Raw genomic sequence first — 288,358 nt, forward strand, 5'->3', positions numbered from 1 at the left:
AAACACAGAGATAGCAGCAGGACAAGTGGAAGGATATTTGGGGGGTGGGGGTGGAAGAGGATCTGACCTGTCCTCTTTACTAGCTGTATTGTCTCCTCTGGTGTGCTTGGTACAAAGAGATGTTCCATAGTCCTTCACTACCAATGTGCAGAGTAGGAATGTAAATCTGGTATTGTGACCTAGTTCTACAATTGCATTTTTGTAACTTCAATCCAAGTTGCATACTGAACTGCAGCTATGAGGATCTCATATAGATGGGGGTGATGTGGAGATACTGGGTGGGCTTAGAGACAAGGTAGATTTTACCCAAACATAGTCGTGTCGTTGTCTTTAGTAACCGTTGTAATGGTTTGACTCAGTAGCTTCATGTACTTTAGTGTTGGAAGTGGAGTTTCTTATGCTAAATAATTGCAGCATGATTATTAGGGATGTAAACAAGTTAGTAAAATATCAGGACACAAATAACAGAATCAAAGGGCGAAAACGCATGGTTGCTTTATCCTCCTTTAATCCCTGTTTTAGCCAGGATCGAACGCACATTAGGCGAAATGCATGCGTTCGATCCTGGCTGAATCCTGGCTGAAACAGGGATTAAAGGAGGATAAAGCGACCATGCGTTTTCGCCCTAAGAGTTGGAATGGGCCTTATAGGTGACAATAGGTCAGCTCCTCAAACAACACCCCAAAGGAGGCTAAGTGCCATTTAAAACATCCAACAGAAAGAATCCAATGAAGGAGATTCTTAGGGCTGCCGATTTTAAGTGAACGCTAGAGTGCTGTGCCACTGCAGTGACATCACTTCTGGTTTTGTGCTGGCGGTGACATCACGGGTTGGTGGGATGCAGGAGGGCCCTCCCCATTTCTCCCAGCTGACTTATTTTTCTTCAGGTTCAGTGTACCCAGCCACTTTAGCATTTCCTCATAAGGGCTGTAATTTTATTTTCACTCTAGTCCTCATAGCTGGTCTGAATCCATTTTCCAAATATCCCATTCCAAGTCTTCTGATGGAGGACTTGCCAAATCAGGCTGATGCAACAAAAAACTCACAAATCCTTATGGCACTTTAGAGAGCAATCCTAAGCCGGTCTACTCTGAAGTAACCCCACTATTATTCAGTGGCGCTTACTCCCAGGAAAGTGTTTTAGGATTGCCGCCTTAAAGACTGGCAAAGACATTGCGGCTAAAGTTTCATGGGGCAAAACCTTCAGTAGTCTGATGACCTCTGATTTGGGGTTTTTTTTTCTCCTGCACCCCTGGCCACAGGTATGGCTGGGATTGCTCTGCTTCCGAGCTCTGAAATTAAAAGAACTCCTTCATCAACTGACCCTTTCTGAGGAAATCCTTCTGTAGCAGAAACATTGCGCTGAGAGAAAATGAAACTCCTTCACACACGTAATTTAATAAACAGGGTGGGACTAAAGTTCTTCTTTTAGTAATTTTGATCAAAAATTAATTGTATTTATTCACAGATTTCTAATACACTACAGTGCCCTAGGCGCAGAGATGTACACACAAAACAAACAATTTGCAATGTAAATAAACAGTTTCTTCCCAATATTATCAGACCCATGGTAGATTATAATATGAACAGCTATCTTATTGCAGCTGCTTACTAAAGGATTCTTGGAACCCAGAGACAAGAAGTACCTTGAAGGATGCTCCTCTAACTTCCTTCAAACAGTAGTTCAGCTCTGCAAGTAGCACACTGATCCTCTCCAATTTTAGTTGTCAAAGAACAGCAATATAAAAGTTATGTCAATATGTTAGACACCTAGGTAGATCCCTCTGTATCCATAGGGTGTAATCCAGCGATATTCTCTGGGTGGCTCAGGAGCTGCACATGGCTCTTTGACATGCCACCTGTGACTCTTCTGAGTAACGTCTCCCAATATGGCCCCCATCCCATGTTCCAGGAAAGTGGCAAAGGCCATTGCCCAATAGGGCTTGCGGTTGACAGGTGGCTCCCACTTTGAAACAGCTGCCACTGGATGGACTGGAGAAAGGGTAAGCTGTGAGCCTCCTTGAGCTGCTGGAATGGAAGTCAATGGATGACCCTCTTCAACATCACCCCTTCTGTGAAGCCTCTGTGCTTTCATCATTCCAGAACCCAAGCGATTGCCAGTAGGATGGTAAGCTGGCTGCAGAGAAGAGAGGGTAATTATCACCACTAGGGGTGTGCTTCTGGTTGAGATCTTTCCACTGAGAAAAAAAACTGGTTATACTTTTGTATCTGGGGTTTAAGGGGGGGGGGTTGTAATTGCTTATCTTCATGTAGGACATTGCAATCTTGGGACTCAAATCTGCATGGTTTTTCAGGCTATGGTGCCTCAGGACCATTAATTTCAATGGGAAATCTATTGGAGGATCTGGGACAGCTGTTTATAAGGATAATGGTACCAAATTTGCACACAATGCAATCCTCCCTCTAATCTAAAGAGCCCCCAAGTTTCATGTGAATTGGACTAAGGTGTTTGATTTTACAGTAGCCGCCTCAGTGCAGGTACAGTTCTCTCAACTGATTCCTATCTGGGGGAAATGGTGCCAACCACTAGCATTTTTAAAAAAATCCTATCTTCATTCATTTCATTTTCCTACTCTTACAGTGACTGACAATTAAAAAATTACCTTTCCACTGAAAATTCTGCATTTTTCATCCTTCCTTATTGTGGCTTGTTCTTTGTGACCTTTTACAAAGTGAGGAATGAGGGAGTTTTTTGGGGGGGAGCTGGAGTGGCAGTTTTTCAACCAAATGGTACTAAAATGGCAAAAGAGTTAGTGCTGCCTGTCCACAAACGCCAAAGTTTCAAGCAAATTGGACCACTGAGACCAATTCTGTGGGCCCCTGGACAAGGAGGCCCCAGCAATTGTACTTGCAAAGGAAAAAAAAAGGAGGGGGGTCCACCCACACAAAGGAGGGAGAGGAGCTCTCTGCAACTTGTTCCCAACAGCAGCTGGAAGAACTCTGTGCTCCTCCCTGGCAAGGACCTCACTGAAAAAGAGAAATACTTTTGGCTGGGAAAGCAATAGATTTCTTTTAAGCACAAGCGTGCGATGCATTGCTGGTAAGCACCCCAACGGAAAAAAAAAACACTCACAGAAAATTCAGGGGAGGGGGGTTGAAACTTCCAGATATCCTGGACTTGTACTGCCATTCTGGGAAACCACTGCAATACCCCAGACCAGCTATTTCTGTGTATATCTTTGGCTCAGGAATTTTGTTGCACAAACCCCTAAACACCACCACCATAGCAGCCACCCAGGAAAAGAGCAAGCTGCCCACAGTCGGGAGGGAGGTGGTTTTACTCCATAGGTTGGAGACACCCTTCAGAATGTCATGGCCTGACCCACGCAGATTCCTGCAGTGGGAAGCCTGAACACTCTTTACTTCCATCTCTGCCTTCCTCCTCTCTCGCCAGCATGAGGCAGAATAGGCTCCTGCAGCTGCTGGCAATATCCAAGTGAGCAGGCACTGCAGAAAAAAAGACAGGTGCTTTGCCTGTTCTTCCCCTGGACAGCCCGTATTCTGTAGTCATGATGCTCTTTTGGTTGATGGTAAATTGTGAATGTGGCTCTCTGCGAGCCACAGAGTGAGTACTACTGGTGCAACCCAGAGAAGGTACACGTAAGTCCCTTTTAAAGTCAGTGCTTCTTTTGGATGGCTTTTGTGTGTCCTTGAAGGACAGCTATGGTGCCAGTGTGCAGAAATGTGCCCGATATATTGAAAAAGAAGTAGAGTGGATCTGGCAGCAAAGGGGAGGAAAGAGGCACAAGAATAGCTAATACATAGAAATATCAGTGTATACATTGTGATTCCACAAGAGCACAGAAAGCCACAGGATGGCATTGTCTGTAGAATTCAGCTTCCTACGGATATATAATGCTATATAGTTTCTAACTCTTATGATTGCAAAGATATGGTTAAAGTGGACTGATCTGATTGATTGGTTGGAAACATGTGGGCAATACCTAGAAGCCACAGGAGTTGCCAAGATTGCCAGTGTTTGGAGGTTCCAGTGAGTTCCTTGTCCCTCCACATGACAGGCAGGAGCAGAATTATGTAAAACAAGTGGCATGGTGCACATTTGCATAATTCAATTGCTTACAGTTGTCCAATGTATAATATATTTATAAAACATTGTATACAATTGCATATTGTTTATTCAGAAAAGATATCTAATTCTCAACATGGCCTAATTGATGGATACTTAAATCCAGAGATTAGAGCCATGAATAGACGAGACAGTTCTTTCTGAAAATCTGAATAGCACCCCATGTATGCAGAAAAATCTGAAATCTTTAGCTTTAAATGAATGCCTTCAGTTGCTAGGCAACCACAACCATATTGCTAGCCTTCAAACCTTGGTTTCTCTCAGCAAAAGGCTGGGGGAGGGGGCTGGGCTCTTTCCAGGGCTGCTTTGGCCTTTGAGAGAGGATTCATTGAGGTCAAGCTTGGTAGCAACAACTGCATGACTGGCTACCACCCAACTTGCATTACTCATCCAGGATTGGCTGCTTGCTACTGTTCAACAGCGGCCACCCCACAAAAGTTGGTGTGATGTAGGGGTTAGAGTTTCAGATGAGGATCTGGGAGATCCAGCTTTGTATAACCACTGTATAGTGGAAGCTCACTGGGTGACCTTGGGCCAGTTACACATTCTCAGCCTAACTTAACTTACAGGGTTGTTGTGGGGATACAATGGTGGAGAGAAGAATAATGCAAACTGCTTTGGATCACCATTGTGTAACTGAAGTAAATAAACATACAAAAAGATGAGGGACAGGTAAGTTGGATGGTGGGTGGGAAGGAGAGAAGGAAGCTAGGAAAGGTGAGAATATGGGGGTTGTCAGGATGAGGGAAAGAGGAAATAGTGTGGGGTAGGAGATACAGGGGGGAAATGAGGTGGCCCATCTGCAAATCCTTGCGGGTTTCCTGCTGCACAACTGCGCTTGGCCTGTTCATCATCATTTTCCTGGGTAGAGACTGCCCAGGAGAAGCTGATGATAAGGGGCAGATAAAGGGAGGCTAGCTGGTGAGTCAGAAGGAGAGAAGGGAAAGGGGAGAGGCTATAGGGGCTTTCAGAGAAGGGAAATAGTGGGGCAGGGGGAAATGAGATACCCCCTGCAAGTCCTTGCAGATCCCCCATTTGTATAACTCTAATCAGTTCTTTTAGGTCATTGCCATATCTCAGAAATGGGCTATGGATCCCATAGGGAGGTTTATGCTGTACCCGTTTTTTCTTGTTCCTGACTTTCAGTTATCACAACACAGAAGCTTTTTCCATGAAGAGCACACCCTGCCCTGAGTACAATAATCAAATATTGTAGGAAATGGGAAGCTCTGCGTAAGGAGGGTGAGGTGTGGAAAACTCAGGCGTTGTATCCACAGGTACTTAGGGTGGGATTAGAAGTTATGAGAAACAGGGACCTGTCACTACTCTGTGTTCCTAATGTGTACTTTAACACAGCGTGTAACCTGATACCATTACTTTGTACATTGCCCAGCCTCGGCTGCAGACAGCCAATCATGTGGGGCAGAGTCAGGCCAGAGCACTTTGATAATGGCCTATGCCATGTGTAGTGTTTTGTTAAACAAGTTGTAATTTATCAGGGACACGGAGCTGCAACAGCCCTATGCCCCTTGCAACAGCTAGCTCTAACTGTGCACTCTAATAACTGCTAGAGAAGCAACTCTCTGCATTTCTACATCAGATTTCAGTAAATGTTACTCCTGCTGCTCCTTCCCCTTTCATGTGGGACATACTTTATTGAAAGCCGGAAAAGTTTGTGCCAGTCTGGGTCAGGAACAGATGTTTAAATGCCCCAGCTGCACACTGATCATCAATATCAGGGGAGGAAAATGAAAGCTCTCTGTGACAAGAAGTGCCCGTTGCAATTTTGCTCGACTCTTTTCAGCCTTTTACAGAAAGACAGAAGGGGAAGATGAAACGGGGAGAGGGAAAATCTCTAGCCAAACACATTCTGACCTCATGAGGGGCAAGCTGTTTGAGAGGAAGAACATATTGTTGATCAAAGGAAATGTGTTCCCTCTGCACATGACTCTATGATTTTTGTTACCAGCTACAGATTCCATCACTTGCTGCAGTTTAAAAACAACAAAGACCCTTGTTCCTTTGGTTATGAAGCAAGCACACTGAATAAGATCCCATTCTAGTTGTCTAGACTAGAATGCCTGATCATTAGATATGCTGCTGCAAACCCAAAGCAGGATGCCTTCTAGTTTAAGAAAGGTTAAACACACACCGGGACTACTAAATACAATACACATATTGTATACGCCAACTCTCCTTGGTACCAGAAGAAGCAGGCCCTTTGATTGAGAGGCATATTACTTCTCAGCCAGCACAAAATTCTAGGGAGTTTATGTTGGCCTTTGTGATTCCTGTGGGTCATCACCATCCAAAGGATGCCACGAGACCATGTTGAAGCCCTCCCTACCATCCTGCCCCTCCCCATTGGTACAAAGCCCTTGTGTGGAACAGCTGTGCTGGCCAGGGGCTGGAGGGAGCACCAGTGCAGACGTGCTGAAGATGGCTGTTTTACAATGTCTGAAAAGAGACAGGTCTGGTTTTCAGTGGTTTACGTAACTGCTGGTAGAATGACTTGTAAACTTAAGCCTATGCTGTCCACAGGAGACTTCAGACACTTTAGGATTGGATTCCATCAAACAGATCCATGAGTCCAAGGGAGGGGCAATTTTTGTTGATTCCTCCCTCCTCCATGAGCTGTTTGGGGTGGGGTGCCCTGTCCCTCAGAAACAGTATTTCAGGGGACATTTGGGGCTGCAAAGAAAAGGGGCAAGAAAGTTGCGCTACATGAGTAGAAAATCCTACCATTTGTACTGAATTTCAATTTGATCCAAGACTTAGAGTCATCATCTTGTCTAATTATCACATTTTTAAAGGGTTGGCTCAAATTTAACTAGTTGGCGTATTTTTTTTTTTTGGTAGTTCATTATAGTTTATTTGTTAGTGCCAATAATGAAAGATAACCGTGATCATTGTCCCAGGTCAAATACTTGAGTGGAATTAGATGCTTTGTTAGAAAAAGGCACAATTCACTGAAAGACTTATTCATAAATCCAGTCATGAGCACAAGATTTGAAGCTCACAAGTTCTTCAGGCTTGAACCAAAGGTTAATCTCTTTCTGAGCACTCCCCACAGAGTCACTGCCATGAATGATATTCCTGCCCACTTGAATGCAGAAGTCACCATGGATAGTGCCAGGCTTCGAATCTGCAGGGTTAGTTCCCCCCAACATTACTCTGCCAGTCTTCACAACACTGAGGCCTTCCCAAACCATGGCTGGCTACTACAGGTCCAGAATTCATATATTTAACCAAACTTGGGTAGAATGGCCTATCTTTCAGGTCAATGTAATGTTGTTTGAGAAGGTCTTCAGAAGCATGCATAAATTTCATAGCCACCAATCGGAAGCCCTTCTGTTCAAAGCGCTTGGTGATTTCTCCTACTAATCCCCGCTGGACTCTATCAGGCTTGATGGCAATGAAGGTGCGTTCAGTGTTGGAAGCCATTATTAATACTCAGGTGTAGCGGATGTTGTCCGGCCTGGACAGCGTGGCTGTGGCTGCAGTCTCCCTGAAATCGTCTGGGGGAAGAGCAACTTGTTACCGTATTTGCATGTTTTTCTCTTCCTCTTTCAAAACATCTTAGGATGGCATATGCAGGGTTCTAGCCTTTTATCCCAACTCTATGAAGTGGGTTAAACTTGAAAGATTATGAACATATGAAGTTGCCATACTGAAGCATGAGACTATAACATAAGACCATAACATCTGCTGTACTGGATCAGATTAGTGGTCCATCTAGTTCAGCCTCTTGTTTCACACAGTGGCCAACCAGTTGCCCTTGGGGCCAACAAACAGGGCATAGAGTCCAAGGCCTTCCAGAGTCAGCGTGGTGCAATGGTTAAGAGTGGCAGACTCAAATCTGTTTGATCCCCCACTCCTCCACATGAAGCCTGCTGGGTGACCTTGACCCAGTCGCAGTTCTCTCAGAACTCTCTCAGCCCCACCTACCTCACAAGGTGCCTGTTGTGGGGAGAGAAAGGGATTGTGATTGTAAGCCACTTTGAGACTCCTTGAGGTAGAGAAAAGTGGAGTATGAAAGCTAACTTTTCTTCTTCTTCCCCTGATGTTGCTTTCTAGCACTGGTATGCAACTGAACATAGAGGTTCCCTTTAGTCACCATGGTTGGTAGGCATTGACAGCCATGAAGCTAATGCCCCCTTTATTCTTTACTCTTGAGTAGACCACAATTTTACATGTAATTAATTCATTACATTACACTCCTTTGCATGAAATGATATACAATTGATGACTATGTACAAACAAGATTCAATACACACGTATAGTCAAATCTCTCCAACACAATATGAAATAACTGCAAAACTTAATGCAGGAAAAATTCCCATATGGCTTAATTAAGGAGCACGGAGCCCCATCCCCCCACCAAGATGGTATGTTGAAAAGAGAAGACTTGGATAGAATCGGAGGAGTCCAACATCCAGACACCACCTCTAGATTAGTGTGCATTTCGCCAAAGAGACTGCTTTATCAGTAAGCTGGTCTCTGTATAATTTCCTGCAATGCAGTTTTCACGGCAAATTGCCAGTATTCAACCACTTCAAAGGGTGGAAAGCACCTCATAAGATTCAGACCACCAAAACCTCAATGGGTTCCCTTTCTTTGTCCTAAGGTTCCCTTTATGGCTATCAATCCTTGTAATCACCATGTCCACTAGCAGTGATTGAAGATGTACTTCCTCTTGTCCATCCAGAGCCAGATTGGTTCATCTAGCTCAGTACTGTCTACTCTTACACACAACGGCCCTCAAAATTTCAAGCAGAGAAGGGCCGTTTCCAGCATTTGCTACCTGAAATTCTTCGAACTGGAAATGCTAGGAACTGAACCTGAGATCTTTTGTATACAGTGCATGTACTCCGAGCCACGGCTTGGCCAAGGATACCTGCTGAACTTCATGGTTGAGGTCTCCCTGGTGCAAGTCTCAAACTTTATCTACATTTGCTCCTTTCAAAGCAATACCTTCAAAATGATTTCAATACTTGTTGTTTGAGTTTGGCATTTGCCAACTTAATGATAATCATTAAGTAAATTACTCACAGGCTCCCACCATGTGACACATTTCCAGTGTGGCTTTCAGAATATGCCTCCAATCAGGCACTAACTCCAATACTGCCCCATGTGATAGTGTTTCTTGCCTTGGCTGCTGGCTCTATGCCAACAAGGTGACACAATTTTCTTCCGATCAGGTCATAGCTTTTAGTTTAAAAGGGGATTGCTGTTGGCATAATGAGGGGTACACGCATATACTGACAGGCTTTCCAGTCAAGCAAGGGTTAAAAGAAAATCTGCATGCAGGATTAGCCACCAAATACTGTAGTGCCTGCTGACAGATGCCCTGTAAATCTGAAAACATGTTGATTTATCTTAAAATAGTTTTTACTCCCTACTTGATTTGGTGGTGCAGAGACAGAACTCCCCTGGCATCAGCTGCCACAGGGGAGTAATTTTATGTCTGCTACAAATTAGCTTTCTGACCCGTCAGGGCACTTTAGGCATAAATAACTCAGCCACCCCAACTAATTATAAAGGCCCACTTTTCAGCTATCACAGTGATGGTTCTACTGCAGAGATGTAGTCAATTGCTGTGTTCCTTGGTGCAATCTTAAGACGCTCTTCATTTCTAAGAACCTGAAGACTAGCTAATAAAAAAAGAATCATTCTATGATATCAAGTAAAAAAGTTAGCCAGTGATGGCCTGGAATTTGGTTTGTTTATGGATATTCAATAAAATCACTATAATGTATTCAGTTTTTAGTGGCAGAAAATACAGTGACTCGTGACATCAATTTCTTGTTGAGAGGTGGACTAGAGTCCACCTAGACATATACACATACACACACTCCTCCCCCCTGAGTATTGGGTATGCATTATGGGTACAAAATAGTGTAAGGTTGGCATCTGCAAGCTAGCAGTCTGAATACAGTAATTACTGGATTTACTGGAAGAGGGGGGCAGGTTCTTTGTGGGAAAAAAAGGTTCTTTGTGCAAAAAAAAAGTCTTCATGTAAATAACAGTAAACGTTCTTGAGGGTTTATGCAGGTAAAAGAGGGTCATTGCTACCTACTTTGCACAAGCACCAGTCGCCTTGTCTCACATAATCCTCTTTCACAAAGTCTGGAGAGGCATCTGAAGCAGAAACGTGTTTAATTTCATAGGTATTTGATCATTTCATAAGGAAGCCTGCATGCAGTGGCCTTGTAGGAAAAGCGACGAACTCCTGAATTAAAGCCCCACACCAACATAGCCATTATCGTGAAGTCATATCACTGCTGGTCTTCCTGCAATTAATGGCATGTCTGTCCACACTTTGGCCCTATAGCAATTACATGTGTTTTGTACTCTTGCTTTACTCCAGTTTTGGTTTTTACACAATGTAATTATTCTTGATAGGATTATTCGTTGGAATTGGTTTCTCTTTTTTCCAAACATCGTGCCAGTAAAGGTTGCCTCATAATTCCTTGCAGCAAATGCAAAAGGAGGTTGCTTCTGATAAAAGATATCCCAGCCTGTCTTTCACTGCAAGTTAATCTGCTCTGAATCATCCAGCCATCTGCAGCATCATTCCAGCCATCTGCACAGATTCTTCTGGGAAGTTCTGCATCAAGGGTTGGATCTTCCAGTGATAAATACCAAGACTGCTACTCGGCAAATGCAAAGCCTACAGGGTGAGGGACAGCAAGATCCAACAGATTTTTTTAAAAAACCAACGTTCTTCTGATCACTGGTTTGCACTTACATGCTACAAGTGGAAACCCACAGGACTTGCAGGAGGCATCTCATTTTCCCCTCCCCCACAATTTCCTCTTTCCGTTTCCTGAAAGCCCCCATAGCCTCTCACCTTTTCTTGCTTCCTTTTCTCCTTCTAGGGTTGCCAACCTCTAGGTGGGCCCTGGAGAGCTACTGGAATCACAACAGATCTCCCAGCTACAGAGATCCGTTCTCCCATAGGGTTGCCGGATCAAAGCTGAGAAATTCCTGGAGATTTGGGGGTGGTGCCTTGGGAAGGTAAAGTTTGGGGAGGGAAGTGACCTGAGCACGGTATAATAGAGTCCACCATCTAAAGCAGCCACGGTTTATGGTTTACATGTCCATACACACAGTCATGTTTAGTAGGGTTTGACTGACAATATAGTTGGTGAAAGAGCTGATCTTCTTCAAATTCCCTACAAGGTCATATCATTTAAAACTCTGAACTAGAAAGTGCACAGGCTTGTTGCAATAGATTCAGGATCACAGCCATGTTGTGGTGTATTGCAAATGTGATGGATAAGACATAGGATAATAAATGTTTTCTGAGACAGAGAAAGAGGCAAAGCAGACTACCAAGCAAGAAATGGGAATTCCTCAATTATACAACAGTTCCATCCTGGAATAACTTTGTGAAAATCAGTTTACCCATAACTCAATTACTCTGTCAGGGCAATGGGGATAAATATAAGTTTGCCACAAAAAATTCTTTTGAAGATTAATAAATGCTTCAAGAGAGGTGAAGGTAAAAGGAAGAATAATGACAGCTATTTTTATGTGATTACTGAGGTCAGAGAAGAGAGCAGACACAGAGATTAAGGGGATCCAGTTCACACAGGTGCCCATTAAGTCTTTGGCACACTGTGCTTATTATAATAATCTAATTTAACTGAAATGGGATTAATATTATAATACTATAAAGTCATTTCCATGGTCTCTTTATGCATACTATTGTTACCATGCATTAATGCAATATGCTGAAAGAAGACAAGAGGAGAAAGCGAAAGCTGTGAGCTCTCTACAGCGTTAAGCTATGCTTACTAATGTTCTGCTCCTTCTAAATATCCTGCAATATATAATTTCTATGGTTACTCTCTGCTAAAAATATCAAGTGCTCTTTTCTTTAAAAGTAAGGAGGCACTGTCAATAAGGTATATACAATAGGAATCTGCTCAGAATTTGTACTCAGGTCACTGGAGGTTCATTTGGTTCTTTAATATTTTGTGTTCATTATTATAGCTAAAACACTTGTTTGGAATCTTGGTGATCTCCCATCCAAATACTGACCAGAGCTGACCCTGCCTAGCTTCTGAGATCTGACGATGCTGGGCTAGCCTGGGCTATCCAGGTTAGGGCACAGTGTATTAGAGTGGTCTATAATGTCAACATTACTGGGGAATGGATCTAGGTGGCCTGATTGGCCAAGTCAAGGTAGGAGGCCATTTTCTGGGCTAAACCAGGGCCATTAACGCATGGCCGTTTTGTCCGGCAAATCTCCCAGCCATGTAGCGAATTTCAAAAGTCGACACACATGGCCGTCTCTGGCTTGTGTGATTGACTTGGCCACTTCCGGGACTTCCCTGTGCCTTTTGATTTCTGTTTTGTTGTGGTTTTAATGTAAGTTGAGCAACAACCGCGAGAGCTTCCTGGAGCGTTTAGGCATCCGGGTTGACTTCCTGTGGGAAGAAGCCACTGGCTGGCCCGACGGTGACAGCAGCAGCTCCTTTCCCCTCCCTGACCACGTGCCCCTCTCCCTCTCCCCCTGCTCCCGCGCCTCCTCCCAGCACCAGCTGGGGGTTTCAGCCGACCTTACAGGAGCCTGCTGCCCAAAGCCCTACCGTAAGAGGCGGAGGTGTGGCTCTGGGCAGCAGGCTCCTGTAAGGTGGGCTGAAACCCCCAGCTGGTGCTGGGAGAAGGCACGGGAGCAGGTTAGAGGGAGAGAGGGGCTCATGGTCGGGGAGGGGAAAGGAGCTGCTGCCACCGCGGCCAGGCAGTGGCTTCTCCCGGCGGGAAGGCACCCCTTCTTCAGGTTTTGTTTGTCCCTGTTCCCATGCGTTCAGTTTTATGAATGCAGGATGACAAAAGGTGAGATGGAACAGGGACAAACAAATGGGAACCTGGCCATGTGTTAATGGCCTAAGTTGCTAAGATCACTAAGCATTTTTGCAGTTGCATTAACTTGTATCTCCACCAGTCATACTGAATCCAGGATGATCCCTAAGCTCTTGTCAGCGAGGGTCTGCTCAACGCCATTGAAGGTGGGAAACCCAATGTGCTTCAAGATCTGCCTTCCCAACCAGCACTACCTCTGTCCTGTTAGGATTTAGTGTCAATCTGTCCATTCTTAGCTATTTAACTGCAGAAGACAGATGGTGATTCAGGATCTCTACTGCACCACCAGATTTGGATAAGGACATATAGAGCTGTGTGTCATCAACATATTGATGACAGCCCATCTCCAACTATGAGTAATTTGGAACAGAAAAATGATGGGTGGGGAAACACTCACCTTCTCTGATCCCAAACTTTCCCTACCAAAGTGGCTTTCCAATCAAAATGAGGTGTTGAACAGCCATTTCATGTATTTGAAGTCTGGCTCTAGATCTTATATAGGCATTTACACAGAAACACACACACAGTAAGGGCAAATGGGAACCGAGTCACAAAACAGCAGATGGATAAAGAAGGATGAAAGTCCTTTAAAGGTGAGAGAGAACTGGTAAAGATGAGGATGGCAGGGAAACTTCTGCAGTTCTTCCCTTCTGCTTCTTGGAATGCCAACTATTTCCACCCTTGAGCTCAGACTAGGTTTTTCTCAAAGGCTTCTTATCTCAAGGGCTTCTTATCATCTTCCCACTTCTGGCTAGAGCCAACAGTAATCCTTCCAACAACCTTCCCAAGTTACCATTGCACCTTTTCCTTATCTTATTACTTTCTGGTTTAATTCAGACTAAGGTAGGGAAAAAATGAAAAAAATGACCACCTAATGGAACCTGTGGGGCCCATATAGTTTCCTATACATCGTCTGTTTAACCTCCATATTGTGGTATACCAAACTGCACAAATACACATTTATGCATATGTTCAGAGTAAGCATGTTAAGACTTTAAAGCATGTTAAATACTTTAACTCAAAGTCTCTGGGGTCTTCCACATGTGTTATCTGCCCCAAATTCAATGCTTTCGGGAAGTGGGTTATTTTGTGCGTCCCCATTGTGGTGCATTTGTGTCCCTCCAGGGGTTTCCCTAGCTTTTCTCTGATCTTTTTCAAGTCCACTTTGGGAAAGACTGCATTAAAGCCTGGATGGCTGATGTGTTGATGGGAAAAATTGGATTTTCCGGCACACTTGACAGCCATTTTCCTTGACCCTGTCCCTGTGTCAGTCATCTCTCCCTGCTATGTGGGGCTTTTATTTTTTAAATTGGTACTAGAATATCACTATATTGATATACCATTGTAACAGCAGGTATAGCAGGTTCTCTGAATGATCAGCTTTCATTTAAAAAAAAAATTCTAGCCCCTTCCCTTGTGGCAATAAAAGGAAAAAGGCGTATCTTTACAACGCTAGGTGCTTATTTTTTTTAATAAAAGTTGGGAATTCAGAGAACCTTCTAAACCTATTGTTACAATGGTATATCGATATAATGATATCCTTGTGCCAATTTTTTAAAATTGCAAAGGCCCATGGTGGCCCAGGTAAGGGAGGTAGCCACTTCCAGGGGAGGAGGAGGAGAGTTGGTTTTTATACCCTGCTTTCCCCCTACTTTAAAGAGTCTCAAAGCGGCTTACAATTGCCTTCCCTTCCTCTCCCCACGACAGACACCCTGTGAGGTAAGGTGGGGCTGAGAGAGTTTGGAGAGAACTGTGACTGGCCGAAGGTCCCCCAGCAGGCTTCTTGTGGAGGAATGGGGAAACAAACCCGGTTCTCCAGATAAGAATCCACCACTCATGTGGAAGAGTGGGGAATCAAACCCGGTTCGCCAGATTAGAGTCTGCCGCACTTAACCACTACACCATGTTGGCAGGGAAACCTGTCATGTGAACAACCCCATTGCGGTTGTGCTTTATCTGCAGTAGCACCAGCAACAGGGAAACCGCAAAATCCCACCCCCTCGTGTGGAAGACACCACATTGGCATACCCTGTTCTTCCTGCACCAGATCGATGTTGCACCACTGCATCCCTCACTTATCCAGTTCACAGGACCTATCAATCTGCACAGATCAAAGAAAAATTCCCATCATGTGCATCATCCAACAGTCATTTTTGGTATACTTCTGACCAATCTAGCTTCCCTTCTATGAACTCAGTACTATATCATCGTGATTCAATAGATCTTTGGTTTCAGAACTGCTAGGAAACCACATGGAATTACAACAGCCATTCATTCATGCTAAGGAAGCACCAATTTGCCCTTCTAGCAGTTAGGCTCACAGGTAGAAACAGGTTAGTAGGTTTGCATTATGCCATTCTGAGGGCTAGATCCTGCTGCAGCTTGTTTTCATATTCACAATCATCTTTGCTTTTGCAGCATTCAGGATGTGCTGCTGTTAAAACAATGATCAAGTAGAGAAACGTGTCCTACTGCAACCCATAGCTTTCCTTTGACCCCCCCCCACACACTTCATGCTTTTTACTTACATTACATGCTTTTTACTTTTGACTTCCAAGTTTCAAATTGTATGTAGTCTTTGGTTTTTTGATGTTATTGAGTGGGCGGAGGTTCTGGCACTTCTGTGGCCACAACCTTCAACCATTTAGCCTGGAGAAATTCCCACTGGGACTCCTCCAAAATAAAGCAGATTAAGTAACTGCAGATATTACATTTTACATTTGTTGCCAGACCTGCAGACGTATCTAGACCTGTGCAAATGCAACCAGGACAGGAACGGGGCCCGATCGCTTCCCTGATTATGTGGCCCGCGTCTAGCATGGCAGCAGCTCCATGTGAATTTTCAGCGCCACACTTTGAAGCGCGTCAAAAGTCACAAGGCTCTAACCCAAGAGCACATTTCAGTGTTGTTGCTTTTTTTTTTAAGCCCCCGTGTTTGAATTCTCAGTTTTTTTCTGTCGACTAAGAAATCAACCAAAAGGGAGACTGCAGCCAAGAAATCAGAAGGAGATTGAGACTGGGAAGGGCAGCAATGAAGGTGCTAGAAAAGATTCTGAAGTGTCAGGATGTGTCACTGGCCACCAAGATTAGGTTAATTCATGCCATCGTATTCCCTATTACTATGTATGGGTGTGAGAGCTGGACAGTGAAGAAAGCTGATAGGAAGAAAATAGATTCCTTTGAAATGTGGTGTTGGAGGAGAGTGTTACTGTGGACTGCCAAAAAAAACAAATCAGTGGGTTATAGATCAAATCAAGCCTGAGCTGACCCTAGAAGCTAAAATGGCTAAACTGAGGCTATCGTATTTTGATCATGCCATGAGACGACAAGAGTCACTGGAAAAGACAATCATAATAGGAAAGGGCAAGAGTCCAGTAGCACCTTAAAGACTAACAAAAATATTTTCTGGTAGGGTATGAGCTTTTGTGAGCCCTGGACATCACAGACTCTTCTGCATACCACACCTAATCCCATCACGCCTGCTATTCACATGTACATACTGTTAACATTTATATACTAATGCTTGTCTGAATTCACTCTCCTCTACTTAAAGACAGATGGATTCACATTCTAGCTGTATCTGAAGAAGTGAGCTATGGCTCACGAAAGCTCCTACCCTGCCAGAAAATATTTTTGTTAGTCTTTAAGGTGCTACTGGACTCTTGCCCTTTTCTACTACTGCAGACAGACTCACACGGCTACCCACTGTGAATCATAATAGGACAAGTGGAGGGCAGCAGGAAAAGAGGAAGACCCAACAAAAGATGGATGGACTCAATGAAGCCCTCAATATGCAAGATCTGAGCGAGGCTGCCAGAGATAGGACATTTTGGAGGACTTTGATTGATGAGTCGGAAGTGACTTTACGGCCCTTAACACACACACACAGGAAATCAATGGCCAAAGCAGCCGGGAGGCAGTGAGGCAGACCTTGCACCGGTCCAGCCTGCTACGGCGATTGCAACATTCTGTTGCAGATTTAAGAGTCGCAGTTCTCTTACAAAGGAATTCCAAAGGGAGATTGGAAAGAGAAGCTGCTGCATTACAGTTGATATTCAAACGAAAGTCAATGCATTGACCTGGGCTCATAATAGGACAAGTGGAGGGCAGCAGGAAAAGAGGAAGACCCAACAAGAGATGGATGGACTCAATGAAACCCTCAACATGCAAGATCTGAGCGAGGCTGCCAGAGATAGGACATTTTGGAGGACTTTGATTCGTGAGTCGGAAGCGACTTGACGGCCCTTAACACACACACACACAGGAAATCAACGGCCAAAGCAGCCGGGAGGCAGCGAGCCAGACCTTGCACCGGTCTTTATTTAGAGTATATTTATTTACAGTATATTTAGCGAATGCCAATGCCTTCTTTAAGCAGAGCTATACCATTCTAAGTCCATGGGCTCGTGTGTGTGTGTGTGTGTGTGTGTGTGTGTGTAAAGTGCCGTCAAGTCGCAGCCGACTTATGACGACCCCTTTTAGGGGCTGGCTTACAAGGGTGTAACTCTGCTAACGGCTGATGTCCCCAGCAGCGAGCGAGGTTCAATCGCCTGCTACGGCGCTTGCTTTGGACGAGACAGCGCTGGGGAACGACCGGGAGACCACGCAGGACCCCCGCCGCCCGGCCTGAAATAGGCTCCGGCCCCGGGTTCAAAAGCAGGGCGCGCCTCGCCTCCCTCCCTCCCCCCGCCGGGAGAAGCCCCCTCTCCTCCTCCAGGGGGCGCCTCCTCCTCCCTCCCGCCGGCCGGCCGGCCAGCCAGCCAGCCAGCCGGCGCCTGCCCGCTCGCTCGCTCGCTACAGAGGCGAAGGTAAGGAGACGGGGAGGGGACGAGGCGGGCGAGAAAGGCGGGGGCTGGCGGGGCGGGGCTCTGCGAGGGAGGGAGGGAGGGAGCGAGGGGGAGGAGCCTCCCGGGCGGGAGGGAGGGGAGCGCGCGCTGCACCCTCCGCGGCGGCGCCTTTCCGGACGGAGCGCGAAGCCCGAGCGGAGGCAGGCAGGCGGGCGGGCAGGCGAGGGGCGGCCCAGGTGGGTCGGGGGGGGGAGGGAGGGAGCGGAGGCCGCCCGCAGCCGGGGCACGTGGAGCGGGGTGGACCTCGCCCTGCCGAGGGGCGGGGGAGCGTGGAGGGAGGCCGGCCGGCCGGACTTCTGGGGACTTTTGCATTTTGCATTTTGCACCTGGGGTGGTGGGAGAGGGGGCATTTATGCACCGGGGTGGGTGGGGGGGGGGTTGGCCTCGGCTTGGCCGCTCTCTAGATGCACATTTCCTCCCCCCCATCCGAATTCTCAAAACTCTGCCGGGGGGGGGTTATTGTTGAGTTTGGGGCATTTATGGGCATGCCCTGGGCATTTATGCACCTGGGGGTTGGTTGGTTGGCCTCGGCTTGGCCGCTCTCCAGATGCACATTTTCTCCCCCCCCCATCCGAATTCTCAAAATTGTGCCGGGGGGGGGGTATTGTTGAGTTTTGAGAATTTAAATGGGGTGTGTGTGCATCTAGAGAGCCGAGGCCAACCAACCCCCCCCATCTCTAGATGCACATTTCCTCCCCCCCGTCCAAATTCTCAAAACTCTGCCTGGAGGGGTTATTGTTGAGTTTTGAGAATTTAGATGGGGGGGGGGGATGTGCATCTAGAGAGCGGCCAAGCCGAGGCCAACCAACCCCCCCATCTCTAGATGCACATTTCCTCCCCCCCCCAAACCGAATTCTCAAAACTCTGCCTGGGGGGGTTATTGTTGAGTTTTGGGCATTTATGGGCATACCCTGGGCATTTATGCACCCGGGGGGGTTGGTTGGTTGGCCTCGGCTTGGCCGCTCTCTAGATGCACATTTCCTCCCCCCCCCCAATCCGAATTCTCAAAACTCTGCCTGGGGGGTGGGTGGGTTATTGTTGAGTTTTGAGAATTTAAATGGGGGGGGGGGAAATGTGCATCTAGAGAGCGGCCAAGCCGAGGCCAACCAACCAACCCCCCCGGGTGCATAAATGCCCAGGGTCTGCTCGCGACCTGCCCCGCGGAGGGTCGAGGCCCCGGGGGAAGGGGGAAGCGTCGCCCGCCCCACACTCCCCGCCTTGGGGATCTGGGCGGCTGCGAAGTTCGCGGTCTTGCAGAGAAGCCCCTGCCCTCCCATTGGAAACACGTTGGAGGGGCGGCGGGCTGCCTGCCTGCCTGGCTGGTTGAAACAATAGCGGGCTGGTCTCTCTTTCTCTGCCTCCCCCTTCCGCAGATGGGGTCTTTTGCAGGGAAGGGGGGGGGGGAGGCCGGCCGGGGCTCGGTCGCCTGAGATGCATTGCTTCAGCCCGCTCCTCTAGACCAAACCTTCTTAAACCTGTGGGTCGCGTCCCCATATGGGGTCGCGTAACTGAACGTGGGGGGGGGTGTCACGAAAAATTTGGCGACAGCACGCAGATGGGTGTGCAGATTTGCTTTCGTCTTCCATAAAGGGCAGCGTTCGATGTATACTGAGGAATTGTTTTGCAATAAATCTCTTTACAATTTATTATCGATCAGTGTTTGATTTGGACGCCTGTTTTATATACCCGGGGTTGCGTCAAGAATTTCTCGAGCGAAAAGGGGTCGCGAGTGGAAAAAGTTTCAGAAGCCTTGCTCTAGAACCCCTTGCATTTTGTGCTTGGTGTCTCCAGGTCAGTTAACACAATACCGTGCAGCGATGCTGTTCTCTGGCTGCGCTTCCTAAGTTTCTATCTCTCTTTTTTTTTTTTTGCCAGGGAGAAGCAGGCGTGAGCTGTAGGCGCCTGAGCGAGGCGCCCAGGCTGCACAGAAGGAGCTGCAGAAGGGGCATCCCAGCCCTGGTGGCTTAAAAAACCTGCCCTTAAGAGTGAAGCAAGCGGTGGGAGACGGATCCCCTCTTTAGCTCTGGACCTAGGCGCCGCAAGGCAGGAAAGAGCTGAGTCCTGCCTTGCCTTTCATCCGAGAAAGCCAACCAGCGAAGACTCCTACAGAGCTGATTTGTATGCACGGGGCTTTGATCCTTTTTGGGCACCCGTGACAGTTTTCAAGGGGAGAGTTGCGCTTGTTGCCCCAAGTTGTTAAGCTCTCGACAAGACTCCGCTTCAAGTTGCGGGGGGGGGGGGGGGATTCTGTCTCATGAAACAAAGTCTCGATGAAAGGATTTCCCTGCGCTTTCCCCCTTCGAGGAAGGGCTAATCAAGAAGGGAACGGTACGCCTCTGTTGCTCGGTGGAAGCTGGAGTGGGAGAAATCCAAGTCGGTGCTGCAAAATGCCATGTGTTGGGCTTCGGAGAAGCAGCAGAGTCTGTTTGGAATCTTCCTCTAGCATCTGAGGACACTTTCACGCCTCCCACTAAACCTTCTTTCACTTCTTTTTAAATGCTCTGTTCCCAACTCCCTCTCTGCTTGGGTTTCTAACTCCCACCGAAATATTCTTTTCTGGAAATATAAAGCCACGGGTGTTTGACAGCAGAAGATAAAAGAATAAGTAAGAGAGAAAGTGGGAAAGAGCGTGATGTCTTTTTATCTTCTCCCTTTCACAAAGATGAGGTGCCTTCTGCTGGAGCTGACGTCTCTTCTGCTACTGGGTAAGAGGCCACCTATCTCTGTCAGCAAGCACTGGGAAGTTTAACTCCCCCATTAGCTTTTCTCTTTCCAGCACTGCTTTCTTTTAGCAAGACTTGCTTTTATCGTGTTGCATTTGCTTTTTTCTGAATGCTTTCAAGTGGTAGATGAAATTGTGTGTTCCTCCTCCAAAAACAGATGCCACAGCTTCTAAAGGCAAAGGTCCCCTGTGCAAGCACCGGGTCATTCCTGATCCATGGGGTGACGTCACATCCTGACGTTTCCTAGGTAGACTTTGTTTGTGGGGTGGTTTGCCAGTGCCTTCCCCAGTCATCTTCGCTTTACCCCCAGCAAGCTGGGTACTCATTTTACCGACCTCGGAAGGGTGAGAAGGCTGAGTCAACCTTGAGCCGGCTACCTGAAACCAACAGCTTCTACCAGTGATGAAACTGGAGAAAACAAGAAGTGGAAACAGTTACCTTCCCATCATTAACTAGCTTAATTATGTTACAGCTGATGCCTTGTGTACCAGCAGGTTATGATCCATTTGGCATGATCCTTGGTTCCTTTTCTGTTGTGTCTTGGTAAAATTCCAACTTGGGGAACTAGACACTAACTCTCTAGATATTATATTCTTCACTGCCATCCAGCGATTTGTAGTGCTGCTTGTATATATTTTAGCTTCTGTTCATAACTCAGAAGTGACTTTTGGTGGACAAAATTAATGTGCGTGTGTGTAGTTCTGTGAAGTACATTGATAGCATCTGTACATCGATAGCATTTTGTGAAGTACATTGATAGCATCTGGATAGAAGATGCTGCAGCAATAATATTAGGTCCTTCTTAAATATGTACTAGACAATGCAAAAATCCCATGTGTCTCAGTTAAGATTTGTGGGACTAGCCTGGCTTATTGAATAAAACAGGAGCATGGGGAGGGGGAAAACTACCTTAAAGTAACCAAAAGGGTTGTACTATGATGAAGAAGAAAAGTTGGATTTTATATGCCGCCTTAAGAATCAAACCAGTTTACAATCACCTTCCCTTCCCCTCCCCACAACAAACACCATGTGAGGTAGGTGGGGCTGAGAGAGCTCTAAGAGCTGTGACTAGCCCAAGGTCACCCAGCTGGCTTTGTGTGTAAAAAAGGTAAAGGTCCCCTGTGCAAGCACTGGGTCATTCCTGACCCATGGGGTGACGTCACATCCCAACGTTTACAAGGCAGACTTTGCGGGGTGGTTTGCCAGTGCCTTCCCCAGTCATCTTCGCTTTACCCCCAGCAAGCTGGGTACTCATTTCGTGTGTAGGAGTGGGGAAACCAACCCGGTTCACCAGATTAGCCTCCACTGCTCATCTAGGGGAGTGGGGAATCAAACCCGGTTCTCCAGATTAGAGCCCACTGCTCTTAACCACCACACCACGCTGGTTCTCTATGCTGGCAATCTAGTTCTTCTGCTCCAATGGAAATCAGTCATTTTAAACCAGACAAAAACGCCAGGCATCTAAATGTGTGGAGAACAATACGCAAAGCGGCAAATGTGTCTTGTCATCTTTAGTTTAAGGTACCCTTGCAGCTGGTCACTTGCCTGCTAACTCAGTACTTGACTGTTGAATAGCTTCCTCGGCCATCACTCAAGATACTCTCTGACACATGGGATGTATACTGGTGGCAGCCCGGTTAGCTGTTTTGTGAGGAGGTACAGCCCATATTTATGTGCAAGACTGCTTTGAAAACTAGTGGTATTCTTGCAAGCCATCTCTGAAAACAGGCTTTCTTTATCAACAACTGCTCTGATATGTATATATATATATATTTAACTAAAGTGGATTTCAGAGGGCGTAAAACTTTGGTGCTGTTCATGTTTACTTGGAAGCCGATTTTTTTGTAAAGTAAAATAAATGCTTGTGTGTGGCTCTTCAGAGACTAAGAAACAAGGGTAAAAGTAAGCAGTATGAGCCAGTACAGAGTACCTGTAAGCAATTGGCTGAAGTGGTTGGTCTCATCTTCAGATTCTAGCCAAGAGCGACAACTTGTAAGAAACCTTAGTAGGGCTGAACATAGTTTACAAGGTTTTATTCCAGCAGATGTTGTCCACAAAAGAAGACTCATAGAGTTGGAAGGGACCACCAGGGTCATCTAGTCCAACCCCCTGCATAATGCAGGAATTTCACAAGTACCTCCCTCACACACCCCCAGTGACCCCTACTCAATGCTCAGAAGATGGCCAAGATGCCCTCCCTCCCATGAACTGCCTAAGGTCATAGAATCAGCATTGCTGACTTGGGTGGGTTGTTTTTTTTGTCTGTCTACCCCTCTGCAAGCACTCCCAAGTTAATGTGTGTAGGGTTGCAGCTTGAGGAGTAACCTACCAACCGGCTATTGTATTCTGCTAGTTGACATGGATGAATGAGAAATGCTGACTGAGTAAACGTTACATGCTAGAGAACTAAACCATCTCGGCTTAGAGACAACTTTATTGCAAACGGTGTATTCCTAATATGGTGTGAATACTTTCCCTGTTCTCCTTTTAAAGTCAATGTGGCAGCAAGACAGCAGAGGGCCCTCTGTTGCCAGAGGTTCTGTCTTTCATGGGGAAATACAGCTGGGGACCTGACAACGGTTTTTCAAAACACTTCAACATGGGCCCCAATGTCCTGGCTAGATGCCAACCTTGTCAGTGCGTTGCTGTAATTGCTTCAATAAAAGCACTTATTTTTGAATTTTGTATCAAAGCTGTTGTGTAAACTGTTCCCGCCCTTCTGCACAAATGTCAGCTTACCCCCATCCCCAAAATTAATGCTGCTGGTGATCTGTGTGATGTAGAATGAGGATATACCTTCTCCCCCTCTTTCCTCAGACATTTTTCCTCAGTGTGCTAAGCTGATGATTTAAATTATAAGCAGGTCTGGCAATGCCTTGAAGGTCTTGTCGTGCTTGAAAGCTCTGAGCGACTCAGAAATTGTTCAGGGTAATGTATCTGTGGACTGAACTAGATTTGAATGGCTAAAAGTGAGTAATGTGGGGTCAAAAGTTTTATCTTTTTCTATAAGCTGTGAATGATCACAACTGTGAATTAGATGAGATCTGAGAAGTCTTCAGTTCAGATATTGTCTCTGCCACTAGACAGACTCTTTCTCAGCCCCTGATCAACAGTATGGAAGGGATGATACTGAGGATAAAAATGGCCTATGTTACAGGGCTCTTGTAAGACTTATCAGAAGTGAATAAGCCTTGTGGCGCAGAGTGGTAAGCTGTAGTACTGCAGTCCAAGCTCTGCTCATGACCTGAGTTCGATCCCAACAGAAGTTGGTTTCAGGTAGCCTGCTCGAGGTTGACTCAGCCTTCCAAGGTCAGTAAAATGAGGACCCAGCTTGCGGGGGGCAAAGGGAAGATGACTGGGAAAGGCACTGGCAAACCACCCCGTAAACAAAGTCTGCCTAGTAAACGTCGGGATGTGACATCACCCCATGGGTCAGGAATGACCCGGTGCTTGCACAGGGGGCCTTTCCCTTGCCCTTTTTTAATATGTGTGAAGTACTTTGAACACTGAATATGCTACATACATGCCAAGTATTATCAAGGCTACCAGAATGCCCATCTCCTCCCAAACTATCCAGCTTGCCTGTGAAGATCTGCCCCTCAAGCCCTGCTCTCTGTGCCCCTGCTTTTGGAGGTGAGGCAGCTGGCAACTAGAGACGGCGTTTTCTGTGGTGGCACCCTGCCATTAGAATGCCCTCTCCCTTGAGGCTCGCCTGGTACCTACTTTACTTTTGTTTAGGCACCAGGCTAAAACCTTTTTATCACCTTTTTAATGTTCTGCTTGAGTTTTAAGAATAGTTTTTGTGCTGCTTGTGTTTTAATATTGTTGTTTTTAATTGTAAGTCAACTTGAGCAGGAGTCTGAAGAGGCAGCATAGAAATATTCTGAATAAATGACTAAGCGCATTCCTGAGAGGAATGCTTGCGCCGGGTTTAGGAGGCAACGCAGCGGCCTTGCCTCCTAAGGAGGTTTCGGCACCGCCGAAACTTCCGCCTGGCGCCAAAAATCCATGCGACCCTCATAGGGTTGCACGGGAGATATGCCACCTAAAAGGTGGCATATTTCAGCCGAAAAAAGTGGGCGTTCCTGAGCCGAAACAGCTCAGGAGGCCACCCACTGGCCGGTGCCGTAACACCCCGGGACGCCTCCTGGGACGCTGTAACGCCCCGGGGACGCCTCCCGGGACGCCGTTATGCCCTGGGAATGCTTCCTGGGTTGCCACCGTGGCTGGAGACCGGTGTCCAGCCCTGCACGCTGGTGCTGGGGCCACAAACTCCGGCTTGTACCTCCCGGACGCCGGCGCTGTTGGCACTTGCGCTGGCTTGGGCCATAGCTGGCCTCCAAAGGCCTTTGGGCGCGGCCGCCGCCGGAACTCAGGAATGGGCTTTAAATATTGTAATACGTTTGAATTGCTGAAATAAAGTTGACAATTATAGAGTGAGAGGATCAAACAGAACTTGTTGTGTAATCATGGGGGGAAATCATGGGGGGGGGGGAACTCTGCAGCATAAAGATTGAAAAGTCACATCTGGTATGTGGGTGTCATTCAAAAGGTATCACTGGGTTTCTTTTCCTCATGTGGCAGTGCTTTGGTTTCAGTGTTTTAAGCAAGTGATGAGTATATAATGGGGAGAAATAGTGTAAAGTATTGTAAATAACCCTCATGCTGTAATGAGACTGCTAATACTCTTACAGGTGCTAGTAAGTTCGTGTTTCTAAGATTTACTTGCTTCCCCCAAAGGTGCAATGCCTGATACGAATATCAGTTGCATAATATATAGGAAACAGAATATAATAGGCTTGTAGAAAGTTATAGAGCTCTTTTCCTCGACTGTTTTATGAACAGGTTTTCCTGTTTCTTTTAAAATAGTAGACTCCCACCAGTGACTGAATACCAAAGGACTGTAAATTGTATTGTGAACATATGCACAAAAGATATTGTGTGAATTTCTGTGTAAGCCTTTCCTCTTCTTCCTGTTCTCTTACTATGGAATGGTTGTAGAAAAGAGCAAGAGTCCAGTAGCACCTTAAAGACTTTACAAAATTTCTGGCAGGGCATGAGATTTTTTTGTGAGTCATTGGTTTGCTGTTGTAACTTTTAGATGGATATAATATGTATGTATGGGGAGGATGTTTGTAGAAGCTGCTGCATTACCCATTAACAGCGGGTGCTGTCCAATTGATACTACTGAATTTGAAGGTTTGTAGGCTTGAATTCAAATGCCAGTCCAGCCATAGGGCCATAGACCTGTGGATGATGATCCTGAGTGTGGTTGTGCATTTTCTAAAGGAGATAAGATGCTACCTTATACTTAATCAGACCAATGGCCTAGTCTGATTGGTAGCAGCTGCTCTCCAGAGTCTAAGACAGCTGAATATTTACTGGGTATGCTATTATTTAAGATATTTACCTGCTTCTCTCCCAAAACAAAATGATGCTACATGAAAAATTTTAAGAAGAGAGATAATTGGTTGAGCCTAGGAACTTCTGCTTGCAAAATGTGTGCTCTGCCACTGCTCTTTGGTTTTCCCCAAAAGGAACACCAACATTTTACCCCTTATGAGGTTGAATGAGGTTTTTGCTATATTATTGTCTTACAAGTGTTCTAGAGATGGTTGATTATAATGGTTCTGCAACTTGAGAAGTTGTTCTATGTGGAAATATGAGCATCTGCTGTTGCTCCTTCCCCTCAAACTATGAATTTCTGGGAGAGCTTCTGATCTAATGCAGCCATATATTTCAGGTGTTTTGTTCCACCATTTGGTTTCACCTGTGGATGATCCTGAGTGTGGTTGTGTTACTTGCTGCGTGCTTCAGAATGTATTCTATCAGGATGCAAGCTAGCGGGAAATGGTTCTGCCTTCTAGTGAAAGCATGTAGTTGGTTGTCTCACCTTTGTATAAAAAGATGCAGTTTAGAAATAGGGACACCTTTATGCTTCTGAGCAGTACACTGTTGTTCATGGGTGGTGGTTGGTTTTTGTCTGAGTTTAATTTATATAAATGCTGTAGGTGCTACATCTAGGGGAGGGGCTGTGGCTCAGTGGTAGAGCATCTGCTTGGCATGCAGAAGGTCTTAGGTTCAATCCCCGGCATCTCTAGTTAAAGGGACTAGGCTAGGCAGGTAGGTGATGTGAAAGACCCCTGCCTGAGACCATGGAGAGCCACTGCCGGTCAGAGTAGACAGTACTGACTTTGATGGGCCAAGGGTCTGATTCAGTACAAGGCAGCTTCATAAGTTCATATAGCTCAAGCCTAATTAGAAGCCATACCCTTTGCTTTGGAGCTTGTAGCACTGGTTCTGTCAACACACAGTGCTTTGAGGCTGGGAAGCTGCTCTTTTCTTTATATTTTCCAGGACAGGGATGGAACATTGTAACCAGCCTCTGGAGTTAAGCCCCAGTGAATTCATTCTTGCCATTCTTCCGGACATTGTTGAGCTACTTCTTGACAATTATAGTTGGAAAAGTTTGTTCTTGTAACTGGGCAGTGAAATAGGAAATGGGATACTACAGGTTGAGTATCCCTTATCTGGACACCCGATGTCTGGACTGATCTGAAAACTGGACCTTTTGAGCCAGCATAAAGGCATTACAGGCCCTCAGCAGTGCCATTGATGGTTCAGTGTACACAAAATTATTTAAATGTTGTTTAAAATTATATTCAGGCTATGTGTATAAAGTATATATAAAACATAAATGAATTTCATGTTTAGACTTAGGTCCCACCCCCCACATTATGTATATGCAAAAATTCCAAAATACGGAAAGATCTGAAATATGGACCACTTCTGGTCTCAAGTAGTCCGGATGAGGGATACTCAACCTGTAATAGGGAATGTTACTGCCTAGTCCTAGTGATATATTTATTGAAGTCCATGAGACTGGATCGGTAGGAAGTATTCTGCTGATAACCTTCTCGCTCCAACTTAATTTGTTTCCCCATTCATATTACTCCTGGAGACTTCTGCCCTTGTGTTGTAGTAACTGTTGTTCTCCGTATTGTGTTATGACAGATGTGTCCGTTTCCCCCCCCCCCCTCGCAGTCTTTTCTTTTATATAACAGTATTTTGGACCAACAGCAAGAGAAGTAGTTGTTGGAAAGGAATTGGGTGGGGATCAGAAATTCTGCTTTCTGTCAGAAAAGCTGTTGAACTATTAGAGCTAGGAAACTTCCAAAGCAGACATTTTAAGGAGAGGTTTTCTTTTGACTGTCATCGCCTGCTTCTGCGAACTGTACCGTACTATCTATACAAACAGTTGCCTAGGAAGAGTAAAATAGAAGGCTACTCAGCCTAACAATAAGCCAATGAAGCATAACTCACTCTGACAAGCCTTCTGTGGTGCAAAGCAAATTCTGATGTTACCCAGTTTCTAGGCTGCCTCCCTCTTCCACTACTTCTTGTGCCAGACAAGTATGCGTTGTGTAGGAGGAGGGAACCTTCCCAGACAGCGCTGCTTTGTCATGATTGACCTGTCAGTTTGCATCAAGGTCATACAGGATCTTGAGACAATGTCTCTCATGAATTGCAGTACTATGCGTGCTTTTGCTTTTTTAAATTGCCAAGTACGCTGTAGTTAACATGACCTGTTGTGTGTATTTTGACTCTGTGTTTGTACTGGCATTTATCCCCTTTGTGTCTCTAATACAGTGCTCTTGAGTACTTGTTGGCAAAGTGTTTTTGGAGAGGCTTTATCAGCTGCTGGGTATCAAATGTAGGGAAGCCCAATTGGATGTTTCTCCAGGCAAACCTGAGATTAAAATTATGCTGAAGGGCGTGGATTTCACTGCTGGTTTCTCATCTTTCTGGCACAACTGAATGGATCTGGCTTAGCTTTGGCAAGTGCTCCCTTTTCCAAAATGCAAGGATAAATGTATTTCAGATAAATGCATTGGGAAGCTTGTCATGATTCCATGAAAGAGATCATTATCCATCTAATAAACATTCAAGGTTACACCTTCCATAATTCAAGAATTTAAAATTAGCGCAATAGGTGTTTTAAAGGAGAAAGGTTCTTTTTCTTGCCCTCTAATATGTATATAGGGACACACTGTGCAAATAATGAGCTGGAATAAGGTCATCTCCTAGGACTTTTCTTGGATCTTGTTTTTCAGTTCATTGTACACCTGCAATCTCAGATGGCCATCTAGCCTCTTCTTAAAATCTCCAGGGAAGGAGAGTTTACCACCTCCTGAGAAAGCCTGTTTTACTGAGGAACCGCTCTAGCTGTTAGAAAATTGTTCATGCCCAATATTTTGCTCGTCTCCCTCCCCTTCCCCTCCTTCCCCCCATTTCCCTCCCTAAGTTGTAAATTTTTTGAAGAAGGGTTAGCATTCCATGTGTATTAATGCCCACATTCTGCATTCAATCCAGGGGGATTCACAAGGGAGGGATACTCGCGTTTGTAGCTTCCTCATCTCATTTCAATTTAAGAAAGCATAGTCTTCCCTCTTGCCATTCTTGCCACGTGTGTTAATGCCCAGACCTCCCTTTTTTGTTTCAAAACTTGATTTCTTTGAGCAGCTAAGTTTTGAAGCTACAGGAAAAATGGCAGAGTGATTGAAACACGGCGCTAAGAAGGGCAGGGTCCGATCCCCCTCACATCCCCCCACGTTTTTTTATTTTTGAACGCTCAGATTAGCAATTTAACTCTGGATTGATTATTGCCCATTCAATCCAGTGTTAAATTGCGAATCTAAAGTGGGCTAGATTCAAGTCCAGTAGCAGCTTAGAGACCAACAAGAGGCATCTGGTTGGCCACTGTGTCAACAGACTTCTGGACTTGATGGGCCTTGGTCTGATCCAGCAGGGCCTTTCTTATGTTCTTAAGATTTTCGAGGTACAAGCTTTCGAGAGTCAGAGTTCCCTTCATCACATAGGAGTCATCACATATTGCAGTCCGAAGGTGGGAGGGATGCTGCAGAGAAAGAACCCAGGATGCAGAGGTACAATGCACATTGTAATCAGCTTGGTTAGGGCATTGGGGGCTTTGACCAAGCTGATTACAATGTGCATTGTACCTCTGCATCCTGAGTTTCTACTTTACAACACCCCTGCCACCTTCGGACTGCAATATAAGGACTCAGAGATAGAGATGCAACATTTCCTGAAAATTTGAAGCCACAAAAACACCCCATGGTGGTTCCCCCCCCCCCCCGTAGAAAACCTTCCGGAAATTTTGGCGAAAATTGAAATATATGCAGTACATAGTGTTGTATCAAACCTAAACTAACTTTACTGCTTTAACAACATAAAATGCATAATTGGAACTTACTTAGCATATAACGTAATATTTCACATGTTTATGGAATTTAAAAGTTATAAATGCCTTAGTTTTTCTACAATTAAAATTGCAATTATACTCAATACTTGAGAGATAACTGCAAACTATGGTGTCTTAGCACATGTACCTTTTCTTTATCTGGTTAGACAGAGCTCATTTCTCAATGAAATTTTCAGTTTTCCTCTGAGACTTTGGTGCAGTTTCTGCTCCACCTCCCTCTGATTTTTTTCTCTCCCTCCTGCAAGGTAGGCCAATAAGCTTTTTGTCCAGTCCGTGGGTATTTGTGTCACAGTAGTTTGAGGGAGAGATGAAAAGGTCAATCACTAGTCATGTCAGAAGGACAACAGGAGGTATGCAACAGCTGAAAAGCAATGAGAGCCTGCATGCTCCCCTTATGAAGATCAGGTATCCTTCTAGGTGCAGAAATGCATCTTGGATTTAAGAACTGTGTATGTCTACAGCATGCCCACCTTATCTTTAAAAGCATTTCACTCATTCTAAAATAGTGGGAAAATGGAGAAAAGACTTTTGAAAAAACCCAGAAAAAGCCGGGGTGGGTGGGTTCTGACATTTTCTCCGCTCCTTTGCATCTCTACTCAGAGATCTCCATTCCAACTCATATCTGAAGAAGGGAGAAGAAAGCACCCGACATTCCATAAAACTATAAAACTGAGAGTGATTCTGTTGGCAATCTAATCCAGATGCTTTGCCCTAAGGCAGGTTACTCTAGATGTAATGCATCTCCAACAGATGTTGCCCAATCTCATGTTGAAAATCTCTAAGGAGAGAGAATCTTTAAATATTTCCAGGCAGACCTGGCGACTCAAAGTCTGCACTCCACACTGCAAGGTGTTCAGTCTCCAGATCAGGCTATGGCATGAAAAAAAATCCATCCCAGAAATTAGTACTGATTTGTTGCAAAGGATGTGGGGTTGATGCTTGGCCCTTGGGCTAGGTGAGGTAGGAAGTGATACTTATGAGGGAATGTTAAACTAGCTTGAAGGTATAATAGCTCCTTCTGAAATTCTATAGAGAGATGTTGCTGAAAGCATATAAATGATATTATTGTAATGGACTTGAGCCCTGGAAAACTACTGAGAAGGATCGGTAAACCAAAATGTTGCTTTTGGCTTGTAAAGGGTTGCTTTTGATATTCGTTTGTGTGTGTGCATGTCTGGGCAGATGTAACATGACCATTGCATGTGTACATATATCCCACTCTAAACAACTCCTTTATACCAGAACTAGTTCCAGAAGAACACCTTCCTCTATTATGTTCCACTAGTAAAAGAATGGCAGGTTGATTGACTTGTGTGTGGATCAATTCTGTCTCCACAGCCAAAATTCTCATGGCTAAAATTCTCTTCAGGAGAGCTACCTGTGAATGGGTACGAGGTAGCTATTCATTATTTATTGGGGAATATTCACTATTGAAAAGTACAAACAAGTAAGCAAACCTAAGGCTTTCTTTATGGCGAGGTAATGTAGTTTGTGAACAGCACCAGTTCGATCTAGTTTGTGTGTAAAGTTAATATGGTTCCAGTAAATCTTGTTTTAGTGCTTCTGAATGATGAAATACAGGTTGATGGATGGCCCAGGCTGGCCTGATCTCGTCAGATCTCAGAAGCTAAGCAGGGTCGGCCCTGGTTAGTATTTGGACCACCAAGAAATACCAGGGTTGCTGTGCAGAGGAAGGCACTGGCAAACCACCTCTGTTGATCTCTTGCCATGAAAACCCCAAAAGGGGTCACCATAAGTAGGCTGCGACTTGACGGCACTTCACACACACACAGTGGTAGTCTCCCTCTCCCAGGAAGTTAAGATGGCTTCCCTTTTTTAATCTCCCCTGGCTCCCTCCCGACCTTATAGCCAAGCCCTTTCCCTTCCTCCTTCCTGTCTCCTCTTTTACCAGAGCACCGTGGCAGGAGGGTGTGTGTGTGACACTTGATCCCTCCGGCTGGCCGTCTCTCTTTGCGACTCCAGCAGGTAGATAAGTTCCAGTGGTCAAAGTCCAGAGAGGGTGGGCAGCGCAGATCTGCCTACATGTCGGCACGAAACATCCGGGTTTGGGGTCAATCCGGTTTTTGCCTGTCTGGTTAAGGGATGCTCAACCTGTAGTAGTGTTGCGGGAAAGTGAGCCACTATATTGTCATCAGGGTTCTTTGTTGTATTTGAACAAAACCTTTTCTTGTCCAAAAGGTTGCTGGGGCCAGGTGGGCCTGTCGCCCGGCAGGCCATTCTGATTTGCTAGGCAGATATTTTGTAAAAGTTGCTTTGGCAGCAGCTGCCACCGCTACACTGTATGTTCACTTTAAAAGACATCCTGAATAGAGCTTCTGTCTGAAATGTGGAAGAGTTACTATTAGAGGTTATGCATAACTTGTGTCAAAATTCCCAAGGTTGCCCGCAAGGTCAAAATGGTTTGGGACCCCTGATCTCTTATTAATTTTAGTGTATTCTCTCTTATGTTTATATTCAAAGAATACTGGTACTTAAGTATGTAAGATATTTATTTCTTCAGAGTTCTGTTGGCTGGGGTGATTTAATTTTGCTTTTTTGCATATAGAGACTGACTCTATGATAACACTCTGTTCAAGCATCTCTTTAGTTGCAACTCTTTTAGTTAGTCTTTGTGTTGATCTTTGGTAACATTTGATTTTTGGCCAAAAATACTGTTCTGGGGGATTACAAGCAATCCTCCCTCTCCATACCTGGCTGGTTTATTTTTTATTGAGTTTAACATGCACCTTCCTTCTTGCTGCAGAGAGGAAGCTAGGAGTGAATGGGTTTTACTGCATTTGTTTGAACACAGGGATGAATAAGAGCCTGAGACTTGCATTTGCGTTGAGAATATTCTCCAGTAAATAATGAATGATATCTGTGAAGCTGTACCAATGCTGAGCAGATGCCAACTGAAGTATCAATAATACATCTTCCAGGCCTGTGCAAAAGAATATGTGATGCAGTGAACGAACAGTTGATTTACAGTTCTTGGTTATGGCCATAAAACTCAAGAGATGTTTAAGGAAGAGAACAGCATGCTGCATCCATTAGAGGATGATTTGGGAAGGGACCATTGCTCAGCGCTAGATCATCTCCTCTGCATGCAGAAGGTCCCAGGTTCAGCCTCTCGATCTTCAGTTGAAAAGATCTGAGAGTAGGTGATAGACCTCACCTAAGATCCTGGAAAGCCATTACCAGTCAGAGTAGACACTACTGACCTTGATAGACCAGTGGCCTGACTCAGTATAAGGCAGCATGTGTGTTCATCTTTAGATTTTAACTAGCCTCATCTCACTCCCTATCCACCAAAAACAGACTTTAAATGTGAGGTTGGCTCTTTGTTCCTTTCTACAAAAGTCTCCAATGTCTACCTTTTTAATTTCTCTAATTGGGTGTTGGGGGGGGGGGGGCAGGAGGGACTGAAAGTGACTGTGTACGTTTTTAAAATTACCTTTAATGAGAGAGAAACTATTTCTTAACCTTTGCGTTTTGCAACTCATAACAATAAATCTGGTGGGAGCAACATTGTTTGGCCTTTTGGTTTATACTGTAGTTCTAGAGACCTGGTGAAGCCCGTAGACTTGGTTTGCCGTGGGTTGCTTAATGTTCCTTTATTAGCCCTTTATTCTCTCCATTGTGATGTATTTATGTGCCCTTTTAAAAGAAGGCTCACAAACACTGCTTTTATATCTCTCACTGACAAGCCTGGCCTTGTTGCCTTATTTTATTCTCATGATTCAACTTGTGATTGTACTCTAGTGGGTAATTTCCTGTGCAATGTAGTTGCTGATCTGTACACCACAAGGCTATAGAGCAGACAGATTCTTCTTAATGCTGTCTCTTAATCAGCGTTGTGTGAATTTTCTCATTTTAAGTTGTAGGAGTAGGGCTTGAGAAACAGTTTTTAATCTGTGCCTGAAATACGGTATGCTGGGAGTGTAAACGAGTTAAGCATATGAAATAATTTTTAAAGTCCTGGCTTATAGTCTTGTCTTTGTTTAATGGTTACATGATCCCTTGACCCCCTTTATTTGCGGGACCGCCTCTCTCCCTCTGCTCCACCACGACAACTTCGCTCAAGTCAGCAGGGGCTTCTGCAGGTACCAAACTGCAAATGGGCAAAATCAACAACTTCGCGGACACGTGCTTTCTCCACTGTGGCTCCTGCCTTGTGAAATGGCCTGCCCGAGGAGGTCAGAAAAGCTTCCTCTCTCCTGGATTTCCACAAACTATGCAAAACTGAACTATTCCAGAGGGCTTTTCTGTGCAGGTAGTAGGGTTGCTCTACACAAAATGGTTTTACAAATTTGCTTGGATAAATGATTAGGGCCTGTGGTCTATACTGCCGTGTATAGCTTACTGTAAACAGGATCCTATTTATGTAATTTCTGTACCACTTAATGTGTCACGTGAACTTATGCTAAGCTTCAGTTCTTTCTGATGACTCCAGATTTCTAAAATCCTAATGCACTGGTTATTGAATGTCCCATTTTGTGATTGTACTGGCTCACTATGTGTAATCTGCCCAGAGTCCTGGTGAGAAAGGTGGCCTATAAATAATGTAAACAAATAAATAAATGTTTCCTAAGATGTAAATGTTTTGAGAGGGGATTGCTAGAAAAGGAAGTTTAAAACTCTTCACATCTTGGAGATTTGAGCACTTTCTGACCAATTTGGAGCAGTTCAAAGGAATAGTTGGTTCTTGTATCTCCCAGCAGCTTAGCATTACTTAATTGAGTGTGAGCAAAAACTTGCTAACATCTGATACATCAGGCATATGGGACACCTTTCAAAGAAGCAAGACTTTGGAATGATTTATAATTTAGTATTCTACTGCTCAAATCCAATCTCTTGTTACATGTGCGAACTTATTGATTGGCCATAGATTCTTGTCTCTGGTTTTACATTCCATTAAATATCGCAGATTTCCTTTCAACTAAATCAATGAATGTTTTGTCAACTGCAAAATGCAATTGCTATTACTTTGAAAAACAGTAACTGGCTTTCAAAAATTTTAAATCTGGAGAGTCGAGACTTTGATTTTTGGATTTATTACTTGAACCATATTTCTTACTGAAGAATGTATGTTTGTTGGCTTGTTTCTGTTGTAGGTAGAGAAACACCACAGGTATAGCACTGCAGTATCATTTTCATGCTAGAAGTGATGGCAGAGAGAGAGGTTGCAGTCTTCCATATCACCGTTGTGGTATAATGGTTAGAATGTCGGACCTGGGAGACACAGGTTCTAATTCCCACTCTGCCATGGAAGCTTTCTGGGCCAGTCCCATTCTCTTAGCCTAACCTTCCTTATAGGGTTGTTGGAAGTCACTTTGGGTCCACATTGGGGAGAGAGGTAGGGTGTAAGTGAAGTAAATAAAACATATTTGCCACAAACATATTTGCATTCAGTCAGAAATTATCGTGTGTGGTAAAATTGTTCTTTGACAGGACATTAGATGGCCCGTTTACGAAGTAGTTATTTGCTGGGTATTGTGAGTAGATTACCACTTCTTAAATGATCATCTGTAACAGCACGGTATGAGATAGTTCTTCTGGGAAAGAGTATAGTTATGCCAGCAGATTAATTCCCACTCTTTTTGGCTGCAAACGTTGCTTGTCATGCTTTCATATTGCATTGTTGGTTGGGCTAGCTGCCCAGAAGGTAGGAATGTGTGTGTGTGTGCAGACACACACATGCTACTCCTACTAGTTTTGCCTGCATAATAGGCAATTGCAGCTTTTGGTTGGGGTTGCACATTGACTGGGCATCTATGCATAGACAACTGGGATTGTAGAAATGCTATGAGAACTGGCCTCATACATTTGATGCAACCTTCCTCCAAAGCATCTAAATATCTTGCCACCTACCTGGTGGGATTTCCCCCCTTATATTGTATGTATTTACCTCTGTATATTTAAAAGCTGAGCTACTCATACAAATTAATACTTCTGGTCCAGCATCCATAGCAGTTTTGTATGGAAGTGACTAATTTACTATCTTAATTTCCTTTTATGTAAAATGGAAATTATGTCAAAGATACAAGGGAAAAGTTGTTTTTCCAAACATAGTTCAAATGCAGCCACACAATAGTACAGATTGTAGTAGCCTAATTTGGATGTTACCAAAGTATGGTAACTTTTGTAAGATTAGATCTTCTCAGGAAAGGGTGCTACTGGCTCGCCAATAGAAATTTGTAAGAGGCATTTGGACATCCATCTGCAAAGTTGTACCAAATGGCGTCTGCTGAAGCGATGAGCCCAATATCCAAAACCAGCTAAATATCAACTTCCTTATCTATACCACCTACAAGTAAAACCTATGTCTTGTCTGGAATGTATATCAGTGTCTGAAGGGATTGTGACACTTCCCTCGCTGAAGCACTGGGGGGGGGGCATCCCTTTCTTGCTTACAGACAGCCGGCTAACCTAAAACAACTTCTCACCCATGATGATAAACTACTTAACAGGAACATGGACTCTGGCACCAAGGCCTGCCACAAACCAAGGTGCCAACTTTGCCCTCATATAGATTCTAGGAACATCATCTCTGGACCCACCAATGTCAGCCATACTACCTCAGATTCATACTCCTGCTCATCTTCTAATATGATTTATGCCATCACATGCCAGCAATGCCCTTCCACAATCTACATTGGACAAACAGTTCAGTCTCTTAGACAAAGATTAAATGGACATAAGTCTGACATCAGAAACCACAATATTCAAAAACCAGTGGGAGAACATTTCAACCTTCCAGGACATTCTGTTGCAGATTTAAGAGTAGCAGTTCTCTTACAAAGGAATTTCAAAGGGAGATTGGAAAGAGAAACTGCTGCATTACAGTTGATATTCAAACTAAAGTCAATGCATTTACCTGGGCTGAATAAAGACCTTGCATTCATGGCCCATTACCAATGCTGATTTCTCCACACCCATCTCTCCCCTGGACATCACAGACTCTTCTGCATACCACACCTAATCCCATCACGCCTGCTATTCACATGTACATACTGTTAACATTTACATACTAATGCTTGTCTGAATTCACTCTCCTCTACTTAAAGACAGATGGATTCACATTCTAGCTGTATCTGAAGAAGTGAGCTGTGGCTCACGAAAGCTCCTACCCTGCCAGAAAATATTTTTGTTAGTCTTTAAGGTGCTACTGGACTCTTGCCCTTTTCTACTACTGAAGGGAGTAAAGCGCTGATGCATGGTGTAATGGTTAAAGTGATTAAATAGGATCTAGGAGACCCAGGTTTGAATCCCCTCTCTACTGTGAAAGCTAGCTGGGTGACCTTGACACAGTCATATTCTCTCACCCTAACACATTAAACAGGGTTGTTGGGAAGATAAAATGAAGGAGGGGAGAATGATGATGAAAGCTACTTTGGTTCCCCTCAAAGCGGGACATAAATGAATATATTATCAGTTCTTATCCAGCCCATTACTGAAACTAGGCACCTTTACAGAACATCCACTGTCTCACCTGGGCTAGATAAAAAGGAGAAATATTATCATCTGCATAGAAGAAGAAGAGTTGGTTTTTATATGTCGACTTTCTCTACCACTTAAGGAAGAATCAAACCGGCTTACAATCACCTTCCCTTCCCATCTCCACAACAGATGCCCTGTGAGGTAGGTGGGGCTGAGAGAGCTCTAAGACAGCTGTGACTAGCCCAAGGTCACCCAGCTGGCTTCATGTGTAGGAGTGGGGAAACCAGCCTGTTTCACCAGATTAGTGTCTGCCGCTCATGTGGAGAAGTGGGGAATCAAACCCAGTTCTCCAGATTAGAGTCCACCGCTCCAAACCACCACTATTAACCATTACACCATGCTGGCATACTGGTTGTATCTCATTCAGAATTCCTGGATGACATTTTGCAGTGGTTATGTGTAGTTAGTATGGGGTGTGTGAGTTGGATCCATGTTGCACCTTGCTGAATGAATGTTGCAAGGTAGAAGTGCTTTAGCATTGCGTTTTGGAACTGACTTACTAGATACAACAGCAACCAGTGGACCATGGCTTTCCAGTTTCAAGCTCAGAAAGGTGATCCAGAAGAACATGGTGATTGGTAGTATTGAAAAATATTGAGAAAACCTAGAAGAATCAATATGGTTGAGCTTCCCCGTCTCTCTTCCAATGATGGTTGTCCATCAGCGTGATCAATGCAATTTCAGTCGCAAAACAAAGCTGGACGTTAAATTGAAATGGGGATAACTCCAGCTCAAAGAATTCCTGAATGAAAAGAATTGTCTAGAAGCTGTGTTAGTTCAACTTACATGAGTACGCTAGAATTAAGGGATGTAATCAGTGTAAAGTCTGTGGGGTATAGATGTTTACAAGGAAGAGCCTTCCTGTCTGGAATGAAGCAAGCATTTTATTCATTAATGAATCTCTCTTGAGTCTGATATCTGGAATGTATGGAAATCAGATAAATAAAAAGCCTCTTTCCTTTATTAGCTATGTAAGCCATGCCTCCAGTTTCAAATCAGAAGGGACTAGCTATGCTAAAGAAACCGATGAAGATCAAAACTTCTGTGTTCTTGATTTGACTAGGGGATTTAGACTGGAACTGTCATCTTGTTATTCTGGGTGGTTTTATCTTTGCGTGTGTTTTTCTTTCCTAATCAATTAAAAGCAAATAACCTTGCTGTCAAGTGTATACTCAATCAGTATTAAAAATAAAAGAACTGCAGCAAACCTAGCCTTGAGGGGTACATCTGAAGTATTTCCAGGAATCAGATCCAGCCCCTAATGAAGTTAGGATAAAATTTGCTTTATTCCACCGGTGGCAGTTCTAAAGTTTTATAAGCTGAACTCTAATGAATTAAGACTGAGACCATATTGGGGGTTTTGCCTTGTTTTGGCAGATTAATATTAATATACTCTAATAAACAATAATCTGTTTTTGCATATTATGTTACATTATATATTAATATATAATATTAATATTAAACTGGTGGCACTGTCCACCAGTACCAATACTGTAGTTGTGGCTAGCTTGTGCCATTCATAAAAGCAGCAAAATCAGGCCACTAAGATGAGATAGGATTTATGTGTACTCGGGGAAGTGCTCTCTATGCAGGAGAATATGATTTAGATGCAGAGGGATATGATTTAGTAGACATTACAGAAACTTGGTGGGACAGTTCCCATGACTGGAATGTAGTAGTGGATGGATATGAGTTGTTCCAGAAGAACCAAAGAGGTAGAGGAGCAAGTAATGTGAACCAATGCCATTGCAATAAGGGGAAAAAACACAACATTTGTATCACTTGGACCTGTTTTTTTTTTAATTTGTTTAGTTGGTTTGCATTTCATCCTCCCATCTTCAAAATGTCCACATTGAAAAGACTCTAAATACAGAAGAAGGAATGATGATTGCTGAAATAATGGAAGACACAAGAGTCAGAAGAAAGTAGTTTCCTTTGAAATGTGGTGTTGGAGGAGAGTGTTACGGATACCGTGGACTGCCAAAAAAACAATTCAGTGGGTTATAGATCAATCAAGCCTGAACTGACCCTAGAAGCTAAAACGACTAAACTGAAGCTATCGTATTTTGGTCACATTATGAGAAGGCAAGAGTCACTAGAAAAGACAGTCATGCTAGGAAAAGTTGAGGGCAGCAGGAAAAGCGGAAGACCCAACAAGAGATGGATTGACTCAATAAAGGAAGCCACAGCCCTCAATTTGCAAGACCTGATCAAGGCTGTCAAAGACAGGACATTTTGGAGGACACTGATTCATAGGGTCGCCATGAGTCGGAAGGTGCTTGAAGGCACTTAACACACACACAAGAGTCAATGTAGAACACCAAGTGATGGCTGTTAGTTCAGCTGTTACAGCAGTGGGGGGAAAGGACAAACTGAAGCCGTAATAAGAGTGCAGCTGGTACTTTGTATGGTGCATGAATTATCTGAGCAGGAGGATTTGTAGTGAAAAGGTCACTCTGGCCTATCAGTGTGGAAGATAAAGAGTGGGCTGTAGCAGCTACCTTGCCTATGCAAAATCTTGTTCGTATTGACCTTACCATAGAGCATTTCTACGAGTGATTCACCCAAAGCCACTGCTGGGATTATATCAGCCCTCACAGATTATAGCAGCATATCTTCTTTCCTTGTTTTCTAACCTGCAAACAAATCCTGGCTGTTGTTTGCTCTGTTTTGGCATAATAACTTGATAAGAGGGGCTGCTGGGCTGGTACAGAGATATGGTATGTCACATTCTATAAGTAGCTATGCCAACAAAGGGAGTTTATGCAAATGATTTCAGTGGTGGAGGCTTGGCCATTCATTGGGAAATGAGTTCATTGTAAAACTCCTGGAACTGTCTCTATACCTCTAGCTTTAGTGTCAGACTTTAAGCTGCTTGTACAATGGTCAGCTCAGGCAAACTTGCAATTGTGCTTGAAAATTTAAAAGCTGTGTTACTCTGAGTTTCTGGGGAAGGGTTTTATTCACAGACCTACTGTCAAGGATATATTCTTAGGCCCACTTTTCACAGAAGATTTTGATGCTCTCTTGCCATGGAGCAAAAAAAAAAACACGATTTAAATTTATTTTTCATGGGCGCTATTTAAATTCATGTTTTTATATCCCCGTCAATCCAGAAGTAGTTTTGGTTTTTCATGGGAGGCAAGCAAGCAGTATTCTACAACGGTTTGGTCCCCTTCTGAAAAGCTCATGGTTTATGCCCGTCCCCAACTCCGCCCAGCGGATTACCCAGTGCAGTTCACCTCTGTGGACACAGCCCCAGCCAAAAAAAGCACCAGTCCCTCCGGTTTCCTTATATAACTTTTCTATTTACCATGCTCCCCGTCCCCCCCCGTACTTGGCCACCAGCCCCCTTTCCCAGACTTTGACAGACGGTCCTCATTGTGCCCCCCCCACCCCGTAGAGCTCGGGCCATCCATTGCCAGGAACTTCCATCCAGCTAGAGAAGGGAGACCCAGAACAGACAGGCTTCCCCTCTTCAGAAGGGTGACGGGAGTTTTGGCTTGGATTTGCAGATCTGTCCTGCCTTGGATGGAGGCTGTCCCCCGGGCTTGAAACTCTCCCAGCCAATCGCCGTTCAAAGGGGAGGAGAAATTAGCCGACATGGGCAGGGACAATTGGTCCGAACCCAGGAACGTTTTTCATGGAGTGCAAAAAATGCGTAGCAACCACAAAGAACGGACCAACACAGGTTTGAGAAGACGCTGAGTTGACGCGGTTTTTCTTATAAAGCTCGAAGCGTTCATGAAAAATCAAAAATTTGAAGCGGGCCAAAACAAAGGCAAAACCGTGCCAAACCTCCATGAAAAAATGACCTTAGTTTAACACGCAAGAGCAAACGTGGAACAATCTGTAATGGTAGAAGTATATTTCGGGAAGCAATACCCAAATCTAACATACAGAATGGCATATTGCCAGTTCTTTCTGAAACAGCCTACTGCTGATAGGTGTCCTTGTGTGCTTGAGTGGATGTTGCCTGAGGTACGAAGCAGGTATTTAAGGTGGCACGGTTCCAGTTTTCCTTTTCCCTAGCTCTGTGTGCCAGAATTTGGCACTGTCATTTTACGACCCAAAGGACAGCTTCCTGCCTTCCCTGTTAATGGCAGTGTCTGATTGGTCCAAATTGTTCATTACAAGTATTTACTTCTGACTTCAGGCGATGCCTGTGGTTTTATATGCTACTTGAGCAGAGTTCCACCCCTCTCCTGTGTTGAGTGAGGCATGCCTCTCCTTTAGGACCTGTGCCATTTTCTCTCTCTCTCCAGAGCCTACAGATGCTTCAGGTTCCAGAGAAAATCATCTGCTCCAGGCTAGTTTTTGAGCTAATTCTATGCCTTTTACAAGTTTCTGGAAACACTGTAGCTCCAGATCAATGGTACTCAATGGCTTACAGAGAGCCACATGCACCATTACCATCAACCAAAAGAGCCACGTGACACACACATAAAATAATATAACTATTAAATACTATTAAATGTAACCTTTCAATTTTCATTTTCATTTATTAATAGGTGTGTTTATACAGCTCATAGGCTTAGACAATATAAAGTTATATAAAATGCAACGTTCAATAAAATACGAAATGAAACCCCTATGCTAAATATCCCTACAGTCTCCAAATTTTACATTTAGCAAATTTACACAAAGCTAAACTTATAATGAATGATCCTTCTTGAGTCTCAGTAAGAAAGCCAGACTATAAATGATGTAAGTAAAGAAAGAAATAATTACTGGGAACACTGAAGAGGGAGTAAGCAAAGATGCTCTGAGCTCCACATGTAGCCTACAAGAGAGGGAAAAAAGTTGGCTGGTTTCCAGAGTCAGAGTCACAAGGACAAAACCTTTGTTCATCCGGGGGTGTTGGAGAATCTCCCAAATAGTTCAGCAACTGGCAAAGCATTGAATTTAGCCAAAGTGAAGTAACGGTGATACGTTGGATCAGTTAAAATAAATTAAAAATGGAGGTGTCCGCTGCAAGCAAATGGAACTGAGGGTAAAAAACCTAAAGCAAGAGGGGTGAATAAATACACTTAGTATCAGATGTGAGAGAGAACCGATCTTGCATCTCAAGGCCATTTATTAGAGCAAAAGTTTATTAAATCCCAGAGCAAGTAGCTGAGGAGCTTTTAAATGACCAAAGCATCTCTGAGCATGGAGGGTTGCCTCTCCCCACCACTGTTAAACCTTGTCCAGCTCTTGTGTCTCAGGAGTGAGGAGAAGGGTTTGCGAGTCACATTTATGACCCAAAACATTGTCAAGCTTTTGAGTTCTCCAGACCTCTTTATTAAAAAAAAAAAAAAAAAAAGTAAAGGTCTCCTGTGCAAGCACTGGGTCATTCCTGACCCATGGGGTGACGTCACATCCCGACGTTTACTAAGCAGACTTTGTTTACGGGATGGTTTGCCAGTGCCTTCTCCAGTCATCTTCCCTTTACCCCCAGCAAGCTGGGTACTCATACATACATTTATTGTTACAGCCATTGGCCAGCACAACTGGGTACTCATTTTACTGACCTTGGAAGGATGGAAGGCTGAGTCAACCTTGAGCCGGCTACCCAAAACCAACTTCCGTTGGGATAGAACTCAGGTCGTGAGCAGAGCTTGGATTGCAGTTCTGCAGCTTACCACAATGCACAGCCTAGGGGTTAAAAATGTTTTAAAATTCTCTTCAAGCTGAACTCTAGTGTTGCAGGAGTCAGGGTGGTAGCTAAGTTTGCTACTTGCTGGGAGTTTTATTTTATGTGTTAGAATTCAACTGTGATATACCCCATTTCACCACTTCATTCAGCTGCATATGTTGACCCGGCCTCATACACAGAACCTCTGCTGCTCTGTAACCTTAATACAATCATCTTGGGCAAGTTGTGTTGTGTTTTAAAAATAAAACTGTTGTGTGTTTTTTTGTCTTGACCCATATTAATGGTGAAAATCATCTCAATTTCTAGAGAGCTCCTCCTACCTTTCCCTTCACTCTTCACCATCCAAGGTAAGGCCAGGTGGCTTGAGAAGACACCAAGTATAAAGTCCCCCACCCAGCAGCAGTGAAGACGCTAACAGTATTATCCTATGCATGTTGGTTCAGAAGCAGGTCCCACACTGTACAATTGTACCTGCAGTTGGATAAGTTTGCACAGGGCTGAAGGCTAAGCAACACACCTTGCAAATGTGTGTGGTTTGTCTGACACTCACAGCACTACTGGTCAGCTAAGTGCTCAGCAGGCTATGTGAGGGAAAGCCTGACTCTGCTATGCAGAGCTTGCTGTCTTGGATCTGGCCAGCACTGCAGGATCCTGCTCTGCCTTATGCTGGAAAGAGAGCAGGAAGGCAAAGATGCAAGTAAAGGGTGCTCAGGCTTCCCAGTTCAGGAGCCGTGAGTCTTTTGAAGGGAGTCTCAGTTGGATGACTGAGAGGAAGCTCCCACAGTAGGAAATACTCCACATGTGTTACTTTTCTCACTGTCTTGTTCTCTCTGTGGTGTGAGGGCTCCATATCAGGTGAGAGCAAGTTGGCCTAACCTACTCTACCTCGTGCCAGGGAGACAGCAAGAAGGTAGCAGGGGAAGTAATGGGTGTTCAGGCTTCCCACTGCAGAAGGCTGCTCGAAGCCACTGTGAAAACTCTCTTTATAAGAGGAGAAGGTTCCCACATTGGGGAGCCTGTTGGGTTTCCGCTGCCTTCTTGTTCTCACCTCTGCATGAGGCCCAGCAGTTCGAGTCCAAGCTGGACGTGACAAAAGGAATGGTGGTAAAACCACCACCTCCCCACTGCAGGCAGCTTGTTTTCTTTTTGGCAGCTGCCCAGGTGATGGCATAAGAGTGCAGAGGTTGCAGAAAGGTGAGGGGGGATTGGAGAGGACAGACCTTTTACTTCCTGTCCTGTCACAAGACCTGCAGCTCAGGAAAGCAGCTTCCTGTCCTACAGTCCCTCCAGTAGCACTTGTTTCAAGGTTGGAGCCACTGCCAGCCATAAGCCCCACCCAGGCAATGGCCTTGTCTACTTTCTTAGAACATGGGGGCAGGAGCCACATGGGAAATGGTGCTCAGAAGAGCCACAGGTGGATGTCAGAGAGGCCCATGTGGCTCTCTAGCCACTGAATATTGCTCCTCTAGATTCTCATATGTGTATTTCAAGTCTTGTCTGACTGGGCTCCTACCAAGGGGTGGGTGCAGGGACTTGGTCTAGGGAAGAAAACAAGCAAGTTTTTGACAGGGAACAACAACTGTCAAATTTTTATTTGTCAGCCCCAAGAACCCGAGCCGGAAACTGTTATAGAGATCAGGCCCTGTTGTGTGGCCTACTCTTAAAACCCACCTGGTCATGCTTCAACTCATTCTTCTGGTCAGAGCTTACTGATATTGCTCATACCCCTATCTCAGGTTTAAATCCTGACAAATGTTCTTCTGAAAATGTACAGATTGAATTATAGCTTGACTTTTTAAAAAACTAAAAGCACTGTTCTTCAGTTCTGAAAGCCATGGTATGCACTTGGTTACTATATTTATATATTAATATTCTGCCAAAGCGGACTTGAGGTGGTTTAGCCTTTATAATGTTAAAAGGACAGGGGAGGGATATCCTCTCAGACCATTGGTTGCTTCTCTAGGAACTTTGGCCTAGTCTTCAGGTTGGATCCCATCTACAATTTTCAAGCATGGAAGTACAATTTCCATGCCTTTCTCCCTCTTGCTGCATCCCTGAGATGCTGCTGCTGCTGATGCGTGGGTGACCCTCAGGAAGAGGATGGGAGGAGTTGGAGGGCTGCTGCGGGAAGGGGGAATCTGCAAAACATGCCCCCCTCATGCATGGGGACCTCTTCAGCCAAATCCATTCCCTCAAGGCCTGCAGGCTTTTAAGTATCTTATAGGAAGGAGGGAGAAGCTGCTTCAGCTGGATTATGTCCAGCCAGATTGATGGCTTTAGGAGCTGATGGCATGACCTCCTTGACCTAGGCTTCTTTTCCTCTGCCTTCATTTCTGGGCCTATGAGACAATAGTCCACAGGGGAGGAGTTGCCTCTACTAGACTATCAGGCTGCCTGTGGTCTTTTCAGGAGTAGATGTCATGAGCCTGACCTCCTTAATTGTGCAAAACAGGAGTTAAGTAACTCATAAGTGGTCCTCAGAGTATACACTAGAGCTCTTTCTCCTTGGTTCCATGGCCAAGGTGAAAGATGAATATATTTTGATTAAACGTGTATTTGGAATATTGTCAAGAACTCCATAGAGCACTGCTCTTAAGTGAAGGCTACAAAATCAGTTTGCAATATTCCTTTTGCATAGAGACTAGAAATGTCTCTACTGTCCGGGAGCTCAAAAGATTTTCATTGTTAAAGGTGGCAAAACAGTCTGCTTTATGGGAAACAGCCCGCTTCCTTTTGGGTGAAACCTGAAATTGGTTGCTATATAATCTTTGGGTGGCATAACAGATGGTATATTGAGCAAGGGCTGGGGAGAATCGGGTTCACATTTCTGCTCAGCCATAAAGTATTACATATGTCACAGCATTTCAGATAAGCATAATGGTTCTTATTCTAGTACTCTGAGTTTTTTAAAATGACAATAGGATGCAAATATGTGGGGGGGGGAACCTCACTATCCAGTTTCATGTTGCTTACTGTTGTCTTTCCCCTTCTGTCTTCAGTATGTAAATGTGGCCACACAGGGCTGATTAAAAGCACTTACACGGGTAGGTACCCCATTTAGCTTTGTAGTGCTTAAAAGGCTCTTAGCCATTATGGTAATGCCCTTGCGTGTGCAGCATTCACACAGCAGCAGTGTATCATCCAGGTATCAGCTGTGCTGGTGTGAAGACACTGCATGCATATAGGCTAAGGGCTGGTTTATGTGTTACAGCGACCATGTATAGCACCTACATGGCAACTGATTTTCAGTTTCAATCAGCTCAGATACGAATAAATAATTTGATGCTGCAATTCTGAAATGGCTTTCAGTTTACCCTCTCGGAAGCTCAGGATGGGGCTGTTATGTGTGTGTTTATGTGTGTGGGCGCCATCAAGTCGCAGCTGACTTATGGCGACCATTAGGGTTCTCAAGGCAAGAGAAGTTCAGAGGTGGTTTGCCATTGCCTGCCTCCGTGTCGTGACCCTGGTAGTCTTTGGAGGTTGCCCATCCAAATTCTAACCAGGGCCGACCCTGCTTAGCTTCTGAGATCTGACAAGATCAGGCTAGCCTGGGGCTATCCATGTCAGGTCGATGCTGTTATACCCTCCTACAGTATTTACAGGGCCGTCCTTAACAGAGTTATACCCTTTTTAGGCCTACCTAAAAAGTCCAATCCTACCCCTCTCCTACAACTCCACTGAGCATAGCTTATTTATTAAAATATTTATCTCTCCCCCCGCCCCCAGTTTACTTTTGACTTAAGTTTGACACCTTCTTCCAATCTAAGGACACTTCCCCCATATTAAGTGGCTTTTCCTTAGATTGGAAGGTTGAACTTCAGTGGATTTAGAAGGGTGTAACACGGGCAAACCACCTCTGTTAGTCTCTTGCCATGAAAACCCCAAAAAGGGGTCGCCTGCTGCTACTTGACGGCACTTCACACACACACAACTCTGCTTTAGGATGCATGTTCTCACAATAATTCTGTGAAGGCCAAGAGCACCCAAGGTGAGTTTCATGTCTAAGCAAGGATTTCTGAGATCCTAGGCTGATGTTCAGCTATTATGCCACACCAGCCCTCACATGTTTTTCGTTTCTTTTAAAGCGAATATTTGAAACTGAAAAGAGAGGGAGAGAGGGATGACTGCATAGGCAAGCCTGTGTTTTTCTTCTTTCTGTTTCTCCTCCCACCTATTCGTTACAATACTGTTTGACAGTCTGCCGTTTTACTGTAGTTGTATATTGTTCAAGGGTTTGCAGTTGGATGCCAGCTGTGTCACGGATATATTAGCCAGATGCCGCCATTAATTGTATCCCAGCCTTTCAGAAATTACTCTCTCTCTGAGTGCTCTCCTTTCTTCAGTGGAGATTAAAACATCTGCCAAAATGGGACCTTATTTAAAGGAAGGCACACACAAATAATAACCCCATAACAATGGCTTGGAATTGATTTTTATTTCGAAGAGGTCTTGGAACTCTTTCCCTAATGATATATTTCGTTCAGTAGGGTGCATTTTCTCCTTGTGAAACACGCTTGCTTTCTGTTTTCCCTGTATGCTACAGTTTCATATCAAAACTTTTCTCTTTAGTGATTTGTTGTACTATTGATCCCCAGTGCAAAAAACCATATTCAGTGTGCATTAAATTGACTTAATTTCTTATAAATGAGGTTTTGGAGTATTATTCAATCTAGCATAATTGGCAGCAAAGTAGCCTTTTAGTCTCCCTTTTCAGTATCCATTAGCTTAAAAATTATTTTTCCTTGTCTTCCTTTTAAACCTTGTTACTTTCATAATAAGGGAATATATAATTTAGAGCAGCAGTGTGTTCTGCCCTATCTAATAGTTTGAATTGCACTCCATCTGTTCAGCTACATGGTCTGCTGGATCTGCTGAGCCATTTTTCACAATTTATTTTAGAGCTGGTAAGAACACTCTCTCTTGGACCTCTTCCAAAGCTTCTGGTGGGAAAACTTCATATCTGGACTCTGTTGTCTAATGGGAGAAGTGAACTTAGTCAATAATCCCTAGATACCAACTATCTCTCCCTCTCTTTTTAACACAGAAGATTAAATACTTTACTGCACCGGTCTTTTTTTAAAAAAAATTAAAAATCTTAGGCAGTGGCTTTTACCTACTAGTTCAACCATTCTAAGAGCTGGGTTGGTTGAACACACATGAACACATGAACACATGAAGTTGCCTTATACTGAATCAGACCCTTGGCCCATCCAAGTCAGTGTTGTCTACTCAGACTCTCCAGGGTCTCAGGCAGAGAGGTCTTTCACATCACCTACCTGCCTAGCCCCTTGAACTGGAGATGCTGGGGATTGAACCTGGGACCTTCCGCATGCCAAGCAGATGCTCTACCACTGAGCCACATCATGCCACCTCACTGAGGTACGGAGAACCCGGACGGGTCTTGCCACCTCCAGTCTTGAGGCTTGCATGCCCATTAATCAGGAGGATATTGACTGAAGAAGCTCCACTTCGCGAAACGACCACGGATCTAGACGGGTCGTCTCTCCGTTTTTCTCCGCCTTCTCAGTTTTGTCATTATTTTTGCTTGCCATTTTTGGAAAGAAGGATTTTTTTCCGCACAATGGATATTTTTGTTAAAGCCATCTTGGAACTTGTTTTGTGAGGTGACGTAACCTTTTCTACTTTGGAACAATTGGAACTAGTCGCTGCGTGGTGACTCAACGTTCTCCCTCGGGATTTACTTCAAGGGTGCCCCATCCCTTTTGAATAAGGACTTTTCCGTTCTGGACTTGGGTGGTACGTCCCGGTTGGGACTTTGCATTTATTATTGTTTTATATCATTTGGTTTCATGTTGTAATATGTGTAAATAGCCCTTCAGCTGTGTGTAACAAGTTTGAATTAGTTCAGTAAATTCTACAGAATTATCTTTAAGAGCCCTGTGCTGCTTATCTTTGCTAATTATACTTATATTCAGCACTGTTTCTCTGTCTAGCTGATGATTCAATAGCTGAGAAAAGATCTCTAGTTTCCAAAGGGTCTCTGCCATAGCACCGTAAAAGTTAGATAGCTGTGACTTGCTGGGTTCTCTGCCACTGTGCCAGGATCCACAGGCAATGCACTATTGCTACTCAGTGAAGCAGGTAACAGCTGGTCTATGACCGTAGCAGTAAAACTACTACTACTGCTGCTGTCTTGTTAATTCACCTCTTCCACAGGCAGAACTCCTGGTCTCAGCAATAAAGGCCAATGAAGCTTTTGTTGACTGGACCTTTGTTTCAGTAATGTTTACATTAAGACTTGCCCCCCCCCCCCACACACACACACAAGCCTGGCCAAGGAGTTCAGTTCTTTGAGGTAGCGCAGCTTCCACAAATGAATGCAACTTTGACAAATCAAACATCCCTAGCTAAAAGTGAACTTTTCTTATGGAAGATTAGTTGTGATTGGAATCATGTACTGAGTGAATGCACCCAGACTTGGTTCCCTTAAAGATGTTGGGCAAATGAAGGCACTAGATGGGATGGAAAGCAAATAATATATTAAAATGAGTGGTAGGTTCTACAAAAAAGAAAGAAAGTTGTTGTGACACCACTTAACAGACCAACCTTTCAGCTCAAACTGCATTTTCTGACTTTTTGACATAAGGATGCAACCACCTTTTGCTCTCCATGCATACCTCTTTCCTTAAATATACTGGTATTAGCTAAATGTTGCACTTTGTGTTCCATTTTTCAGTCAAAGAGATGCTTGTGCAAGTCTTGCATGTTAGAAAATAGTAATGTGAACATGCCGGAAAGTCTGCCAAGAATCTGGAGTAACTCTTAATACCTGATGGAGTAGCTGCTGGGATTACGAAACAACTGGATGTTCATCTGCTTGATTAGCTGAACTTTCATATGTAACCTTCACCACAACTCGGTGCTTTTGCATGATTTTAAAATCATCCCTGTGCGATTAATTTGCTGCCCAACAGAATTGTTAGCAATGAAATTGATGTGCCTGTTCTTGTAGCCTTGGGTGGTATCCTCTGAATTGAGGCATGTGTGAATTTCTACTACCGTTGAATGTGATGCCCACATAAAATACCACTTTCATGGTGTGGGAAATTAGTGCAAAAAGTATTTTACTTCAAGCTACTAGCTGCATGTTGCCGGTAGAAGTTAAATTAATCTCGAAATTGGCAGGTGATCCAGGTGATGCTGGAGCAGCGCTGCCAAGAGTCACTGAGTTCAGAGGGGATTACTCAGAAGACAGCCCTTTCGCAATATATATTTTAAAACGAGGTAGTCATCAGATGTATCTTTTCAAAAGAATCTTCACTATGTGGGTCAGCCTTTGCTGATGGCATTAATTTCACTGGCAACACACAGGGCTTTGTCCCTTCAAATGTAAGCACGACCTCTTAGAGGGCCAGGTGTATTCTCATAACGACCTTGAAAAATGTGATAGGGTTTTATTTTCAGATGGGTTGATGTTGCTGTCTCCAAACACAAGGTCTTAAACAGCCCATTCCTGAGCCTGGCAGTGCCCAGGGACGGCATTGACGGGGCGCCTCTAAAGAGGTTTGGAGGCTGCTGCGAGAAGGAAAAAGGGCCAGTTAATGCTAAAAAAAATTAAAATTGCGAGGGAAAGCCCCATAGACTAAAGTGATGCTGCACCAGCTAAAACCTGGCACAGCACCGCTGAGGTGGAGGGGGGCATTCCCAGGCTGGAAGGGGTTAGGAAGCTGCCTACCAACAGCTCTGCCCCAGGACGACGATGGGAGGCTGCGCCAGCGGCCCAGAGCTGTGCCGCCACACCAGTCCATGAAGGCTGGTGTGAGTGCCCCAACGCTAGTGTCCGTGCCACTCTGGACAGCGCAAGTGTCCCAGGTGCCGGTGCAAGCGGCCCAGACGCTGGCGTGGCCACTTGTGTGCCTGCTATGGACTTTCGTCCCCAGGGCTCAGGAATGAGCTGAAAGATTATCACAAAAATTTTAATCTGTCTGGTAAACTTTGATAACCCAAAGTCAGGAGCTGTAGATTGAATGTGTACATATACTGCATTTTTTAACTAAAAACTAAATATAGATGGAAACTGTTCTCCATATTTAGTTTTGGCTGGTTTGCATTTTTGTTAAGAATTCTGCACCCTGCTCCTTCAAGTTAGGAAGTATAAGCTCCTCAATCTAATAAATAAATTGATAGACGACCCCAAGACCTCTGTGACTTTATCTTAATAGTGTGATTATTCATTAATGAATAGCTTAATACTGTATCAGGGATTTGTCTTTTGATTAAGTATGTGCAATCTGTATTTTAAAAATCTTGGTTTTTCAGTGCATGTAGTGAAAATTAACTTGAGAAACTGTTACGAAAGTCAAATTTTAATATAACAGCAAATTCGTATTGAAAGTTTAAACATCTTTTTCACTCTGCAGCCCTTTTTACCACATACATGGGAAGAACACGATCAGATGTAGTATGCTTTCCCCATATGCATGGTAAAATGTAACAACTGAAAAGGGCTTGTGAGTGACATGCATGTACAAAACACATGCATGCTAAGAGGCAATTAGAAAACTTCAGCCTCATTAAACGGCATTTGAATTCAGACTGTTGCTTTGCTCCCCGAAGTTTGGAAGTTAAATGTTTACTATGGCTATTAGATTTCAGCCTTTTAATCTCAATCAATTAATGCAATTTTATGTTAGTTTTCTTGGAAGTAAGTGCGCATAGGATTTTAGCACCATTTGGTTAATCAATGAGAGTAAATTTTCATTGCTGCAGCTGATAGTTAAGAACACATTTGTTTGGTTCAGATGAGTTTCTTTAAAAGGAATTGTATAAGAAAATATTGAAGATGAATGGGAACCTCTGTGTATTGCATTTAAATTAGCTTTTATGTTCTTCGGTAACTCAAAAGGATGCATATAGTGAGCATCTGATGATATGCCTTTGTATTTGAATTTAATCAGTTAAAAGGCTAAATGCTAAAAAATTAATTGGTTGGTACATCTTGGAGGCAATTATGAGAAATCTGGATTAAGCATCTCATTCATGGGAAGTGCAATGTTAATTGAACAAGAGTTTGCAGAGCAGAGATTGTAAAAGATGATTCTACTGAGCATACCTTCCCTTTCCCCATCACAATTGTGAGGTTCCGATGGCTTTCGGTTCTTCCTTTGCTCGACACACTACGCTTGTGTGTTGCCGTTTTTTCCTGCAGGGAGGCTCCGAAGTCAGCTTGTATCATCTTTTGACAGAAACATACTCATCTGAGAGTTTGTAGAAACTAAGGACTAGAACGGCAATGGGAGTAACAGCTAAGAATTTTCAGCTAATGTGCTGCAATTAAGAAGCTTTCATTCACAGTTCTTCTAATTGTTACTAGAAATGCATCTTAAACATCCCTGGGAAAAGATATGTGTAGTTCGTGTGTGTGTGTGTGTGTGTTTGTACTTTTTCCAAGGCCTGTTTTATTGTTGAAAGCAATCAATGCTCTTCTGTCTCGTTCCCTGTTAATACAAACAAATTTCAAACGCCTTTTTGGTTTGATTACTAGGTGCTTTGTGCCCTGAGGAGAAAGTAAATCGGTATGGGCCAGTATGGGTATGCCAGTAAGAAAATGGCTGAAGCAGCAGCTTGATGTTTGGAAGGAGGTGTTCCTCTCTTCCAGTTAGGGACTACCGTGGGAGGGGGTCTGCAGCCAGACGAGGCTACTTCTAGGGTTGCCAGCCTCCACGTAATAAATAGTACTAGGCTCTTGCAATGCAAACAAACTTCTATTAATAATACAAAACTGTGCAATAAGTGAAAGTGCAGAATATTACCAACGGAACAACAACACATACACATGCAATACAGCTCCAAAAGGCTGCTCATTGTTCCACGAAATTTATCACAAAGTTGTTATAATCAGTCAAGGTCAACTTTTTGATAAATTTCGTGGAACATTGAGTAGCCTTTTGGAGCTGTATTGTATGTGTATGTGTTGTTGTTCCGTTGGTAATATTCTGCACTTTCACTTATTGCACAGTTTTGTATTATTAATAGAAGTTTGTTTGCATTGCAAGAGCCTAGTACTATTTATTTTCTCAGCTTAGCATTTGGTACTTGCGCCTGTTTCTCCAGTTTGCTAACCTCCACGTAATAGCAGAAGATCTCCTGCTATTACAACTGATCTCCAGCCAATAGAGATCAGTTCCCCTGGAGAAAATGCCCGCTTTGGCAATTGGAGTCTATGGCACTGAAGTCCCTCCCCTCCCCAAAGCCCACCCTCCTCAGGCTCTGCCCCAGAAACCTCCCACCGATGGCGAAGAGGGATCTGGCAACCCTAGCTACTTCTCCCACTGCTTGGGAACAAACAAGGGGGTTCTATAGGGGGGAGGAAGGAGCAGGGTCACCTTGGAGTTGTCTCGGAGGAACACAGGGTCTTGGGGGGGTGGGGAAGAGCTGCTTCTGGGCAGCGCTGCAGGCCTCATCCTGTTAACATGTAAAGTCACAGGACGCATCGCAGCTGACTTACTAGCCGCTAAAGAGGCAAAGACCTGCCACCATCATTGCTGCTTCATGGAACGCTTTCCCTTTCTGCTCTCTTTCCAGCGCCTGAGACCCCGCTGCAGCATTGGGCTTTGTTGGCCTGGCCGAGAAGGGAGGGAAGTCCGGGTGGCCTGCGGGCGGCTTGCTTAAAAGCATCTTGCAGCGCAGCATTGGAGGAAGCGTTCTCTTTAGAGAGTAAAGTGCTATCACCGTTGTTACCTTTGCCAACCACATCCTCCCAAAGCGGTGGGAAAGGATGCAGCATGAGGGAAGTGTTCGTTGAAGGAGTGACAGCAGCACTTCATCCCCATAGCTGCTGATGATACAGCTGCAACATGTCTGAGACCAGGGGAACAAGGACAATGGTCGGATAAGGGTGGAGCCTGACTGAGGGGGCGGGGCCAGAAAAGTGCTGTCAAAAGTCTTAAATTTTTTTCATTCCTGTTTGCATCACTTGGGATATCCTTGTTTTTATTGACATTACAAGAAAAGTATCTGACATTATTTTTATTGACATTACAAGAAAAGTATCTGTAAACTGTGAACAGGAGTGGGCAAGGACCTCATGTCCTGCTTATGAATGATTTCTTCTGTGAAATCTACATGGGTTTTCTAGTTTGGAGTGCAGGTTGAGTATCCCTTATCTGGACTTCTGATATCCAGATTGATCCAAATCCAGTCCTTTTGAGCTGGCATGGAGGCATTACTCACAGGCCCTCAGCAGTGCCACTGATGGATCAATGTACCAAAAAATTATTTAAAAATATGGTTTAAAATTACATTCAGGCTATGTGTATAGAGTATATGTAAAACAGAAATGAATTTCGTGTTTAGACTTGGGTCCCACCCCCAAGATATCTTATTATGTATTTGCAAAGATGCCAAAATATTCCAAAATACAGAAAGATCAGAAATTCAGACCACTTCCGGTCCCAGGCAGTCCGGGCTAGGGATGCTCAACCTGTAGCAGTTTTCATGGGCATTTCTTACTTCAATCTGTCCTTCGTGTTCATATCTGCAGAGGCCGTTCTTTGTTGAAAAGCAGCATTGTTTAATTGCCAGCATGAAAATAAAAGAACAAAGGGGTTGTATCACAGATTTGCTTGTAACCTTGAGAATGTAACAGCTCTTCAAGTGGGGGCATTTTACCTGCTTAGAGTATTGCTGCTGGAACAGTTGAATGAAACATATAGCCAAAGATGGTGCTTGAGATCTGTAAATTATATATTAACCCGTCAACTTAGTTTGTAAACTTATTTTATTTTACAAATTTGCTCAACTTGTTCTCCCTTTTATTTTATTTTTCAGGAACTATATTTGCGCAACGCCAAGTCACAGTTCAAGAAGGCCCACTATACCGCACGGAAAACTCCCACATCACCATTTGGTGCAATGTCAGCGATTACCAAGGACCATCAGAACAAAATTTCCAGTGGTCCATATATCTCCCATCCCTCCCAGAAAGGGAGGTGCAAATTGTCAGCACCATGGACCCGTCCTTCCCTTATGCTATTTACACCCAGCGTGTCAGAAGTGGGGAAATCTACGTAGAGAAGATCCAAGGGGATTCTGCTCTGCTGCACATCGCAGAGCTCCAGGACAGGGACACTGGTGTGTACGAATGTCACACACCCACCACTGATGAAAGATACTTCGGGAGTTACAGTGCCAAGATGAAGCTAATAGGTAAGGTGTTTGTTTCATAGAGCTTTGGTTACCTTTATCTTGAGTCCTCTCGTTTAGGTCAAGATTGCAAATTTCATATAGCTATTTGATAAAAATTATTAAGGCAGCTGAGAGAGGAAAGTTGAAGCTACGAAGAAGGTGGTGGTTGAAGAGAGATGTCAGGAATTCCCAAAAGAGAAACTTTATACCGAAGGTGTCTTAATAGTGGGGAAAGAACTGAAAGAAAGGGCTGGATCATCAGGCTAGTCTTGAAATATGTTGATATGCTGCTGCAAAATCTCTCGTGCAGCCTTCCTGTTTGCAACATAACAGGAAATATGGCCTATTGAAAGCTGTCTAAAAATTTATTGTGTTATATTTTCTGTGGAAGAGCAATCTTCCTCAAGTAGTTACCTTCTATGGACACTGCTTTTAAAGCTATAACTCATTCCTAAAGCTCATTTTCTATTTGATTATGATCTGTTAACACTGATGATTGCTGATAACATTACAATTTTGTAAGTTCTTGGGTGGGAGAGGGAATAGGAGGTACAGTTGGGATTCTCAGGGAAAGCAGTTATCGTTTTTAGTGTAGAATAAATATCCACTATAAGCTTCAGGTAATAGAGAGAATGCAGAGAATATGGACAGTATTGTTAAAATAGCTGTTTATGCCCACATCTGTTGAAATGTGATGAAGAGCTCTTTCCAGTATTCAAGTGTCTATTTTAATTCAGAGTATGTACTCTGGAATAGAGTGAAAATATTGCAAGTATATGTAGTAATGTAAAATTACCAGATATTTTGAAGCTATAGGGGAAAAACTTTTTCTGAAAGAAAAAAAAAAGATTGGGAACAATTGAAATATATGTAATTGTCCTGAATGCTAGCAGACCTGAGGGCCAAAGGCGGGTAGTGTAGTCAGATAGCGGTCCAAAGCTCAATACTGGGCTGTTTTAAGTCTGGGTCTGAAGCATCAGTATCAGAAGTGAAGTCCAAATGTCGAATCCAAGGTCAAGGCCATGAGAATCTCAGGTGTCCACAGTGAACACAGGGTAGTTGTAACAAGTTGTTCCCACGCTGGCCTGGATGCAAGTGCCTGCTTAAATAGGCCTGGAGTGAACCAGCTGTTGCTTGTTACTCTGTCTCAGCATTCCCTGACCGGTGAAGCTCATTAGCCTCAACGCTATCGTCAGGGAGCGTTCTTTGCTGGGCTTGTAGTCTAGTACTCCTTCTACGCTGGTGTAGTAGTGCTCTGAGCCTTTTGTGCCTCTGCCTCAGCAGCTTTGTAGAGCTCTCTGATGACACTGCCTGTGGCTGGCCCTCTGACCCAAGTGAGTCCCCTACACTGGATGGCTGTAGACACGGGGAGTCTGTATGTGACTGCTCAGCCAGCTGCTGTTCCTCTCTTTCACTGCCTGCTGCTTCAAGGTCCTCTTCATCTGAGGAAGCCTCAGCAGGCTGCCCCATGACAGTAATACTTTAGTATCAAGCATAAGCCTATTTTGCTGCTTTAACAGCATGATACATTATTTATAACTTCATTCACATATAAAGTTTTATTAATTGGCATATTTATGGATTTAAAAGTATAAATGCCGTAGTTCTCTACAAGCAAAATTGCAAATATACCCAATACTAAAGCGAAATAGCTGCGAACTGCTACACCCTGTGCTATCCTAGCACATTTCATTTATTCCAAAAGAAAAAAATATATTTCATGGAAAATTGAAAAAGATGTTTTTTCTGATTTTTTTTCTGGGCCTTCACATCTCTAAGTATATGTGAGGGAAGGAGGAAAGCTTTTAACATTAAAATGGGTGAATTATGTTGAATAATATACCGTAATAGTATAATAATAATGCCCTGACTTGAGTAGACCAGGATAGCCCAATCTCGTCAGATCTCAATAGCTAAGCAGGGTTGGCCATGCTTAGCATTTAGATGGGAGACCAAAAGGAAATCTAAAGTTGCTGCACAAAGGAGGCAATGGCAAACCACCACTGAACATCTCTTGCCTTGAAAACTCTACGAGATTGCCATAAATCGGCTGTGACTTGACAGCCAAAAAACAGTTGAATAATACAGTGGTTCTATACAACAGAAGGACTGAAGAACTAATAGATGAAGACTTTGTAGGGGTAACCGAAAAAGGAATCCAGTAGTTGTCATGAAACTAGTGGAATAGCAGAAGCACTACAACCCATTCTTGCAAGCACTAATCTCCTTGAATTTACTTATTAGCATCTTAGAAATGGGCAAGTTTTGGAATATTTGAAATGTGGCGATTTGAATTTGTAGAGGTACTCTAGCCATGTCGGATGAATCTTATTTTAGTTTGGGTTTTAAGTTCCTTAGCCTCAAAACTCAGACTGATTAGAAACGTTTTAAAAATTACTACCCCAACCTCCCCCAAAATCATACATTACAAAAATCTAAAATGGAACTGAAGAAAGAGACAATACCATATTTATTCTCTGGTCACTAAATATGTACCCAAATTGGAGTGTGCACATGTGTGTGTGGGGGTGTGTGTGTGTCTTTGCTTTACTTCAAAAAGGTATTATGACCCATCTAGGATGCCCAGTTGTAGAATCTATCACTTTCAGCTTTGAATATAAGCCGATAATGTAATATCAGAACTTCTGATATAGGAACATTATATCAGTAATTTCAGATTAATGATCAAGTCTGATCAGATCCACCTCCTAAAGTGAACTTCATGGGTTTGATTGTTAGTTCAGATGTTTATCTTCTAGGCAAGGATGCAAAGATGAAAGTGGGTTTAGCAAATGAAAAACAAAAGCCCTCTTACAATAACCACTACCATCATAGCCTCTGATTTAGCACTTAAATTTTATCTTTGGACATCTTGACAGAAGGCAGTCTTTGGGAGACCGTCTCTGTTCCAGAGAGTTAGTCCCATTCGTCCGATTGTGGCAAAAATGAACAAAAGTCTTGAGGTGTAGAGTACCACACTTTTATGTACCATATGCTTTTGTGGACCAGTGTGCTTTTGAAGAGATGTATGTCATGTAAGGGGACCCACTACATGGGAGAATAAAAACTTTTTAATCTTTGAGTTGCCGTCAAACTCCTGCTTGTTTTCTGTTTTCCCTCATGGTTGTAACATATATCATGGATGATGCTACCAAGAGGCAGATCATGGTTAGCCACAGAGATTGGTAACAGGATGTTTAAAAAAAGTCTATCTTTAAGGCAGATACCCACTAAGATTCAATTCAGAATAAATCAGGGAATGCAGGAAATGTTTTTCTACACCATTTCTGATTAAGGTGTGAAAATTAAGTAATTTATTTTGAAAATATTCCTGCTATCAAAAGGATTGTTCACATGATTTGAGAGCTATGCTGTTTGTTTAGTCAGGGATGACTTCTGCTAAATGTGTGGTTGGACATGACAGTCTGTTTCCTCTAGCACATGTAGGAATAACTAGAAATGCTCACTCAAGAAGTATGTCTGAGCTTATGAGTGAGTTACTGTTTTTCATTTTCTCAGCAATGGAACCAAACTTTCTCCTTTCATCAAATTATGAATTTTTAATTCCCTCATTAGGTTGAGCAGCTCTTATTTGGCAGCAGAATGGCCCAGGGGGCTTTAGGGAGATGGGATTTTTAGTTCTTTTCAGCACTATGAAACGTGTGGAGGAGGGGTGTGTAAAGAGGATTTTTAAACTGCGTCTGCTGGTTTCATTGGCCACTTAGTGCTCTGTTAGATTGTGGTAACTGTTAATTAATCATTGTGTCTTTGCTTGCTGTTATTTTAAGATGTTCTTGTAAGGGCTTTTTCCCCTTTCAATGTTTAAGCAACAAGAAGAGAAAAGTAAAGGCTAGTCTAGATGCCATACAAAAGCTGCGTAAAAGAACATGCCCCTTCCGTGCATCCTTACTGAAATTCACTGCACTGTGGGTGAGGTGCACTGCATATTGTGAGTGTTGCACAGAGTAGGCTTTTTCACGCCATCTCCGTTGGGAACTGCAATAAGTAGACCAGCCCTAAGACAGACAGAAAAATGGGGAGCGAATCGCCGAAGGCATAAGTCTTTGATGACAGAATGGACAAATGAGTCTGACAAGCAACTGGAGGACAAACTGTGATGAGCATTATCAGTTTTGAGTGTATGTAATCGGATGCAAGTCATTTTTATCCTCTTCAACCACACAATGAATTCTTTGTCTCACTTGCTCCATAAAGATACAAGTAAAAAAAAGCAATGTCTGAATCTGCCTCAGGAATACCTTCACTTGAACTTCGATATCTGGAAGGATTTGGAGTAATTTCAGCATATCTGGGTAATTTTTCACATGGTCTTTCCTCCAAAGGATTTCTAGCCATATAAAGTCTTATTTCCATGCTTTGAGCTATTTGTTATGCCTTGGAACAAGGGATTACTAAAGATGGTTTTACATGGCCAGTTCTCATGATTATCGAATGATATGGCTTTCATAATAAGCTTAGTATGGAACAAGCACAGCCCAGCAGATGTCAAACAGTAAATTAAAAAAAAAAATTGCAGAGGGCTCCACATTTTGAGCCATCAGCTAAAAGATATGCTGTTAGTTTATGGAAGAATGTGAGAGCCATCTTGCTGTCAAGAGACTTCACAATCTTTGTTGCTGAATGTAACAGGTGTTTAGCATCAGTTACAACTGATGCATTACTTTCTGACCGATCTGTCCTGAAGTGGGGCTGGCCAAAGAACCACATGAAAAGCATCACAGCCGATTTAATTCAAGCTTATTGGAAATGTGGGCTGAAATCTGTTACAAGCCTGTTGTGTTTCCCAATACATCGAGGGGAGTGGGGTGGACAGAGGAGTGATCTGGCAACAGAAAATAACTCTTCAGTGACTGGGTTCAAGTTTCTTGGTAGGCCTTGGGGTGCCTTCATTTTACACATATCTAATATGAGATTTCCTTCCAGTCCTACCAGGTCTAAAAGAAGCTTCAACACATTTCAACACAAGTATATTTCTTTATCTTAATAAACTGGGAGAGTTAAAAAAAAAGTAGGGAGAATTTGCATTCTACTGTGGAAGGAGGGAAATGTTATGACTTCTAGTTGGATTCCCTACATCTTTATCCTCATGTTTAAAGGCTTGCCATAGGCTGATTCTCTTGGCAGCCACCAAGAGCAGAAGGGATAAATCATGTTGCTTTGTACTCCTTGGCTTTATAGTTCTTGGTTTCTCATTAACATCATGCTGCCTTCTGGACTTGAGCTATGTTTTAATGGGGCCTGTGGCCATGAATAGCTCTTATTTTAGTTGGCTTGTCAGCTGGGGCACAGGTGGCTTCTCTCGTTGGAAAGCTAGTGTGAAGATTATATTATGATTTAGAGAGATCTCCACATATGGTTTTGGAGAGTAGCATTGCTTTAATCCTCTTGTAGGATTCCATTCACGTCAAGAAAGAACTTGACCTTTGTATTAAGAGCCTGGCAGTTGGGGATATGACTGTAGTAGTTGTTGTCCTTAAGAGAAAATAATCTTGGGTGAGCTGTGACAATTGCATGGGTGGCAAATGGTCAGTAAAGTCAGTAAAAGTCAGGTTTTTCATCTTTGTCAGTAATTTTTCAAGTTTTTAATCAATTGGTCGGTAAAGTCCAATATTTCTTTGTTTTTGTGACTGTAAAGTCAGTATTTATACTTTGTTTTTGTGACTGGGGTGTTTTTTCATTACTGTATTTTGGGGGAAACATGACAACTTCCCAGTGAGATGACAGTTTTTCAGTTCAACTCAAGGTAAGACATTCTTTTTCTCGTAATCATAAGGATGATTGCAGGAATCAACTGGTTTAATCTCAGCTACATCTATCAGTGGTTCGTCCTGGTGCGCCAGAGGAAACTAGTCCTGGTAGCCACGCTGCAGCTAAAGATTGCACAGGAACTATTCCAATTTACAGTATCAGAGAGCAGAATATTTCTGGGTGTTGAAAACTATTTCAGCTGACTTGGCTTTTGAGCTGTCATGTGAACATACTGGGGGAACCTTCGAGTTTATGTTTCCAAGTGCAATGCCCCAAGATTTTTCTCTCTCAAGGACAAAGGCATGGTATCTAACAACAGATATGCTGGCCCCATACTTCAGAAAACAGTTGCTGAAGGATTTTAATGGTGCATATTACACCTTGTGCTATGATGAAACCGCCAATGCAGCATCTTACGAAGAATTACAGGTAGCTGTTAGATACTGGTCACTAACCAAAAACATGATTGTGACCAACAACTAAAGATATTTACAGTAAAGTGGACAAAGCTTTGAATTCGACACAACTTCCTTGGTCAGAACTTCTAATGCTAAGTAATGATGAGCCAAATGTCAACAAGACTGTCACTAAACTAATGAATGATTATCTTATTTTGACAGAGAGACAGCCTATGGTAGATATTGGCACTTGTAACATTCATATAGTCCATAATGCATTCCATAGGGGCATGGCAAAACTGGGAGATGACACATCTCATTTAATTTTCCTTCTTCATGGATTTTTAATGGGTGGCCATCGTGATGGAAGGATTTCACAAAAATTCATAGAGATCTTGGTATCCCAGATCATCATTTCTTGAACCATGTTTCTTTTAGGTGGTTCTCACTGGAGAGTGCTGCCACAAGACTGATTGAACAGTGGCCAGCAGTTACGAAGTACTTTTAAGGACTTTGTTCCTAAGAGTAAAAGTGATTTGGTGAAATCCTCCACAAAGTATAGAAACATAACCTCTTAAAACATGAGATAATGAAAGCAGAGGTGATATTTTGCTGCATGAGTGCCCGCTTATTTACAAAATACACTGGAGTGATCCATAAAGAAGAACCTTAGGTGCATGTGATGCACAGTGAACTAAAAACACTCACAAGAGCCATAACGAATCGGGTTTGTAAGAGTTCAGTACTATTGTATCTTGAAGGCTTCAGAAATAAGTGCTACATACCTGCGAGGGAAGTAATCAGTAAAAGTAGAATCTGTGACAAACTGAAAAAACTTTCTGAGAAGGAATAGGTACTCTTTTGAATGGGAGCAAAAAAACATTTTGTAGCAGGCTGCAAACACCTTTTACTTCAGTCATCTTTGGACAAGTCCATCCTCAGAAATCTTAAGTGTTTAGCTCCAGCACAGCAAATCAAAGAAGAACCCACAAGTTTATAATGAAAGTAGCAGCAGCACTCCCAGTGGTTATTCCACTGGACATGATTGCAAATGAATGGAAACTTGTTGGACTCGAAGATGAAACTGCCAGTGAAACTTGCCGCATATATATGTACTGGAATCAATTCTTTGAAAAGACAAAACTATCTCAACTGGTTACCAAGGTGGTGAAAGCAGCATTATCATTATCACATAGAAGTGCGGCTATAGAAAGAGGGTTTTCAAAATCAGGATGCATTTTGACCAGTGAAAGGGCCAGCATGTCAGAGAGAACTTGGAATGCCCACCTGCTGGTCAAAGAAACTTTATATCATGTATACGAAAACAAGGTATACCCTGTTAATATCACACAGGAGCTTTTACAGACTGCAAGAGCTGCTCATGTTCATTACAAGCAATATTGTGATGAACAGCTTGCCGTTAAAGAGAAGGAGCAAAAAGAAAAAGAAAAGAATGAGAGGGGAAAGGCAGAGGAGTTAGAAAGGTTTGAGAAGATAGACAGTTAAAAGGATAGTATACAAGAGAAGGAAGCAAAACTGAAAAAGCTGAGACAAGAATAGAACGAGAAGATGAATGTTGCTTGAGCTTGAATGTTGCTAAGTGATGCAGCCAAACATATAAAGGAAGCTGCTAAGAAAAGGGAAATGATGGGATTCTGGCTTTTGACTGACCAACCTGCTCACGAGGATGGAGAGCTGGACTATGCCTCTGAACCCTCATCTAATAATGCTGTGAGGATCTTTGCGAACAACTCATTCAAATGGCTCAATCGCTGTTGCTTTCTGCTGTGTGTATTAATAATAATTCAGAACCAAGCAAGAAGGATACCGTTTCCTTTTCCATCATCCCATAGCTAACTCCTTGGTAGTGGACCACATTCAAGGAAGGAATAAGGGCACTCAACATTCAACCCTGATAGATAAAGAAGGCTGTTAACTGGATGGGGTAGGCAGAAAAATCTGTCTCCTCTGCCTTCATCTTCAAAATCACCAGCTATCAATGCATAGTGGACTGTTATGAGCTCTTCCTGTGGGATGGCATTATCTCCTGCTTGAAGATGATATCAGCTGACAGGCACAAGCTGGTGAAATTACTGGCCCTAGAGGTGTCTAAGAGTTCCACAAGAGATGCATGCCAGAATCGAGGACCTACCATCCAAAGTCACAGACCACTTCAACTCCAACACAGATGAGGAGCTCAATAAAATGCAAAAGATCAAGCTTATTGCTATGACTTTGGGAGTGATTCCCTCAATGCCTTCAGTTCCAAAGCCTAGACCCTATTACAGGCCATACTACTCTGTGTTCAGAGACAGGGCCATGCCTCACCCTTCATATTCCAACAGGCCTACCTACATGTTATCTAGCCAGCAGACGAAAAGGTTTCCTAACCTTGGGGTAAGGCCAGTTCCCAGTCAGCCAAACCCCACCAACCCTCTAGGCAGGGTTTTTGCCAGCTACAGCCCATACCCGGTACCTCAGTCAACAGAGGAACTAAACCCCTGCCAATTCACTTGGCAAGGCATCTCCCAGGACCAATGGGTACTCAGCATCATGACAAAAGGGTACACAATAGAGTTCACTTCTTTTCCATCTCACTCACCACCATCATCCAATTCTCCCATCCCCTCTCCAGAACTCCTTGCAGAGGTCAGCTCCCTCCTCAGCAAAAAAAAACCCCATCATTACAATTCCTGCAAAAGATCAGCACTCGAGGTTCTACTCCAGTTACTTTCTGGTCAAAAAGAAAGGAGCACTGGAGTTAGACCTATCCTAGACTTGAGAGGACTGAACAAGCTTATCAGTTCCTGATGTCTTTCCTCTGTTATGCATAAGCGTATGGTTTGTAACGCTAGACCTGCTACATTCTTACCTATAGTCGTTATCCTGTTACTATGTATATATTTTTAATCTGCTGGTCTTGGACCGTATTAAAGTTATTGACTACATGCTTACTTCATGTAAAGCTAAGATTAGACCTTCAGGAACACCTCCACTTCCAATGCAGTTCCCATCATTTTCAAGGCACAGTCCTTTTTGAGGGGCTAGCTATGACACCCGGGGTATTCACCAAGGTGCTAGCAGTGGTAATGGCCTATCTACAAAGGTTAGGGTGCAAAGTATATCCTTACCTTGACATTTGGCTAATTGTGATACTAAGCCAAAACTCAAGATGGACATACACCTCATACTAAGGGTACTAAAAGCATTGAACCTACAGGTCAATGCAAAAAAATACAAGTTGAAACCCATGCAAAAAGGTTTCATTCATAGGCTCTGTGCTAGATTCCATCCTAGCCAGAGTGTTTCCTTCTCCAGAAAGAATCCTGCAATCAAACTAAACATACTTCATTGCCAGAAACTACACTCCCAGCCTGCCATACTAATTCAAAAGCTGCTAGGATTGATGGCCTCCATTACATCAGTGGTACCCTATGCAAGACTACGCATGCATCTCATGCAGTTGTGGTTCATCAGAGCATTCATTCCCCTTCATGACCAATCAAAGAGGCTAAACATCCCAAAACAAGTTGAATGCTCCCTCCACTGGTGGACTCTAAGCACCAACCTTCTGATAGGTTCCCCTTCCACCACAGCCCACCAGGAATCACACTCATCACGGACGCCTACCAGTAAGGTTCTAGTGTCCACATAAGGCAAATGTCAGTAAGTGGAACTTGGTCCACACAGGAAATGCTCCATCTTATCAACGTGTTAGAGCTCAAAGCCATTTTCGGCAGTCTGTTAGCCCTACACTCTCATGAGTTGGGCAAAAACATTCAAATTGCTACAGACAACCACATGGCCATGTTTTACAGAAACAGAGAGGCACCTCTTCACTGACACTCTGTCACTTCTCCACACTAATTTGGGAATGGGCCATTTGCAACAACACCACTATACAAGCCATACACATAGCCAGAACCAACAACCAGAACCAAGAGCCAGCATGGTGTAGTGATTAAGAGCAGTGGACCCTAATCTGGAGAACCAGGGTTGATTCCCTAGTCCTCTACATGAAGCCAGCTGGGTGACCTCGGGCCAGTCACAGTTCTCTCAGACCTCTCTCAGCCCACCTACCTCACAAGGTGCCTGTTGTGGGGAGAAGTGATTGTGTTGGTAAGCTGCGTTGAGACTCCTTAAGGTAGATAAAAGCGGGGTATAAAAACCAACTCTTCTTCTAGCGGACTTCCTCAACTGCACTCCCTTAGCGCCTCATGAGTGGCAGTTCAACTAGGCCTTTCTTTCTCCAGTATTTCAACATTGAAAAGTACTAGCAATAGACCTATTTACTACCAAACAAAAAATGTTAATTCTTTTGTTCCTAAGGCGCATGGGACCCGAGCTCCCTGTGGGATTCATTCCAGATCTGGTGGATGGGGCATCTGCTATAAGCATTTCCTTCTCTGCAGCTGATCCCCAGGGTTTTCTACAAGATAAGACAAGAACACTTCAGCCATCTTAATAGAACCCTTCTAGCCAAGGCAAACATGGTTCCCAACACTGCTAGCCATGTCCCACAGCAGATACATTCTACAGGGTCCCTGAATATTCGTTTATTGTTTATTGTTATTACAGCCAATGGCCAGCATAAAATTACAAAACAATGTAGGTACATATATGCTGTTAAGTGAAGAGAATAAAATAAAATATCCTAAAACAGACAAGTTAAAATACATTTATCAACTTATTGAAAAAGAAAAAAAGAAGAAAAACCTTGGTTCACCCACCACTCATCATCTGCTGCATCACAAATAATATAACCCTTCTGTTTTGAGCATTCCTTTTGGTAATAGCCTTCCAACAAAATTTGGCTACATTATAGAATAAAGCAGGATTTTTATCCTCGAGCAGAAGTTGAATAATTAAACTCTCTTTAGTTATAGATTGATGTAAAAGGCCAAATCGTTGCAACCAGGGTTCAGTTGTGGATCTTCTAAATTCCAAATAAAATTCACAATGTAATAAAATGTGTGACAGGGACTCTTCCGCTCCCACTTTATATAAGCATTTTCTCAGCTCTCTGGGTTGATTTAAGAATCTACCCAGGAGAACAGCCAAGGGGAGGGCATCAAATCGTCCTCTAGAGAATGCCCATCTCAATTGAGGTGACGTAATGTTGAAAAGATATGGGGCCATGGCTTTGCCACCACAGGATAATATATCCCTATACACCCCAGAAAGTTGTGCAAACTCCGACTGATACTCCATGTCATGCAGGCTTTGGTGGACTATAGCTTTTGCTCTGTCCAATCCTAGATCCATCAAACACGTAGGATCAATGCCAATTGAGGAAAGTTTATGGATTATCCTAACTGACCACTGTGGATAACGGAGTTGCTGATAAAAATATCTTAATAGACCTATTGGGTTGAGATGCACTTTCAGCCAGTAATTAATAGTGATAAGCCATATCTTTGTTTCCACTTGAGGAGGCCAGCCTCCAGTCTGAGTACAGCATTCGGTTTACAGTTAGGTATAGTCCCTGAATATTGATAGCCTGCATTTAGCAGCATGGTTCATATAGTGACCAACCACCAATTTTCCAACCCTGTAAAGCTGGTCCTGCTCAGTGCAAGAAAGCCATCCACCTGGTGCTCCTGTTCTGCCAAATAGAGATGCTTCTGTTCATGGGCCAAGACTTAGAACTGATTACATGCCCCATTGAAAAAGTCTATGAGTACCTCCTAAGCCTAGGACAAGGAAGATTCTCTTCCACCTCCATAAGCGTCCATTTAGCCACGGTAGCTTGTTTCCACAAACGTATTGAGGGGAGATCCCCGTTTACCCCCAAAGGAAATCCAAACAATTCCTTAAGAGGTTACTAAATCAATTTCTCCTGGTGCAGACTCGCAGTGGAGCCTATTGCTTGTGCTTTCATAGCTCAAGGGTAAACCATTCAAGCCCATGGCTACCTGCTCTCTCCATCTCCTCAAAAAAAGCTGAAAAGCTTAAAAGGTTGAGCTAAAGATAACAAAAATAGAAAATAAAAGGGATATATTTATTCAACGTGCACCAATTGATGATTAAAAACAGGGCTTGAGAAATAGGCTTCATTAAAATAACTGCAGACCTACGTCTTCCTGAGATAAAAAACCATATCATACAAAGTTGATGAAACATAAAATACACAATGAACCAAAAAAGGCCAGACATGTTTTGGCTACCTGGGCCTTCTTCAGTGGTCACCAATATACAAACTAAAACCCCCACATCCCAATAGTACACATTATAACATATTTTAGGAACCCTGACCAGGTGGTTATTCACTTCCTGTTGTGTGTGGCTTAATGTGGATTTTAAAAAGAAACCATGAGTCATGTATTTCAATATCGACCCACAAATAGTGCAGTGATTTATACAGCCTGGTACAGATTTTACCATTCTTGTAGGATGTGGTGTCATCAACCAGGAATGTCCAGGCGTGCTGATTCGCCTTACTCTGACAAAGCCCTCATGCCACATTTGCACTACTATTTCCTTGGCTACAAAGGAAATAGTGTGTGGGAATGTCCAGTCAGGAAGAAGTCAGACTCTTTCTCATGCTGTCTTCTACCTTGGTGTTTGTATCTCTGCCAACTACATTTCTGTTTCAGCAAAACTAAACACCTGGTGGGTCTCAGAGGCTACAATTTCATTTCTTCTTTCATGCAGTATTTAGAATAAGTAAGAAAGGTGTGTGTTAAATCCCATCAGCTTACTCCAGTCATGAGAATCTGCCCATTGATTAGAGGGAATGCTGGCATTGTGAGCCTCTGTTGTCGGATGCTATTTTGAGGCATGACTTGTTCTTTGATTCCACTTAAGTATATCACTTTTAATGATTACAAACAGGGCATAATACTTTTGTATTTTGTAGCAACAGCGAAAGGTAAAAGAGAAGTGGGAAGCTGTGGCTAAATGGAGTTACTACTAAATAGAAACTTGCTTCAGCTTGGTTGTAGTGCTTTGTTTCTGGCTTTCTTGAGACTGTGTATGGCACTTAAAAATACACTAGGAATGCAGTTGGGAGCGCAGGAATTGCCATAGCAGCTTCAAACAATGATCCATCTAGTTTAGCTTTTTAGCTGACATTAGACGATACGGGGTGCTCTAAGCAGAAGTGCATGAAATTGCTTTGCAATAAAGGAAGTGTCTCTTTAATTCTCATCAGTTGAAGATTATGTTAGGTCTCGGAACCAGCATATTTTGTGATCCTGCCAGACTTTTATGCCTGTTTGTTTCTGAATTCTGCTATTCTCATGATTTGCCTTGTAACTATAAATGTGCAGGCTAATGGTACATTATGTATGAGGGGACTGGGAGAAGGAGAGACGCAGTGTTCTGCTTAAATGATCTACTGTTCAATTTATGGAGGCTTTTTTTGTTGTTGCTGCTGCTGTTGTATGAAGGAAATGAGTGACCCAGGGCTGCTTTCTCTGTTCCGCTCATTAGTTTGCATACCTTGTTCCATTGCTTGTTGCTCAGCTGCTCTAAACAAAACAGACTCAGTTATTCACCTTTTGATAAAGCATGCCATCTGGTATTTTTTTTATCAGATTTGCAATTATATGCTTGAATTTTGCTGTATAATTTGGCAATCCTCCCTCTAAGCAAGCTTCAGTGATGTAGTTAAAATATGCAGCCTAGCAGGAAACAGCGAAGACCCATTCACTGACATGTGTTGGTGGCACAGCACCATCAGTTAATGGAAAATCTACTGCGGAAGAAAACGTTTATTCTTCTTCATACCTCAGCCTCCAAAACCGTACTATGACAGGTATTGACTCTACTGATAGAAATAAATACATTTACTTCTGTGTTTTTTATCCTCCTCCTAGTTTTGGGTAGCCTTTTACTCTACAAGTAATTAAATTGTGGAATTTATTGCCAGCAGTTGGAGGGGTGGCCATGAGCCATAGGTGGCTTTAAAAGGGAATTAGACAGATTCATGGAGCACAGGTCCATCAATAGTTACTAGCCATAGTAACTAAAGGGCACCTCATATTCAGAGGCAGCAAACTCCTAAATACCAGTGCTAGGAGACAGCATTGGGGGAAAGCCTTGGCTTCAATGCCCTGTTTACTTTAAGGACATAAGAAAAGCCATGCTATTGAGCAGCATCTCCAAACAGTGTTCCTAAATGTGATTGGAGCTATGTTGGAGCAAAGAGCCCAGAAGAGATGGGTTATGTGATGTCTTTGGCCCTACATACTTGTGACTCTCTAGAACTATACAAGCAGGGGTAGCCTTAGCCAATGAGCAGCAGGGCAGCTGCCCTTGGCCCTGTGTTTGGGTGCTCTAACTGCCCGTGGTACCGGCCCTGAAGGAGGGAGGAAGAAAAGAAAAGCAGGCGGCAGCTGCTGCTTGCACCTGCCCTGACTGGAGCCAGCATGGTGTCGTGGTTAAGAGCGGTGGACTCTATCTGGAGAACCGAGTTGGTTTCCCCACTCCTACACATGAAGCCAGCTGGGTGACCTTGGGCTAGTCACAGTTCTCTTAGAGCTCTCCCAGCCTCACACCAACCTTACAAGGTGTCTGTTGTGGGGAGAGGAAGGGAAAAAGATTGTAAACCGGTTTGATTCTCCTTAAAAGTTAGAGAAAGTTGACATATAAAAACCAACTCTTCCTCTTTCTCCTCCTTCTCCTCCAACAGCAATGGTGGATCCTGCCCACCTTGCACAAGATGAGGGACAGCCCTTGCTTGGCCGGGGGGGGGGGGGGAGCAGTGGTAGTGGCAGTGGTTCTGGGGCCGTTGTTTCCAATTCTTAATGTGTGTCTCAGTAGGATTTCCAGCAATTGGGACAGGAAACTTCTGCTGTCTGCACAACTCCACGTCCTTCCACGTGACTAGTGGGATCAGGTTAAATGCTGTAAAAATAAGCAAATACATGTGAACTTGCACAGGCCACAGAGTTCAGTTTGTCTTGGTGCAAAATCATTTGCTTTTCAAGTGCAGAACAGACAGTGCCCAAGACAAAGTTGACAGGGGCACTTGCCCCTACCTGTTTTGCAGCACCTACTGAGCCTCCCCCATAGCCACTGTCAGCTGCCTATGGGCAAGTCAGTCAGGCCTGCACAACTTCTACTTTTCCCTTTTCTCTTCTCAATGAGGAGTCACTTTGGTTTGGCAGCCCTCTAGAACGCAAACCTGCCTCGGGGCCTCTTTACACTTGCTGACGGGTCCTGTTGCCATTCCTGGCAGCTAGGTAATGGGTTGTCTGGGCAAGAGAGGCAGAGACGGTGCAAGTTTGTGTGCCTCTGTGCCTCAGAACAGTCTCTCAGCATTAAGTGGGGAAAGTAATAACTCTAAGTGCTGCTGGTAACATATGGCACCCATCTCCTGCCTTAGCAATTGCTCAGTGAACTCTGAAAGCAGAATGCGGTCCCTGTAGCTTCAGCCAGATGCAGCACTGAGAAACCTTATAGTGGAAATAGGCTGTTATTCTATTACCACTGAAATTTTTGCATTTCACATCTTCGCCATTCTCCTACTGTGTCTCTCTTAGGAGACTTTAGTATACTTGATCTCCTCTCATTTCCATTCCACTCCACCCCCTTCGAAATTTCTTTCCCTGTGGGACTGGTTCTCTTTCTCTGCCTCCAGTCTCTTGTCAGCTACTCTCTTGGCATTGGTTTGCCCTCTCTGTTGGAGTGCAGGGGACAGGTGTCGGTGCAGCTGATACCGTCATATTTCTTTGGCGAGCATGATGTAATGGCAGCGTTTATCTCTACCCCCAAAGGCATTACAACCAAGAACAAAGTTGTATCTGTATAAACGTATGAAACAGCTTTATATTAAATTAGGCCATTGGTCCAATTAAGTCAATGTTGGCTACCCCAAATGCTTTCCAAGGCCCAAGCTATTTCCCCAGCTCTGCAAGATTCATTTGTAACTGGAGGGTGCTAAGGTTTGTATCACGGACTTGCTGCATGCACAGCTCCTTAAAAGGTAGAGAAAGTTGGCATATAAAAACCAGCTCTTCCTCTTTCTCCTTCTCTACCTCCTCTGAACAGTGATAAACTCCTGAACAATGGTCCTTCATAGGAGGTAAATGGAAAGTCCTGAATTCTGCCTTCAATTTTGATAGTGTCTTTCCAGCTACTAGTTCCTATTTTACCCTTTCTGTGGAAACTGTTTGGTTTTCCCCTTTTGATTACACCATATACATTTAGTTATGATTAACTGTGGCCAACATTTAGATGTTTTTATATTGGCGCTGCCTTTTACGCTTTCGCTGGCCAAGTGATAATTGGGGTGAGGGGAGAGCACTAGAGAAAGCCTAGGATTTATAGCCCATAGCAAGCTGCCTTTCTTGCATAGGATGAATGTTCGTTTTTTGGAATGCCTCTTCAAATCCACAAAAAGCAAAGCTGGCAGTGGCATGCCAAAATCCAGTCCCGTGAATGCTTCATGACAGATTGAAAGCCAACATACATAGATTTTTCCTGTAAGATGTCCACATGGTTGTGTGAATAAATCTTTATTTCAGCTTTTTCAATAAAGCTGTGCAAGTGACAGTATCTTCATTCCCTGGTATAATATGGCTATCCTGATACCCTTTACTCACATTTCAGACACTGGGAGCCTCTTATCCACACTCAGACACAGCTGGGAAGACCATCCAGTTCCCAACAATGTAGGTAGAATGGCCTTTCCCACGTAATTGGCACCTCACCTGGAGGAGGGGTATTGATGTCATGGGGAAAACTCACTTGATCAACCCAAACATGTTGATGGCGGCTATTTTAAATCTTCAGCTGCCATAGGGATAAGTGGCTCCCGAGTGTTTAGGGGAAACATGTCAAGGACTCCTCATTGTGGCCCATTAATGGTATTCTGAGAGGGGAAAAGAAAAAAAAGAAAAGAATGGTCTCTCCTTCTGTTTGCCTAGTAGTGCTTCTTTTTCCCTGGAGGATCCTGGATATTTTCAAGACTGCTTGGCTTTCCTTTTCCATGGATAGCAGAGCTCACAGGGATTAGTTGTCCTTTCCTGTTGCTGGTTCAGAGATTTCTGCCTCACAGAGGATTTACTTTTTGTAGAACAAAGTCTAATCTTTCGGAGGTATGATAAAATTGTATTCATTCAGTACTCATTAAGGACTCCAGCCGAGTTCTAATTCTAGCCCTCGGAAACCCAGTCACATCCAAATAAATGGCAAACGATTTTGTGTCTGGAGGCTTTTGTGAAATGAAGGATTGAAAATATAGAAGCTGAGCAAGGGGGCTGCAGGCTAGGCTTTCTCTGTGTGATACTGAAATGCTAGAACCTTGTATCAATAACTTTTTTTCCACACACCTTTGTTTTCCCCCCCTATAAGATAGGTAATAATGAGAACAAGAACTCCTTGGAGGCACATGTGAGGATCTGTGTTCATGTAACAGTTGCCAAGGGAGGAAGTTAATCCAAGTCATTGCTTTCTTATAGATGTTTCCCTCAGATTCAGTTGAGTCTTATTTATTCCCCAGATCAAACATTACACTACATCCCCTCTCTCTTCCTGTGAAAACCCTGCTGTCTTAGAACCGTAGAGCTGAAAAAGTCTGAACAACTAGCTATTCTTGCCCAGCCCTCTGCCTCAGGCAGACAGTGCCTCAATGACACTCACCCGCCCTCCAGTCAACCCATGTAATCCTGGGTGCACCATGCCACAAGCAGAAGGCAAGTGCACTGTGGAAAGAATGCTTCTGGGGTAAGTAGCTCAAAATGACGTACACAAACAGACTACAGGCCCTGCCAAATTGAATGTTGAAGGTAGCCCTGTTCGTTTACCTGTGGGGAAAGGGATGCTCAGGAACCATGGACTGAATTATTAGCAATGAGCTGCTTTTCAACCTTAAGAAAATCGAAGATGCTTTCTATCTTGCTGTGGCTGTCCAGTGAGCTTAGGACTATAACAGTTTTACAGTCTTTATCTGATACGGGTTTAAGAGGATTTACTAGGGCCATGGGGAATTACTGTAAGTCAACAAGCAGCCTCTAGCTGATAATATTCCTTTGGTGAGTATTTATTTTTAAGTGGGCTTAACTGTATTTAATTTTTCTCATTGGTTATCAGTAAACTGTTAATGGGGAATGTAGTGTAATGTCTGCTTTAGGAAATCGGCAGGACTCCGTTGAGGAGGAGGGAGACATCTCTAACACATAAGAGAGCACTGGCTTTTATTAACGTTTTCTTTTAGCAGTAATTGTGCAAGTTTGACATGGACCCTTTTTTACATCTGCTGGAGTTGATCCCTTTTGGTGAACTAGAAGGATGTTCAGGATCTATGAGACGCCATCCATCATTGTAGAAGGTTCCATGTTGGACTTAGATAATAGAAGTCTTGCCATAGAAGTCTTTAATCTCTCTGAATGCTGAGTAGCTCTATTATTTAAAAAGTAAAGAAGCTTTTAGAATTCAGTTGCAAAGGAAAACTAAAAAAAATGAAGGTTATGTGTTCTAGATGTGCATGCCTGGTTCAAAAGATCATTCTTGTATTATGAATTGTTTTGATCTGCTCTGGGATGGGGAAGGAAATTATAAATGAAATCGCTTTTTGAAGCTAAATAGAATCTGGCCCACCACTTCCAACAGACCGAGATTTCTTCTTCCTCTTATTGCCATTGGTCCCAACCTCCTTTTCACTGTAGTGTCGCTGGTTAAGGGTCTACAAAACTGCTCTAGAGTTGAAACCGGAGTGAAATATCATGAATCAGTTAAATGTTGATTCTAGTTACAGGATTGTGTGGCCCTCTAATTCTTAACTTGAAATTTTTAAATTGTAGGGCAAGGTTGAATTTTAAAGAGGATGCTATACTTGGCAGTCTCATAACGACCCTTCAAAGAATTGAATCTAAGTCAATGACATCTTGGTCAGATGCTTTGGAGTTAGGGTCTTTAAACATCCCATTGAAGTTCAGTTGGATGGTACAAATATGATTTAGTTACTGTATTCTGTTGTTATGAAAGTATTTCCTTGACAAAAAAATTTTTTCAGTGAACTACAGCATGGAGTTTATGGTTTGGTGATACTGGTTCAGGTGATATTTTCTTCTTGAGGCGAGTGACTTCATTCGGCGCCTGCTGCTACAGTGTTCTGCATCTATTTTTTGTACTAGTATTTGAACTGACTACAAAGTTTTTAACATGTAATCTCCTAATGTAAACCTACAGGCTGTGCTACAGTGCTGTAATTAAGAAGAGGAAACTTTGAAAGAAAAGATTTAAAAACTATTCTTCTCTGACCGGTAACATTTTTTGTCATTTCAGTTTGGAAAGAAAAAATCAGCACATTTCTTTGAATTGATCCTGACCTCAGAGTCTAATGAGAAACAAAATGTGCTGTGTTCCGAGAGGGGATGGAGCGGTATCACAAATGTACAGCTTAAAATCCAGTAAAAGGAGGCTCTGTAGTTGTAGTACCTTAGAAAACCTTCTTAAGGTAAAGGTCCCCTGTGCAAGCACCGGATCATTCCTGACCCATGGGTTGACGTCACATCCCAACGTTTTCTAGGCAGGCTTTGTTTACGGGGTGGTTCGTCAATGCCTTCCCCAGTCATCTTCCCTTTACCCCAGCAAGCTGGGTACTCATTTTACCGACCTCGGAAGGGTGGAAGGCTTGAGCCGGCTACCCGAAACCAACCTGTTGGAATCGAACTCAGGTCATGAGCAGAGCTTGGACTGCAGTACTGCAGCTTACCACTCTGCGCCATGGGGCTCTTACAGAAAATTTCCTTATCTGCCATTAAAGTTACAATCCTATGTACACTTACTTGGGAATAAGTCTTTTGGACTCAGTGGGGTTTTCTTCTGAGTGAGCATGTATGGGCTGCATATAAATGGGGCATGCCTATCGATGTACAGACCACTTTAGATGCCACAGAGACAAAGCCCAAGAATTATATGAAGGAATGATCAATATAGTATCTTGCTAAATTACCAGCATGGAGGCCTTGAGCTGCCTGCTCTGTGATACGGCACTCTGATTATCCTTTTTCCTGTTTGTTTTCTGGCTGCTTAATGGATGCTGTATTTTACAAGTCCTCCTGTTTTCTAAACAAAAGCCTGATTTTGTTCATAGCAAGAACCTATTTTAAAAGTCAGTTTGCTTGTCGTCGTCCTTGTGTATGCTTTGCCCTTTTCCCTTCCATTTGGCCGATTAGGCAGTTTTGCGTATTTTTTTTGTACTAAATACCTTTTGTGTTTAAGAACGGTTTATTGTTGGAGAAAATGATGAGGTTTGGTGGTAAACAAGACTCTTCCAATCTTAATCCTTATAGACAAGGATAATCTAAGCACGGCTAACAAAAAAGCAACCCTCATGAGAATGTAGAGCAGAAAATTAGATCAGGCATTTAGTGATGAGCTTGTTCTGTGTTGTAAACAGGAAACGGTTTTGATTGCATTGTACTGTAAGGATCTCAGGATGGTTTGTAGATGCTTCTCCAAGCGAGGAGAAAATCATGTCGCCTGTTGGCTATAAAATCCTGACTTAGAAAACAGCTGGACTTCTGTCACTATTGTCTTCAGTGCTTAATTTCTAGAGAAAAGAGAGGCCAGGGCTCGGATTGAATGTGGAAACGCTTTCCTCTAATTCCTAACATATGGGAATGTTACTGTTATGCACCTGGTCACAGAGGGGTTGATGCGTTGGTTGCACCTGGATAATTTACAACATGATTTTCAACAGGTCTCTCGCTGCTATATCTTGCCCCCATCCTTTGGCTAGAAAACAATTGGTAAAAAGATGTTCCACAGTGTATATGTCTGAAGAAGTGAGCCCTGTCTCACAGAAGCTTATACTGCAATAAACGATGTTAGTATTTAAGGCTCCAGTGGCTTTTTGGCACAAACAAAGCATTGTCTGTCTTGTTGGAACTGTAAAATAACCGAAGAGATGTAGGACACCTAAAAAACGATTATACTTCCAGGCAGAAGCTTTCAGACCAGTTAGCTATGAAGGAGTGTTGTTGGCAGCTGTGAGGAATATGTGTCCAGACAGGCTCAACGGTTTTAACTGTAACAGATGGGTAGCCATAGAGGCATTGCACATTGTAGGAATGCTGTGCTGTAAACCCAGTGAAAAAGTTAAAATCTCAGATGCAGATTTAGAGGTGGAAGAATGGTTTAGTGGTACATACCATCTGTGGTATGTTTTGTTGTTGCCTGGAAACTCGGGTTACCAGGAAGCTAAATGTTCTTTGGACTAAATTCTCCTTCAAACCGCTTGAGAAAGCCAGGATTTTCTGCTGGGGTACTTGATTGTTCTTGTTTGGAAATGACCTTAGGATAAGTCAGCCTGCTCCAAGACCATGCTTGAAATACATGACATTTGCAGGATAAAGTGGCGGTGCGTTGGCAAGTAGCTTGCGAAAATATCTATTTGTTACTTGTTTATCCTGCTCTCCCCTCCAAGGAATTCCCGATGGGGTGCATCGTCTCTGTCCACCCCCTCCCCATTTTATCACTGCCGCAACCTTGAGAAATAGGCTAAGTTGATAGGTGGTGCGACTAGCTCAAGGTCACACAGAGTCAGCATCATGACATCTCCTTGTAAAGAAGCTAGAAACCCAACATAGTTCCCCATGATCTGACAGAAAGCATGATTTTGCCACTTTCAAGGCAGGCCAAAGCTCTATTTGGGGGCAGATTCTGGTTCCAATTGTAGGGTGAGAAGCATGAGTTCCAAAAAGAGATTCTTCCCCCACCCCATGATTGAAAAGGGGGGGACCAGGCAGGCTAACAAGTTTACTATCTGATTGGTTCAAGAGGGTAGAGGAGGAGTGGTTCAGGGTCCTGGGAATATTTCCAAGTAAGGAATAGAGCGGAGACAGCCAGGCAGAGAGAAGGTGCTTTTTGGAGGCAATCTTGCTTACTTCATTGAACTTGGGTTTTGGTGGGCAGTTCAGATAGTCTTAATTACCTTTTGGGGGCTATCTGACGTGTTTGTGGGAAATGCTAATGTGAGTATCGGTCTTTTTTTTTCTTTCTGGCAGAGTTCTAATATAGTGAGATCCTTTTGTGGCTAAATACAAACTATTTAATTGCTTGAAAGATCCGGACTAACGATTGCCATATACTGGGTGAGGCTCTGGTTTTCTTTGCAAAGAACATTTTCCTGCGGCAACGTCAAGGGGAAGGCCTTGGTCTCTGTGCCTGTTCATTACCCCTCCAGGACAACTGTTGGGCTGTTGTGTGAAACAGGATGCTAGACTAGACTGACCCTGGGTCTGATCCAGCAGATGTTCTTATTCTGGGAATAGATTAATCTTTTTTGCTGGATCTGAGACTGAGGTATATGAGATTCTTGTTTTGCTCTTGTCCAAACGTGTGGTTTAATTGAAACAGCTACTTATTATCTGGAATTTATCACACTGGGCCTTTCCGCACATGTGGTTTTTGTCGGTTTTGACTCCAAACAACTTCAACTGTTTTTTTCTTTTCCATACATGTTTTGCTGCCTACAGAAGTAGCTTCAAATTTCCCTCAGCTTTTCTCCGGCTTTTTTATGAGCATTTTTACCGCGAGGTTGTTCCTCAATCCGTTTCTGAGTCGTCTTCTTTCAACGTGCGGAAATGCTCCATTCGGGTTTTTTGTTGCCACCCATTGATGCCACCCATGCCCATATCCAACCTTCCCAATTGATTCCACACACCCCTCCCACCTTCTCCATCCCCTACACCTGGGGTTTCTTCACTCTTTCTTAAAAAATTAAATGTGCAAGATTAGCGATTGAACACTGAGGAATCTGCCTGTATGCAGCGAGGCTTTTCTGGTTAGCCTCGCTGCAGTGAACCTGACCAGAAGTAGATAGCACAGGCATTTTTGCTTTTCTGATCAGCTTCGTTGCAATAAACCTAACTAGAAGTAGAGAGCACATAATGTTTTTTACTGTCTCCCCTGTGAACTGGTCAGTTTTTTGGTGTCATCGCTTTCTGGTTAGTTAGTTTTTTTAAAAAAAAAATATGGCAATAAAATATCACTAGATCACTGGAGCATCGAACCAATAGTCTTAGCAGGTTCTCTGAATTCCCAGCTTTCATTTTAAAAAAATAAGTCTCTATCTCCTTCCCTCACAGAGATATAAGGGAAAAGGCATATATCTAAAATGATTTTTAAAATAAAAAAGAACAAGTTCAACAACCCCCATCTCAAAGCCTCAAAAATGTTTTAGAGTCGTAGAAAATCATCTCGGGTGACATGGTCCTTTAAGGTTTCCCAGAATTTGGGAGCAATCCTAAACATGTCTACCCCCAAAGAATACGTCATTTTATTCCATTCTCAATTTATTCCTAGTTTTACACCCAGAAAATTGCTCGTAGGATTTTATCCTTTATCTCTTTTCTTTCCTCTTTCTTGCTTGATTGTGTTTCTAATTTGCAAAAGGAAAGCATTCTCCTACGGAGAAGCACAGCTAACTTGAGCCTTCTAGGGCTCGGTTTGAACTACGCTACCCTAAAGAGGGATCTACATTGGCAGCAGGTTTCACAAGGGAAAGCATATCTGTTGCATGCTAACTGGAAAAGCAGGTGTCACCGGCATAATAAAACCTTACAGCTATTGAAAAACTGTGAGTGCCTTAGGCACTATCTTCCTGTCCTTGCTACATGTACAGTATAAACACAAGAATCCCTTCATTTAATTTATGGATGGTGGCATTTCTTTAGTAATTAAAATTAAGGCTCTGTTTCTGTCTTGGCTGTTTTCTTTTACTTTGGCCATGGGTTTTGATCTGTTCTGTAGTTGTTCCTTCATAATGAACATTGCTCTTGGAGTTCTCATATAAAGTACAGTTAGATCCTTTAAAAGCAGTGATACTCCATGGCTTGGGAGCCACATATGACTATGATATACCTGTGGCTCTCCTGAGCATTGTACCCTAGTGCCGCACCCTGCCTCACATCCCAGGAACATGGGCAAGGCTGTTGTAGTTGAGAGGTGGTTCCTACTTTGAAACAGCCACTACCAGAGGGACTGGAAAGTAGGTAAGTTGTGAGCCTCTCTGAGCTGTAGACCGGTGCTAGAGATGGCAAGTAAAAGACTGACATGATATTTATCAAAGAGACCTGGGTGGGTAAAGAAGGAGGTTTGGCTTTCTAATAGCTCCGTCCCCCCAGGTTTCCTGGAAGTGCATCTGCCTAGGCTTGGTGGGTGAGGAGGAGCAGCAGCTGAGATAATTCATGCCTATATGGCCCTCACTACATGCTTTGCTACCAGAGCCCCAATTCTGAGTGTATGCTGGGAACAAGGGAGGCTGGAGAATTCTGCATGAATCCTGCCGTAGGAACCTGGTTTTAGGTCTGTTGAAATCTACATTCAGGAAATCTGGGCTGACGAAGCCGGTTGGCGAAAACGTTTCCGGGTAGAACGTTCCCTTCTATCTCCAGCGCGTGGCTCTGGCCACGCCGGGACCTCCCGGTCTCCCGACCTCGCCTCGCGACGAGAGGCGAAGAGTGCTAGCAGCCTTAGGGCGCATTTCCAGGACGCCACTTCGGATCTTCATCCACGCGGCTGCTTTTGCTTTGGCGTATTGAACTCATATTTACCAACTCGCTTTGGGATCTTCTTATCACTGTCTCTTTTTCCTTTGTGGCATTGTCATAGCCTCACAAAAATTGTATTGTGTATGTATATAGAGAATACCATAGTGATTACTCACACTGTACTAGAATTTTACAACTTATTATAAGATTGTTGTCATACATTGAGCTCGTGTGCTGTTTATTTTCTAACTAGGGAACAAGGGATAGACTAGGGGTCCCCACCCTGCTGTCCAACGTTCTCTGTCCCTGAGCGGACAGAAATGGTTTAGGCTTTGAAGATCCCAAAGTTTGTTGTTGTCAGGGACTTTATTTTTCCCAACCAATTTTTAATCCATAATCCTGCTCTCTTATCCCTTAACTGTTAAGCTTATCCCATGAGTCTTGGGTGAGGTACCTTGTCAAAAGCCTTTTGGAAGTCCAAGAAATGTCTGTCAGATCTCCCTTATCCGTATGATTGTTAATCTGCTCAAAGAATTTTGAAAGGTTAGTGAGGAAGGGTTTCCCTTTGCAGAAGCCATGCTGATTTTCTCTCAGCAGCCTTTCTCCCTTGATATGCTTAATAATTCTGCCTTTAATAACAGTTTCTACGAATTTACCTATAACAGATGTTAGGCTAACTGGCCTTTAATTCACTGGATCTTCCCTGGACCCATTTTTTAAAAAACTTCTGTGACGTGCCAATTTCCAGTCCTCTGGCAGAGAGACCAGTTTTAGCAACTAGTTATGAGGTACTGGCTAGTATATCAGCAATTTCGTACTTGTGTTCCTCAAGAACCCTCAGACGCAGGCCATCTGCACCTAGAGACTTATTCATTTTCAGTTTGCCTGCCAGCCCTAAAACTTCATCTCTCTTTACCTCAATTTGATCCAGTTCTTCAGACATCCTTCCAAAAATCCAACTCCAGCATGGGTACAGTTCCTATATTTTCCACAATGAAAATGGATGCAAAGTTTCTCTGCCATCTCCTCTTTGTCCTTAACTAATCCTTTTGTTCCTTTGTCACCCAGCTGTCCAACTACTTCCATAGCCAGTTTCCTGCTCCTGATACATTTGAAGAAAGAAGGAGGAGGAGGAGGAGGCATTTAATGTTGTGTAAATTATGCTGCTGTCCAATTTAACTGTGGTTTTCTTGTTGGCTGTGTTTTGTTATGGTTTTGTTCATTGATGAGGGACAAAAAACTGTCCACTACTATATTTATCTGTGGAAATTTTTCCATTCCTAAACATTCATTCATTCTTTCATAAAAGTAATTAGTAACATAATGAATGAATACAATACCAGTCAAATTGTGTAGTTTCAGAATGGTAATTAATTTTTAGGCGGCTTTTTATAGGGAGCATATAAATTAAATCATTACTCTCTCACACTTGTACATGTGTGTGTGTGTGTGTGCCATCAAGTCACATTTGACTTATGGCAACCCCATAGGGTTTTCAAGGCAAGAGACATTCAGAGGTGGTTTGCCATTGCCTGCCTCTGCATGGGCTGAGAGAGTTCTGAGAGAACTGTGACTGGCCCAAGGTCACCTTGCAGGCTTCATGTGGAGGAGTGGGGAATCGAACCTGTTTCTCCAGATTAGAGTCCGCTGCTCATATGAAGGAGTGGGGAATCAAATCCAGTTCTCCAAATTAGCGTCTTCCACTCTTAACCACTAAGCCACATTGCCTCCTCTCTCACACATGCACACACATATATTTTAAAACCCACTCTGTGTGCTTTCTTTTCTTCTCATAATCAGATATTTCAGTTCAACTACTTTTGGCAATTGGAAAAAAACACTTGAGCTATTTCTACAGCATATAAAATTAGCATGTTCATTTGTATTTTCATTTTACTACATATAAGTAAAACTTGTTAAATGAGCTCTCCAATCAATCCGTGGAGGAAACATTTCCAGTTCCAAAATCTCCAACTGAACCGCATCACTCGTATTGTTTGTTTTCCTGCTGCATTTTAATTGATTTTGCAGCCTCCTTGAGAACATTAGGTTGGAAAAGGTGGATTAAAATTATTTTAAATAAATGCAATGCTTACGTTTCTATGGTAACTTTTTTAAAGTTATGCAATCTATTGGGCACACATTCAAAAAATTATATTGGAATGAGGCCATCCCTCTGAGACTATCCCAGGATAAATGTTACATAGTATTTTGAATAGGAAAGTGCCAATACTATGAATTTCTTGTAGTTTTGTAATATGCATTACACAAATACAAATGTAAACGTGCATAAGAGCATACAAAGAATTTTGCTGGATCAGTCCAGCGTCCTTTTCCTATCTAGATGCTTCTGCAAGCAAGGCAGTAAGACAGCAAATCCTACTCTGTATAATTAGAGGTTGTGCTGAAAAGGAAAACTCCTTTTAATTACTGTGGCTGAGAGTGATAGGTCTGACTACCCTTCATGAATTCGTAAATCTGCTATTAAAGCCATCTGAGATAGTTGCCCTCATTACACCTTGTGGCAGCAAATTCTGTATGTTAATTTTGCGTTGCATGAAGAAATGACTGTATTGTGTCCGTCTGACCGAAAGTTAATTTTATGACCTGATTTCTAGTACTCATGAGACTAAGGCCCATTATGCATGCTCACTTTACCCTTCTTTATTCCCCGTTTCAGCCAGGATCAAAGCAACCTGGGTTGGGGAAAATTGTATGCATTGGCTTGAATGATCAGGGAATAAACTGTGTGCAAATCGCGGGCATGCATACAGAAAAGCAGTCTCCCCAGTTCAAATCAAGTCCCACCCCTTAATTAATCAAGTCCCACCTCGTGAGAGAACATTTCCTCCCCCCCAGACCCAACTGCCGCATAAAAAAGCATTTTAAGAACAAAACACAAAAAAAATCTTCTTTACCATGTTATCCATACCATTCTTAACTTTTATAACCTTCTGTCATGTTTCCCTTTATTTGTACTTTTTAAAAGTTGATATAGCGTAAAAGCTAAGAGTATGAGCTGTGGTCTCGGAGCCAATAAGGCCCCAGTTCCATCTCTCTTCTGTTGCAAACTCCCTGTGTGGTCCTAAACAAGCCATTCTGTTTCTCACCTTTGGCCCCCCCATCTGCAATATGGAGATATTTCTGTCCTACCTACTGTAAGGGTTGCAACAACATCATGCAAATTATGATTTTGATTATACTAAACTAAAAAGCTCCAAGTACCTTTCCTCGTGCTGACATTATTTCAATAATTTCTGGTGCCTTTTTCATTACCTTTTTGCGACTCTACACAAGCCTTTTTCACATGACTTGACCAGAATTTTAATGTACCTATTATTCCAAAATCAATTGCCACGTATATATTGACTGCTTTATAATAAGTTCCCTTTATAATGAGCTCTAGTATGGATTTTTAAATTTTAGTTTTCTCTTACCTGTGAGTCAGGTAGGTTTTCCCATGGTTGGTAGGAAAGGTGGCATGTATACATTTAAATTAATAAATAAATGGAAAGGTATTTGATGATAACATTGTGTACCTGGGGGACAAGAGTGGATTAACTGGCCTACACTTGTCTGGCTCACTTTGAATCCCTTTCTAAACATTTATGTTACAGTGTCAACTTGCCAACCTTTTTACATGGAAGCTGATTTTAGTGAGGTTTCATACTTTTATTAGAAAACTTTTACATTTGAGCTGAACCCTTGATGCTGTATGCCATATGACCTCAATTACTTAAGTATTTAATATTTTCAGTATTCAGCTTCGGCCGGGAAGGGCTGGTTATAGATCACAAAATAAGATAAATAAAAATAAATTAGTATTCTTTTTCTTCATGTAGCTTGCACATTTTTAATTCAAAAATATAAACAGGAACATTGTGGGAAATCGCACAATTATTCCTTGTATGTGGACACCTTTGGATCTATTTGGTAACCAACCTTTTCTGCTAGTTAAAGACAAATCATTCCTAATAAGCACCAAGATTAAAACATGTTCAGAACTGTACAAATATATGCAGTGTTGGCAAAATGTCTTCGTTGTACTGAATTATTTTTGCTCCAGTGGAAAACTATTGTAAATAAAAAGGATGAAACTTTGAGTGCAATCCTGCAAAGGGAGGATAGATCTGTGGCGGCCAGGAGCGGTGGAGCCGAACCACCTCCTCAGAAGCTTCATGGCCACCATGGAGAAAAAAAAGAGGGGTTTATTAAGTAAAAATACTGAAAAGGGGAAAATGCCCCATTGAACGAAGCAAGGCTGCACAACCGCAGCTCAAGGGAGTGTTCCCGGAGTGAATGGGTTTAGGAAGCTGCCCAAAGGCAGCTCCGCCCCTGTGAAAGCCCTGCTGGCATGGCTGCGTAGGCAGCGGGGGCTGGCTGCTCCCTGGACGCTGCCGTGTTTGCTCCCGCCCGGTGTAGGTGCCGCGTACGCCAGCACGGGGTCACACCAGCTCTTAAGGAGCTTCCCCCCCCTTCAGGAATGGGCTGCCCACTACCTTAAATATCTACAGCATTGGTGTAGCTTTAAGATCTGGCTTCAGTGGACTGAAAAGGATTAAAGAATGTTTATTGTGGGGCTGGTTATCTTAAATGGGTTTAACTTATTCTGCCATGTTCCTCTGATGAAAACTACGTTGATACTCAAAATGCTCACAGTTGTACTAATTAATATAATCAAATTGTAAACTGGAATAATCTTGTAGTTTTTGAACATAATAGATTAAGAAAACAATGTTAATGTGATATATGATTCCCCACGATCTCAGAAGCTAAGCATGGTCGACCCTGGTTAGTATTTGGATGGGCATCCTCCAAGGAATACCAGGGTTGTTACATGGAGCAGGCAATGGCAAACCACCTCTGAACATCTCTTGCCTTGAAAACCCTATGGGGTCACCATAAGTCAGCTGTGACTTAAGGGCACAAAAAATGTGATTTCCCATTGACCATAATTCAGGGCTGCACAAGTCCCAGGCAACATCTCACTTTGGTGCCTAGAAACTTTGTTGTGGCTCTTAGTAAATTATAAAATTAAAATACAAAACCCTGAAGACTGAAATGAGGCTAGCTCCTAAATGTTTGGGGCTGCGTCCTAGAGCCAAAGAAAGGCCTGCCATACCCTACTTTAACTCAACTCAACAAAATGTGGATGAGTGAGGAGCAGCAGATTTGTGTCCCCTTTTGAAATGAAGAAATTTTGGAAGATACATTTTTTTTCTTGGCTCTGTCTCTCTTCCCACTCTCATACAACCTCCTTCCATTTTTAAATTGATGATGTTGATAAAATGGGGAGGAGGAGAGATTTGCTTCCTAGAAATAGATTTCTTTGTTAAATATTAAATCATTCAGGTTTTCCAGACAACTTTGAATGAGAGGTTTATCTGGAAACCTTTCTGGTACTGCAAATAGATATGAATCTAATTTAGAAAGTATATTGCATTTAGTTAACCAAATCAGAAATGCCATAATAATTTCGTTCACTGTGAAAATATTTCAAGAGTTTCAGAAAATTAATAATACATATTGAATGGGTACCAGTCAAATTAAGCACTTTCTAAGTTATAATTAGCTTTTTTCAAATGACAGCCTCTAAGAAGCCTATATAAATCACACGCATACCCAAAAATCATTTAAACCATATTAAGTGTTTCTTTTTTTTTTCTTCTCCTGATCAAATATTTCAGTTGAACTAGTTTGGAAGAACTTCTACAGTGAAAAACCAGTGGAAAACATTCAGTCTGTCTATCGGCAATCTCCATGTCTTTCTTAACAAACGTTTCACTACTGTGTCATCTAGGGGCCCACTGTCCAACTGGCTCATTTCCTGCTTCTGATATATTTGAAGAATTTCTTATTGTCTTAATGTATTTAGCAAACATGTTCCTCACATTCTATTTTTGCCCATCTTATTATCAACTTACTTTTTATTTTGCTGGAACCTGTGCTTCTTGTTTACCTCATAATCTGTGTGAAGTGCTTTGAACACTCAGAATTGCAATATATCTGCCATGCATTATTAAGCTAAGGCCTTCATGGGAGATGTGGGCTTTGAGAAGCAATGTGAAGGCAGAGAAGGAACACACATGAAGCTGCTTTATACTGAATCAGACCCTTGGTCCATCGAAGTCAGAATTGTCTACTCAGACCGGCAGCAGCTCTCCAGGGTCTCAGGCAGAGGTCTTTCACATCACCTACTTGCCTAGTCCCTTTAACTGGAGATGCCAGGGATTGAACCTGGGACCTTCTGCATGCCAAGCAGATGCTCTGAGCCACAGCCCTTCCCCAATAACACATGACACACATGAAGCTGCCTTACACTGAATCAGACTCTTGGTCCATCCAAGTCAGTATTGTCTATTCCGACGGGCAGCAGCTCTCCGGGGTCTCAGGCAGAGGTCCTTCACATCACCTACTCGCCTGGTTCCTTTAACTGGAGCTGCCTGGGATTGAACCTGGGACCTCCTGCATGCCTAGCAAACAAGACTGAATGACCTTCAGGCTTGGCTAGCGCCTTCTTCCTGCAGCTCTCTCAACGAAAGGCAAAGCATATTTTCCCTGTCTTGCATTCTCAGATGGTGAAGATCTGACCCTTTCTTCGACTCTCGCTCTTCTTTCCCCGGCCACGAAAACCTTTCCAACAATTCCAAAGTGCTACAAAGTTACTTGCCATTTCCGGACGTCTCTTGCCCCCCCCCCCATCCTCCATCCGCTGGCGGGGGGAAGAGAGAGAGAGGAAACTATATACTAATAGCAAAATTGGGCAAATCTGAGGATACTTAAATCCAGAGACTGGAGGGGTAAACGTGCAAGACAGATCTTTCTACAAACCTGAACAGTGTCCCAGGTTTGCAGAAAAATGTGAAATCTAAAACAAAACAAAACATTGGGGGTTTTAAGCCCCCAAAATGACAAAAGGAGCACAGGTAGTTTTTACAAATGGATTCCCTCAGTGGCTGTTGCGAGGCAACCAGAGCATTTCAGGCTTGAAGTTTCTGTGAGTAAAAGCCAGCGGAAGGGATCAGGGCCCTTTCCAGGGCTGTTGTAGTTCAGTTGTAATTCTGGGAGATCACCAGGCCCCACCTGGAGGTTGGTAACCCTACGCCTGGCAGCAACCTCTGAGTGACTTGATTCCACCTGACTTGCATGACTCAAGTAGGCCTAGCTGCTTGCTACTGTTCAACAGCAACCACCCTATGACACCCAGTGTAGTTAGAACTTCAGAGCAGGGTCTGGGAGACCCGGGTTCAAATCCCCATCTGGCTGTGCAAGCTCACTGGGTGATTCTGGACCAGTCACATACTTTTAGTCCAACCTGCTTCACAGAGCTGTTGTTTGGATAAAAAGAGGAGAATAACATAAGCTGCTTTGGATGTCACTGTGGAGAAAGGAAGGGTATCATTGAAGTAAATAAATAATAAAAGTAGTTGACAATGATAGGCAGATAAAAGGTGGGTCAATGAATGGCTGAGAAGGTGAGAAAGGCAGGGGAAAGGGAGAGGGTATGGGGTTTGCCAGGAGGAGTAAAATGGGAAATAGTGTGGAAAGGGGGTAGAGGGGAAAGCGAGGTGCCACCCTACAGGTCCTTGAGGGTTCTCTACCATGTAAATGGGCCTGACCCAGTGGCTGGCATCACACGACTGGGCCACAGTTTTCCTTGGTCGAGGCTGCTGAGGGTAGGAGGGAAAGCTTAAGAGAGAGGACCAGATTAAAATAGGTTGGCTGTTGGTTATTAGAAAAGAAGGCAGGGAACAGGGCAGAGGCTGTGGGGGCTTTCAGGAAAGGGAAAGAGGAAATAGTGGGGGACGGGGAAGTTAGATGCCTCCTACAAGTCTTTGCGGGTTTTCACATACGGAACTATATCAGTAACTGAACATTTTATGCAGAAGCTTGATTAATAGTCTCAGTATGGAGCAAGTAAGGATTGAACTGATTCGTGTGTGTGTGTGAATGTGTGTGTGGACAGTAAGATGATAAGACAGTTGGAATACCAGGTATATCCTATGGGTATCCCTAAGCTATTTGTGAGAGTTCTACCTTGTAACCCTGAAAGTCTGGCATTTTCTCTTTCCTCTAATGAGTTCTTTAATTAATCATAAATCTGACAGCGTTTCTTATGTTTGGGGTCTGTTTATCATTGTTCTCATGACTGATTCTGTGAATCAAACGATTGCATGAATTTCTCTGAACAGTTGTCCCTGATGAAGGATAATTGAGGAGGTGAGAGTGTGACCCTTATTAAGCACGCTAATGTCTGACACACGTCTTATTCTGAGTTCAGCCCACAGAACTGCAAATTCATTTCAGGCAGTGAGGAGGAGACGCAATAGAACAGGTTGCAAAAGAGGGAAGTGGTTGAGGCTGTGTTACCTAGGAGCCAGAGCAACAAAAATAAATTGCAAGCAAGAGTTGAATAATCAAGAACACTAGCAGTGTTCTGCCACAAGTCCATGCCTTAAATACAAGTGAGCTGTGCATCAACTTGGAGAACATAGATGTCTGTGTGGAAGTTAGAAAGCACGTCTGCCTCACTTTATCCTAACAGAATAAAAACACAGGTCTAGGTTAGGTTTCTTTCTCTCCTCATCTGGTTCGTGGTCCAGCAGAATCCCCACCCTGCTTGAAAGCAACCTGTTATAGGTGGTGACTTGAGGGTCATGCTTGGTGTGACCTTTGAATGTCCTCTTTTGTCGTCCTCCTCCTGCCCAGATGAGGCTGAGCAGTAAGCTGTGCCACCATCCACACTCAATTTTATTGGGCAAGGAGTAAGGATTGAGGCTCTAATAAAAGAGCAAACCCACAGTCATGAGGGATCAAGGCTGTAAATTATGTCAGGTTTTTATTTTAATTGTATATTTCTGGATCGGCAAGCTGTGTGTTGTCTCAGTTTTCCATTGTTTTAAAGTTAACTGTCTTGGACTCATTTCCAAGTCTCTTCTTATCTTTTTTTTGTAAAACAACAACAACAAATCATTGCATCTGATTTCGGTGTTGTCGGTCCAGATATCTAACTGGTGCGCACCCATTAAACATGTAATGGGGTCGTTCAGTGTATATTAAAAAGTTGTTGCTGTTATTTGCATCAATGTGCAGGATGCTTGATAAGGTACAAGGAGACAGATCTCTGCCCTATAGACCATACAGTCTAAAATCTGATATAGGGGCATAGGGGAGGTAAAGGCAGGGATAAACAACATTTCAGTTGTGCATTCTTAGGCTTAGATTAAGTTGGAAATGGGGATTAAGCAGTCGGGCCAAAGGCTTCTTGGAAAAGGAAGAGAGATTTGGTGGCATCATGTACATATTCTGAGATGAGGTTCCAGGCATTGAAGAGAAGCAAGGGAGAAAGGGGGTATAATCATTTGAGCATGGAGAAGGTCTTCACCGTAACATCAGTTGTAATGTCGTTCAGCAAGAATTGGCAAGTGGATGTTCTACAGTGAGGGGAAAAAGTATTTGATCCCCTGCTGAATTTGCCTGTTTGCCCTCTGACGAAGAAATGACCAGTCCGTAGGTCTATTGTAGCTGTGAGAGATAGAATAACAACAGGAAAACCCCCAGAAACCCAGAAGACAAAAGTCAGAGATTGATGTGCATTATAATGAGTGAAATAAGTATTTGATCCCTTTGCAAAAGATGACTTAGTAATTGGTGGCAAAACCCTTGTTGACAATTACAGAGGTCAGATGTTTCTTGTAGGTGGCCACCAGGTTTGCACACATCTCAGGAGGTATTTTGTCCCACTCCTCTTTGCAGATCCTCTCCAAGTCAGTAAGATTTCGAGGCTGATGTGTAGCTACTCGAACCTTCAGCTCCCTCCACAGATTTTTGATGGGATTAAGGTCTGGAGACTGGCTAGGCCACTCCAGGACCTTAATGTGCTTCTTCTTGAGCCACTCCTTTGTTGCCTTGGCTGTGTGTTTTGGGTCATTGTTATGCTGGAATACCCATCCTTGACCCATTTTCAATGCCCTGGCTGAGGGAAGGAGGTGCTCACCCAAGATTTGACGATACATGGTCCCGTCCATCGTCCCTTCGATGCGGTGAAGGTGTCCTGTCCCCTTAGCAGAAAAACACCCCCCAAGCATAATATGTCCCCCTCCATGTTTGATGATGGGGATGGTGTTCTTGGGGTCGTAGGCAGCATTCCTCCTCCTCCAAACACGGCAAGTTGAGTTGATGCCAAAGAGCTCGATTTTGGTCTCATCTGACCACAACACTTTCACCCAGTTCTCCTCTGGGTCATTCAGATGGGCATTGGCAAACTGCAGACGGGCCTGTACATGTGCTGTCTTGAGCAAGGGGACCTTGCGAGCTCTGCAAGATCTCAGTCCTTCACGGCGTAGTGTGTTACCAACTGTTTTCATGGTGACTATGGTCCCAGCTGCCCTGAGATCATTGACAAGTTCCCCCCATGTAGTTCTGGGCTGCTTCATCACCGTTTTCATGATCATTGCAACTCCATGAGATGAGATCTTGCATAGAGCCCCAGACCGAGGGAGGTTGATAGTTAGGGTTAGGGTTGTCACCTTCTCACCAAGCTGCTTGACAATAGTCTTGTAGCCCAGTCCAGCCTTGTGCAGGTCTACAATCTTGTCCCTGACATCCTTGGACAGCTCTTTGGTCTTGGTCATGGTGGCTAGTTTGGAATCTGATGGATTGATTGCTTCTGTCAACAGCAGAACCCTAACCCTAATCTGGCTGGTTGATAGGGGATCAAATACTTATTTCACTCATTCTAATGCACATCAATCTCTGACTTTTGTCTTCTGGGTTTCTGGGAGTTTTCCTGTTGTTATTCTGTCTCTCACAGCTACAATAAACCTACCATTAAAATTATGACTGGTCATTTCTTCGTCAGAGGGCAAACGTGCAAATTTAGCAGAGGATCAAATAATTTTCCCCCTCACTGTATAAGGGGCCATCCATTTGCTGATTAAGGGTAATATAATTTTTTTACGGGGTTCTTCATGTAAACAACGATCTAATATAATGTGTTGTAGGGCGTCTGGCTGGCCCGTTCCGCATGGACATACCCTCTTGTTAAAGGAAGTCTTAGTAAATCTCCCGTATAAAACCTTAGATGGAAAGGAATTGAGTTGAGCTAGCATAAATGCTCTCCGTTGAAGAGGGGTAACCTTTATTGCATTGCCCCATATTGAGAATGGAGTTGAGAAACAAAGCAACAGGAGTTCAAGCGGCATGCTCAAGGAGTTTGGAGGCAAAGGATAGATGGAAAATTGGGCAGTAGTTGAAGCCTCCTCTTAAGGGATGGGTTAAAGGGGAACCTTTTTGAGAAGGTGGAGGTAAATGAAAGCATGTTTGAGCACAGTAGGGAAGGAGCCAGAGGTGAGCCATACACTGATTATAGAGAAGAAGAGAGTGATCCCCCCCTTTCCTGGCTGATGTCTGGGAGACCCAGGTTGGAATCCCCATTCCGCCATCGAAGCTCACTGGGTGACCTTTGGCCAGTCGCTTCCTCTCAGGGTACTCCACATGATTGTTGTGAACATAAAATGGAGAAAAGAGGGGGTATGAGTACCTAAATAAATATAATTCTGTATAAAGCTCCAACTCAAACCCTACCTTTTCCATAAAGTCCTTTGCTTAATCTCTCATCCCTGATTGAAATGCAGCCCAAGTATAAACAAATGCATTTGCTCAGATTTGTATTTTTGCCTTTCACATTCCTTTTTTCCCCTCTCATTCCTTTTTTTAAAATATTTGACTTCAAGGTTGTAGTAAGTAGGAATACTGAGAGTTTCTATTCAAGTAATGTAATCATTATAGAAAGAAAATATTTTTATAAGCATCTGAAATTGGCAACGAGCATGAAAAAAAGAACTCTACAAGAACTGAATTTGTGAGTCAGAAAACTGTAATTGGGAAAGCATATGTTCACATCTTTATCTGTCGCAATGAAATTTTCAAAGTTGAAACAAAAATATTACCAGAACTAAAATATTATTCCAATTTTATATGAAGCATGTGTATGCACTGTTTGGCTTCTCTCCACCCCAAACACATCAAATCCTATTTCCCATATAAAGTAAGCATCAAGGATAACCTTCAATATGCAGGAATCCTTGCTCTTGGATAATTTTGCTCCTGTAATTTAGCTAATTTTAATTTTGTTGTAGGACAATATTGGGATCTGTTGCCCATGCTGTAGCTGCAGTTTGCATTGCATTGTTTGAGAGTGGCGAGTTCTTGAGAAAGAGTAGGGATAGATTTGTGAGCTAGTTCGTTGAAAGGGGGGGTCTTCAGTTGAGGATCACCACAGTCTATTCCTGAATAGATCTTTTGCCACTTTGAGTTTTCCCTTGAGAGCCTGTGTCATGATACGGCTGTGTTGCATTTGCCCTTTCAGACTGTTTGGACATGTCTGTCTCTGGGGTTAACTTCTCAAATGCTGTAGCTTTCATGTTTGCTTAACTTGAAAGAGATGGTTAAGAAATCAGACTCCCATCCCACATGCATAACATCTTTTCTGCAGTTCTTTTTACCAGTGCCTTTTGCAACTAATCTTAAAGCCTCTTAAGGAAACACTTGCTGCATTTTTTCTGAACTATTGGGATATAGATGCTGATGGTGCTTCTTTTAAGATTAGTTGTGCTGTGGAGTTGTGTCCTCGTGAGCTTAGGACAGGAAGAGCATAGGTCTTGACACCTGGCCTGTGAACGCACTAGCAACTTACCTCGCAATTTAAACGTGTCCAGTACACAAGCATCCAACACGACTTAAAATTTCTGTTCCAACCGCGACGCCTTCCTCCGCTGCATTAGATAAAATTTGTATGTTTTCCCCTCGCACACCCCGATTTAGAGCGTATTTTTTGGAAGAGAAGTGGGGGCAGCACTTCCGCCATCACAGTAATGACTGCCGTCAAATTCCCATGCATGTGCGGCAGCATATACGCGCCAGCTCGAAGGAGCATTGTGATTGGCTGAGGTGGTAACCTGCTGCTCATACCCACTCGGTGCTTGAAACAAGGACGGCAATTGTTCCATCGTCAGCGCCAGGGGAAATTAAGGAAAATTCACGGGGCACTTCATAATGGTTGCGGGAAAGCCAGTTTAAAAAATGGCGGCAAAAAGGGGACAAACAAAACCTGTGATTGTAATGCAGGGAAGGAGTTTTACTTTGGGAAAGCAAAACTTGCCGCCTTCCCACCCCTCGCATCTGCCTTTGCCTAAGCGGTCAAAAAGAAAGAGATGTTGCACATCGCCTCCAACAAACCCTCCCGATCAAACGACATGACATGGGCATAAGCGCAAGCTGCAGACGTTCCATTTATTTTGAGCAGAGGAAAGATGGCATTTCGTGCAAGCAATGATAAAAATACCCTTTGCAATTGATGAGGCAGTAGCAAACTTGCTGCTCGCGCAAACTGTTGCGCTTTTCTGCAAAGCGGAAAAAAGGGCGGTAAACGAGTGTGGGCAGTTAGGGAGGTGGGGGGTGGACTGGCAGCAGGAAGTGGAGTGAAGACAGATTTTCTGTTCGCACTTTAAGGTTCCGGGAGAGGAAAACGTTTCATTTCTATTAATTCGCCGTATAAGCAAATGCTCTTAATGCGGAGAAATTGTGCTCTGGAGACATCTCCGGAATCCTTCGGTTGAGATGAAGTGCAAACATGCAAGGAAAGCCCACAGAAATCGGAGCTGCAAACGCGAAGTGCGGACATGGTCCTGCTTTCCAGCACATACTGTTGCTGCACATTTCAGGAGCTGCTAATGTAGGGATCCCAGCCTCCATATTGGGTTTGGCCATCTCCCAGAATTACAGCTCATCTTCAGACTACAGAGATCAGTTCCCCTGGAGAAAATGGATGCTTTGGAGGATGGACTGTATGGTGTTGTAACCCACTGAAATCCCTGTCCTCCCCAGGCTCCACCCCCCAAATGTCCAGGCATTTCTCAACCTGGAGTTGGCAACCCTACCCTCATCCCCCACCAGTGGCCAGGGAGGATCTGACAGCCCTATGTCTGTGTGACAGTATGGAACTGTGTTGGTGTTCAACTGGGTAACTTCCACTGGAACACACAGAAATGTTGCTAGTGGTGTCTAGGTAGCTTGACACATGGCGTTAGATTTAATTTGATTTTGTCTGTTCATATCTATTTTACTCACTCTTCTTTCAGAGAGCTCACAGTGGCATTCAGTGCCCCCCCCCTTGTTGTCCTTACAACAACCCTGTGGGATCAGTTAAGCTGAGAGAACAATGGGACCAAAGTCACCTAGTGGGCTTTGTAGATGAGTGGGGATTTGATCCTGGATTTCCCAGGTCTTAATCTGACACTCTAACCAGTGGTCCCCACCTTCTCGAGTCTTGGGGATAAGATCCCTAAGAGTCCTGAGTGAAACAGCAAGCAAAGGGTTTCAGGTTGCTCCCTACCAACTGACTGACTGGTAAACTGTTGAGTTCATCCTTTGCAGGCACATCACAGTCACACATCCTTGGCTTGATCATTGACAGACTTTCGTATGTCTTTGGATTTGGGATATCTTCCCCTTTCTTTGGAAACTGAAACCAAACAGCATCTCTTCCCCAAAGCAAAGAGCCGGCCCTGTCTTTCCTTCTACTCCTTGGAGGAGGAGGTGGTTCAGAAGAATCTGGGAGCCATTATCTTTACATCTATAGGAAGCACCCATTTGGAAGCAGCTGCCTCTTTCGTAAGAGGATGCTTGACTTGGAATCTCCAAACATTTTATGACTGGCCCCAACCCTCCCCACTGTCTGTCCACCCAGTACCCAGTTTCATGGTTTTAGGTGCCAGGTAAAAACAGTTTTTACTGTCTGGTCTTTTGGTGGCATTTGTTAAGAGATTGGTACGCTGGAAATGTTACTGCTGCTTGCTTTTAGTTTTATTGATTAATGTTTCTCTGTAATATCATAATATCATAAAAATATATCTTAGTAATGGTGTACAGTCTTGGTTCAAAAGGCAAGGTAAATATTTCAGATAAAATAAATTGTCCCTGTGCTTTTGGACCTTGATGGAAAAAACACACATAATTTTTGAAAATGGCAAATCAAGGCTACATGGAGAACCAACCCATGTTTAGTTATTAAAGTATATCACATATTTATCTCATTTAAACATTAACTGATGAACTGTAAGGAATGTTTCCACTCTTCCTCCCTTTCTGATGCACTTATCTTTCTGTATCATATTGGAAAGCCAGAATTTGAGCTGTGTGCATCCATTTTGCCATTAAACACACTTAGCTGGAACCCTTGGGCTCTTGGAAGGTCACCACCATGATCCAATAACGTCACTCATCAAAGATCCCAAAGAACTGGAGGTTTTGCCAGTATGTGATCCAGCCTGGGCAGATACCTGGTGTTCATGGACGCCCATGATTTTACTACCTGGTCTATTTTAGACCATAAATTATCTGTAAAGATGTGCTGTTCATTACATGAATATATTAAAAACAAGGCTGGATTGAAAAACATCTAGATCAATCACTTTCAACTATTTGAAAAGAACCTCTACTACATCTTGAAACGGGTTAAAATTTACTGGTGGCAATGTTAATGCAATCCTTTGCCGCATTGTAGCCTTGATTTCCCTATTGAGTAGCCATCCTGTAGCCTCTAAGTAAAGCTCTCTACATCCATTGTGAGAGGAGAGAGTCATCTTGCTATGCACCTGCTATATCCAGATCCACCGACATGTTCGTTAGGTGAGCCCTGCAATGCTCACCCTATCTTGGAATACATCCTCATCCATAGTCCCCTTATTGTGTGTATGCTGCGGCAAGGATCTTGTGCAGTTTAGGACTATACTGAGCATCTACTGTCTTACAGTGCTGTCATATTTTTATCTCGATGAGATTATAATGCAGCCCTGTAAATTCTGCTGCTTAGTTTAATTGTCTTAAGGGAGCATGTGGCTCAGGTATAGTACATGACTAATAGGTTGTAACATCATGTGAGGGGGAGCTCAGGCCTTGAGTCAGAAAGCTGACCTAATTTCCTTTTTGAAAGTAAATGTTCAGTAAATTGCCTGCCGCCACTCCACCACCACAGTTGCTTTGACAGATGCATTTCTTTCAACATAATCATTTGACATATCATTAAAGCACAAACAAGGATGCCATTGTAATCTGAGGGTTTATCAACAGGATGATCTGCAGCAGCAGCCCACCAAGTCTCATTTTTAGCCCCTACTGGACACTTAGCAAACAAACGATTATACTTTAAACATATATCAGGTCAGCAGAAAGCTGTAGAATTGGAAAGTGTGCTTCTGTCCGCCAAATGCTTTTGCATTATAGTCAGTAGTCCGCAAATAGTAACTGGGCTTGCTAGTCAAGTTTGATTTTCTACCAGCCAACTTAAGAGTCCAGTCCCACCACAATAGTACTTGTAACAATAAGATAATTCCTAGACTAATCAGACCTTATACTAAGTGTGTTAATATAGAGGGGAAGCATTGTGGTCTATTTGGAAAGCATAGCAAAATCGTGTGCAACAGGATCAATCCCTAATCTCCACAAATTTGTCTGAACTCCTTTTTAAGGCATCTAAAGGCACTGCATCCTGTGTCTGTGAGTTCCACAGTCAACCAGTGTTTGTACAATTTGTCTATACAATTTTCTATCTGCTTTGAACTAACTTGATAAAGCTGGACGGAGCCCCATGAAGATGGACGTCATTGGCAGACGCTGCTGGAGAGGGCAGAACAAAACCTGAACTAAAGTAAAACTCTACACTGAGGGGGCAGCCAGAGGCCAAACTGGCACGGGGTGGAACTTCAGGAGAGAGAGAAAGAGAGTCAGACCTCTCCAGTTTCCTTCAAGCCTCCTTGAGCTGCCCACAGGGTGAAGGATCGCTGCCCTCCCCCCAGCCCCTTCACTTCAGGGCACACACCACAGCCAGACTCCCCCTTTTCTTTTATGCATATTACAGAAATCGGTACAGGAAAGAAAGAAAGGGGGATTTTTCAACATTCAATTCACATGATAGATACACTGTTCATACAGCAGGTTAATTCACCTCTCTCTACCAGCGTGGTGTAGTGGTTAAGAGCGGTGGTTTGGAGCGGTGGATTCTGATCTGGAGAGCCGGGTTTGATTCCCCACTCCTCCACATGAGTGGCGGAGGCTAATCTGGTGAACTGGATTGGTTTCCCCACTCCTACACACGAAGCCGGCTGGGTGACCTTGAGCTAGTCACAGCTCTCTTAGGGCTCTCTCAGCTCCACCTACCTCACAGGGTGTCTGTCTGTTGTGGGGAGGGGAAGGGAAGGTGATTGTAAGACAGTTTGTGTCTCCCTTAAATGGTAGAGAAAGTCGGTGTATAAAAACCAACTCTTCTCCTCCTCCTCCTCCTTTTTCTTCTTCTCCTCCTCCTCCTCCTCCAACAAAAAGGATCCATAGAGCACTGTCATGCTGCTGGTGTCCCAGAGGAAGTGAGTTTTTGAGGGGTGTTAGAAATGTGTATTTAGAAATCCAAGTCCCCCGTATATACACAGTTCTCAGGGTTCCTGAAGAGAAGCCTCTGTGGTAAACATGCTTGTGCAGAAGGAAAATCCCCAGTCAGAAACTTTGTCAACAAAGGATGAACAACATAATTAGAGAATTACCAATGTTTAATTCTTCAATGATTTTGTTCAAATAATAGCAAGTTAGAGCAATTTGTGCAAATTATTTTCTACCCCACCCCACCCCACTCCTGTAACCTTAACTCTCACTGGCTCATTAGGCATTTAAGCCGTGTTTAACAGCCAGAAGAATAAGCACATTAGTCATCAGTATGTTGAAAGGGTTTGTAGGTGTATTCTGTTGCAATTGAACCACAAAGTGAACTTCCATATCATTTATAATTCACTGCAGCACCGAGGATGTAAGGTTAATGAGAACATTGGTTAATTACATTTAACAAGTTGCTCTTTCCGGAAGTGTAGCAGCTCTAGGAAATTCCTCCCATCATTCTATCTGCAGATACAGTAGTGCTTCAGCAACACATGTGTGTACGCACACATGCATAGAAGTACATGCCAGGTGTCATTTCCAAATATTCTTCCTGGACTCTAAAAACAACCGTTCATTTGATTCAGTCCCCCAGGTATGAATACGATATTTTACTTGTTTTTTTTTACCAAGGGGTAGCTGTATTAAGACTACTGCAGCCAACATAAAAAATAATAATCTTGTGGCACCGTAAAGACTAAAAACTAAGCTGTTGTGATTTTTTTTTAAAAAAATGTTGCTTCTGCAGCAGCTACCACCCAGCACATCAGTCTTCCCCGTGTGACTGAAGGTCGGCTTGGGCAGCCGTTCTGTGGCCGGCTCCAGCTCCTGCTGCAGCCATTTTATGGGAGGCATTTTATGGCTGCACCCACCACATTGTGTTAGAACCCCAAAGGGTTGGGGGGGGGGGGTCGCTGCTTTAAGGTGTCACAAGGTACTATCATTACTTGTCTTGTGTATGGTATTGCTCTGGATTCTTGCACTGTTACAATTATGTTTTAATTATGCGTAGTAATGCAGTGATTCTTTCCATCTTCTCCATGTTTTTTTTCTGTGGCTCCACCATGACCATGGGTCCAGGAAAGGGGGGGTGTCATGATGTGACAGCTAGGATTGCCTGGAACTAGGAGTTCTGGTTGTGGTGAACTACTGAAGGCTATAGACTAGTGGGAGGCAGAATTGTTCTATCCGGTACAACTTTGGAAAGCAGGACAGAACCCGGATAGTTATGCTGTATGCAAGAAGAGAAATTAGCTGTTTGTTCCAATTTGTTCTTCTTCTTTCCTTCCTTCCTTCCATTTATACACTTCACTTAATTATAATCCTCCCTACCTCAACTCCACCTAGTGGCAAGTTGTAACACTGTAGAAACATCAACATTATTCATGTGGACTCTTATGTTTAGAACAGCATGGCCATTCCCTTCCCTTGACTCCACAAAACTACTAATCCTTCTTTCACCTAATCAGACTGAAAATAGAAGCAGCATCTGTATTTTTCAGCTTTCCTTAAGTGTTAAAGTGCTGTCTGCTTTAGCTCTTTTGAAGCTCCTAGTTAATGGGGGCTTCCAATCTGCTCTCTCCTATAATTCTCTCATCTCATGTTAGCTCTCTTTCTGCCCAGAACTCTTTTGTGCTTCTTAGACGCCATCAAGTCTTGTGTAGGCCCATTCAAATGAATGGAGCTTGTGACTTTGTCTTGTCTTCATTCACTTCAGTGGGGTTTGAACAGGAAATGGCACTGTGTTTTGAACATGATTGAGGCTTTGTTTTCTTATGCTTATGATGGTCAGCTGGCGCATGACCTTTCTGCATGCTTTCCAAATTCCCCCTTATTCAAATTCCTTAAAGTACCTCCTGTTCTGTATGCAGTCCAGGCCCCCCCAATTTTGTTGAGCCTGTGGGCTCTTTTTGAATTTTGAGAACAGAGTATGGGCATCTGGCTGCCATGAAGATCCAGGACCAGTCAGAAAATAGCTGTCAGGGGATGTTGGGAAGTTATAAACCAAGAATCCTCCTACTATGAAGTCAATTATTTCTGGGTTCTCCTGCTCCGATGAGGTGCAGGAAAGCCAGGATCGGCTCTTTGCTTTGAGTAAGAGCAAATGGGCACCAGGAAACCCATCAGCTGATGCCTATGAATACCACGATATGGGTGACTGCTGTTGTCTTTGACCGCTTTCTCCTAGTATCAGGTGGTTTAATATTTAGCCAATATTCTGGTCTGGGACTGGATCCTTGGCTGTAAATTTGGATGGATAAATGAAAATAGCTCTATCTTGCTTAAATACCATTAAGCACAGGTAATTAAACTTGTTCAAGTGAATGAATTTCCACTCAGATTCTCCTGTGCTGAGATAGTGTGCATTTAAAGGAAAGCACTCCAGATTTTCCTGTTAATTGTTCTCTCTAGTTTCCCTAACATGCTTTCTCCTTTACATATCAGATGGTAGGTTTTGTTGTTCTCTCTGTCTGTGAAACCTTCTACCTTGGATCCAAAATCTCACTTCTCCTTGCTGACTTGATTGCCTTTAAAGGTAAAGGTAAAGGTCCCCTGTGCAAGCACCTGGTCATTCCTGACCCATGGGGTGATGTCACATCCTGATTTACTAGGCAGACTTTTGTTTACGGGGTGGTTTGCCAGTGCCTTCCCCAGTCATCTTCCCTTTACCCCCAGCAAGCTGGGTCCTCATTTTACCGACCTTGGAAGGATGGAAGGCTGAGTCAACCTTGAGCTAGCTACCTGAAGCCAACTTCTGTTGGGATCGAACTCAGGTCGTGAGCAGAACTTGATTAAAATCTGACTGGTACTGTAGGAGTGCCTGAAGCCAAACTGGCCCACCCTTGCACTGGATCGATACATGGCAAAAATGGTTCTGTTGGCACAGGGAGAAACGGGCTTTACATGGCATAGGTGATGCAGGTATTGCTTTTCAAGACCAGGTCTCTGATCCCATGCAGCCCTCATACATTTACGAAGAGTGATATAGTGTAACAGCTAGCTGGTGAGTCTATACACTGAGGTCGACTGTGTAACTCCGAGGAACTAAATTATAAACCTTTGAAGCTGAATCAGTGTAAGACCATTGGTCCATTTAGTTATGTATTGTCTTTTCTTGTTGGCAGCAGCCCTTCAGGGTCTTGGGCACAAGAGTCTTTCCCAATCCCAGAGATCCTTTACCTGGAAATGGCAGGGATTGAACAAATAAGGTACACACTCTGCCACTGAACTTCAGCCCCTGCCTTGTATGGGAAGGTCAAAGCTTATTTGTTCACTGTACTCTCTGAGAATGGGCCTTGTATGGACCTGTAGTTAGGTGAAATACTGGCAGTCAGTCCCTTGATCTTTATTTTATTTGAGTTTCGAGTCATAGGGTGTGTGGGGCTTCAGATGTGCAGATCCAGCAGGCCAAAATCTTACAAGCCCCACATTGTCCAAACTCTGCTAGCACAAAGAGCAGTCTGAACACCATCAGAGGTGATTCAGTTCAAGAGAGTGGTTGGTAAATAAGAACCAACAGGAATCCAGGGACTCTTTCTTAGACTTACCTACATAATGTTTCCACATGTAGGAAGTTCTTTATTCAGAGAGGTTCTCTATTAAAATGAAGGTGGGAGTCACCACCAAGCGAAAGAGGAGTTGGGCTCCAGTGCTACCTGGAGGGTAGGTTTCAGAAAGTGGTATTGGGGGACTGTTGCACAATTCCCAGTAGGATCCCTCAAGGCTCCATCTTGTCTCCTAGTCTCTTTAAAGTCTACGTTAAAGCACTGGGTGAGGTCTTCCAGAAATTTGGGCTGGGTTGTCACCAGTATACGAATGACATTCAGTTCTAACTCATGTTTCAGGCCAATCCCAGGGAGACTGTAGGGACCCTGAATTGATGCCTGGAGACAGTTTTGGAGCAGATGCAGGCTTATAAACTAAAATTTCATCCCAACAAGATGGAAGTGCTACTGGAGAGTGGAAGGTCTGACCTGGGCTATGAGGTGTCACCTGTTCTTGATAGGGTTGCACTCCCCTTTAAGGAACAGGTGTGTAGTCTGGGGGTACTCTTGGTCCCAGACCTACTGCTGGATAAGCAGGTGGCAGTTATAACCAGGAGTGCCTTTTACCAGTTTCGACTGGTTAGCCAACTGCAGCCTTTCCTGGGCAGAAAAGATCTGGCCACTGTGGTGCATGCCCTGGTTACATCTGGAGTACATTAGTGCAGTGTGCTCTGCGTGGGACTGCCCTTGAAAAGTGTTTGGAAACTTTAGTTGGCACAGAATACTGCAGCCAGGATGTTGACTAGTGTGGACTGTAAGGGCCATATCACTCCAGTCATAGCCTTATCTCCACTTGCCCACAATGTGTTTCCAGGCACAATTCATGGTTCTGGTGCTGACCTGTAAAGCCGTATATTATTTGGGACCAACATACCTGCAGGATTACCTTCTCCGTTATGAATCTATTCAACCACTGCAGTTATCTTCTGAGGCCCTGATTTGAGTGATCCCGCTTTCTGAGATTAGATGGGTGGCAATCTGGCAGAGGGCCTTCTCAGTCATGGCACCAAAGCTCTGGAACTCTCTCCCTAGGGAGATTTGTTTGGACTCTTCTTTTGCCATCTTCTACCAGCGGGTGAAGAAGAAAAAGTAGGGTGAAGAAAAGAAGCCCTGTGGTGCAGAGTGGTAAGCTGCAATCCAAGCTCTGCTCACGACCTGAGTTCGATCCCAACAGAAGTTGGCTTCAGGTAGCCGGCTCAAGGTTGACTCAGCCTTCCATCCTTCCGAGGTCGGTCAAATGAGTACCCAGGTTGGTGGGGGTAAAGGGAAGATGACTGGGGAAGGCACTGGCAAACCACCCCGTAAACAAAGTCTGCCTAGTAAATCAGGATGTGAAGTCACCCCATGGGTCAGGAATGACCCTGTGCTTTACCCTTTTTACCAGCGGGTGAAAACTTTTGTTTTAATTTGCTAGCCACCTTGGTGGCCAGTATGAGGAGAGAGAGGCAGGGCACAAATATTGTCAAACAAATAGATAAATCAAATTATGGTGTACTCTTACCAAGATGTTGCTTACTGTGGCGTAACAGAGCTGGTTTTTCAGTGGAACTTTGCTACCACAGCCACCTACACATGCCTACACAAGACCAGGCTAGACCTAGTCATTCTTTGTATTTTTTTTCCAGTTTGTTTGTTAATTCCTCCTTCCTCCAACAGAGGAACAAATATAGCATTATCCCCTGATTAATCGTTACAGAGCCATGCTGTTTATAACTGAAGAGAATCTCTCGTTTTAGAGTAAACGGCAGTCAAGTTTGGCTCCATCTTGTGATGGGTCTTGTTGTTTCCATTAGGTTTAGAATTACCAGTTAGTGCTGCAGGTTCCAGTGCGGGATGGATTGCACTAGAATGTGAGTATAATGCAAAATGTTCATGTAGTGATGAGGTGCCTTTCTACCTGAGATGGATAGCTGGAAGACAGTTGCAGGAGCCCGAGTCTCTTGTCATTTGGTTTTACAAAGTCATTTCTTATTCTTGGATGATATCTGTCGAGAGATCAGTAAAGACATGCCATATGCTCTTTCATAGGTTTTACATCAGACTTAACTGATTTTGTTTTTTAAGTTGCAAGAGAGTACTGTGGCTGCAGGGCAGAATAGAGCTGATCTGCCTCTGAAATTATTCATAGTTGTTTTTAAATAAGAATTTTAAATACTATGCAAGGATTGTGGGGAAAATAGGGAGCTGTTGCTTTTCGCCTTCATTACTAACTCAGAAAGACAGATATGCGCACAAATGGCATGCTCCTCAGAGGAGAAGGAAGAAGAGAATATTGAGAGCTTTATATTCTGTTTGAAATGTGCATATGCATAATTTGGTGGGGGGTGTCACATACCCGTACTAGCCCGGGGACAGCACAGTGCTGATCTTTTCATGTGTTTTGCTGTGTGGTTAATTAATGTAATGTCAGCTCTGGTTTCACTGATCCAGGGATGATATAGGACCTGTGGTTATCATTACATAGTCAGTAACTATCCTATATTGCAGGGGTGGGGAACCTTTTTTCCGCCAAGGGCCATTTGGATATTTATAACATCATTTGCGGACCATACAAAATTATCAACTTAAAAATTAGCCGACCAAGCCCCAAGCAGGCAGCCGTCCCAGATGACACCCCCCCCCAGCGCGGGCAAGCAGGCAGGCATCCAGCCAGTGGCGCACTTGCCCACCTGGTGGCACAGGATGGTCTGTAGCACCAGCCAGGCGTAGCCATCCAGCCACACGCCGGAGTTGCTCCTGCTCCGCATGGTCGGGGCCGGATTCTACAGCCGGCTCCTGCTACCTCTGCCTGTAGGGGTGAAATGAGGACACGCTGGCTAAAAACTCCCCCCCCCCGCACATTCTGGCCCTGCCCCCTTTAACCCCTCCATTGCCGCCACTTCCATCCCCAGCCCTCTTGTAGTACAGAGGGAATACGTTTCTCCACGGCCCAGGTGGGAAAGGGTTAACACAGTTGCTTGGGCAGTCCTAGCAGCTCCATAGCTAACGACTCTTCTGCAAGGGGGGGAAAAGGTTCCTTTTCTCAGCAAAACAAACTCACATCCACCTTGAATAGAGGCAATTCCTGTCCGTGGGAGGGGGCGGATCGCCAGTCTTTTTTTGGGGAGAAATTAGGCACCTCGGCTTATACGCGGGTCGGCTTATACATGGGTATATACGATAACTTTTCTTTTACACAGTTAAAAGTTTGAAAAATGAAATGTTTTTTTTTTGTCTAGCATGTGCAGTTAGTTTGTACTTGTATGTTTTGATGTTGATGTATTTAGTAATTTGTGTTCTAGACCCTTGTATTTTATTTGGCTTATTTTAATAAAATATTAAAAATAAGTCTAAGCAAAATAAAATAAATAAGAATAGAAATAAACAATCAAAACGAGCGGAAACATCCGGAAGGAACTGCTGCCAGGCTTTAGAGATGACTAGAAAGGAGGTGGCAAGGAGGATAGGAAAGCCTCTAGCTGGTGAAGTGGGCAGGAGAGGCAGTGGAGCTACAGATGGGCAGACCAGCATGTGAGCGGGGGCACGCATATCGTAGCAACCAGAGAAGCAGGAGGGAGGAGGTGGCAGGGAGGGTGAAAGGGTTGCCAGCTCCAGGTGAGCCCATGAGGGGGAGGCAGTGGTGGGCGGGGACAACAGGAGAAAGGGGAAGGGATGGGCCATGAGCAGGGGATAGAAAAGAAGCAGGGGGGGGCAGAAAAGGGAGAGAGAGGGCCATGGGGCTGGGAGCCAGAGAAGCAAGATAAAATGGTAGGATTCCCAGCCCGCAGCCAGTCTCACAAGTCCCCACTTGCAGAACCCTAATTTAGAGGAATCAAGAGATCTCTTTCTGATCCCCTTTAATGTCCCCATATTCCCTGCTGATCCACAAAATAGAGGTAAGGCATGCAGCTCCCATGTTAGTGTTCGGTTTAGCTCTGAGTTTCCGATGTTTTCTCCTCTGAAATAACCTGGCCCTGTAAAACGGCCACGTGGGGACAGGCAAAACCAGAAGGGGAGTTCTTTGGGCTTATTTTGTAGAGCAAAATAAGCAAAATATGATCAGTTACATTTCTTTTAAAGCATAGCTGTTGATCATGGGAATGCTCTGACAATAGAAGTGATGATGTGGGGATGCCGTGAAGTTGAATCAGCTACAGTTTCATCAGCCTACCCTAGAGAATTGGCTTTGGGCTTTAGTCAGTAGTGAAAATTATGTTTCACTCTGAAGGAGAAACACACAACCCCCCCCCCATAAGGTTTGAAAGTATTTTCAGTACTGAGGCTGGCACTTCATTAACGAAGTATTGGTCAACTAACTGTACAAATGTATTTATTTATTGGCTGATTAATTAAATCTGCATGTGAGAAAAAAGTTCTAAAGAGAAAAGTATGCTACGGTACCTTGAAACGAAGCACACACATTTGAGGGGGCATCGTCTTCCTTAGAAGAGGTATTCCCCCTAACTCAGGGGTGTCAAACGTAAGGCCCAAGGGCTGGATCCGGCCCCTTGAGAGATCTTATCTGGCAGCCGAGGCAGCCGCTCTCCCCCCACTGTCGATCTGGGCTAGAGAGGAATTGCCCGGCCCAATCAAGTGACATTTATGTCATATCCAGCCCTCGTAACAATTGAGTTTGACACCCCTGCCCTTAACTCTTTGCCTTTGCTAACATTTGCAATTCCTCAAGCCCTTGTAGGTTAAAAAAATAACTTTAAAACATTTAAAGATCTGTTGCTTGATTAAAAGGTTTCAGTTAATCAAACTAAGTAACGGACTAGATGTTGCAACAGTATTTTGATTCAGCTGAGCTGGGGACTACAGGCAGGGGTGAGTTTAAACTTTGCCTTTTTTAAAACGCTGGGAAGCCTAACTAAACTGAGAATTTAATTGAGGTTTGCTGGGAGAGGGTTGTGATTGTTGTGTGTGTGTGTGTGTGGGGGGGGGTTGATTAAGGTTGATTGCTGCCTGAAAGCTTGATTGTTCCCTTGTTAAGTGGGGTTGTTGTGATTGGAGCTTGTGTCTGAGAGGTGGGGGCTGTGTGCATTTAAATTCCAAGGCTCCTGCTCGCCAGAGGCTCTTGCCCTGTGGCTCTTAGCCTGTGGATCGTGACTGGGGATCTGAAGGTGAGTATAAAATCTTTTTATCTTAGCAGAATAACTCTCCATCCGGTTGGAGTACCGAGCAACTTGAATATCTATGTGAATTAGCAGCAGATAGCTGCAGGGCAAGGAACTTCGGCACTCAGTTCTTATTTGGTACAGGAAGAGTGCAAGAGAGTAAAGGGCAGGGTTACAACACCAAAGAATAATATAATAATAAATTAATAAAATACCAGTTATGAAGGTAGAAAGCCAGTGGGGGTCAGGGGGCTATCCAGTGTGCTGCATGGAGTGTCACATGTATGATTATCTGCCTGCTGGACAGAAGTCGTGGGTGTGTGCTCGGTGCAGGGAGCTCCTGGCTCTCAGGAAGCGAGTTCACTTCCTCGAGGCCAAGGTAGCTCAACTGGAGGAGCTGAGGCAGGCAGAGAGAGAGGTGACTAAGGACTCCGGGGATGAAATAGTCACATCCCAGTCCCAAGGTGACGGCAACCTGCAAGTCACGGATGATGGAGCCCTTGGGGAAGGAGGCCATTTCACTGAGGTAGGGGAATGTGGTACCTTAGAAGGGACCTCTTCCTTGGTGGATGAACAGATATCCTCGTACCGAGGATATGCCTCAGAGGGGAGGGGGCTTCTTGTAGTGGGGGATTCAATCCTTAGGAATGTAGATAGCTGGGTTTCTGGTGGGTGCATGGACCGCATGGTGACTTGCCTGCCTGGTGCGAAGGTTGCGGACATTACCCGTCATATAGGTAGTCTGGTAGATAGTGCTGGGGAGGAGCCAGTGGTTGTGGTGCATGTTGGCACCAACGACGTGGGGAAATGTAGTCCAGAGGTCTTGGAATCCAAATTTAGGTTGCTAGGCAGGAGACTAAAAGCCAGGACCTCCAAGGTAGCTTTCTCAGAAATGCTACCTGTTCCACGTGCAGGACCAGCTAGGCAGGCACAGTTGGTGAGTCTCAATGCGTGGATGAGACGGTGGTGCAGAGAAGAGGGCTTTAGATTTGTAAGGAATTGGGCAACATTTTGGGACAAGCCGGGCCTATACAAAAGGGATGGGCTCCACTTGAACCAGGATGGAACCAGGCTGCTGGCGTGTAATATAAAAAAGGTGGCAGAGCAGCTTTTAAACTGAACCTGGGGGGAAAGCCGACAGGAGCTGAGAAACATCCGGTTCGGGCAAACTCAGTGCACATGGACAAAGGGAAAATTGCTTCAGATTGCCCACATGGGAATTACTTGGACATGAAAGGAAATGGGGAAAAAATGATGGATAGCCACTTAAAGATGCCCAAAGGCACAGGCCAGGCAAGTCAAAAGAGAGAAACAGTGTGGAGGTGTTTCTATGCTAATGCTAGAAGCCTCCAAGCAAAAATGGGGGAATTAGAGTGCATAGTTTTAAGGGAAAACATAGATATAGTGAGCATTACAGAAACCTGGTGGAGGGGAGAGAACCAGTGGGATACAGTCATCCCTGGTTACAAACTGTAGAGAAATGACAGGGAAGGGCGTATTGGAGAGGGTATTGCTATGTATATCAAGGAAGGCATAGTGTCTAATAAGCTAGAGACCATAAAAAGGGCAGACTTGTCCACAGAATCCTTATGGGTGACGATTCCGGGCCGCAAAGGAGATTTAGTACTGGGGACGTTCTACCGGCCCCCTGACCAAATGGCTCAGGGTGATCTTGAGATGGAGAATGAAATTAGGGAAACATGTAAAGGTAACAAAGTAGTAATAATGGGAGACTTCAACTTCCCTCATATTGATTGGATAAATGTATGCTCCAGACAAGCCAAAGAGATAAAAAATTTAGACATCCTAAATGACTGTGCCCTCGAACAGTTGGTCATAGACCCAACCAGAGGGGAAGCAATCCTGGATTTAATACTCTGTGGTGCTGCCGGTGACTTAGTGCAGGATGTGGATGTAGTTGAGCCAGTTGGCAATAGTGATCACAATGGCATCAAATTTAATTTAGATGTAAGTGGGAAAGTGACTGGGAAATCTCATACAATTACCTTTGACTTTAAAAAAGGGAACTTCTCTAAAATGAGAAAACTGGTAAAGAGGAAGTTGAAAGGAACAGTTAAGAGGGTTAAATCTCTTGAAAAGGCTTGGGGGTTACTCAAGTCCACATTACTAGAGGCTCAGCTAGCTTGTATACCGCAGGTCAGGAAAGGTAGTAATAAGTCCAAGAGGTCACTACCATGGCTAACGGGTAAGGTGAAGGAAGCAATTAGAGAAAAAAAGTCTTCCTTCAGAGACTGGAAGGTTTGCCCAAACGAGGCGAACAGAAGCAAGCACAAACTTGCACAAATGAAATGCAAGCAGATAATTAGAGATGCAAAAAAAGATTTTGAGGGGCTTACTGCTAAACACATCAGAACTAACAATAAGAAATTCTTTAAGTATATTAGGAGTAGGAAACCAGCTAGGGAAGCGGTTGGACCATTGGATGACAATGGGAGTAAAGGAACCGTAAGGGAGGATAAAGCGATTGCTGAAAAACTAAATGAATTCTTCTCATCTGTCTTCACTGTTGAAGATACAGGGCAGATTCCTTCTCCTGAACAGAGATTTTTGAGAGGGAAAATGAGGAACTGAGGCAAATAGTGGTAATAAGGCAGGAAGTCCTAGAACGTCTAGACAAACTGCAAACTAACAAGTCACAGGGACCAGATGGTATTCATCCTAGAGTTCTTCAAGAACTCAGATGGGAAATTGCTGAACTTCTAACAAAGATATGTAATATGTCCCTTCGATCAGCCTCTGTATCAGCCTCTTTATAAAAAAGGTTCCAGGGGGGACCCAGGAAATTACAGGCCAGTTAGCTTAACGTCTGTTCCGGGTAAATTAATGGAAAGCATTTTAAAGATAGAATTGTCAAGCATATAGAAGGGCAAGGTCTGCTGGGAAAAACCCAACATGTAGGTCCTGTCTCACTAACCTATTAGAGTTTTTTGAAAGTGTCAATAAGCATGTGGACAGGAATGAGCCTGTGTATATTGTGTGTTTGGATTTCCAAAAAGCTTTTGACAAAGTCCCCCACCAAAGACTGCTAAGCAAACTTCATAGTCATGGGATAAGAGGACAAGTCCTCTTATGGATTGAGAGCTGGCTGAAAAATAGGAAGCAGAGAGTAGGAATCAAGGGTCAGTTCTCACAATGGCGGGATGTGAGCAGTGGGGTGTCTCAGGGATCTGTGTTCGGACCGGTGCTTTTCAACCTGTTCATCAATGACCTGGAGTTGGGGTTAAACAGTAAAGTAGCCAAGTTTGCAGATGACACCAAATTATTTAGGGTGTTTAAAACAAAATCGGACTGTGAAGAGCTCCAAAAGGATCTTTGCATACTGGAAGAATGGGCATTAAAATGGCAAATGAGATTCAATGTAAGTGTAAAGTGATGCATATTGGGGCAAAAAATCCCAACTTCACATATATACTGATGGGATCTGTGCTGACAGCAACAGACCAAGGAAGGGATCTTGGGGTGGTAGTGGATAGCTCAATGAAGATGTCAGCACAGTGTGCGGCTGCTGTAAAAAAGGCAAATTCCATGCTGGCTATAATTAGATGAGGAATAGAGAATAAAACTGCTGATATCATACTGTCCTTGTACAAATCTATGGTGAGACCACACTTGGAATACTGTATAGTTTTGATCACCACACCAAAAAAAGGATATTACAGAGCTTGAGAAGGTGCAGAAAAGAGCAACCAAAATGATTAGGGGACTAAAGCAACTGTCCTATGGGGAGAGGTTAAGACGCTTAGGGCTGTTTAGCTTGGAAAGAAGGCGGCTGAGGGGAGACATGATAGAGGCCTATAAAATTATGCATGGTATGGAGAGAGTGGACAGGGAGAAGTTTTTCTCCCTCTCCCATAATACTAGAACACGGGGTCATCTGCTAAAGCTGGAGGGTGAGAGATTCAAAACAGATAAAAGGAAGTATTTTTTCACACAATGCATAGTTATATTGTGGAACTCCCTGCCCCAGGATGTGGTGATGGCTGCCAGCTTGGAGGGCTTTAAGAGGGGAGTGAGGGGCATTCATGGCTGTTAGTTAGAATGGATACTAGTCATGCTGCATACCTATTCTCTCTAGTATCAGAGGAGCATGCCTATTATTTTGGGTGCGGTGGAACACAGGCAGGATGGTGCTGCTGCACTCGTCTTGTTAGTGGCTTCCTAGAGGCACCTGGTTGGCCACTGTGTGAACAGACTGCTGGACTTGATGGGCCTTTCTTATGTTCTTATAAATACCTGCTGCTCCAATAAGAGATTTTCTCCCTGTTCTGTGTGTCTCATTCAGAGATCCAATTCACACCCAGATAAAACACCTCTGAGCTCCATACTCGGCACTATGTAAAAGGAGGACAGAAGAATCATACTGTTCAAATACTTTGTGTTTGTCTAATGCAATATCTACTTCCTATTTTATTGGATATTCCTTTGTTCTTTCCTTGGGGTGGTGCTTGAAGGGAGGCGCTCGGTTATTTGTGGAAAGAGCTGTTGTTCCTTGTAAGGTTAATTATTTTTCACTCTCTGCATGAATGTATAAGAACTTTTCAGACCCACAGGGATGCTCTTAATGGTTTCTCGTATTAGCTACATCCAGAAATTTTATGGAAGGTGTGTCAGGTTAGCCTTGCGGTCGGAGGTGGGTGTTGGCGGTGCTTGAGAGGAACCTGCAAAAAAGAAAAACCGAGAAATGTATTCTCTTGAAAGGAGAGGGCGTTGGAAGTGGTGTGGGTAAGCAAGAAACAGCCTCATGATTCCTTGTGAAACCTCTTGCAATGATGTTATGGCCACCACCCAGCCGATATGAGTGATTGCAGTGCTGCTGTGCAATCTGGTTGAGAGTGTGAGCTGGGAGCCTTCAGTTCTAATGTCACAGCAGCTGTACACTCACTGAGTAAAACAGTATGTATTAGCAAAACCAAAACAGAAAAACACCCCTAAACACACAAATGTTCTAAGGACTATTGAGATTATGTATGTCACAAACATTCTGAAAGCTTTGATGCTCTGCATAAATACTAAATATTATTAATACACCTAGTTGTTGCACTCATACTAGGAAACTAATCACAGTTCTCCAGGCAGTTTGGATGCTGGAAAATTGTGATTTCTTAGAAATAAGAAGTCTTGCTGAGGTGAGATCATCTGGATTGTGCACCATTCCTGGTGCAAACCAAAGTATCCGGAAAGCTTCTTGCATATTCGCTTTATAGCTGGTAGCTAAAGGTGCCAGAAATACACATTTGATTCTGCAGTGTGCTGCCCTGGCAATAGGCAGTCTTCCTGTGAATACCACCTTAATTTTGCTTGGAGGCATTGTTAAATTATGGAAGGATGTAAGCAACAAAAGACAGAAATTCTGTTCCATGGCTGTTAGGGAGAAAGCGTCAGGAAATTAGAAAAAAAAAACTATCCAGGGTAGTGTAAATGCCAAAGAGCCAGTGGAGGAATTGTTTAGGATGGCCTGAGTGGATAAGTCTAGGACTGAAATTTAAAAAGAGGAAACAAAGCAACATAATGTAAATCCTTAAGAATAAGTGGGACCTATTAAATTGTGCAGTCGTAACAATCTAAGGGAAACAATAAGAGAATAATACATATAGGCTTGAAAAATACGTCGAGCTGCAATCTAAACAGTGTGTTACCAAATGTACTATGTACTATGTGTAACACTGTGCACTGGCTAATAATTGAGAGGAACCTTATTTGAATATTTTTTTATTTTACAAAATTTATGCCCCGCCTTACTGCCCTGATAAGGACCACCAAGACAGCTAACAAATTATAAACATACATAATAAAATCACCTTTTAAAATCCATGAAAACCAACAAAAATGCATCATAAAACCCAGCTTCCTACATTACCAATGACTTAGGAAACACTGGTAAAGGCTGCCTCTGGGCATATACAAAAAGTAGAATTTCCCATTTACTTCAGCCTGTCTCCTGTGAGTGCACATGTGAGCGAGGGATCGAAGGCATGCATGAAGAGGCGTTAAATCACGGTCTACTTTCTTAACCAGGAAAAGACTTTATTGCTACAGATTAAGCTAGAGCACAGACAGGGAAAATAGCTATTGATGCCTACTGGTTACACTTCTAATGAAAAGAACAGCAACTTAACACCAAACTGAGTTTAATACAGAACAGTTACCTCCAACATTCCCACCAGGATGTCTGTGGAACAAATACACATCCAGACCCCCGCCTGCTCCCTGCAGGAGAATCCAGCCCCCTACATTTGGACCATACCAGTCCTTTTAATCTTCCCTGCCTTGGTTGGCAGGAAGCCTCTCCCAATCCAGATTTAGGGAATTTACTTCCACATGGAAAGGTGAACCCAAATCTACCAGTTCCCACTAGGGCTCACGCCGCATACATCCAAATACCAAAATCATGTTTACAACAGCTATCCATCTTGCCTTCCCTGGCAGGGTTGGCCATGGGTTAGCACTTGGATGGGATGCAACAGCAAACAGGGGCTCCCAGGAACAGCATAATGGGGAAATCAGCAGTTGGCAAAAATGCCCCCTCCCTTCCATTAGTGGCATTGATCAGGAGGATTCATCCTACTAGTCAAAGAAGCCAGGACTTCCACCTGTGACTAATGTGGGTTCTACCACTGAACTATCAGTGGTTTTTCTTTTTTATTCTAATGATCCATTATAGCTTTGCGTTTTATTTTCTCTGTTCAGAGATTTCCTTGTAATAGTATTAAGTGCTAATAGTTATCCTTCTCTATTGCAGTCATTCCTGATTCTCTGCGGGTGACCTCAGAGGCCCAGACCCTAAATAAAGTGCAGCATGATTCTCTGGAGCTGAAATGTGAGATATCCAAGGCTACTGTACAGCACAGCCACATTTCCATCGCCTGGTACCGGAAAAAAGCAGACGAGCCAGCTGTGGAGGTGATCTCCCTCAGTCGAGATTTTGTGTTGCACGCTGGAAGTGAGTACAGCCAGCGGCACGCCAGTGGAGACATCCGCCTGGATAAAATAGGCCAGACTCTGTCCAAGCTTACAGTCTACAACCTGCAGTCCTCTGATGAGGGCGAGTTTTACTGCGAGGCAGCGGAGTGGATTCAGGACCCTGACGGCACTTGGTACGCAATGACCCGCAAGCGCTCAGAGGGCACCATGGTCTATGTGGAAGGAACTGGTTAGTGTCAAGTTTTTTCCCCCCTCCTACGTAGCATTTAATACACTCTTCTCGAGGAGGAATTTTGGGGTGCAGGAATGGGAAGGAGAGGAGAAGGTGTACTGGTCAAAGGCGAGTCAGTGCGGTTATAGTGGTTTGAATGCTGGCTAGGATCTGGGAGACCCTGGTTTGAACCCCTCCTCTGCCATGGCACTGGATGACTGTGGGCTAATAACACAAACTCCACCTAACCTACCTTGCCAAGTAGCTTACGTCTGAAATGCCATTAACTGTGGGAAAGATGCATATACAAACAAACGTAGCTCTTTGGGAGCAGTCCCCTTGAAACAAGTGATTTGGCAATCTCAGAGTACGGCATCTGACTTAAATTGCAAATCTGTATTTGAGTGGGTGGAATAATTTTATGTTGAAAGGCAGAACTAAGATTTGTGACATTTTTAACTTTTTGATTTGGAATGTTAAAGAAAGCACAGCTTACGATCTTTCTGGTGACATTTTAAGGTTTTAACCCTTACATTTAGAAGGGAAGACATTGTGTAGCTTGGGAAGGGGGTTTATTTTCTGTCTCCCAATTCATACCCATGAGCGTTGAATATTTAATGTTCTGATTTTTCTTAAATATAAAACCGGGGGGCTTAAGCCTTTTTTTTAGTTATACTGAACAGTGTTTTGCTCTGTGTTGATGTTGTCCTTACGTGTCTTCTTGTATCTCTCTCTTTTTTAATGGTGGTATCCTCTTGCTTTGCCTATCAGTCAGTGCTCACATTAATTTTGGTAGGATTTGCAGTTTTGTTCAGTTTTTTTTTAATATTCCTTTGCTGTCTCTTGATGTTTTAAGTGAGTGAAAATAAAGTTGATTCTTTGCCAGAATGCCAGTCTAAGGCACCTGGATAGAGTAATTCATAAAAATTGCTAAATTGGTGTACAGTTCAAACTTTGACTCAATATATGCAGGCCAGGATGAGGTAACCTCTCAACATGGCACCATGAAACTAGAATGTAGACATGGTATCTAGCCCTGCCTCTTTCCTCTGTGACGGAAAGCTGATATCCATCTGATAAACATTTGTGCCTTAATTAGCTTGCGCCAAACACTTATTTCTGCCTGTGCATAGACTTGGGCACACAAATGGCACAGAGACATTAGCATTTGATGAAGCAGGTATAGTCACATGGGAAGGAAATTGCAAAGTGCATCTTGAAAAGGAACATAGAGATGTCTCACTGCCTGTTCAAGTGATCAAGTTAGGGTTTTCGGTGTGTTCATTGCTGTGATGCTGTTTCATTTGGGTGTGTGCATGCATGTGTGTGTGTCTTCTGTCTCTCTAGATATGGACATCAACGTCCGGCTGGAGACGGAGAAGCGGACATACACAGTAGGTGAACCAGTGGAGTTCCGGTGTATTTTGGAGGTACAGAATGTTGCCAAGAGGCACTTCTCCATCTCATGGGCCTTCAACAGCTCCCTGATTGCTAGTTTTGGGGCTAATGCTGTGCCAGTACTTAATAATGAGTTTGCCCAGCGTGAAGCTTTGGGCCAACTGAAAGTGTCCAAGGAGAGTGACAGTGTCTATATCCTGAAAATCTACCGACTCCGCCTAGAAGACAGTGGAAAGTACAACTGTCGAGTGACGGAGCGCTTGAAGACATCAACTGGCGAATTCATTGATGGAGAGAGCAAACGACCAAAGAACACACCCATCACAGTGCTTCCCCTTAGTAAGCAGAGGTCTTGGGTACTCTTCCTGAGCATGTGGGGTTGTGAGGGAAGGGGTCGGGCAGGGCAAGGATATGCAAGACGCCATCAGTTCATGGGGTTTACTTCTCCTTGGCCATTACAGAATGTAATTTTCAGAGGAAGCTGAGACACATTTAGTTGGATTTTTGTGCCACTTTTACTCAGCAGGCTCAAAGTGTCTTACACCAGATAAACTCATAAAAACTCACAATTCATACTAAATATAAAATAGGAAATGCGAATCTTTCCATGCAAAAACAGTATGAAGACTTTAAATAGTATATTTCTAACGTCATGTACATTCACTTGAAGGACATGGTACAGTGCCTCGCATTACTCGTTGAAGAATTGAAAGACTTGGACTGCAGTTGTAAGCATACTTTCTGAGTTAGGATTAGGCTGATAAGGTTTGAACAAAGCTGCACGTTCTGCTTTCACCACTTGTCTTCAAAGGCCACTTCTCCAATGGCAGGAGGGTGCAGTTTCCAGTAGAGATGGGAGGAGGGTGCGTCACCTTTCCTTCACCCATCTCTTCCCCAGCCAAGTTTCTCGAGCTGTGTTTGTGTTGACACATGATCATGGAACCCTACTGGGGGAGATTGGAGGGAGAAAGTGGTTGGAGAGAGAAAGGGATGGGTGAGAGAATGGTTAAGAATTTGTCCTCCCCTCTGATGTGTCTCTGCTAATAATTTCAGGTTCTTGACCCTTCTTTACAGTGAACAACTGTTGGCTGGGCTATAAAGACTCTTAGTAGAGGAGGAACTTGTAGTCCTACTCTTAAACAGGCCAAATAAGGAGTTCCACAGAGCACGACAAAAAGAACACATGAAACTGCCTTATGCTGAATCAGACTCTTGGCTCATCGAGGTCAGTATTGTCTACTCATACTGGCAGTGGCTCTCCAGGGTCTCAGGTGGAGGTTTTTCTCATCACCTGCTACCTGGCTTTTTAACTGGAGGTGCTGGGGATTGAACCTGGGACCTTCTGCATACCACTGAGCCACAGCCCCACCCCACCTTCTTTCTTAGAACTCAGATGGTAGGGTTGGGGTAGTTCAGCAGAGGCGGTCCTGGGCTGGTCTTAAGAGACTGGAGAGGTTATACGGGAAGAAGCAGTCCTTAAGGGATGATAAGCATAGGCCTTGAAATGGTTAAATGCGTATTTGCCTTTATGGGCTTGGAGAATGCTGTTCTGATACCGTGAGCTCTTGTTCTCCCATAGAAAAAATGAAAAGGGAAAAAAACCTCAACCTAAACTACACAAAGAATTAAAAGTTGAGCTAATATACAATTTGTTGTTATAATTTATTATAGAGTTATGCATTATAAACACTAGGCCCAAAACCTATAGGCTTCAAATTAAAATTACTAAATATTCAACAGTGTTGATGATCTGTAATAAAGGCAAATGACCAATAGAAACCAGATGCGTTTCGGCCCGTTCGGCCTTCCTCAGTGGTCATGTATACATTCATACATGTATATATTCATTCACATAGGCCAATACACATCCATGGAACATTGTAAAATTTCTATAAGAACCTTTGTGTGTGTGTGCCAATTTTCAGTGGTGAAAATAACACCATTGTCAACAGGCCACTCAACATATACAGTGGCTACTTTTCAGCATACCTTTTATGTATTTTTGGATGTGTTTGTGAAAATATGCATGAATGTATATATGACCACTGAGGAAGGCAGAACAGGCCGAAACGCGTTTATATCAGTCATTTGCATTTATTACAGTTCATCAACACGGTTGGATATTTAGTAATTTTAATTTGAAGCCTATACGTTTTGGGCCTAGTGTTTTTAATGTGTGTACACTCTATAATAAATTATAACAACAATTTGTATAACATTAGCTCAACTTTTAATTCTTTCTCTTGTTCTCCCGTGCCTTACACAGAGTTAAGGGAGGAATGTCATTTGGTGTGTCTGCTAAATTAGGGGAAATAAAGATATTTACCCAACGAACAGTGCAATCCTGTGCAGCATCACTCCAGTCTAAGCCCATATAAATGAAGTAACTGTCTTTAAGATTGAACTGAAAATGCCCCTCTTGCCATTACAGAAACAACTGTAAAATCTCGCCGAGGTCAGTTTGAGTTCATTGCCTCAAAAATCCAGCTGTCTACATGACTTCCTTAATCGCTGTGTTTTGCAGTGTAATCCTATGCAGTTACTCCAGTTGAAGGCTATTGACTTTAGGGCCATGCCCATGTCTGAGTGTCGCAATGCAGGCATGCAACAGAGGGAAGTGATTAATACAGAAATATTTGAGTAAGAGGAGTCAGGTCTCTGATTCATTCATCCTTCACCTTGTTCTGTCTTCAACTTAGGCAATTTTTCTCATAGAACAAATCATAAGTGGTGTTAAAAGAAGCATAAAATAACCTAGAACAGAAGCAGAAGATACTATGCAAATTTACCTCCAGTTTCTCAGCAGCTGAAAAGATGTAGGGAATTTCAAGAATCATAAAATAAAACCATGTTGAAGAATAAAATGAACCCGTTGTCTTTTAGCATGGGATACAACTGACCAGAAGCTAGCAGCGTAACTCGCCTGGATTCTTCTGTATTCTAGTTTTATCTCTGAAATGAAATCTGAAAGCAGTTGTTGATACTTGCTTATCCCAAACTAAATTGCTGTGCATTAACAACTGGGATAAAACTTTAATTTTGAGTTGCAGCTCTGTTAGGAATATATTTAAATTCTTCTGAAAAGTAACATGATAGATCTAATCAAGTTGATACTTAACTTTCGTAGAAATGAAAATGTCAGCCACTAAATTGGGGGAAAGATATGCTCTATGGGAGGAATAGAAGAGCTGTATGGGATAGACACATGATTGGCACAGTGGAAAAGGGTACAACCATATACGGCACAGAGGTTCCATATTCCAGGTATCAGAGACTTTGAAAACCTTGTCTGTGTCCCTTGAAGCACACATCCATAATTTCTAGAAACTCACTTGTATTGCAAGTGGAAGTGGATATTATCTAGAATCTCCAGTAGCTGCCAAAATTGCTATCAGTAACAGCAGTCCAGACACCATTGTGCAACAGTTGTACAAGGCACAAAGCTACTTCACACATTAATCTCATAGTCCATGTTTTTCCATACGATTATTCCTAAATATTCCTAGTATATGATTATGGGTGAGGGGGGACACAACATATGCAGGTATACGTACAATGCAGACTGGTGCAGAGTTACTCCAGTCTAAGCCGTTGATTTCAGGGGTCTTTGACTGGCATAACCTGCCATAGGATTGCAGTGACAGCTGCTTCTGCCACTGCAGTGGCACTTCTTGATGCTACTATAATCGCAAATTGCTTACTGAGTGTATCCATGTGCTGCCAGATCAGACGCCTTTCCTTCTCCACAGAGTCTTTAGCATGAGCAAGTTTGGGACCCATTTTGTGCGGGAAAGTGACCATTGAAGACATGTGAGAACTGCTATGCACAACTTTGACTATAACCGCACACTCTGCCTCTTTATTTCAGAGACCAATATTTCAGTGGAGGTGACCAACAACGCCCCCAGTGTTCTAGAAGGAGAGAGCCTACGTTTTGGTTGTAATGTGCGCACAGGGTTTAGACCCCAAAACCGTCTTTCTGTCACTTGGCAACTCGTGGACAAACAGAACCGTCGCAGTGACATCGTCCAGCTTGATCGGGACGGGACGCTTCATCCAGGCCTTTCTTACACTGAGCGCAGCAGCTACGGTGGGATTCAGATGGAGCAGGTACAGCCTGGATCCTTCACACTTGAAATCTTCAACAGCCTCAAAGCGGATGAGGGCCATTATGAGTGTCGCATCACAGAGTGGACGAGAAGACTGGATGGGGAGTGGCAGATGATTGGGGAGCGGCACAATGGCTCTGCAGTAACCATCAATGCACTGGGTAAGTTAAAAAGATGCTTTTAAGTATATAGAATGCTGGTACATTTTGAATATTATAGAATCATAGAGTTGGAAGGAGCCATACAGGCCTTCTAGTCTAACCCCCTGCTCCATTCAGGATCAGCCTAGAGCATCCCTGACAAGTGTTTGTCCAGCCACTGCTTGAAGACTCCCAGAGAGGGGGAGCCCACCACAGCTCCCTGCCCTCCTCTAAGAGACAGCCCTTCAAATACTTAGAGAGCAATTCTTTGGGAGTCCCCCCCCCCCGCTTCCTCTTCTCCAGACTAAATGTTCCCAAGTTCCTCAGCCTTTCCTTGGAGGACTTGGTCTTCAGGCCCCTGATCATTCTCATCCCTCTCCTCTGCATCCTCTCCATTCTGTCCACACATATTCACATACCCTATCTTCTGTGAAGGCTTTAATTCCATCAATTTAGACCTCACTATTGTCCTGGCTGGAAAAATAATTAAAACTACTTTGGTGACTGTGAAAATACAGGGAGACTGCTGCCGTTTACATATCTTGCTCATACTTCTCAGACTCTTAACTCATTGTCTTAGATACTCCGGGGCAGTACCAGACATTTCAAGAAACATAGAGCTGCTGCTTAGGGTCTTTCTGCTCTCTTTGCATGTTGGTGTATCTGGTGTTCCTTGTCTCGTGACTGTAAAAGATGTATTGTGTTGTTTTCTCGAGAGGTTAAGCACTACAATTTGCACAAGAAGCGAGTGGTTGTGTTTACCCTGGCTGTAGTTCCTGTTCAGATGCCTGCTAGAGGCACAGTCCAGAGAGTGGTCTGGGAAAGACACGTTGCACAGTAAATACTGCTTAATTTCAGCAAGTCTGGCCTTGTGAGTTGCCTTATGCTGCCTGAAAACTATTACGTAAGCCCCACTGAGCACTTTGGAGAAAGTGTGTAAGTATAATTAATAAAACAAGAATGCCAGCACCTTCTTAAATTATTCTTGCTCAGTTCTGTTAGGTATTCCCCAGGAAAAGTGTTTTTACTGTGTCAGCTGATGCAAAAAGTGTGGAATGAGATGTCACAAAGTTTCCACTTTGGGAAGCTCAAGAACTTTTACAGTATCTCAAGGGCAGAGAACGGCAGCTTCATCTCTGAGAGGGAGTTGCGCCTGTAGCCGCCATGTGCCAGCAGCCCTTCCTGCATGGAGACCTGCCAGGCAGCCGCTTGGCCCTCAATCATTTGCTGCCGCCGTACAATGTGACAGTCAATTCCTGATCTTGTGTGTGCAGGAAGTTCTTTGGAAGTTAGTTTAGGTGTGAGTTGTCCCAGCGTAGGGCTGCCTGAGAAGACACGTGTGTCTGAATTCTATAACAGGAAAAAATGAAGATCTCTTCTCAATTCTCAGCCTCCTCCTGCTGGATCTGAAATTGCCCTGGACTGTTGCCTGGTGGTCCGTTTGCTAGGTCGAGAGGGGCAGCGACCACATTGTTTTGTAGCTTCTACTCACAGTGTAGTGAAAGGGGGGGGGACGTTCTCTCTTCTCCCTCCACTGGCTTCCTCCCCTTCTCCTGTATAATCATTAAACACATTTCCAAAATGCTTTAATCCCAAAGATTGACCTGTTTTTTGCTGTAATTACACGGGCCAGAGCTCTGCCCTGGTGACGTCCTTTGATGATTAGAAGCCCTGAGTCCCCTTGCTTGAAATGTGCAGAGATCTCCGTTTCAGCTCTGAGGCAAGGCTGGCAGGCAAAAATTAATCTGCTCGCTACAATTAATGTCCCAGTTGCCTGGCATTGTTAATTAATACCTTCTAGCCTCTCGGGTCAGGAGGTGCTGTCTTCCTGAGCCACACAGTTCCCGGGGGCTATCCCACCTTAGCGCTGTCTCGTATGGTCAAACAAACGGAATTGTCCCCTGGCTTGCTACTGTGTGGAAGGTTGCCGCAGGAAATTATTCTGAGCCACTTGATGGTTTTTATACTAGGAGATCATATTAATGGGTTTTTTTTAATGATACGTGCAAGCTTATCACACAGTCCCGAAAGCCTCATTAATGGTTTCGCAGAATCTGCATGTGTTGCATGTCAGGCAGTATTGTTGATGAATCTAACAAGCAGTATCATTTGGTGCTTGTTTATGCTTCAAGTATTTTCGGTGTTACATGGCATTTAAATACATTCATTTTTCGTTTTTCTTCCCCCCCCCCCACAAAGCAAAAGCTCTCTGGGGCAAAATATGCCATATTCCATAGTTTTGTTTATATAAAAGAAGTGGGATAAATGGTTTATCTTATTTCATCTGCCAATGAGTTCTGCAGTCTTGGTCTGATTCCTGAGAAGGTTTTTGCCTCTTAAGTCCCTTACCTTCTCCATCAAACCAATGTGTCCCATCTCCTTTCCTGAAACTGTTCCTGTAATGTGAAGGATAATGACTGTGGAGAATCATATACTTCATGGCAGATTGAAGCATTGCCCCCCCACCCCCGGGCTGTAGAAACGATTCCTGTTTCTAAGTTGGGTTGCCTGTAATCTGTTCAAAGCTTAAATTCAGCTGAGGACCTCAGAGTTGGTTGGAAGCATTTTGATGGGCCCCTACTATTCCCCCAAAGTGCATGTACCCCAAAATAAGATGTGGACCAAGGCATTTTACAGGGAGTTTTTTTTTTTTTTTTTTGCATATCCCTATTTTAAAATTTTTTACAGTGCAATTCTAAACATAGTTATACCCTTCCTAAGTCAACTGAAATCAGTGGGTTTAGAAGAATATAACACTACTCAGGATTGCACTGTAAATGCATGTGTTCCGTTACCAAGGCCAAGAGTTGACTAACCAGTTTTCTGTGTGCTTGGATCAATGTGTCGTGGTTATGAACATCTTCACTTTTTCCCCTCTCTGTCCATTTGCTTTTTGGTAGATGCCGGTTTTGCAGTTACAGCCATCTCCCGCACCCCTGGAGTGACCTATAATGAGTCGTTTGATTTACAATGCATCATCAAACCACATTACCCATCGTGGGTCCCGGTGTCTGTGACATGGCGTTTTCAACCAGCAGGCAGCACAGAATTTCATGATCTGGTCACCTTTACTCGAGATGGAGGTGTTCAGTGGGGAGATAAGTATATCGGGTTCCGAACTCGAACAGCCATTGAGAAAGCAGAGTCCAGTAACAACGTGCGCCTCAGCATCAGCAGGGCCAGTGACACAGAGGCAGGCAAGTACCAATGTGTGGCGGAGCTCTGGCGGAAGAACTATAACAGCAGCTGGACACGACTGGCAGACAGGACCTCAAACCTCCTGGAAATCAGGGTTTTGCGGCCTGGTAAGTATCCTGTTGGCATGCTCCCAAAAAAATTGCCTTGTGCAGGGTCTTTTCAGTATGGGATACCTGCCACTTGTAGAGACTGAAATTATTCGTGTCTTTACAGTGTTTGCATGTTAGAGGTTTTTTTTTAAAGTATAAAGAAGAACAGGAATTTGGTTTATGCGGTTCCACTGCCCCAAAGTAATGAGAAAGATCTATCTATTGGAGCTACCTTGAGAATATCAATATACAAAGGTAGTGCTGTCAGCAGTGATCATTCCTTCTGCATCATGCATCAATGTGTGCATAAGTGTGTGTGTGTGTGTGTGTGAGAGAGAGAGAGAGAGAGAGAGCATACACTCTCAGAATTATTAGTAGAAAATTATGCCTGTTGTGGGGGTGGTGCATTAAACTGTTGAAGTAGTGCTTTCAGATCCATATACTAGATCCTATCTTATAAGTAGCTTCATAATGCATGTGATACTGGTATCTTGAACCTATCTTGTTCCTGATTTCTTGATAGTGGCTCAACATTATGCTTCCTGCTATCTGCAGGCCTTACAGATAAGCTGAAAAGCTTATCTATTTATTATTGTGGAAAGCTTCCAAAACGCAATCCATAATCATTATAAAGTAGACTTTGCTGTGAGCCCAATTTATACCATGACTTAACTGGCAAAGCTCAAGAAGATTAGTATCTCCATGTCTGGAAAAAGCACGTAGTATACTCGTCTTCAGAATGTAGCAATTTAACATGTATTAGGGATGTGGATGGGGAATCACATGTTTAAATCCTCGCCTCCTAAACCAGATGCTCCCTACTGATAGAAAACTACCAGTTTGGACAGAGGGAAAGGCTCAAAATGAACTCTTCGTGGGCACCTACTTTTTGGTTTCTTCATTCAAGTGATCTCACATTTACATTCTCAATAAGTGAGAATCCCATGCTTTCTCTGAATGCGTCGGGAGGCCCTTAAATCCAAACTTCATGCTCTGTTGAGAATCTGTGGTTGGATCTCCTGACATGTAATTGTAAAGCAGGAGCCCTCAAACTTTCTTTCTTTCTTTTTTTAATAATTTTTTTTATTTTTATAACATAAAATAAAAATAAACAAAACAAACACAATAATAATAATACAAAACATTAAAAAAAGAAAATACAAAAGGGTATCTATATAAACTTATCAATACATTTACAATTACAGAGTATATAAAATTGGAAAAACTAAGACACCCCTTTGACCCTCTACCCACCTTAAAAAAGTGACCCATCACTCGACTTCCATAGAAGTGTCTTAACAGTATTGAAGATATTATTAACTATAAAATATAAATTTATTAAATCTAATTTCTATAACTTTCTGAGCCTGTGGGCGCATTTGGAATTCTGACCCCCGGGGGGAGGCCACACCAACAAAATGGCTGCTACAGGAGGCAGAGTCACAAACACAAGAAGAGGAAGAAGAGTTGGTTTTTATCTGCCGACTTTCTCTACCACTTAAGGGAGACTCAAACCAGCTTACAATCACCTTCCCTTCCCCTCCCCACAGCAGACACCGTGTGAAGTAGATGGGGCTGAGAGAGCTCTAAGAGAACTGCGACTAGCCCAAGGTCACCCAGCCGGCTTCGTGCGTAGGAGTGGGGAAACCAATCCCGTTCACCTGATTAGCCTCTGCCGCTCATATGGAGGACTGGGGAATCCAACCCGGTTCTCCAGATCAGAAGCCCAAGTGAATGGGAGCAGGGTAATTTAAATGCAACGCGAAAGAGGAGTGAGAGAATAAAACCAACACTATGGGTGGCTGCTGCCACTGAAAGAACATTATTTTAATCTGCATAGCAAATCAGATCTCCAGTGGCCAATCAGAAGCCCTGCTATGCAGGAGGCCCATGTGACCCCACCCACTTGCACCAAGAAAGGGTTGGCAGGTGCCATGGCAGCCACGAGCAACACGTTGGGGACCCCTCCTGTAAAGAGTAACCATGGTGGAGGGGGTGTACCTGATTTCTCTTAGGGCCTTGGTGCTGAGGGCCTTGGTTTCCTCCCATGCCATTCTCAGACAGGAACCCCTCTCCAATCCCTTGAGCTACAGTAAGGAAAAAAGACAGGCACATCTTATACTTGCCAACTTTCCTTAGCTGGGCTAATAGCTGCTCAGTGGAGGGGATTATTTTGCTTAGATAAAGGTATGGGGGTGAAGATCCTTCCACCGCCATTGACGCCCCAGCCCGAATCACTCAAACTGCTTTCTGAGGTTCAAAAAAATGACAAAATCTTATCCTGTCCCCCCAGTTTATTCTGTTGTGTGGCCCTTGGGGGTGTGAGTGTGTGTGTGCGTGTGTGTGTGTGCTAGAGAGAGTTAATTGCAGGGCAGAGCCCAGCTGAACAAGAAGAGTATGCGTTAAGGAGAGTTTCCTGCTCTAACCTGATGCCTGTGTTCCTGTCAAGGTTTAGGAGGGGTCTGTACTTTAGTGATCAGATAGGATCATAGGGCAGAATTCTAATTGATTTTGTTCATTAAACATTCAAGGAACGATGCTGAGAGGAAAGAGGACATCAGACGCAATACGATGGCTAAGTTCCAACATCAATCAGTAATTCTGTTTATCTAAATCATTCCCTCTAATTTCAGAGAGATACTATTTTTGTACTCTGTAGCTTTTATACCAATCAGACTAGTACGTGTGTCTGGGACGTGTTTGCTTTGCCCTTGAATTGCACTCCTGGAGTTTTCCTTTATCAGAATGCTTTTCTTTTGCGCCTCTTAAAAGTATATTTGCTGTTGATGCCCTCCATTAGGCATCACTTCCTGTTTGCTTCAAGGATGTCCACATAATGTTGAATGAAAAAAATTCTAGACAAGCAATTGCAAAAACATTTTGAGGTTAGAGTTACTACACTGACATAGCGTGGTCTAGTGGTTAAGAGCAGCAGACTCTAATCTGGAGCACTGGGTTTTATTCCCCACTCTTCCACATAAGTGGTGAACTCTAATCTGGTGAACCGGGTTGGTTTCCCCACTCCTCCACAAGAAGCCTGAGAGGTGACCTTGGGCCAGTCACAGTTCTCTCCGAATTTTCTCAACCCCACCTACCTCACAAGGTGTCTGTTGTGGGAAGGGGAAGGGAATGTGACTGTAAGCTACTTTGAGACTCCCTAAAGGGAGAGAAAAGCGGGGTATAAAAACCAACTCTTCGTCTTCTTCGGAAAAAAGTAGGTAGCAATTCTCAGACTTCAATTTTGCTAATAGTGAGTACAAAAGATTCATCGGTGCTAGTATGAAATTTAGTGTGAGCCCCACAATCAGATTGTATCGGTAATGAGTCTTCTGGAATTCTTTTTTCTAATCAAGTATTGAACTTTGTAAGTTGGTAGTGGCAACCACAGTGGTGATACCACGCGTCCTACTATATTGAAGACTCTTGCTTCTACAGGAATTTCTCTTATCTATACCCAAGGAATCCATTGGTACAATCTGGCTCCTTTCCTTTTATTTGCCCATAGTGTTGGATGAAACTCTGTTTATTTGAAGTGATGGGTATGAAGTAGGCAGAGGGCTGAAAACCACAGTTGGCCTCTCCTTTGACCGTGGTGTCTCCTCAGACATGTCTTTCCACTGTTTTGTGCTTTCTCGGGAGGATAACAGTACAGGTTTGAAATGTCAAAATATCAGGAAGATATCAGCCTTTCATACATATTATATGATCATCAAAATATTTAGAGATATTTTTTTATCCTACCTTTCGTTCAAGAAGCTCAAGGGAACACCCCATGGCTCTGCCCGTCTTCATTTTATCCTGTGAGGTAGCTAGGAATAGGATTGTGAAAGGTCCAGTGAGCATCATGGCTGAATGGAGATTTAAATAAAGGTCTTCCCAACTCTGCATTTTACTCCTACTGTGCCTGACAGGGAGAGAAGGCACAAGGAAAATGAATATTAATTGCTTGGCCATAGGTCATAATGAAATTCATAAATATATACCGATCCCTGAGCAAAATCATGTAATTTAATTCAGCAATCAAAACTTTTTAGAGAAAGTAACATATCTAAGAATAATTAAAACAGTTTACAAAAATTTGCCTGCATCTGTCAAGTCAAGTAATTCTGTTTCTAATGGACCTTTCATTGTTTGCAGAAAAAATCTTTTTTTTGCTGTTGATACCATAAGCCAAAATATTCATGCAGTAGAGAGAAAACTATGACTTGTATATGAACGGATGGCTAAGGACTTTATTGAAAGCAAAGAAAATTAAACTTTTCCGTATTCCAGTTAGGACTGGATGGCTTGCATACTTCATTCATTCCTTCTAATGGATTTTTTTCAAAATGGAAACTTGTCGTGTCAAACTGGCCAATGTAATCCTGATTCATTACCAAAGCGTTCTATCATCGTCTGGCCATGATAGCTAAATATGGCTCCTGTATCCAAACATAAGAATAGATAGTTTAGAGGTGGGAGGTTAGCTGTGTAGATTGGTTGTTTTTTTTTTAAAGCACTTCTATCGATTCAAGGGAAGGCTTAAAACTCAGAGGTTCAGGTAGAAGTCATGGGCGGTTCTCTTCCATTCTTTTTAGTCTCTGTTGATGATCTCACCCTTCTGCAAGACATTTGCAGACATGATTAGTTCAGCATACTAAAGGAAAGTCTGAGTAGCTCAGACAAGGACAGCAACCAGATTTCAGGAAATGAGCACATGGCAGATGGCCAAGCTGCAGAATACTAGACAGAGGCACTTATATATGACCTCTGCCAATGAACTGAGTCAGATGATTTGTGCCCGTATCACATTTCTGCATAAGCATCTTCACTGGTCCACGTAGGTTTGCAAACATGAAATGTACTAGTACAAGGAAAGTACCAAGGATGGAAGTATGCTATCATGCATGCAAGCCAGGAAATTCCCTGCTTAGGATGAGCAGTAACTTTTGCTGGCCTTGTTTTGTACCTGGGAGGTTAAGAAAAACACATGGGGAAGCATAACTGGCTGTCATCTGGTCTCAGGTGAAAAGGGGTGAATCCATCCTGGGGTGAGTGTTCCACTGCTTCAGACTCAGGAATGTCTTGTAAATATTCTGTTGGACAAAGAATGAAATCTGTGTCGTTCGTCCCATGGAATGATTTCACATGTTTCCTGAATGCGAGATAAGTAATGTTTGATGTTGGCTTCTCTGTGCCCAGTTATGGCTTGATTGGCTTCAGCCCTCCTGCGCATATACTTCAAGTTAGCCACATTAAATATTTTAAAGGATAGTAGACACAGCTAATTGGATTCCCAGGAAGAGATCACGATGGGTAGCCCTGTTAGTCTGTCTGTAGCAGTAGAAAAGAACAAGAAAGACTGACACAATTTCTGGCAGGGTATGAGCTTCCATGAGCCACAGCCCACTTCTTCAGAGACCAGGAGGAGTTTGTGAAACAGCAGCAACCAGATGTCAGTAGATTTTTCCCTGCCTTCTAATGTCATGAATAATATGAATCATTATTTGAATCACTCTCCTGCTCCCGGATGGGATTTATCAGTGTGGTCACTCCTCATGTATTGAAACATGGACTTGGAATGTCACTGTTGGCTGGCACCTGTCCAAGGCTGCACAGAGTGGGTGGTTTCTGTGGCATGTTTTCTATGTCAGTAAAATCTTTTGTGTATTAGAAATGGAAACTAGGGGAGGGGGAGGGGTGCATTTGCCTTTTCATTATACAGAGCTTCAGATTCCACTGATCTCTTCTCTCCTTGAGTCTTGGTGTCTTCTCCATACCTTATATTTAAGTACAGATAGGGTTGCCTACCTCCAGGTACTATCTGGAGATCCTCTGCTATTACAACTGATCTCCAGCCGATAGACATCAGTTCACCTGGAGAAAATTGGACTCTTTGGGAACTGGACTCTGTGGCATTGAAATCCCTCCCCAAGCCCCGCCCTTCTCAGGCTCCAGCCCAAAAACCTCCCGCTGGTGGTGAAGAGGGACCTGGCAACCCTAAGTACAGAGCTGATATCAACTAACCTGGAAGCAGGCCTGCCAGGGTTTCTTTTATACATTTTTGCTCATGCTTATCATGCGTACATGTTAACATGAATTAATAAAAGAGAGAAGGAAGCAGGGGAAAGAAAACTGCCTCCATGAATCCCTGACTCAAGTACTTTGCTTCTTGAAAGTTTGGCCCGGATGGCTAAGTTGACCTGAGCGCTGTCAAGCAACACAAGATGGAGATTTCATTAAAACATTAATTAGCAGAGATCGGCTGATCTTCCGTGTCCAATTTTGCGAAGTTACTCAAGTTAAACCATCCTTTGTAGAGGAAACATTTTCAGCTGACCTCTAGGTTGCCTCCTTGTGGTAAACAAGAGGGTGTAGAATAGGCATTACTGCCATTTTACAACTACTTCCCAAAGCACCTTTCTTTCAGAATGTCACAAGCCTTTTTACTGCGATGGTGAAACATTAATCTTATCCTTAGAGGCAGCTAGATTTTTATTCTAATTTTGTACATTAGAAAACTGACTCAGGAATACCCAACATTAGATGTTTTTTAAGTACAGAACTAGACCACGGGATTTGTCATCGTTTCACTTCAGCAGTGTTTGCTCCCTCCCATTGCTGCCAATCATAAAGCTTAAGTTCTTCTGGTATTATTTTATCAAAAATGCCATGAAGCCCTGTTGGTATTTGGGCAGACACAGCACCTCTGATTAGACTGAAGCATGCTAGCATACATGTAAAAGCTTTTCAGGTTTAGAAATGAAGACAAATGGGCGATCAGTGAAGAAAACCAAATATAATTGAAGAACAGTTAATGGGGGTACTTAACTTATCACTAAAATTAGCCTCTGTGTCATGCTTATGGATTGTAGGTAATGTAAAGGCTGTTCAGTCTATAAAGGTGACTCTGCAAACTATGGGTCAGTGAACAGGCAAATTGATTGGAAGTGCAGTAAAGCGCAGAACTGCTAGGGAGATCAGCAGCTCCATCGTGGTCTTACTATAGAACTTGTGGTCCGGAGAGCAGTTTTATTTTCCCAGCAATCTCTACACTTGCGCCTGTTAACTCGGAAGCCTTCGTGGGCTGCATCCTTGCCTGCCCTAGGGGACGTTACTTGCAGGCACATACATCAGCATCCTGCAACAATCATTCTATGGGATGTCAAATCAGTTAGTATAACTGACTTATATAACTTAATATAACTTGGTATAAAGTTAAAAATAACTTTAAAAAAATCATTTTCCTGATCTCTGTGGGTCTAGGAAGGATTTTTTAAAAAGTTAAAGGTCCCCTGTGCAAGCACCGGGTCATTACTGACCCATGGGGGGACGTCACATCCCGACGTTTACTAGGCAGACTTTGTTAGCGGGGTGGTTTGCCAGTGCCTTCCCCAGTCGTCTTCCCTTTACCCCCAGCAAGCTGGGTACTCATTTTAGCAACTTCAGAAGGATGGAAGGCTGAGTCAACCTTGAGCCGGCTACCTGAAACCAACTTCCGTTGGGATCAAACTCAGATTGTGAGCAGAGCTTGGACTGCAGTACTGCAGCTTACCACTCTGTGCCACGGGGCTCTTGAAGGATTGTTTAGGGGGAATTAATTTCTAAGACCCGATTCCAAAAAAAGAAAAACAAATTAATTCATCTCCCTGAGATCAACTGTGAGCATAGTGTTGTTCCTTCCCTTAGCAAATTTGGTTATCTTTATGCAAGTTGTCAACAAGACAAGATTTTGTCTTGAAGGTGTCTTATCGCCTGCCACAAATGCCGCTTGCAAATTCACTAAAGGAGGCTATAGTCTACTTTTGTTTTGCTGACTAATCTCAACCACTATTTCTCCTACCCTCCTGTACCTTTTCCATGTCTGACTTTCATTATACTTTTGCAGTATTTATCCTAGTTTAGTTGTCCTGTCTATTAAAGATCGTTATAGCCTGCCTTTCCAGGATGCTCAGGGCAGCTCATGCTAAGAAGTTACCTTCCTCCGCATGAAGGCTGTTTTTCTCCTGGGAGTTCCTTGCTTATTTCTGCCTAATTCAAAGGAGGCCACATGTGGCTAGTAGTAAACACAGGTGTCAAAAGGGTAAAATGTACAGAAGCTCAGTCATTTCCAGCCATCCTGTAGTTTTACCCCAGTTTGATTTCGTTCTGTTAATTCATTTTCCTTACCTGGTCTGGCCAAGTCTGCTTGTGTTTGTGTTTGTATAATATGCTGTTTCTCTTCATATTTGCAAGTCCAGCATCAGAGGCTGCCCATAATGCTGTGAGTATCATTACAGGCAAAATTTGTACTTGCAAACATGAAGAAATAAAAGATGTTCTCTCTTCTTTACTCATTAAGGAACTTGCATGTTAAAAGAAAATGCATTAAATGAGGAATGTTTACTGCCTGAGAATTGCTTTGCTTAGGAGATCTGTGTGGAATAGAACTGTTGTGGCTAAAGGGACTCTTGGCAGGGCCGTATTAGTTCATGCTCTGGCTTTTGCTTACCCCAAGAATTGCAAGTCACCTCGGAATGAGGACTTCTAATGGTTTGAACTGCAGCAGAATACCACCAGGCTTCACTTTCAACTCTGCGTGGGTGGGTGGCTTTTGGCAATGAATCCTGATTTCACTAGCATCAATGAAAAGAATCACACAGTTACAAGAGGACAAACGGCTCTCTAGTCTGTGACATTCAGATAATCACAAACCAAGAACTCAGTAACGTGGCTGAAGACCAGAAGTTCCATAGTCTTCAAAACTGGCTTCTTGACAATACCAGCACATTTCATAATGGGCTTGTTAGAATGAGACATGCCAGATGATTGTGGGGATGGGCCTGCCACAGGAGAGGAGGAGCTTGATTCTCACTTTCTGTTTTTTTTGGGAGGGGCCGTGGCTCAGTGGTAGAGCAACTGCTTGGCATGCAGAAGGTCCCAGGTTCAATACCTGGCATCTCCAGTTAAAGGGACTAGGCATGAAGGTGATGTGTAAGACCTCTGCCCAAGACCCTGGAGAGCCACTGCCAGCCTGAGTAGACAATACTTACTTTGATGGACCAAGGGTCTGATTCAGTATAAGGCAGCTTCATGTGCTCATGTGGGTCACCTTACCAGAGCCTTTGAAAAGGAAGACTTAGCCACAGCAGTCATTGCCACTCAGTTCTGTACCAAATGAAGCAATTAAACATAAATACCTATTTAATTTTCTGGAGAAAATGTTTTACAGTCTCTCTGTAGTATACTAGATAAGGGAATTATGGAACAACCGCCCCAGGGAGGTGTGCCTGGCCCCCTCACTGTCGATCTTCAGGAGGCAATTGAAGATAGTTTTATTTAGGACTGCATTAGACTGATTTAATTTTTATTTACTGGTAGTCCATTGTGACTGTGGGTGGGTTTTATCACTGTAGTTCTAATTTATATTGTGTTTTTATAATTGTTTTATGTATGTTGTGAGCCGCTTTGCGTTCTGCTAGGAAAGCAGCTAATAAATGTTTTAAATAAAATGAAATAAGAAGAGTTGGTTTTTATATGCCGACTTTCTCTACCACTTAAGGCAGAATCAAACTGGCTTACAATCACCTTCTCTTTCCCTTCCCACAACAGACACCCTGTGAGGTAGGTGAGGCTGAGAGAGCTCTAAGAGAGCTGTGACTGGCTCGAGGTCACCCAGCTGGCTTCATGTGTAGGAGTGGGGAAACCAACCTGGTTCATCAGATTAGCATCCGCCACTCATGTGGAGGAGTAGGGAATCAAACCTGGTTCTCCAGATTGGAGTCCACCACTCCAAATCACCGCTCTTAACAACTGTAGGCAGGGACAGTGTCAGGGGTTGTCATGGCTGGGTAGATGCTGGGGTTCCAGAAGGGCCCACTGCCAACCCTTGACTAATGCAGGGAAGGAGGTTTGCAAGAGACAATGGTGATGTCGCAGGGGCTTCTGGGGCAGCCTTCCATTCAAGCTGGGAGGGGCATCCAGGGAGAAGGACCCCAGCATATCTTCAGGCCCTGGCAGTGCATGACTGGGAAAGGCACCCAAGGAAGGAGACAGAGAAGGCAGTCAGTGCCACCCCCTGCGCATACTTCGTTTTCTTGCCCTTTTTTTATGCCCACTAGTGTAGTCACAGATGACCCTGGGGCAGTCTCCACTTCCAGAAGGGTGGAGCACATAGAGAAGAAAGGGAACACACTTCTGTGCATACAGTTTGCAGCCTTGTCTGTGCTAATGGGGCATAAATTGGTGCAAAAGAGTGTCTCGGTGTGCTCTGCTCTCTCTTCCAGGAAGGGAGTATGTGCAGGGGGAGAGCTTATTGCCCAGACTCCTCTCAAACTAGTGTGGTGTAGTGGTTAAGACTGTTGAGCTAGTATCTGGGAGTCCTAGGTTCGAATCCCCACTCATGCCATGGAAGGTCACTGAGTGACATTGGGGCCAGTCATGCACTCTCACCCTAACCTACCTCACAGGGTTGTTGTGAAGATAAAACGGAGGAGAGGAGAACGATGTAAGTCTCTTTGGGTCCCCACTGGGGAGAAAGGCGGGATACAAATGAATTAAATGAATAAATAAACAAATATCTGGCTCTGCATGTGATTCATATTATTTAATATTTTAGTCCACTTTTCCTTCTCACTTTGTTGCTTCCCTTTTCCAAAATTTTGTTGGCATGTACAGAGGCTGCAGTTGTCATCCAGTAGCAAGTGGCTGGCAGCTGAGAGCTAAGTCTGTAAAGGTAACGTGGGAAGAAACCATGCTGGCTTAGGCCAAGAGTCTCCTGTGCTTCCCACAGTAACAAGAAGTAGAGTTCTAAGGTCAATGGACAGTTACATCACTATTGTCTACCCACCATAGACTTTGACACATTGGTTGAAACTGGTTGAGCAATTTCAGAGACTTTCAGTGAGGAGACAAAAAGAAATAGGACTTGATATTTATAATTTCAGGTATTTCTTATCACTAGGAGATTGCACCCCTGGTATTACTGAAAGTGGTTTTATTGTCTGATACACATGTGTGTGACTCTTGCTAGCTCATTGGAAATTCCTTGGATTACTGAAGATTTTGGGGGGAAAGTTTTACTGCTGGATGTATAAAACAAAAGTGGAAACCACTTTCTGAAATTCTGAACTGGTGTACAGATAATTTTTAAAAGTTGAGGACTGCATAGACGTTGCATCCACTTTTTAAAGAGCCTCTTTACAAATCTCAGCTCTTAGCGAACAACCTGCAGAGTAAATAAGTGGATTTCTTTAGAGGATGACTACTTTGAATAGAGTTTAATTAAATGTTTTCTGTTTGTGCCGGCGCCATTTATGTTTGAAGGCTTTCTGATGAGCCATTGATGAAATAGCTCAGTTTGTAATTTTGTTCTTTGAATCTGCTGCCTTGATACCGGTCCTATTTCTCCGTCTTTCCCATCTCCATATTCTAATGCACCAGAGAGGCGTTCATGTTTGTCTGATGGCAGATGAAACTTGTGCTGTAATTCTTCTCCCATAGCCTTTTTATTTATCTGTGTTTCAGATTTTGACATGTTGTGAAGGCTTCCATTTTTAACCTGTTATTTTTTTAAAGGGAAAGTTGTGGGTGTTCTTGAGCTAACATTTTATAGCCGCCTTCTGCAAAGAAGAACTGGCACCTGTTGTATGTGGACAAGCTTGTCTTTTTCAAAACAAGATACTAAATTGCCTTGATAATTTTAAAATATGAAATTTGAACCCAGGACATTAGGCCTACATCATCATGACTTGTAACTTCCTGGGGTCTTCCCCCCCCCCCCATTTGGGGACCGGGAAAGAATTCCAAAGAATCAGCCCTGAGCATGGCTATTCTGCTCTGGAGTTGTTCCAGATGCCCTCAATGCAGCCAGTAACCATCCCAGGGTGCTTTGATTGGGATCCCAAACCTCTCCCCACCTGCCTCCCCATAACTCTGCACTAGCCTAAGATGCCAGTACAATACCAGTGGCCTGCTGCTGGAGCACATCTATGTGCAGGCTGTTCAGATGTTTCAAAAAAGGAGGGGGTCGCAAATAGGTATGTGATAAGAAAGTAGCTTGTGAAGACAGTCTTTTTAAAATTTAATGACAGCGTCTAGAAATGTGGCTGTTTGATCTGGTAGGCATGTATTTTCTTTTCATGTAAACAGATACAGTCATAATTGCTGGTACCCAGCTGTTGCTAGGAAAACAATGAATCCGAGGTCTCGTTCCAGCGCACAGATCGTATTCTTTTACACTATAAAGGGAAGGGTGTTTCTGTCATCAGCACTTGAGCATGCACAGGGTATGTCGATGTGATGTCATTGCAGAAAAGCAGGAAATAAAAGAAGTAGCTGGAACATCTGTTGCAGAAGAGCCCTCTGTGGTTTAATTAAAAGTTTTGAGAGCTGGCCCCACGGTCCTCAGAAAGAGATTATTTTGCATGAAATGGAATGAGGAATATCAGAATCTATTCTCCAGTCCAAGAGGTATGCCCCCACTGCACCATGTGGAACTAAACTAAAGCAAAAAAAAATCTATGTAAAAAGACAATTCTACCCCACCTTTCCAATGGTTTAGGGTAGCTGTGTGTGTTAAGTTCCGTCAAGTCGCTTCCAACTCATGGCGACCCTATGAATCAAAGTCCTCCAAAATGTACTCGATCTTTGACAGCCTCGCTCAGATCTTGCAAATTGAGGGCCGTGGCTTCCTTTATTGAGTCCATCCATCTCTTGTTGGGTCTTCCTCTTTTCCTGCTGCCCTCAACTTTCCCTGGCACGACTGTCTTGAAGGCTAGAAGCCTCCAAGCAAAAATGGGGGGATTAGAGTGCATGGTTTTAAGAGAAAACATAGATATAGTGAGCATTACAGAAACCTGGTGGAGGGGAGAGAACCAGTGGGATACAGTCATCCCTGGTTACAAACTGTATAGAAATGACAGGAAAGGGCGTATTGGAGGGGGTATTGCTATGTATATCAAGGAAGGCATACTGTCTAATAAGCTAGAGACCATAAAAAGGGCAGACTCGTCCACAGAATCCTTATGGGTGACGATTCCGGGCCGCAAAGGAGATTTAGTACTGGGGACGTTCTACCGGCTCCCTGACCAAATGGCTCTGGGTGATCTTGAGATGGAGAATGAAATTAGGGAAACATGTAAAGGTAACGAAGTAGTAATAATGGGAGACTTCAACTTCCCTCATATTGATTGGATAAAAGTATGCTCCAGACAAGCCAAAGAGATAAAATTTTTAGACATCCTAAATGACTGTGCCCTCGAACAGTTGGTCATAGACTCAACCAGAGGGGAAGCGATCCTGGATTTAATACTCTGTGGTGCTGCCGGTGACTTAGTGCGGGATGTGGATGTAGTTGAGCCAGTTGGCAATAGTGATCACAATGGCATCAAATTTAATTTAGATGTAAGTGGGAAAGTGACTGGGAAATCTCACACAATTACCTTTGACTTTAAAAGAGAGAACTTCTCTAAAATGAGAAAACTGGTAAAGAGGAAGTTGAAAGGAACAGTTAAGAGGGTTAAATCTCTTGAAAAGGCTTGGGGGTTACTCAAGTCCACATTACTAGAGGCTCAGCTAGCTTGTATACCGCGGGTCAGGAAAGGTAGTAATAAGTCCAAGAGGTCACCACCATGGCTAACGGGTAAGGTGAAGGAAGCAATTAGAGAAAAAAAGTCTTCCTTCAGAGACTGGAAGGTTTGCCCAAACGAGGCAAACAGAAGCAAGCACAAACTTGCACAAAGGAAATGCAAGCAGATAATTAGAGATGCAAAAAAAGATTTTGAGGGGCTTATTGCTAAACACATCAAAACTAACAATAAGAAATTCTTTAAGTATATTAGGAGTAGGAAACTAGCTAGGGAAGCGGTTGGACCATTGGATGACAATGGGAGTAAAGGAACTGTAAGGGAGGATAAAGCGATTGCTGAAAAACTAAATGAATTCTTCTCATCTGTCTTCACTGTTGAAGATACAGGGCAGATTCCTTCTCCTGAACAGAGATTTTGGAGAGGGGAAAATGAGGAACTGAGGCAAATAGTGGTAATAAGGCAGGAAGTCCTAGAACGTCTAGACAAACTGCAAACTAACAAGTCACAGGGACCAGATGGTATTCATCCTAGAGTTCTTCAAGAACTCAGATGGGAAATTGCTGAACTTCTAACAAAGATATGTAATATGTCCCTTCGATCAGCCTCTGTACCAGAGGACTGGAGAATGGCCAATGTAACACCCATTTATAAAAAAGGTTCCAGGGGGGACCCAGGAAATTACAGGCAGTTAGCTTAACGTGTGCCGGGGTAGGCCAAGGGCTGGCTGGTGCCCGCAGTCCTCAGACGTGCGGGAGGTATCTAGCCCCTTTCGGAGCAGGCAACAAAGATTATGCTATCTACCAAGGTCAGAAGTCAGAGGCGTCGTCAAAGCAGGCAGGAGTCCATGGCCAGAAAGATCAATCATGAGCGGTAGCAGGAACACAGAGAAACTGCACGGTTGCTTCCGCAAAGTGAAAGCATGCCTGCACTGCCTTTATCAGTCAGTGCACTTCCAAGCTAGGCTTCTTCCTGAAATGACTCAGCACCAGTTCTCTGTCTGCTTAGCCTCTCCAAGCGAGCACTTCTCCTTTTACCCTGCAAAATCACACGCTGCCGAGTCCTGATATGCCTATCAGGTTCAGGTGAGCTTGGAGGGCTGCCATTCTCAGCTTCCGCTGCAGGGGTTGGGGGAAGAGTAGCGTCTGTCTGCCCTTGTTCCATCTCTCTGCCTAGCTGTGGTTCCTGCTGAGTTGTTTCAGGCTCCTGTGCTACTGACTGCAATGGAGGTACTGAAGGCCCAGAGGCAACCTGTTCCTCCACTTCAGCTTCAGAGTCCTCCAAGTCCTCAGCTCCCAAGGCAGGGCCCATGACACCACGTCTGTTACGGGTAAATTAGTGGAAAGCATTATTAAAGACAGGATTGTCAAGCATATAGAAGGGCAAGGTCTGCTGGGAAAAACCCAACATGGCTTCTGTAAAGGTAGGTCCTGTCTCACTAACCTATTAGAGTTTTTTGATTGCTTCAATAAGCATGTGGACAGGAATTAGCCTGTGGATATTGTGTATTTGGATTTCCAAAAAGCTTTTGACAAAGTCCCCCACCAAAGACTGCTAAGCAGATTTCATAGTCATGGGATAAGAGGACAAGTCCTCTTATGGATTGAGAGCTGGCTGGAAAATAGGAAGCAGAGAGTAGGAATCAATGGTCAGTTCTCACAATGTTGGGATGTGAGCAGTGGGGTGCCTCAGGGATCTGTGTTGGGACCGGTGCTGTTCAACCTGTTCATCAATGACCTGGAGTTGGGGTTAAACAGTAAAGTAGCCAAGTTTGCAGATGACACCAAATTATTCAGGGTGGTTAAAACAAAATTGGACTGTGAAGAGCTCCAGAAGGATCTCTGCGTACTGGAAGAATGGGCATTAAAATGGCAAATGAGATTCAGTGTGAGCAAGTGTAAAGTGAAGCATATTGGGGCAAAAATTCCCAACTTCACATATACACTGATGGGATCTGTGTTGGCAGCTACAGACCAAGAAAGGGATCTTGGGGTGGTAGTGGTTAGCTCAATGAAGATGTCAACCCAGTGTGCGGCTGCTGTAAAAAGGGCAAATTCCATGCTCGCCATAATTAGACGAGGAATAGAGAATAAAACTGCTGATATCATACTTCCCTTGTACAAATCTATGGTGAGAGCACACTTGAAATACTGTGTACAGTTCTGGTCACCACACCTAAAAAAGGATATTACAGAGCTTGAGAAGGTGCAGAAAAGAGCAACCAAAATGATTAAGGGACTAGAGCAACTGTCCCATGGGGAGCGGTTAGGACGCTTAGGGCTGTTTAGCTTGGAAAGAAGGCGGCTAAGGGGAGACATGATAGAGGTCTATAAAATTATGCATGGTATGGAGAGAGTGGACAGGGAGAAGTTTTTCTCCCTCTCCCATAATACTAGAACACGGGGTCATCTGCTAAAGCTGGAGAGCAAGAGATTCAAAACAGATAAAAGGAAATATTTTTTCACACAATGCATAGTTAAATTGTGGAACTCCCTGCCCCAGGATGTGGTGATGGCTGCCAGCTTGGAGGGCTTTAAGAGGGGAGTGGACATATTCATGGAGGAGAGGGGTATTCATGGTTATTAGTTAGAATGGATACTGGTAATGCTGCATACCTATTCTCTCTAGTATCAGAGGAGCATGCCTATTATTTTGGGTGCAGTGGAACACAGGCAGGATGGTGCTGCTGCACTCGTCTTGTTTGTGGCTTCCTAAAGACACCTGGTTGGCCACTGTGTAAACAGACTGCTGGACTTGATGGGCCTTGGTCTGATCCAGCAGGGCCTTTCTTATGTTTCTTATTGTGAGAGATCCCCTCTCTCTGAGTTTACTTCTCCAAATCAAATGTTCAGACGTTGATAAAGAAACAAAGGATTTATTGAAGACATCAGGAGATGAGACAGGCACAGGTAGAAAGCTGCAAGTGAGGGGCTATTCGGGTTTACAGAATATATTGACTCCAGGGCACTGGGGCACTGGGGTTCACACTTATTGTTATGGGAAGTTACAAGCTTGGCATAATACAAAACATCAGACGAGTCCCAGGAAGTCTGGTGAAGCTATCACACTTCCAAGGCCGCATCGGCCTGAGGGAGTACTGACAGGAAGAACAGCGGGGGGGAAGATACTAGGGGCAATCAGGCCTGGCGCCTGAGACCAGAAGGTGTGAACCGCTTTTACGAGTTCACTGATAACAAAGCAAAAGCAGGTGATGGAAAGCAGAGACACATAGACAGAGACCCTCACATTCTGCCCCCCTTAAGGCCCCCCTCCAGGGTTCTCGAGAGGGCGAGGCTTATCGGGATAAGCGAGGTGGAATTCTCGGATCAAGCGAGGGGCCGCCATGTGGGGTGCGGCCACCCACTCGTCGTGAGCGGACCCAAGGTTTTTCCACCGAACAAAGTAAAATAGTTTCCCTTTTTTCCATTTGGAATCTAAAACCTTGGATATTTCCAAATGGGTATCTCCCCCTACCACGGTAGGAATCTCGTGTGCGGGAGGGGGGTGGAACTGGGGAGCTGGCACATAAGGTTTGAGGAGGCTTATATGAAAGACTGGATGGACCCCCTTGAGGGTCTTTGGGAGTTCCAGTTCCACGGTAACCTCATTGATTACTCTGGTAATGGGGAAAGGTCCCACATAACGGTCGCTCAATTTTTTGCAGGGACGCAGAGAGCGGAGGTTTTTAGTGGACAGATAGACTTGCTCCCCCACCTTAAGCTCCCATCCCAGAGACCGGTGTTTGTCTGCCTGTTCCTTGTACTTGCTTTTTGCCCTCTCAAGATTCTTGAGCAGCCATGGCCAGGTAGATTTGACTACCTGAATCCACTCCTGAAGATCAGGGGTGGACTGGAGCTCTGGCGTGACGGGAGCGGAACCGAAAGGACCGAATTCCGTCCCGTATATTACTTGGAAGGGACTAAAGCCGGTAGAGGAATGAGGCGCATTGTTGTACGCATACTCGGCAAATGGCAGCAGGTCGACCCAGTCGTCCTGGTGGAAATTTACATAGCAGCGCAAATAACATTCTACCACCGCGTTTACTTGTTCCGTTTGACCATCCGTCTGGGGGTGATAGGCGGAAGAAAGGCCCTGTTCCTCCACCCCCATTAGCTTCAGGAAGGCTCGCCAAAATTTGGCAACAAACTGGACCCCCCGGTCGGAGAGGACCTTCCTCGGGATCGAGTGTAGCCTGAGGACGTGTGTGACGAACAGTTTAGCCAAGCCCTGGGCTGAAGGAAGACCTGCACATGGAACGAAATGGACCTGTTTGGAAAAGAGGTCCGTGATTACCCAGAGAACCGTCTTTCCCCGACTTGGAGGTAGGTCGGTGATAAAATCCATGGCGATGACTTCCCAGGGTCGGGAGGGGTTCTCAAGTGGTTTGAGGAGCCCTGGGGGTTTTCCCATCCGTCTTTTGGCTGTGGCGCAAGTGGGGCAGCTGCGCACGTACAGCTCTACATCGGATCTCATACCGGGCCACCAAAACTGCCTCCGTACCAGGTGAAGAGTCTTTATGAAACCAAAATGACCCGCCAACCTGGCACCATGTACAAGTCCCAATACCTCTTTACGAAGGGAGGATGGGACATATAGTTTTCCCCCTTGCACCCACCAGGTGTTGGTTCGTTCCAAGCCCGCGGGGAGGAGATGGTGCTCCTCCTCCTGTAAGGAGGCGTCCCGGAGTCGCTGTTGGAAGGCTTCCGGGATACCTTTGAGCGTAGGGGGGGTGTCAGGTTGTTGGGCTTGGGACCGGGTAGTGACGGCTAAGCTAGGAACCTCCCCTCGCTGCTCAGGAGTGAACAGGGAGTCGACTGGGCGATCGAAATCGTTGCGATACTGGGGAAGTCGTGACAAAGCGTCAGCTAGGGCATTCTCTTTGCCAGGGACATGCTTGAGGGTGAACCGGAATTTTGCGAAGAATTGGGCCCACCGAATTTGTTTGGCGTTGAGCTTTCTAGCTCCCTTGAGAGCCTCGAGATTCTTGTGATCGGTACACACTTCAAACGGCAGCTCGGCACCTTCTAAAAAGTGCCTCCATATGGTGAGGGCATGTTTGACCGCCGCCGCCTCCTTCTCCCAAATAGCCCAGTTGATTTCGGACTGGGAAAACTTCTTGGAGAAGTAGGCGCAAGGTCTCAACCGCCCCCCTTCATCCCTTTGCAATAGGGCCCCGCCCATGGCCACCTCCGAGGCATCCACTTGCACCACAAAAGGCTTGGTGCAATCCGGGTGGGCCAAAACGGGTTCGGATGAAAAAAGCAGCTTTAAACGTTCAAAAGCTTGCTGGCACTGGGGGGACCATTGCAAACGGGCTGAGGGAAGCGCGGCGCTAGCCCCCTTGTCCTTGGTACGCAGCAGGGCAGTGAGGGGAAGCGCAACTTGGGCAAAGTTGGGAATGAAGTTGCGGTAAAAGTTAGCGAATCCCAAAAACTGCTGAAGCTGGCGGCGGGTAGTGGGGGGTTCCCAATCCCACACCGCCTGGACCTTTGCGGGGTCCATTTCTAACCCTTGGTGGGAAATCACGTACCCAAGAAATGTAATGGAAGGTTGGTGGAACTCACATTTGGACACCTTAGCATATAGTTTGTGCTCCCGCAGCCGCTGGAGCACTTCTCGCACTAGGCGTACATGTTCTTCCATGGTTTCAGAGTAAATAAGGATGTCATCGAGAAATACCACCACCCCCCGAAACAGCAAATCATGCAAAACCTCATTAATTAATTGCATAAACACACTGGGAGCCCCCGAAAGTCCGAAAGGCATGACTAGGTATTCAAACATCCCAAAACAGCTGGAAAAGGCTGTTTTGGGTTCGTCTCCTTCTTTAATGCGAATGCGGTGGTATGCTTCCACTAAGTCCAGTTTGGTGAAGATTCGGCCCTCCTTTAATTGTGCTAGAAGGTCGGGAATAAGAGGGAGAGGGTAAGCGTTAGACTGGGTGACGGCGTTTAGCCTACGAAAGTCAATGCACAGTCTTAAATCTCCCGTCTTTTTCTTCACAAAGAAGGCTGGGGCCGAATAAGGAGCCTTGGAAGGGCGTATGAAACCCCTTGCCAAGTTGGCATCCAGATAGTCCCGTAACACCGCCTTTTCACTAGGGCTCATGGGGTAAACCTTCCCTTTAGACAGTTTGCCTTCCCCCACAATTTCGATGGCGCAGTCCGTCTCTCTGTGGGGGGGTAGTTCGTCACATTCTCTAACATCGAAGACGTCCGCAAACTGCGAGTATTCAGTGGGCAGTTGAGGAGGAACGGTGGCTGGGGGGGGAGACCCTACCACAGCGGCGGCCGGAGACCGGACAACCCGTTCCTTGTCATGCAAACTACAGGGGTTTTCGGGAAACGAGAGCACCCGTTCAACCCAGTCGATGGACGGGTTGTGTCCCCGTAGCCAGTTCATCCCTAATACCACCGGGGTTACTATAGGGGCGATGGTAAAATACAAGCGTTCCCAATGTTCCCCCACGGACATAATCACGGCTGCAGTTCTGTGGGTCACCGGGCCCCGTTTAAAATCACTCCCGTCCATTTGGGAAAAGCGGAGGGGTCCCGGAAGCCGCTTGCGCCGGACTCCCAGTTTCTTGGCTGTGTCCTCACTAATCATGGTGCGGGCACACCCCGAGTCAACCAAAGCGGGGAATTCTAAACTGGGACCCCCTTTTGGTAGGGAAAGGTGAACACGCACATATACATTGTCCTCTTGGGCGCTTACCATCGGTGGAGCTCCTTGCACAACAACAGGGGCGGTCTGCTGCGGAGCCCCCTCTACAGCAGACCGACGGCGTTTTTTGCCGGCTGTTCCCACTCTTCCTCCTTGCTGGAAGAGGGGGAAGGAGTGGTGGCGGTCGGGGACCCGTCCGAATCAAAAGTGGTACTTGTAATCCGGGACCCCGTCGGGCCAGTAGAAGTGGAGGCTCCGTCCTGGGGGCGCGCATGGAGAGCGGAGGGTGCGCCGGAACGTCGGCCCGGCGGTCCGCTCCTGCGGCGGGGCTGGTCCTCGGCAGTCGCCTTCTGTGGTTCAGTCGGGACTTGGCGTGGGGGGTTGGGACGGCCCGAACGAGAGGGGCACTGTGACGCAAAGTGTCCCTTACCTCCGCAGGTCAGGCAGACACCGGTCTCAAAACGCTTGCGGCGTTCAGCAGCCGAGGGACCCCCGCTGCCCCCCAGTCGGAAGTCTCGGCCCCGGTCGCTCCGGGGTCTCGGGTCTCGTCCAATGCGTTGTTTGGACAAGGTCAAAAGTTGTTTGCGATTCTCGATGTCGGCAGCGTGGCGAACCCAACCTTCCACATCCGGGGGGTTCCCTTGCATGAAGGCCCAATGTTGGAGGTCCGGGTTGAGGCCCTCCCTGAAACACTGTACCAAAGTGGCCTCGCTCCAGTCCAGGATTCGGCTGGCCAGTGACTGGAACTCACTTGCATACTGCGCCACCGACTTGGTCCCTTGGCGCAGTTGCATCAGGGAGGCTTTAGCCCGCTCTCCCAGAGTCGGGTCCTCAAAGCGGTTTCGGAGTGCTACCATAAACTCGTCCAGGGTTCGCAGCACCGGCGAGCGGAGTTCATACTGCAACACCATCCAGGCGGCCGCCTCCCCTTGCAGTAAGGAAGCCACGTACTGCACCCGGGACTCCTCGGAGGTGAAGGTTCGGCCTTGTTCTCGCATAAAAATGTCCACTTGGACCATGAAAAAGGTCAACTGGTCCCCTGAACCGTCATACGTGACTTTCAGGTCCCGACGGGACGGGAGGCTAGGAGGCGTGGGAGGGGCTGCCGGTGCTCCGTCCGGGAGATTGCCGGCGGGCGGTTGCACTTTCAGCGCGTCCAGGGCCGCTGCCATCTCACCCATCACCCGCTGCATGGTTTCCATCTGCTCCTGCATAGCTTGGCGATCCTCCTGCCACTGCTTGCGTTCTTCCTCCATCAGGGCCTCCTTGCGTGCCGGGTCCCCTTCGAGTCCCGTGCTGGGGAAGGCCAACCGGCGATCCTTCGCCGCGGTTCGGGAGAGAGACCAACCCTTGGGGGAGTCCAGCCAATTGTTAAAAAGTCCTCGGGGACGTCCGTCCCGGCCTTGGTCGGGGATGGGATCCCTAGGCTTCTTTGGCTTGGCACCCTCCTCCTTGGGGTCCGGTTTCTCCGGCACCACCGGTTCATTCGGTGCGTCAGGGGTAGTAGGGGTGTTTTCCTCGTCGCCTTGCATTCTGTCCCAAAAGGTTCAGCAGCAGTCCGAGAGGCAATGACTTGCAGCTTAATGTGAGAGATCCCCTCTCTCTGAGTTTACTTCTCCAAATCAAATGTTCAGACGTTGATAAAGAAACAAAGGATTTATTGAAGACATCAGGAGATGAGACAGGCACAGGTAGAAAGCTGCAAGTGAGGGGCTATTCGGGTTTACAGAATATATTGACTCCAGGGCACTGGGGCACTGGGGTTCACACTTATTGTTATGGGAAGTTACAAGCTTGGCATAATACAAAACATCAGACGAGTCCCAGGAAGTCTGGTGAAGCTATCACACTTCCAAGGCCGCATCGGCCTGAGGGAGTACTGACAGGAAGAACAGCGGGGGGGAAGATACTAGGGGCAATCAGGCCTGGCGCCTGAGACCAGAAGGTGTGAACCGCTTTTACGAGTTCACTGATAACAAAGCAAAAGCAGGTGATGGAAAGCAGAGACACATAGACAGAGACCCTCACACTTATGTTCTTATGTCTTTTCCAGTGACTCTTGTCTTCTCATAATGTGACCAAAATACGATAGCCTCAGTTTAGTCATTTTAGCTTCTAGGGTCAGTTCAGGCTTGATTTGATGTATAACCCACCGATTTGTTTTTTTGGCAGTCCACGGTATCCGTAACACTCTCCTCCAACACCACATTTCAAAGGAATCTACTTTCTTCCTATCAGCTTTCTTCAATGTCCAGCTTTCACACCCATACATAGTAATAGGGAATAGCTTGCAGAACACAGTAATAAGGTAGCTTGCAGAACTGATAAACTAACTCTTAGCCACATCCTATATGTGCAGGGGGGGGGGGGGAGACTTTCAAGGGAAATTGGATCTCAAAGTACAACTAGTAAGTGTACTGGGGTGGAGGGATATTTTGCTTTGTCCAGCAGGCAGCGCAATAACCTCAGCTCATAGGCTTGCAGGATACTGAATTGATTGGAAAATAAGGTTTCGTTGAGGTCAAAAGCCTGCTCTGGTGGTAGAGTGAGGTTTGTTGCTTAGGAAGAGGTTGGGGAAGCAGGCTGCGGTTGCAAGAGTCTCAGGAAAGGGTTAAAGTTTGTCATATTTTTCCAAGGCTCTTTTCTCCCATCTATTCTGTAGTAATTCAATCAAAGTGGCCTGCTTTCAGGCAATAATTCATTGTTACTGGAATGCTACAGCAAAGTGACAAGTGAAATAACAGCAGTAATAATAGTAGCAGATTCTAATGTTGTTTCCGCCGCTCATACTCCTGTCGCATCATCCGCCGCCCATGTTGCCTAATGCAATTTGGGTATTGTTAATCCAGTTTGAGTAGGAATTCTGTTCTACTAAACAAGATAGCAGTGCATGTAGAAGCCGGACTTCCACTATCCTCAGGGAGGGGGCCACAGTATTTTTTTTGTCGCTGTCCTTCATTTGTAATTATTATATTATTTTATTTGCCCTTGATTTCCCAGGAGAGTAAATAATCTCATTCTGAATGACTCTGGCGTCTTTGTGTTTTTCAGGATTGCCCTTTCTTTGACTCCTGTGTGCATTTTCTATAATGGTTCCGAAGCCCCTTTTTGATGAAATCTGCTTTGTTTCCCCATTCTTCTGCCAGTTCACAAGTAGATACCTGGCATCAGGAAAATGGGTTATATTGTGAGGACGTACCCACTGGCATTGCTTGGGATGGTGGAGGAAAGTCTGCTATTCCATCAAGGCTTGATGCTATATAATTTTCTTTATTTTTACTTCTCTCTTTGGATTGAACTCTTCAGTAGAAAAGCTGCAATAATGTTTTCTGGCTTAGAGGCTTCCTTCTCTTTGTCCAGCAGTAAATTTCATGAGAATATAAGAGTACTCACACCAAAGGTCCAGAGTAATTCATCATCCTACAGTGACCAATCAGATGCCATTGGGAAATGTGCAACAATGCAATATCTCCCCAGCTGATACCCCCTAACAGAGGTGCCTTATCTCTGAATGTAGAGGGTCTATTTAATCTTCAGGGCTCATAGACATTAATCCTCTGCTCCAATAGGCATTGTTCAGGTACTGTAGGCCACAAGACTGGGGCTGGCATGTCTTCCCGTGAGCCAGCGTGGTGTAGTGGTGGGCTCTAATCTGGAGGACCAGGTTTGATTCCACACTCTTCCACATGAGCAGCAAACTCTAATCTGGTGAACCCAGTTGGTTTCCCCACTCCTACACATGAAGCCAGCTGGGTGACCTTGGGTTAGTCATAGCTCTCTTAGAGCTCTTTCAGCCCCATCTATAGGGTTGCCAGGTCCCTCTTCGCCACCAGTGGGAGGTGTCTGTTGTGGGTTGTCTGTTGTGGGGAGAGGAAGGGAAGGTGATTGTAAGCCAGTTTGATTCTTCCTTCAGTGGTAGAGAATGGCAGCATGTAAAGGGTGTTTGCTAGTATGTGAGCTTATGGTTAGCGCCTTAGCTTTGTTTATAGTACCCTTATTTTCACACACACAAATGCTCTTCAGGATGTTATAGATCTGTGGCAGAAATATGCAGCCTTACTGTTTTATGTAACATGTGAAGGGGCTCTTAGTTTGGAAGCCTCAGGACTGGGATTAATTGGACTGGCAGATTCCATCTGTTATTATGCGCGTACTTGTAAGACAGTGATCGAGAGCCAGTCTGTTGGGAGTCCCCAACCTTGGCGATCCTCACACTTTTGGGGAATTTTGAGAACAGTTAGTGGGTGCTACAGCAAAATATCTGTCATAGGGAGGGGGACCAATCACAGAATGGCTGCCATGAATGCCAGGTCCAATCACAAAACACCAAATGGGATGAGTTCCCAACACAAGCATCCTGTGGTGGAGGCAGCTGTTTCCAAATGGGTTCTCCCTGCAGACACAAACGGTAATGTACGCCCTGGGATCTTCACAAGCACCTCCTATTGCAGTGAATCAGATGGAAGCCAGGATTGTCTCTTTTCTTCGGTGCTGAAACAAGTGGGCGCCTGGAAACACACCATGAACAACATGTGCTGCCAGGCACTGTGTTGGGGATCACTGTGGCTTATTCTGTTGCCCTTGCTCCTGTTACATCAAAAGGCCACATTCTGTCAGGAGGCTTAAAAAACTAGGGCAAGCGCAAGGAAAGTTTGTGATATTTCATAAGTTCTCTCCAGGAGAAGCTAGCCTTTGAAGGCGCCCTTCCCCAGAGGCAAGCGGTCTTTTTAAAGTGGGACAAAGCTGCCTTTGACTTCCCTTCTCTCTCTCCTCAGGCCCATGCTGTCCCATTGGGTCTGTGTGCTGGTTTGGCCGCTGGTTTGTGTAAGCGCCGTGTCCCCACCCCCATACACACACCTTTATTCTTAGCCAGTTCCTTCTATTTTCTCCCCTCGCCCCCCCCCCCCAATTTTTTTTTAACCAAAATGGAGTATTTTGCCTGGGGTGTCTTCTGCTTGATTAATTTTCTTGATCTAATGAGTTACGGGAGAGCTGCAAACACCCTGCACCTACCATTTACTCTGCAGTAGAGTTCTGATGATGACTGGTTTTTCCTTTTTTTTAAATCTTGCAATAAAAGATAGCATCTTTTTAATAGCCTAAGAAAAGAGCATCCTTGATAAACTGTTCCACGAAAAGCATTTCTGTCCCTCAGATCCAGATGCTTTGCCAAGGGAAGACTATTGTGCTCCCATTTTTGGAGGGAAGGGAGCTGGGAATGTACCTGTACCACTGTTTGTTTTCGAGATTGGTTTTCCTTAGGTGCCCCATCTGTCGCTGCTGCTGCTGCTTCTGCACTTGGATCTCGGAGTCTCTTGCTTGTTCTCATGGCTAACAGGAATACAAAGGCTATGCAGCCTGCATGGTGTAGTGGTTAAGAGCAGTGGTTTGGAGTGGTGGACTCTGATCTGGAGAACCGGGTTCGATTCCCCACTCCTCCACATGAGCGGCGGACGCTAATCTGGGGAACCGAGTTGGTTTTCCCACTCCTCCACACGAAGCCAGCTGGGTGACCTTGAGCTAGTCACATAGTCTCAGCCTCACATACCTCACAGGGTGTCTGTTGTGGGGAGGGGAAGGGAAGGTGATTGTAAGCCAGTTTGATTCTGCCTTAAGTGGTAGAGAAAGTCGGCATATAAAAACCAACTCCTTCTTCTTCATTGCGGACTTCCCTCTGCTCCGGAGAGATTGTCCTGGGACAAAGCATACAATTACTTCTAATGCACATACAAACACGCAGGCATTTTTCAAAAAAAATATCTTTGGTCGCCTAGCTACGTAAAGTTTTGATGACTAATGTTTCAAGATAGAGAAAAGAACAAAGGAAAGACGTGATCTGTCACCTAAAACATATCCCCTAAGGAAGCAAGACAGGATATTGTGGCTAAAGCAATGAAAGACACTGAGTTGCTGTAACCCTGAGATATGTGTGTGTGTAAAGTGCCCTCAAGTCGCAGCCGACTTATGGCGACCCCTTTTGGGGTTTTCATGGCAGGAGACTAACAGAGGTGGTTTGCCAGTGCCTTCCTCTGCACAGCAACCCTGGTATTCCTTGGTGGTCTCCCATCCAAATACTAACCAGGGCTGATTCTGCTTAGCTTCTGAGATCTGATGAGATCAGGCTAGCCTGGGCCATCCAGGTCCCTGAGATACCTGAGTTAAAATGTCAGCTTCATTAGGATTCCTTAGGCAAGCCATGAAATGGCCCATCGACATAAAAATAAGAGCAGTGTCTACCTGCCTTTGACGTTGTTGGAGGGGGTTGTAGGAAAGAGCGCACATTTTTAAGTAGTATAGCGCTACATCAGTTTGTCTGCTACCATGAAATATCTATAAAGACCACACAGAATGCTGCCATGGCCTGTTCTGGTGAGTTCTGGTGGTGTAGCCCAACAGCTACTTTAGAATATAAAAGCTTCTCCTTTTTAGCCAGTTGAAAATGTTTCCAAAGAAATCCAAATGGAGCACTTATGATTACAGCTCCTTTCCCATATTTATGCAAGAGTAAAGACTGGGGGGCCCTGCCTTGGATGGTCCAGGCTAGTCTGATCTCGTCAGATCTCAGAAGCTAAGCAGGGTCAGCCCTGGTTAGTATTTGGATGGGAGACCACCAAGGAATACCAGGGTTGCTGTGCAGAGGAAGGTACTGGCAAACCACCTCTCTTAGTCTCTTGCCATGAAAACCCCAAAAGGGGTCGCCATAAGTCGGCTGCGACTTGAAAGCACTTTACACACACACACACACACACACACACACACACACACACACACACACAGATGGGGGGAATTAAACCCCAGTGGACAAATTCGAGTGGATGATTAATTGCTCCTTGCTAGATCCCCTTAACAAACTCCAATAGATAAGGTCATTCTTTACTTCTTGTTCCCAGCTGGGTTGGCCGTTTTCCCTGTGTGCTGAGTGATAGTAATTGCATTCTACCCTTGAGCTAAAGGAACCATGATTGGTAGAACACCAGTGCCGGAGGCTAACTCTAAGCCTCAGATTTAACATGCTTTCACTTGTTGCGCCTGGTCAGGATTGAGCAACCTTGCTGCTTGAACCACATTTCATCCAAGTGGTGCAACAGCAGGTGGACTCAGTGGCCTAATCATGTTCTCACCGAGCACGATACTTGACGTTACCTTCTTCTTTGTTTACCTCCTTCAAGGTCACTTAATGTTTGGTTTAGACATAAGCAGGCACTGTTGTTTTCCTTCAGATGCTTACCTGTTCCTCATTGTTAATTATGAAGTTCACTTTCTGAGCTTACTCGGGAACGTTTGGTTGAGGGCGTCTTAGCAGCAGGTCCCGGTTTATAATGTCTTTCTGCCACTTGCTTCTCATCTTATACCGCAGGGACTGCAGCTGATTGACTTTTTTCCATGGCTAGAATGTGGGCAGTCTAGAACATGGAAGCAGCCATGGCTTTTGCTGTGTTGGTGTCTGCGTACACGTGTGTGTGTGTGTACTACAATCAAGTTGCTCCTGAGTTATGGTGACCCTATGAATTCACAACCTCCAAAATGTCCTATCATTAACAGCCTTAGGAAATCCTTCCTGTCGAACTACAGAATGGTAGGAGAAAACTTACCCATTTTTGAAGGATTTAAATTCATCCATATGAAGTGGGCATAGGAATGCGTGAAAACATTGGCATATGAGTTTTTTCTCCCTCGGTGGGATGCTGAAGCAGAGGCTAGCGAATGGCCTTTTTGTTTTTCACAAAACTGAGTGCATGGAAGGTAGGAAGACATCTTTAAACTCTCCACGTATTGCGTCACTGTGCACTGGTGCTTTCTGCATTTTAATTCCAGTTGATCTCTGATACTGGAAATCTGCTCAAAGCACTAGTGTTTAATTCCCGTGGCTGGTAAAGGACTTCTACCCAACCCACTTTCTCTACATGCGATACTTGTCTATCCTTCCCTGCTGGAGTTCACAGCTGTGGGTGGAAATGATATGACCACATACTTTAAAACTGTTACGTGAAACTTGTACCTGGACAAAATTGTGTGGTTTTTGTTCAGCTTCACCGCCAGGGTCCTTGAATTCATGCACTGCTCCACTCGTTACCCCAGGTATACCCTGGATACACACACTAAGGTCAGGAGTGTGTCTGCCAGGGGTGGGGGCTGAGTCTGCGTTCTGTAATCTGTGTGCTGTTCTTTTCGTCCTCCTGTCATAGAGTTCTGACACCTTCTGTTCAAACCTGTGTGCCTCCTCCAGTACTTTCCCATCAAACCATCTGTCTTATGTCTAGTGGGGGGACCTCTCGTGTTAAATAATGATTCCATCATGAAGCTAAAATTACTTACTTTAATGATATGGTTCACATGGCCAATTCGGCCCTTAACGATGTTGCCCTGAGATAAAAATAAGGGGGAAAAAGTAACTATCTAACGAGCCCATAAAGAAATTAATATTTTTTAATCTTAATTGTCTGGGAAAGAAATTTGGCAACTGCCAATGTAATATTAAAATCCACCCCTGCTAAAATAACCCTCAAATTATCCAATTTGGAGACAGATTCCCGGATAAAAGGCTTTATAATGAACCTAAAATTGGGGGTACAGTCAAGTACTCATCCCTGTTGGATTGACTGAAAAATGGCATCACCCTTGTGTAAATCCAACCCATGAGTTTATTTTCTCACCATTTTTAGTTGCTTGTATTTAATAGTACACATTAAAACAAAAACACTTTTCAACATTATTTTTGCATCGGTCGAGTACAACCAATTTGAGAAACAAACCAGTGAGGACATTCAGCACACGAAAGGACATGTTGGTAACTCTCTCTCTTAAAATAGAGCAAGAACCGAATGCTGAACTTGGCTGCCAGTATGTGTCACGTTATGGCTTTGCACAAGTATGCTGCGTGCCTGGAGTGAGTGATGGCTGCCCCCAGCCAAGCACTCAAGTGGCAAATTGCAGCTGCCCCACAGACGAGGCCATGCCCCCTCGTCATACATTTGACAGTGCTGCACGGTGCTGACGCAGGACTATGACAGATGCCTGTAGATCACACTTAAAACTGGTATCCTTGTGAGGCTAGAAGGGAGGTTGAGAGAGCAGAGCTGTGCATGCAACCAGCTCCGTGCGTTGGTACTGTATTTAACTCTGGGCAGAATGTTGGCTGAACATACGATTTGGATTCCTTCTGCTCAAGCATTACAGAGCTGATAGAAGAAGAGGAGGAGGAGGAGGAGTTGGGTTTTATATGCCGACTTTCTCTACCACTTAAGGGAGACTCAGACCGGCTTACAATCATCTTCCCTTCCCCTGCCCACAACAGACACCCTGTGAGGTGGGTGGGGCTGAGAGAGTGTGACTGGCCCAAGGTCACCCAGCTGGCTTCGTGTGTAGGAGTGGGGAAACAAATCCAGTTCACCAGATTAGCCTCCCCCGCTCATGTGGAGGAGTGGGAAATCAAACCCGGTTCTCCAGATCAGACTCCCCCGTTCTTAACCACTACACCATGCTGGCTTTAGCTACACGAAGCTAAAGCAGAAAAAACCAGGGTAGGGGAAGAATCAGTGTTACAGGTGAGCTGAGTAGGTGGGGGGAGTCTGCCCCCCTAAATGAGTTCCAGTTCTACAACTAAGGCCTCAGTAAACCCCACTAACCTGGAAGAAGGGAAGCATTCCTGAACTCATCATCTTCTGGACCCAGCCTTGCCTCCAAATAGAATAATTTGCAAAATCGTTTTATACTTTATCCTCCTCTGGCCAAATATTGGCAGCTGTAAGTCAAAGCAAGCTTTGTATATAAGCTTTGAAGTATTGGGCCATGTGGTGTTGTGAAGCAAATGCTTAACTTTTATACATTAGCAGCCATTACAGCTTGGTACAAGATAGGGACAGGACACACTGGAAAAGGCAGTAACGCTAGGAAATTTGAAGGCAGTAGGAAAGGGGGAAGACCCATTGTGAGATGGATTGAGTCAATAAAGGAAGCCGTGACCTTCAGTTTGCAAGACCTGAGCAAGGCGGTTAATGATAGGTTTTGGAGGTCATGAATTCATCGAGCCACCATAAATCAGAAGTGATTTGACGGCACGTAACATACACAGGCAACAAGTTAGGGCATTACAGATCCTGTCTCTTGCCAGCATGATAATTCTTTAACAAGCTTACTTCTGCTGATCCAGTTTGAAGAAACAAACACCCAGTATGTACAGGACAACTATCTGCCATTTTACAGAGCCAGTTATCAATGGCACTCCCATTTTCCTGTCTCGTCGTAGTGTCATGCTCAAGGAAAACAAAGCTGCAAGCCTTACAGCGTATCTCCAGTTCCACAAGGTGCAGATGCCACATATTCCCGGTGGAAGAGGGACAGAATTTATGCTGAGTGTGTGAGTGAATGTACACAGTGCCCTTACTTGAGTGTGCATAGTACTTTATTAACAGATATAGGCTGCCCGTTTAACATATACAGTTACTATAGCAACTGAGGTTCCCTTAGCAACAGTGCCAGAAAATAATCCAGTACCAATTAAAAATAAACTGTTAGCGAGGGGGAAGGGGGGGGCAAGGGGAAGGAGTCGAATTTCTGTGAATCAGTTCCCTTCCCTTATTGCTTTTTTGTAATATATATATTCCAAGGACTCCGAGCGCTGGTTTCTCCTTGGAACCAGCAAGGAAGGAGCAGGAGGTCACGTTGCCACCTCTTGGCGGCTGAGGGTTATTCTCCTAAAATTAATAAGGTGGAAAGTCTCTACTCAGCAGTCTGAGCCCGAGCCTCCCTATTAAAGCGAGCTCCCCAGAGAGAAGAGATGAGGGCTTCTTTCCTCTATATGTCATGTCATCGCATAGCACAGCGATCTTATCTTTATTAGCATACTGATTAAAGCCAACAGCAGTATAGGCTCCAGGGGAACTTTTTAATGTGTTGCCAGGATGCATAAGCCTTGAGTGCTGTATCAGAACAGCAAAGCCTTATTGTCATGAGGCCTGCCTCTCTTTTTTTCCCCCCTTAAGAATGATTTGTACATAACCTTCTTTCCGTTTCCTCCCGTGCGTCCGACATTGACTAATAAGGGTTAAAGGAGGTGTGGCTTTTGAGGCTACGTGGGGAACACGCGATGTCCTCCCTTGTTTTTGAAGCCAGCAGTACTATATTCAAGTCAGACAAGCTGTGGTGGGCATACCCAGTGTCCTATAATACATCAGAATTTTGACTTGTACTGTGATGTTATAAAACTTGGGCTTGTTTTTTGCAGTGTCTGTTGCTTTATAGAGCACTTTAGGGACCCGTAGGAGCCCCATGGCGCAGAGTGGTAACCTGCAGTATTGCAGTCCATGCTCTGCTCACGACCTGAGTTCGATCCCAACGGGAGTCGGTTTCAGGTAGCCGGCTCAAGGTTGACTCAGCCTTTCATCCTTCCGAGGTCGGTAAAATGAGGACCCAGCTTTCTGGGGGTAAAGGGAAGACGGACTGGGGATGCCTAGTAAGCGTCAGGATGTGACATCACCCCATGGGTCAGGAATGACCCGGTGCTTGCGCAGGGGACCTTTACCTTTACAGTACACAAGTGAAAAAGCACTCAGTGTTACAAATAAATGAATAAAAAATACTGTCTCGCTTATCTTTGTTCAGGGAACCTGATTTTCTTCGTTAACCAGTCGTTCTTTCTCTCTCCCCCTCCTTCCCCAGTGACGAAGTTGCAGGTCAGCAAATCCAAGCGGAGCGTCACTCTTGTGGAGAACAGGCCCATCCCCCTCAACTGCTCTGTGAAGTCTCAGACCAGTCCGGACTCCCACTTTGCTGTCCTGTGGTACGTCCACAAGCCAGCGGACACCGACGGCCGGCTCATCCTGAAGACCACCCACAACTCCGTGTTTGAGTACGGCACCTACGCCGAAGAAGAAGGGCTGAAGGGAAGGCTGCAGTTTGAGAGGTCCTTGTCCGGAGGCCTCTTTAGCCTCACAGTGCAGAGGGCACAGGTCAGCGACACGGGCAGCTATTACTGCCACGTGGAGGAGTGGCTTCTCAACCCCAACCACGCCTGGTATAAGCTGGCAGAGGAGGTTTCGGGCCGGACTGAAGTCACAGTCAAGTTGCCAGGTAATGTGTCCAATGCAGGCAATATGCAAAATACGAGAGTGTGCTCCAAAGGGGCAAATCCTCTTTCTTTTTTTCTTTCTTTTTTAAAATATTTTTATTTATTTCAAATAGGGGATACAGAAGGAAAAAGGGGGATAAGGGATCAGTCTGCAGATAGGGTATATATATATAAAAAAAGTTTCCACATAGTTACAGCATCTAATTTTCCAATTAATCAAGCAGACTGTCCTTTGACATTTTCTTTTTGACTTTTCTACTAGGAGTTAACTTCACTATAAATTAACTTATGTTTATAACATTTATTCTACTACTATCATTATAGAGTTTCAACCATCAGTTTCTATATATCTATAAAACAATTTCCATTTTTCATTAAACTGATCGAGGGTCTCCTCATCAGTTGTATTTATCATGTGGGTCATTTTAGCCATTGTAGCGTATTCCATCATTTTGTCTTTCCAATCGTCTACATCTGGCAAAGTTGGTTGTTTCCACTTTCTTGTGAGAACAACTCTCGCCGCTGTTGTGACATATCTGAATAAGTCTTTTAGTTGCAAAGACAGTTCCGGTGGCATTATACCAAGTAAGAAACTCCTGGGGTTCAAATTAAATTTTTGCTGAAGCATGTTTTGTAGTTCATTGTGGATCTTTTTTCAATTCAGATTGTTAATTTCTTGTGTAAGCGTTTGTAAACTCTTAATTTCTCCATCTTCATCGACCATATCCCTATATGTAAGGAGAGAACCAGGCGAGGTCTTCTTGGTATGCCTCAAGGGGTGACATTACAGGTGGCAGTGAAGGTCTGGTTCTTTTTTTATAACTGGCAAATCCTGTTTCATAGCACTTTGTTCCAGAATTTAACCAGGTCTTCTTGCATGGTGAATGTTTAGGTACTTCATCTTACTGGTATCAGTAGCTACATCTACCTTAATTGCATGCCTTGCCTTGTCCTCATATCTCTTCTCCCCCCCCCCCCACACACACACACACCACCTGGCTTCTCTTGGCATCATATCCATAGGTCATGGCTTAATAGTTGTTCTTAGGGCATGTTCTTCCAAGAGTTTCACTGTAGTCTTTCATAAGAACATAAGAAAAGCCATGCTGGATCACACCAAGACCCATCAAGTCCAGCAGTCTATTCACACAGTGGCCAACCAGGTGCCTCTAGGAAGCCCACCAACAAGACAACTGCAGCAGCACCATCCTGCCTGTGTTCCACAGCACCCAAGATAATAGGCATGCTCCTCTGATCATGGAGATACTAGGTATGCATCATGACTAGTATCCATTTTAACTAGTAGCCTTGAATAGTCCTCTCCTCCATGAACATGTCCACTCCCCTCTTAAAGCCTTTCAAGTTGGCAGCCATCACCACATCCTGGGGCAGGGAGTTCCACAATTTAACTATGTGTTGTGTGAAGAAATCCTTTTATCAGTTTTGAATCTCTCGCCCTCCAGCTTTAGCAGATAACCCCGTGTTCTAGTATTATGGGAGAGGGAGAAAAACTTCTCCCTGTCCACTCTCTCCAACCATGCATAATTTTATAGACCCCTATCATGTCTCCCCTCAGCCGCCTTCTTTCCAAGCTAAACAGCCCTAAGCTTTTTTACTGCTCCTCATAGAGCAGTTGCTCTAGTTCCCTGATCATTTTGGTTGCTCTTTTCCTTCTCTGCTTTCAGTCACTGTTATTTAACCACTTCTTTGGTACAAAGCCAGACATGCAGGAAAGCATATTTGGGGAAATGGAAGTATATTGTAGTGTTGACATTTCTAACACCCAACGTCACGTCATTTTTCTGTATGTAGGCTATGCCCCTGACCTGGATGGCCCAGGCTAGCCTGATCTCGTCAGATCTCAGAAGCTAAGCAGGGTCAGCCCTGGTTAGTATTTGGATGGGAGACCACCAAGGAATACCAGGGTTGCTGTGCAGAGGAAGGCACTGGCAAACCACCTCTCTTAGTCTCTTGCCATGAAAACCCCAAAAGGGGTCGCCATAAGTCGGCTGCGACTTGATGGCACTTTACACACACACACACAGGCTATGGCAGGGAAACACAGTTCAGGATTTCCTGCTTCTGCTTGGCAGAAGTATTACAGGTCATAAGAGGCTGTGACTCAGGGATATACTCAAGAGCCTATAAAACACTCATGCAGAAAGGCCTTCAGGATGCTTCTGTCTCTAATTGCAGGAGTCTAGGTTTTCATGCCAGGGTGTCCTTTTTGTAAACTGTTTTGTGTGCCTGCATTAAGTTACAGATTGTCGTAGGCTGCTTAAACAAGGAAGTGCTTTCAAAGACAGAAGGGTGGATTAGGTAAACTGTCACTTAGTACGCTTCTGAGACAGCATCTCGTGACTGGTGATCTAATGAGAAGGAATTGGTTTGCTCGGGCAGTCTCTGTGTACAGTACCTCCTTATCCCTCTCCTCCCTCTCCCTCCTTGTACACTTTTTACTTTTACACATTGCCTGGGTCCCGGCGGGGGTGTGGAGCAATGTTTCTGTGCTCATACACTGTGCCTTGGAAATGTGAGTTTAATGAGGAGGGAAGCTGGCTGCTAAGGGGCAATAGTTTCTTTGGCAGGAGTAGAAGAAAAGAGGAAATAAAAAAGCACAGAATAAATCAAGGAGCTGCCAGTCAGCAAATGAAAACGGGCAGGAGAGATGTGCGATCTGTTATAGGAAGAGGCTCAAGGGGGGCAGCCGTTTTCACCAAGTATGCATCACTCCCGAGAGCTCGTTGATGTCTACATGTTTTGTTCTTGAAGGGCAATCTGTTTTTTCCCCCACCAGTTCTAGCACAGTTGGGAAGAAAGAACGGCATGGGGCTTGACACAGGAGGGCAAGAGGAGGAAGGAAGGGCTGCTCTGTGCCCAACCTTTTGAGAAATAGCCGCCACCCTCAATGATACAGCAGCACAAAAAGTGTATCCTAAAAGTTAAGCCCTGGCTGAGACTTGACCTGCTAGGCTGCAAAATGTCTTGAGTTTCTGTGCATGCAATACAGTTCTGTGTAAAGATTCTGCAATCAGAAGCTTCAAGTGGTAGACCAGCATTAGCACCAGACTCCCCAGTCTTTGTTTAACCAGAGTCTCAATGCTATATGTGAGACTCTGAAGTTATGCTATTGAAGCAAGCTCACTGGCGAAACTGTAGAGCAAGTTCATACTAAACCAATGCCTTGTGGTATCTTGGGAAGGAAGCTGTGTCCAGTAAAGAAGAAGAAGAGTTGGTTTTTATATGCCGACTTTCTCTACCACTTAAGGCAGAATCAGACCGGCTTACAATCACTTTCCCTTCCTCTTCCCACAACAGACACCCTGTGCAGTAAGTGGGGCTGAGAGAGCTCTAACAGAGCTGTAACTTGCCCAAGGTCACCCAGCTGGCTTTGTGTGTTAGAAGTGGGGAAACAAATCCAGTTCACCAGATTAGCCTCCACTGCTCATATGGAGGAGTGGGGAATTAAACCCGATTCTCGAGATCAGAGGCCACCGCTCCAAACCACCGCTCTTAACCACTACACCACGCTGATGTAAGAGAACTGCCTGGTTCCCTATGGTATCCTGCTGCTCCTGCAAAATGCGCTCCATTTGTAGTATTTAAATCTTATCAGCAGCGTGGTGCCAGTGTAGTGGTTAAGAGCAGTGGACTCTAATCTGTAGAACCAAGTTTGATTCCCCACTCCTCCACATGAGCGGTGGACTCTAATCTGGTGAACCGGGTTGGTAACCCATACTGAAGATGCCCTCCGTATTCCAGAGCAGAAGGAGCCTTCACGGTAAGTAATTCAAGGATCGGGTTCCCCACTCCTACACATAAAGCCAGCTGGGTGACCTTGGGCTAGTCACAGTTCTTGTCCTGCGACCGGCCCGCTCCCGGGCGTCGCGGACTTGGGCCCCACCCCACCGCTCACCGGGAGCCCGGGGGGGCCGGGAGGCGACCCGTTCCCGAGCGGCAAAAGCTCGGCCCTCACCCCGCCGCTCACCAGGAGCCCGGGGGGGCCAGGAGGCAGCCCGGCCTCAGGCAGCAAGAGCTCGGCCCTCACCCCGCTGCTCACCGGGGGCCCGGGGGGGCCGGGAGACGGCCCGGTCCCAGGCGGCGAAAGCTCGGCCTCCACCCCGCCGCTCACCTGGAGTCCGGGGGGGCTGGGGGGTGCGCGCGGCATCCCAGAGCGGGGAAGGGCCGGCGGAGACGGCGGGAGAGAGCGGCCGGAGGGGAAGGCGCGCGGAAGGGAGGCCGGGCAGGACGAGGCTGGAGGCCCCGCACCCCGAGAGCCGGCTGGGTGGGTCGGCCCCTCACGAGTCCTTCCTCTTTCCCACGCAGGCCCAGGGATGCTTGGAAGACCCCGGAGAAGGTCGGGAGCGTCACCTCTGCCGGTGGACGGCAGGGCCCCAGCCCGCAGCGAATGGCTGGGGGGTGGGACGCCCAGGGCCGCGCCTGGCGACCCTCGGACTCACGGACGGGCGAGGGTAGGGCGAGGGCGGGGTTGCCGGAGTCGGATCCCGTAGGCGGGGCCCTGGAAGGAAGGAAAACCCCGGCCTATATAGGCTCGGGAGGGCGGAGCTGCGTGGAGGGGAAGAAGGGCTTAAAAGGGAGCTGGGGAGTGGAGGCCGAGGAGGAGGGCTGACTAGGAGGGGCGAATTGTCTGTGGCCCTAAACCTGGCGGACTCAGAAAGGGGAAGTGAGCTCAAACTCCCCGGCTGAGTGGTCTGAGGCCGAAGAAGCTCCCCAAGCTCGACTAGAAGGGGGAGACCTCGTACGCGGCGCCGCGCTCCCTCGCCTGGGGCACGACAGTTCTCTTATAACTCTCTCAGCCTCACCTCCCTCACAAGGTGTCTATTGTGGGGAGAGGAAGGGAAGGAGATTGTAAGCCAGTTCGATTCTCCTTAAACAGTAGAGAAAATCGGCATATAAAAACCAACTCTTCTTCTATCAGTGAATGTTGTGGCTGCACCACTCACATGCGTTTACTAAGTAAGCCCCCATGGTGTCTCTTCCATACAATGGAATAGAACTCCTTTGTGATTTCCACATTTCAGAGCCATGCTAGACAATCCAGAGAAACAGCAGAAATCCAATGCTTCTGCACTGGAGCAATTTCAAATAAAAATCTTCACTTCTAGATAAGAGGATGAAAAGCAAGTACTCTGCATGAACTGAAATGATGAAATAGAGAGGCTGCCCCTTTTGGTCCATTGTGTTGTTAGCAATCGAATGTTGTTTATTTTTTCTATATTTTTTTTAATCTAGAAAACCTTCTGGAGGTAAACCAGAGCCTGAAGAACCTCACAATTCTAGAGAACGAGTGGGTGACTTTGGAGTGTCTGGTCACCAGCCGGAGCAGCCATGCCTCCCACTTGTCAGTGGCGTGGTTCAGGTGGAAACCTGGCCGCCCAGAGAGAGACGAAGTTGTGAAGCTGAGCCGCCAGGCCACTGTCTTGTATGGAGAACCAGCAGCAGCAAGTGACCTGAAGAGTAGGCTGCGCCTGGAAAGCCCCTCCCCGGGCCTGTACCTGCTCACCATTCAGAACATGACCGTTCAGGACAGTGGCGTCTACAGCTGCCGTGTGGAGGAGTGGCTGCTGGATCCCACGAACACGTGGTACAAACGGGCAGAAAGCCTCTCCGGGCTGACCACCATTGTGGTGAAGCAACCAGGTAAAGGTGTTGGGAGCAGTGATGCGGAGAGAAGCTCAGTTAGTTCTGTGAGAGAAGTGTGGCTGTGAGATTCCCATCTTCAATGTACACATGACTCCCCGTTTCCGTATTTGGGGTGTGTGTGCGTGTGATGAGGGAGAGAAGTAACAAATGTGCTGCTCAGTGACAAACAAGTTATTTGTCATTTATTAATCAGCGGTGAGATTAAGTGAATAAACTTGTTTGCAGCATTAAGCCCTCAGGTGCTCTCCTGAAGTGGGAAGCAGCCAGGAAAGAACACAAAACTACCGTGGTCGCCGCATCTTTCTTTTTAGTTTTGTTTTCTTTGGCCGAACAACTATGTTACTGAGAAAAGAGTGGGTAACAGCAGGAGCTGAGCTATGTTTTCTATGTTTTGGAGCAGTGGAGTCTGATCTGGAGAACCAGGTTTGATTCCCCACTCCTCCACATGAGTGGTGGAGGCTAATCTGGTGAACCGGGTTGGTTTCCTCACTCCTACACACGAAGCCAGCTGGGTGACCTTGAGCAAGTCTCAGTCTCTCAGCTTCACCTACCTCACAGGGTGTCTGTTGTGGGGAGGGGAAGGGAAGGTGATTGTAAGCTGGTTTGAGCCTTCCTTAAGTGATAGAGAAAGTCGGCATATAAAAACCAACTCTTCTTCTTCTTCCCTTTGCTGTCTACATTTATAATGTGGAAGGAAGGAAGAATACAGCGGAAGTTATGGACATGGAGGTCATCCGGTAGAATGTTCTGTCTCCCTTCCACAATACCGGAGAAGGGCTTGTAAAATTCTCTCTGACCTCAGAGGTAGGGCTGTTGAAAAAAAAATCGGTAAAGTTCGGCTTCGGCAAAATTCGGCCCGTTTAAATTTGGGACGTGCCAAAGTCCGAACTCCCCCGCTTCGGATCCGCAAAATTCGGCGCGAGATCCAGAGTTCGGGGGAAAATTCGGCCCCCTGAAGGCTCGCGGGGGGGAGAACAGATCTGTTCAAAGAGCCCCCCGTGTGCCTTCAGGGAAGCCCCGTGAAGGCGCGCGGTGGGGGGGAACTGAAAAAAGGCGGGAACGCCGAACCTGCTGAATTTATTCGGCGATGTCCCGAATTTTCTGAATTCGGGGCTTTGTTTTCCCGCCTTTTTTCAGTTCGTTTCCATCCGAACTGAAAACAGCCAAATCAGGAGAAATTCGGCTTTTTCGGTTCGGGACGAACTGAATCAACAGCCCTACTCAGAGGTTAGTTGAGGGAGAGAGTGCTTGGTAATGTATGGAAAATAAGGACCTATTATTCTGATCTAATAGATTTCAGTGGCTTGAGGGCAGTTAAACAACTCCCTCTATAAGAAGTTGACATATCTGTTTGAAAAGGTGCTGTGATTTTGTGTATGCATTTGATAAGAAATAGCTGTAGGGTTCCAGTGACTCCTTAGCTGCCCAGGTCAAGGATTTTAACTAAAAAAAGCAACACAGGGAGAAATTGCAAGGAGAGAAAAGACCAATGTGAAGTCCATGTGAAAAATCTATATGGAAAGCTGCAAACTGTTGAAGTTTGACAATGAACTATTGATACAGCCATGTTCCCTGATGGGAACAGTATAAATTAGATTATTTTCACAGTTAGCAAGTAACTGTCTTTAAGTGCATAAATTAAAGATTTAATCTTTCAGATATGGTTTCCCATGTTGAAGGAATGAAAAGGTGAGATTGCTCTGTGAAAAACCATTAAAATCAGGGCATCTGCTCTTGGGTTCTTCAAAGGTAGATACAAATCCCATACACTTCAACAGAATTTCTCCATATGAAGAATCCATAATTCAGTTAGCAAATACCAGAATAAAGTTTAGGAGGGCTGTAATCCCTGCGGACAGGACTTTCACTCTGAAGAACAAGCCAACATTCAGGGGAAATGTGAAAATCTTCACTCTGACACATTTGCTAAAGCCACTTTTTCTTCCAAGTGTTCAGGCCTAAGAAGAAAAGACTGCAGTCTCTCTAGGGGAAAGATGCCTCCAGGCAATAATCATTATGAATGCTACACACATTAGAGCAAAGCTTCCGAATTCTCCTTTTGGGCTGAAAGTTCTCAAACTGCCTGTTAGCAGCCTCAAGATAAGACAGAAAACAGACCGAGGTGGAAATTTTGCAGCTACTCTTGAAGCTGTGAAGGACAGAGTGAGAAATCATTAATTTAGACTTAAAAACATACCACACACTTTTTCACTCAGGAACAAAATTAAGATATAATGAATATCTTTGTACTTCAGCAATCCATCAACCTATTCAGTTTGCTTTTCTCTGGTTCCCCCCCCCCCCCAGTCCTTTGGGGCTGCTTAACAAATTCACCAATCTTCAGGCCAATAAAAATTTCTTTTGTGGGGTAATGCTTTAGAGGGGAGAAAATTCAAGGCTTTAGTATAAAAGTTGGCTGCATTCTTAATTATGCAACGACTGTATCTATTTGTTAACAGGCACAATGTGAACGGATAAATGGCATTGAAACATTCCTATTTCAATTCCCTTGCTTCCTTTGTCAGAGCAAATAACTCCCTTGCATAATTTTAGTGGGGAAACTTTGCAGAGTGAGTCTTTCCCGCTTCCTGCTCTAGTTGGTCTACTGAGCCCCCCCCCATTTTTTATTCTTGGGAGGCCAGCAGTATCAGGGCAAACGGAGAGGAGGCAAGAAGAATCCGTTGAGATTGCTATCTCCTCTTCCAAAGATTGAAGTGCCATTAAGTCTTTGGAACTGCAAGGTCAAATGCATGTCTTTGTTCTGAATACACATGCTTTGTCCTTCCTGTAGCTAAGACCATATACCAGGAAGGTATCCACCTGCTCATGAATTTCCAGCTTAGAGCTTTGGATGGCACGTGGGAGGACAACAACGGGCCATTCCTGTAATACAAGAGCTGGCCCTTAGATATTGGGGGGAGACAGAATCATACAGTTGGAAGGGACCACCAGAGTCATCTAGTCCAACCCCCTGCACAATGCAGGAAATTTACAACTGCCTCCCCCCATACCCTCAGTAACCCCTACTCCATGCCCAGAAGATGGCCGAAAAAAACCCTCCACAATCCCTGGCCAATCTGGCTTGGAGGCAAATTGCTTCCTGACCCCAAAGTGGCAATCAGCATTACCCATGGCATATAAGAAAGAGCTACGAGAGCCAAACACGGACTCAGCCCTTCCTGCCCTCCCTCTCCTGATCTGCCTAAGATGTGTGGCACTTCATAGCTGTGGTTCTCAGACTGCAGGATGGGGCTGCTTGGGGGAGGCAAGTGTGCCTGACTGTCCTTCTCAGTTTGTGTCTTGATTTGAGACAGAAGGCAGGCTGCCAATTCACCAGCATCTTGCTGCAATCAGTAGAAATAAAAGAGGCTGTGTGCCCACCCTTTGTGGTGAGTGCCCTGTGAATTTCTCAATCTGGTGATAACATGTTTCTCACAAGTCGTTTTGATTCCTTTTGGTCCTCTCTGGATGACCAGGAAGTATAGATAACATCCATATGGACAGCTCCTTTATCCTCCCTACCCTTCCATGTGGAGGATAAAAGAAATCCTTGTCAAGCCTTTGTTTTCTGCTAATCTCACTTTATGTTGAATTGAAATGGGTTTTTTTATATATTGGGCAGCCTCTTACAACAGTGTTTGAGAACCTCTGCTATATTGGGCTTGGTTGCCCTTTAAAGAAGCCATACCTGGGTGTTTGCGTATATGTGCTTGTGCAAGGAGAGAGGCTAATGGCTATCTGTACATGTTTCCACAATCTTCAGATGCCTCTTTGCAAGTGGATACAACAATGGCCAACCTGACAGTGCCGGAACAGGGGCATTTTCATTTGGATTGCACCATCCTGTCCGTCTCCAGCCAAGAGTCCCGCTTTGCTGTGTCGTGGGTCATCCTGAAGACCAAAGGCAGAGACGGGCGTACCAGCCGCAACAAGGACGGAGAAGAGAAGGTGGTCTTATTGAGAGTGGGCCAGGATTCCATCTTCAGCCCGGAAGCTAGCCCCTGGGAAGGCAGGCTGCGCTTTCAGAGGCTCTCGACCACGCTCTACCGACTGACTGTATTGCAGGCAGGGGCTACGGATGGTGGCAATTACTCATGCCATGTGGAAGAGTGGCTGCCTGACCCCAGGGGTGTATGGTACAAACTGGCTGAAGAGGAATCTGGCCCCATATCAGTTTACGTACAAGATACAGGTGAGGGAATCATTTGGGGACGTGTGGCAGTAGTACGCTGGGTAACCAAGGTTGGGTGGATAAGGTATAATCATACAATAGAAAAACAGTTTTATTTTAAGGTGCTTAAATCAGGTTAAAACATTAAAAATTATAAAACAAGGCTGCTTTACCTGGTTGATACTTGCATGCACACTTTGTATGAGAGACCAATACAGCCCAATGTAGAATAACTTACAGATATTTTACGAAGAGGGATTTCTCATTTGAAATTTATTATACACCCTATACACATGCCTGGGCTTGTATAAAGTTATCTATCTACATATGGTCATACATTTATATATTACTTGTGTGTGCATTATATGAGTTTTTATTTGACCACTGATGAAGACCTGAAGGCCGAAACACGTATGGTCAATGTGGTTTAAGTCTATCAAACTTATGAGTTGCCAATGTGCCTTGTTTTGTCATTTTTAATGTTTTTAACCTGATTTAAGTGACTTAAAATCAAAATATTTTTCTATTATATCATTTTACCTTCTCCACCCAACCTTGGGTACCCAGCTTTCGGTTTTTTAAGGTTGGGCTTCTTCCCCCTTTTTTTGTTCAGTGTGTATGGCAGTACAACTTCAGGATATATTTAGGGTGCAAAATTGGCTAGTGTTGAAGAATATCAGATGAGGGGATTAATAGTAGAATTGCTGAGCTTATATGTAAGCTAGAACTATCTTTTTTTTAAAAAATGTTATTAAAATATTGACCCCTCCTTTATTCTTGGCTTTTGTTAACAGTGGTTTGCTACTTTGGAGGTTCATAAAACTCTGTCAGACCCCAATCAGAGCTTGGCTGTAGCTCCTATCCCAGGAGATTTTCTAGTAAGCAGAATTGTGCAGGCAGCGTTCTGGGATTCCGTTGTCAGTCCTGGAGTCAGGCTTTAAAAAAAATGTTTCTTCTGTCCTATGGTTGTTTCAGCATTGCTCCCTGTATCATCTGCAACTTCCTTCCATGAGTTTAGGGTTGATGATGTGCTTACGTAGTATGAGATGTGGTTTTACTGTAGTGCATAACTACACGATCCATACTGAACACATGAGCGAAAGATGCTACTGGGAGTGACTGGAGCAATCATTTGATGGCAGCAACTGGGCCACTCCTAGTAACATAAATGAGGCTTTCTCTGTAGTATATAGAAGAAAACTGTTGTAGTGGGACCAGGATAGAATCCCAAGAATCCAAGACCTTAATTGCTAGCCGTCATTGACTTTTGTTGACAGCCAGAAGCCCTTTGTCTTGACTGTGAGGACTGAAGACTCTCAGAATCTAGAATTATTTCTCTTTCCATAGTTTGCAACTCAGTCAGGACCTGATGTCAGGGAGTCCTGAAGAGGAAAATCTCTGTGGTCCTGACACCATCTCCAAAGGCTCTGGGCTCACTCTCACGTAGAGTCATAAACTGCCCAGCCTGTCAGGTGGTAGCTCTTGCTGAAAGGTGACTGACTGTTCTTTAACAGGATATGGATAAGAGGAAATTGGTGCCTTGCTTGGTAGCTATTAGAGCTGTGCACAAAGGGAACAAAATCTTGTTGCCCTGAATGTTTACTTTTGCCTCTTGTAACTTTCTCCCCCCCCCCCACAGGCTCCTCTCTGCAGTCTGTCACCTGCTCCAATGATGCCCTCTTCTACTTTGTGTTTTTCTACCCCTTCCCCATCTTCGGCATTCTCATCATCACCATCCTCCTCGTGCGGTTCAAGAGCAGAAACTCCAGCAAGAATTCCGAAGGCAAGAACGGGGTCCCCTTGCTGTGGATCAAAGAGCCACATCTCAACTACTCGCCCACTTGCCTGGAGCCACCCGTTCTCAGCATCCACCCGGGGACTATAGATTAAAAGAGGAGAGGCTTCAGGGAGGAAAAGAGAGGTGAAGACGCACCTGGAACCCAAAGGAAGTGTGTGTGTGTGTTGTCTGTCTGTTTCAGCATCTGTACTTTGGATCCTGACGAAGCTCCGTGACGAGGCTCCTGTTATCGTTTGGAACTGGAGGAGCTCAGAATTTGAGAGAAGACCCAGGCGATGGCTACGGGGGGTGGAAAGTCCATATGTTCACTGTATATAGTGGATTTCCTTTTTGTGTCCCCCCCGCCACCATCCATTTTCAGCAGCCTGTCTTTTGGGCTTTAATTCTATTGCCCAAAGATTCGTTCTCGAATTACGCAGAGGAAAATTCCCCCGTGTGTCACTAACCGTGGCGAGGATCTTTAGGGCCAGAGTGGGGCTTGTTGAGTTTGTTCGTTTTATCACATGGGCTTTGTTTGCCCTCCTTGAGCCTTCAGTTGGAGAGGCCCAGGAAACTGGGTTGGCTTCTTCTAAGAAAACTGAACTGAAACTTCTCTCTGCCGAGCAGCAGCAGGGCTTGTGCCAGCTCATCCTTCTGGAGGACTGAAAACAGACAAGAGGGTGGCTTTGCCCTTGGCTTAAGGAAGTCGCTTGCGTCAGTTACAGTCAAGCAAAAGCCTGACTATGCCACTGCCACAGCATTCACTGGACTCTTCGCCCACAGCACTGCCGCCCCTGCATAACTCACTCTGTCTACTTAGAAATGCACACAATTGCCCTTTGGCTTAAACTACACTGCCACTTCTTTGGAGACTACAGGAACGAAAAACCTGGAACTCCTCGTTCTAAAGACACTTGAAATTGACCAAAGTAATGATTTAGGAAATGGGGAGGTTGGCGAGGGCCTGGATTTGTAATAGCTTTGGGATACTGAACCACACGGCAGAGAAAGCGTGGGCACGGCGAACAAGTTTCTTTTCCCATTGCACTAATTACAGAAACAGACTTGACCGGCAAGATGGGAATTGAAGGGTCTCCCTTTCCTCCTGTATGTGCGTGTGCCATTTTTGTTACTTCAGCTCTACTTCTGCAGGTGCAACACCCCTCACTCCTCCCCCCCCCACCCTTCCACACAGCCCTGCAAAAGCTGCAGGTGGACTGTAAGGACACACTAGGGCCAAAAACTGGCTGTTCTTTCTGTGAAAGACATGGTGTTGGCAACACCGGGGCTTATTGCTAGCAGGGCGCCTGCTTTCCACCAGAGTAAGCCAGCTACTCATGTTCTGTGCTGCTTAGGGGATTCTTGTGATCACTGAGGGGCCTAGCTCTCCTCAGCGCCCCTCGGTGTAACCCTGACGGAGAAGCAGGGTTCCTAGGACACGGCCTTTTGCCGCCTTCCTGGCAAGGCTGGCCTCTGCCTTTTTCACCAAATGACTGACTCTGTGTGTGAGGACATTATGTGGTGAAGTCACCTAGATAAAGCAGATACACATCACGGTACAGTTGTCCATCTTGGCTTGGGCGAGGGGAGGTGTGGAGATCAATCCTGGCAACAGAGCAAGCTCCTTCTCTAAAGTGTGAGGCAAACCTGAAAAGAGTTGTCTTACAATGTCCCATTGGAACCTCTCCATGGGGGTAATACCCATGGGGGTAATACATTAACCCAAGTGGTTTGTGAAGATCTGTGCAGAGGGAGGGAGATGTGTTTGTTTAGTCACTCCACTTTATTTACCCAACCTTTAAGGTTTCTGAGAAACATCCCCTCTCACCACGAGGCAGATTTCTGTAGCATTCCAATAAAAGCATCCAAAACATTCCCTGGGTTACACCTGCCTCTGCGAATTGTTACTCCTAGATCAGAACTTCTCAGTGTTTGAAACACACACACCTTCATCCTCCTGCCTGTGCAGTGTATTCAGAAGGGAGGGATAAAAAAAATGGGAATGGAGAGAGAGAAAGAGAGCCCCTAGCTTGTCTCTATTGTTTTATAAATGTAAGATGTCCTGTACATATACTGCTTCAGGGCAGGAACTATAACTCAGTTCAGCTCTTTAAAAGGAAACGAGTCAGCAAGATGTTTTCCTGCCCTAGAGAAACATTTGCTGTTTATCTTTGCATTGGAAATCTGTTGTACTGACCCAGCCGCATCTCAGTGCTCGTCACCAGCAATCCTTCCCTTTCCCTTCTGGGTCCTTCTAGCTACTGAAAGCTGTCCCACAGCGACCTCCAGTGGCCAGCGATTCGTTTGTGGCGGACCAGATGCTGGGAACACGCAACGGTGCCGACCGAACAGGGAGGATTGCCCCTTCAGCAGCACTGACGATTGCAGATTACTTTTGCAAATGACTCGTTCATCGTGCTGTCAATCTACTGCCCAGTTGGGGACCGTGTTTCTTTTCTTTTTTTAAAAAAAAGACGGACCTTTGCCTGTAAGACTCTTTAAAGAAAGCTTTCTTGATAACGTCCAGTAACGAACCCAGAGGGAAAAGAACGAGCTACCTTTGCATGATACGGGAAAACAGTGTGGGATTTTTTTTTTAAAAGAACTTTGTACCATGTTGCACTAAATGTTTTATACAACACACATGCGAGAGCTGTAGTAAAATGTGTTGAGATTGTGGTTTAATGGTCCTGCTTTGGTGGCTTTGGGACTCCAGTGCTCACATTTCCCTCTCCCCGTTGGCACAAACCGTCTGTTGAAAGATGCCTTCCTGCCAGTACCTGTGCTGTCAAGTGGCAGGTCTAGCTCTAGCCAGCTGTGGGGTTCTTGCTCTCGCCATGCCCTTGGCACAGCTCTTGCGTGCACGAGGATTCCTCCGAGTCTGCAACTGAGACTCTGTCACGGGCACCGTTAGCGCCAGCACTTGGACCCATGCCTGGTCCTGGGCTCTGCCATGTGGCCCAAGAAAAGCCACCTTTACGGTGAAAGGACGGCTGTCACTTGCCGACTCTTCCCTGGCTGTGCTGAAAGCTAGAACTACACGCTCGGCGTGGGCCTGGATTGGAAGCACTTGGTAAATGCTCAGTAGTGACACAGTATGGACTCTCCTGACCCAGACAAAACACATTTTATGTAGAGGAGGGCGGAGTACAACAATGAGCACAACTGATCCTCATGAGATGGGACAGGGGGTAGATAGGACGTCTCTCTAGGAAGCAGTGAAAAAATTCTCTGTCTGCAAGTTGTCAGTTGAAAGTTCATGGCATGCTGCCACCGATGAGTGAGTCTTTTGTCTTGTAGGATTACTGGTTGTGGAATGCAGAGTCTGAGAAAGCCCCACCCTAAAAACGCAGCGGCCTGAATCAAGCCAGGCCTCTCTGAACACACTAAACTATTTCCTTGCAGCTAGAGGGCCCGCTGATTCAGTTAAATAACAAAGCAAATCCGTAGTGAAAAGGCAGAATGCGGAAGCAGGAGGAGGGCAGGACCGTCAAGAGGGAAGTTCGCCGGCAGGAGCCCTTAGCTAGTCAGCTCTGCCTGACTGCTGCCCAAAGACACCGACTATATTTGTTTTGTGAAGAACAGTACATCAAATTGTAGTAACGTTCTTACCAGATGGAGTGCCACTCCCTCTTTCTTGAGCATGACAATGGAATGGTAGCAACTGGCAATAAATGGTATTAAGTATTTATTTATATGCCGATTTCCTGTGTGGAGGCCTCTCACAGGCAACCAAACACTGGCAAAGAAGCAAGATTTGCTTCTTTGGAGGGTTTCTTTTAACGATTTTTGTGCGTTGTCACCCACATTTACAGCGTCAACTACTGATGCAGGTGGACAGAAATAATAATAATAATTTATATCCTCCCTCCCCCTGCGAAATAGTCTGCACTAGAGCCCCGTGTCGCAGAGTGGTAAGCTGCAGTACCGCAGTCCAACTCACGACCTGAGTTCGATCCCGACGGAAGTCGGTTTCAGGTAGCCGGCTCAAGGTCGACTCAGCCTTCCATCCTTCCGAGGTCGGTAAAATGAGTGCCCAGCTTGCTGGGGGTAAAGGGAAGACGACTGGGGAAGGCACTGGCAAACCACCCCGTAAACAAAGTCTGCCTAGTAAATGTCGGGATGCGTCGTCACCCCATGGGTCAGGAACGACCCAGTGCTTGCACAGGGGACCTTTACCTTTACCCAGTGCTATTTAGATTTACTCCATATGAACGCAGCCAGGAATTATTGTAATTCATGGGGAAGAGCCTTTTGTTTTGTTACACTCCAAGCCTTTTATTTGGTTATATTTTGATCTTCGCAAGGACTAACATTAGCAGAGCCTCTCAGCGTTTGGCCTCTGCCATTTTGTCTCGCTCCGCCCAGTCCAAAGGGGCTACTTCAGTCACGCTCTGCAGCCAAGCTGAGGCGATAAATGTCTCCGGCTACTTTCTCCAGTCGATCTCTGTACTCAATATCCCTGTAGTTATTTATGCTGACCCCTTGGAAACCATGCATGGCTCCCCACCAGCATGCAGCGATGGTCCCCGTGGAGTCGCTGTCCCCACCGTGGAAGAAACTCCTATTAGCTAGCTCAGTCCAGTTGTTCCCTGAACCGAGAATGGCATCGTAAGCGATCATGGGAGCGTCGTGTCCACTGCTGCCTCCCCAGTTACTCCAACTGAGGAAAGAATAGAATTCGTCTCTCTCTTTCACACCATATTCTGCAGGAAAGGAAGGCGGGGATTTCCCATCTGAAATGCCTCGGATTTCCAGGTACTGCTTCCACCTACTTTCAAAGTAGTCCCTATGACATGTAAAAAAAGAAATCAGTTCTTCTCCCTGACTTAGTGAAGCGTATGCATAGTATCGGGCATGTGCTGGACTCTTAAGAATTTGTAATGATTAGAGCAGCTGCCCTGTGAGGAGCGGTTAAAATGCTTAGGGCTGTTTAGCTTGGAAAGAAGGCGGCTAAGGGGAGCCATAATAGAGGTCTATACAATTATGCATGGTATGGAGAGAGTGGACAAGGAGAAGCTGTTCTCCCTCTCTCATAATACTAGAAGGCGGGGTCATCTGCTGAAGCTGGAGGGTGAGAGATTAAAAACAGGTAAAAGGAAGTATTTCTTCACACAACACATAGTTAAATTGGGGAACTCCCTGCCCCAGGATGTGGTGATGGCTGCCAACTTGGAAGGCTTTAAGAGGGGAGTGGACATGTTCATGGAGGAGAGGGCTATTCATGGCTACTAGTTAAAATGGATATTAGTCATGATGCATACCTATTCTCTCCAGGATCAGAGGAGCATGCCGAATATATTAGGTGCTGTGAAACACAGGCAGGATAATGCTACAGCAGTCATCTTGTTTGTGGGCTTCCTAGAGGCACCTGGTTGGCCACTGCAAACAGACTGCTTGACTTGATGGGCCTTGGTCTGATGCAGCACAGCTTTTCTTATGTTCATATGTTCTTATGTATTAAAATTAGATACATGCTTTATGAACACAGAGGATGTAATCTGTATGAGTGCAGGTTCTCGTAGCTGATATTATCCCAAACTGGGGACAGGTTACAAAAATGCTCTCTGGTAGACAGTGTACTTCTATGCCAACATTATAAAATGTCAGTGCAGCGGGTACCCCTCCACTTCCTTCCCCTCTGTTCAGAGCTGTATTATCTCAGTCCCCAAACAGGATCATAGAATCATAGTTGGAAGGGGCCACCAGGATCATCTAGTCCAACCCCCTGCACAATGCAGGAAACTCGCAACTACCTCCCCCATACACCCCCAGTGCCCAGACGATGGCCAAGATGCCCCCCTCCCATGAACTGCCCAAGTTCATAGCATCAGCATTGCTGACAGATGGCCATCTAGCCTCTGCTTAAAAACCTCCAGGGAAGGAGAGCTTACCAACTCCCGAGGAAGTCTGTTCCACTGAGGAACCGCTCTAACTGTTAGAAAATTCTTCCTAATGTCTAGATGGAAATTCTTCTGATTTAATTTTAACCCACTGGTTCTGGTCCGACCTGGGGCAACAGAAAACAACTCCGCACACTCCTCTATATGACGGCCCTTCAAGTACTTGAAGATGGTTATCATGTCCCCTCCCAGTCTTCTCCTTTTCAGGCTAAACATACCCAGCTCCTTCAACCTTTCCTCATAGGATGTCTAGGCATACCTTCTCAACACCGTACCTATTCAGCAAAAGGGCCCTTGGGACCTTCACCCAGCCGGATGCGCAATCCCACACTCACCAGTGCTGCAGGTTCTCTTCCACAAAGCAAGCTGACTTCTGGATATAGGCTTTCGCCTCCGGCAGCACTGTCATCAGCCCTTTCCCCCACTCCCGAGGGGGCTTGCGGTTCACCGCGTAAGAGGCGAAGAGAGCAGAAGCTAGGGATCCTAGGTAGCCCGTTGGGTGGTGGTGAGTCATTCGCCCACTCTCTATGCTGACTTCAATCAAGCTGTCCAATTGTTCTGGGTGAGGAAACCGCAGTCCGATGCACATCGACCTCATGGCGGCTCCACACCCTCCGCCACTGGCGCTGAAAGGGATTTTCCACCCCTCTGGCTCATCTGGTTTCAAACGCCTTGCATTCGACATGCAGGTTACACCTGCAGAGGAGAGTTAGGAGGAAAACAGCCAGAATATTTATTTCCTGCTCCAATCAATGCCAGGAAGCACATGGTTCTCCATCCACAAGACAATTCTGCATTGCCTATAGAGCTCTCCCTAAGACCCTGCAGCTGGCGGCTTTGAGACAAGAACCGGCATTTTTCTTTCTGCCCACAGTCTAGTTACCGAGTCTGCATATAGGTGGAAAGAGAAACAGCAGATTAAGATGACCTTGCCTGGAGGTTTTTAAGCAGAGGCTAGATGGCCATCTGTCAGCAATGCTGATTCTATTAATTTGGGCAGTTCATGGGAGGGGGGGGCATATCTTGGCCATTGTCTGGGCACTGGGGGGTGTTGTGAGTTTCCTGCATTGTGCAGGGGGTTGGACTAGATGACCCTGGTGGTCCCTTCTAACTCTATGATTCTATGAACACACCTCAATAAACTTGTAACTCTGATTAGAAACTGGTAATGTAAGAAATGTTCTCCTCCTACTCTCTCCCACCACACACATCAATGGACGTGTACTCACAGGGACAGTAATCATCCCGAAGAGTGCAATTTAAAAATTATTTTAGTTTTGTATCAGAAAGTTGGGAGGGCAGGATTATCAAGCTTTGGCCTTTTAAAACTGTAAAAAATCATTATTTTCTTTGGGCTGATAATCTGGCCTCCAGACTCCACAGGCCTGGTCTGCACATAGAAAAGAAGCCCTTTAAAGTTCAAACAGCTGATGCACTACAGGCCAGCTTAGTATCCTAAATATGAGTGGAACTATATGTACCTTTTCTCACTTGCTGCCCCGCAGCCATCCAAGAAGAGTTGGTTTTTATGCCTGCTTTTCTCTACCATAAGGAGTCTCAAAGCAGCTTACAATCACATTCCCTTCCCCTTCTCACAACAAACCCCTTGTGAGGTAGGTGGGACTGAGAGAGTTCTCAGAGAGAACTGTGACTAGCCCAGAGTCACCTAGCAGGCTGTATATGGAGGAGTGGGGAATCAAACCTGGTTCTCTAGACTGGAGTCTGGCACTTAACCACTATACCACACTGGCTCCAGTAGCTGTGGGGAAATGCTTCTTTAAAAGGGGGGGGAGTCCAGCACCATGAGGGGAGGAAAGGCTCCTACTCCCCCCCCCCCCAGCAGTTTTTGTGTGTGAAAAACTACACTTGGGGACATAATTTTGCTGTTCCATGTGCACAGATGCTGCACGTGGAGCAGCAAAATTGTTGAAATAACTATCTGCCCCAGCATGGTTTTGCACAAGAAAACCACTGGGGGGGGAGAGCTCTTCCTCCTTCCTATGGCACCATTCTGAGCCTATTTGGGCTCTCTCTTGCTCTTATTTTAAAGTGAAAACATGGAAATAAGTGAAAACATGGGAAAAGATAACATAGCTTGGCCCTATGATAGGCAGTAGACCTGGTCTCCCCTACCACTCAGAAAAGAATGGGTGGTTGACCTGATCTCTGGATGCAGACTAGCTTGGAACCGGGGCGCACTTCCTCTACCTCCCTGCTCCTATTACCTCTTTGACAATTCTAATACTATTGGGTGTACTGACATTGGGAATGGGGGGGGGGGCGTCTGCAAAATCATATATTGCCCATCTGAGACCAGAAGTATCCATTTGCCGCAGCCCAGTCATCCATGCAGATTCCTACATTGTTTATCCTAGCCATGATAGTGCCTTTGAGAGGTATTCAGCAGAGCCCATACTATGAACAGTCTATCTCTTGACCATATGAAGGCCTGATGCCTGGATTTTAGCCTTAAATTCCGAAAGGCTGGTCTAACTGTGAAAACGGTTCTTGTGTGCACTTACGTGCAAGCGCGCACACAACACTATGCACCTACTCTTCTGCCCTTTTCAGACACCTAAATGAGTAGGCTTGGACCCTGAACAGGGCAAGCAGAGTCATGCTAGAGGAAGGTGACTTCCCCCCCTTTTCCCATTTCCGTCTTCTTTGCCCCCTGAGATTGTGGTCCTTTGGGTTGGTGGACCAAAAGGGAAAGTCTCGGGGGGGGGGGAATTGGGTGTCTCCAGCAGGAGGGAGGAAATAAGCAAAAACCCTCTTCTCCACAAGCTCTGCGAAGAGTTGCAGCTGCACCGCCAAAACAGCATCATAGGGTCCAAGCCCGAGCTTTATCATGCATACATAACATTCTCTATCATGCATATATAACATTGCTGGGGTTCCCTGTGTTAGCCCCATAATCTCAGTAGAACTGATTAAGGCTGGAAGGTCTGTCCTTTATTCATTCCCATATTACAGATGGGTGGCTGAGGCTAAAACGGCATCTTTGGTAGAGATGAGACTTGAACAGGGATTTCCCAGCTCATGGTTCATGCCTCGCCCCTATACTGCCATCTGCTTAAGTCAGGTGGTTTACAGCAGTTTCACTGAAGAAAAGCTTTTACATTTGCTTTTCGTTGTTTAATGGGATCTTGATTTTAATCTCTCCTTTTTTGTGCTCAGTTTTACTGCTCAGTGAAATCCTCATGTAGTAGATGAGATAGGAACAAAAGGAGCAAGCCACCTGACCAGTGATTTCTGATGACAAGGGGCAAAAACGCATGGTCGCTTTAGCCTCCTTTAATCCCTATTTCAGTCAGGATCGAACGCACGTTTGGCGAAACGCATGCGTTCGATCCTGGCTGAAACAGGGAATGAAGGAGGCTAAAGCGACCATGCGTTTTCACCCATGGTTAGAATTCAGAACGACCATCACAATACTAAGACACACCTGATACCAAATACAGTCCTAGGAAACCTTTGACTCATGCACTCAGATATTCTTCTGCAAAGTACATGGTGTAACTTTGCAAGGAAAAATTCAACAGAATTTTTTAAAAAATATCTTTGAACAAATGTCCTGTGAAATTCCCATTTTGAGCTACTTTTCAATGTTGCCACATCTGACTCTCAGGTTGCTTGAAAAGCCCAGAAGTCACAAGTTGCAGCTGGACCTAATGATCATTCAATATAACACGCTTCTCTGAATTTCCCTGTCCCAACCATTCTGAAATTCCACAGTGTGTAGCATCTAGCAATAAAATCACAGGAGGGAACAGAAAAGGATGAGAGAAGACAGAAAAAGAGGAAACATTCCTTCCTCAGTTTAAAATGGTTCCCCAACCGCAGGGCTGAAAAATCAGCTGGCAGCTCCTCTCTAACAGCTAGAAACAAAACAGTTCACAATGATAAACCTTGAAGACAGCTTTTGCCAATGATGTTAAAAAGGCAAACCTACAATGCATAAAATATATACCAGGGAAAAACCCAAACAAATTAAACAGCATTTAATGCGCATGCAAAAAAGAAAATATCTCAAAGCAGTTGTGTATGCGTTAAGTGCTCTCAAGTTGCTTCCGACTTATAGCAACCCTATGAATGAATGACCTCCAAAATGCCCTATGGTTAACAGCCTTGCTCAGGTTTTGCAAACTAAAGGCCGTGGCTTCCTTTATTGATCCTGAGGATTAGAATATACAAGGTTTATAACACATGGTTAGGCTGTATACTATAGAACTTGTCATGTGTTGAGGATGACTGTTACTCGCATGAAGATATCTGAAGCTGCCATATGACTTCCTGTATAAGGTGGTTTCCACATGTCCATTTTGTAAAATAACTCTAAATTTGTGTGTTCTGTTGAGTAGATGACACTCAAATTTAATAATTCAGTGGAAGAAGATGACATCCTGATGGAAATCCTCTCCATTCATCCATTTTAGGAAGATGCCATCTATATATCTGAGATACATGGTTGAGGCAGACAGTAGTTGTTCAGAAAGCCCTGGTCTATGTCAGCCATTAACGGGCTTGTCTGTTGTGGTGCTATGCATGTTCCCATACCAGTGCCATGGATTTATTAATACATTCAATCCATTAATCTAACATGATGTGTGAAGGCAAATTATGACAATTCAACAGCAGTAGATCTGGCCCATAATCTGACTTCATGAAGAATGTTAGTCTGTTATCAATCGGCATCCATGGTGATTAGTAAGGTTCCATCTGGGGTATCTTTTTAAGATGTCTGGTTGCATTAAAAATGTATAGCCTACCAATTTGATCAGGGTACTCCCTTGGAGATAGTGCTGTTCGGTTTTCCAGGACTGCCTATTTGATGAATGATAAGTAGCAGACAGAAGGTGCCAGGACGGGGTGGTTCTGGGGTCATAATGAGAATGTCCCCAGTGTAATTAATAATGTCTTCAATTCTCTTTTATAGTACTTCAGGAGGATTGCTGGTTAGCAGTCTGTAGAAGATGGTGCTTGTAAACAGTTATTCAGCCTTTTTTTTTAATGTAACAAGTCCTGTTCACTATGACTGTTGCATGTCCTTTATCTGTTTGCAAATGCTGTTTGGATTGACCGTAAAACATCAGATGGCCTTCTATTCCTTTATGAAAAAGTTGTGTCCAGTTTTGCTGCTCTCACTGTGCTTGGAAGTAAAAGCACTCTATATGAAGGACAAATTTAGGGAAGTGTCCATAACATTATTTTTCTCAACAAGGTTTGGGATGGTATATTATTATATGGTTCTGTGTCATGGAAATAATTGAACACATGAAGCTGCCTTCTACTGAACCAGACCCTTGATCCATCAAAGTCAGTATTGTCTCCTCAGACCAGCAGCGGCTCTCCAGGGTCTCAGGCAGGGGTCTTTCATATCACCTACCTGCCTAGTCCCTTTAACTGGAGACACCGGGGATTGAACCTGGGACCTTCTGCATGCCAGGCAGATGCTCTACTACTAAGCCACAGCCCCTCCACTATTCTTTAAACCAAGGAAATTTTCTTTAAACCAAAGGAGTTGAAAGACAGCCTTGAAATCACCATATACCGACATTACGCTGGTTTGAAGGACAAAAAGATAGGTCACACAATACAGTACTCTTTTCTTAGCAAGTTAGCCAAAACAGCTCTCTCATATACTTCTCATGACTGAATTTGCCATTAAGATTTCTACTAGTTATCAGTTTAGTAGAATCTGGCAAAATTAGTTTTAAAAATTAGTCTAAAAGGTACAAATAAGATTTTCTTAATACTATGCAGCTATTCTTGTTTGTCCTTCCTTATGGGACTGGACTGAAGAAAGCAGCTGAGCAAAGAGTAGCGGAGGCAAAAATGTTCAAATCTAAATACCCCAGATGATCTGTGACACTTGAGAAATACAACTGCGTGTTTTCTTATAAGAGTAAAACTTTAGAAAAGATTACCTGGAGCTCTTCCGCTCATGTCTTTCATGCAGTCCTTATAGTTTCTTGCAAGGAGAGCGTACAGGTGCGTAAAATCTGGGTCTCTTCCAGCTGCTGCCAGGGCTTCAGCTGTAGCTAAGTGCATGACAGTATCATCGCTGACCGGCCAGCCTGCCACGTCGATTTTGCCCACGCCTCCCATTTCCGCCAGTTGCGCGTGAATCTCTTCACCGCAGAGAAGGAATTCCCACTCCCCGTTTTTAAAGCCCAGGGCATCTCCAGCTGCACTCAACACCATGGCTGCCACATAGTTTTCAAGCAGGCTGGGACACATGATCTGTCCTCCACAAAGAAGACAGCTGAAAAGACATAAAGCTGTCAATTAAAATGGGTTAAAACTGTAGCTGTGATCCACAAAATTCAGTGGTTTTGTTAAACATCTTTCAGTCTGAACTGCCAATCACGGTGTACTTGGATTTATGCCTAAATAATACATGTTTTTAGTTGAAACGTTTATACCAGGGGTGTCAAACACAAGGCCCAGGGGCCAGATCCGGCCCTTTGAGAGCTCTTATCCGGCCTGCGAGCCAGCCAAGGCAGCCACCACCACCACCTCGGATCTAGGCTGGCAAACCTGCTGTGGGCTCACCAGCCAAGACAACCCCCCGCTCCCAATCTGGGCTGGCGAGGCGTGGCCCGGCCATGTGACACTTATGTCATATCCGGCCCTCGTAACAAATGAGTTCGACACCCGTTTTATACCTAACAAACATGAGGACATCAATCTAGCATCTCAGCCTGCCTGAAGCAGATATACATTTAAAAACAACCATTTTGTAACTGGTCAGGCCCATCTATATAACCTATTTGTAAAAAAGTATTTTTCAAATGCAAGGCTAGGTGTGGAAGAACATGGACAAATTCTCTTCCCTTCTGAGGCTGCAAAGGTTCTAAAACCTGCCAAAAGCAAAATGGTATTGCATCCCATAATTTACAGTTTCTTTGCTGACTGTCACTGATGCACTTGGAATCAGACAGTGTAATGGATTTTAAGAGGAGTTTTTTTTTCAAGGACAAAAACAGGGCAGTGGAGAACTGGCCTGCATATCAACTGGCAAGTTAAACACCTGGCAACACTGAAAGCCCGGAGGGTTCCCTTGGGCCTGTATAGCAGCAGACACCACTTCATCTATTCAGTTCACCTTACCCCAGCGGTTATTTATATGGCTTCATCACGTGACACCTCAGTTTACGCCCCCCAAAAAGATAAGGCCTCTGTTTCGAGGAGCTTACAATACAATTCCAACATCAAAAGGAGAAGGGAGTGGAAGGGCAGAAGAGTAATGATGAATACATAGAAGCAAACTCTGTAAAACTCGGGATAATATATATAGGGACCTTTACTCCAGGAAAAGTCCCACTGTCGTGATCTCTGGGTACTTTACTATAATGCAAAATTAGCAACAAGTAAAGTTCTCGTAAGGGTAAAGGTCCCCTGTGCAAGCACCGGGTCATTCCTGACCCATGGGGTGACATCACATCCCGATGTTTACTAGGCAGACTTTGTTTATGGGGTGGTTTGCCAGTGCCTTCCCCAGTCATCTTCCCTTTACCCCCAGCAAGCTGGGGACTCATTTCACCGACCTCAGAAGGATGGAAGGCTGAGTCAACCTTGAGCCGGCTACCTGAAACCAACTTCTGTTGGGATCAAACTCAGGTCGCGAGCAGAGCTTTTGACTGCAGTACTGCAGCTTAACACTCTGCGCCATGGGGCTCTTCCCAAAGCTCTCTTTTGTGTGTGTGTGTGTGTGTGTATAAAGTGCCGTCAAGTCGCAGCCGACTTATGGCGACCTCTTATGGGGTTTTCAAGGCAAGAGACTTAACAGGTGGTTTGCCAGTGCCTTCCTCTGTATACTGCCTCTAAATCTGGGGTTTAACATATCTGCCTGGTTGATATATAATCATAATATAATCTATGATTATTTATCCATAACCATTGATGGATAAATATTCACAGATCTCCCATAGTTTGGTTTCAATAATCTGTAGATGAACACATGAAGCAGGCTTACGGTATACTGAAACAGACACTGGTCCATCCTGCTCAATATTCATTCTGACTGGCAATGGTTCTCCAGGCTCTCGGGCAGAGAAGGATCTTTTCCAACAGACCTTTTACCCAGATATCCTTTACCTAAAATTGCCAGATGTTTATTTGGAGCCTTTGCCACAGTCAAACCAAGTGAGCTACAACACTCTCTTCAGTGTTTGGCAACACTGTGTTTGGCAACACTTTCTTCACTTTAGATAACCTTCCCTTTTTATATTGTGACCTGTTTGAGTAAACACAGATTGGGTGTGCCACTTCCTTCTCTGCTCTGAGCAGAGGGACTTCCCTCTTCTAAGCAGTTGATGTTTCAGGAGTAGTGATTGTGACTCTGCTGAGAGGTCTGCTATATTTTCCAGGGCATTTTAACACAAAAGGGGGGGGTCACTCCCTCTAAAGTTCACATTCCACTCTACCTCCTTCTCTTTGCTCCTTTACCCATCTTACGCACCTCTAAATGCCCTTTTCGCTCTGTTCAGCTCCATCAAATGTATTAATCAGAGTATCATAGATAGGGCTGATAATTCCAAATGGCTAGATGCGCTAGTCTCTAAGACTCCTAAGAACGTAAGAACAGTCCTGCTGGATCAGACCAGTGATCCATCTAGTCCAGCATCCTGCCTCACATAGCAGCCAACCATTTGCCCTGGAAAGCCAATGACAGGGCACAGAGACCAAGGCCTTCCCAATCTTGCCTCCAGGCACTAGTATTCAGAGGTCTACTGCCTCTAGATGTAAAGGTTCCCTTTAGCCACCATGGGTAGTAGCCACTGATAGATCATGAATCTGTCTGATCTAATCCCTTTTTAAAGCTGTCTATGCCTATGGCCCAGGCTAGCCTGATCTCGTCAGTTCTCAGAAGCCAGGCAGGGTCAGACTTGGTCAGTATTTAGATGGGAGATCACCAAGGAATGCCAGGCTCGCTGTGCAGACCTGGTCAATGGCAAATCCACAGGGTTGCCATAAGTTAAAAAAAGTGTCTATGGCCACCTCTACAACATCTGGCCGCGAAGTCCACATTTTAATCACTCCTTGCATAAAGATGAGTTTTATTTTGTCACCACAGAGTAACAATTTCTTCCAGCATATGCTTTCTTAAATCAGAATTCCACTCATCAGATGCACACTGACAGCTTATGCCAGAATAAAGTATCTCAAGTGCCAGCAGTCTCCTGTTTTATTTTAAAGACAGTGGTTTGATGTCTGGTAGGAAGCTAGTTTACAGTAAAGCTTCTGCCCTTGCCTCTCTCAACCGAGAATGTGAGCCCCTTTGTTCCTCTGCCAATCGTCTTCTCCCTTAAGTAAACTCTGTCCTAACTCTTCCTTTTAAAGTAGTACAAAATATAGGGGGTTACCGCACTTTGTATTACCAGCAATGTATTAAGAGTTTGAAAATGTTGTAAAAAAACATCGCTTTAAAAGGTTTTTTTGGATACCACGGCTTATAAATGATTGGAGGACGTCTTCACAGCTAAAGAGGCCAAACAAAGTGCGAACAGTATTTTTTAGAACGTTTTCAAACTCTTAATACATCTCTGGGAATACAAGTGCGGTAACAGCCATAGTCTTATCTACACATACAGCAGAATGAGGTAGTACAATTCTAAGTTAGTAAAATGGGCGGCACCACTTGAAAACGTATTGGGGGGGGGGTGTTTTCAATGCTTATTACAACTCCCTGCAAACACAAAAAGTAGCACATCAGAGAGAGGCATTCTACCCTGCCCCGTGAATGCTGTGCTAGTTTTCCAGAAATTATTCCTGCCGGGGAATTTGAAAAATGTAATCCTTCACCTTCATTCTGAAATGCTAGAGTCCGTTCTACCACCACCGTATTTTATCACATCATCTTATTGTCTGTGTGGGTCAGGCCTACCTCAGGAAAGGTCAAGAATCAGTGTCCTTCAAAATGTCCTATCTTTGATAGCCTTGCTCAGGTCTTGCAAATTAAGGGCTGTGGCTTCCTTTATTGAGTCACTCCATCTCTTGTTGGGTCTTCCTCTTTTCCTGCTGCCCTCAATTTTTCCTAGCATGACTGTCTTCTCTAGTGACTCTTGTCTTCTCGTAAAGTGACCAAAATACGACAGCCTCGGTTTAGTCATTTTAGCTTCTCAGTTCAGGCTTGATTTGATCTATAACCCACTGATTTGTTTGTTTGTTTTTTGGCCGTCCACGGTATCCATAACACTCTCCTCCAACACATTTCAAAGGAATCTACTTTCATCCTATCTGCTTTCTTCAGTGTCCAGCTTTCACACCCATACATAGTAATAGGGAATACGATGGCATGAATTAACTTGATCTTGGTGGCCAATGACACATCCTTACACTTAAGAATCTTTTCTAGCTCCTTCATGGCTGCCCTTCCCAATCTCAATCTCCTCCTGATTTCTTGGCTGCAGTCTCCCTTTTAGTTGATGATGGAGGCAAGGAATAGAAAGTCTTCAACAATTTCAATTTCCTCATTGTCAATCTTAAAGTTGTGTAAGTCTCCTGTAGTCATTTCCCGAGTTTTTCTTACTGTTGCTTTATTACATAGTTTTAACGGAAGGTTAGAAGTGCTTCTTTACATAGTTTTAAATTTGAGTTCAACCCCCATGAAAACGTCTTTAAGAAACTCAGGCAGGGGTTTATGCACTCCTTCCTTTTGTGCTTTTAAGGGTTGTTGAATATACTTCCAACCTAACATGTCAATTGCTGTGGAGTATCCAAATATAAAGGGAACACCTCCAACGGTCCCCCTCCCTCATTTATGTCCTTTCTTTCTCCTTCCTTAAGAGGCCCAACGTTTTACACAGCCTCACGTACACTTACAGTGCATTCCTAAGGAGAGTTACTCCAGTCTAAGCCCATTCATTTCAGTGGGCTTAAGTGGAGTAACTCCCCTTAGGAACACACTGTTAGATGTGAGGTTTATTCCACCGTGCAGCTGGACACCTTTTTGTACTGTTGTAAAGAAACTGTTGGAACTAAGTTTTTGTGGTTGCAGTTGGGGGTGTGGGATTGAAGAAGGAACTAAGTCGCTTCTTAGAAATGGCAGACAAAGAGGTAAAAAGCGATAGCATTTAATTTGGTTTTCGGGTTATTTTTTCTGGGTCCTGCCTTCTCACTTTCCTGTGGGAAATTTCATCTGGTAGTTTCCCTTCAGTAGGAGGGGTTTTTTTTTGGGGGGGGGGGAATTCTGCGTGTACGCTCCCGGATTTGAATGGGGGGTTGCCTGTTTGTGCCGGGGAGGACTCATTTTAGAATAAATTCTACTTACTAGGGAGAAAGTTCCACTGGAATCTATTGAATTTATTTCTAAGCCATTTATGCATGGGAGGTTTTACCTTGGATTTGCTGCTCTCTAGATGCCCATTTCCCCCATCCAAATTCTCCAAATTCTGCCTGGGGGCTTATTGTTGAGTTCTGAGATTTTGGATGGGGAAAATGGGCATCTACAGAGCGGCAAATCCAAGGCCAAACCTCCCGTGCATAAATGCAGAAAACATAAGTAAAACCGGGCTGGCGGTGGAATAGAAAACGCTGCATCAGACAGCTTGCCGTGGGACAGCGACGCTCCCATGCGCGTGCACTTGGAAAGTAAGCCCCGTTGACTTTCCCTGGGGCCGCCTCCCCGAGTAAACGCGTTCAGGGTTGGAACCACGTTTTAACCCAGTTAGATCATTCACAGTGGGTGGCCGTGTTAGTCTGTCTGCAGTAGTAGAAAAGAGCAAGAGTCCAGGAGCACCTTAAAGACCAACAAAAATATTTTTGTTAGTCTGTCTGCAGTTAGTCTGTTTGCAGTAGTAGAAATATTTTTGTAGAAAATATTTTTGTTAGTCTGTCTGCAGTTAGTCTGTCTGCAGTAGTAGAAAAGAGCAAGAGTCCAGGAGCACCTTAAAGACCAACAAAAATATTTTTGTTAGTCTGTCTGCAGTTAGTCTGTTTGCAGTAGTAGAAATATTTTTGTAGAAAATATTTTTGTTAGTCTGTCTGCAGTTAGTCTGTCTGCAGTAGTAGAAAAGAGCAAGAGTCCAGGAGCACCTTAAAGACCAACAAAAATATGTTTGTTAGTCTGTCTGCAGTTAGTCTGTTTGCAGTAGTAGAAATATTTTTGTAGAAAATATTTTTGTTAGTCTGTCTGCAGTTAGTCTGTCTGCAGTAGTAGAAAAGAGCAAGAGTCCAGGAGCACCTTAAAGACTAACAAAAATATTTTCTGGCAGGGTAGGAGCTAAAGCTCCTACCTTGCCAGAAAATATTTTTGTTAGTCTTTAAGGTGCTCCTGGACTCTTGCTCTTTTCTAGTAACCCCGTTCGGCAAAGCTTCCGCAGAAGCCTGCCAGCCTGCCCAGAAGCCAGAGGCCGGGTCCTGCGCCTCCCGGCCTTGACACCCACCCCGAAAGCGCAGTTCAAGAGTAACGCGGGTCTCGCTCGCAAGGGAAATACTTGCCGTTTGCCTGGGTCGCCGGACGAGGCTGACGCCCGCCAGGAAAGCCCCTCGGACCAAAGGGAAACCGGGAAGGCGCTCGCTGGCCCTCCGGGGGCGGCAGCCAGTCTCCAGCCGGCGGACCAGGGGAACCAGCCCTCGGGCCAGCTGATCGGAAAGGGAAAGGGAGCGGCTTGGGGGGGGGGGCGGCCGTCCGGCCGTCGAGAGCGCGGGGAGAGGCGGAGGGAGCTCTCGCGTGTCCTCTGCTGGGGGAGAGCCGAGCGCAGAGCGGCCCAGGCGGCTTGGAGGGAGCGGGAACGCGCCGGTCCCTTCGCTTCGTGGCACCGTCACAAATTTACAGGCTTTACACCAGTTAGCTCTGTCGGGCAGGGAGGGACGGGGCCGTGGCTCAGTGGTACAGCGTCTGCTTGGCGCGCGGAAGGTCCCAGGTTCAATCCCCAGCACCTCCAGTTAAAGAGACTAAGTAAGTAGGTGGTGGGAAAGACCTCCGCCTGAGACCTTGCAGAGCTGTGGGCTGCGGCTCAGTGGCAGAGCATCTGCTTGGCACGCAGAAGGCCCCAGGTTCAATCCCCGGCACCTCCACTTAAAGGGACTAAGTAAGTAGGTGATGGGAAAAAACTCCACCTGAGACCCTGGAGAGCCGTGGGCTGTGGCTCAGTGCCAGGTTCAATCCCCGGCACCTTAAAGGGACTGGGCAGGTAGGTGATGGGAAAGACCTCAGCCTGAGAGCCGTGGACAGGGGTTGTGGCTCAGTGGTAGAGCCTCTGCTTGCCATGCAGAAGGTCCCAGGTTCAGTGCCGGCCATCCCCACTTAAAGGGACTAGGCAAGTAGGTGATGGGAAAGACCTCCGCCTGAGACCCTGGAGAGCCGTGGGCTGTGGCTCAGTGGCAGAGTATCTGCTTGGCATGCAGAAGGCCTCCAGCCCAGGTTCAATCCCCGGCATCTCCACTTAAAGGGACTAGGCAGGTAGGTGATGTGAAAGACCCCTGCCTGGGACCCTGGAGAGCCGCTGCCGGTTTGAGTAGACAATACTGGCTTTGATGGACCCAGGGTCTGATTCAGTATAAGGCAGCTTCATGCGTTCAATTGTCTCCTTCGCAAAGCTAGATTACAAATGGATTAAAACATTAGCCTTTAGGGGAGGAGCTGTGGCTCAGTGGTAGAGCATCTGCTTGGCACGCAGAAGGTCCCAGGTTCAATCCCCAGCATCTCCAGTTAAAGGGACTAGGCAAGTAGGTGATGGGAAAGACCTCAGCCTGAGACCCTGGGGAGCCATGGACAGGGGTTGTGGCTCAGTGGTAGAGCCTCTGCTTGCCATGCAGAAGGTCCCAGGTTCAATCCCCGGCATCTCCACTTAAAAGGACTAGGCAAGTAGGTGATGGGAAAGAACTCCACCTGAGAGCCATGGAAAAGGGCTGTGGCTCAGTAGTCGAGCATCTGCATGGCACGCAGAAGGTCCCAGGTGCAATCCCCAGCATCTCCACTTAAAGGGACTAGGCAAGTAGGTGATGGGAAAGACCTCAGCCTGAGAGCCATGGACAGGGGCTGTGGCTCAGTGGTAGAGCATCTGCATGGCATGCAGAAGGTCTCAGGTTCAATCTGGCATCTCCAGTTATAGGGACTAGGCAGCTAGGTGACAGGAAAGACCTCAGCCTGAGACCCTGAAGAGCCACTGCCAGTCTGAATAGACAACACTTGATGGGCCTTTTCACTGATTCAGTATAATCATGTCAGATAATCACTGCCAGATAATCGTGTGCTTATCTGTGTATGGGAAGATACATGTCTAATATAGGTCTGTTGGAAAGGAGTCCTAATTGGATATGGGTACTACTGAAAACATCAGGGAAGATGGGAGAAATTGGGCGAAAACGCATAGTTGTGGTATCCTTCTTTAATCCCTGTTTCAGCCAGGATCCATGTGCATTCGATCCTGGCTAAAACAGGGATTAAAGGAGGATAAAGCGACCATGCGTTTTCGCCCATTGTTCGTTTTAGAGAAGGAGGAGCAAGTCTGCCATGTGCCAGATATAGGCCATATTGAGTTTTAAAAGTCAAAATCCAGCAACATGCAGTAACCTGAAAGGTAGATAGCAACCACACAAAATGGTAGTAATATGGTTCCACCCCTCAGGAACTATTTAGTTACATTCTGTACCAGTTGTACTTCCAAATATATATTTTTAGAGTAAACCCATGCAGGAATTGCATTGCATCGATCAAGCCAAAGGTTACAAAAACACAACTGATGGCTGCTAAATCTCTCTTCTCCAAGAGAGGCTGCCTCTGTCACATACTGCAATTAATAAAAACAGTTTCTTGCAATCCCTGTAGGGATAAATGAAAGATGTACACCACCTGATGTAAACTACCTTTGGAGGAAAGTGCAGTACAAGTATTCAAAGCATATCTCTTATGTTATCTCAATCAATGTCTCAGGATCCTGTCAATTTTGCCAGTATTTTCAATCTTTATAAAGCGATATTTTTATCCCATCTTATATTCATCCTCTCGTGACTTGACATTGAGAAGCTTGCCTAGCAATTGTTCTCACCTCACAGCAGGGTGTAGCAGAACAGCTCCAAGGACTTGGAGGCCCCATTCCATCTTGCCCTCTGAGGGGCTTTTCTCTCCCTCTTTCAGTTCACGCACTGCCACCACCTGGCCTTCGTAGGAACTACCCGCTAAGAGGATCAGGGCTCCCACCTTCCCCTCCCTGTGTTGCCTTTCTGAAGCCTCAGTTTGTGCCTCTGTCTCCCACTATCCAGCTTCTGGTTACCATTGGGAGTACTGCCAATTGACTGCCCCTCCTTTTCTCTTTGGTGTTTTAAAATAGTGTGTCCAAAACAGTGGAGGTGTATGTAGTACAGCTGCCAGCATTAAACATTAATAAAACATTTGTTAAAAAGAAAATGCCCACATGCATACTCTCAGCACAGCAACAGATTGCGCAAAGGATACAAAAGAAAAGTGTAACCGCATGATTCCTATGTACATGCCCTAGATAATGTTATTCTAAGGCAGGCTCCTTAACTTAAAGTAACAATGGTTCTAAAAGGTTCGTATTACACATGAACACATGAAGCTGCCTTATACTGATCAGACCCTTGGTCCATCAAAGTCAGTATTATCTACTCAGACCAGCAGCGGCTCTTCAGGGTCTCAGGCAGAGGTCTTTCCTATCACCTAGCTGCCTAGTCCCTTTAACTGGAGATGCTGGGGATTGAAACTGGGACTTTCTGCATACCAAACAGAGGCTCTACCACTGAGCCACAGCCCCTCCCCTGGTGTCTCTATTCTGCTTGGCGTCTCTGTTCTGCCCTGCAGTCCCCCACATGGCAATGGCCACCTTCAGCAGGAGCTCAGGTAGAAGACTTCCTTCCTCCTAGATGGAGTCAGTATCAGACACCCTCTTCCACGTGCCAAGGATTTTTATCATCTGTTTGCCCCCACCCCTTGGCAGGTCAGGACAGGTCAAAGACGTCTCCAGGAAAAGACTTCTCTAAGATTTTTGGCCTCCAAAACCCTGCTAGATGTCACCGTCAGAGGTTGCTTCGCTCTCTCCACATGTTTCCGCACATTTTGCCCATGTTTTCCGGATGCTGTTTTAGCCAGAATCCGGAAAACATGCGCAAAACTCATGGAAACCTGCAGGGAGCGTAAAGCAACCTCTGTCGGTCAGGAAAGAAATGCATAATCAAAAGGAAGTCCCGAAGCAGTCAGCAGGGGTGACAGCGGGGAAACAGCCCTGCATAAATGGCCATACAGTGCCATCCTAAGCAGAGAAACAACCATCTAAATCCCAAGTCAATGGGGCTTAGAAGGGTGCAACTTTGCTTAGAATGGCACTGATAGTTGTTGAATTTGCTAAATTTTATCATTGCCTACATGAGAAGATGCAGCTATATTAATTAGTGCTGTCTTAATTAAAGGAAACATAGTTGATTAAACAGTTTACTGAATTGCCTAATTGGTTAGATTTGCATATGAATAAAACACTAGTTCTGAAGAAAAAGTCTATTTTTTCATTTTTAAAAGATGTACATGTGTCACAATAAGCATGGTCTCAAGAGAGCCATCCTCTGTTATATGCACAAGGAAAGAAATGCCTCTTCTAAGATGGCACCAGCCACCCCCAGAATCATAAGTATGTACATTAAAAATAATGATTTGCTGAGGCAACATATTTCCAAACACCCAGGTACCATCTTTTAAAACAATCAAATAGATGTTTTAGCTGTAATCCAAATTGATAATTATTTAAAAAGTACATGCTGGTTCAAGCTTACACAGAAAGTCATTTATGGTTGCCTGTCACCAGCAGCACTAGAAGAACATATTTGTACCTGCCTCCCAAACTTGTTTCCAGTAATAAATGATAATGCAAATATCAATAACAGTATGGGTGCTTAAGGAAGAGATTCTCAGTGAGGCATGATGGAAGGTTGCCTAGCTGCTATCTCTGTGTTCCCAAATGGTCTATGTGATAGGAACTGGGAACTGAGAAGAGGAGAGCACTCAGCTGGAGCAGGATCTTGGCACCCTGGAAGGATGCCTGGGCACCGCTGCATCTCCCTGTAATGCCATAGTCTTTGAGCCATGGGTCAGGACCCTGAGAGGGTCGCAGAACCAGCCCTATTTTGTAGAGTTCCCTATAGGGCTGCCACTGTTTGCTGCTTTTTGAAAGGAACCGCTGTTAGTGCACACGCATAAAAAGCAAGGGCTCCATGCTTCATGTCATTCTTTTTGCATGTGGGTTAAGAAGACTAGCAGGATGGCAAGATGATCTCACTCGGTGGTGGAGAGGATTCCGTTTTAACACAGGCAGATCCAGAGACCACCTTCCTCCCGCTGCAAATGTTCTTCTATGCTGTCTTTCTCCCCCCCCTCCCATATCTGCACAGTACAGCTACACACACAGTTGGTTCTCCAATGCTCTGGCCAGGCATTTGTGGCACATAGACCTCTGTTCCCAAGAAAGCTCATTTCCAGTTGATAGGTGAAGTGAGTCAGGCCAGGAGAACTGGATGACTAGACGAGTGACCAGGCCAGGTGGGAAAAGAGACAACAACAAAGAGCTTTTGTAGGTAGGTGTGTTGGTGTTCTCTACTTTCCTGTGCTGACTTGTTCCCCACTACACTACACCTCATGAAGTTGCCTTATACTGAATCATCAAAGTCAGTATTGTCTACTCAGACCAGCAGCAGCTCTCCAGGGTCTCGGTCACATCACCTACTTGCCTAGTCCTTTTAACTGGAGATGCCAGGGATTGACCGTGGGACCTTCTGCATACCAAGCAGATGCTCCATCACTGAGCCACAGCACCTCAGGATGCCTGGCTTATCTTTCCTATCCCTGGCGGTCTTGGTCGGCTGCTCATAGCCTCAGCCTCAACACTGGTGAGGTTGTAACTCTGATCCTTTCTCTTCCTGTCACATAGTTATGATGTCACATGACTGTGCTTGCAGCTCATTGGGTCCTATGCTGCTTCCTCAGGGGGAGGGATCAATGGTGGGCCTTGGGTCTAGTAGGTTTGAAGGCTACTGCTTTAATAGTCTTTCTGATATGTGAAGGAGGTGGAGAAACTCTGTTTCAGATAGGGGTGCCAATCTCCAGGTAGAGCCAATCTCCAGGTATGATGAGGCCAGGCAGAAAATGACTTTCACGTTGGAAATGGGGTTGCTTGAATTTACCATCCTCCCATTTGGCTCTGTAATGCCCCAAGCACTTCCCAGAGACTGGCAGATAAGCTGCTACAGATACGACATTTTTTGCCATGGTTTACGTTGAAGACATTACTGTTTTCAATACAGCCTGGAGGAAATCACCTTCAGAATGTGAATACTGTCTTGATCCAGATACAGAATGTGGGACTAACTGTAAAAGAATAGTTGTTGGATTCCCTTGGGAGCCATTGGGTCACTGAAGGGAAACACTGAAGACTTTAAATAAGTGTTTGGAGAAACTTCCTAATGATAAGAGCAGTTCAGGAGTGGGATAGACCACTTCATAAGGAGGTAGACTCTCCTTCACTAGAAGGCAATACAGATGCTGGATAGCCATCTCTCAGGGATGCTGTAGTTGTGCATTCCTGCACTGAGGGGAGGGTTGGACTAGATGACCTCCAAGATCCCATCTAACTCTATCTCAAGGTGTGCCCAATTCCCAGTCTCATACTTGCTGCTCCTGACTTAAATAACACCACTGTTATAAACACAGGTGCTTCAGCTGCTGCAATAGAGGTTATGGTGTAGAAAGTAGGACAGTTAGGAGGTTGCATCCAGTTACGGTCTTGAGCAGGAAATTGGTTCCCTGAGAGTGGCATGTTACCACTGCTGAGAAGGAGTACCCAGGAATTGTGTGGGTCTCAAAATCACTGTGCTTCTACTCACGAGACAGAAGGAATTAGTCTGTGTACAGACCACTAGTCCTCAAGTTGGCTGCATTGACAAAGAGGATCCAATGGAGACAAGCATTGCAGGACAATGACTTCATCCCATCCTTTTCACATGGACAGTACCAAAGTCATAGCTGATGCTCTCTCCCAGGGTCATATATAAAGCTAGTAGTGTGAATTACCCTACTAAGGAATGATACTCAAGTATATCCTACTTTCTTCCTTTTTTTCTTGCATAAGAATCCATTATGTTTAGTGAAATAACTAGAATCCTCTTGTTTATACCATCAATTCCCTCTGCTCGATTACATTAGAACGTTTTTTTGAAAAGGATTCACATTTATAGATGACAACAATCGAAATATTAAGTTATAAGTACTTCGGGTAATTCTGTTAGTTTGTGCATGCATCCAGTTCCGAAGCACAAGATTACATGCATACACTGAATATTCATGGTCTATTCTTTGACACAGAGCTGACAAGAGCCACCATACACCCCCGGACAAAGATTCCACCTGCCCCCCTCCCATATGACCCTTATCTAAATCAAATATAATGACAGAACAAATCACTTGGCTGGCTGTTACCATGCATGTGTAATAATAAAAAGAATCGGCATGTCCATCTGTCTATCCATTTGTGGCAGACATAACTCATCAGAAAATAAAATGAGGAATCTCAAAACTGGCCACCAGCTTCAGGACGATTGTGGGAGTTCCAGGGCCAAAAATGAAAGGAATTGGAATAGCCTGGCCCAGGTTATCTCCAGACTCCCCGTTCTATTTGCAATGGAAGCTAAGCTAAATTCTAATTTCTGTTCCACATTTATTACCACTAAGGCAGATTAACATTCTGTTATCATGCTTGTAGGGGTGAAGGGGGGAGCATCCTTTTAGTATTTTGATAGATTATAGGGAAATATTAACTTCCCCCTTAAATATTTAAATAATATTTTAAAAGGTTTGCTGCTGTCCTGCTATTAAATACCTTCTAAGTTGCCAACCAGGATGGGTGAGAAGGAGTTGAGACCAAGACTGAAATATGAGGGGTGGGGGAGAAAAATTAGAAGTGGGGATAGAGGAATGGCTAATCATGAAAGCAAGAGGGCAAAACAAAAGAGGAATTAAGTATGGGAAAAAAGGAAGAGAAATTAACGAAAAGGCAATACAAGGTTAATAACAACAATGATGACAATAATAATAATTTGCTACCACACACTAACAGCAAGAGCTGTTTGTGCAGACAAAACTATGGAGCTGGATGGACACGAAGAAAGAAGGAAACCATAGACTGCTGGAGGTAATGACCTTATTAAGAGGCTGCATCTTGGCAATGATTGTAGCTTGTCCTGGCTGGTCTTGCCTTGCTTGGAAATTGCCTTCACTTACTTGGAAATAATCTTGTGATTATTCTGGTGATTTTCACACGGTTTGTATTCTGAACCTACAGCCTTTAGGCTTCATCAGCACTGGAACCACAGTCTGTGTCCCATTGTCTGGTCCGTCCTTCCCCTGATGGGGTGGACAAATTGCAACTTGAGAATAGCTTGTCGAAGGCTTTCACGGTCAGAGTTCATTGGTTCTCGTAGGTTATCCGGGCTGTGTAACCGTGGTCTTGGTATTTTCTTTCCTGACGTTTCACCAGCAGCTGTGGCCGGCATCTTCAGAGGAGTAACACTGAAGGACAGTGTCTCTCAGTGTCAAGTGTGTAGGAAGAGTAATATATAGTCAGAAAGGGGTTGGGTTTGAGCTGAATCATTGTCCTGCAAAAAGTAACAAAGGTAATGTGCTAACCATTGTCCTGTAAGTATCAAGATAATGTGCTAATGAGGGTGTGGTATGTTAATATGGAACCATTGTATCCTGAAGTGATCTGTTAATGTGTGAAATCCAAAGCTAATCTGCATGGCTATTGTTGAGTGTAGTCTTTGTTAGTCTGGAGGTATTCAGGACAGGAAGCCAAGCCTTATTCATTCTTAAACTCTCTTCTTTTCTGTTAAAGTTGTGCTGATGTTTATGAATTTCAATGGCTTCTCTGTGCAATCTGACAAAATAGTTGGTAGAATTGTCCAGTCTTTCAGTGTCTTGGAATAAGACTCTGTGTCCTGTTTGTGTCAGTCCATGTTCAGCCACTGCTGATTTCTCAGGTTGGCCCAGTCTGCAGTATCTTTCATGTTCTTTTATCCTTGTTTGTATGCTGCGTTTTGTTGTCCCGATGTAAACTTGTCCACAGCTGCAAGGTATACGATGTTCTCCTGCAGAGGTGAGGGGGTCCCTTTTGTCTTTTGCTGATCGTAGCATTTGTTGTATTTTCTTGGTGAGTTTAAACACTGTTTGTAGGTTATGTTTTTTCAAAAGTTTCTCCATCCTATCAGTGACTCCTTTAATAAATGGCAAGAAGTCTGCAGGAGTATATCGTATAGCTTGCAGCTGTGGACAAGTTTACATCGGGACAACAAAACGCAGCATACAAACAAGGATAAAAGAACATGAAAGATACTGCAGACTGGGCCAACCTGAGAAATCAGCAGTGGCTGAACATGGACTGACACAAACAGGACACAGAGTCTTATTCCAAAACACTGAAAGACTGGACAATTCTACCAACTATTTTGTCAGATTGCACAGAGAAGCCATTGAAATTCATAAACATCAGCACAACTTTAACAGAAGAGAGTTTAAGAATGAATAAGGCTTGGCTTCCTGTCCTGAAAACCTCCAGACTAACAAAGACTACAGTCAACAATAGCCATGCGGATTAGCTTTGGATTTCACACATTAACAGATCACTTCAGGATACAATGGTTCCATATTAACATACCACACCCTCATTAGCACATTATCTTGATACTTACAGGACAATGGTTAGCACATTACCTTTGTTACTTTTTGCAGGACAATGATTCAGCTCAAACCCAACCCCTTTCTGACTATATATTACTCTTCCTACACACTTGACACTGAGAGACACTGTCCTTCAGTGTTACTCCTCTGAAGATGCCGGCCACAGCTGCTGGCAAAACGTCAGGAAAGAAAATACCAAGACCACGGTTACACAGCCCGGATAACCTACGAGAACCAATTGAGAATAGCTTGTTACTTTACAGCTTATTTTTAAAGAATTTAAATCTGTATGATATGCCTTATAGCCAAAGCCGCATATCCATTCAAGCCTCCAAAGATATATGTCTTTTAACCAGATCAACTGCCCATTTAAGCCCTAAAACATACCTTTTCATTTGGCCAGACACCACTTTTTAATCTCATCTGAAACCCAAATGTTACCCTGTTTATTTAGATGAGTTTCTGAACAGCCATGTCTTTGAGTGTGGATTCTCCATGTCATCTCCCATCTTTTGGTCCCATTTTGGACAAATAGAACTTCTGAGGAGACAGGTTTGTTGAAGGAAGAGAAAGGAAGAAAATAACGAGTCTCGTTGTTCAAATACCAGCTGACCACACCAAACCAAATATAAAAAGCCCCACCTGGATGTAAAAGCTAATATATTTTGTGGGGGAATCCCAACAAGAACACAATAAAAATATATACACAATGTATATATCCATAAAAGTAGTTCCGGGGAAAGAACCTTCACCTTAAAATGTAATAAAATACTCATGACACCATTTAAACAGTCCACTGAAACAGCTATAATGGAACAGCCTACACAATGATCAAGACCTCCAAAAAATATGTTTTGGGGATAGAAGCTTATCGAATGGGACCTGAGCTCTTTTGGACCCGAGGCAAGTCTACCTGATGTATTAGTGTCCAACCAAACACTAATACAACACACATTTATTTCCTCCACATTCTCCTCCACATAGAAGTTCCTTTTGCCCCGCAAAGATGATGCCTGAAGTCACAGAATCTACATGGTCAAACAGTCACATGAATAAGGGGTTGCAGTGTCAGTTGGAAGAAATTATCCTTTCCTCTAGGGTTGCCAGGTCCCTCTTCTCAACCGGTGGGAGATTTTGGGGGGTGGAGCCTGAGGAGGGGAGGGTTTGGGGAGGGGAGGGACTTCAATGCCATAGAGCCCAATTGCCAAAGTGGGCATTTTCTCCAGGTGATCTGATCTCTATCGGCTGGAGATCTACTACTACTACCTGGCAGTTGGCAACCCTACCTTCCTCCCCCTTCTGATCATGGAGCTCTGCTTGCTCCAAGATTCATCTTTCTTGGTGTAAAAAGGGACTTTGGGGGAGGGGAGATATAAGGAAACTCCATGTCCCCCATGGCCTTCTGCTGCTAGTTAGTTAGATATATCCTATCATGTTGAAATAAAAAGTGTGGGGAACATGTGGCAAATGAGTTGGTGGAGGTATACAAGGCATAGAGATATGTGATAGAGCTTTAGCTGGTCTCATACATTTACAATGCAATCATAAGCAAAGTTGAAATCAATGGGCTTAGAAAGGGGTAACTCTGCTTAGGGCTGCACAGTTATTAACCCATTTTTGTCTTTGCTCATTTTTAGATATTTGCTGAAGGATGTTTCTCATATTGGTGTGTTAGCCTATATTGTTGCATACTCTCTCACTTCTCCAAGTTCTAGGGAATTCACTACCAGGTTTAGTTTCTTTTAGAAGAGAGAGAGCACGCTGGAGACTTAGCACGTGCCTGTAATATTTGTTTCATTTACAAATATGAGAGCAAATCCTGAGTGGAAGCAATTTATTTTTAATTCATTTATACCCCACCTTTCTCCCCAATGGGGACCCAAAGCGGCTTACATAATTCTCCTCACCTCTATTTTATCCTCACAAGAACCCTGTGAGGTAAGTTAGGCTGGATAGCATGACTGGGCCAAGGTCACCCAGCAAGTTTCCATGGCATGAGTGGGAATTCGAACCTGAGTCTTTCAGATACTAGTTTGACTCTCTTCGTCACTCTACCACAATGGCAAACAGGCACTCCTCAAGAGAAAAGGTCCTTTAGACTACATGTTGGGCACCCTCCACCCTTAGCTACACCCCCAGTTTCAACTGTCATCATCTAGAAACTCTTTGCGGATCTACTTTTCCAAAACTACAAAGTGATGTTTGGTCCGATAAATGAACCTGCTCCCTCTCCTCAGCAGAATGGTATCGTTCAGCTCTGATCGGAATCCTAGTTAAAAATATGGAGAAATTCCCAAGTATTTTATCTCTGAGTCCAGCACATACTGGTAACAAGCCTCCCCACTCACACACACAATCTCATGTGTTATAAAAGAAAAAAAATTCTGTGTTGTTTCTGAAAATCATAGTTATCTATACAGGCTTGCAGCCTAGGGTTGCCAACCTCCAGGTAGCTGGAGATCTCCTGCTATTACAACTGATCTCCAGCCGAAAGAGATCAATTCACCTGGAGAAAATGGCCACTTTGGCAATTGGACTCTATGGCACTGAAGCCCCTCCCCAAACCCCGCCCTCCTCAGGCTCCGTCCCAAAAACCTCCCACCAGTGGCGAAGAGGGAACTGACAACCCTAAGCCATGTAATTCTAGACCTGCAAGTCCCAGAAAAATGGGCCATTTGCCCCCGTGCTTGGACATGATTAGGAGACCATCTCCTAATCATTGGCTCTCACCGAGGAAGCATTATCCAGCCACCCTGGATGACTACCCAGCAATCTGCCTAACAAAAGCATGGTTGGCTATCAGCTTGTGACAACACTGCCTGTCTCTTGGTTTCTTTAGCAACATGGAACAAGTCATGCTAGGAACGGGAATGAAAGTTATTTTTTTCAGACACAGAAAAGGGAAGTTGTGGGGGCGGTGAAATTTTGGCTTTTCGTACAAGTCATGTTGCTCATCATCAAGTACATTCATTCACAGGTTAAGGATGGAGTTTGGTGGCTCTTGAGACATGGCCATATAAGTATTCCTACAGGGAGCTGAAGGAACGAGAGGTGCACCTATTGGGAATGCAAGTCATTTCTCTCAGGTTTCTCCTTATGGTAAGTTCTGCTTTAGCATATTTCTTGCTTCCTATTCTTAGTTTGCCAGCTATTGCTACAGGCTGAGTAGATTGTTTCTGGCATGTGTGGGAAGTTAAGATCCATTTAATTATTTCCTCCCCTGAAGATTTATTCTTGTCTGTTTGTTTGTCTTAACAGGAGGTTGATATGACAAGAAATGAGGGGGGAAAGGAGCTGGCATCTCTGCTTTCCCTTCCTCTCTTTCACAAAGTACTATCAAGGGCACTTCATTTACTTGGGGATCTTTAAAACTGAAAGAATACCCAAGAGAGCCAGCCTTGCCATAAGGCAGGAACCTTTAAAATTTCCAACAAAGGCATCTCAGCCAGCTTGTCCCAGCTATGAAATGTACAACTTTCTCCTTACAATATTTCCATTTAGTCAACCTTAACATTTTTTTCTCAATGGATATGGTAAACAATTGTTATTCTTAAAAAAAAAACACTTTACAATGTTTATCTCGGAAAGAAAATGTCTCATTCCTTTACCTTCTGTCTCTCCACTCTTTCTCACATTATTTGCATTAGAGACCCTTTATCATCCTTATTATTACTCTTGAACACCTTCTAATCAAGGGGGGTCAAACATAAGACCCATGGAACCATCTCCTGGGGAGCTCTTATCCAGCCCATGAGGCAAACCCCCCCCCCCACTCTCGATCTGGGATGGCAAGGTATGGCCCAGCCCAACCAGGTGACATTTATGTCATATCCAGCCCTTGTTACGATTGAATTCAACACCCTTGTTCTAGTCTGTGGAAGTCCAGCATCTGAAAATCATACACCATCTTATGTATTCAGGACTGCTTGTAAAGTCTTGAACTCAGGTTCTATTAATGTTGTCTCAAATGCAGGTTGTACTGCTCCTCTGTACTGTAGCTCCATGCTGGCTCAGCTACTTCGCTGTCAACTGTGACCATTTGAGTCCCTGGAAATACTATTGCCTAATCAGTGGTCTCTTGTACATGTGATTTTTTCCTTTCCTGGTTTTTTCCTTTCCTTTCTATAGCTTCTCTTGCTGAGATTCACATTAATGATATGAGTCTGATCCTTGAGTTAGTTGTGTTCCGGCTTTTTCTGCTTGGGCTCAAAAACGTTTCACAAGTTATGATCCAGGTACATGCGCCGAGGTATCAGGACTGGTTGCAGCTCTCCATCATGTGAAGTTATTGTGGCAAATATGCATGTGCCAATGTATAACATATGAATTAGTATCTTCTGTGTGCTCAAAAAGTGTGTTTCTTCACCTTTTAAATCTAAGCAATTGATAACAGATGTTGAACAGCCCTGTACCAGCACAGACCTTGGAATCCCCATCTTCTCTCAGTCAATTTCAGATCATTCTCTGTTGGTTCATCCAAGCAAGGCATTTCAACCAATTACTTAGTCCCTTCAGGCCCAATTTCAATGCAGTGTAATTAATGTTACTGGGAAGCTGCAGTTAAGTGGATTTGTTAACAGGTAGGGCTGCCAAGTCTCTCTTCGCCACCAGCTGGAGGTTTTTGGGGCGGAGCCTGAGGAGGGCAGAGTTTGGGGAGGGGAGGGACTTCAATGCCGTAGAGTCCAATTGCCAAAGCAGCCATTTTCTCCAGGTGAACTGATCTCTATCAGCTGGAGATCAGTTGTAATAGCAGGAGATCTCCAGCTAGTACCTGGAGGTTGGCAACCCTAGTAACAGGTAGAATTAAATTGTTTTAATAAATAAAATTTGATACATAAATATTGATGTCCTGAGCATCAAATAGATAATGGAGGAAGAAGCAGGATGGGATTATGAGGCTCTGGTAATATTATTATTGTATTTATACCCTGCTTTTCTCCCCAGTGGGAATACATCTTACATCGTTGTTCTCACCCGCTCTGTTTTATCCTAACAACAACCGTATGAGGTAGGTTAGGATAAGAGACAGGGACTAGTCCAAAATCACCAAGCAAGATTCAACAGCAAAGTAGAGCTTTAAACCTAGTTCTCCCAGATCCTTCTGTGGCATTCTAACCACTGTACCACTCCAACTCTGTAATACTGTATATAAATTTAGCTAAAGCATCCTAATCACTTTAGGGTTGCCAGGTTCCTCTTTGCCACCAGTGGGAAGTTTTTGGGGAAGAGCCTGAGGAGGTCGGGGTTTGAGGAGGGGAGGGGCTTCAATGCCATAGTATAGTCCAATGGCCAAAGCTGCCATTTTCTCCAGGTAAACTGATTTCTATCTTCTGGAGATCAGTAGTAATAGCAGGAGCTCTCCAGCTATTACCTGGAGTTTGGCGACCCTACATGACTTAGAAATCCTGTTTTGCTTTCTAAAACTTCTTTTTCATTGCTTCAGTTAAGGTGGTCTTGATGAAATGATGCGCACACAAAATACAGGACTGATGTTTTCCAGGCCCAGTCTAAAGGGGTTCTTCTGGCTTGGCCTCTTTGTGTTCCAGTCGAATAGTATAGGTAAGTGCAATATTTCAATGTGTTCACAGTATCCGTAACACTCTCCCCCAACACCACATTTCAAAGGAGTCTACTTTCTTCCTGTCAGCTTTCTTCATTGTCCAGCTTTCACTCCCATGCATAGTAATAGGGAATACGATGGCAGCATTTATTCCAGTATGAACCTAAATTGATTGGTTCTCGTTAATCCAAAGATGTGGGCGCATTAATGAACAGCAGATAGATGGAGTGTTAGAATTTGGAGAGGCGTTTTCCAATCCCAATTCACGGAATAGCCTTAACCACAAGACAGCTTCCTTAATGGTTCAAAAGGGAGCCCCATTCCATCATTCCTTGCTGGGAACATTAAGGACTGGTTTCTTATGAAGATTAATGAAACAAGGTCTGCAACCTTTTCATATACTAACATTGCTAAAGAAATTATTTTTAGTAACAAGATCCCTAAGGTGCTATGAGTGAGTAAATTATTTTATCTTTACCCTGGAGTTATTTTTTATATATACTGATGAAGACAGAGGTTTCAAAGGGGTTCCTGGTTTTCTAGGTTTGAGCTTAAACCTGCCTAGAGAGCTTCTGAGAAGAGTAGAAATATATTTACAAGTTGCCAGTTCATCTTAGTAAATGTAACCATTTGGTCAACTACGAATATGTACAGTGATGTTGAGTGGTGAAAACAATTAAAATTTATCTTCCTGATCAGAAATTTGTGGAAACTGAAGAATGAAAAAATCTGTTCAACATTCAGGCATCTTTAGAAAGGTGGGCAAAGAAAGGGCAAGGTATATTCTGGGGAGGGGGATTTTTTCACACTGAGAAGGCTGTAGTGTTCTCTAACTGAAACAAATGTGTGGCTTCATTCAGATGTCAATCTGAATCACAGTTTGTGCAATAAAGTCTGGTTAGCTACCGGAAACACTTATCCATTGCTTACAGATTCCATAAATTCAGATCCTGATCTGTGTGTAAACCCTGGTCTGTTGCTTTGTGCCTTCTCCCTGGTTTCCAGAGGGGCCATTTTTTGTGCCCAGGCAGCTGCAAGGAATAGTTCTACTCAACCAAGCTTGAGTTCATACTTTATAGCAAACTGTGATTAACAAAAAGCTGCAACCCCTAGTTTGAAATCACTGCTTTGTCCTCAAACACCAGTTTGTTGTACTTACCTTCAGCTAACTCAAAGATATGTTCAAAGCATGGTTTATAAACAACACCTTATCACATCTGAATCCGGCCTATTTTTCATATTCTACATTTCTAATTCTGCCAGGGTGGGCAGAGGAGTAGATAACTAATGTGGGGAGGAATTTATTAAGCCCTGCCTCCCTAAATTGTATATGCTTTACTGCTTTGCATGATATTACAGCTGACCAACTTGGATTACATGCATACATTGGTAATATTATTTGGGAAATGTCTGCCTATACTTATATATGAAAGAAATAGGCATTAGCCTAGTAAAAAGAATTCTTTGTCCCTGTAAGGACATGTTTTAAAGGCCATATCTTAAAGACCACGTGACTGTGGAAAAACACCACAACAAATCCTTGAAAGAACAGACATATAACCACAGTTGTTCATGCCTTGGTAACTTCCAGGTTATGCTGTTGTAATATGTTGTATGTGGGGCTATCTTGAAGACTGTCTTGAAACTGATATTGGTCCAACTGTCACCAACTGGGCAAGAAAAAGCATGAAACACCTGAGCCTTAACAACTCAAAATATTGTCGAAGGCTTTCACGGTCAGAGTTCATTGGTTCTTGTAGGTTATCCGGGCTGTGTAACCGTGGTCTTGGAATTTTCTTTCCTGATGTTTCGCAGTTACCTGCCACAGTTGCTGGCGAAACGTCAGGAAAGAAAATTCCAAGACCACGGTTACACAGCCCGAATAACCTACAAGAACTTAACAACTCTTTTGCTTGCCAATTCTTTTGTCAGCCAAATTTCAAGTCTTAAACAGTCTGCCCCCAGGTAAAAGTAAGGTAACATCCTTCCCTGTGTAAGCTTTCCCGCTCTCTCATCTGCCAATAACATCCTGCTCAGGATGCCATCACAAGTGAAAGCCACTTAGGAAAGGCTGTGTGTGTGTGTGTGTGTGTGTGTGTGTGTATAAAGTGCCCTCAAGTCGCAGCTGACTTATGGCAACCAATTAGGGTTTTCAAGGCAAGAGACTAACAGAGGTGGTTTTCCATTGCCTTCCTCTGCATAATGACCCTGGCACTCCTTGGTGGTCTCCCATCCAAGTACTAACCAGGGCTGACCCTTTTTAGCTTCTGAAATCTGATGAGATTAGGCTAGCCTGGGCCTCTTCAGCCTTGAACCTTGAGCCTTACCTGTGACTCCAAGCTTTTTGTTGAAGCTGTGAATAAGATAGTATTAGAAACATATGTTTGATATATTGCTATGATTGTACTTACCTTATAGTGTTGGCATTTTCTACTTTGGATTGATGTTGTATATTGCTGTAAATACATTTTCTATCTTGGATTAATGTTGTATATTGTATCCTACGGTTTCATTGTACTTTTCATCGGAATTTTGTGAATGTATTATAGATTGATAGAGATTTCTGTATGTGTTTTTCTGTGCTTTTGGATTTAACTTTCTTTTGCACAGAAGTGTCCATTTACTGTAACCACCTGGAGGTTGCCAACCCTATTTTATACTGATTATAATCCACCCCAAAAAGCTGAAATAAAATGTGTCCTAATTTTGAATATATTACACTCAAAGAGTATGCACTTTTATAGCACTGCTGAAAGTAATGGTGATTGAAATAATCTTAGCCTGTAATAGGGCCTTAAAAACAATTAATGTATTTCTTAATATTTCCAGCATTTTAACCCTACTCCTTAACCAAATGTGTTATTGTGGTGGCTTACATGAAAACTAAAGTACAAAGCAATAAAACACTATAACAGTAATGATTCTAGTTCATTAAAATCACTAAAACAATAAACCATCAGCATAAAAGCAGCTCTAAAACAGCAATATAGTAAAATGTAGCAAAGGCACACAAAACGCAGTAGAGTTGTTTAAAATAAAAATATCATAAAAACCGTAATAAACACAATAACATGTTTTAAATAGTTTTTTGAAGCCTAGGAAAAGAGAGAGATCTTCCCTTACTGCCAAAATCACATTGCCAGGCAAAATTGCTGAAGGAAGGATGTTCAACATATAGGATGCCTCTTGTACCAATCTGCCTTGCTTCAGGCATGGTGGAGCAGAGCCTCCCAAGAATACCTCAACTGTAAAAAGAAGAGGAGTTTGGTTTTTACCCTGCTTTTCTCTACTGTAAGCAGTCTCAAAGCTGCTTACAATCACCTCCCCCCCACCACCACAACAGGCACCTTGTAAGGTAGGTGGGGCTGAGAGAGTTCTGACAGAACTATGACCAAAGTTACCCAGCAGGCTTCATGTGGAGGAGTGGGGAATAGGGTTGCCAGCTCAGGGTTGGGAAATACATGGAGATTTGCGGGGGGGGGGGGGAGCCTGAGGAGGACAGGGTTTGGGGAAGGGGGAGACTTCAATGGGGTATAATGCCATAAAGTCCGCCTTCCAAAGCGGCCAGTTTCTCCAGGTGAACTGAACTCTGTCACCTGGAGATCAGTTGTAATAGCGGGAGATCTCCAGCTACCACCTGAAGGTTGGCAACTCTAGTGAGGAATCAAACTTGGTTCTCCAAGATTAGAGTCTGCCACTCTTAACCACTACGCCATGCTGGCTGTACATGCAGGAACAATTTGTCTTTTAAGTACTTTGATCCCAAGCATCGTAAAACTTGTACATTTGGAGCCTTTTGGTCTGCAGAGCCTAATGAGGCCCACTATGGGTTTGATAAACCTCCTGTTTCCGGCACTGGAGAAATAAGGGGATTGTCAAACACTTGGCAAGCAACATCACTGTTGAGCTGCATTTGTTTTTGTGGGTGAGACGTTGCATAAGCTTGATCTATTTCAGATTATATTTTCTGAGTTTTCAATGTATTTACCTTGAAACTCAAACCACAACTTGGAGATTATCAAAAAGAGTTAAAGTGATGACAACATCGGCATAAACCTTGTGGAACAATGCACCAAAAAGCTGAGCAGAACTTTCTCTGCAGGACCTCATTCACTCATTCAAAGCATGTGGAATGACCAACCTTCTAAAAATGAATCTTTGTGGTGAATATAATTTTCTTCATTCAAAACATAGTATTTAGTGACACTGCATAATCTGTGGGCGTATAGCCACAACTACTACAGCTATGATCATATGCTTATATGTGCACTTTGTTCATACTCCAATAAATGTGAGTCCCCCTCCCCTATTATTTCCCCTCAGAACTCAAACAGCTGAGAAGGAACTAGTTTTAAAATATTGTCGAAGGCTTTCACGGTCAGAGTTCATTGGTTCTCGTAGGTTATCCGGGCTGTGTAACCGTGGTCTTGGTATTTTCTTTCCTGACGTTTTGCCAGAAGCTGTGGCAGGCATCTTCAGAGGAGTAACACTGAAGGACAGTGTCTCACAGTGTCAAGTGTGTAGGAAGAGTAATATATAGTCAGAAAGGGGTTGGGTTTGAGCTGAATCATTGTCCTGCAAAAAGTATCAAAGGTAATGTGCTAACCATTGTCCTGTAAGTATCAAGATAATGTGCTAATGAGGGTGTGGTATGTTGATATGGAACCATTGTATCCTGAAGTGATCTGTTAATGTGTGAAATCCAAAGCTAATCCGCATGGCTATTGTTGACTGTAGTCTTTGTTGGTCTGGAGGTTTTCAGGACAGGAAGCCAAGCCTTATTCATTCTTAAACTCTCTTCTGTTAAAGTTGTGCTGATGCTTATGAATTTCAATGGCTTCTCTGTGCAATCTGACAAAATAGTTGATAGAATTGTCCAGTCTTTCAGTGTCTTGGAATAAGACCCTGTGTCCTGTTTGTGTCAGTCCATGTTCAGCCACTGCTGATTTCTCACTGGGCCAATATATAGCCCTTTCTATATATTACTCTTCCTACACACTTGACACTGTGAGACACTGTCCTTCAGTGTTACTCCTCTGAACATGCCGGCTGCTGGCGAAACGTCAGGAAAGAAAATACCAAGACCACGGTTACACAGCCCGGATAACCTACGAGAACCAATGAACTAGTTTTAGTTTGGAATCCTTGGCTTTCTGTATAGCAGTGAACATGTCTCTGGGAAATAGGGTTGCCAAGTGCCAGGTGGTGGCAGGCAAACCCCCGCCAATCCACCTGGCTGCCCGCTGACCAGTTGAGGGTCGGCGGGCAACGCTGGCACGCGCGCCTACCCACCATGCCATGTCACTTCCGGCTTACACCCAGAAGCGCCGCATCACAACGGGCCTTTTACCACTCAAACTCACAGGTTGAGTGGTAAAAGGCCCCTTGCGATGCGGCACTTCCGGGTGTAAACCAGAAGTGATGTGATCGTTTTGGTGCAGCCATGCGTGATCTTTGCCTCACTTCCACCCCAAAAACCTTCCGCCAGAGGAGAGGGGGAACCTGGCAGCCCTACTGGGATACTTGGACCACTCAGGGTTGTCAGACATAGAGGCTTAAAGAAAGAAAAAATGTCACAAAATATTGCACACGTTTTTATGTTCATCAGAACTCTTTGTTGGGCAAATGTTGCAAATAAGTAAAAATAAAAAGGAGGGAAAAGGCAGGCTGTCGTGCCATCTGTGCAGGTGACATTCCCAAAAGTAATAATACTCCAAACTCTAGTCCGACCCATACAGCTGTGCCTCTTCCTTGGCTCAGGATGAAATTGTCAGTCACCCTTATGAAAGAAATAATCCACATTCAGCTACTATTACTCTGACAAAGTACTTAAAGGTGGCAAATAAACTAATGGACTAATAAACCAATAAACTATCTTTCTTTAAGTGTGTGTTGTAGTGTTCTTTATAAGCAAAAGCTTCAGAATTTAAAATAACCATTCTGATTTACGTTACGATAGACCAGCAGGAGACCAAGGGGATGGAGACGGGGGAGGAGGGCGCTGTCAGCAACAGCATGATGCCACTTCCAGGGGAAACCCGATGTCCCACCTCCCTACAAATCAGTGGAAGCTCTTTAATAAAAACATAGAGCTTTTGGTGATTCCTAGAAAGAACTAATGTCTCTTCCAGGTTTTCCCTGAAAGTGATGTCATACCATTGGCCCATGACACCAATCAGCCTGAGTCAATTGTTTATTAGGATCACAGACCAGCAGTAGGGATGCTAGCCTCCAAGTGGTACCTGGGGATCCCTCCCAGAATTACAGCTCATCTCCAGACTACACTTCTCCTGGGGAAAATGGGCGATTTGAAGGGTGGACTTTATGGCATTGTATCCCACTGAGGTCTCTGTTCTGCCCAGGCTCCACCCTCAAACCTCCAGGAGTTTCCCCAACCTAGAGATGGCTACCTCCCACCCCCACCAGTGGCCAGCAGAATAAAACATCCAGAGTAGCCGCAAGAGCACATGCACCATCTTCCATTAAAATATACATTAAAAAGCAAATATGTGCCACTCAATCAACGCTGAACTTCGATAGACTCTGACAGCTGCACAGAGCCAGGCAACTCTATCTGAGGTTGCAGATTCAAAATCTGCAAGAAGAAGGGAAGGTATACCCATTCCTCTGATCTTCCCAAAAACCTCCCACCGGTGGCGAAGAAGGACCCGGCAACCCTATTTTGGGGGCAGACCATGAGGAGGATGGGGTTTGGGGAGGGGAGGGACTTCAATGCCATAGAGTCCAATTGCCAAAGCGGCCATTTCCTCCAGGTGAACTGATCTCTATTGGCTGGAGATCAGTTGTAATAACAGTTCTCCAGGTAGTACCTGGAGGTTGGGAACCTTATAAATGCTGATTCTGTGAACTCAGGCAGATCATGAGAGGGAGGGCAGTAAGGGTTGCGTCAGTGTTTGGCTCTCATGGCCCTTTCTTACATGCCCAGGGAAAAGCTGATCGCCACTTTGGGGTCAGGAAGCAATTTTCCTCCAGGCCAGATTGGCCAGGGATCCTGGAGGATTTTTTGTTTTGTTTTGCCATCTTCTGGGCACGGAGTAGGGGTCACTGGGGGGGGGGTTAGTTTTGAATTTCCTGCATTGTGCAGGGGGTTGGACTAGATGATCCTGGTGACTAGATGACCCTGGGTTGGACTAGATGACCCTTCCATCTCTATGATTGGGACTCCAATTGAAATTAATGATTAGAGGGAGCTGTAAATCTTATAAAGACAGTAGACCAAAATTCTGAGTAACAGTACTTTGAGTCATAATTAGAGAACTGTAAAATGGATTTGTACTTTGAATTCCTCTTAATACAACTCATAGGGTAATTACAGAAATAATCACTTAGAAATTTTAACAGTGTCGCCCAGACTTCCCAATATTTTACATCATTTCAATTACGATCCATAAACAATGGATAAATTCATAAATCCATGAAAAATTCATAAAGTAAATAGACTGTAAATGATTTATTGTCACCTTGATTAACAATCAAAGAATGTTGTAAACCTGTGCCTTGGCAGTTGAATTTAACATTGATACTTCAGAAGACTGGGAATGAGGAGTCTGACGTCCCTTCCATTTCTGCACCTGAATTCAAGATGTGGAAGGTATCATGACTGACAGCATAAAATATCCAGAACATCAGCCGTATCATATCTTTATAAAACCAGACACCTGGGCTTTTTCCAGCTCTGCATCTCTTGATCTGTGCATTTTATCAGCTGTCTTCATGATTATGGCCTGTAAAATTCTAGCCCTTTGGGAAATGTTTGTTCAGATATATTCAAGTGACCAGACCATTTCCCCTGAGCAGAATGGTTTGGTTTTTTAAACAGCTTGAATTTAAAGACAAAAGCTACAATCCAAGACAGAGTGCCCGTGAAGCTTTCTTATATCGAACCAGACAATTAGTCTATCAAGGTTAGTACTGTCTACACAGGCTAGCAGTGGCTCACCAGGGTATAAGACAGAGGCCTCCTACCGGTACCTTGTAACTGGAGGTGTCAAGGATTGAACCAGGGATCTTCTGCATCCAGAGCAGATGCTTTATCACTGAGCCACGGCTCCTCCCTATTTCAGTGAAAATCAGTGTGTTTAGTTATGCTTAACTATGTGTTGAAGTGTGTTCAAAATATTTCAGGACAAGTTTAGGATACTTTTCTCTACAATAGGGAGCTGATAACCAGTTTAATTTTAATTAGCATCTGTTTTATTGTATTTATTTTTATTTATTGGTTTTGTTATCTGTTTTAAGTTTCAATTAAGTTTCAGTGAAGAGCCCCGTGGCGCAGAGCGGTAAGCTGCAGTACTGCAGTTCAAGCTCTGCTCACGACCTGAGTTTGATCCCAACAGAAGTTGGTTTCAGGTAGCTGGCTCAAGGTTGACTCAGCCTTCCATCCTTCCGAGGTTGGTCAAATGAGTACCCAGCTTGCTGGGGGTAAAGGGAAGATGACTGGGGAAGGCACTGGCAAACCACCCCGTAAACAAAGTCTGCCTAGTAAACGTTGGGATGTGACGTCACCCCATGGGTCAGGAATGACCCGGTGCTTGCACAGAGGACCTTTACCTTTATACCTTAAGTTTCAGTGCTTTGTTGTGTATGTTGTGCCCCAAGTCCTCTTTTCAGGAAAGGGTGTGGGTTACAAACTGAATAAATAAATTCTCCATGTTGGCTTTGTTCCACTTCAGAGATGGACTTTTCACTGCACAGTTAGTGACAGCACTAAATCAATAGGGTTGGCAACCTCCAGGTACTACCGGTAGCTGGAGATCTCCTGCTATTACAAATGATCTCCAGACAATAGAGATCAGTTCCCCTGGAGAAAATGGCCGCTTTGGCAACTGGACTCTATGGCATTGAAGCCCTTCCCCTCCCCAAACCCTGCCCTCCTCAGGCTCTGCCCCTAAATCCTCCCTCCAGGGGTGAAGAGGGACCTGGCACCCCTCTAAATCAGGCAGGGGAACAATATTTATGTTTTTAGAAACTTTATATGCTCCTTCTTCAGAGACCAGCTTGAGGTGGTATAGTCAAGTGTGTGTGTGAGTGAGTGAGTGAGAAACAGGCTGGCAATACTTTTAGGGTTGCCTAACCACAGCAACTGAGATCTCAGAGGACATTTGTTTCTTAAAGATACAGGTTCCGCTTCTATTATTTTTGAATCATTAACCCCTCAGTGTATTTTGCCCAGATTTTTCTGCAAACCTGGGGCTTTTCAGAGGTTTGTAGAAAGATCTGAGTTGTCTGTTCATGGCCCCAGTCTCCAGATTTAAGTATCCCTAGATGTGCCGATGTTGAGAATTAAATATATTTGTGCAATAAAACAGTATAATATACACAATGAAAAATATAATGAAAACTACCTAAGCTTGCCAGATAATAGCTACAACCCTTTTCCCTTTATAAAAATGCCCTCCTAAACAATTAGGAAGGGGCCTGAAAATAAAATGGCCAGCACTGTAATGCCCTTGTATAGACCTATGCAGTAGTCACATTTGGAATACTGTGTACAGTTCTGGTGGGTCCCTCCCAAAAAAGATATCACAGAACTGGGTGGTGGTGGTGGTGGAACCCAGTGCAGAAAGAACAACCAAAATTGTCAAGGGGTTAGAACATGAGGAAAGGTGCCTTTGGGGATTTTTAGTTTAGGGTAAAATATAGCTAAGGGGGACATGAGGCTTGTACCATGTAAGGGGGACATGAGGCTTGTACCATGTAAGGGGGACATGAGGCTTGCAATGTAGAGAAAACAGATGTAGAAAGATCCTCCATCTTGTAATACTAAAGCTTAACAAACCTAATAGAGAAAGATAATACCGATAATTTTCTTTATCTCTCTGAGAATGCTTGAACTTGGGTCACCCAACTGACTGGCAGTAGATCCACATTGTCAAAACAAAGGGCTTTTTTAAATACAGCATGTGGTTGATCTATGCAATTTACTTGTCACAGCATATGGTGATGTCCACTTATATTGGTTTTAAAGGAAGACAGATGAATTAATAGTCCTATCAGTAGTTACTAGCTATAATGAAGGATTAAACAGAACCTCCAGCTTCAGAATCAAAGCATTTCTTCATACCAGTCACTGAGGTACTAACAATGGGGGAGAGTTGGTACCTTCCTGCTTTACATGTGAACTTGGAAATTCAATTGACTGACCATCATGATTGACTGTTGTAGGAAACAAGATGCCAGACTACATCAACTTTTGCAATGATCCAGCAGGGCTATACTTATCTTTTCATCCTTCAGGAGATCCCCTAGGCCAGCCCAGTGGAATTCCCAGCTGTTTCACATCATGTTCCATTTTTTTTCCAAATGTGTGACAAAAAGTACTAAATGTGAATCTTTTCACCTTTCCAACTTTGCCCTTTCTCTCCTCTTTTTCTTTTTTTCAAAAAATCATGCTGCCTCTGCTAGGCTGTTTTTCCCCCTCTTGAATGAAAGGAGGGGGGAAAATACTTCTCTTGAGAAAGCCATGTGTTAGCCCCACCCACGTATTTATATGCTGGTGTCTCAATGAGGAATTGCCGCATGTTCACATAGGGGGGAAACGTGACCACTTGTGGCTTCCTACTACCTGAACTTGCATCAGAATAAAATGCAAACTATCTTCTGCATTTGTTGGCCCAGTCACAGTACAGGAGCAAACTTACCTCCAGGCAGGGAATGCAGAGCTCTCCGGCCTCCATATAGTCACTAGCTCCTAAGTTAATGATTTTTTTGTTTCCAAGCAGTGGCATTTTTTACTAATGACATTCCAACCAAAACCAGTTGCCAGCTTTTTGTGCCCATTAATAAACTAGTACCTTTTGATTGTCAGGATTTCCCCCAGAATCTCTGGCATTAGTTAGGTGAGCCTGGGGATGCTGTTACAATTCTGAGCATTTTCCCCAGACCCAAGGTTATTTGATAGAAGCCATGGTAATTTAAACCAATGGGAAGTCAACTTTGATTTTAATGTACATGTGACTTAGTTTCTATATCTCCTAATGACCCATTCTATTGCATGGGTTGAACACACTGACAGATTGAGTTGCCAATAATAGGACATTCTCCGGAAATGTCTCTGGAAATTCTCCAAAAATATCTGGAAATTCTAATATCTTCAAGTTACATGAACCAATGTAAGTTCTTTTGGTGCCTCCATATTTTATTGAAATGCATAGCTTTGTCTAATGGCCTCCTTCCAAGTGGCAGGGGACCACACAGCTGGCTGCTGCCCTTGTGTGTCCCAGGAACTGCCATCTCAAAAGTTGCCCAGCATGGCTGGGTGTTGTGCATCGGCCTGAAATGGTGGCAGGCTGATGGTAGGATAACGCTCCCATGCCATGCCAATGCCTTTCTGCTGCAAACAATAAAGTTGTGCCATTTCCCCAAGCTGGTTGTATGTCATCTTTGGGTCACACTGCTGGGGTATGGCTGGGTCCTCACTCTTAATGAGCAGGGTCTCGCCAGAGCGCCCCACACAATTAGGCACTAGCCCGGCAAACAAGAGCCAAAGGTCACAATCTCTATAGAGGGTCTTCTATATAAACTGTATTGAAATGAACGTGAGCAGCACAAAAGCACCACCCAACAGCATATTCTGATACACACTGAAGAATACTTGGGGAAAATGTCATGTTGAAGGCAGCTATGATCTCGTAGACCCTCTCCAGAACCATTGAAAGGTGTGTACCACCAAGGATTGTTTGGTGATGAGTGTCCTGGGTCTGTACATTGATTATATATTTAGTTATCACCATTTAAAGTGGCATCTTGAAAATCCCAAACCCTTACATAGATGTGAGATGCATCAAAAGAATCACCATGACTTTTAACCGAGGTGTTAAATTAATGTGTCCTCCTGACAGACTTCACTAGAAATTTCAAATCTGGAACCGAGAATATGTGAATGTTCATTTAAAACCAAAGGATGTTTGTCTGTAGGCTGGGCTTCTGCTTTCTTCTGCTTGCTTTAAAGTTCATTGGTCTTAGGGGATTCCCTGACCGAAAAGGAAAATGTTGACGGTGCCAATCAGTGACGAATAATGACCTTCCCAGGAAATGGGTACTAGGTGTGGAGTGTACTTACGTTTCCATTTCACTTCGTAAGAAACAGCCTAATCCCACCCAAAAAAGAGAGGGGGAAAAGCATTGCTTCATGTATTATGTGCATGGCCAGCAAAGTAAGGAGATCAGCTGATCATGCTGTACATAATTAGAGGGAGCAGCTCATACTAAATTAAGCAAATGTTCATGACTACACAGGGAGGTCTGGCTCGTGCTTTGAGTCAAGAATCCTAGTTTTATATCAATATTATAATCTAGTCTGAGAACCAAGTTTATGAATAGCATTTTAGGTTGCCGTTTCATTTGTGCTGTTTTAATGGTTTGTTTTGTTGTGTTGATTTGGTTTGTGATTCACCTCAAACAGGCCTCTGGACAGGCCACATAGGCATTTTCTAAATGAATGAATGAATGCACATTTTCTGTCAGGGCCCCTTTGCCACTAAGAATACATAGTCAGCAGAAATTTAATAATTTAATTTTCCCTGATATGGAGATGCACAAAGTCGCTTATTCATCTATAAAAAGCATTATGACTCTAAACCTAGAAGTTTTTAAAATGTACTTTTAAAGTAAACCTAATGGCATGGAGACAATTGAGTTTATCAGAGAGAAAATGCTAGAATTTGGGTCACCAATGAAATTGGTTGACAGGACAGGAGTGGTGAAAGAAAGTACTATTTATATAACATGTAATTGTCTTATGGGTTTGACTACCAGAAAACATGGTGATGGCCACTGTCTTAAAAAGGGGGAAAGGCAAATTCATGGAAGATAGGTCATTAAAGGACTGCTAGGCATGTTGCCTAAATGTATCTTCCATATGCAGAGAAACACATGAAGCTGAAACTGGTACACCAGAAAAATCTGGAAAGTTAATTATTATGAAACCACAGTACCCAACAACGTGTTGATGCTATATTAGTCAAACGCTTGATCTGTCTAGCTCAGTATTTTCTACTCTGGCAGGAGCACTCTTGGATCTCAGGTAGAAAAAGGTCTTTCCTAACACCTGTTATTGATTAATTGGTGATGCTGGGGATTGAACCTCGGACCTTCAGCTTGCAAAACATGTGTTCTGCCACTAAGCCATTGCCTCTACGCTAGTAGTACCAGATGCTTGGGGAAGGCACAATAGTTTGAGAAAGTTATTGACGTACTTTATTTGTGAGGCTTCTGGAGCAGCTGATTGGTAAATATGGAACGCAGGATGGTGGACCCTTGGTCTCCCTTAGTCTAATCTAGAAGTCAATATTATTGAGCATTAAGTGTACTTTGCGCTGGAAACAAAAGGGATAAAATAGTCAGTACTGTTGAGCATTAAATGTACTTCGGGCTGGAAACAAAAGGGATTAAATGGTGCTACAATTCCCACACACGCATACTGTTTTGTATCACCTCGGGAAGTTTTAGTTGCATATTTTTCTTTACGTATTGATCTTGTAGAATAATAAAATCTGTGAAGGGAAAGAAGGCATGCTGTTCCATTATTTGTCACCGTATTCTTCCTGAAATATAATTTATCTAAGCATATTGGGTGTATAATGTGCACAATCAGTCTGGAATAGGGTTGTCAGGTCCCTCTTTGCCACCGATGGGAGGTTTTTGGAGCAGAGCCTGAGGAGGGCGGGGTTTGGGGAGGGGTTTCAATGCCATAGAGTCCAATTGCCAAAGTGGCCATTTTTTCCAGGTCTCTATCGGCTGGAGATCAGTTGTAATAGCAGGAGATCTCCAGCTAGTACCTGGAGGTTGGCAACCTTAGTCTGGAAGATTGCCTGCACAAGTTCTATCGAAATGAATGGAAGCATCACAAGAATACCTTTGCACACCTCCAATTCGTTTCAGTTGAGTTTGTGCAGGAGAATTTCTCAGTGGCTTGTGCTCTACTAACTGGTGTGAATCTATTTAGTTAAAAGGGTCCTTGACCTCCACCCCCCACCCCACCCCCCGCAAAACTGGCTTCATATAGTTTGTTAGACATAGCTGTCCAGTTTCTGTTGTGCTACTTATTCTGGACTGCCTTGTCATAAGCCAAAAAAGTACAAATAGATTGTTCTTTTGTGGTATTGGGTACATCTGGTTCCCTGCTTGCAGGTATTAAAGATTTAAGGCCTAACTGTACATTTCAAAGTCCTGTGTCTTTCTGTTGGTGGGATTTGTGAGTACGGTGCTTGGAATTTAATTCCCAGGAGTGCAAGAGGAAGAGGGGATTTAAGCCTTCCACCTGTGCTGTTTTTCACATTTGGCTGTGTTGGGGAAACTTACGCGCATCTCATCAATACAAATAATTTTCTCCAAGAGAGTACATAGCATATACCCTGGCCTGTTTCCGGCTGGGAAAATGGCTGTAGGAGGAAGCTTACGACCCCTCTACCCTCACACTACAGCCATGATCTGAATCAGGCCCATTTGAACCTAGGAACTCCCAGTGCAAGGGTGGTCGACAGGACCACACATAGAAGAAGAAGAAGAAGAAGAAGAGTTGGTTTTTATACGCCTCCCTCTACCACTTAAGGCAGAATCAAACCGGCTTACAATCACCTTCCCTTCCCCTCCCCACAACAGGCACCCTGAGAGGTGGGTGAGGCTGAGAGAATGTGACTTGCCCAAGGTCACCCAGCTGGCTTCCTGTTTAGGAGTGGGGAAACAAATCCAGTTCACCAGATTAGCCTCTGCCACTCATGTGGAGGAGTTAGGGTTGCCAACCTCCAGGTAATAGCTAAGGTAAAGATAGTACTGGGCTCTTAAATGATTGCACAAAAACGTATATTAACAAATACAAAAGTGAAAGAGCTAACGTGTAACAAAGGAAACTTATCAAAAGTAGCCAAAGCTACTCCAATGACAACAACAATATGTACAAACACGCAAGCCAAGTGTAATAAAAATCAATTCATATGCCTTAAATTCAACTCAGAGAAGCTCAGTTCATAAGTCTCGTATTCCTTGGGGAAGAAAAACAGAAGGCAGAAGAGGGAGGTAATAGCAGAAGATCTCCTGCTATTACAACTGATCTCCAGCCGATAGATATCAGTTCACCTGGAGAAAATGGCTGCTTTGGCCATTGAACTCTATGGCATTGAAGTCCCTCCCCTCCAAAACCCCACCCTCCTCTGGCTCCGCCCCAAACCCTCCCACTGACCTGGCAACCCTAGGAGGAGTGGGTAATCAAACCCAGTTCTCCAGATCAGAGTCCACCGCTCCAAACCACCGCTCTTAACCACAACACTACGCTGGCCATGCACTAATACTAGGGTAACCAGGTTCTCTCTGGCCACTGACTGGGGATGGGGTGGTTAGGGTTGCCGGATCCAGGTAGGGAAAGTCCTGGAGGTTTGGGGATGGAGCCTGGGAAGGACAGGGACTGCAATGGACTATAATTAGGGTAGCCAGGTCCCCTGGCAGGGAATGGGGAGATAGGATTGCCAGATTCAGGTTGGGAAACTCCTGAAGATCTGGGGATGGAGCCTGGGGAGGATAGGGACCTCAGCGGGGTACAATGCCATGGAGACCATTCTCCAAGGCATCCATAATTTCCAGGGAAACGGATCTCTGTAGTCTGCAGATGAGCTGTAATTCCGGGGAATCCCCAGGTCCCACCTGGAGGCTGGCAGGCCTAACTAATACTAACTTTGTAATAGCTCTCTCTGATGTAATCGAGCATTAAAACGACAGCAACAGCACTTGTTCATTGGGTGCCTGGGGATCACAGGGCAAAAAGCTATTCTTTGACATTATAGATGGATGATTTATTTTCAGAGAAGGTCAGAGAACTGCTGTTGGCAACAGCTCTTGAAGAGGGCAGGGTTTGTGGAGGGGAGGAACTTCAATGCCATAGAGTTCAATTGCCAAAGCGGCCATTTTTCTCCAGGTGATCTGATCTCTATCGGCTGGAGATCAGTTGAATTAGCAGATCTCCTGCTACTACCTGGCAGTTGGCAACCCTAGGTGAGACAGCCCCAATTAGATCTTGAACTGGAGTTAATAACCACATGCAGTTCAACACAGTCTGTCTGGGAGGAGAAAACAGAACACGTTGCTCCTTTTTATCTTTCTTGCCGGGAGAGTCTCAGGGCAAAGGAACAGGGCTGTAGACAGGGATATGGGGGGGGGGGGGTGACGACTGCTGCTTTGTGTCAATTCTGTTTGTTTTTTAAGGAAATAACGTAAGCCTAAAAGGCCAATTTCAAAATGCTGTGAATGACCTATTCTTTTTTTTTTTTTAACTTTGTCAGTCCAAGCAATGGTTTTTATTTAAGTTTGTCAGTGACATCTCAGCCATCAGAAACATAAAATCAACTCTAACACATATGGATGGAAGACTGTTCTACAGGTGTTACTAAGTAGGGTTGCCAGCCTCCAGGTACTAGCTGGAGACCTCCCACTATTACAGCTGATCTCCAGCCGATAGAGATCAGTTCACCTGAAGAAAATCGCCGCTTTGGCAATTGGACTCTATGGCATTGAAGTCCCTCCCCTTCCCCAACCTCGCCCTCCTCAGGCTCCACCCAAAAAATATCCAGGTATTTCCCAACCCGGAGCTGGAAACCCTAATCCCTAATCAAGAGGCATTTGCAAGTGTTCGCAACCTCTTGCAAAATGAACAAATATGCATGCCCCCTGTTCTCTGCCTCATTCCTAAACCACATACCTTACCTTTTCAAAGGAGAAGAGGAATCACTGGCCATGGGGGACACTCTTGGAACAAAGTATAGGGCTTATCTTTCTTGCAGATTACCCTTTCCACACCTCACCAGCACAACATCCTGCTGTGGCTCATGGCAACTGTATTATAATAATAATAATTATTATTATTATTTTGCATTATCCCATTTCAATTTGGGAGTCCACAGAAGCCACCATTCCTATCATCAGTAGGTGGCACTTTGTGAACCATTTTGAGCTGAGCCCATAGATTTGCCTAATTTGAAGGGAGCTTTTCAAATGCTCCGCTGCTCCGAGTTTGTCATCATTACTGGTTACAATGACAGACGTCACTCACACATCTGAGTTGCAATAATATACAGTCTAAACCAAACTGGATTTCCATTTTTGTTTTGCAGCCCACCCTCAAAATGTATTAAGTGAACTTGCAGATTTCTGTGGGCAGCATAATTCCCTTTTGACTGTGGCTATTTCATACTGTAAGCATATTCAGGTTGCAGTTTCATGGCTAATCTGCCTTGCAAAGATAGGTATGACACTAGCAAAAATTTCCCATGTGTTTGTGTGCGCGTCCAGGAGGTTTTTGTTCCTCTTTTCTGGCCAGGGCAGAGATTAGGTTGTAAACCACAAAGAACCTTCGGCAAGTCACAATGGGACATCTCACTGATGCAACAACACCCACATTCTTGTTCTGTTGATTTCCTCTAGTAGTGTACTCAGGGATTGGTGAAACATTCCATGAAATAACAAGGCTCTCTAGAATTCTGTGGGTGGATTTCTGTGGAAATTTCAGAGGTGCTAGAAGATCCCAAGCTAAAAAAAGGAAAAAAAGAAAGCACCAACCAGACATAATGGTGTCACACTGGAGACTTCTCTGAGGTGTGTCAGAGTGCCAGAATGCCCACCAAGGATGTGATCAGTGTGCCCAGAAAACTCTACAAATGCTGCACGTTGCACAACTGATGAAATGTTAATCAGGGTGTTCTTAATGATTCTGGGACCATAAGAAAAAGTCAAGGATGGGGGACCAGAATCACTGGATGCAGTATGCTGGGCACACAAGCTCCCACAAGTCAGGTTAGGGTTCCTCAACCCAACTTACAGGCAAATGCGAGACCGGGAACTCATGTCCCCCAACATGGGTGGTTGATAGGGTGGTTGATAGGGTTGCCAGGTCCCTCTTCACCACCGGCGGGAGGTTTTTGGGGCAGAGCCTGAGGAGGGCGGGGTTTGGAAAGGGGAGGGACTTCAATGCCATAGAGTCCAATTGCCCAAGCGGCCATTTTCTTCAGGTTAACTGATCTTTATCGGCTGGAGAGCGATTGTAATAGCAGGAGATATCCAGCTAGTACCTGGAGGTTGGCAACCCTAGTGGTTAAAGTGGGGGAGGGCACTGCCCTATAGCTGACTGCTATCCTGGTTGAATGAAGCCACTGGGCAGCAGTGGGGGCTTCAGGGCAGCTCAGCTGTAGGGAGGGGGAAGGTCCTCCAACTGCTGTCTAGCTAAGCTGCCCGGAAGCTTGTAACTGTGACAGCTTTATGGTAGCAGCTGGGACAGCTGGCTGTATGGTAGTTGGTAGGGTTGCCAACCTCCAGGCTCTAGCTGGTGATCTCCTGCTATTCCAACTGATCTCCAGCCAGTAGACATCAGTTCTCCTGGAGAAAATGGCCACTTTGGCAATTGGACTCTATGGCACTGAAGTCCCTCCCCTCCCCAAACCCCGCCCTCCTCAGGCTCCATCCCAAAAACCTCCCGCAGGTAGCGAAGAGGGAACTGGCAACCTTAATAGTTGGTGAGCCCCCCTGCCGGGACCTGGGGCATCTGCCCTGCATGCCCCATGGTAGTTAAGACTGCCCCTGCCCTTCCTGCAGGCTGGAGTGGTGTCATAGATTATTACATGTTAAATTATAAAAATAATATATAGAATTATACATTATTTTATACATTACATCTAGAAATATGCACACACCTCTGTAAATGTGTATGTGCATCTAGTTCTGCAAGAAGCAAGATTGTAAGGTGGACTAGGACAAGCCCAGACTTGTCCTGCCTTTATATTTAGGGTTGCCAACCTCCAGGTGGTGGCTGGAGATCTTCTGCTATTACAACTGATCTCCAGGTGATAGAGATCAGTTCCCCTGGAGAAAATGGCCGCTTTGGCAATTGGACTCTATGGCATTGAAGTCCTTCCTCTCCCCAAACCCCACCCTCCTCAGGCTCCGCCCCAAAAACTTCCCTCCGGTGGGGAAGAGGGACCCGGCAACCCTATTTATATTAGAGATGTTCATTTTAAATTCAAAGGAATAATTCCATTATTTATTTGGGGGCCTGGTGAACTGATCCAGGTGAACTGATCTCTATGGCTGGAGATCAGTTGTAATAGCAGGAGATCTCCAAGGCTTCAACATTTGTTATCAGTTGATTATTTCAGACAATCTTGTTTCATTTCATTCCTGCTAAATGGCCATGGCCAAAATGAATGTAAATTAGATACTGGAATCTCCTTCCCTCTCCTCCAATATATTATTTCAATGCAAAGATGTGAAGAAAGACTTTAAGAACAGGTCGCTGTGACACTATATCATATTTTTTTTCATTGTTTTTCTCCTCAGGTGTTGTTCAGATGACTGAAGTGAAAGCCAAAGTAGGGGGGGTAGCTAAACTCCCTTGTGGTTATAACATACATTCAGACAATCCCCTGAAGCGCTACGGTGTCTACTGGCAAAAATTTGTCGGCAAAGGTCAAACAGACCAGGTAGCATTATCTTACTGGGAAGGCAAAAAAGACAAAATTGACCCCATTTACCAGAACAGAACCACAATGGACCAGCGGAATTTGACACTTTGGATCTCCTCCGTGAAAGTGTCAGATGAAGGCAAATACACCTGCTTAATACTAAAAGATCCTCTATATAGAAGAGAATTATACTTATCTGTGGAGGGTAAGTGATGTCTAGTAGCATGGTATCTTAAAACTACAGCAACACTTAATTTCCCAATCCTGTTAATTTGCTTTAGCCACAGTTGTACTAACAGTGAGTCAACTGTCTATCTGCCTAGACATGTTCAACTTACTAAATAAATAAAATTTAAAGTGTTAGAATTTCTAAGTCCAGTTCTTGGAATGAGAGCTGACTTAGCTGTGGCTAGAACATGACATGACAACAGAGGCCTATCTTTCACTTTCTGGGGCGTTTGAACATATTTTGGGTTGCCATAACCCAAACGCCATGGCATTTGGACATATTTTGGGTTGGACATCTTTGGACATATTTAGGGTTGCCAGGTTCCTCTTCGCCTTGGGCGGGAGGTTTTTGGGGCGGAGCCTGAGGAGGGCGGGGTTTGGGGAGGGGAAGGACTTCAGTGCCAGAGTCCAATTTTCCCCAGGGGAACTGATCTCTATCGGCTGGTGAACTGATCCAGGTGAACTGATCTCTATTGGCCTGAGATAAGTTGTAATAGCAGGAGATCTCCAGCTAGTACCTGGAGGTTGGCAACCTGGAGGTTGGCAACATATCTCCCTTTCCTCTCCAAAACTATTATTCAACTCCCCTTTTTCCTCTCAGAAGTGAAAGGGTGGGATTAAGAGCCATTTGAGGCAGTATTGGAGTTAGGACCGCCAACTGCACCTTGGACAGTTCCTGAAGATTTGGGAGCAGTCTCTGGGGAAAGCAGAGTTTGGGGAGGGCAGGGAGCTCAAAAGGGATATGATGTAACTCTAGATACTCACAAATGACAATAGAGTGGTAGGTACAGGCACATGATGATGAAGCAACTTTGCTTAACTTGAGCAGTTCTGATTGGTGTCTGGGTAGGAAACGTGGGAACCTTATATATGCAGCCTTGAATTGCATGCTGGAAGAAAGGCAGTGTATAAATGTAATCCTCTAGAAACTTCTCTTGCGTAAGTCATGATGGAATGAATCAGAGAATTGTAAGCAAGTGAAGGAGTGATTCGTAGTGGATTTTGCTCACTGTATGTTGTCTAGTTTTAGGAATGATCTGTGCTCTAAAATATGACTTGACAAACTGGGAACCTGCAAAAAAAAAATCACAGGGGAGAGGAAAATGATGTTCCACGCTGACCCCCACCTCTTGCATGCAGCTAATAGTGGAACACAAAAACGTAGTTGCTGTGTATGCGTGGGCGAGACACGAGACCGGAGAAGAAGTTCCAACAGCAACTACTTCATTAGTAAACAGGAACTAGAACTGAAGAACTGTGCCCACCGCCCTGGCTTATATGCCAACCCAGCCACTCGGGGCCACGCCCCTTAGGTCCGTGATTGGGCAGCTACAATTCAAAGGAACCAATAGAATGTGCAGGTGCAGGGACCTGGAGAAATCCAAGCTCGCCCCGCAGGCAGCTTCCCGCTGCATACATAACAGTAGTTGTGGTAAATGGCCTCAGTTTGGAACAACCCTCTTATTTGGGGATGGGTGGGTATTTATTTATGTTATTTATAGTCCACCTTTCTTACAAGGACTCAAGGCAGATTTCACAGGGTAAGTCAATTCAATCAACAGGGTGGGACATTCAATAAACAATGCAATAGGATTTGGGTTTCTGGAACCAACCAGAAATCTGAAACCAAACTGAAGAAAAGCATAAATATTAACATGACACATTAAATGATGTAAAAAAATTACATAGTAGGGTCCTACTGGCAGCAATTGACAGTATGCACTATACACTGTAGGATAGACCACAGTCCCTAACTCTTTACTCAAGTCACTTTCTGAAGTATTTTTGTTACTGTGCTGCTTTATTACCTATGTAGAAGATGGTTTAGCCAGCTCAAAATAGAATGTGAAAGGAAAAGGTGCTATTAATCCAGAATGTAATTAGGAAACTAGAGCAAATATTATGGAATCCTCAGTGAAACAGCAACATATAGATGAGAGGCGCTCATGTACATGCCATTTTGAAAGAGATGGGACTTGCTCTAAAGCATACTGTTCTTTAGGGTTGCCGACCCCCAGGTAATAGCTGGAAATCTCCTGCCGAAAGTGATCAGTTCACCTGGAGAAAACGGCCGCTTTGGCAATTGGACTCTATGGCATTTAGGTCCCTCCCCTACTCAAACCCCACCCTCCTCAGGCTCCTCCCCAAAAACCTCCCGCCGGTTGTGAAGAGGGACCTGGCAACCCTACTGTCCTTCCTGTGCAAGTCCTGTTAATTGAGGTGGGGCTTACTTAACATCACTTAGTATTGCTTAACATCACTCAAAAAGAAATGTTACTAAATGTTGATATTTCTTTTTTCTCTAGCTGACTTTAGCAATCCTATCATAAATGTGACTCGACATGCCTGCGGCTCAGCATTAGTGACACTGCGATGCTCTTCTTATGGGGGATACCCAAAGCCTAACATGTCTGGGCTTCTGAATAATAAGGAAGTGGAATGGACGCCTCATTCCGTATCTGACAACCAAACAGAACTCATCAATATTACCAGCGAGTGGGAGCACAATGTGACTGAAGATATATTTTTCCAATGCACAGTTTCTTATCCAGGTTTCAGTGCATCTGCCAGCTGCAGTAGGTTTCCCTCAGTCTTACCTAGTTGGTCTCATTCATCTGTAGAATGTAGTGATGCAGGAACATTTAAAGAAAGTGTATAGATCTTTCATATCAACCTTTAAATGCAGCATCTTTATTTGCAAGGGAGCCTTCTTTTTGGATTATTACCATGAAAATGACTAATACAATGTATCCTTACCGTATAAACAATAAGATTTCTAATGCCAGTTTATTATTCCAATTCAAAATATTTCGTTCAATAATGTTAAAACCTTCTCCTTTTTACACCTCTAACTTAAGTTTTATTAGCGGGAAAATGCTAGCAAAACATAGGAAGTATTGTCAATATTGAACCAAAACAATGAGAAATATTCACGAGATGAAATAATTCTGGGGGATGGTTTGCATGTTACTTTTTTCAGGTATAGCAGAGATTTGTCCTCCTTGGCTCAGAACAAGGTATTAATTCTTTCACCACTAGAAAATCAGTATTCATGTTTAGAAGATGAAGGGAAATTTAAAAATATTGGGGTAGCATAGTCATCATAAGGAGCAGGGCAGCTATTAAGGACAGGTTTCTGCAGAGAGGTACAAGAAGCACCACTAGCGTGGTGTAGTGGTTAAGAGTGGTGGAATCAAACCAGGTTTGATTCCCCGCTCCTTCACATGAGCGGTGAACTCTAATCTGGTGAGCTGGTTTTGTTTCCCCACTCCTCCACGTGAAGCCTGCTGGGTAACCTTGGGCTAGTCACAGCTCTCTCAGAACTCTCTCAGCCTCACCTACCTCACAAGGTGTCTATTGTGGGGAGGGGAAGGTGATTGTCAGCCGCTTTGAGACTCCTTAAAGGTAGAAAAAAGCGGGGGTATAAAAACCAACTCTTCTTCACCTATCACCGCTACTAACTTATCTGCCTACTGGTAGAATGGGGAGTGACGGTAGCAGTGAGAAGTTGCTCTGCTGTATTACTCACCCTCTTTCTCTGTGGAGTAGGATCCAGTGACTGCTCCTCCAGAGGCTCCTCATTAGTGTCTAATTTCTTGCTCACCCGTCCATTAGTTCTCTTGGTGAGTGACCGAGAGCGGCAACACTGAGGAAGGGGAGCAGTAGCTGCTGTACAAGGGAACAACGGCTACCCATGATGGACAGCCAAAACCTGGAATCAGCACCGATAAGGAGGTGGTGGTTGCCAACAGCTAGGCAGCTTTGAGACATAAGTAAGATCACGTACATACCAGTTATGTTCTGGGCAACAGTTGTTCTGGGCCCACTCACGATGTGGTTCCCATTCTTCATTATGGGTCTGGATTCTTCAGGACCATCTTCTACTCTTTTCCTTCAGCAATACCAAAGGAGTGCCCTGTGGTAAAACCTCCATCACACTGGATTATGATTGCTGTAAGCGTGAGCCTTGCCTGTGCTGTAGTGGTGGCGGCGCTGGCAAACATCCAACGTAAGTACAGATGACTTTGTGACCAGTGTTTTGAGAAGCTGATGGATCCTCCTCCCCACCCCACCCCCAAAAAAACTGAATCAAAAGTATTTCAGAGAAAATAGCATTTGGCTCAATTTCATTGTTCTCCATCTCCCATGTCCTATACCCCTGTCCATTAGAGATGTGCATGCATTTCCCAGTAAATGTAAAAATGAAATAAACATTATTTCATTTGTTTGAGTGACCACTGCCCCCCCCCCCCAGCTAGAAGGCAACAAGCTGATGACACTTTTCATTCATTGCCTTCCCCTGGAGCCTTCCTCCACCTCTACCCCGTTTTCCTCCTCCCCGATATAGGGTTGCCAGGTCCCTCTTCGACACCGGTGGGAGGTTTTTGGGGCAGAGCCTGAGGAGGGCGGGGTTTGGGGAGGGGAGGGACTTCAATGCCATAGAGTCCAATTGCCAAAGCAGCCATTTTCTTCAGGGGAACTGATCTCTATTGGCTGGAGATTAGTTGTAATAGCAAGAGATCTCCAGCTACTACCTGGAGGCTGGCAATCCTACTCTGCCAGCTTGGACTTACCACCCTGCAGATTGTGACTGTTGCTGGAAATGCCATGGCCAGCCAGGTGGGGAGCCAGTGGTTGGGACAGAAAATCTCTCGCTCTCTTTCTCTGTTTCCACAAGTGCTTAGATCACTTTTTCTTATGAGCATCCCAGGAGCAAAACCACAGTATATCCTGGGGAATGTAGTCCTCTGAGCACCTTATTAATAAATATGGAAAGAGATATGGTTACCAGCTCTGTGATGGGAAATACTTGGACGTTTTAAGGATGGAGCCTGAGGAGGGTTGGAGGGACTTCAAGGGGGTATAATGCCATAGAGTCCACCTTCCAAAGCAGACATTTTCTCCAGGTGAACTGATCTCTGCCTCCTGGAGATCAGTTGTAATAGTGGGAGATCTCCAGCCACTACCTGGAGGTTGGCAACCCTATAAAGCAGTGGTTCCCAACCTTTTTTTGACCAGGGACCACTAGGACTTTTTTGTTCGGTGCAGGGACCCCAAGGTTCAAAATAAAAATTCAGAGAATTTGAAAATAAACTTTAATCATAACTGTTAGTTAAACATTAAACTTAGAATAATATGTGAATATGTTTTTTTTATAATAGAGAACTTTTAATTGAAAAGATTAATTTATTATGGGTTTATAACTTTGTTTCGCGGACCTTAATTTAGTTCTCGCGGACCCCTGGGGGTCCGTGGACCCCCGATTGGGAACCAGTGCTATAAAGAGATATTTGCTTCTTACATGCCTGCATGCCTCCTCCCCCGCCCACAAGCTTGGCCACTGAACAGCTGCTGCAACCACAAACAATACATAAGGGGGGATTAGGAGAGTAGAAGCAACCAATACATAAGGGTTGGGTAGGGTTGCCAGCCTCTAGGTGGCTGGAGATCCTCTGGTATTTCAACTGATCTCCAGGTGACAGAGATCAGTTCCCCTGGAGAAAATGGAAGCTTTGGACAGTGGACTCTATGGGAAGAGATTAGTTCACCTGGGGAAATGGCCACTTTGGCAATTGGACTCTATGGCATTGAAGTCCCTCCCCTCCCCAAACCCCACCCTCCTCAGGCTCCACCCCAAAAACCTCCCACCGGTGGCAAAGAGGGACATGGCAACCCTACTGACCCTGCTCTTTTATTTGGTGGGTGGGGATTAATTTCCAAAATGAGTGACAGGGGTCAGTCCACCTCAAAGTCTTTACTTGAATCTCAGGTATGTGTGGGCACCATATGTTTACTCACGGCTGAACTAATTGCTACGTGCTGTGGTAGACCAACTGCTCTTAGTGAACAAGAAAACCACCGTGGGAAGGAGGAGTTCTCCACACCAGTGTGTATCTTTCTCCAATGGGTTTTCCCCTTCTGGGGATTTCTATCTTGTGTGTCCTTGAGGTGCAAGTGTTTCCTTTAGTTATGAGGAAAATGTACTTTTGCCATTGTTTCTCTTCTTTATTACTATTTTATGTGCTACCAGGCCAAGCCCCAGCACTGTGAGCTAAAAACCTTCCTCTCAATTAAGCTCTACTTATGATAGGAAACGGGGGTTGGATGAATTACCCACACAAGCCATAGCAGTGGAGAGATCTTTAAAAAAAAAAATACATTCACTCATTGCATCTGAAGAAGTGGGCTCTAGTCCACAAATGTCTGTGCTGGAATAAAATTGTGTTCATCTTTATGATGGATGTTTCATTTTGCTGCAAGCAATTAAAACTGCTTTCCCCTCTGGAATTCTCACCCTTTACAAATTCACCCAATTTGCAACTGGAGTTGCAGTTACAATAATTACAAATTGAAATGGTAAATTAAGCCATGCTTAAAGGCTTCACCTCATAAGCAGCAGATGACTTGTGCATTTTGCATTTTGCACTCGCTTAGCAATTAGGCTCCATGCAATGCCTTGGTTTTTCTACTTGGCACTGGGCTCAGGGGATTGGGTCCAGGCACAAAAGTAACAGGCGCAGCACTTGCAAATACTCACTACACAGATATCTAATAAACCTCTTCACGATTCCCCCCACCCCCACCATTAAACATGAATGACGTCATGTCTAGAATAAGAAAAGTTCTGCTCAGCAACAGTATTAACATCTCAAGTATGTGGGTGGGGAGGGGGGTAGGATTTCCAAGAGAGGAACATGAACAAAGTTCACAACACATTCCTGCTGAAGGTTGGGGATGGGGAGTATAAAAGGAAATTGAACATAACACACATACTAGGAATGAAGCTAATTAAATGGGGCTTCATGTCTTAGGAATGATGGGAACTAGTGAGGTTAAACTGACCAGAGCTGCACATGACAGTATCAGACCAAAAAAAAAAATCATGCAAATATAGATGTGGACTGGAACAAACCTTAAATATTGCAGGTCTTCTATTTGCTTGGCAAGCAAATCTTTAATTCCTTTGATCAGTCCCCCAGCAATCCATTTTTCCAGCCATATTTGCAAACTATCATTCAAGCATTTGCTTATCACTTGTCTGAATCAACTGGTATTTAAAGTTTACAAAAATGTTCTCTTTATACTAGGCTGCAAAAGGCATAGGTCCCTTTGCTGCACCAGATCTCATCAGCCAGTGGCAAGAAGTGAAGTCAACATGGGTGGTGCTCTGACACCCCTCCAGTTCTCCAGTGGGACACCATAAAAATAATCTTTCTGAACATACAAGGCTTAGAAGGTAAGGTTGTCCCCCTAACACGTTTTCCCTTGACAAAATAAATTACTTACATTGCATGATGGCAACATGTGGGTGAGGTGCCTTTATGGTAAGGGGCAGCAGGGCCCCGGCCGTATGCCCTGGATGTGTCTCAGGGGCTCGTGGGAGGGTTCAGGCAGTAGAGTGCCACAGAGACTACCCTCCTCCCACCCCGCTGGCTGCAGGACTAGGGTTGCCAGGTCCCTCTTCACTACCAGTGGGAGGTTTTGGGGACAGAGCCTGAGGAGGGCAGGGTTTAGGGAAGGGAGGGACTTCAATGCCATAGAGTCCAATTGCCAAAGCAGCCATTTTCTCCAGGGGAACTGATCTTTATCGGCTGGAGATCAGTTGTAAGAGCTGATCTCCAGCTAGTACCTGGAGGCTGGAAACCTATGCAGGACACCCCAGGCATTTTGCTCTTCCCAACTCTTTTCTCCTCACAAGCAAGCCCGTAGGCTTAAGGGACCTGGTAGATATTGAAAATACATGCACGTGCACATTTGCACACATATTTACTCCTCTCACAGGAGCCTGTCTGCTGCCACTGCTGCGTCTAGGGATGTCACCCTAAGTAAAATGTATCCCAATGAAGTGTGAGTTTGAGGTTCTCCTTAATTCCCATGTATGGTGCTGGATTAGGATCCAGGTCGTGGCACATGTAAAGAAGGGGCTTCAGCCTCCCCCCTGCACTATTTTCACAACCCGAAACAGTCTATGAGAGCACTATGTCCCTTGGGAGTACATGTAGTCTGCCCAATGGTGACCCCCCCCCCCCACACACACACTGTTTCAGGCTGGGAGTAAGGCTGAATCCCCTTCTCCATATGCACCTTTGTCCTGATCCTAATTGGGCAGCAGATGTGCAGGAATTAGGAAGATCCCACAACTCATGTGCAATTACTTAAGTCTGACACAGATTGGGGACCCAGTCCCCAATCTGTGTATTCAGTAAAGTACAAGGAGATCTCTCTTTTTGAATCTTTCCCCTATTGACAAACTATCATATCCACTCATTTTCTTGGTATTTCCTTGCACTGTGTCATTCAGGCAATGACCAGCGCAAGAAATACTTGCAGCACACAAGAAGCTGCCTTATACTGAATCAGGCCCTTGATCCATCAAGATCACTCGGACAGGAAGCAGCTTTTCAGGGCCTGTTAAGAGGTTTTTTGCATCACCTACTACTGGGGTGTGCATCAAAAAAAAAATCAGTAAAATTTGAATTCAGGTATATTGGACCCTAAATTTTTCAGGATTCTCACACCCTTTGTCATGCTAGAACTTTGCTACTTCCTAGGCTGAAGCCACCAAGACTGTGAGTTGCTTATGCATGACTTCCTACATGGCATTTTACACAACTTTTGCTTGTCCTCAGATCACCTCTTCTGTATTGGGATCCAGCATTTGCTCTGCAGACTCATTTGCGAGTTGCGATTTTGCTGACGGAACCAGAAGGACATTCGACTGGACTTAGAAGGACTTGGGAGTAGGAGGTCAGCCCTGGGTACTGCATCCTTAACTCTGCAGTACATCAGCAGAGCCCATGCTGATCTACAGCTAGGCCAAAGCAATCCTGATCTTTGCTGAACAAGCCCAGTCTCACCGTTGAGGAAGATCCTCAGTAAGAGGATGTGTTTAGTGAAGAGACGGGACATTCTCATAATCCGTAGCCATTCCATGCCATCAACAGTAAAATGGAATATACCAGTACAGCTGTGAAGTTGGTTAGGTTAATATTATTGCCTGCTATGTAGGGAAAGTCTCTTCTTTTTTTTAAACTCCTTGGCAGTGCCCCTAAACGCAGCTTGCATACAACTTATTCTTACATCTGTCTTTACGTAGAACGTATGGAGCCCGCACAAAGTATTCAGTGAGGGAAGGGATTTCTATCAATAGAGCAGGATGTTCCTGCCCCCCCCCCCAAAATGTTCATGCTGGGGGACAGGGAACAATCAGGAAGGTCCTGAAGTCCACCGCAGGAGGTGAAAATCATCTGACCCTTCCAGTATGAGGAAACCTCTGCTGGATCCAAACCAAAACAAGAAAATAAGCTATATTTGCTTTTGTAATATTTTCACTTGTCCCTTTAAAAGGGATAAATATGGAGATGTAATTACAAGTCACAGTAGTTGGGAGATACTGCTTCCACATTGGCTATGAGTATTTTTGACATTAATTTGTGTTCGTATGGGGAGGAAGGTGTTTGGATTTCCATAGCTTCAAGCACACCTAACTGTTGAATTGTGTTCTCTGGATTAAACATGATACTAATGTAATAGATGGCAGACAGAAAGTGGTAAAGTCTGAAGGCTGGGATGGGGGGAATGGCATGAGTGAACTGTGGTACCACAGTAGAGAAGCTCAAAACAAACATTAGACAGGCCTCTCAGTAATTCTCACACGTAACATGCCTCTCAATGTCCACAATACCATTGAGGTTTACACCCCATGTTACCTCATGATCTAGTACCCTTTTTAATTTGGAAGGGGAAGGTGATCTCCGCTTCCTGCCCCCATGGGTACTTCAGCTTTGGTACTCTACGTTCTATTAAGCCTTTTGTATGTTAATTGTACTCTATAGACAAACCACAAAACAATACTTGAAACAGTTTTGTGAGCCAATGCTTCTCTACACAAGCTAGAGTGCCACTGTTTTACCAGCCTGCCCACATTTGTCCTGAAGCAACTGACAAATCTATGTATTTCTCTAGCAAATGTTCTCTTTATTCACACCTTTATACCACATGCTGTTTACACGACCATCTTAAGGTTATGAGACTTGAAACCAGTCATATTTCTAGGAATCATTGACTTCGATTCATATTATTGTCATTGAACATCGAGTTAAATCAGAGGTTGTGTGAGCAATCTTGCATAAAGGTTTTAAGCCACACAACTTTTTGAATTTGACCAAGGGCTGCTTCACTCATTGAGGAACAGAAGTTCCCTGTCATGCAACATTACTACCTTTGATTTCACCGCTGAATTCCCTATTGGAAAGTGGCTATGTGAAAATCCCTCTCCGACATCAAAGCTTACCTTTGAGATGGTGATCCTTGATATGGGTTGTGATTTTTCTTGCAGGGACGCTTTCCAATATAAAACACCCTTCCCTCTCTAAACTCTTGGGAACTGTTTCTGATCAGTTCCTTTCTGTTTGAAGCAGCACAATTTTTTTCTTACAAATTCCCCAAAGAATATTTTCTGGACAAGACATAATCTTAAAAATAATGACAGAAATCCAGACAATCATCAGCCGAGTGCAGAACTGATCTTTACCTCTCCTTACTGCAGTTCCTCAGTCCCCCCAAAAGCCACCGGGGGTTCTCAGGAGCAACATGGGGTACAGCGTGGAAAGATGTAGTGAAAAATGGGCTCATCCAAAACAAGCACCTGAAAGTGCTGGAGTTGTTTCTGCCGATTCTCCCATCACAGTCTTCCCATTCCTGGCCCAGAACAAGCACAGCAGAATGTTTCCAAGGATGCCCGACTCAGAGAAACAGCAGCAAGAAGGGAGAGATAACATCCATTCTCTGTATCCAGGCTTGTGTCTCTCAATTTCAGATTGTGTATATTTATTAAGCAGCACTCTTCAATAAAAACTGTAATTATGCCAAGGCACAATATACTCTAGCATTAGTGCTCTTCACCAAACCTTCTCAAATTGTATGTCTTCAGGCTGTGGTTGCCTTTTTATATTTTTATGCAGACGTAACTATAAAGGAAGGTTAAATTTCAATCTTGAACTTTATAGAAAATGTAAAGCATGTTTATGCCTGTTCTTACTTTTCATGGAAATGTCTGCAATTAGTCTCCATAAAACTTTTCAGTGTGCTTAAGTTATAAGTGAATTGTTTTCAATTTAACAGTTTTATTTTGGATTGATACAATTAAAGATGGAAAGCTTAACCATGTCATTTTGTGGGTTCCTCCCCGATAGCACAAAAAAAAGAGAAAAAAAAGAGCTAGGAGAGCATGAACAATCACTAAAAGTTATCTAGGGGCCAGTTCACACAACCTGTGACTACATGTGGTTGATTGATTCCCTCCACACACTCACCTCTCTCTCTTTCCCAATGTTTGTGGCAAATGGCTCATGGGCATCATTGCACAAAAAGCTTGTTTTGTACACTTTTAACACAACCCAGGCCAAAATATTTACACGTGTCCAAGTGAGCAGTTTAGCATAAGTTTGACTAGTCAGGTAACCGTCCCCCCAATGAAAACAGCCAACTATGTGATCATTTGTGGTAAGAAAGAGGACCATATGACATTATCGTCTAGTTTCCCAACTACACGCTAAATATTGTTTCTCTCAGAGTTGCCAAACACTTTTGCGACAAATCCTTTCACATCTCATAGAAATCTAGGCCTCTCATACCAAAGAGCTAGTAACTTTCACAGAGGATGTTATGTTTTATACTGCAGAAAAACCAGACAAATGTGCCTTGGAAATTCAGAGTTGTGCACAATGATATATTGATAGATACCCCAATCTATTGATATATCTGTTGACTGAACACACAATAGCACCATAAGAACAGTTATGCAATACTTAGAACAGACTTGGGTATCGTGAAGATATCTGGGTTTGAAAAAGAAATCTTGAAGATGTTTTTGGCAGTGGAGTTGGGAAATGTACAGAAAGGAGCACCCTGCAAGCTTTCATTCTACCATACTGTTATTATGTCGGACCCCACCCTATACCCGACCTCTTCATAGAGTTACAACGCTCAAGGCAATTAGTGTCCCAAATAACCGTATTTTTTTCTGTACCCAGCCTATGCAAGTAAATGGCATACTGTGAAATCTGAATCCAGATATAAAATTATACAATGTAAAGAAAATGTGCACGCTTTCCTGATTTGCCCAGCTTACAATCTGAATTGCTATTCTGCAAGAGCTGGATTTTCCATACATACACATCTCCATGTGTATTTATTGAACCATCTTTACACTGAAAAAGCCATGTACTACATTACACTGGAAGTTAGTTACTTTATTACATCTCTGTGTTGATCGGTGACCTTAATTTTTTGCAAGATGTTCTTCAGAGCTGCAGTGTTCAGGAAGATAAAGGGCACTGCATACCAAGATATTGCTGGATTTACAGGTTGTTTAAACTGAAAACAAAAATCTTAAATAAATCCCGTGGTCCTAAACGCTTTCTGAATGTTACTCCACTCTTCAAAAAATTTCTTGCAAGTCCACCCCTATTTACCATCCTCATGTTTACAGCTTATTGCAGTAACACCTGATTTTTTTGCTTACAGTTTTCTATGTGCTCTGGTCATTTGTTCCTTAATGCATTTCAGTCATTTCCCTTGCTAATCAAAGTCATCATTCCAAGTTGGTGAGCAAACCTGTGAAGTTCTCTCCATGCACTGTGACCTGGAAACAGGGCATGGGAAAAATTTTAGCACAAGATCCTTTGACACAGGTGCTGTAAGTCCAGTTTTTGCCACAAATTCCACTGCAGTTCAGTCAAGATTCAGAATTTGGGGTAAGATTTACTAATTTCTGGATATTTTCACCATCTTTCGTCTCAGGTCCTTTCTGCATGTAATCATCTATTTCTTTTGAGATGTTCTCAGTGAGGCTGAGGCTGCTGTTCCTGAAGCAAGAAAAAGTTTTAATGGGAGGGAGACATTGCAACTCATCTCATTCTATAAGTATAAGACTACTAACACAGGCATCTGAAGTCAAACCCCCTGATATCATTTCATGGTCTACAGTCCATGTTGGAAAAAGACAATTCCTTCAAAGAGGCCTTGACAAAAAGCCAATCCCTCCACTGAAAAATGCCTGTTGGTCATCAACAGTAATTTATCGAGACACAATGACCAACCTCTTTAAAAAACCATCTATGCCTTTTCATCTATTCCGGTAACACCACAGGACTGAATGGCACCAGCAATGCCACAAAATGCTTAGACACCTGCATGTCCTCAAATGTGATATATATCCTCACCATCCAACAATACTGTTCTGTGGTTAGCAAAGAACGGTCGCTATACAGAAGAAGGAAATGGATATAAATTCACAAGAAGTCAATGGGTGCATATTGTAATGTTCTAAAATACTGATCAGACACTAATGATAAGCAGAAGATTTAGGGACAAGACAGAATGCAAGGCTGCTGAATTAAGCATTCATTAATAGTATTATATTTTGTTTGAATAAAAATAAAAGGTGCTTATCTCACTATAAAATGAATTATCTCACTGATGTTAACCAGCATTATACCTGTATGCATCTGCCCACCTAAAGTCCCTTAATATTAATGGCTAAAGCTGACTAGATTACTTATTAAGGTAAAGGTCCCCTGCGCAAGCACCGGGTCATTCCTGACCCATGGGGTGATGTCACATCCCGAAGTTTACTAGGCAGACTTTGTTTACGAGGTGGTTTGCCAGTGCCTTCCCCAGTCATCTTCCCTTTACCCCCAGCAAGCTGGGTACTCATTTTACCGACCACGGAAGGATGGAAGGCTGAGTCAACCTTGAGCCGGCTACCTGAAACCAACTTCCGTTGGGATCGAACTCAGGTCGTGAGCAGAGCTTTTGACTGCAGTACTGCAGCTTACCACTCTGCACCACGGGGCTCTAGATTACTTATTACATCTCTGCTATTGCAAGGCCTATTTTAATTTCAGCTTGAAGAAGATTTAGGGCCAGTGTCAAGAGAACAGGCAGGGCAGCTAGAGCACCTAGTCACATCACTGAGGAAATACAGCTAGAAGGACTATGTGATGAACGTATCTGGCCGGAGCATTGGAAATGGACTGTCTGGAGACAGACTGAGATCCAGCCTTGTGTTTTCATCTGTTAGAAAGTCTTCTTACTAAACAAAAACTTGGAATCACTAGAATCCACCCAGGCTCGGTGCCAGAGCTAGCAGTTAAAACAGAATAGCGTGGGTTCCTTACCACTCTGTCAGCTGCTGTTCATACAGCTCCCTTCGCTCCCGTTTTCTTTTCTCAAGCAAGGTTTCACCAGAAAGCTTTTGCATTCCCATCACCAGTCCTCCTGCAGGGACACTGTTGGAGATGACACAGGGAGCAGGAGTAACCGTGTGGAATACATTAACAGTCACAGCAATTAAGAATGATAAGAGCCCCCAATCACATGCTCATTGATGCAACATTCTGCTAGTTCCTTTATCCCTTCACTAAACAAAAAGTCTTCTTTTTTTTTAAGCAATTATAAAACAGAGCTCAATTCTGCAGACATTGGGTCAACCACAAATTGTACAAAGTAGCCGCATCCCCATGAATACAGCATTTGTTTTTGTTTTTAAATCATTCAGAGAGGCCTTGGTCTGGGTTCTCCACAAAGTGCATGAACAATGAACGGTGGTGCCATAGACGAGGCCCTGAACCAAGACCACGGGGTTTCCTTCTTCTTTTTTAAAAATTAGTTTTTGAAGGGTGTGTGTGTGTTAAGTGCCGTCAAGTCACTTCCGACTCATGGCGACCCTATGAAGGGTACTGAAACGAAAAGGGAGGAAAAGCATTTAGGGAAAAATAACATTTCAATCCGTGTCCGTGCCCATAATAGCCCACTTTCGCATTATTACCCCCAAATATTATCACCCTCAGAAGTACAAAGCATGCGTAAAAGGGGAGAAGACTTAACTCGCATTACTTCATTACTATACGTATCACAGATTGGCCTACTTTACTTAAGGACTAATATATACTTGAAAACTATTATATGTTTGATATATTTAAACTTTAGATGAAATCTATGTTCTAAAATCAACCCCAGTACTGGCCATATAGTCATCAATTCTGAGTTATATAACTTTTCAACTCTTATTTGCATCTAACATAGTCATTCACTTTTCCTTCTCTTTGAAACCCGTTTTGGTTTCTGACCATTTTAGCATTCAAAGCGCTAATCAAAATATTGTTCGTGTGAGGCCTTTTGGATTAAGGTGGCTTTAAAGGTGAAATATGGTTTTGTTGACTGATTCTCTGACTGGCTTTGTTGATTGAAGAGTATTTATTATATATTTTGAATTTGATGCTTGTAAACTGCTTTGTGGGCCAATGCTGGCTAAAAACACCTTGAATGGACTGAAAATAATTGAACGAACACATAAATAAATGTCAACCACGTGGAGAAACTGTCCCAGGTCTGGAAAAGGATAAAGTGAGGCTCTTATTACCCACACCTTAGAGAACAGGGTTGTCCAAATGAACATTTTATCATTTTTCCCTAAAATTATGCCTTAAATAGACACTACTACTACTACTAAGCATTTAATTTAGTGCTGACAAGCTCACTGGTTGGATGGCTGACAGAACAAATTCCAATTAGAGGAAGAGTTGGTTTTTATATGCTGATTTTATCTACCTTTTAAGGAGAATCAAACCAGCTTAAAATCTCCTTCCCTTCCTCTCCCTACAACAGAGACTTTGTGAGGTAGGTGGGGCTGAGAGAGTTCGGAGAGAATTGTGACTGGCCCAACTATTTAGGATACTTTTAATTCCACCTCGTTTACTATTTATGTAGGGTTGGATCCAGTGCTCGGTTTTAAATTCATCTGCCTCACCCCTTCTCTTGTAGCCCAGACCTCCCCAAAATGGCCCCATCACCCAGAAGCAGTATTTTCAGGGAGCTCAGTAAGCTACAAGAGGAGGGGGGAGGCAGGAGAGGTCTATTCCATGGGCAGAAGTGCTTTCCGTTAACAGGAAAATCAGTCTAGATCCAATCCATGGTACATAAGGCATAAAAGAGCACTGCACCTTCCTGATTAGCAATGGCTCCACCATAGAAAGCCTCCATTTTAAAGCAATTCGGCTTCTTTGATCCTTTAAACATTCGGATCCAAAGGAACTCCAGTTCCCATGGAAGTAGATGAATAATAAGGGGAACAAAAAAGGCTGGAACGGGGGAAGCAGCTATACTCTCCAGGCAAGAAAATGGGTTTGGAATAACAACTAAATGCTAACATGCCTGGTGCATGGGGGTAATTTGAATACTGATTACTGGTGTGTGCATGAATGTATGCAACATGTGCGTACATATGAGTTAACCTACCCCAACAATGCTCCAAAAATGCTGCCTGCCGCAAAACCTCCCAAGCCCAAGTTAAATCTGAACAAGCCTCCTGTAATAGCTGAAAATAAAATAAAATCAGGTCATAAAAGGAGGTTTGCAGGAAATTTCAACCACAATGCATTGTGACAGCCGCTCTGTCATTCCTGTTCTGTTTGGGCAGTTCCGTATATTTCTGTGAAAAACACCAAGTGTGCGCTGTTTCCTACAAAAAGTATCCAAGGTTTCGGCATCATACACACAAGTACATGATCGTACTTGTTGTGGGAAACACCAACGTAATACTACGTTCTGCAGCAGTTCAAGTATGAAGCGGCCCCACGTTAGCCCATAACGAGTAGTCTGTACTTCAGATCAGGAGAAGACTCACCGATGGTTATGAGCCTTTGCCTGTGATGAGAGCTGGGTGGTACAAGCATTTCTATCTATGACTAGTAGCTTACCATAGTCAGAGACAAGCAAGTGTCTCCTACACTTCAAAAGACTAAACAGCCTTGCATCATTTTAAAGAGCTATGAACTTACTGCAGGGCTAGCTTTCGTGAAACACAGCCTACCTGATCACTTTGTGCATCTGCTGAAATGGGCTCTGGTTCGCCAAGCCTGATGCCACAATGTCTTGAAACGGCCACATGACTCTTGGCTATTTCGGCTGCGGCAGACTGACATGGCTAGCCCTCCAGAAGTGGTCCCCTATAGCACATTCAACTAAAATTGCTGGGTGGTTTTTGTTGTGTGTCAAGTTGAGGCAGAACTTGCTGCATGCTTACAGTGGAACAGAAGCTGCCTGTCACGCAGAGACCAGGCAATGTGATAATCCCTTCTGAATCAGAGTCTCCGTTTAAGAACTGGAAACAGGCAACAGATGGAAAAGTCAACTCACCATAAACTACAACTAGTTTCAAGAATGTATAGAGAAGAAGAGTTGGTTTTTGTACGCTGACTTTCTCTACCACTTAAGGAAGAATCAAACCAGCTAACAATCACCTTCCCTCCCCCTCCCCACAACAGACACCCTGTGAGGTAGGTGAGGCTGAGAGAGTTTTGAGAGAGCTGTAGCTAGCCCAGGCTCACCCAGCTGGTTTCGTGTGTAGGAGTGGGGAAGAAGAAGAGTTGGTTTTTATATGTCGACTTTCTCTACCACTTAAGGCAGACTCAAACCGGATTACAAGCACCTTCCCTTCCCCACAACAGACACCCTGTGAGGTGGGTGAGGCTGAGAGAGCATGACTTGCCCAAGGTCACCCAGCTGGCTTCGTGTGTAGGAGTGGGGAAACAAATCCAGTTCACCAGATTAGCGTCTGCCGCTCACGTGGAGGAGGGGGGAATCAAAATATAGCAGGAAATATAGCAAAATACATCACAGTTGAAGAGGGGCTGGGGCTCAGTGGTAAAACATATGCTTTGCATGCAGAAAGTCCCAGGTTCAGTCTTCAGCTAAAAGGATCAGGCAGTAGGGGATGTGAAAGACTTCCACCCTGAGACCCTAGAGAGCAGCTGCCAGTCTGAGCAGGCACTACTGACTTGGTTGCTGCATAAGACAGTTTCACATATTCATAACTAAAGGGAAATATGTTGAGCTATGAAACTTCTTTTTACAAGAGGAGCGCCACCTACCACACTGTTATTTCCTAAAGATATGTAAGTAGGTACCTAAGAATTTTTTTAATGTCATGTTAATGTTTAAAACGAACTGATGAGTCCACACAACTGGGAATACAATGAATCTCTCCACTGTGACTGGCAGGAGTTCCCCAGGGTTTCAGGCAGAGGTCATTCATATCACCTACCTGGATATGCCAAAGATTGAACCCAAGTCCTTCTGCAGGCAGAGCAGATGCTCTACCACTGAAGCTATGGCCCCTCCCCAAACAAGACCAAGTCATTTACTATTCCTCTAATTTAATAATACTTTAATCATCTTTCATCCAAGATCAACTATAAACTGTACAACACATTTGGAAAGGAGTTTTCCCTAAGCTAAACGGGATCTATAAGTAAATGCACAAGATTGTTAAGATGCACTTAAGACATAAGATCTATATTTCCAGTTAATAATACTATTCTTTCTCATTTCAAATGTTATTAAGCAATTAAATCAGGATGAAAGACTGAAGCTTGGAAGAACAAGATGCAAGACTTCGGAGCACACTCTCAAATCGGAGATAATTATCATTCTAAATAGACACGCTCACCTCCTGCAGCAACATAATGACTGAGTATGTTTTTATCACGATACGCAGACAAACTGATGCTCACAGTGCTGTAAGAGGAATAAAAACAAGGGTTAGTTGAAGAACCACAATCTCTGAATGCCCACACTGGTACCCTGAACTCAGGCAGATCATGAGAGGGAGGGCAGGAAGGGTTGTGTCAGTGTTTGGCTCTTGTGGCCCTTTCTTAAATGCCCAGGGTAATGCCAATAGCCACTTTGGTGTCAGGAAGCAATCTTCCTCCAGGCCAGATTGGCCAGGGATTTTTGTTGCCATCTTCTGGCATGGAACAGGGGTCACTGGGCGTGTGGCAGTGAGGTAGTTGTGAATTTCCTGCATTGTGCAGGGGGTTGGAGTAGATGACCCTGGTGATCCCTTCCAACTCTATGATTCTAAGTCCCAATTGAAAAGGACTGCACAATCTCATTTGTCAAATGGCGAAAGACAGCAAGACCATTTGGCCAGTAAGAGCCATGTTACACCTGACTTCTCCTTTCACATATGACACCGATCACATGTAGCATGTAAGAAAACCTTCTGATTCCATGTACGTGTGGCAAAATGAATGCACATGCCACAGAAGTGAAAGCATCCATTGTTTATCTGCAACCAGATTAAACATAGAACATGTATCAAACTGGCTTTAGGAGTTAGAATGGCCAATGAGTCAAGTGAACAACATTTTCAGTAATCAAGATTTTAATACTAGCAGCCAGATTTCAAAAGTTTAGGAAAGCTTACACATGAATCTTAGGTAAACAGCTTCTACATCTCAGAACTGCAAAGCATCTCCTATAGTTTGCCTATAAACTGACACTGCATTAACAGTTCACTGAGTGTCAGATATTTACAAGTTACCAATCAAAAAGTATGTGAGGGAAATTATCTGCAAATGCAATAGCAATGCGGGTGATGGTTTAATACCCAATGTATGTTAATAGACCAGTACCCGGACTGCTGTGAATGAATGCAATCACTGAAAAACTACCAACAAGTCTCCTACAAGTAATGGCAGGCACACTTACTTGAATATTGCTACAAAGGCAGCAACTCTCCAGCTCCAACGCCAGCCGTAACGGATGAAGCCCCGTGTAGCTGCACGGTGCGCAGATTGCTGTGGAGAATTAAGATTTTTTTCATTACATTTTTGAAGGCATGGCCAGGCTACAGCACATGTTTGCAGGGTGATCCTAGGCAGGGTTGCTGCACTCTGCCAAGGGCTGCATTGTAAATATCACAAATAAATAAACAGACGCAAGATGGCATTCCGTATATAGTACACCATTCACAATGTGAATGAGAAAACCAGGCATTCTTATGATTGTGGAAAACAACAAAAGGGCCACACCGGTCACCAAGAAAAAAAAGTAGGCAAAAAAAGGTGCAGTGAAAGAGAGTAGATATTTATTCAGTTAATTATCCCTATATGCTTTGCATTTACTTAATTGGGTCTAATACAAAATGCACAGAGATAATTAATTGAATAAATATCTGCTCTTTGTTACTGCACCTCTGGCTTTTTGCCTACTTTTTTACCTGCCTGTGTTTGTATTGCAAGCACAATCTTGTCAGGTCTTACAATTTTGTCTAAGAGCAGAAAGAAACTACCTATGTTAATTTGCATGTTCATTATACGAGTTTGCCTCCACCCTGCCACACCTCCGCTTACTTTGTAGAACTACTGGCCTAGACCACATATGTTTTTTAAGCAAACAAATGTGGATTTCACCCACATGCAAAAACAATTCCACTGACTTTGATTTTGCCAAAACGAAGCCTTCTTTCACACATGCATACACATAACTTCAACACTTGTTGTCTCACAGCTGAGTGTGTAGAATGCATGCCGCATAAATGTACAGTTTATGGGGGTGGCCCTGGTTCTTGGGGCTCAATCTGTGACCGCTTTTACAAAAGCAAGTCATCAAGCCAATGAGTTCTGAAAAGGGTCTAAAAGCTACAAAAAGGTGTGCTTTACAGCGCCAGATATTTATCCATACCGCAGCATCCAGGCGATTGTGGTACATCTCTGCACCGCTCTGCTCAATGTATCTTTTCTTGGCATTTAAGAAACCCGGAATGCCTCCGTATACCAAGCCAAAAAGACCTGCTGTAAATGTTGCTTTACAGATATTGACAGTTTCTTCTGGGTACCGATTTAATTCACTGCAAACCAAAAAAGCTTCATGAAAATTAAATATTTAGGAGCTGTCCAACATAAAGATATTCCTACCATGACAACTGACACCCTTTAGAATAATCACCACAGCCATAGCTGTGCTTCAGAATGAAATGAAACTAATAAGAGCACTTTCACACATACCAAATAATGCACTCTGCAGCTGGATTTTACTGTGTGAAACGGCAAAATCCACTTGCAAACAATAGAAAGTATATTGAAAGTGCATTATTCAGTATGTGTGTAAGTGCCCTAAAAGACACTATTGATGCTTAAATATCTAATATTGTCTAGTTCATTTCTCATAAATAGTGTATATTTTCAGAATGATCATATGATTACTTCTAATTTTGTCAGCATCTTTTTTTAAAAGCTCTTAAAAGATATTTTCTACTTCTATTAACAGTGTGATTTCAGAGTTAAAATGGCTACATTGCTTTTTGGCAGCTGTAACAGCCTCTAGGAGTAGGAATTCGTTATTTTAGGAACCTAGAGATGCCCTGGATCCCTGTACACATTTTCAAAAACGAAACTTCTTGCTAGCACATGAGAAGGGATCTTGTCAATTGAATGTTCCCTAGGAGGCAGGCACTTACGGTATTTGGGCATTCTTATGGAGGACCAGATCTTCAACCCTTTCCCTTTTGAGCCAGCTTAATCCGAGTCGAAGTGGATCCTTCTTCTCAAAGGGAAAAAACGCATGGGAGGTTTTGCCTTGGATTTGCTGCTCTCTAAATGCACATGTTCCCCAGCCAAATTCTCAGAACTCAAAAATAAGCCCCCATGCAGAGTTTTTAAAATTCAGATAGGGGGAAATGTGCATCTAGAGAGTGGCAAATCCAAGGCAAAACCTCCCATGCGTTTTAGCCCAAATCCTGCTTCTCAAATCTACAGAGCAGCAAATCCAAGGCAGCATCTCCCATGCATAAATGGCCAAATGGCCTTTTATGTATGAGAGGTTTTGCCTTGGATTTGCTGCTCTGTAGGTGCACATTTTTCCCATCCAGATTCTCAAAACTCTGCATGGGGAGATTATTTTTGAGTTTTGAGAACACAGATGGGGAAAATGTGCATCTACAGAGCGGCAAATCCATGGCGAAACCTCCCGTGCATAAATGGCTCCTGGTTCCCTTGTTGGGATTCCTTTGAAATGTGGTGTTGGAGGAGAGTGTTATGTGGACTGCCAAAAAAACAAATCAGTGGGTTATAAATCAAATCAAGCCAGAACTGACCCTAGAAGATAAAATGACTAAACTGAAGCTGTCGTATTTTGGTCACATCACCAGACGACAAGAGTCACTGGAAAAGACAGTCATGCTAGGAAAAGTTGAGGGCAGCAGGAAACAAAGAAGACCCAACAAGAGATGGATGGACTCAATAAAGGAAGCCACAGCCCTCAATTTGCAAGATCTGAGCAAGGCTGTCAAAGGCTGTTACCGCACTTGTATTCCCAGCGATGTATTAAGAGTTTGAAAATGTTATAAAAAATACTGTTCGCACTTTCTATGTATTCCCACCGATGTATTAAAAGTTTGAAAACGTTATAAAAAATACTGTTCGCACTTTGTTTGGCCCCTTTAGCTGTGAAGACGTCTTCCAACCATTTATAAGCTGTGGTATCCAAAAGCCCTTTTAAAGCGATGTTTTTTATAACATTTTCAAACTCTTAATACATCGCTGGGAATACAAGTGTGGTAACCCCCAAAGATAGGACATTTTGGAGGACTTTCATTCATTGGGTCGCCATGAGCCGGAAGCGACTTGACGGCACTTCACTCACTCACTCACACACATACACACACACTTCCCCCCATCCAGATTTTCAAAACTCTGCCTGGGGGCTTATTGTTGAGTTTTGAGAACTCAGATGAGAAAAATGTAGAAAAGGGCAAGAGTCCAGTAGCACCTTAAAGACTAACAAAAATATTTTCTGGTAGGGTATGAGCTTTCGTGAGCCACAGCTCACTTCTTCAGATCTGAAGAAGTGAGCTGTGGCTCACGAAAGCTCATACCCTACCAGAAAATATTTTTAGTAGAAAAGGGCAAGAGTCCAGTAGCACCTTAAAGAAAGGGCAAGAGTCCAGTAGCACCTTAAAGAAAGGGCAAGAGTCCAGTAGCACCTTAAAGACTAACAAAAATATTTTCTGGCAGGGTAGGAGCTTTTGTGAGCCACAGCTCACTTCTTCAGATACAGCTAGAATGCGAATCCATCTGTCTCTAAGTAGAGGAGAGTGAATTCAGACAAGCATTAGTATGTAAATGTTAACTGTATGTCAATGTGAATAGCAGGCATGATGGGATTAGGTGTGGCATGCAGAAGCGTCTGTGATGTCCAGGGGAGAGATGGGTGTGGAGAAATCAGCACTGGTCATGAGCCATGAATGCAAGGTCTTGATTCAGCCCGGGTCAATGCATTGACTTTAGTCTGAATATCAACTGTAATGCAGCAGTTTCTCTTTCCAATCCCCCTTTGGAATTCCTTTGTAAGAGAACTGCGACTCTTAAACCTGCAACAGAATGTCCTGGAAGGTTGAAATGTTCTCCCATTTTTGTTAGTCTTTAAGGTGCTACTGGACTCTGGCCCTTTTCTACTACTGCAGACAGACTAACGCGGCGACCCACTGCGAATGAGGAAAAGGGGCATGTACAGAGCGCGGCCAACCCCAGGCGAAACCTCCGGCGCACAAGCCCTAAGGCGGGTGGAGCCGCAGCCCAAAACGCAGGGCGCCCCGGCGGCCGAGAGCCTGCAGCGACTTCCGGGGTCCGCACGTGGGAATGCCCCTGCCCCGCCCCCTGCCCCGCCCCCTGCCTCAAGGTCGCGCGCCTCAGCCGGCCGCCCTCAGTGGCGGGCCTCCCACTCACTCTTTGCGGAGGAGCTCCAAGACGCGTTCCCAGCCCGAGTCTGGCGGCTGAGGCCTGCCCGCGTACCAGGGCTTCGAGGCCGGCAGCTCCCCGACGAACGCCGCCGGCGAGGCGGCTCCGCTGCCGGACGGCGGCTCCATCGCCAGCCCGTGGAGCTGCTCGGGCCCCGTAGTCTTCCCCCACCGCGCCCCGCCTCATCCGGCTCCCTCGGCGATGGCTCAGCCGCACCGGAAGGGGGCGAAAGTCGAGAGCGCCGCCCTGGCGGCCTGGAGGAAGCACGGCGGCTGCGGTGCTGCGCGCTGGGCTCGAGCGAGGAGAGTCAGGCTGCGGGAGCCCCTAGTCCAGGGGTTCTCAGCAAGGGGGGCATCCCACACTCTGTGATCTAATCCCTTATATATACTTTGTATTACTTTTCTATTAGGTTTTGAATTGATAAGGTTGGATAGGATAAGAACAGGTTCATTAAAACGATATTGGGATTAGTTCCGTTAGCAAAAGTTTATACAATTTATTTCTAGATGGGAGAAGGAGAGGGGGAAGTCATTTTATTGTTAAATTAGTTCCATTGTTTGTTTTTATTTTATTATTACTATCATTTTTAATATTGGATATTGCTTCTATGTTAATAAGTTAAATGAAGAAAATAAAAAAAATGTTTTAAAAAAAGGGGGAATCCCCCCCAGGGGGATTTTAGGGTTCCGGGGGGGGGGGAATTGGGACCACTATTCAACAGTGTGATGTCCTGTAGCTTATGTCCAATCTGTCAAATTGTAGTTTTTTTGTTTTTTTTTTGAGTTAGACTATCTTGGGAAGGGGGGAATTTAGGGTTGCCAACCTCCAGGCAGTGGTATTTAAAGAGCGTGTGCTGTTATTAAGCAGAGCAAAAGGAGGTTTTGATATAACAAGCTCAGAAGCCACAAATAATAAGAAATAGCAATGTCTGTGTCAGTTTAAATTATATTGTGTTTTTTATATACATTTTTGTTTTTTATAAGTAAACAAAAAATAAAACAAAAATAAAATCATAATACCGTAAAAAATACATATATGTAAAAAAAATACAAAATCACACACAGAGCACTATTACATCCATTACTAATAGATAATAAACTATCCTTTATAAAATATATAGTGCCCATACCTCCACCACCCACCTTTGTGCCCACCACCCTAGGACTTCCGAAGTGGTGTTGTGACAGTAATTTAAAAAAAAATATTCTTATACTTATTAACAACACTATAGTCTATAATTCCTTAACTATACCTATAAAATCCGTTTTTGCCAATTTATCCCAATATGCAGCGGCCTTAGACCATATTTGTTTAAATTCATCCATATCTTTACCATGTAATTTAATTTATATTGTGTGAGCAACCTGTGTGTGTGTGTGTGTGTGTGTGTGTGTGAAGTGCCGTCAAGTCGCTTCCAACTCATGGCGACCCTATGAATGAAAGTCCTCCACAATGTCCTATCTTTGACAGCCTTGCTCAGATCTTGCAAATTGAAGGCTGTGGGTTCCTTTATTGAGTCAATCCATCTCTTGTTGGGTCTTCCTCTTTTCCTGCAGAGCAACCTACAACCTCACAAACCATGCATCAAAAAGCATATTACAGCATAGGCTTAAATAACAAAGTACAAATGTCTCCACAACATAAGTCAGAATAAATGTACAATAAATGGTTGTAGGTTGCTCACACAATATAATTTAAATTGACATAGACATTGCTATTTCTTATTATTTGTGGCTTGTGTGCTTGTTATATCAAAACCTCCTTTTGCTCAACCTCCAGGTAATAGCAGATCTCCTCACTTTGTGTATCCCTTGTGGAACTGTTACATTTGCAAATGACTTCTGTTTATTCCAACTATATCCTCTATAGATTTTAAGTCATATGGACTATTACATTTGCCAATGGATATAGTTATAAGATTTATCCCTAAGGGGAAGAAATGAATTTTTGAACCTTGTGTATACCTTTTGAACTGCATGAATTGAATGGAACTGATGAAGAATGAAACGATCGTCTTCCTTTCTTAATAGTCTTTTACACATCTGCTGAGTTCTTGTGACCAGCTATTGGAATCTTCTTGGATCCATGTACCCTTATGGACTATTGAAAAAAACACATTTATACATACCGTATATACCCATGTATAAGCCGACCCGCGTATAAGCCGAGGTGCCTAATTTCTCCCCAAAAATGGGGAAAAATTAGGCACCCGCGTATAAGCCGAGGGTCGGCTTATAACCCCTCCCCCCCACAAGACTTACCTTCTGGGCTCCTGGCGGCGGGAAGCGGCAGATCCGGTGGGGGCGGCGGAGTGCCCTCCCCGCGGCCGCAGCAGGCCTCTGAAGGCCGCTCCCGGCCGGGAGAAGGCGGCGGGGGCGGCAGAGCGCCCACCCCGCGGCCGCAGAGGGCCTCTAGATGCCTCTCCCGGCCGGGAGAAGGCGGTGGGGCGGCAGAGCTCCCTCCCCGCGGCCGCAGAGGGCCTCTGAAAGCCTCTCCCGGCCGGGAGAAGGCGGCAGAGCGCCCTCCCCGCGGCCGCAGCAGGCCTCTGAAGGCCGCTCCCGGCCGGGAGAAGCGGCGGGGGCGGCAGAGCGCCCTCCCCGCGGCCGCAGAGGGCCTCTAGAGGCCTCTCCCGGCCGGGAGAAGGTGGCGGGGGCGGCGGAGCGCCCTCCCTGCAGCCGCAGGGGGGCTCTGGAGGCCTCTCCCGGCCTGGAAAAGATGGCGGTGGTAAGTTCCCCCCTCTACCGTATTGACCCGCGTATAAGCCGAGGCCGGCTTTTTCAGCCCTTTTTTTGGGCTGAAAAACTCGGCTTATACGCGAGTATATACGGTACCTTTGTGGACTATTGAAATACCATTGTATATAGTTGTATGTTTGTCCCTTTCCACTATTGTATGCATTGATTACACTTTGATGTTTCACTCATTCGTGTTGTAGTAATTATAGCCTAAGATTCCTGCACTACTTTCCTTAACCTCCAGGTAGTAGGAGGAGATCTGCTATTTCAGTTGATCTCCAGCTGATATAGTTCAACTGGAGAAAATGGCTGCTTTGGCAATTGGACTCTATGGCATCGAAGTCCCTCCCCAAACCCTGCCTTCCTCAGGCTCCGCCCCCAAAACCTCCTGCAGGTGGCGAAGAGGGACCCGGCAACCCTACCACGATCCCCACTGGTTCATGTCTTAATGTTTTCACATACATGATCGTCACAGCATTCGCTCTTCTGTAAGCCAGAACACAAACATTGGTTTTGTTTAGGGCAAATGAATATTTTAAATCAATTGGATTTGCCTGTCAGTGTCAGAACACGTTTTGATCACCAGTTGGCCAAAATTAAGGAAGACTGGGCATTTGTGAGAGATTTTAGGAATACTTTTCAGCACCCAATCCGATAATACAGATCACACTTGAAGAGATGTATTATACATGATACAAAGGTCTCCACCAGACCCAAATCCATAAACAGCATGACTTTTCTGCAAACCTGAAAGCTGCCCTAGGTTTGCAGAAAAATCTTAACTCTAAAAGGAAATACATGGGGGGAGGTTGAAACAAACAAAAATGATAAAAGCAGCATTTGTAGCTTTAAGAAATTAATGCATTTGGTGGTCATTGCTAAGCAACCATAACAGTATTGCCAGCAAAAGTCTTGGTATCCCTCAGTGAAAGGCAGGGCTGTTTTGGCATTTTAGGGAGGACTCATTGGCCACCACATTGCCACCACATGACTTGTATGATCTACCGAGGCCTGATGGCTTGCGACTGTTCAACAGCATCCGCATCACTAAAGCCAGTGTGGTATAATGGTTAGAGTTTCAGACTAGAATCAGGGAGACCCAGGTTTGAATCCCCGCTCTGCTGTGGAAATAGTGTTGGGAGGCAGATACAGGGGAAATGAGGTGCCCCCTATAAGTCTGTGCAGGTTTGCCACTGTGCAACTGTTTCTGGCCCAGCAGCTAGGACTTCATAGAGTTGTCCCAGCAAGAGGCTGCTGGGGGAGGGAAGGGGGGGGAACCTGGGGCAGATAATGTTATGTTGGCAGCTGGATGGGAAAGAGAAGGAAGCAGGGGAAAGCGAGATGACCCATAAAAGTCCTTGCGGGTCCCCCATTTGTAACTATTCCCATGATCTATTGATGCCTCTGAATTCTGTTTTCATTTCATACAATTATTTAGCTCTTCTTATTGCAGACATAAGATGCAATTCTACCTCCGCAACAAAATACCTCCCTTCTACCTCCACAACAAAAAGGGATAGAACTTTTTTAAATGAAAGCTGGGAATTCAAAGGTGGTGAAGCATGGCCATAAATTGTTAATATTATTGTGCTGCCGCAATCAAGCAATTGGTGATTTCTTTTTAAACTGTGGTAGCAGCAGCAGGGGAATGACAGACAGGAGCAAGGGGCTGAGGTAAATAACATCCAAATAAAAATGGCACACAGGTTTGAGAATGCAGAAGCAACAGCTACAAGGAGAATGGTTGCTATGCGGAAACAGCCCGAGACAGTGTCAGCCCTGGAAAGGCAATTTCAATCACTCGGCAGCCATAAGAACATAAGAAAGGCCCTGCTGGATCAGACCAAGGCCCATCAAGTCCAGCAGTCTGTTCACACAGTGGCCAACCAGGTGCCTCTAGGAAGCCACAAGACGAGTGCAGCAGCACCATCCTGCCTGTGTTCCTCTGCACCCAAAATAATAGGCGTGCTCCTCTGATACTAGAGAGAATAGGTATGCAGCATGACTAGTATCCATTCTAACTAACAGCCATGAATATCCCTTTCCTCCATGAATATGTCCACTCCCCTCTTAAAGCCCTCCAAGCTGGCAGCCATCACCACAACCTGGGGCAGGGAGTTCCACAATTTAACTATGCCTTGTGTGAAAAATACTTCCTTTTATCTGTTTTGAATCTCTGACCCTCCAGCTTTAGCAGATGACTCCGCGTTCTAGTGTTATGGGAGAGGGAGAAAAACTTCTCCCTGTCCACTCTCTCCAAACCATGCATAATTTTATAGACCTCTATCATGTCTCCCCTTAGCCACCTTCTTTCCAAGCTAAACAGCCCTAAGCGTCTTAACCGCTCCCCATAGGACAATTGCTCTAGTCCCCTAATCATTTTGGTTGCTCTTTTCTGCACCTTCTCAAGCTCTGTAATATCCTTTTTTAGGTGTGGTGACCAGAACTGTACACAGTATTCCAAGTGTGGTCTCACCATAGATTTGTACAAGGGCAGTATGATATCAGCAGTTTTATTCTCTATTCCTCGTCTAATTATGGCCAGCGTGGAATTTGCCTTTTTTACAGCAGCCGCACACTGGGTTGATATCTTCATTGTGCTATCCACTACCACCCCAAGATCCCTTTCTTGGTCTGTCGCTGCCAACACAGATCCCATCAGTGTATATATGAAGTTGGGATTTTTTGCCCCAATATGCATCACTTTACACTTACATTGAATTTCATTTGCCATTTTAATGCCTAGTCTTCCAGTATGTAGAGATCCTTTTGGAGCTCTTCACAGTCCGATTTTGTTTTAAACACCCTAAATAATTTGGTGTCATCTGCAGACTTGGCTACTACACTGTTTAACCCCAACTCCAGGTCACTGAGGAACAGGTTGAAAAGCACCAGTCCCAACACAGATCCCTGAGGCACCCCACTGCTCACATCCCGCCATTGTGAGAACTGACCATTGATTCCTACTCTCTGCTTCCTATTTTTCAGCCAGCTCTCAATCCATAAGAGGACTTGTCCTCTTATCCCATGACTATGAAGTTTGCTTAGCAGTCTTTGGTGGGGGACTTTGTCAAAAGCTTTTTGGAAATCCAAATACGCAATATCCACAGGCTCATTCCTGTCCACATGCTTACTGACACTTTAAAAAAACTCTAATAAGTTAGTGAGACAGGACCTACCCTTACCGAAGCCATATTGGGTTTTGCCCAGCAGACCTTGCCCTTCTATATTTTAAGCCATTTTGTTTAAACCATTCGGGCAGAGAATCCATAGAATAAGAGGAGTTATATTCTGAATTATATTTGTAACTGGTCATACATAAACGTTAGTATTCAGAGCATTATTTTACACAGTGCAAATCTAATTTTTTTTAAACTTCATGTAAAATGTAGGCAGAGAAGAAAAAGGATTTCGAGGTTGTACCCTGTTAAATTACGACTTCTAGTTTTTATTTGATGCTCAGTGGTTTTGTGGTCATTCGCACCAGGAAACAAAATTACAGTGCTCCATTCCAAGCCTCACACTTCAGTGAACATTCACCTGTCCCCCTCTGCCCAACCTGATGTGAGGGAGAAAGCAGAGCTGCGATACCCTAGGCTTTGCGGTGATCCAGTAGTAGAAGTCAAGAAGCACTCGTCTTGGTACACTTTTCATAGACTGTAAAACCTTTTACTGGGGCTCACATTTGGCCTGGATTTTTTAAACAGCAAAGAGTAGAATATAACCCTTGTAGTATTATGAAAGCCCTGACCTGGACGGCCCAGGCTAGCCTGATCTCGTCAGATCTCAGAAGCTAAGCAGGGTCGGCCCTGGTTAGTATTTGGATGGGAGACCACCAAGGAATACCAGGATTGCTGTGCAGAGGAAGGCACCGGCAAACCACCTCTGTCAGTCTCTTGCCATGAAAACCCCAAAAAGGGGTCGCCATAAGTCGGCTGCGACTTGACAGCACTTTACACACACACAGTATTATGAAATGGGAAAGTATAATATTCTGACACTTTTTATACTTATGCACTTCATAAGCCCTTATTTCAAGCAGCTTGTTTGTGGGGAACATACAAGGTCCTTTTTTTGGCCAAATAATGAGTGAAAATGTCTGCAAATAACAAGCTGTTAGAAACATAGGACTAAATGGTTAGACCATCACGTGTCAGGGCACGATTCGCTTACCATTTAGCCAATACAGGCCACTAAATGGGACTACTGTGGAGTTAAGTGGTGAGTAAATTAAATCAGAAACAAACATATTACCTTTTCAGAAGGACTGTAGCCCTGTTTATAACTTATAGTGAACGCATGTACAGTGTACCCTTCATTTTTCTGTAAATGTACGTTGAGTAATTCTCCTGTTACATTCAACGCATGTACCGCTGGGCTGAACATGTAATTGAAATCCCCACTGGTCCCCTATTTGTTCACTGTAACGTGAACAGGGTTTATGAAGCATAGCAATACTGGAGCTCTGTGGAACATGGTCTCCACACACATGCTTTTAATTTTTTTTTTACCAAAAATACTGAAAAAATAAAATTCTGGATCTGACCAATTCAAGATGCAAAAATAATCCGTTTTTAAAAAACAGATTCGGCAGCATGAAACATGCAGTTCTCTAGCTTTCTTAGAGCCCACAAGTAGAACTGAAACCAAGTGGCAACCATAAAAGTAACCAAGTTTATCAATTGATTTCTGTTTTACTTTGCTACAACAGACTAACACTGTTACCCTTTTGAAAGACTGTCTACAAGTCTTTGTTCCGAGATGAAAATGGAACCGTGGCTTTTACAGTTCTGTTCTCAGTGGTCTGGGGGAAATTTCACTGTAGTTACTCTTCCGTTTAACTTTGTAAGTCAGGGCTTTAGAATATTCAATTAGTAGCCTTTCCCAATAGCAAGAGATATCTTCCATCTGCAAATGGTCCACAATAAACCGGCGACCCCTAGAGGCAAGAAAGAAAGTCAAAGATGGACCTTGCTGTAAGTGACCAGACGTTAAGAAAACAACACAGAGTGTCAATGTGTCCTGGTGGTTAGTTGTTGTCAGGCTTGAATTGTGGACACTCAAAGTTTAAATCCCAACTCAGTTCAGACATCAAGATCAAACTTCAGTTGGTTAGTTGTCAGGCTCTTGTTTCCTCCCTTTTCCCCTTTTAAACCTGGCTAAGAATCCCCTTTTAAACCTGGCTAAGAATTCATAGGAGCCCCATGGTGCAGAGTGGTAAGCTGCAGTGCTGCAGTCCAAGCTCTGCTCACGACCTGAGTTCGATCCCAACGGAAGTTGGTTTCAGGTAGCCGGCTCAAGGTCGACTCAGCCTTCCATCCTTCCGAGGCCGGTAAAATGAGTACCCGGCTTGCTGGGGGTAAAGGGAAGATGACTGGGGAAGGTGCTGGCAAACCACCAAGTAAACATAGTCTGCCTAGAAAATGTCGGGATGTGACGTCACCCCATGGGTCAGGAATGACTCGGTGCTTGCACAGGGGACCTTTACCTTTAAGAATTCATTACTGGGATAGGAACAGATCTGTTAGTGAAGACACTCATGTATGCCACCACAAAATTAGCATCACAGAGTTCATATATGTTTGTAGAGTCCATCAGTAGGCCAAAATGCATGCATATGGGAAGAGGTCAGTACTCCTTTTAGTGGTGGGCTTCTGCAGAGAGGAAAACCAAGGAAATGGCTTCCGTTGATGGGTATTAACTCCAAGAAATTACATTAATGAGCAAAATTAGTGATGCACTAGATTTGAACTGGAGTGGGCTAAAATTGAATAAGGGCCTTCTTGTACAATCAGTTCATTATGTACCATTATTTCTTGCTTGGTGGAAACAGTCATCCCTGCTCAAAGTTCTCAGCACTCACACAGGGCTCTGCATTTGGGGAAATGTGGCACCTCCCCTTCTTCATTGCGATTATATAAGAATTGTGTCCATTGCATACACATGTGTGGTACAACTAGTAATCAGCAATGTAACTCTTTTTTAGGCCATTACACAGTAGGACTACCCGCCCTCTGCTCCTCTCGCAGCAACACTCCAACATACTGTGGACTTGGCTTAATTTCTCTAACAGTTCTTTGAGGATATGTGCTGCCGTATTCTCGCACTGGAGCACATGCCAAACCTTTGAGTGTGATTTCAGAAAATGGCAACAACACAGCACCCCCCTCCCCAATTTCTTGTGCATAAATGAGAGTATCAAAAAACTTAGGGGTAACCATGCCAGACCAAATACTCTATGTGAACTCCCATTACTGTGGATTTAAACAATTGCCAATAACTGTGGATGCATGTGACCCCCTTTAGCGTCCCATTTATTTTCCTTTTGACTCATCTCTTTTAAAAAGCCTCCTCTTTTGAAGTCAAATGTGGTTATGCTACACCTTTTAACTATCCTCCCTTTCCGCTTCCTTTGGACTAATCCCCTCATTTTTGAAACAGTTCCTCTTTTGAAATCCATTATGTCAGACTTTTGGGTTAACTTTCTAGTCACATAAATGCTGAACTTTGTAATGCAGTGATCACTGTTCCCACACTCACACCCCACACTATGCAAAACTAAGGCCAGTGTAACTCCCCCCAGCCCCAAGCCAGCTCCATGGCCAACCAAAAGCATAATCTTTTAAGGTACCTAGAAATTTTGCCTCTCATGATTTAAACACACATTTCCAATCAGTGTTAATGCAGCTGAAGTCATCCATAATTACACTGATCTCTCCAGACTATTTCCCTTCTTTCTTTATTTCAAGATCATCCTCAACATTTGGGTCAGGGCGACATTAGTATGTAGCCAGCATTAAGTTACTTTTCAGGCCCAGCCATTCCACCCATAGCAACTCTGAGGGGGGAGTCTATTCCTTGCAAGTGTTCTTGTTTACAGGATTCTATGCCCTCTCTGGGATAAAGAGCCACCCCACCCCAATACATCCTTCCCTATCCTTCCTGTGCAGCTTATATCCAGGGACAGCTACTCATATTCCTCATCCCACCAGGTTTCTGAAAGGCCCGCTGCATATTTTCCTTTAATATACTATGGGAAAAGGAATGTGGGGTAGTTAGTCCAGCAAATGAAACTACTCAGCAGTCACCTACAGAACTTACCTCTCTGCGATTTCTCGGGCTACGTCATCATTTTCTTTCACAAACTGTAATAGCTCCCTAAAACAAAGTGGATACATTACTACCATCGTGGATGAGTGTATATATGGATACACTGATGATAAGGCCGTTGAGCTAAGACTAGACAGTTAGGACCAAACTGGGACCCGACAGCTTTCCTCCCTCCTTAGTGATCAACATGGAATAGGAAGCTTCCCTTGATGGTCTCCCCATTTTATTGGAACACACTGAGATGCTGACTTTCTCATAACAACTGGCACCAAAAGTTCTACGAATACTTCAGGGTAACTGCGCGTCATGTTCATGTGCGTCATACCCTGCTGATGGGGTATAGATTAAGCAGGCAGGAGGGGTGCAGCTAGCCCATCTACTTAGATTCAGCTTTGTAGCTAGCCGATGCATGCTACAGCTGAAGGGAACTGTTGGCAAAATGTTACACTTTCTTTTTTAAAAAAATTGAGAGCTGCTTGAGACATGCCAAAAAAAGTGGCCAAACAAAGAGGAAGCAAGAGTTATTTGCTCCTCCGCGCACTCTTTCAATCTGTCTTACTCAGAGATCTGCTGTTTCTGTTCCCACATCAGGAGAACATGCTCCTCTTCCTGGAAATGTGAGGTGAGGAAGTGCAGTTTGTAGCACGCCAGCAGCAGGTTCGAAAACACTAGACACGAAATACTTAAACATTTCCAAAGCTGAAAGGGTTGTCCTAAGATTTGAAAATGCTGAATACCTTTGCAGGGCTAACCTTCAGCTGTTGAGAATGTGCAAGCTTTAAACTTAGCTATCTCCTGAAAACTTACTGCATTAATGGTGCACCATCTTGACATTTACTGCATCGCTCCAGCAGCTCAAATATGTTGTTGTTTTTTGGTTGATATTACAAACACAAACACTTTGTTCTCTATGGGTCCTACACCGTGATCTTTTACTCAAACACATCCTCTATAGTTACCAATCATATAATGCTGTCTTTTAAAAGACACTGTACCATCAGCACTGCTAAATCCTGTTGCCATTTAAATCAAGGCAGAATACTAAGATCTGGGAGATCCGGATTCAGATCCCCACTCTGCCATGGAAATGCTGGGTTACCTTGAGCCAGTCACACTCTAAACTTAACCTGCCTCACAGGGTTGTGAGGACAAAATGGAGACCCCAATGTAAGCTGCTTGGGGTTCCCAATGGGGAGAAAGGCAGGGTATAAATGAAGTAAATAAATAAATATACAGATCCATTCACTAAAATGCAAAGAGGCATCATGCTGCTCCAGCTATAACTTTTTACCTCACATCAGAAAGATCAGATTTAACTGGGACGTAGTGGACCCAAGGTTTCAATTGCGGGTAGAAGAATTCCTGCCAGTCTTCCCCAACGTGAAAAACCAGGGAGCCGCACAGAAAGAGGTGCTTGAATCGAAAACTGGCTGCCACACCTCGGAAGTTAAAGAGGTACCTGCGTAATACAAAGAGATGCTGTTTTAGAATACTACCTCTCTTCCAGTATTCTACTTCTCTTCTTTCATAATTCATAAAACCTTGTCTGCTTTTAAAGATCTGCAATGCTGTGATCACAAAATGAGAAAGTTATGACTTCCATATATCAGTGTGTGGGATGCGCCATGCGTTGTGTTAAGGGCTTGGCAAAAGGGATGTACATTGTATTTGATTTCCCCAGAGTAGCAAAAAGCAACCACAGTAGAACACCCTTAACTACTGCAACCATGGCAAGTGCTTGTACATCCTTTCTGCTTTTAAACCTTGTCTCAAGCAAGCCTGTATCAAAAAGTGTGAATGTACTTTAGCTGTAAATCTAAAGCTACATGCTCCAAATATCCTCCACCAGTGCCTGAATGTTTGCAGCTACATTGCATGCATCTCCTGTGGAAGGAAGAGAGATGACAAGATGTATAATCAGAAGACATGTGGGGCAACATCTATGACTTTTAGTAAGAACTTCCAAATCAGGATTCCTAACTTATATTCCAGGCATCATTTTGCTCTATCCAAAAAGACTCCAGGGAAGTCATTTAACATACTAGCATCCAAGTAGCATTATCTACATATATCACAGAAATAAATTACAGCGATACTCTAGGGACTTGAAAGATGAGAGTGCCTTAGGTTCACTGCAGCAGAATCACTGGGGAAGGGCCGTAGCTCAGTGGTAGAGCATCTGCTTGGCATGCAAAAGGTCCCAGGTTTAATACCTGGCATCTCCATTTAAAGGGACTAGGCAAGTAGGTGACGTGAAAGACCTCTGCCTGAGACCCTGGAGAGCCGCTGCCGGTCTGAGTTGGCAATACTGACTTTGATGGACCAAGGGTCTGATTCAGTAGAAGGCAGCTTCATGTGTGTTCATGTGTTCACTGCGGACCTCCTGTGGAGTATATTGTACCAGCTACTTCCTATTAGTGAATAAAACCTAGGGAATCATGATGGTTCTCTGAAGTTTCTTGAAGAGCATACACAATGTGTGATATACCCAATACAGCTACATATCTGACTGCTTTTATAAGGGTGGAGAAACAGCATTGTGATAGATAAAATGATTATTTAAGAAGTTACACTCATCTAGCAATATTGCAGTTTATATATTTTTCTCTTTAACACAATTCAGGGCCGGTAATACTCGGGGATTCTTTCTTCCATCACACAGTTCAAAAGCACAGCAAAGGGGGAGATGGCAGCTGTTGGATGCTGAGAATTGTGGAGCAACCTGGCTCATAGCCAGGTTAATGGGAAAACATCATAGCCTAGCCGTAACTGCAGACTGACAATCCAGTAGTTATTTCAGTGTTCCTATAAAACAGAATGGAGAGATAAAACGTTTCAAATGGATTCTAGACTGAATCAATTACTTACTTGTACTTACAATGGTCCACTAGAGGAATTTCCTTAGCAGGTGGTTTTCCAAGAGTGTCCTTTAAAGGAGAGAGAATATTCATTCTAAAACTTATTATAATTTGTTTCTCTGCTGACTGTACAAGTATGATCTGCCACAGGCACAATTACAATTCCCTTCAGATTTGGAATTAATTTTCGGTAGGACATGAAGTTCATCAACCAAAAGGGAGACTGCAGCCAAGAAATCAGAAGGAGATTGAGACTGGGAAGGGCAGCAATGAAGGAGCTAGAAAAGATTCTTAAGTGTAAGGATGTGTTACTGGCCCCCAAGATCTAGTTGATTCATGCCATCGTATTCCCTGTTACTATGTATGGGTGTGAAAGCTGGACAATGAAGAAAGCTGATGGGAAGAAAGTAGATTCCTTTGAAATGTGGTGTTGGAGGAGAGTGTTATGGATACCGTGGACTGCCAAAAAAACAAACCAGTGGGTTATAGATCAAATCAAGCCAGAACTGACTCTAGAAGCTAAAATGACTCAACTGAGGCTATCATATTTTGGTCACATTATGAGAAGACAAGAGTCACTGGAAAAGACCATCATGATAGGAAAAGTTCAGGGCAGCAGGAAAAGAGGAAGACCCAACAAGAGATGAACTGACTATAAAGGAAGCCACAGCCCTCAGTTTGCAAGACCTGAGCAAGGCTGTTAAAGATAGGATGTTTTGGAGGACTTTCATAGGGTCGCCATGAGTCAGAAGCGACTTGACGGCACTTAACACACACACAGGACATGAAGTTCTGTACCACACAATGTAAATCATCAGCATTCGGCATCTAAATAGAAAAGTCCCAGATCACTTCCATGTCTGAACAAGCTACATAATTCCATTTACATTGCACATGCGAATGCGACAAGGGATGGGCAGAATGGGTCTATCCACATAGAAAGCAAGATGGAATTGGCGTGCTGTAAGACTGAACACCTTGAATGCAAGAGTCCTTGTGCACTCTTCAAGGCTAACACAGAGCTGGGCACTCATCTGTCATAGAAGTGGGAATCCTCTTATTGCTGTTGTCTTTCCTAATTATGGAAAACACCACTTCCTAATGGAAAGGAAACAGCTGAATTTAACAACAATTACTCTTTCAGATTTCCAGGCTTGGTTTTTAGTGTATTCTGCGTCAACAAGATCTGGATTTTCTCGTGAAAGAAGAATGAGAGGGTCCCGCTCCGGGCTGGTCCTGTCGGAAAAAAAACAACACACACGCCAATCTATCACTATCATCTTTAAAAGACCTACCAAAACATATCCTGAATCATATGAAAAGTGTTACAGTTACATGAACGTTCTTGCTAAGACACCAAATAATTTAGGACACTAAAGCAGGACAGCAGTGAGGAAAGTGTTCAGGTCCAGGCCAACAGGGAGCATGTGGTGGCCCCCCAGACCGACCCCAAGCATCTCAATCGTCCTCCAGCGGCTGCATCCTCACACTGCAGGCCATTTACAGCACCACTGCTGGAACCAACAGAATGCTGCAACCCCTTTAAGGTGCAGACAGTGCTGGAACTGGCTGAGCCCAGCCCAAAGCCCAGGGGAGGGAAGCGGGCTCGGAGAACGGTCGCACGCGTGGCCTACACCCTTGCCAAACCCAGATGTGGAAGTTCTGTCTGAGATATGATGAAGAACAGAGTCAGGAAGTTTAGGACACCAGCATTTCCTGCCAGTCCACTGGAGTTACAACTAAAGAAGAAGAAGAAGAGCTGGTTTTTATATACTGACTTTCTCTACCTTTTAAGGAGAATCAAACCGGCTTACAATCTTCTTCCCTTCCTCTCCCCACAACAGACACCTTGTAGTCCTGTGGCCCTAACTACAACTCGGATTAAAGCATTTGGAACTAGGCAAGTTTGCTTACCTCGATCCTCGGAAGTAGGCTGTGGGAATCTTCTTCTTCCATGGCCATTTTTCTGCCGAGCTAAAAATATTTTGGATAAACACAAGTGGGCCATCTTAATAACTGCTGTACATAATTCCTTCCTATTCCTGAAAACCTCTTTGGCTGTAGGTGAATGACCTCACTATATTTGTAGTCCCATACAGGTCTAATAAAATATTTTAAAATCCACAGGTTGCCTCACTTCTTGTGTGTTTGAAATTCAAGACAACCAGAAGAGACTGATCAGTTTCTCTCACATGTGAGAGTCAGCAGCAGGCACATATGTTCCCATTTGTGCAGGACCAGCATCTTTAAAATTAACTGCTCTTAGAGCTTGAACAAACAGTTATTTTTAAAAGAAGAAGAAGAGTTGGTTTTTACATGCCGACTTTCTCTACCACTTAAGGAACAATCAAACCGGCTTACAATCACCTTCCCTTCCCGCAACAGACACCCTGTGAGGCAGGTGGGCCTGAGAGAGTGTGACTAGCCCAAGGTCACCCAGCCGGCTTAATGTGTAGGAGTGGGGAAACAAATCCAGTTCACCAGATTAGCCTCCACCGCTCATGCGGAGAAGTGGGGAATCAAACCCGGTTCTCCAGATCAGAGTCCACCGCTCTTAACCACTACACCATGCTGACATACAGAGATTAAAAAAAAAAAAAAAACACTCTCAAGTTTATGATGATCTGTGTCAAGGCTTACTACAACAAATGCCAACCAGCTGAATCACATTTAAAAGCTGCTAGTTAACCAGAGCTGGAGAGAAGGCAGCATAGCATGGCCTGATCTTGTCAGATTTCAGAAGCTAAGAAGGGTTGGTACTTGGAAGGGAGACCATCAAGGAAGTCTCTGGAGATGAAGGCAATGGCAAACCACCTTGGCTCCTCACTTGCCTTGAAAACCCCTTGCTGGGGTCACCATACATCGGCTGCGACTTGAGGGCACTTTACACACACACACACACACACAGAGTAAGCAGAGAGCACCAAAGCTGACCAGAAGTTAGCAAAAGGATCATCTGCAACTCCACCCCACTTAGCGTAGTTGTCACCTTTTCTTTCTTGTGTGCTACACTCAGGGTGACCAGAAGCAAAGGTCTCAGCTCTTGTATTTTTTGCATTTGTATGAAACAGATAATTTTAGCATACTTCTCACCTTAGTATGACAAGCTGAACCTGCTGAAATCCTTTTGTCTTCACAACCGTTAATAATATAGACTCCATCTTTGCATCCAATTAGACCCACTGCCAAATGCTGTGTGATATCAGTGTTGACTTCAAAGGAAACCCCAATAAATTTGGGTCCAAAAGACTCTACCAGCTTAGGTAACTAACTTTCCATGGCTTGTGGATCACACAGACTGCAATGTCATGCTTACTTTTAAAAAACAGTGAGGGTGATTTATTTCTCCAACATACATGATTTGGACTGAGGTTTTGGGTGCTATACAAGTGCAAAGTTCACTGAGGAAACACGCATGCATCATTTGAAGGCCACATATTTCTTTCTTGAAGTGTACCTTTGGAGGTCCTCTCTCAATATGTCCCAACGTCCTAGGCCACTTGGGTAAATGGGCCAGACAGCTGGTCCTCCTTCCCAAAACGTCCAGGCAGGATACATAATATCATAGTATTCTGAAGTCTCCCAGAAAAATAAAAAGACAACGAAGCAGGTCAGTAACAGCAAACTCAGTAATGCAAGAAATTCAATTACATGTCACAGATGTCCACATGAGGGCAGAGGACATGATCGCTCTTCCCTCTTACCTTACTGAAGGAGAAGACAGGAATAAGAGGTTTCGTCCATTTGGGCACCTGGGGGTAGTCCCGCACGTTGACCACGAGCTCCATATCTGGAAGACGGTCAACGATCTCCAAGATGAAGTGCTCAATTCCACTACACCTGCAAGATGCACAGGAGAAATACAGGTTATGTCAAAGCCTCTACTTTTCTTCTTCTTTTTTTGCTGTCAAGTCGCAGCCAACTCACGACAACCCCATAGGGGTTTCAAGACAAGAGATGTTCAGAGGTTGTTTGCCATTGCCTGCCTCTGCGTCACAACCATGGACTGCCTTGGGGGTCTCCCATCCAAGTACTAACCAGGGCTGAACCGGTTTAGCTTCCAAGATCCAACGAGACTGGGCTAGCCTGGGCTATTCAGGTCAGGGCTAATATGCAATATTACATATGTAATATTATGGGGTTGAATATCTACTGAATCAAGGATGCAAACCCAATTGTATCATCTATCTGAACTTATTTACAGGGCAAATTACCATCCACTGGGCAAGGGTTGTGTGGGAAGGTACACTGGTGAAGTGTCCTGAAATAACCCAGAAGTCCCCGGTAGGAATATTACCTCAACTCAACATTATCTCAATGATTGGCCTTAACCAAGCTACTTTCATACCATGACCACACATCCATCATATTCGATACAGCTGAATATGGGATGATAATACTGGCCTACCTCCCGTGGCTTTTGTTAAGGATTACTGAGGATGTACATGAAGAAAAAACTAGTCAGTTCTTAAGGTGAGCTCAAGGAGGCAGCGGTCAGAGACTCAGGGAAAAGGCATAGGAACAGTATACTGTTGGAACGGGCCTAAAGATTGAAGGGGCAGGAGACACAAGTGCCCTGTGTAGACAGCCTGTCTGCACAATGGGCGCTTGCATACACGATGAATAATTCACTTTCAATCCATTTTCAATGCACTTTGCAGCTGGGTTTTACTATGTGAAACAGCAAAATCCACTTGCAAGCAATCGTTAAAGTGCATTGAAAGTGGATTGAAGGTGCATTGTTCCGCATGTGCAAAAGAGCCCAATGACTCACTGTGTAGGGTCAGAGAGTCAGCATGAGCACACTGGCCTCTGCCTGCCCCCCCCCCACCTCTGCACAACTGCTAAGTCATCTGTACGGTGCACTTGCACAGAGGAAGATCCCACATGCACCACCCCCTCTCTGGGATTGGTGACGCTGCTTTCCAAGAGTTGTTGATCACAGGAAGGGAGCGTTTGTGCAGGCACTTCCAGGGTGTGTTTGCACCATGCAGATGATTCAGCAGTCGCATAGAGGCAGGGCTACACTCTTCTTGTGCCCGCTGTTTCATCCATGGGGTGAGTCAACGCATGGATGGGTCATCTGCCTAGGGCTACAGCAACACTGCTTCATTTTTTGTTTGTGTTTTTTTTTTAAAAACCACCACTATAAACCAAGCTAGACACAGTTACAAGCCCCTTCTGATACTCAAACAAATCCTGTTTTAGGTAACTTGGCAAGTTATGCCTTTCCATTATCCCCATTCCCCAGAGGCATTTATTCCTCATTCCTTTCGGCTTCTAACCCACATCGCTTTCTTGTGCAACTAAACTGCAGTGTCAATACTGATTTCTCACAAAAGCAAATGCAATTTCAACATTTCAGGCAAGGCGATGCTTCATCAGTTTCTTCCCCTTACACAGGAATTTAGCCCTTTCAAACATTTTCTGCTCGATGACCCACAGGTTAAGGAGGGTAGGGAGATTTTCCTGCTTCTCTCTCTGATGGATAGATTTTGTATTGCTCCTACCTTGCAGGGAACATGCAATCGTGCTCACGGTACAGCTTCTTCCCGGTGATCTGGTAGTGTGTCCCAAGATTTCGACTGATTGCTTCTGACAGCAACTCCTTGGAGATCCCCTCTCGAAAGGGAGCCAAGTCCTGTTCCCGAACTCTGAGAGGAGAGAGATTCTATCCATCATTAAACACATTAGGGAAAGTTACTACAGCAGCAGTTAACCAGGCATCCAGGAAAGGATTTCTCTGTTTGTTTGGGGAATCTCTCATGCTCCAAGACTGGTAGATCATTCAGTTTGCTCCCAGAGGTAAAGAGATACAAATGGAACCAAGGAGCTGCCTTATACCTTAAGGCTATGGACCAATCAAGCTCATTACTGTCTGTTACTATGGCAGTGTCTCTCCAGGGTGTCGGCAGAGTACTTCCCCAGCACTGCCTCCTCAGATGCTTCGCCCAGAGAAGCCAGGAATAGAACCTGCTATGTGCAAGTAGCTCCGGGGGAAAGGATTAGTTGAATAGGATACGACATGTAATGCTGATGCCAAAACTTGCAACTTACAAGCAGAAGAGAGAGAGCTGGTCACAAACAATGTTGGAAAATAGTATCTTTTCATTACTTTCTGGAATAAACACAGTCCTCAATCAGATTAAAATGAAAATGTGTCTGAATTTGAGTCAGGGTTCGTAATACAATTATTATTTGAATGCAGTTGTCATCAATGAAAGGAAAGGACCAGGAGAGTATGTGTGTGACAGGAATCTGGGTGTCTTAAATTGTCGGTCTGTCTTTTTTTTGTGTGTATGTATATATTAATGAGATTTTGTAATTCTGCCTGAAACTTTTAAAGCACTGACATTTGGTTGTTCCCTGTCATAGTTACTACCCTTGGAACACATTAATTATGCCTTAGTTAGTAGACAAGACTTGTTGCCTTACATAACTTCAAATCTTGTTCAAGCATATATTTTTTTGCCATCAAGTTACAGCTGACTTATGGTGACGCCGGAGGGTTTTCAAGGCAAGGGATGATCAGAGGTGGTTTGCCATTGCCTGCCTCCACGTCATGCCCCTGGTATTCCTTGGAGGTCTCCCATCCACATACTTGCCAGGGTCGAGGCTGAGAGTGTGTGACTAGCCCAAGGTCACTCAGCAAGTTTCCATGGCAGAGTGGGTATTTCGCAGATCCTATTCCAACACCTTAACCACTACACCAGTATTACAAAAAAAGTAAAGGTCCCCTGTGCAAGCACTGGGTCATTCCTGACCCATAGGGTGACGTCACATCCCGACGTTTACTAGGCAGACTTTATTTTATGGGGTGGTTTTCCAGTGCCTTCTCCAGTCATCTTCCCTTTACCCCCAGCAAGCTGGGTACTCATTTTACCGACCTCGGAAGGATGGAAGGCTGAGTCAACCTTGAGCTGGCTACCTGAAACCAATTTCCATTGGGATCGAACTCAGGTCGTGAGCAGAGCTTGGACTGCAGTACTGCAGCTTACCACTCTGCATCACAGGGCTCTCTTCTGACCCCACAGCAGCTGATGTCATTTCCAGGGTAAAAAGTAAATTAGTTGCTGTTTGTTGGACTTGCTCCCTACAGCAGTGGAATATTCAGGCTTTTAATCCTAACACATCTTCTTCTTTCCGCTAGAAAGAAAAGTAGCTAAAACCTTCTTCTCACATTACCTCAGCAACAAGGTAGCACTTTCTCCATGGTAAAGCTCCAGGACCATAGTCACCCTCCTTCCCAGCTAGGTGATTATCAAACGGGGAAGGCCCAAACAGTTCCACTATATAAAGACTGTTACTGCAATGGTGGGGGATGCTGCTACAGGGAAGGAGCTCCCATGACGCTGAAGTAAAGCAAGAAAGGGCTCCTGCCTTCTGCTACATTAGGAGAGTTACAGCCCATTCCTGAGCTGTCGGTGGCTGGGGACAGAGGGGAGGAGGTGCCAATGCTGCACCCCCAACCCGTTTCCTGGGCGCCGAAAGCGCGAAAAAAGCCTCTTAAAGGCTTTTAAAAATTTTAATGGGGCTTTTCGCCCTATAGAGAACAGCGAGGCTGTGCCTGCTAAAAAGCAGGCACAGCACCACTGTTCTTGCTGCCAGTGTGCTGGGCTGAAATGGGACAGGGAGCTGCCTAAAAGCATCTCCTCCCCCCTGGCACGCCCTGGGCATGCCCGCCGGGATGCCCCCCGGAATGCCGGTGTGGGACTTTACGCTGGTGGGATGCCGGCAGAAGGCCCCGTCGGCATCCCAGGGTGGTGCTGCCATCGCAGCGCGGGGAGACCGGCAACCAGGCCTCCCCACCGTTTGGGCCACTTACAGCGGCGTAAGTAGCCTGGACACTGGCATGGGGGGGGGGCAACGCCGGCACAGCCCCTTCCTGGCCTCCTGAGGACTTTTGTCCTCAGAAGTCAGGAATGCGCTGTTAATGATGTAAATACTTAAAATGCTTTATGTAGCATGTTCACTTAATGCAGGCGACTAACTTTGGGGTTACCTAAGAGGAGATCCGTGCACGTCCCATGAGCAAGAGCATGCGACAACTTTTAAAACAAAATGGAATTTTTTAAAAAGATCTGTTGAAATACAGTGTGGATTTTAAACATCCCTACCAGTGCACAGTAGGACTACGCAGAGCAAAGTAAGCAACCTGTAACACACATGCCAAACAGTGGCATGACGAGCCAGTTTCCTAAGCACGTATGCCTGGTGAAGGCACTGAGATGGGCCTCAGAGCACAGGAGATGGTGGAGGGCATGGCTTATGCTTCCTGTACTGGCACAAGTACCAGCTGGGTGTGAAGAAAGCCCCTGAGGCCCCGGCAATGCTGCTGGGGCTCGGCTTGCTCTTAGTATGTGTGACCAAACACAACCCTTATTTTTCTCCCCCTCTTTATTTGTGGTACACATTGTGCTTTTTCAGTACTTGGCCCAAATAGTTTTCGACTTGCAAACATATTTACTTGGAAACGAGTCCCATTGACTTCAATGAAACTTACTTCCAAGAAAAATGTATTTGACAACCTGTTGCTTTATCTTCCATAGCCCAGACAGCTCACGTTAACTACAGCTATCATTCCACCACCATCAGCTGTTAATGCAGCTGCATTCCATAGAGGTAGCAGCAGAAGTACGTTCCTTGATTGCCGATCCACTCTGAACTCGTGACACTGATGCACCAGGTCTGACTACTGGTCTGTCTAGTCCTACCTGCTAACCGATTCAAGCAGAGGCCTTTCCCAGCCCTATAGCATGAGATCCATTTCACTGGAGATGTCAGTGACTGAACCCGGGATCTTCTGTATGCAAAGGATATGCTCTGCCACTCCCCCTCCACCTAGGGTTGCCAACCTCCAGGTGGTGGCTGGAGATCTCCCACTATTACAACTGATCTCCAGGTGACAGAAATCAGTTCCCCTGGAGAAAATGGCCGCTTTGGCCACAGGACTCTATGGCATTGAAGTCCCTCCTTGCTCCAAACCCCACCCTCCTCAGGCTCCACACCCAGAATCTCCAGGTAATTCCAAACCTGGAGCTGGCAACCTTACCTCCAATCCTGTAACTATTCATTAAACTGTAAGGGACACTGGTCCCTTCCTTACCCTTGGTGACAGCTGCAGTTTTCCTTTATGCATGGCCTGTAGTTCTGCACCGCTCTGTTAATCTGCACCAGGAAGTTCTTCCAGTTTGTATCTGAAACACAACCATGATCAAGTTCTGGACAATTCTGAAACAATTAGCAGGAGATAAATAGGAATCCTTTGGGGCCACGCAGACTATGCAAGACATTGTAACACGTGCAGATAAATGTGGACTCATATGAACAGCAGTGGGAGCAGAAAACACTCTGTGAACACCCTTGCAGGGCTAACCTGGTAATAATAAAGAAAAACATCAGTAAGACTTCCCCTCCATTTCTTGGCAGTCTGGCATTTTTGAGACTCCTTCGAGAATACCATAATTTCCCTATTGCTTGTCTTCTCAAAGGACTCTCTCTCTCTCAACTGAAAGTTCTTTGAAAATGTATCCCACCTCTCTGAACATCCAAAGTAGATTACAGTTCTTTAAGCAATACAGAGGCCCCATTGAAACACGTTTAAATAACCGCATCCTGTTAAGATTTCCACCGTTCTCACTGACAAAAACCCAAACCCATATAAAACTGCTGAGATCTAGGTGGGTTTCAGGCAGAAAAAGCTCACCAAAACAGAATTGCTTTCCAAAGTTTACCTCCTCGGGCAAATCGTATGTCTGATATAACATTCTTATATCATTAAGTGGGGCAATGGGAACTGCCCTTTTGGTGGAAGGCCATGATACAGACTTGGTTTCTGCACAAAAACTTTAGGAACGGATGAGCAACAGAGGCATTCAGTTTTGCCTGAAGTTTCTGACTCAACTCACATGAGTAACTTTGAACCATTTGCTCTGTGCCAGGTCTCACACACTGCACCGCTTAGGATGATCTGCAAAGTTGTTGGTCAAATATGCCTGAACAGGAGGCTAAGAACAGATGAGCCGGTTCTTAGATACATGGATGATTCCACGGACTGTTGATGGGTGACATCTTGAATTTTAAACCTTGAAGATCTCCTGTGATGCGATATCCTGTACTATAAGAACAGATGAGCCTTTGGAGCCCTTCTGTTCTTCCATATGTCTCGTCATCCTTTAAGAGAAGTGTAATCCTTTAAGAGGATCCATAAAAAATCGTGTGTTTTGACCCAAAGAACCAAAACAGTTCCAAAAAGGTTGCGGAAAGAAACATTCAATGGGGTCTGGAGTGGAAAATCAGAGAACAGACAAATGAGCGTCATCCAGAAGGGAGCTGGAAGAAGGGAAAGTGAGGAAGACAGATGTGATCTCTTGCTTTCATGACTCCACAGTGCTCACCAGCTAGCCGACAGGAGGATTGCAGCATTAGCTGGGCAAAAGTCTCAGGGCCTGGACAGCCCACCTGCCCTCCACTCAGAGCACACCCCACTCTACTGGTTACTTTTAACACCTTTGTATTCTCTAACCTTTTGCAATGTACCAATGGTTCCCCTGCAACAAGTTACCCAATCCAGAAGCAGAGCAGGCTTTGCATTCTCCTTTGGTATCCTATGCACCACAGGGACTGCCAGGCAGAACCGGCCCAAGTAGCTGCAGCGCTCGCATGCTAGTGAAATATGCACCGCGGCTTTGCCTGAGTAGCAGTTCAAAGTGAGTTCTTGGGGATCCCCAGCATCACACTTCCGTCAGTCCTGACAGCAGTGCTGAGCGAAGGTGTACTCTTCTCTCCTGCTTATTTTGTACCCTGCTTGTCTCTCTAGTGTGGACCGATGCGGCTTACAGCATCATTCACCATCATTTATTTATTTATTTATATCCTGCTTTTCTCCCCAGTTCAGACTCAAAGCATTTTTAAAAACCTTGTTCTTTCTTCCCTCCTCCATTTCCCCACAACGACAGCCCAGTGAGGTAGGCCAGGCTGAGACTGTGTGACTGGCCCAAAATCACCCAGCAAGCCTCAATGGCAGAAGTGGGGATTCCAACCCGAGTCGCCCAGAGTTCTAATCTGCCACCCAATCCGCTACACCACACTGGCTTTCAGCCTCCACTTTATCCTCACGACAACAACCATGTGAACAGGGAAGTGAACACATGAGCACATGAAGCTGCCTTCTACTGAACCAGACCCTTAGTCCATCAAAGTCAGTATTGTCTACTCTGACCGGCAGCGGCTCTCCAGGGTCTCAGTCAGAGGTCTTTCCCATCACCTACTTGCCTAGTCCCTTTAACTGGAGATGCCAGGGACTGAACCTGGGACCTTCTGCATGCCAAGCAGAGGCCCGAACACTGAGCCACAGCCCCTGTCCATGGCTCTCAGGCTGAGGTCTTTCCCATCACCTACTTGCCTAGTCCCTTTAAGTGGAGATGCCAGGGACTGAACCTGGGACCTTCTGCATGCCAAGCAGAGGCTCGAACACTGAACCACAGCCCCTGTCCATGGCTCTCAGGCTGAGGTCTTTCCCATCACCTACTTGCTTAGTCCCTTTAAGTGGAGATGCCGGGGATTGAACGTGGGACCTTCTGCATCTGCTCTACCACTGAGCCACGGCCCTTCAGAACAACGAAAGGAAGAATTTCTTGCTGAAAACTGAATGGGAAACCATGAAGACGTTAAGCTTTGAATTGCAATCGCTCTTTACAGAATGCAGCTTTCGAATCGAGGCTCGTTATGAGAGTTTGGGGGCTGAATGATTTGTGTGTTGTTAAATTTCCCCATTCCACTGGATTGGAGAGGACTCAGTCTGTATAGGAAGCGATTTCAGGGGGCTTTCTGAGAAAGTTGCAGGAGACCTTTCGAAACTCCCGCGGAACAAAGAAGAAGGGAACTGGGGAAAGAAGTTGAGCTCGTCCTGCGGGCAGGAACGTTTCCATGCGGCAGAAAAATCGGAGGATGCCCACGCCACCTCTGCCACAGAGAAGATGCCTCCAGATCACCCTTAACAACAGGGGTCACCGCATTATGTATTCCCAGCAATGTATTAAGAGTTTGAAAATGTTATAAAAAACATCACTTTAAAAGGGTTTTTGGATGCTATTGGTAAAAAATGGTTGGAAGACGTCTTCACAGCTAAAGGGGCCAAACAAAGTGCAAACAGTATTTTTTATAACAGTTTCAAACTCTTAATACTGTTGCAGTAAAACAGGGGTTCGGGGGGGGGGGGAGAGACCCAAGATCGTTATCAAGAAAACAGTTTATTTGCAGCTGCTGACTCAAGAGGCCCTAATGGGCAGAAATCTCTGAGTCCCGATTATACTGGGGAAGAGAGATTTATCCAAATTCAAGTTATGACGATACATCAACAAGTTATGCACATCTGACTGTATTACAGATAGAGAGGCGACTCAGTACAGCTGCCGTTTCATTCAGTTTCTCCTATCATTGTTTATCGTTCACTCTGGCACTCCCATGACTCTTAGCCCAGTTTCCCAGTGCACAGAGAAGGCTTGTAGCTAGGCAGAAATTCCTTCCCTGGCAGTCTGGAAGCCAATTATTACCGGGAGATCTCTGGGGTACTGTCACAATACATCGCTGGGAATAAAGTGCGAACAGTATTTTTTTTTTGTAACATTGTCAAACTCTTAATACATTGCTGGGAATAAAGTGCGAACAGCATTTTTTTGGTAACGTTTTCAAACTCTTAATACACTGCTGCCCTGAGCTGGATGGCCCAGGCTAGCCTGATCTCGTCAGATCTCAGAAGCTAAGCAGGGTCAGCCCTGGTTAATATTTGGATGGGAGACCACCAAGGAATACCAGGGTTGCTGTGCAGAGGAAGGCACTGGCAAACCACCTCTGTTAGTCTCTTGCCATGAAAACCCCAAAAAGGGGTCGCCATAAGTTGGCTGCGACTTGACGGCACTTCACACACAATACATTGCTGGGAATAAAGTGCGAACAGTATATTTTTTTTTTTGTAACATTGTCAAACTCTTAATACATCGCCGGGAATAAAGTGCGAACAGTATTTTTTTTGTAACAGTTTCAAACTCTTAATACATCGCTGGGAATAAAGTGCGAACAGTATTTTTTTTTATATAACATTTTCAAACTCTTAATACATCGCTGGGAATAAAGTGCGAACAGCATTTTTTTATATATATAACATTTTCAAACTCTTAATACATCGCTGCGAAGACACAACGCGGTAAAAACACCCCCCCCCATCTTTTGATGCGCAACAGCCGCGCTGTAAAGAACGGGCGGGAGGAGCGCAGCGAGGCGGCGCGCGCAGGCAGACCCAACCCGGCGACCCGTCCCGTCCCGTCCCGTCGCGGCGCTACTTACGCCCACTTTGCGCGTGACTTCTTCCCCAGCAGCAAGCAACGAGAGCCAGCAGGGCTGCCAGCCGCGGCAGCCGCAGAGACGACTCCATCGCGAGCCAAGCCCAGCGCTGCGCTTGCGCACGCCTCGCCCGGGCGCAGGGGTCTCCCATTCAGCTGGTTGGGTGGAAAGGGACTGGCTGCACGCGCACCCCCCCCCGACCCCGCCCTTCTCCGCGGTTCGTGCTCATGCGCATCAATCGTAGTCCAGAATTGCTCGACTTCTGGGATTTGTAGTTTGCGAGTAGCAGCCTGTGCGGGGTTGGGGGCTGATGTGGCGCCTCCGCCCGTGCTTGGCACCGAAGCGCCTCTTTTGCTGGGGTGGGGAGCGAAGCGCTCCCGCAGGCGGGGATGCAGGAGCGACCCCCGCAGGAAGCAGAGGGCTCGAGGGCCCAGTGCGCCGCCACAGCACGGGGACCGAGCCGAGTAGCAAAGGGCAAGAGGCCAGTAGCACCTTCAAGACCAACACAAATATTTTCTGGCAGGGGGGGAGCTTTCGTGAGCCACACAGCTCACTTCTTCAGATACCATCTGAAGAAGTGAGTTGTGGCTCGCGAAAGCTCACACCCTGCCAGAAAATATTTTTGTTGGTCTTTAAGGTGCTCCTGGACTCTTGCTCTTTTCTACTACTGCAGACAGACTAACTGCAGACAGACTAACAAAAATATTTTCTACAAAAATATTTCTACTACTGCAGACAGACTAACTGCAGACAAACAAACATATTTTGGTTAGTCTTTAAGGTGCTACTGGACTCTTGCTCTTTTCTACTACTGCAGACAGACTAACACGGCGACCCGCTGTGAATTATCTTCATGGAAAGCAGATTAGATCGGCTGCAGCCCGGAGAGGTTTGCTGCCCAAATTGCCCTCTGCCCCCTCCCAGGTTGCCCCTGCAGGCTCTGCAGAACAAGCCGGGGGGTAGGTGGGTGGGCTCTTGGTATAGATCGGATTGCCAGGTTCCTCTTTGCCACCGGCGGGAGATTTGAGGGGCGGAGCTAAGGAGGGCAGGGTTTTTGGAGAGGGGCATCAGTGCCACAGAATCCAATTGCCAAAGCGTCCATTTGCTCCAGGGGGACTGATCTCTATCGGCTGGAGATCGGTTGTAATATCAGGAGATCTCCATTCACTATCTGGAGGTTGGCAACCCTACGTATAAAAGACTTTTCTAACAGCGCTTCCTCAATGGAACAGGCTTCCTCAAGAGGTGGTGAGCTCTCCTTGCCTGGAGGTTTTTAAGCAGAGGCTAGATGGCCATCTGTCAGCAATGCTCATTCTGTGACCTTAGGCAGATCATGAGAGGGAGGGCACCTTGGCCATCTTCTGGGCATGGAGTAGGGGTCACTGGGGGTGTCGCTGGGGGAGAGGTAGTTTGGAAGTTCCTGCATTGTGCAGGGGGTTGGACTAGATGACCCTGGTGGTCCCTTCCAACTCTATGATTCTATAGGAGCAAAACCAGCAAGGGGCTCTTTCAGTTACTGCACTGACTCCAAAGGAGACCAGGCTTTGGGGAGAAAGGAGGACGATACATGCCGGAGGGGGGGGGGCAGGTTGACCATTAAGGCCAATAGGAACAGTCCCGGTTGACTGATGGTTTGGGGGGCAGCGCCCCTCCCTTGGTCACCCAGTCCACTCCTCCACAGCCTCAAAAGAAGAGGGGAAGGCGCTGCGGTGGTGGACAGGAGCACCCTGTCCAGTCTCACGCTGCCAGATCTCAGAAGCTAAGCAGGGTCAGCCCTGGTTAGTATTTGGATGGAAGACCACCAAGGAATACCAGGGTTGCTGGGCAGAGGAAGGCACTGGCAAACCATTTCTGTTAGTCTCTTGCCATGAAAACCCCAAAAGGGGTTGCCATTAGTTGGCTGCGACTTGATGGCACTTTACACACACACACACAATCATGCCCTTCCTCCATGAAGATCAGAACATGGTACATTTTATGCTCAGGGCAACCCTGGGAAGTAGGTTAGGCTGGCAAAGTAGTCTGAAGTGTGCCTGGAGAGCTTTACAGAATGAGTGGAGATTTGAACCTGACTCTCACAGATTCCAGATCAACACCCTAACCACCACACCACACTGCAATTAAGTAAATAATTTGGCTACCTTTCTCTGAAGTGCATGCAGTCTGGTCCCACTATTCCCAGGAAGAGCAAATACTTGCATGTTCCTTGATATCTAAATGGCATATGTTTACTCGGAGAGGAGAAAGGAATGTAGTTTACAGACCCTATGACATGCCAACCACTGCAGTTCCTCTGACCCATGATCTGCAGTGGGGACAATTCAGTGCTCTGCATCATGCCTGTTTTTCATGATGGCGTCCACCACATAGGCCTGCATCCAAATGAATGGACATCATTGCTAGGGGGAAGGGAAGTTGTTTGTGGTTCAGCATTAAATCCTTTTGCCTAGGGAAGGCAGCATGATATGGCCTGATCTCGTCAGATATCTGAAGCTGAGCAGGGTCAATACTTGGAAGGGACACCACCGAGGAAGACTCTGCAGAGGAAGGCAATGGCAAACCACCTCTGCTTCTCATTGGCCTTGAAAGCTCATTGCTGGGATTGCCACAAGTCGGCTGCAGCTCAACGGCATTTTACATACAGGGAAGGTACCTGACCATTTCCACAGGGACTCTGGGTTCAGATAATCCTGCTGCACAGCACTCCCATCAGATTTTGGTACTTGTGTCCAGAGAATGGGATTCTAGTGTTAGTAAGACATTATGATGGATGAGCTTTTGTCAAAAACAGTACCACCACGTTGCACTTTGGTCACTGTGAGTTCTGACAGGAATTTATGAGGCCCAGTCTGTCAAATACAATGCTCCATCAACTTTTGGTACCTTCGCTCAGGGAATAGGATGGCTCTGATAGGAGATTCTGACAGTAAGGTTTTCTGATAGCCTGGTTGTAAAGAGATGTCCCAACACATTGTGGTACCCACATCAGGTGCAAGTTACAGTACCCACCCTGCCTAAAATTTATTTATTTCCTTATTTAAAACATTTATTAGCTGCCTTTCTTCTTTATGGAGCTCAAGGTGGCTTACAACATAGATAAAATACATGAAACACATAAAAATTAAAAATGTATATATTCTCATAGGGACTATGGCATATGGCACATAAGTTTGTTTCTCTATCTGTTTTCCTCTCTCTCTCCCACACACATTGGGCGAAAACGCATGGTCACTTTAGCCTCCTTTATTCCTTGTTTCAGCCAGGATGCAGCATGCATTTCGCCAAACGTGCGTTCAATCCTGGCTGAATCCTGGCTGAAACGGGGCACTTCCGCACATGCCGAATAATGCACTTTCAATCCGGTTTCAATGCACTTTGAAGCTGGATTTTACTGGGCGGAACGGAAAAATCAACTTGCAAACTGTTGTTAAAGTGCATTGAAAGTGCATTATCCAGCATGTGCAGAAGTGGTGAGGGAATAAAGGAGGCTAAAGCGAACATGCGTTTTTGCCCATTGTTTTCCTGGCCTGTAATAATCCCAGGGAGTTGCTGTTTGTCCTGTTGGGGGGAACTTACATGTACTGATGACTACAGGAGAGTATGTACCTTTCTCTAGGAGGCAAATACCAGCTGAGGTGAAGAAAGACAGCACAGTGAGGAAGGTGTAAACTTTCCCTCCCTGTACACAAAGGGCCCTGATATGAATCAAGTGTGTCTGAGAATTAAGTTCCAAGCACAATGCTCCCCAACAACCTCTGATCAATAGGTCTTGGGGCAGCCCCAGGAGGGACATGAGAGTTTACTTCAATGTGGCCTCTTCTTCCTGAGACAGTACTGTTGTACTCTCGGATGCTCCGATCTTACAAGATCATAGGGCCAAACTACATGAGATCTTCAGAACTGTAATGTCAGATGTATTATTTGGCACTAGAAGACAACCACAGGAGCATCAGATATAGTTCAGTGCCAGGGAAAGAGGAATTTAAGTCTTCCCCAACCCTGCCATTTTCCTGATTGCTTCCTCTAGGCTTCTTCAAGCCTCAGAAGAAGAAGAAAAGATAAGTATTGTGCCTGCCTTTTTCACCCCTGCTGGGGTTTAAAGCAACTTGGAATTGTTGGCATTTTCAACAGGGGAAACATCACTGGTGGAGGAAGAATTTGGGTTCCTCCATTCTCAGCACTGTGGGTTGATCCAAGATAGGCCACCTGCAGGTTTTAGGCTAAAAACACACCTGGAGTTCCGCTCCTGGAATCCATCCTCATGTATAGTTAGGTCCTGTACTTTCTTGGGACATCAGTAATTGCTTGTGTCTATGTCAAATTCACTGGGGTATCATAATGTCCAAAATGGTCCCTGGTGTAACTCTACACTGACTTTCAATTATCCTTTTCCTTTTGGGAACAAGAATAGATTCAATTATCCTGCTCCTCCATGGAAATACTAGAAACTACATCAGTAGGCAGTAGCATCTCAAGAAAAGATCGACAGCTTGCAGAGTGCTCAGTATAGATTTCAGTAACATCGGGAGACCTATTAAGATGGAGTAGAAAGCTTCTTCAAAGCCTGAAGAGTATTATATCTGTGGGTTTTTTCCCCTTTCCTGAGTTGGTGAAGCCATTCCCCATTCATATCTGAATGAACTTTAAATGGGGAATGCACTACTTAGAAGAACTCTCCAAGAAGACTTTAAATGAGATAATTTTGTGGAAAGCATTCCCTGCCATAGAGAAAACAAGCTGAACATAGAGAAGTCAGGGGAGTTCTCTCCCCTTACACACATTCACTTCCATTTCAGTCTCCACCTAAATAACAAATCATTCATCCATTTGGGATCTTACTATTTCAAAGTTTGCTCACTTCCTCCAGCTAATCACCCCAGGAGAAAAACTGCCAATAGTAGATAATTAAGTTGCATGGGGCTCAATTAAAACTTTACAAGGCAATATTTTTGAGATCTGCAGTTGCAAATTAGCTGCAATGGGCATCGTTAAGAAGACATTGTTTGCATAAGGCATAAACAGATGAGGGGAGTACATCAGAGTATCCTCTGGTGACGCAAAAATGCAGCAACGTTCATTTTGCTCAACTCCAAAATTAGAAATGGAGCGCAGAGCATTCATTAAGGAAAGCAATTGGGCTGCAGACAGGCACATCAAGACATAGCTCTGGAGACCTGCTTTTCCTTTCTGAGACAAGATGATTCACATTTTTTAAAAGTCTGTTTGTGTCTCTCTCTGTGTGTGTGTGAAGAATCAAACACTGCCATGACTGTATAATGAATTGAAATGTATCTACTGATTGGACGCATTGATGGCCAAACGCCAAGGATTTCCAAACACCTAATATTGCTGTATTATTGATGAGAACCTTCCATTGAGATATATAAGTTATAAGCAACATTGCTGGTAGTCTTTGGAATCTCTGAGTAATTTCAAGTCGGCCCAGACAACACACATCTTTTTTCTCTCCCTCCTCTTCACCTGTCTCAAATTTCAAGTGGTAAGTAGGGTAAGAAATTTTTGGGGTAAATTTCGGGTTCGGGTTTATTGGGCCAGATTTTTTTTGGTAATCCTGGAATAAGTATTTTGGCTTTATTTCTGGGTTTACTGAAAAAATTCAGGTCCATTATAATCTATGGGGATTTTTTTCGAAGCTCCTGTAAGGGCATTTTTGGAGGTAGAGTCACCAAATTTGCAGCATGGCTGCAAGGGACTCTCCCTAGATGGTCATCAAGATTTGGTGAACTTTAGGACAGGGGGTCCAATTTTATGGCCCTGCAAAGGGGTCACCCATATCCTCCAGGCATTTGCAAGCCAAGCTGTCCATTGGTTTTCAGGTTCAGAAGTTCAGCATTGCCGAGGACTGGCGGAAAGAGCCCATTGACAGGCTGGCGCCTCAAAGTCTGGGGGCTCCCTTCGTATTTGGGGTGCATAGCATGATGTCCACGCAAATTAGCTTCCAAACTGAGGGAAAAGGCTTAAATGCAAGAAAAATAAGTCACGGAAAACATGTGAACAGTCCTTTATTATAGTCATCAAAAATCTGATTTCAAGAGATGGTCACAGTGTGGGGAAACGAAGCCTCTACTCAGGGCGACCTTCAGTTTGAAAGCAGGTTTTTTTGGGCGGGGGGTTGATATCAAAGCCAGCTGAAGTCATGACCAAGGCAGCTCTTGGTAAGGAGATTGCTCATGAGCACGGGTGAGGAGTCTTCTTCAAAAGCCCAATACGTAGATGCAGAAGCTGGCATTTTTTAGTTAGAGGGTATATCCCTCCGGACAGGACTGGGTGAGCCCCATCTTTTAAGTTCAGATCAGCCCACTGCCTGTCTTTCAGTTATCCAGATTTATCAGTCAGGTTCTTTGTTCTGTCAGCATAAGAATAAAGCAGGGGCAATCAGAGATGCTCCAATATCCACACATTTCAATCCAATTTTTTCCTCCCAGGATAACTGGTCCGTTATCTGTGATGTTTTTGTCCCTGTGAAATGGTTCGATTCACATTTTGTGATAAAATAAGTCTAATAGTAGGCAATACCTGTCCAGATCAAAACCTGAGTAGATTTACAGTGCCTGATGCTTGCTGAACCCATCATCAGAAAGAGAGAGAGAGAAACAGTATGCTATTGAGTAATGACGGGGCAGTGTTGAGCTATCAGAAGGTCAAATTCCAGCATAATATTAGGAAAAGGAGTAGAACAATGAATGAATGAGGCTGCATGAACAAATTATGGGACTTCCTTCCATCTGGCACACTACTGTATTCTCTAGTTGGCAGTAGTTTTCCAAGATCTCAGGAAAAAGTCTTTCCCAATGCTGTGACTTGAAGATCCTTTTTAACTGGAGATATCATGGATTAAACCAAAAACCTCCTGTGTGCAAAATGTGCTACTTAGCTATAGCCCTCTTGAGTATTTTAGACTCAGAGCACTCACCCTTACAACAGAAGATTAGATGATGACTGCATTCAGATGCTTTACAAGCAGATATTTGTCCATGTTCTCATGTACAGTGATATGAATTTTTTTTTTGAGAGAAGCAATTTTTTAAAAGGAACTGGATGGCAGTGGGGGGAAAAGGAAGTGAACCTTTGCTGAACTTCTCATTTCCCCATCCACCTACTATAACATAAAGTTGTCCACCAGGTAAGCTAAAAAGTTATTAGACCTCTCACTACCGGTACTGTAAGATTCCCAGTAAGTACCAGGATAGTTTTGGAGGACTTTCATTCATAGGGTCGCCATGAGTCAGATGCGACTTGACGGCACTTAACACACACACACACACATACCAGGATAGTTAAAATGCCCCATCACAACAATTTTATAGTGTCTATATATTGTCTATAGTGACAACAACAATGTCTATAATGGCAGATTGTTTCACTGAAATAAAAGTAGAATGCTATAATTCCTAAAAGAATGCTATAATTTTCAGGAGGACTACAATTCAACTCTGTATTTATTTATTTTTACTTTCTCTCTCTTCAACAACTACTTTTGCACCCTCCATTTCTACCCTTACTTGTAGCTCCAACCCCCCCCCCCCAATATATCCTTGTGGAGGAGGGTGTTTAATTAGCATCTTTATTATCTGATGTAGAGATATTGGATAGGATACAAACAGCCACTTAGGTGGTGAGTTTGCAAGAACTTAGTGACTTTTGGAAGTTTTCCCTTCAAGAAGTTCCCATATTATATTATAAACTACTTTTGAAAATCTACCCAGTTTTCAACTTGCTGTACAGCAGAGGGGGATGATCTTCAGGACAACTAATTCAAACTTCCTTGGGATCACACATAGGGTTGCCAACTCCGGGTTGGGAAATTCATGGAGATGGGGATGACAGGATTTGGGAGAGGAGGGACCTCAGTAGGGTATAATGCCACAGAGTCCACCCTCCAAAGCAGCCATTTTTTCCAGTGTAACTGATCTCTGTTATCTGAAGATCAGTTGTAACTCTGGAAGACCTCCAGGCCCCACCTGGAGATTGGCGGCACGGAGGCTCAAAAAATTCAACACCACATTGGAATTTAACCATGAAAAATATAATCAATGCAAGCATTACTTCATGCAAGCTATACAAGATAAACCTAATGTGAGCAAATCTCAAAATCCATACAAACAAAATTCCAACAACTGAACATAAAATCCTCAGAGTGGGCGGGAGTCTCCCGTCCCTAGTTTAAAGATGATAATTAGAGCTGTGAAATACGGTCGAATGGGCAACTGGCTATTCTTCTCAAATGACATTATTGCCTATGGTTGCTCGGAAAACGTTTAAGAAAATTTTTTTGGAGCTGTTTATTGTATTTCAGACTACTTCTAATTATCATCTTTAAACTAGGGACAGGAGACTCCCGCCCACTCTGTGGATTTTATGTTCAGTTGTTGGAATTTTGTTTGTATGGATTTTGAGATTTGCTCACATTAAGTTTATCTTGTATAGCTTGCATGAAGTAATGCTTGCATTGATTATATTTTTCATGGTTAAATTCCAATGTGGTGTTGGATTTTTTGAGCCTCCGTGCCGCCACTCTCTTTAACTATGTTAATTCCAGCACAGGTGTTTCTTATTATTGTAGCCCACCTGGAGATTGGCAACCATAATCACACAACTAGGTTTTTTTTGTTTTGTTTTTAGATCTTTGGATTCTGGTTATTGTTAATATTATGTATCTGAATTGGTCCTGTGTGAGAAAATGTAGGGTTAACCCACATACAAACTGTATGAATGTTTTATTTGGGATAAACAAAATAATTTCTCATGAAAATGTCCAAATAGATGTTATGTCTAAAGAATGGCAATAAATATAAGTTTCAGCTATAAAAGCTTATCTCTGATTTAGTAGGAATTACATTTTTATGAGGAAAGATGCACCCTGTAGGACATAGGGGAAAAGTAAAGAAATGAGACCCACTTATAAGCTATATGAAAGTAATGGGAGAAAGGCAGATTCAGCGTTCCTAGGTACACAGAAATTATTCATGAGGTAAGAGATATTTTTAAAAATTAATCTTGCTTCAAGGATGTGAAAAATAAATAAGTTATCCTGCTAGAAGAGTGACAGGAAAAAAAATAAGTCAATGAAATAAGGTTTTGTTGTTCTTCTCTGCACCAAAGAAGAACACGGTCAACAACAAATCGCTTACTATGTGGAAACCACTGTCTGAGAATGATTAAAAATTGCCTCCATGATACAGCATGCAATTAAATCTGGTTTACATGTTATATTCAAGCATACAAAGGGTCAATTTAACAAGTCGTGTATTCAACGTGGAGTTCACTTTGGAACTCTGGCAAAATATTATTGTTGTTATTGTTATTAGTAATAATAATAATAATAATAAATATTCAAGAAACAATTGGAAAACTATAGTGGAACTTAGCAGGCCAGATAGTGTGTAGGCCATGAAGCGCTTTACGGGTCACATAACCATCCCCTTGAACTGAACTCAAAAACAAACTGGCAGTCCATAAGCTGTTTTAAAATAGGCAAGATATGTTTCTATTGGTTATCCCCTAACAGACTGCTACATTCTGAACCAGCTGTCATTGCCAGGTTGTCTTCAAAAGCAGCCCACATTATAGCACATTACAGTAGTCCAACCATGAGGTTACAAAAAAACATGGGTTAGTTTGGCCAGGCTGGTTGAGTCTAAGGAAGGAGGGAGCCAACAAACCAAATACCCCTGACTTGGCCATCTCGCCACAGTATTTTTCAAACAGCAAGTCTGGGTCTATAAGGAGGAGGAGGGAAAGAAGAATAAGAATTGCTGCCTTCTGACAAAACTCAGAACTTGTGACTGAGTATACTTTGCCTAATAACAGAATGAATCCTGGCTAATAATTTGCTGTAGGTGTGAGGACCAGCCCAGCAAAGAAGCATTTCCCTCAAAGAGTGGTCTCCTAAATGTTACTGTGCCTTAATCTCAAAATTGATTTCATCCAAGACTCAAACTGGGCCGCGCTAGTCTCTTTCTCTTTCTTTGGCGGTATCTATGCATGCAACAGAACTAAGTAGGAATAGGATGGCAGAGTCCAGAGGTGGTAAAATGGACTGCACTACCCCCATACTATAGGTATGGACATGCTTTTTGAATACTCTCTCACATTTCTGATATCTCCTTCCAAGTAGAAATGTAGCATAGCTGAGAGATAGGTTCTATCCCAAACGATCACTTGCTATCCTTTTTTTTGTATGTGCAAGGAGCTTTTCTTAATTAAAGCAATATTCAAATATTCAAATAATCAGGCTGCTACCTGATATGGTGCAATATGGTACCACCTCTAAGCTGTACCATCTCATTCAGCTGCATATGAGCCCGTCATTTCTCAAGAAGACTGTGTAGTTACCAAGGTCACTTGCCCTTGACCTTTTGTGTGTTAAGTGCCGTCAAGTTACTTCCGACTCATGGTGACCCTATGAATCAATGTCCTCCAAAATGTCCTGTCTTTGACAGCCTTGCTCAGATCTTGCAAATTGAAGGCTGTGGCTTCCTTTATTGAGTCCATCCATCTCTTGTTGGGTCTTCCTCTTTTCCTGCTGCCCTCAACTTTTCCTATCATGATTGTCTTCTCCAGTGACTCTTGTCTTCTCATAATGTGACCAAAATACGATAGCCTCAGTTTAGTCATTTTATCTTCTAGTGTCAATTCAGGCTTGATTTGATCTATAACCCACTGGTTTGTTTTTTTGGCAGTCCACGGTATCCGTAACACTCTCCTCCAACACCACATTTCAAAGGAATCTACTTTCTTCCTATCTGCTTTCTTCAATGTCCAGCTTTCACACCCATACATAGTAATAGGGAATACAAAAGCATGAATTAACAGTCTTGGTGGCCAGTGACACATCCTTACACTTCAGAATTTTTTCTAGCTCCTTCATGGCTGCCCTTCCCAGTCTCAATCTCCTTGCCCTTTTAGAGAATCTTAATTCTCTCAGCGAAGATCGGATGACAAAATAAAAGGTTATTTCCTCGGATCACTTTCAGTGCACATAAGATGGTACTTCCTTATTTAAACAGCACTGAAGTAGCGACGTACTTCCCTCCTTCTGAGCTGATTTCTCATCATCCTCACTCCTGGGCATTTAAGAATTATCTCCCGAAGGCTCCATGTATCTGTGGAGAGACTTGAACCTCTGCAACTCGATGAAAAGGAGTGGCTGCTGAGGGCCCTCAGTTGTGCTCCACCTGTGTCAAGTGACAGCAGACTACTACTGTGCGTTGAGTCCTAAGTACTGGTTCAATTATAAGAACTAAACTTGACTATCATCCCAGAGAGCCAATTGCAGACTTCCCTTGCAATATCTCCAGCTTCCCACATACAGTTTTCCAGATGGGAAATGCCTCCCTCCAGCTGTTTTCAGGCCAAGTAGAGGAAAAAAAAGGGCATGTACTATATGAGCAGATTCTCAGCTGGGGAAATGATGCAAGGAAGGAAAGTTAACCTTCCCTTCCCCAATGCCACTGCAAACTGGATTCACACGTGCCTGTTGTTTAGGGCCAAATGACATTTCCAGCCACAGAACTCCAGTGTCACATATAGTTTGACCTTTACTTTGATTGCTTGGAAAACCTTCAAACAGTAGTAGTAATTGCAGTGGAAGTAATTAATGATGGAGGTTTTAGACATATAGTCCAAGTATGCAGTTAGTTTTTTTGGGGGGTGTAAATGGTTCATTTACCACCCCAGTATATTCCTTGTCCAATGCTGTCTTCATAAAACCCTCAACAGGAGTAGGTCTTTGTGAAGTGAGTACTTTTCCATTATTCTGGAAACATGTTCTTAATATTCTTACCCCTACAACCCACCTCATCCTCAGGGCTTCAGGGTGGCAAAATGCCCACTCAAAATGTTTGCAGAAAACCCACATGATTGTAATCCTAAACACATATCACTCGTTCCCAGCCACTTTACTGATAGGGAGGGGCAGAGTTTTGAATTCCAAGATATGGAAAGAATGGAAAGGAGGGAGAGGCCAACAGAACTTCAGGATGTGACATTTTCTAGTCTACAGCTGACCTTCAGAGCTAGCATGGTGTAGTGGTTAGGAGTGGAGGACTTTAATCTGGAGAACTGGGTTTGAATCCCTACTCCACCACATGAGCACTGGACACTAATCTGGTGAACTGGGTTTGTTTCCCCCACCACTCCACATGAAGCCTTATGGGTGGCCTTGGGCTAGTCACAGTTCTCTCCAAACTCTCTCAGCCCCACCTACCTCACAAGGTGTCTGTTGTGGGGAGAGGAGGGGAAGGCGATTGTAAGCTGCTTTGAGACTCCTTAAAGGTAGAGAAAAATGGGTATAAAACCCAACTCTTCTTCTTCTTATACTGCCAGATTCTTAGTTCACCTCTCCCCATAAAACCACACACATTTGCAGGAGCTACTGGGCTGTAGGAGTTCCGGAAATCAAGGGCTGTGGGGACAACAATCTCTCTGTTCCAATGAACAGGGAAGGAGGAAAGTGTTGGTATGACGTTAAGGAGAAATGCTGAGGCTGGCAGGGCAGGGATGCATTGCTTTCTGCTGCTCATATAACATTAAGTGTAAGTGCTGTGACAGACGAGAACTATTACTAAATACCACTCTCATGACAGCCTTGTGAGGAAAGTGACACGATCTCTATGTCACTAGAAAAGAGAGGAAAGGAATAGATTGCCCAGATCAATATCAGGGGCTAGTTGATAGCTCAAGAGCTCTGGGAGGGGCTGTGGCTCAGTGGCAGAGCATCTGCTTGGCATGAAGAAGGTCCCAAGTCCAATCCCTGGCATCTCCAGTTAAAGGGACCAGGCAGATAGGTGATGTGAAAGACCCCTGCCTGAGACGCAAGAGAGCGGTTGTTGGTCTGTGGACAATACTGACTCTGATGGGCCAAGGGTCTGATTCAGTAGAAGGCAGCTTCAAAGTGTTCAAACACTTTGAAATTTTACTTTTGCTTCCATATATTAACACACCTACAGGAACACTTTCACTGAGCTTTTAGGAAAGTTCTTTAAAATGGATGAAGGCTTCCTCAATAAAACAAATCTGTTCTCCTCCTCCCCACAAGAGGGCGGCAGAGCCTGATAGTAGGAAAACTGGTGTGTAAAAATACCTTGTGAGTTACAGCTAAATCAAAATCTGCATTTTTTTTTCTGAATTACGCTAGGAATGCTGGAGGCTGAGATTTATTGTTGCATTTTGATCTCGTAATTGTCTGAATAACTACCCCATACATAGAGCAAAGCTCAGGATACAACAAAGGGGGCACCCTTGTAAGTTGTATTCCTTTTGCTGTAGCACTCTTTCCTTTGTCTTTATCCCTTTACGTGCCATTCCCTCCCTGCTGCCTGCCAGTTTCTTCCCTGCTTTTGTGGTCATGTGCACACACATACCAGAGTATATTCTCTTATCTCTTTCCCAGACATGCGGCTCCCCCTCTATGAATCACCCCTGTGAAAAGGAACTGAATGATTGCTCAAATGCTGAGCCACTGTCTTGCTTGCGTTGTTTGGAGTACATCTACCGGCTCCCAAAATATCAGGGCAATGGATGGATTGCGGGGTTTCTGCTGATTCATTCTTGGCTCACCAGGGCAAACGTATCAGAACCACCTCCGTTATCCAGAACGCCTAAGTGTGTCACTACGCCTCCGCCGGAGCACAGCATCCTCTGTGATCTACCCTTCTGCCCCTGCCAAGGTCCTTAAATGGATAGTGATTGCAGACTCGAATGCATCAAGGTTTAAAGATTTTCTTTTTTTTAACAAAAACATCTGGGGCAGTAGAAAAGAGCGAGAGTCCACTACCACCTTAAAGACTAACCAAATTTTCTGGCAGGGTATGAGCTTTCGTGAGTCACAGCTCACTTCTTCAGATTTGGTTAGTCTTTAAGGTGCTACGGGACTCTTGCTCTTTTCTACTGCTACAGACAGAGTAACACTGCTACCCATCGTGATCTATTAACATTTGGAATGAGAGAAGAAGAAGAAGAAGGAGAAGAAGAAGAGTTGGTTTTTGTATGCCGACTTTCTCTACCACTTAAGGAAGAATCAAACCAGCTTACAATCACCTTCCCTTCCCCTCCCCACAACAGACACCCTGTGAGGTAGGTGGGAAGCAGTTGGGAGGGCACTTTCAGCAGGAAAATGGCAGAAAATGGAGAGTTAAATGGTCTTCCCCCTTAAATTTCAGCTGTCTCCTGTTTTAAAAAATGGGAACAATAATCATGGTACGAAATATAACATGTAGTTCTGTTTATTTATTTACTTTTGTTTCCAACTTTTATACCCCCCCCCCCTTTCCATTTGCCCAAGGCAGCTTACAATTAAGGTCGAAAGAAGATACCTAAAAGCATCCTCAAAATACAAAAAAAAAAAAAGATTTAAAATACTATCTGCAGTAACAAGAGGCTAAAGGATTCATAAGCAGCATGTCCAGCCACAGGTGTCAGGACCGGGCCTGATGATTCTTCATCAAAGGATGAGGATGCCATGGCAGTAGATCGCCTGGAGGGCAAAACCGTGACAGACACCAAGGGGCCGAGGCCCTCTAGGGGCCATCAGGGGACTTGCAGCCAGCTGTGTTGACTGGACCAGAAGCCCAGGAGGCTCCGGGGAAGGAGCCAGCGCCAGGAACGGGGTTTGCTGAGGAACTCATGAAGGAGAGAGGCCTGCCTGCTTTCCTGGACCTGACTCCTGCCTGCCTCAGGTCCCTGGGTGCAGACAGGACAATGAGTTCACTCCAGTCCATTAGGAACCAATAATATCTGGGTCAATAACATCGATGCTCTTTTTAACCATTCCTCCTTCAGTGCTGAAAAAAAGACAGAGGGATAATTCTTTAATGAGCCAGGAGTGAGAAAACTCTTCTTAGTAAACTCTGCTAAGAACAGTAATATAGACTGCCATGGGCTGACAGGTTTTATTGTGTGTCAGAATGGTATGGTAGTTAAGAGCGGCAGACTCTAATCTGGAGAACCAGGTTCGATTCCCCACTCCTACACATGAAGCCTGCTGGGTGACCTGGGGCCAGTCACAGTTCTCTTGAAACTCTCAGCCCCACCTACTTCACAAGGTGCCCGTTGTCGGGAGGGAAGGGAAGGTGATTGTAAGCTACTTTGAGACTCCTTAAAGGTAAATGTCCCCTGTGCAAGCACCGGGTCATTCCTGACCCATGGGGTGACGTCACATCCCGACGTTTTCTAGGCAGACTTTGTTCATGGGGTGGTTTACCAGTGCCTTCCCCAGTCATCTTCCCTTTACCCCCAGCAAGCTGGGTACTCCTTTCACTGACCTCGGAAGGATGGAAGGCTGAGTCAACCTTGAGCCGGCTACCTGAAACCGACTTCCGTCGGGATCGAACTCAGGTCATGAGCAGAGCTTTTGACTGCAGTACTGCAGCTTAACACTCTGCGCCACGGGGCTCCTTATGGTAGAGAAAAGCGGGATAAAAAAACCAACTCTTCTTCTTCTCCACATGCCAAAATACTAAGCCAGATTTCATCAGCTACATCCAGATCGCTCCTTTGTTTCCAGAATACGCCTTTTAGAAAATTAAGGACTCTTTCCTCTTTCAAGACAAGCTGTGCCATTGCAAAATGGGCAATCCCTTCCTAACAGGTGGAGAATATTTCTTCAACTCCCCAGCAATAGTCTCTTTTATTTCCTAGGGCTGTTGAGTCTGTAAACTGAGCTGCTGTGGCTGGATATTTGGGAGCTGTTGAGTAGATGACAGTTACATAATGTGTACATGATTTCCATTCACTCTGTTGTGACATTTGCCTGTTAAACTTCATTCAGTTAAAAAAAAAACCTTTGTCTCTCTTATTTGCTTTATTTTGTCTAATTCCTTTATTTTTCACTCTGGAATATATGCAAATCTCCTCCTCTCCCAACTACACACATGCTTAATTTTTGTACATGGCCCTTAATTTAGATGTCATCCTTTCTTTCTGTTCAAGACCACCTTCTCCCCCTTTCTGTTTTTCTCTGCCCCCCTTCTCTTGTTGATGCTTACCTCACCTTCAGTGTTCCTTGCATGCTTCCTCCCTCTTTCTGCTCCTCAGCTCCCGCTCTAGGTGAATGCAGACAACCATTTAAAAAGCTGGTGTAGCATGAGGTGAGACGGAATGACTTGGTAACTGGTCATCTAAATTGCCATGCTAACTGAAACCTGTGTGGTGTTGAGTACTAGACTTGGATCAGGGTTTGGATCCCTACATGGGCCATGAAGCTCAGTTGGTGTTATACGGCCAGCCATTCTCTGTCTAATATAACTTATAGGGTTGGTGGGAGGGGGAAATGGCAGGTTTCCATCCAAGTATGCTGACCTGGATGGCCCAGGCTAGCCTGATCTCATCAGATCTCAGAAGCTAAGCAGGGTCAGCCCTGGTTAGTATTTGGATGGGAGACCACCAAGGAATACCAGGGTTGCTATGCAGAAGAAGGCACTGGCAAACCACCTCTGTTAGTCTCTTGCCATGAAAACCCCATAAGTTGACTGCGACTTGACGGCACTTTATACACACGTGCCATCCAGAGTTCGTTGGAAGATGTGTTGGTGGATGAATAGGGTTGCCAGGCAGGGCTGTCTTAACAGCATTATGGGCCCCTGGGCAAACCAGTGTGCTGGGGCCACTACGACAACCACTCACAGGAATAAAAAGTAAATGGTCGATAATATTAAACATATATTTATTTTATTGGCACTTCAACAAAACTGGTGTTAAAACATTAAGAAAATGCTGTTCAGCAGCAACTAATCAACATGATAAACATTTGAACAATACACAAGGCTTGAAAAACACAATAATACTCAGTAAGTATTATAGTATGAAATTACTACGAACTTCGTATTATAACAAGCATTTGCGGCATTTCTTTTCAGAGAATTGCTTTATTATTGGCTTGAAGTCAATGGTCTTCAGGATGTCATTTTCCATGCATATGAGTGAAAGCCAGTTCAAACGATGCTGCCCCATTGTGCTACGAAGCAGATTTTTTATAAGTTTCAGTCTTGAAAGAACGTTCTCCTGTACAGTTGGTCACCATCATGCACATGAACACTCTGAGTGCAATTTCAACATTCGGGAATACAGATTTCAAATTGTCCGAAATTATTTTTCTGTACAGTGCAGGGAGAGTCTCACAATTTTCATCAAGAGCCATGTAGTGCTTGAGATGCTCACATTCATTTAAAAGGTTATCATAATTCAGGTCTTTGTGATACATATTAGCCAGATGTTCACACTTTTTCTTTAGTGCATCAGAAGCAATGGTTTTCAATTCACTGAAGAAAGAAAACAGATTTCCAATCTGTGAATAAGCCCGTGCACGTTTTGTCAGTTCAAAGATTAGAGTGTCCAGAATAGGGAAGAAAGTTTCCACCCTGAACTTTTCAATTTTACTGAGAAGTACCTCTTCTGATCCATCATATCTACTAAGACGCACACTTCGTTTTCGTTCCCGTTTTTTCCCATCACTGTAATCTGTATCTGGACACATACTCCTGGCTTTGAATTCATATTCACTAAATTTGTCTCTAGTTTCCAGAAGATAGGTTTTCATAGACTCAAAAAGATTTGTGGCAACAAGGATGTTCACATCCTTTGATTGCAGAACCTTGCTTGTTTTGTTCATTCTTTCTAGCATGTCATTCCAAAGAATTGTGAGAAAAATTGTTTCCAGGTTTTCCATTTTTTGCTCAATCCTTCTGCCTCTCGCCTTGTATTCACTTGCTGTTCATTGTCAGCTGATAGAGAATCCAGTGTATGTTTTATTTTCTCGAAACCCCCATACAGAGCATGAACAGCATCAAAATGTGCTAACCATCGTGTGTCAGACAGACCACAAAATCTTTTCCTACAGATGATGTCCATATATTCCAGCGATGAGTAGAACTAGCAAAAAATGAATACAGATGCTGAACAAAGTGAAAGAATTTTACAGTCTGTAGACAACACTCTGCTGCTTTTACTCCCACCAAGTTCAGGCTGTGTCCAGCACAGGGGACATAGATGGCAAACTCATTGAGTTGATGAATCCGTGTTTGCAATCCAGTATATCGTCCAGACATATTTGAGGCAGTATCGTATGACTGACCATGGCAGTTTGATAGTGGAATGTTGTTCTCATTAAGAAAATCCACAACAGTGTCTGTTAGATCCTTTGCTCCATGAGAAAAGATGAGGATGAACATCAAGAAACATTCCACAGGCTCACAGCCTTTAATGTATCGGACAGTAAATGTCAGTTGATCTATGTGTGAGATGTCTGGAGTGGAATCGACACTTATTTAATAATACTTTGACTCTTTTACTTCTTCAAGAATAGTACAAAGAACCTGTTGTTCCATTAACTCAATAAATTCCTCACAAATATTTGCAGATAAATATGACAGATTCCCTTTTCCAGGATTTCCATACATTTTGAGATGTTCTTCCAAGAAAGGGTCAAAATCACTCAGCAGCTCTAGTATACCTAAATAGTTGCCATTTTTTGCTGACCCAATAATCTGATTTTCTCCACAAAATGGCAAACCTCTGGAGGCAAGAAAGTGAATTACAGAAACCACATGTGTCAACACTTTATGCCAATATTCCTGCTCTGAGTGATGTTGCTCAAGTAATAAAGAATCTACACTTCCAGTTTCTTTATGCCTTATCAAATATGCTGTCATGCACTTTCGATGTTCTTCTCCATTTTCATGTTCTACAATAACATTGCTGTGCTTCCAGTCACTGAACCCCGATGTAGCAAAGGGAGATTCTTTCTTGGACAATAGGGGACATACAAAGCAGTACAAATGACCTTGGGATGGTGAATAGAGTAGCCATTCATGTTTTACACACTTGCCATTCTGCAGTTCACGTTTGAACACATTGTTTGATAAATACCTTGCCTTCATATTCTCTACTCCAGCTGTTTTATACTGCATCATACATTCCTAATCTTAAATAACCAATACATGATTATCGTACAAGTGTTCAATGTTGTGATTGAATCTCAGGTTCAATCACTGATAATCTATGCATAGCCCTATACCTGGGTTCATATACAATGTATAAATATGTCAAATAATCATGTCATTGCTATTAATAGTACTACAGTAGGTCTAATGTTAGTAATGTCAACTGAGTTTAAGTGACATAACATATACGCTAAATTACGTTATACAGCACGAGATCCATACACATTGGCCTACATGCAAGTGAGCTGGCACTGTGGCAGAGGTGACTGCAATACTAACCCAGGGATATTAAATCAGAGACAAATCACAATGTCCATTTGTAACACAATAACATTGCAGCAAATATTATTTTATAGTTTAGTATAGTCTAGACTACTGTGTAGTAGTATTTATTTATGGCAAGTCACTTAACGTACACAGATTAGCATAGGGCCCCTATGCTCATGGGCCCCCGGGCAAGTGCCCATCGGGCCCATGCATTAAGATGGCCTTGTTGCCAGGTCCCTCTTCGCCACCAGCAAGAGGTATTTGGGGCAGAGCCTGAGGAGGGTGGGGTTTGGGGAGGGGAGGGACTTCAATGCCATAGAGTCCAATTGCCAAAGTGGCTATTTTCTCCAGATGAACTGATATCTGTTGCCTGGAGATCAGTTGTTATAGCAGGAGATCTCCAGCTAGTACCTGCAGTTGGCAACCCTATGGATGAACAAGTGGAAGTGTGTAGAGAATTTCTGCCACTCCCATCTTCAAATTTCTTATCAGGCAATGAAACGTGTTAATCTCCCCCCATCTCTTAGCAGTCTGTACTGAACTGAGACTAGACTGTGGTCCAGGAAGACTTGGGTTAAAAATTAGGTGGGCCATGACAGGATAAGGTGGCAACAGGCAGGCCTGGTGGAAAGTAGTAGAGTGATCCTGAACAGGCCTACTCAGAATTCCACTGAGGTCTATTCAATGGAGCTTACTCCCAGGAAAGTGTTCTTATGATTGATTGCACTGTAAGTTGCCCTCCGCGACTAGCCATGCTGGACCCAGTCAGTTGTCATCGTTGTTAATTTATTAGCGGATCAAGTAGCACAGTTATATGTGCTAAAATGTTCCAGACATAAAAG

General features: G+C 44.3%; 5 protein-coding genes, 1 non-coding gene and 1 pseudogene across 7 annotated transcripts; 3 read left to right on the forward strand and 4 right to left on the reverse strand.

The window, feature by feature from the left end:
- Nucleotides 1-6,959: 6,959 nt before the first annotated feature.
- Nucleotides 6,960-7,572, reverse strand: LOC130485184 (nucleoside diphosphate kinase-like; annotated as a pseudogene).
- A 12,838-nt stretch (nucleotides 7,573-20,410) lies between these two features.
- IGSF3 (immunoglobulin superfamily member 3) lies at nucleotides 20,411-166,053 on the forward strand. Of its 2 annotated transcripts, XM_056858501.1 has the most exons (11): nucleotides 20,411-20,534; nucleotides 54,764-55,141; nucleotides 112,616-113,026; nucleotides 113,780-113,800; nucleotides 114,356-114,745; nucleotides 118,275-118,676; nucleotides 121,556-121,960; nucleotides 153,808-154,218; nucleotides 159,470-159,877; nucleotides 163,644-164,072; nucleotides 165,691-166,053. In XM_056858501.1, exons 1-11 carry the CDS (start codon nucleotides 20,462-20,464, stop codon nucleotides 165,939-165,941), a joined length of 3,579 nt encoding a protein of 1,192 aa, XP_056714479.1. In that variant the 5' UTR covers nucleotides 20,411-20,461; the 3' UTR covers nucleotides 165,942-166,053. The 2 variants fall into 2 exon arrangements, with proteins under 2 accessions (XP_056714479.1, XP_056714480.1); XM_056858502.1 differs by lacking the exon at nucleotides 113,780-113,800 and having other exon boundaries at nucleotides 20,412-20,534.
- A 2,563-nt stretch (nucleotides 166,054-168,616) lies between these two features.
- Nucleotides 168,617-177,974, reverse strand: ADPRH (ADP-ribosylarginine hydrolase). The gene is given in 5 exon segments (XM_056858195.1): nucleotides 168,617-168,935; nucleotides 169,441-169,492; nucleotides 170,211-170,617; nucleotides 172,067-172,427; nucleotides 177,659-177,974. Coding segments are annotated over 5 exon segments (1,452 nt in total). The 5' UTR covers nucleotides 177,972-177,974.
- A 7,480-nt stretch (nucleotides 177,975-185,454) lies between these two features.
- Nucleotides 185,455-185,526, forward strand: TRNAG-GCC (transfer RNA glycine (anticodon GCC)). Its single transcript has one exon. It is a non-coding gene; the product is annotated as a tRNA-Gly (tRNA).
- Nucleotides 185,527-216,714: 31,188 nt separating this feature from the next.
- On the forward strand, nucleotides 216,715-229,077 carry CD80 (CD80 molecule). The gene is made up of 5 exons (XM_056858196.1): nucleotides 216,715-216,772; nucleotides 218,309-218,638; nucleotides 220,968-221,237; nucleotides 222,560-222,670; nucleotides 229,001-229,077. The coding sequence occupies exons 1-5, from the start codon at nucleotides 216,715-216,717 to the stop codon at nucleotides 229,075-229,077; spliced, it is 846 nt and encodes a 281-aa protein (XP_056714174.1).
- Nucleotides 229,078-231,302: 2,225 nt separating this feature from the next.
- On the reverse strand, nucleotides 231,303-239,391 carry TIMMDC1 (translocase of inner mitochondrial membrane domain containing 1; the record flags this gene model as incomplete). The annotated part of the gene is made up of 6 exons (XM_056858616.1): nucleotides 231,303-231,530; nucleotides 232,845-232,955; nucleotides 234,964-235,042; nucleotides 237,176-237,243; nucleotides 238,219-238,307; nucleotides 239,194-239,391. Coding segments are annotated over 6 exons (675 nt in total), but the record flags the coding sequence as incomplete, so codon positions are not given.
- Nucleotides 239,392-249,613: 10,222 nt separating this feature from the next.
- POGLUT1 (protein O-glucosyltransferase 1) lies at nucleotides 249,614-265,121 on the reverse strand. The gene is made up of 11 exons (XM_056858197.1): nucleotides 265,068-265,121; nucleotides 264,056-264,180; nucleotides 260,460-260,603; nucleotides 258,654-258,789; nucleotides 258,407-258,528; nucleotides 256,864-256,923; nucleotides 256,086-256,185; nucleotides 254,960-255,018; nucleotides 253,383-253,550; nucleotides 252,083-252,139; nucleotides 249,614-249,920 (listed from the first exon to the last, which is right to left on the reverse strand). Exons 1-11 carry the CDS (start codon nucleotides 265,119-265,121, stop codon nucleotides 249,764-249,766), a joined length of 1,182 nt encoding a protein of 393 aa, XP_056714175.1. The 3' UTR covers nucleotides 249,614-249,763.
- Between the last annotated feature and the right edge of the window lie 23,237 nt (nucleotides 265,122-288,358).

This window comes from Euleptes europaea, chromosome 12 (assembly GCF_029931775.1).
Source record: "Euleptes europaea isolate rEulEur1 chromosome 12, rEulEur1.hap1, whole genome shotgun sequence".
Classification (NCBI taxonomy): domain Eukaryota; kingdom Metazoa; phylum Chordata; class Lepidosauria; order Squamata; family Sphaerodactylidae; genus Euleptes; species Euleptes europaea.

What these genes read in the sequence shown, in the direction of transcription:
- IGSF3 (XM_056858501.1), top strand. Translation starts at nt 20,462, where the DNA reads ATGTCTTTTTATCTTCTCCCTTTCACAAAGATGAGGTGCCTTCTGCTG. An exon ending in AATCAGGGTTTTGCGGCCTG is followed by an intron (nt 121,961 to 153,807) that starts GTAAGTATCCTG and finishes CTCCTTCCCCAG; the next exon opens with TGACGAAGTTGCAGGTCAGC. An exon ending in AGTTTACGTACAAGATACAG is followed by an intron (nt 164,073 to 165,690) that starts GTGAGGGAATCA and finishes CCCCCCCCACAG; the next exon opens with GCTCCTCTCTGCAGTCTGTC.
- CD80 (XM_056858196.1), top strand. Translation starts at nt 216,715, where the DNA reads ATGGGGGACCAGAATCACTGGATGCAGTATGCTGGGCACACAAGCTCC. An exon ending in CACAAGCTCCCACAAGTCAG is followed by an intron (nt 216,773 to 218,308) that starts GTTAGGGTTCCT and finishes TTTTCTCCTCAG; the next exon opens with GTGTTGTTCAGATGACTGAA. An exon ending in ATTATACTTATCTGTGGAGG is followed by an intron (nt 218,639 to 220,967) that starts GTAAGTGATGTC and finishes TTTTTTCTCTAG; the next exon opens with CTGACTTTAGCAATCCTATC.
- POGLUT1 (XM_056858197.1), bottom strand. Translation starts at nt 265,121, where the DNA reads ATGACGAGACATATGGAAGAACAGAAGGGCTCCAAAGGCTCATCTGTT. An exon ending in AAGGCTCATCTGTTCTTATA is followed by an intron (nt 264,181 to 265,067) that starts GTACAGGATATC and finishes TAATTGTTTCAG; the next exon opens with AATTGTCCAGAACTTGATCA. An exon ending in GCCCGAGAAATCGCAGAGAG is followed by an intron (nt 249,921 to 252,082) that starts GTAAGTTCTGTA and finishes TCTTGCCTCTAG; the next exon opens with GGGTCGCCGGTTTATTGTGG.